The 210,408-nt window shown below is 47.1% G+C and overlaps 3 protein-coding genes across 5 annotated transcripts in view; 1 reads left to right on the top strand and 2 right to left on the bottom strand.

The window, feature by feature from the left end:
- DMRTB1 (DMRT like family B with proline rich C-terminal 1) overlaps positions 1-421 on the top strand; it is a 5,036-nt gene extending 4,615 nt beyond the window's left edge. The window contains exon 4 of the mRNA XM_075616366.1: positions 1-421. This exon is cut by the window's left edge and continues 740 nt beyond it. The gene's annotated coding sequence lies outside the window, so the exon portion shown is untranslated.
- Positions 422-30,545: 30,124 nt separating this feature from the next.
- On the bottom strand, positions 30,546-172,070 carry GLIS1 (GLIS family zinc finger 1). 2 transcript variants are annotated; one of them, XM_075616367.1, is made up of 10 exons: positions 171,399-172,061; positions 95,756-95,933; positions 88,808-89,735; positions 56,098-56,259; positions 53,048-53,158; positions 50,398-50,521; positions 46,922-47,060; positions 39,478-39,653; positions 37,124-37,270; positions 30,546-31,710 (listed from the first exon to the last, which is right to left on the bottom strand). In XM_075616367.1, exons 1-10 carry the CDS (start codon positions 171,403-171,405, stop codon positions 31,574-31,576), a joined length of 2,109 nt encoding a protein of 702 aa, XP_075472482.1. In that variant the 5' UTR covers positions 171,406-172,061; the 3' UTR covers positions 30,546-31,573. The 2 variants fall into 2 exon arrangements, with proteins under 2 accessions (XP_075472482.1, XP_075472483.1); XM_075616368.1 differs by lacking the exons at positions 30,546-31,710; positions 37,124-37,270; positions 39,478-39,653 and adding an exon at positions 43,829-44,215 and having other exon boundaries at positions 171,399-172,070.
- Positions 172,071-178,071: 6,001 nt separating this feature from the next.
- On the bottom strand, positions 178,072-203,854 carry NDC1 (NDC1 transmembrane nucleoporin). Of its 2 annotated transcripts, none has more exons than XM_075616370.1 (18): positions 203,671-203,854; positions 202,515-202,635; positions 200,100-200,201; positions 199,653-199,827; positions 199,157-199,298; positions 198,487-198,595; positions 197,489-197,540; positions 193,120-193,252; positions 192,635-192,724; positions 192,018-192,099; positions 191,756-191,914; positions 191,265-191,507; positions 190,892-191,007; positions 190,360-190,410; positions 189,760-189,823; positions 187,246-187,346; positions 184,012-184,172; positions 178,072-178,726 (listed from the first exon to the last, which is right to left on the bottom strand). In XM_075616370.1, exons 1-18 carry the CDS (start codon positions 203,692-203,694, stop codon positions 178,663-178,665), a joined length of 1,989 nt encoding a protein of 662 aa, XP_075472485.1. In that variant the 5' UTR covers positions 203,695-203,854; the 3' UTR covers positions 178,072-178,662. The 2 variants fall into 2 exon arrangements, with proteins under 2 accessions (XP_075472485.1, XP_075472484.1); XM_075616369.1 differs by having other exon boundaries at positions 178,073-178,726; positions 203,665-203,854.
- Between the last annotated feature and the right edge of the window lie 6,554 nt (positions 203,855-210,408).

Consider the following 210,408-nt stretch of genomic DNA (forward strand, 5'->3'; position numbering starts at 1 on the left):
CACACTGGGTCTGTTTAAGGTTTTCCGTTAAATGGCTGAGTGCTGATCACACTGTGTGTGTTAACGCTAAACTTGACTACATCAGAAAACGCTGTAAATAAAATCACCTGCCCATTGGTAGTGACAAGTTACAAGTAGTGTGCACATCATAAGGTACCAGACTTTGCTGGGCCAGGGTAGCCGGTACAAGTTTAACTAGAGCTGATCAAAATGTAACAGTTGTTCAGTCCACGCGTCAAAGGATTTATAAATGTTTTGTATTAACACCGTTTGATACTTGCTGTTTCACTGGAATCCGTTTTGAGCAGTTATATAACACTGGATGTTTGACAGATTTGCCAGTTTTGGAACAAAGGGCTGTACTGTTTTACACACTGAATTTTATATTTGTTTTGCAACTAATAAAGTTAATATTCTTGTTTGTTATATTGATTTTTTTTTTAACGGAATTTATTTTTAATATATCTTATATTTAAAAATCGTAATAATGAATCATCTGCATTCTCATCTTTCTTTTTTTTATATATAATTCTTGGTTTATCCTCAATAATCATTGCAACATTTGGGTCCCTTTAGCAAGCACATTTCTGTGTTGTATCATCAGAACTAGCTAGAAAAGAACCAGATCCCAGTATAAGATATCATGCCACACATATAATTCATACATTCCCATAAGGGAATATTTTGCATGGAAAGTGGATCTGCCAAACAGATTTCCTACAAAACTCTCATACAGATATAGAGAAAACATTTTATTATATGATCCAGGGTGTAACTGTAACATAGAGAAGAGATTATATACACATTATCCTTCAGGCCTAACCCCCCGGCCTCTCCTACTCACCCCCTGGCCTTTCTTCTCCTTACCCCCAGGCCTTTCTCTGCCTCCTTACCCCCAGGCCTCTCTCTGCCTCCGTACACCCAAGCCTTTATCATCCGCCTTACTCCCGGGCTTCTCTCCTCCTCTTTATCCACAGGCCTCTCCAACTCCTCACCACCAGGCTCCTCAGCCCTATCTTCTCCAACTCCTCACCCCGGGTCTCTCACTGTCTCCTCACTACTAGACCTCTCCTCCTGCTCATCATCCCCGGACCTCCTGCTTCTCACCCCCAAGCCTCTCTTCGTGCTACTCATCCCTGGGCCTCTCCTGCTCTTTACCTCAGGACCTCAGCTCCTGCTCATCACACCCGGGCCTCTTCCTGGCTCCTCCCAGGCCTCTCCTGCTCACCCCTGGGCCTATCCTCTGCCTCCTCATCCCTGGGCCTATCCTTTGGCTCCTCACCCCTGGGCCTTTCCTCTGGCTCCTCACCCTTGGGCCTATCCTCTGGCTCCTCACCCCTGGGCCAGTCCTCTTACTCCTCACCCCTGGGCCTATTCTCCTACTCCGCACCCCTGAGCCTATACTCCTCAACCCCGGGCCTCCTCCGGCGCCTCACCCTCGGGCCTACTCCTCCTTACCCCTGGGCCTCTCCTCCGGCTCCCCACCCCTGGGCCTCTCTCTGGCTCCCCATCCCACGGGCCTCTCTCTGGATCCCGACCCCCCGGGCCTCTCCAGTTCCTCACCCCTGGGGCTCTATTCGTGCTACTAAACCCTGGGCCTCTCCTCCTGCTCTTTACCCCAGGGCCTCTGCTCCTACTCATCACACCCGGGCCTCTCACTGGCTCCTCCTGGGCCTATTTTCCTACTCTGCACACCTGAGCCTATACTCTTACTCCTCAACCCCGGGCCTCCTCTGGCCCCTCACCCCTGGGCCGCCTCCTGCTGCTCCTCCCCCCTGGACCTCCACCTTACCACTGTGCCTCTCCTGCTTCTCACCCCTAGGCCTCTCCGGCTCCTCACCCCTAGGGGTCTATTCGTGCTATTAAACCCTGGACCTCTCCTCCTGCTCTTTACCCCAGGACCTCTGCTTCTGCTCATCACACCTGGGCCTCTCACTGGCTCCTCCCAGGTCTCTCCTGCTCACCCCTGGGCCTATCCTCTGGCTCCTCACCCCTCGGCCTATCCTCTGGCTCCTCACCCCTGGGCCTATCCTCCTATTCGGCACCCCTGAGCCTATACTCTTACTCCTCAACCCTGGGCCTCCTCCGGCGCCTCAACCCCGGGAATCTCTCTGGCCACTCACCCCTGGGCCTACTCCTGCTGCTCCTCCTCCCTGGGCCTCTCCTCCACCTAACCACAGTGCCTCTCCTCCGGCTCCCCACCCCTGGACCTCAATCTGGATCCCCATCCCCCTGGCCTCTTGCTCCCCACCCCCCGGGCCTCTCCTGCTTCTCACCCCTAAGACTCTCTGGCTCCTCACCCCTGGGGCTCTCTCCGTGCTACTAATCCCTGGTGCTACTAATCCTGCTCTTTACCCCAGGACCTCTGCTCCTGCTCATCACTCCCGGACCTCCCACTGGCTCCTCACTCCCAGGCCTTTCCTCTGGCTCCTCACCCCTGGGCCTCTCTCCTCTGGCTCCTCACCCCTGGGCCTATCCTCCTACTCCAACTCCAGGCCTCATCTGGCTCCTCACCCCAGGGTCTGTCCTGCTCCTCACCTCATGGCCTCTCCTCCTGCTCACCCCATGGGCCTTTCCTGCTTCTCACCGCTGTGCCTCTCATTTGGCTCCTCACCTCTGGGCCTCATCGCCCTTGAGCCTATCCTGCTCCTCACCCTATCCTCCTGCCCCACACCCCTTAGCCTCTCCTGCTCCTCAGCCCCTGAGTCTCTCCTGTTCATCACCCTTGGGCCCCTGTCAGGCTCCCCACCCCTGAGACTCTCCTGCTTGCTCCTTACCCCTCTGCCTGTCCTCCTCACCCCTGGGACTCTCCTGCTCCTCACCTCTGGGCCTCTCCTCCGGCTCCTCACCTCTGGGCCTCCTCATCACTCCTGGGCCTATCCTGACCCTCACCTCTTGGCCTCTCGTCCTGCTCCCACCCCTGGGCCTCTCCAGCTGCACAGGCCTCTCTCTGGGTCCCCAACCCTGGGCCTCTCCTGCTCCTCAACCTGCGCCTCCTCCAGCTCCTCACCCCTGGGCCTATTCTCCTGTCTCACCCTCGGGCCTTCTCTGGCTCCTCACTTGTGGGCCTATCTCTGCCTCCTCACCCCCGGGCCTCTCCTCCTGCCCATCACCCCTGGGCCTGTCCTCTGGCTCCTCATCCCTGGACCTCCTCCTTACCCCTGGGCCTCCTGCCCCGCACTTCCAGGCATCCTCCGGCTCCCCACCCCTGGGCCTCCCTGGCTCATCACCCCTGGACCTCTCCTCCTGGTCCTTACCCCCCGGGCCACTCCTGCTCCTCATTCCCTGGCCTTTCTTGTGCCCGGTGGTAGAGACTTGATCTTGTGTATGGGGATGTTATCCCGGTGCTTGTGGATGAGGTTCCATGTTCAGCACAGACACACACTGACAACCTGCTCATCCCCTGCCTAATGGAGCCCAGGCCTCCTCTTCCTGGCCTGGGCCTCCTACACCACCCTTATCTGAACTTCCGCCGCAGGGAGCGACTGGAAAATATCTATCAATACTGCGCAGTGTAATATCCATGGCGGAATTAGGAAGGAATTTATTTTTCCCCTTATGAGACATCACTGGATAATGTGTCACTGGGGTTTTTGGTTTGCCTTCCTCTGGATCAAAATACTGTAAATACTGTAAGGGGAATGAAACAGATAATGAACTAAATAGAATAGATGAGGAATAGATGAGGAAATAAGGGGTTATGGAGGTAGAATGGGGGCAAGTGCGAAGTTGAAAAGCAGCGAGACACCCATAGTAAATACAGATAATACAAAAAACAACTTCTAAAGGCTAAACCAAATTGGCACAGAAAGGAAGGAGCAGATAAGATAATAGTACAGGCTGAAAAAAAACTTAAATGCATGAATGCTAATGAAGCCTGACAGATAAAATGGGGGAGCTTGAATTAATAGCTGCAAGGGATGATATCATAGGCATTACTGAAACATGGTGGGATGAAACTCATGACTGGACAGTTAATTTAGAGGGTTATTCCCTTTTTCGGAAGGATCAAGCAAATAGAAGAGTTGGTGGGGTATGTTTATATGTTAAACCGGCTCTAAAACCTATTATAAGGGAAGATGTTAATGAAGGGTATGATGAAAATGTAGAGACTTTGTGGATAGAAATTAGCAGTGGAGGTAAAAGTATAAAGAAAATGTTTGTGGGAATATGCTATAAACCACCAAATATCTGTGAGATTGAGGAAGCTAAAATACTTTTGCAAATGGAGAAGGCATCAAAACTGGGTCATGCAACAGGTTTTTGGGGGTGCTTAAAGACAATTATATGACCCAAATTGTTGAGGAACCAACCAGGAGAGAGGGGCAATACTGGATTTGGTAATATCAAACAATGTAGAAGTAATAGCAAATATTAAAGTCCTGGAACATTTGGGTAACAGTGATCATAACATGGTCTCATTTGAAATAAATGATCAAAAAACAGATTACTTGGGTTCAAAGACGACCTTAAACTTTAGAAAGGCAGATTTTAATAAACTGAGGTCTAATCTACAAGTAATACACTGGGATGATGGTTTTGCAGGGAAAAATGTAGAAGATAAATGGGCAGTCTTTAAAACTTTGTTAGAAAAGCACACTTATCAGTGTATACCCTTGGGTAATAAGTATAAAATAAATAAGTCAAAACCAATGTGGCTAAATAAACAGGTAGGGGAGGAAATGGAAAAGAAGAGGCAGGCATTTAGATTCCTTAAGTCAGAAGGGACAGAAGCATCATATCACAATTATAAGGAATGTAACAAAAATTGCAAAAGGGCAATCGAATTAGCAAAAATGGATAATGAAAAAAATGATTGAAACAGAAAGTAAGATCAACCCTAAAAAGTTCTTTAACTACCTTAACAAAAAAATGAGAAAATAAAATATAGGACCATTTCAGTGTGAGATGGGCAGGCAGATTATAGGAAATAAGGAAAAAACAAAGGTATTAAACAAATTCTTTGCCTCTGTGTAAGGTGTCTGGTAAGTAGGAATTTAGACCACGGTAATGCAGTTGATGTGGTCTACTTAGATTTTGCATGGGCGTTTGATACGGTTCCACACAAGAGGTTGTTGTACAAAATAAAGCAAATTGGACTCAGTAAAAATATATGCACCTGGATTGAAAACTGGTTGAAGGATAGGCAGAGGGTTGTCATAAATGGAACTTTTTCAGATTAGGCTATGGTCGTGAGTGGAGTACCTCAGGGATCGGATCTGGGATCCCTGCTTTATAACTTGTTCATTAATGAGCTTGAGGTTGGCATCGAGAGCAAAGTCTCCATCTTTGATGATGATACTAAATTGTGTAAGGTATTAGAATCAAAGCATGATGTAATTTCTCTCCAAAAGGACTTGGAGAGACTGGAAACTTGCGCAGGTAAATGGCAGATGAGGTTTAATACAGATAAATGTAAGGTTATGCATTTGGGAAGCAAGAATAAACAGGCGACTTACAAATTAAATGGGGATATATTGGGGGAATCCTTGATGGATAAGGATTTATGAGTGCTTGTAGACAGCAGGCTTAGCAATAGTGCCCAAAGTCATGCAGTAGCTGCAAAGGCAAACAAGATCGTATCTTGCCTTAAACAGTCAATAGATGGAAGTAAACATAATTATGCCCCTTTATAAAGCATTAGTAAGACCACACCTTGAATTTGGAGTACAATTTTGGGCACCACTCTTTAGAAAAGACATTATGGAACTAGAGAGAGTGCAGAGAAGAGCCTCCAAATTAATAAAGGGGGTGGACAATCTAACTTATGAGGAGAGACTAGCTAAATTAGATTTATTTACATTAGAAAAGAGGCGTCTAAGAGGGGATATGATAACTATATACAAATATATTCGGGGACAGTACAAGGAGCTTTCAAAATAACTATTCATCCCAAGGGCAGTACAAAGGACTCGGGCCATCCCTTAAGGTTGGAGGAAAGGAGATGTCACCAGCAACAAAGGAAAGGGTTCTTTACAGTAAGGGCAGTTAAAATGTGGACGTCATTACCCATGGAGACTGTGATGGCAGATACAACAGATTTGTTCAACAAAAGGTTGGACATCTTTTTAGAAAGGAAAGGTATACAGGGATATACCAAATAAGTCAACATGGGAAGGATATTGATCCAGGGATTAATCCGATTGACAATTCTTGGAGTTAGGAAGGAATGTATTTCCCCCTTATGAGATATCATTGGATGATATGTCACTGGGGTTTTTTGTTTGCCTTCCTCTGGATGAATATACTGTAAGTATAGATATAGGATAAAGTATCTGTCGTCTAAATTTAGCATAGGTTGAATTTGATGCACATATGTCTTTTTTCATCCCCATGTATTATGTATTACTGAGCCGTGCAATACTGTCCTGTGTAATACTGTCCGTGTGAAGGACGGTCGTCATGGAAAGGTCTGGTCACTCTGGAATGCCAGACCGCCAGTACCCAAAACAGCGGGTCACTGGTACACTGAGTGCCTCTTTTCCTACAGACCCCAAGGGATTCCTGCTCGGGTTTGGGCAAAAAGGTGCCCAAAAACATTCCTAGCCTTACTTTGCTAGGATGGTAGCGTCACCACCCAGAACCGCTAGGGGGGGATCGTACCCCAAGAGCTAGGCTCTTATACCTGGGGTACCTCCCACCCAATCCCGGTGATTACAGGCTCTCGTGGTCAGCCACAAGTTACACAAACCAGGTATACATACCGCAACGATTCTAGCCTAAACTCTTATACCTTGGTGATCTCTGGGGCAATGGGTTCTCCGCTAACTCAGAGTCGGGATGGTGCATAGCAAGAAACTAGGGCTGAGAAGTAGGGAGGGGCAGAGGAGTGTAGAGCTTTAAAAGTGAGGAGGAGAATTGAGTGTGAGATGCGGGATTTGATAGGAAGCCAGGAGCATGATTTCAGCAGGGGAGACGTTGAGACATATTTAGGAAAGAGTAGAGTGACTCTGGCCGCAGCGTTGAGGATAGATTGTAGGGGAGACAGGTGAGAGGCAGGAAGGCCGGACAGCAGGAGGTTACAGTAATTGAGACGAAAGAGAATGAGGGCCTGAGACAGAGTTTTAGCAGTCGAGTAACAGAGGAAAGGGCGTATCTTTGTAATATTGCGGAGGAAAATGTGACAAGTTTTAGAGACGTTTTGAATGTGAGAGGGATTACTGGGGATAATGGGAACCCAGCCAGATTCTAGGGTCACATCATTCTCAGTAAGCATATAACACAATATACTTATATTTACAAGTTACACAAAATCATGTGGGATAACACTCAGATATGACAATAGGGCTATTCTACAAGGGTTTAATCTACAAGAGTACAATACACAAAATATAACATACAATCAGCAAATAAAAGGGGTGAGTAGTAGGAGAAAAGTTCTTTAAAAAAAACTTACTGAAAGTTCAGTTACAGTCTGTAGGGGGCGGATTAAAGTCTCTCGGGTGGTGCAGGAGAAGAGAGAACAGCAGAGGCCAACATACAGTATTCCAAAGAGTGATCTAAAAGGTAAAATGGCCAGGCATGTTTAAAAAAAAAAAAAAAACAATTCTTGTCCATTATTCCCTATGGGGTTTCCAGACTAATCGGACATTTGGGAAGGCTTTTAATCTTGAGCCAATCACAGAGCTGGCTTGCATCTAACAGATACATGGAAATAGGGGTTAATGATTCATCCAGCAAAGGGTGCTGAAACGTCTGAAATCTGGGACTATCTCTGCAGGGGTCATGCAGCCAATAGTAAAGCTACATGGGACACAGCCCATGCAGAGCCACAATATACCCCTTCTGGGACAGTTTCACATCTAAGCAAGGCTAGTACAGAGGAACCAAAGGGTGGACGTGACTAGGGGGGAAGGGAACACAGTATATCGAAATAGCTGGCCCAACGTGTCAGACTTTTAAGAAGGTGGAAAATAAGCAGTAGGGAGATAGAAATATGTTCTAGGAAACACATTTTTTTTAATGGGAACATTAATGAGAAATGCTTTTTCCCCCGTTAAACTTGAGAGATTGTGCGGGGGATGATTTGAGTAAAGCATTAAAAAAAAAAAAAAATAGCAAGAGAATTTCCGCCAAAATATAAGGATTTGTCCTAGAACTTTATGCAGAAATTAATTAGAATCATTTTATTTCCCTTTAGTAAAGCGATTTGGGAAATATTTTTTTTTAAGATCCCAATTTTGGGGAAACTTACATATTCAGAATGTATCTATGGAATTTTTAAGAATAAACATAAGTACAATAATGGTACAATATTCCTGATTTTAGGAATTGTTAAGTATAATTTGTGGATGGCTAAGTGCCAGGTTTCAATTAAAAATTGGTGTATTTCTGAGGTTTAAGTTTTTCAGGACATTGTGAAAGCTGTTAGAAGAGTTAAGGGAAATGAGAAATTGCTTTTAGAGGAGAAAACTTGTAACAAATGCTGGGCTAATATTGTATAACGTAAGTCCATACATATTGTGCAGTTTTTGTTTGTAAATTGATTGTTCTGTGAAATGTAATGTTGGGAAAAAATTCAATAAAAAAAGGTCCTCCTATTGCCCCATACAACCCCTCCCTATAACTTCTATTACCCTATATAACCCCTCCCTATAACTCCTCATATTGCACAATATAACCACTATCTATAACTCCTCCTATTGCCCTATATACCGTAACCTCTCCCTATAATTCCTATGACCATGTGTAAGAGGCAAGTGCAGACGTACACACAAGGAGACAAATTTGGGGAAATTAAAACATGGCTTTATTCAGCCTGTCCCTTTAACAAGGCAAAACACAAAAAGAAACAAAAGAAACACACAGCCTATCCCTGTGTAAGGGCTAACTCACTTCCCAGCCCTGTTCTACAAGACTGGGAGGAAAAGCCCCTTACCAGCCTATCATTCCAAAGTCTCAAAAAGTACCTAAATGCAGGTGGCCTTTCATGTCAGTCTCCGGGGTCTGGATAGTTGTCTGCTTGAGGGTCTAGCCTCTGGTAGTGTCCTGCATCCTCTGTGTCCAGGCATAGAGGTTTGGTCCCCTCATGTCTTGCTATCAACACACAGTCCTCCTGTGTCCTCAAGACTCCTGGATGCAGTTTCAGCAGGAGTTTTTAAACCTGTCTGATTACCATGGTGGAGACTGGGTAATTGTCTAGCTGCAATTATCCAGCTCCCTGCTGGTTTCTCAGACTACTGAGGCTTTGTATTGCAGCGTCATTGAGACAGGGTTGCTTCCCTGTTACACCATGTAAATAAACTTGCTTTATATAACTAAAAGTTTCTGCCCGGATTGATGGGAAGTTACTGTTATATATGTTTAACCCTCTGGGTGTGTCATGACATAATGGCTCATTTTATAGGGGAGAGCGGGATCTGGTCGGAAAAGGAACAGAAGAGGCGAACTCATCAGTGACGTGTTGATGACGTGATCGCAATGTGACGAAAGGGCCATGGCACTCAAAGGGTTAAACCGCACATTTTGGCAAAGGTTCAATCAACAGAAGTGTAGTGTATTTCACACGGGCATTGCTGGAGTGCAGTGTAACCCGTGTTCTCATTGTATGTAGCAGTGTATTTCACACGGGCACCGCTGGAGTGCAGTGTAACCCGTGTTCTCATTGTATGTAGCAGTGTATTTCACACGGGCACCGCTGGAGTGCAGTGTAACCCGTGTAATGATTGTATTATGACTACACAAGCTTTGCTGGTCACACTCGTTTGAGAATGATTTATTAGTTTCTGCTGTTATGAGATCGTATCACTGGCACTTTCACTGTTCTACATGCAGTATTATATTACAGAATGTGACTGCATGGTTCCTACGTTATGTACATTGACTACTGCACCCCTTCCAGAAACTAAGGACATGTGTTGGGGAGTAGGGCAGGGGGGTGCAGGGCAGAGGGGTGCAGGACACGCTTTGTATAAACATCAGGGAAATTTAGCCCCAAAATATATTAAGCCTTTTTAGAGCATGAGGGACCAGCAATATATTAGGGGTGTCAAGCTAAAGGTAACTGTCTTTGTCTCACGGAGGACAACACTGGGGGTACTTTTATAGATCAAACTCCGCTGTTTGAGATGTCTGAAGGCAGCACTCCAACATCCTAGCACCTCTCCGTTCCTCAGCTATTATTTATTATTGTTTATTGCTGAGCCTAAATAACAATTATATCTGGTTTGGAATATTACGCCTGCGTAAATATATGTCTGTTTTTTTTGTATTCTTAAGGAGATATTATTTTTGTTTATTGATGAAATGCTGATTTTTTTTAAAATTATTTCTAAGCAAAAATGTAACACAGCCACAAAACAGTAAATATTTCTGGTTTTGAGTGTTTTTAATTCCTGTGTTTCTTGACACATATTTCTGGTGGAATTCTGTCTTTTTAAAACAGAGGCTGCAAATGCGATTTTAGAATCTTAGATGTACCCCCCAAAAAAGCCAAATGATTTTTCAGCAGATCATTCTTTGAAGGCTCTGACTATCCCGCATGTTACACAACGCGCCTCATGTGCAAGAAAAGCTTTTCTTAGAATGTTATGTAATAGATTCCATCTGCAAACCCTCCTGCTTTTATTTAATTTACCCGTTACTTTTAATTATTAACTCAATTATTCTTATTTGAATGCTATTACTGCTTTAACAATAAGATTTAGTGTGATGCCCCGAGCAGTTTGGTTTGAAAGAGTTCCACCGTTTTTATAGAATCTGTATAATTAAACGCAGCTTCAGAAAGAACGCGATGTATTGATGCTTTCAGTGTGTTTCAAGATGTTTAAAGGGTGCTACAATGTTTGTGAATGTTAAGGGATTTCAATAACTGGGGATGTGGAAAGGGGCAGTTAGTACATGGCTTTAGTTTGTATTTGTAATCTGCTGAAGACGGCAGTGGGTGGGGAGTCTGTACATACAAAATCAGTAACATACATAAATATATATTTCATGTAAAAATGTATAAACCCAGGGGGGCTGCAGCACCCCCACACTCCTGCTTCCAGCCCCCCTGCATCCCTATTTCCAGCCCCCTGCATCCCTACTTCCAGACCCTCCACACTCCTACTTCAAGCCTATCCCGCACCTCTACTTCCAGCCCCCCTACTTCCAACCCCCCAGCTCCCCTATTTCCAGCCCACTGCACTCCTACTGCCAGCTACTGCACCCCCACTTCCAGCCTCCCCCCACACCCCCACTTCCAGCCTCCCCCCACACCCCATCTTCCAGCCTCCCCCCACACCCCAACTTCCAGCCTCCCCCCACACCCCAACTTCCAGCCTCCCCCCACACCCCAACTTCCAGCCTCCCCCCACACCCCAACTTCCATCCTCCCCCCACACCCCTACTTCCAGCCTCCCCCGCACCCCTACTTCCAGCCTCCCCTGCACCCCTACTTCCTCCCTCCCCGCACCTCTACTTCCATCACCCCGCACCCCTACTTCCAGCCCCTCCAACCCCTACTTCCAGCCTCCCCCGCACCCCTACTTCTAGCCCATTGTCACCCCTGTGTCTGTGTGTATGTAACGAGTGCTCACCACAAACAGGACGGGACAGCGAGGCTGAGGTGGGGATGTTGGAATACACCGACCTCCAACCACGAGACCGTGTCCGGAGTGCAGAGTAAAGGTCATGTAGCTGGGTCAGGATACGAGAGATCAGAATGGTCGTATATACTCGCCGTGGTCAGGGATTGGAGAAGTCGGATAGTCGTTGTGCGGTGCCGGGGTCCAGGAGTAGAGAAGATAGAAGTCCAATAGCAAGCCGAGGTCAAGGGTCAGAGAAGCGGAGGTCCAGATACAAGCCGAGGTCAAAACAGGAACAGGATACGCAAGACAGGGCAGCAACAAGGCAGCAACAAGGCGGCAACAAGGCGGCAACAAGGCGGCAACAAGGCGGCAACAAGGCGGCAACAGGGTGTTTGAGGCAAATACATAAACAGGGTTTGTGCTCAACTAGTTAGTAGGAGGGCTGGCTGAGTATTTACAGGGCAGGCAGCCAATGGAAAGGCAGCACACAGGTGCCAAGTAACGAATGAAACCCGCCCCCTAGACATATGCAGTCCACTGATAGGCGGGGGGGGAGGGGGAGTGCAGGTGAATAGAAATTGGAGATGGAGTTAACCCCTCGCGTGTCTGTGGTACTGCGGTGCCTGCGCGTGGTGCACCTAACTCGGGATGTCACGGGGGCGGAGCCTGAGTGAGATCCGTGCGGTGTCCCCCAGCCTGGCAGAGCAGCGTGCGTCAGCCGCTTTGTCACGGGGGGCGGAGCCAACGGGCAATCCTCACAGTGTAATGGGATTGAGAATGTGAGTGTGGAGGGGGGATTGAGGGTGAGGAGGAGGAGGAGGAGGAGGAGGGAGGGGTTGAGGATGAGGGGATTGAGAGTTGAGGATGAGGGGATTGAGAGTTGAGGAGGAGGGGAAGCTTGAGGAGGAGAGGGATTGAGGGTGAGGAGGAGGGATGGGTTAAGATGCAAAGAGACAAAAAGAAAAGAGGTTGGGGCGCTCCCTATTTGTATAGGCTTGTGATGTTGCCTGTGTGGTAGTGTGTAACCAAAGAAAGGGTAGTGTATACTTGCCCTTGTTGTTTTCTGCAGCTGGACCAGTAGAGAAGATAAAGCCCGGAATCTTCTTGTAGTTGCAGTGGAGGTGGAGGGTTGGTCAGCGCACGGGATTTTGCTCAAACGTAGAGATAAGAGGATAGGAAGATATGGAACACGGTATTAGTGTTTTTGTAATCGAACGGTACAATACAGCCAAAAGAACTTTGGAATTAAAAATGTATGAAAAATATATTTTTAAAATAGCTTAAAACTCTTTGGAATTAAAGAACCTTGGTAATTAAAAGTAAATATATGAAAAAATATATTCTAAAATAGCTTAAAAATCCTTAAATAAAATCCTTAAATAAAATTTAAATGGAATTGTGTGTTTTTTTTGTGAACAGAAGCAGAATACGTGCTATATGTGGATGACTAACAGGGTGTGTTTATATAGCCTGTTGTTGGTCTGAGGTAAAAAGGGGATAATGGGGCTGGTTAGCAGAGTTTAATGCGCAGTCTTTCCTTCACGGAATGCTGCTAAAAACAATAGCTTTCTCACCCTCCTGGTGGGGGCAGTACGTGAGTTGCTTCTCTCCCGGGGGCCAAAATAGGAAGAAAAGGGCCGAACTCGGTGAGTGAGCGAAATAGAATTTATTAGGTACAGAAAACAAAGTCAAAATAACACTCACGGTACAGCTTTAAAACAGCCCAGCATCAGCCTGATCGTCCGGTGATATTCCTCTCACCAGTACAGCTCCCGTGGTCGCGTCCGACGGCGGGACCGGAAGAGGAGGTCTTACCGGATGTCAGCAGGCTGGCTGGGTCCTTCAATCAATGGGCTCCGGCAGGGAACAACTAGTTTCGCAATAATGCTTCGTCAGGAAACTAGTTGTTCCCTGCCGGAGCCCATTGATTGAAGGACCCAGCCAGCCTGCTGACATCCGGTAAGACCTCCTCTTCCGGTCCCGCCGTCGGACGCGACCACGGGAGCTGTACTGGTGAGAGGAATATCACCGGACGATCAGGCTGATGCTGGGCTGTTTTAAAGCTGTACCGTGAGTGTTATTTTGACTTTGTTTTCTGTACCTAATAAATTCTATTTTGCTCACTCACCGAGTTCGGCCCTTTTCTTCCTATTTGGGCCCCCGGGAGAGAAGCAACTCACGTACTGCCCCCACCAGGAGGGTGAGAAAGTTATTGTTTTTAGCAGCATTCCGTGAAGGAAAGACTGCGCATTAAACTCTGCTAACCAGCCCCATTATCCCCTTTTTACCTCAGACCAACAACAGGCTATATAAACACACCCTGTTAGTCATCCACATATAGCACGTATTCTGCTTCTGTTCACAAAAAAAACACACAATTCCATTTAAATTTTATTTAAGGATTTTATTTAAGGATTTTTAAGCTATTTTAGAATATATTTTTTCATATATTTACTTTTAATTACCAAGGTTCTTTAATTCCAAAGAGTTTTAAGCTATTTTAAAAATATATTTTTCATACATTTTTAATTCCAAAGTTCTTTTGGCTGTATTGTACCGTTCGATTACAAAAACACTAATACCGTGTTCCATATCTTCCTATCCTCTTATCTCTACGTTTGAGCAAAATCCCGTGCGCTGACCAACCCTCCACCTCCACTAAGATGCAAAGAGCACTGTTTACACATGGAGTACATGTGATCTAGAGGCAATCATATGTGTCCCCTTGCCAAACTGTGTTGTAGCTGCTTTTTGTAGGCATCTGATTGCATCCCTATGCTTAAGCCACACAGGAGTTACTAATATATGCTATACACTACACCACCATTATCAATCTTACATGTGCAGGCGCGGAGCCTTTGCGATTACTTGCTGAGGATAATAAGGCCTGGGACATAGTGAATTAATCCGGGCGGAGGCGCGCTGAGGCTCAGGGAAAGCACCGCTTTCCCTGGCCTTACACAGCGCGCCGTCCGTGAGCGTGTCGGGGGCGGGTCTGGGGGCGGGCCAGTGACGTCACGGAGCTGGTTCGCCCTCATTGGGCGAACCGCTCACGTGACCGGCCCTGCGCTCCGGCGAGCGCCAAATTTGAAACCTTCATGAGACACATGCTTCCCCAAGCGTGCGGACACGTGCGCGAGCCCCTGCTAAAGCCGCTCTCATTGCGGCTGCAGTGGCTCAGTGCCGAGTGTGAGCGCGGCTCAGCCTTGCTCACACCACTATGTCCCACGCCTAAGAGTGTCAGTACAGCAGCTAAATATTTAGCGACACTCAAGTGTTTACATTTGGATGAAGCTTCGTTCTGTTTACTGTTACACTGTGCAGTATATATCAGTTATTATTCCACATACGTATGTGGTAGTTGAAGAGCATTTTAGTACTAGAGACAATTATTAATAGTGTCTCCATCTCCAATTTATCATATGGGGTTTGCCTATTTGCTGCTATATACATGGAGCACATTAAGAACAGCGCTGCATGCAGCACATTAAGATCAGCGCTGCGTGCAGCACATTAAGAACAGCGCTGCGTGCAGCACATTAAGAACAGCACTGCGTGCAGCACATTAAGAACAGCATTGCGTGCAGCACATTAAGAACAGCACTGCGTGCAGCACATTAAGAACAGCACTACGTGCAGCACATTAAGAACAGCACTGCATGCAGCACATTAAGAACAGCACTGCATGCAGCACATTAAGAACAGCACTGCATGCAGCACATTAAGAACAGCACTGCGTGCAGCACATTAAGAACAGCACTGCATGCAGCACATTAAGAACAGCACTGCATGCAGCACATTAAGAACAGCACTGCATGCAGCACATTAAGAACAGCACTGCGTGCAGCACATTAAGAACAGCACTGCGTGCTGACACAGTATCTTTTGTATCTTGAGCTATCCTATATCTACCATTTTTTGGGGTGACAGGTGTTCTTAAGATCTTTGTTGCTATACGTGTACATATGCTCATTACAATAGACAATATACATTATAATTAACTCGTATTGTACATTATGCATCAGCATAGTAGGACACTACTTACTATTCACCCATATATATTTGGAGCCTCCCTACAATCTCATTCAGTTCACTATATATCCATCAACATGCATAATTAATCATATAGATTACAATTTATTGTTTGGGCAGAGATGATTGAGTGATTACGTCTACATCACCACTACACATAGAGGAATTTTTATACATTTCTTATTGTAAATACTTCATTTGATTGCGTGTATTCTATATTTTGGATGTAATAAAACTTTGTTCTTTTTTGGTTTTACTATATTTGCTGGTCCATTTTTATCAATTATGATTGCCAATCAGATATTATCTGAAGGGCTATTACTGTCCTAAATATCATCATATTATGTATTGAGTGCAGTAACTGGGGTACTTTGTATCAACTCCTTCTGGGTATCAGTGTGAGGTTGGTTGTACCGGCTTTGCAATTTTAAGGCTGGGTAGGTTTCACCACACAATAGATAAGTTACTGTGGATGAAAAAGATATGTGTGTGTGTGTGTGTGTGTGTGTACATATACAGTGTATTTCTCTACTATTCACATATAAAACAGTTGGTTATTTTTTCTTGTATAATACTCAGCGGTTGAGCTATGATGCTACGAGGGGATGTGGGCCACAGTACTTCTATTTTCTAATTTACAGTACAGATAGATTTTAGAAAGCCCCTTTGTGTTTGTGGAGCCAGGACGCAAAACTCCTGTCCTCATCATCCCCCGTCAAGTCAGCTTCAGCAGAGCTGGCTCAATCAGTGGCTCAGTCAAAGACTAAGCCACTGATTGAGCCAGCTGTGCTGAAGCAGGGACTGATTGAGCCAGCTGTGCTGAAGCTGGGTTATCCTGAAAACCTGGTCTGCTAGGGGGGGTTGAGGACTGGCGTTGAGCGCTCCTGTTGTAGAGCATAAATTGTGCATATCCCATTGTAAAGCAAGGTCCAAAGAACTTTGCCCCAAACTTTAGCATGCTCAGAGTTGACTGAAGGCAGTCACAGTACCGCTGATTTTTAGAGCCCGGCATGACTGCTTTCATATAAATACAAACATTGTTTTGTGTCAGTGACTCTGGGATGCTGGTCCGGGTGTCATCCCGCTGTCTCACGCACAATGTAACAGTTTATAATGGATACAATGTGTTTGGCTTTGCTGCGGGTCCCTGCGCTCGGATAACCGCCGCGCCAGGTTTTACGGGCAGCGCAGGGATTGGTTGGGAGAACACCCTGAATTACACTCTGCTTTTTGTATTATTGCCTTAACCCTCTCACTGCCAGAGGAAACCCGATCTGTCGGCAGTATTCTACAACTGGCCTTTTTTGGCGCTGTAGATGTTAATAATACCCAATGATGGACGAGGAATACAGGGAACGCTGGCACCAGTGACGTGTTCATCCAGTGCCTGGGCCAGATCACCTCTGCAGTATAGTGATCTTCTTTGGATTACTGTGTGTGGTTCTGGAACAAAGTGATGTGTTTTGGATTATTGTGTGCGGTTCTGGAGCAAAGTGATTTGTTTTGGATTATTGTTTGCGGTTCTGGAGTATAGTTATTTTGTAATCAGCTCTAGATTATTGTGTGCGGTTTTGGACCCAAGTGAGCAGCTCTGGAGTGCGGTTTTGTGAATCTGGAAGTGAAAAAATAGTAGTGAAAGAGCAGGGCACTGCCAAAAGGAAAAATAAAGAGGGCCTGATGCAAAAAATTAGTTATTTATTAGGCATAATAGCCAAAAAAGGACAGACACACTAAATTTAAAAACTCTGACGCGTTTCCCGCCGTGGAGGCGCTTTATCAAAGAGTACTACTGCTCCATGGGAGTCGGATTATATAATGGTCAGAGGCTGATGCACGCCCACAATAGGGTCAATGTTAAATGGTATAAGCTGAAGGGTATGAGTAATCAATTGAATCCTCAGCCCTGCAAAATCTACACCTAGAAGAGCGTCCAGAGCCTCTGAGCATCACACAAGTCCAATGGAGCTTAACAATGAACAACAATTAACATATTAACCAGTCATCAAAGTGGAAGACTAATATCCCAAAAAAAAACAAAAAAAAACAATACCATATAACATTAAGTCAAAAAAAATAAGTATGTCTAATGACAATGAAAACTATATCTAAGTTTATACTATAGTGTAAAGTATGTATATGTAAAAAATTAATGATTTTATCCCTTAATGTTTAAATGTGGTCTAATGTGAATGTGATTGAAAAACTAAAAATAGTTGAGAATATGTGAATATAAATGTGCAGATAACCAATAAGTATATGATGAAAATAATATTAGTCTTGCCAATAAATGTGTAAAATAAATGCAATAAAAACAAGAAAAAAGTGTAATAAAAAACCCCAATTAAAATATAATATATTATATGATAGTCACCAATGTATATAATGAAATAACAAATTACATATCATAAGTTGATATCAGTGTTAAATATAAGAAAAATAATGTGAAATATAAGTATAATAATAGATATATAATATATGTATATATATTGAATATATGTATAGTTTTAAACAGATGTTAGATCAAAAAATACATAAACATAAATGAAAATCATAATATGGAGACAATTCATAAATGTGATTTGCAAACACAAATAATGGAATAATATGGCTATAATTAGTCATATAAACAGAATATCCAAATATAATAATAAATTAAACATAAACATAATATTAGAAACAAATCTTCAAGGAAGTATATATAATAAAGGATAGTGGTTTTTGCTGTTTTAAATATGCTGACCAGTTTTGTACATATTTATTATTTTGTGTTCTTTTTAACCAGTACAGAACACACGCACACACGCACACACGCACACACGCACACACGCGCACACGCGCACACGCGCACACACACACACACACACACACACACACACACACACACACACACACACACACTTTCATGTTGAGGGAGGAGTTTTTGGCCCTTTCCTGGCTTCTGTGTGGATATTTTGTGCCTTCTACTGCAAAACAGGACATTACTTGAGGATTACTGTAATGGACACACATTGGATACATTATGACAATGCAGGAATTCCGGGATTACCACTACGCATCCTTGATCACCACCATTATTCAGGCTGGTCCTAGCTCAGTCCCCAAGAACGTGGGCGGCACTGACGCGTGTACAGTAACAAAAAACAGCATTTTCTCTGACCCGCAGGGTGATAATTACAAGTATTTCTTCTGCTGTAGAGTTTGCCGCTGGCTGCGCTAGTATTCTGCATTACAACAACTATTTATTCTACCTTTCCCTCAAGAAAAGTAACGCGAGCCGCACATACATAGACCTGCGTCAATATGCAAATTTAACCACACCCCTAACGCCTCCCACTCACTCCATCAATCCCTCGTCTCATCGCAGACATCCCAGAAAATGGCGCAACTAAGAATAGAACAAAGACGCTGCTTGGCGCAGATATATCTCAGCGCGAGTTGTGACAAAAAGCGAGTCTGCGCTTACATTTTGGTGTTGATACATAGAGCCCAGGTTTTTAGTATAATACACGGCAAGTTGCCTTTAGTGCTAATTAGAGCTTTGTTTATTGGTTAATTGTGTGTTGTGTGTTAATTGGATATATCTTTAAACCACCTTGCTTTTTGTGATGGGAAACTGGACACATTACTCCTGGAGGGGTCACTTTATCTGCACCTGTCCCATTTATAACACGCTGCCCTCTGATCTCTCCTTGTTACAGAGAACTGTCCATCACCCTGCATCATGGTTCGGCCACTTCTGGGTCAGTTAAAGGGTCTTTTCGTGTGCGTGACGTCCAAAAAGGACATATTTGTGAATAAAACTGAAAATAAATCCGCGTTAAAAAAAGAGGGGACAGTCTGCAATAGAAATGGTCCCATAAATTAGCGAGGAGACAGACTGTCATATTCTCTAGCCTGCTGTACCCATGCTTGGCCACCAGGACTGCTGCCACTCTCAATGTCTTGTTCTAGCCTGCAGTATCTATACTTGTCCACCGGGTGTGCTGCTGCCTTCTGTTTCCTCTGGGTTCCTCTGTCTGTCTGTCTTCTTGTTGCTCCTCTCTCTGTCTTATAGCTCTGCTTCCTGTTTGTTTCCCTTGCCTTTGTTTTGAGTCAGATTCCTATGCACATGCTTCTGTCTCTGATCCTGATCTGTTCCTGTACCAGTCCTGCATTTGATTCTGTTCATAGTAAAGGCCCTTGCTGGTAATCTGGCTTGTCCCTGTTTGTTCCTTGGTCTCAGTCCCTGCTCCCCGGTCTCAGTCCCTGCTCCCCTTTCTCAGTCCCTGCTCCCAGACCTGTTCCTGCCCCAGTGTCCTGTTCCAGTCTCCTCGTTGCAGACCTCTGCTTGTTACCTGACTGCGCTATCTGCCGCCTGCCTCGGACCTCTGATTGTGACCCCGACTACGCTTCTGCTGTTCCGGCCACCGAGATCCTACCCGCCACAGGAGTCTCCCGTGACAGAAAACAAAGGACACTTCTGGATCTCGCCGGGAACAGATTCTCTGCCTGCCTGCTGCAGCAGACCACATCCGCATGGTTGAAGATAAGTACTTTTGTTTCTTTTTTGGAAATCCCAGTTGGGATCTTGAAGGTTTTTTTTTGTTGCTGCTAAGTGAGCTGCAAGAATTATTGCGTTCATAAAGAAAAACATTTTTGCTGAGACTAGAACTGTTGCTGCAGAGACTAGGGCACCTTTCTTTGAGGTTTTTTCTTTTGTGCAGTGCCTGGGTTAACCCTTGCAGTACCTGTTGCCACCTTTTTAGACTCTGACTTTCATTCCCTGGACAAGTCTTGTCTCTGCATCCCTGGTTGGACCACTGCTGTTCACAGGGTTTCCATTTCAAAAGACAAGAGTGCTTCCATTATTTTGTTACTGCATGCTGTGATTTTTCTATGCAACCTGTGATATCCCTACGCCAGATATAAAAAGTTTCAGATTTAACTGCAGGTTTCTTTGTCTGATATTCCTATGTCTCATGTCAAAAGTTTCGGATCTAACTGCATGTTTTCTCTGTAGTAGTTTCCTGCTGTCTATGATATTTCTATGCCTGATTTCTAAAGATTCAGATTTAACTGCAGGTTTTCTCTGTCTATATGATATCCCTACGCCTGATGTCCAAAGATTCATATTTAACTGCAGGTTTTCTGTCTATATGATATCCCTACGCCTGATGTCTAAAGATTCATATTTAACTGCAGGTTTTCTCTGTCTATATGATATCCCTACGCCTGATGTCTAAAGTTTCAGATTTAACTGCAGGTTTTCTGTTTTATATGATATCCCTATGCCTGATGTCTAAAGATTCAGATATAACTACAGGTTTCTCTGTCTATGTTTTTTCCTTGCATTTATGATATCTCTGTGACTAATGCTAAGGTCTCAAAAGGGTCAGCTCCCCTATTTTGTCTCTCTGTGTCTAATATTTCTGTTGTTCATTCTAATGCTTCTGCTTTAAAGACACATTTCCTCTTTACTGGTTTCTTGGGAAGTGTGGTTTCCCCATGTCTGAAATTATGGCTCCCACTCAAAAAACAGTCTTGAGCAGTAAATGTGAACACAGTACCACTGATTCTTCAGAACTTCTCAAAGCAAGGAAGATGAAGAAAAAGAAAGGAGGGATTACAGTAGAAGTTGCAGAAGGAATTAAGGATGAACCTTTAACCTCAGAGTCTGCATTTGATGAAAGAGATATGCTGCACCTTAAGGCAAGTCACAGACGTATCCCAAGAATAGTGGAAGAAAAGAAAGATGTATTTAATCAAGGAAAAGATGCCCTAACTCAGACACTTCAATCTGCACGGAAAGAGATTGATTGATTGTCTTCATGGACGTTTAGATAAGGAGCAAGAAGCCAAGGCTGCACTACAAAGCTGTCTATCCTCAGCAATTGCTAAGTGTGTTCTCCAGAAGAAAGAAAAAGATCAGTTGGAGAGGGACAGGGTGATCCTGTCAAGTAAGCTGGAGAAGGCCTATGCTGATAATGCCCAATATCAGAGTTTCATGGCTCAAGTTGGCGCAAAACTGGAAGCCTCTGAGGAGAAGAGTTGCCACTTCAACACAGAACTATGTTCATTGAGAGAGATCTTGGAAGGGTTAAATAGTAGTTTTGAAACGGTAACCCAAGAGTGCAAGAATCTCTATGTCCAAGTCAGTGAAGGAGATAACAAACTCCATGAATTAGGAGAGGAGAAGAAACAGTTGGCCCAGGAAAAGTTAGACATGCAGACAGCACTGCAGAATGCAGAGAGAGTGCTGCAAGAAGAACGTGTCTCCCTGGAGCGGCGCACACAAGCAGAAAATATGCTGCAGAGTCAGCTGCAAGAACTGCGTACACATCTGCAGGACACGAAGGAGAAATGGGTGAATGCTGAAAAAAAGCAGCGAGTTCTGCTGGAAGAAAGTTTCCAGACTGCCTACAAGGTAAAGATGCTGCAAGAGTATTTGAGTACCCAGTGTGTTCCCAAAGAACAGCATGAGGAGCTGAAGGCCACACTGAGCATAACCAGAGCCTCGCTGGAGGAGGAGCTTAGAGCCCAGGTAACCCTGTATGAGAGGGAACACAAGGCGGTCCAGAAACTGAAACAAGAGTTAGAGGAGCAGGGACACTGCTCCATCCCTAACAGTCAGTACACCCAGGAGAAAGAGACATGGAAAAGACAAGCTGCTGAGACCTTAGCAAAGGAATTGTCAGAGCTCCAAGAGGTAATGAGGGATGCATGGAAGTAAGCTCAAAGTGATCACAGAGAAGAGATGAAAGCCCTGAGAGGAGAATTGCAAAATGCACTCAACCAGGGGTCTCTCGCTGAGGAGTGGAAATTGCAGCAACGCCTAAAGATGGAAGAGCTAAAGCTAGCAGCTGAACACACATCTCAGCAACTTACAGCGCTGCAGGCACAGATCGCTGAGCTCAAGACACAGCTTGCCAAAAAGGAGGAGAGAGCGAAGGTGTCCGTCTATCAAGTGGCTGGCCTAACACTGCGCTATGAGGTCAAAATGTCCGATGCCTGCAAATTATTGGACCACACAGCCCGTGATAAGGTCCGGCCGCAGCTGGAGCTGGACAAGGCCCGGGAGGAGTACCGGAAGCTGCAGATCAGAAGAGAAGATGAAACATATTTAAGCTTTACTCTGTCAGCTGGGAGATATGGAGTCGTGTCTCAACTCCAAAGAAGCCGAACTGACAACTGCATTGAGTGGGAAAAGAAGTGTAGAAGGACACCTTCAAGAGCTGAAAACTCAAATAGCTGGTCTTAATGAGAAATTAGGTGACACCACGAAATGGCAGTCACAAAAGGAGACCATGGAGTGTGAATTCTATGTTCCCACTTACCCATGTGGAAAGTCTGCACCCGTCCGTGATGCCCACATTCCTGATGTCCATGCCTCTGCAATGGAGTTGAACTTATCCATTGGGAAGTTCCTGATTCCACAACTAAAAGAGATATATTGGTCACAAAAAGAGACCACGGAAAGTGAATATGTCCCCTCTGCCGCATGTGAAGAGCCTGATGTATCTGTTCCCGATGCCCCTGCTATGAAGTTAGATGGATCCCTTGTGAAGTTCCTTGCTATGCCTAATGTACCTGATGCTGATGCCTACGCTCTTGTGATGAGGATAAATGCACCTCTCACAGATTTCCCATCAGCACTTGACGTACACATTAAGTTGGCCTTCCATCAAGGTTTCCCTGAAGAGCCTGGAGGGTTGTCCGGAGTCGTTTCTGATTACTATGTTCCTGTGAAACATGGAGTGTTGTCCGAAGTCCATTGTGAGTCGGCTTTCCATCAGGGACACCCTGCTAAACCTGGAGGGTTGTCAGGAGGATCTACTGGCTCCTCTGCCCCTGCTGTGAAGACAAGCCTAGCAAGGATCATCCGGAGAACGCTCTCGGGAGGGGGGAGTAATGTCATATTCTCTAGCCTGCTGTACCCATGCTTGGCCACCAGGACTGCTGCCACTCTCAATGTCTTGTTCTAGCCTGCAGTATCTATACTTGTCCACCGGGTGTGCTGCTGCCTTCTGTTTCCTCTGGGTTCCTCTGTCTGTCTGTCTTCTTGTTGCTCCTCTCTCTGTCTTATAGCTCTGCTTCCTGTTTGTTTCCCTTGCCTTTGTTTTGAGTCAGATTCCTATGCACATGCTTCTGTCTCTGATCCTGATCTGTTCCTGTACCAGTCCTGTATTTGATTCTGTTCATAGTAAAGGCCCTTGCTGGTAATCTGGCTTGTCCCTGTTTGTTCCCTGGTCTCATCCCCTGCTCCTCGTTCTCAGCCCCTGCTCCCAGACCTGTTCCTGCCCCACTGTCCTGTTCCAGTCTCCTCGTTGCCGACCTCTGCTTGTTACCTGACTGCGCTATCTGCCGCCTGCCTCGGACCTCTGATTGTGACCCCTACTACGCTCCTGCTGTTCCGGCCACCGAGATCCTACCCACCACAGGAGTCTCTCGTGACACAGACTTAACAAACATGGTAAAACCACAGGTTAAAAATACGATCCCCTGTAGGGATAAAATGTGGAAATTTACCGGGGCTGCGTCCTTTCAGGTTTAATTCCATAAAAAATAATCCTTTTGAATGAGAACTGTCCTTTTTGCATATTTTCCATACTCCCGTAGGTCACTGAACGTTGAGCTATTGTAGAGCTGAGAGAGTTAACTATGATGGAGAGCAAGTCATCTGACAAGGGCGGTAATGTTGTCCTGTGACCAAAAGTACTAAATGAAAAAGAAGCTTTTACGTCAATTGAAAGATTCAGGGTGTAACGAAGAACTCGCAGGTGATCCAACATGCTGATAAAAACAGTCACTTGATCGACGGGTGAGTGCGGTGTTAACACAGGGCATCATTACACGCAAAGGCCATGATGATCTCATTTCAGCACACATGAAAGTACCAGCATTTTATATGCCACCGCAGATATATACAAACCTCTCCCATCCCCCAGGTTCACCCAAAGTGACTGGCATAGGAGGGCTCTGTATGCCCATTTGCCATTTTTTAGATTATTTTTTTTTGCCCATTAGTTGAAACACTCCTTTTACATCTAAATGAAAAACAGATGTTTTAAAAGATTAAATCAAATCACACTGGATAAAGGAACCATCTTAGCAACATGTGATGTACAATCCCTCTGTACGAATATCCATCACAAAGATGGCCTGGTCGTTGTACGCTCTTTTTTGCCTATGTGTAATCTCAGTGATGATCTTATTCATTTTCTCATGGTTGTACTTAATTTTGTATTAACACACAATTATTGTGTTTTCAAAAACATGTTTTATTTACAGAAGCAATGAGCGGCTATGGGTGCAACTTGCGTACCCTCGTATGCCAAACTATTCCTGGACTGATGGGAGAGAGCGGTGGTCTTTTCAGATCACGGTATTGGAGGATCATGTCCTCTTGTGGTTGAGGTTCATCGATGACATCCTCATATTGTGTGATGGTGCACAGGATCAATTTCATTTGTTCGTCGATGACCTCAACCACAATAAAAATAATATTAGACTAACTAGTGTGTCCAGTTCCACACATGTGGAAACAGAAACAGATATTCATAGAAATTAAACATCCACAAACACAGTAATACATGCCACCAGTCTTGTCAAATTAAGGGCATCCCTGTAGGATCATTTTTTAGACTCAAAAGAAACTGTTCCTCCCCTTTATGTGTCCAAAAAGAGCTAGAGCAGCGTTTCCCAAACTTTTTTCTGTGACCCTGTTATTTTTGAACTTCTCCTTCGTGACCCACTAAAATTTTTATCACCTATAGGTAAAATAAAACAGTTATGAATGTCCATACAGATTTCATATATTGTCCCAATCCCCTCTATTCTCTCTCCCCCCCCATTCTCTCTCTGACCTGCACAGAAGCACACAGTCACTGACCTACAGACACTCACACAGACAGACCAACACAGACACTGATACACACACTGACACACACACACAGACACTGAAACACATACACAGACACTGATACACACACACAGACACTGATACACACACACAGCCACTGATACACACAGACAGACACTGATACACACACACACAGACAGACACTGATACACACATACACACACACACAGGCACTGATACACACAGACACTGATACACACACACACACACACACACACTGATACTGATACACACACACACACACACACACAGCCACTGATACACACACACACACACACACACTCTCCCCTATACACACACAGACACACACAGTGAATTACAGGCAGCGATGGATGTGAGTGACTGGAGGGGGGGAGGGCGCGGGAGAGAGAGGAAAGGACGGCGATCCAAGCAGGCGGATCCACCGCCTCCCCCAGCCCGTAAGCGACTGTGCAGCCACCATTGCCCGCCCTCATGCCCATCTCCCGCACCAACTGACTTAGACAGTGACTGGGTGGGAGACAGTGGATGGGTGGCTGGGAGACGGTGACTTAGACAGTGACTGGGTGGGTGGTAGACGGTGACAGTGACTGGGTGGGTGGGTGACAGAGACTGGGTGGGTGACAGTGGGTGGAAGAGAGTGACTGGGTGACAGTGACTGGGTGGGTGACAGTGACTGGGTGGGTAGATGGGTGGGTGACAGTGACTGGGTGGGTGACAGTGACTGGGTGGGTGGGAGACAGTGACTGGGTGGGTGGGAGACAATGACTGGGTGGGTGGGAGACAATGACTGGGTGGGTGGGAGACAGTGACTGGGTGGGTGGGAGACAGTGAGTGGGTGGGTGGGAGACAGTGACTGGATGGGTGGGAGACAGTGACTGGGTACGAGAGGGTGACAGTGACTGGGTGACAGTGACTGGGTGGGTAGGTGGGTGGGAGAGCGTGACTGGGTGACAGCGACTGGGTGACAGTGACTGGGTGGGTGGGAGACAGTGACTGGATGGGTGGGAGACAGTGACTGGGTGGGTGGGAGACAGTGACTGGGTGGGAGAGGGTGACAGTGACTGGGTGGGTAGGTGGGTGGGAGAGGGTGACTGGGTGACAGTGACTGGGTGACAGTGACTGGGTGGGTAGATGGGTGGGTGACAGTGACTGGGTGACAGTGACTGGGTGGGTAGGTGGGTGGGAGAGCGTGACTGGGTGACAGCAACTGGGTGACAGTGACTGGGTGGGTGGGTGACAGTGACTGGGTGGGTGGGAGACAGTGACTGGGTGGGTGGGAGACAGTGACTGAATGGGTGGGAGACAGACTGGGTGGGTGGGAGACAGTGACTGGGTGGGAGAGGGTGACTGGGTGACAGTGACTGGGTGACAGTGACTGGGTGGGTAGGTGGGTGGGCTAGGGTGACTGGGTGACAGTGACTGGGTGGGTGACAGTGACTGGGTGGGTAGATGGGTGGGTGACAGTGACTGGGTGGGTGACAGTGACTGGGTGGGTGGGAGACAGTGACTGGGTGGGTGGGAGACAATGACTGGGTGGGTGGGAGACAGTGACTGGGTGGGTGGGAGACAGTGACTGGGTGGGTGACTGACTTTGGGTGGGAGACAGTGACTGGGTACGAGAGGGTGACTGGGTGACAGTGACTGGGTGACAGTGACTGGGTGGGTAGGTGGGTGGGAGAGGGTGACTGGGTGACAGTGACTGGGTGGGTGGGAGACAGTGACTGGGTGGGTGGGAGACAGTGACTGGGTGGGTGGGAGACAGTGACTGGGTTTGGTGGGAGACAGTGACTGGGTGTGTGGGAGACAGTGACTGGGTGGGTGGTAGACAGTGACTGGCTGGGTGGGAGACAGTGACTGGGTGGGTGGGAGACAGTGACTGGGTGGGAGAGGGTGACTGGGTGACAGTGACTGGGTGAGTGACTGGGTGGGTAGGTGGGTGGGAGAGGGTGACTGGGTGACAGTGACTGGGTGACAGTGACTGGGTGGGTGACAGTGACTGGGTGGGTGGGTGAGTGACTGGGTGGGTGGATGACAGTGACTGGGTGGGTGACAGTGACTGGGTGACAGTGACTGGGTGGGTGACAGTGACTGGGTGGGTGACAGTGACTGGGTGGGTGACAGTGACTGGGTGGGTAGGTGGGTGACAGTGACTGGGTGACAGTGACTGGGTGGGTGGGAGACAGTTACTGGGTGGGAGAGAGTGGGTGGGTGACAGTGACTGGGTGACAGTGACTGGGTGGGTGGGAGACAGTTACTGGTGGGAGAGAGTGACTGGGTGACAGTGGGTGGGTGACAGTGACTGGGTGACAGTGACTGGGTAACAGTGACTGGGTGGGTGACAGTGACTGGGTGACAGTGACTGGGTGAGTGACAGTGACTGGGTGGGTGACAGTGACTGGGTGGGTGACAGTGACTGGGTGGGTGAGTGACTGGGTGGGTGACAGTGACTGGGTGGGTGACAGTGACTGGGTGGGTGACAGTGACTGGGTGGGTAGGTGGGTGGGTGACAGTGACCGGGTGGGTGGGAGACAGTTACTGGGTGGGAGAGGGTGACAGTGACTGGGTGGGTGTGGGGTGACTTACCTTGCCGCCGGACGCTTTCCCCTGCTGCCCCCGATATCCCCGCGGCAGCTGCCCGGGACGGGAGGTGGGCTTGGGGGCACGGGAGGTGGGCTCAGGAGGGGGGGGCATGGGAGGTGAGCTCGGGGGGGAACTCGGGAAGCTGGCCGCGGGGGGAAGCGGGCTGCAGTAGGAGCTAGTACTTCCCCCTCCATCCCACGTAACGTGCGGGCCGCAGAGGAGCTGGTACTTCCTCCTCCGTCCCACGTTGGGAGCGGGGGGTGGAGGGGGAGCCGCTGCTTGCCCTGCGCATGCGCGCGGGACCACAGGGGAATCGCGCCAATTTTTTTAACTTGAGCAGGGGGCGGGCGGGGGCACCGCGCGGCCAGACTCGCTGCGACCCGGCAATTTTGGTTTCGTGGCCCGGTGCCGGGTCGCGACCCACCATTTGGGAAACGCTGCGATAGGCTATTTAGTTATTTTATGGTTGGGGTGTTTAGGTGCTTGTGTATTTATTTGATTCTTGTGTATTTTTGGCCTTAATTATTTTTATTAGGCTGACCATTGAATGATATAGTGGCTAATAATGCCCATATTATATGGGTATGATATACCACTGTGCCAATCAATGGGTACATGGTGGGTATAGTGGGTCCGGGGTGGGTGGTTAGGCCTCCCGGGTGGGTAGCGGGGGATGGGTGTTAACCCCTTAATTATTATAGCGGTTATTAAACGCTAAGGTGATTAAGGGGTTAGGGGCCATTAGATTATATATTTTTTTGTATTCTTTCTGGCAACGGAGGACATGGACCTGGAGTATGCTGATGAGGATGCCCTTCATGATGGCAGGGGTAAGTTGAACGTTTTATTTACTTTCTTAATGCTGGCTGGCTAATGTTTGATTTTATAATGGGCAAATGCACTATTATCCGTGCACTATTATCGGTTAGCCGCTAAGGTAATGAAGTTTTTTTTAATATTAATACTAGTGTAGATAAGCAGGGGGTCTCCGGAGCAGAACCGCATTGATTTGTGGTCCGGGGACCCCCTGCTTCCCGTGATACAGGCCCCGTTATGGGGTGCCGGTATCTCCTATGCATTTAAATGTCCCACGTCACGTGATCGTGGGAATAAAATGCATAGGAGATACCGGCACCCCATAACGGGGCCTGTATCACGGGAAGCAGGGGGTCCACGGACCTCAAATCAATGCGGTTCTGCTCCGGAGACCCCCTGCTCATCTACACTAGTATTAAATGTTATAGTAAAAACTTTTGATCGCTGGCGAGATATGCGCAGGGAGAGGCGGCTCTCTCTCTGCAGCTGAAAGAAATCGCCGGGTGAGCCCTCTTCAGAGAGGCGATCTTCACGCCGCCGGCTACTCGCCCGTTTTGGGAATTTTGCTATCACAGGTAATCCAGGCTTTCTGATACCGTGATAGCAACGCTCTAAAAACTGGCGAAGTAAATGGCCTGGCGATTTTTTTTATGAAGGCTTGTAGCATGGTCCCCTAAACGTTTGCACTTTTATCACTTGAGTACTACACTATTATTTCCATCCTTTTTTCCAGATTTTGCCCTCCTTAGGTGAAGAATATACATTTTCAAAAGAGTCAGATGAGGACTTTCTGGGAAGCTGTAATTGAGGAAATAAATAGGGGAACATATATTCAGCTTTATGTTTATGTAGCTTGAGTGCACATATATTTTCTGTTTTGAGGTAGGATTTTGACTACATATATATATTTATATATAAGACTGGTTCTTTTTATATCTATATTAGAGGGGGAAATCATAAGCACCCCTCAAAATCTATTTCCACACAGTCTGTAAGAACCCCAATCTTGCCAAGGTATCCACAGCACCCCTGTGTTTATCGGACTGCTAAGAAAAGTCCTGATTTACTACGCATATGAAAAGGAAGAATGTGAGATCACTTTGTACAAACTACAAGACGGAAGAAACTCCAATCATAATAATTAGCATTTTACAGCTAATTTACACAAAAAGGAGTCTCAGGGCCAGCAACTTGGGATGCCCTTAGCTGGTGGTCTAAAAGGATAATACGTGGTAGACCTGGGTGCTAAGGCAAAAATAATCTGGTCAGGAAACAATTCAACATATGAAGATAGTGGGTGCTCCAACAGTCCTGGAATTATATACTTCTTACTCCTTGATAAAGCACCGTGTTGTGTGAAACGCGTCGGAGGGTTCACACCTCCCTTTTGTAATGTTTTGATAGACAATAAATATTTTTTCCATTTTTACTCACCTGTCTCCCTGGGCAGTGCGCTGCCTTGTGCACTTTTTTGCATACTTTGTTGCTGATTGGTCAGGAAACAAGACTAATAGATAAGACAGTAGCCAAGCAAGGTCATTTAATGACTAAAGAGTCATCCAAGCATCCAACCTTACGGTGCAGAACACCTTCATCAGGGTGATAGGCAGTAGCCAATCTACAGCTAATCTACATCCAGGATAAAAAAAAAAGGGGGACGTAATTGAATGGCATTTACACACAAATAAAAATGTAGGAAATACAAAGCCAGTAAATGATAAGCTCTCCAGTTTTTAATATTTTCTTGTAAAACAGAAAGTATAAAACATAATAAAATTGGTGAATGTAAATCTTCTATACATGAGGTCTGTGATAGAAAACATCAAGTGACTTAGAAATGTGATTTGTAGATAAGAATTTACTTAAGAACATTTTCTCAATCAAAAACAATATTTACATGTTTATAACTTACATTAAAAAGCTATATTTTTTTTTAATATAAAATATCCTCCTCAAAGTGCCTCAGATTCCAACGATACCCCTGCAAATGTACAAAAACAGCAGGTGATGGTGATAAGGTGAGCATGAGAGATTCAAACTAACAAGCGAAGAAGGGTGGGTAGCAGGGTCGGTCCTTTCTTCCATATAGCAACAAAGGAGGGAGAGGGAGTGAACAAGTAGTTGAAATGTTACAAGCTGTCAAACCTCTCAGGGTTCGTCATTGGGATAACCGGTGAAAGTCCCTGAGAGGTTTGCAAGCTTGTAACATTTCAACTACTTGTTGGTTCTATAAAAGGTATGTTACCAGCTTTCGAACCTCTGTCTTTCATCGGTTAACCCAGGGGTACACAAACTTTTGGAGCTGCACCCCCTGCCTGCTTCCTCCAGTGCTCGTGCCCCCTTACCTTTTTTTGGCGGCGTCAAATGACGTCGCGGAGTCATTTGACGCTGCGTTGACATGGCGACATGCCACAAAAAGCCTCTGAATCTCGGTAAGTGGAGTTGCAGAGGTCTCGCGCGGTCCCCAGGCATTTACTTTAAATGCCTTGGGGAAGAGCGCGGGGCCTCTGCAACCGCCGCACCCCCCAACAAAATCTCGCGCACACCTCAGTTAACCCAATGAAGGACCCTGACAGGTTTGAAAGCTTGTAACATACTGTATCAACTACTTGTTGGACCAATAAAAAGTATCATACTCCCTACTCCCTCTCCCTTCTTTGCTACGACACAAATTAAGTGTAACAGAAGCTTCTTTGTTTCTACGCTGTGTACAAACAGAATCGGGATAATAAAGCGTGCATGTCCGGAGCAGGTTCTAGGTGTCGGTATAAATGGATGGTATCTGAGTCAGGCAGTGATCAAAAGCAGCGTTTGGGAAAAATCCACTTTCTTCTGAACCATTTGCTACAACTTCTTCAGATAAACAGTGTGCGTCGGAGACGGACTCGTACCCTGCAGATAGAAATGTACAATGGTGTTACAGAAAGACGCGACAGCGTTCACCAGCATTACAGATACATTAGCAGGGGGTCACACACCCCTTTCTGACTCGTGTTAATAAACAGAGTGGGTTATTTATCACACTTCCAAAAGTATAAATGCGAATTGTCAGGGAACTTGTAACATGACCCCTAATATTCCCAGATTCATGTGAAATTCTATAATGACACTTCCTGTGGGAGATACACATGGTGTTCCTTACCCGTGTACAGAACCTGCACTTGGATCACTATTCCCTGTTATTCAATTATCCCTCCTTTAGCTTGTGCATTGAATTAAATGGTTGTTCTTTTATTTTATTGATTTGACAGCCGGGCATTTGAAATGGGTCTAATAAGGGGAAGCGAGTGATGCCAGCGAATAAACACATATATCCCATTATCACACGTAATGTAAATGGTTTCACTGCCGCGACGTTTACAGTAGCTCGCATGGACGCAGCTTTACACACTGCGGTGTATGTACTAAAGACTGCAGACTGCAAAGCTAGTGCAAAAGAAGAAAACACAGCACCAGCATTATCAAACAAACATCCCAATGGAATTAATTAAAGGTTTTCCTTTGATAACCCTGGTGCTAATTTTTGCCCCCGTTTTGCAGCAGGGAGACTAATCAGTAGCGCAACGGATACCCTGTTATTTTACGTGACGTATTGAAAGGTACCAGCCCGACATGTTCACGTCACGCGACCTCAGAAATAGGGGGGCATGTCGGGGTTCATTGTGAATGTTTCAGGTACAGGACGTCAGTGGAAGAAGTGCATTCTTTTCACTCTTATTTACTCCTGCCGCCTGCTATTTGTAAATGGGACTTACCGTATGATGTATGTGAGCACATCTTTAAGGAACATGCAGTGCTGACAAACATCTCAGTAAATCTATATTCTGAGCCTGTAATGAATTCACCAAACATGCATCTTGTGCTTCGTCTGTTCAAAGACCCAGAAGTAAAAACCTCATTTATTGACTGTTGATGTGATTCATAGAACAGATGTGAGCCAGCAAACATTTCATATTCCTGCTCAATGAGGTCACATTTACTATTAATGGAGCAATAAAACGGAATAAAGACGGAAAGGCACCTTAACAGGATGATATTTCATCATACTCTCACTCTCTAATAAACATAAACTGCTCACTTCACTGCCCCGCATCCGAGGACTTTACTGATTTGTTTTCATTTTGACAGTTTAAAGATTTTGTGCAAATTCTATAATCTGTATCTTATACTATATAATTGAAAGCACTGTATGCCTGCATGCATGCTGGCTGGCTGGCTGTTGCCTGGATGTTCGGTGTCCCTAGGGGAAATCTCATTGGTCCCTTGGGCCGCCCCCGCACACCTCTCATTGGCCTGAGGCGGAGTGACAGCCCAAAGGACACACAGTGTCACACACACACACCTCACCCCCCCCCCAAGCTCATCCCCTCCCCCAAGCTCACCCCCCCCCAAGCTCACACCCCGGCGCCGCGCGTGACAGGCCGCGCGAGATGGGAGGGGGGATGCCCCTCCTGTCCCGGCTCCCCCCTGTCACCGAGTGACAGGCCGCGCGACAGGAGATGGGAGGGGGGATGCCCCTCCGGTCCCGGCTCCCCCCTGTCACCGCGTGACAGGCCGCGGGACAGGAGATTCTAGGGGGGATGCCCCTCCGGTCCCGGCTCCCCCCTGTCACCGTGTGACAGGCCGCGGGACAGGAGATGGGAGGGGGGATGCCCCTCCGGTCCCGGCTCCCCCCTGTCCCAAGATGTCATCTCCCGCTCTCTTCCCCACCGGTGCCGGAGGCTCCGCCTCTCCCTGTTTCCCGCGCATTCACCCCCCCCCCCATCCACGTGCGAGCTGCCGGACGGGTGAGGGAGCTGGCAGACGGGTGAGGGAGCTGTCGGACGGGTGAGTGAGCGGCCTTCACCTCCCCTCACCCCCCTTCACCTCCCCTCACTCACTTCCCCTCAGTGAGTTTACACATGTGCACCCCCTTAACCCCTCTCCCTGCTCACACCAGGGCCCTGTAACCCTTCCACTGCCGGGGAGCTCCGCAGTGCGATCTATATACATCGGCAGGACACATTCTATATATACAGAGCAAATTGCATCTGTATGCAGAGAAATAGATCTGTATATAGAGTATGCCTCTGTGTATACAGTATGATGTGCCTGTATACAAAGTAGCATATTTTATGTGTTATATACAGGACTTTTTATAGTGCAGAGCTCTGTGTATAGTGCATGTGCACAGTGCTGTGTATAGTGCATGTGCAGAGCGCTGTGTATAGTGCATGTGCAGAGCGCTGTGTATAGTGCATGTGCAGAGCGCTGTGTATAGTGCATGTGCAGAGCGCTGTGTATAGTGCATGTGTAGTGCGCTGTGTACATCTAAATGTGTATCTTACACGTAGGCAAACTAAAACATCCCGGGCAACGCCGGGTCTCTCAGCTAGTGTAATATATATAAGAAAAATACAGAGGGCTGCACTGTTCCCATATACCGATACACACCGATATACACACATACAGTTATCCAGAGATACACACATACACACACACACAAATAAATACATACAGATACAGATAAATACATACAGATACACACAGATAAATACATACAGATACACACAGATAAATACATCATGTATACACAGAGATAGAGATACATACACATGACCACTAGGGGGCACACCCAAGAGCTATGCTCCTATATCTGGGGTACCTCTCACTCCCAGTAACCACAGGCTCTCGGAGGGAGTCACAAACCTAATTCTATACCTTGGTGGTTTCTGGGGGCGATGTGACAGTTGATGGGGGGGGGGGGGGGGGGAGGAGAGAGGGGCTCCCAGAACACACATCACAAGACGGCAGTAAATACTGTGTGTATAAAACAACGTCCCAAGCTATACTGTTAATCACTTGGGCACAATGGGACCTCAGCCAATACAGGGGTCGCAGGGTTTCCAGAAAGCACAATAGCAAAACGCCACCACAAATACAGCATACAACAGAGAGAAAAATACTATGAACCACGTGAGCTAGCACTCCGTCACGACAATACAGCTATTAAACAAGTGGGTTTAAGAGGGAAATGTACAGTACACACAAAGGGAGAATAGAGTCAGCAACAGTAACATAAGGAGGAGAGTAACAAAAATCCTATAACTTAAAGAGTGATTATAGTCTGTGAGGGTGGAAGGGATCCGACGGCCAGACGTGGTTGCATGACATGGTTGCTACAGTCCAGGAGCGTCCAAAGAGAGATCGCAGCAGCTCTTTGCCTCCCAGGTGAATCTGAAGGCAAGGTGGCTGGCCTGGTACATTTAAACAATTCTGCCCCATTATAGTTTATGGGATTTTAGCTACTGGCCAATTAGAAGTCCATATTTTGCAATAAAAGGCCAACTCCTATACGTAAGTACAGGCAGTCCTCGGTTATCTGACACAATGCGTTACTCAAAATGGCGTTGGATAGCGAAACGTTGTAAAGCGAAACACGTTTTCCCATAGGAACACTGTTTAAATGAAAGGTTCTGTTCCTGAAGGCAATTTTAATGCTAAAATACACAAAATATTTTACGCAGGCAATAAGATACGCAGCACACACATAAATTATATAGTGTATATACTGTATTATATATATATATGTAATATAACATAATATAAAAATATAATATATTATATAGTATAATATATATATTATATACACATAAACAACTATGCCAAGCGTTGTAAGAGCGTTGGATAAGCCGTTTTGGCGTTGTAAAAATGAACATAGGTATGCATTGCATAGCGTTAGATAAGCCATTCGTTGTAAAGCGAAGCGTTGTAAAACGAGAACTGCCTGTACAGGGGTTTGGGCGCTCCAGTCGGCACTCTGCTCTTATCGGATGACCCCCTGGGGAGACCCCAGACAGAGCAGAGCCTGCCACGTACAAAGAGTCACCACGTGTTTGGCCTCCCACTGGGCTGCCGCCTTGAGCCATCTCCTGCCCCCTGCTCACCACTGCTGGGGTGGAGCAGGAGGGCAGCAGGGCAGTGAGAAGGCCTGGGGTGGCGGGACGGGCCGCAGCAGATGAGAGATAAGAGGCAGGAGCGAGGAAGAGTTGTCCCACCAGCATGAGTGCCCCCTCCCCGCTGGCAGTGGATTCTGGGTAATGACATGCAAATGAGCATTTACAGTGTTTCACTTTTTGTTACTTATCCACGTTTACGTGGATCCCTTTAAGCATATGCTGAAAAAGGTCCTCTGCACAAGCCCAAAATGTTGGGTTTTTACCTGGACTACAAATATATATTTTTTCACTGAAGGCTCCCGTGCTGTATTATCTTTTCTTTAAACCTTGGTTTGGGTAATGTATGTTGTAACATATTGTGATGCCGACACCACATTGCAGTCTCTTTTGTCCCAAATGAGGCAGGAAACGCTGTATTTCTCTATACTTGGGGTTTATTTACAGGGATAAATAATATGAATAGGCCCACCGTCCCTTTAAGAAAAAACAAATAATAAAATCAAATCCTATTTCCATTAGGAAAACTAACTACACATTCAGCTCCAACCCTTACTAACCCGGGTGGATAGCTAAGCTCATTCCACCCCAAACAGATATTATTGCTGAGCATATAAAGTCTGTATACAGCAAATAAGGGTTTGGCTTATCTGTAAGTCCAGCTGGCGATGTCCCTGCTTCAGCACAGTCTATCATCCTTCCTTCTTCTCTTTGGGATTCAACCCCATGGGAGCTCAGGGAAACTCCTGTGTTCCTCTGTAACCAGCCGTCACTGCTTCAGCACAGCTCTCTCAGCAGTGTCTCTCACACTTCTTTAGCCAGCCTCCGTTAGCTGGGGAGCTCCTCTGTCTCCCCCCTTCTCTGGGGAAACCTGTCTCACTGTGCCTTGCTGCTTCCAGCCTTTTAAAGCACTTCCTGACTATTCAGAACAGGTTGATTAGCTTCATTAGTTATCACCTGAATAGCCATTCCAAGGAGGATTAAATTAACTCTCTGTGGTGAAAAAGTCCAATAGCTGCCCCATTCAGCCCCTAGAGGACAGCGATGGCACCACAATATATATATAAATAAATACATCACCCAGGACCATATCAAGGACAAACGCCGCAGGTATGCGCCGGACGAAGGAATACATCACACGCAAGTCAGTAGTATCAAAATGATCATATTAAGAGTCCACGTAATCCAACGTTTCGTTCCCCTGGTGAGATACACATAGCCACTCTCTGGCCCAGCACTAAACGGTGCTAAGTGCAGCTCGCCTCAACCCCCAATGCAAATGAATGGGAGTTAATGCTTGCTACAGCTTAGCACCATTTAGCGAATCTGGGCCTCTGATCTCCCCTTCTCCTGCACTCTGTATACTGTACCTGTGGGCTGGGTGCTCAGTATGTGGTACCCGTTTTGCTGGGCTGGGTGGAGGTTCTGTGGCTCTCTGCTCGCACGCCGCGTCTCTCTATAACAGTCTGTGTAGTGGAAGCTGGGGATGGACTGGAAGCGGCCCTGGAAATCTGCAGCTGGGTAAATGACAAGGTTGGCGGGAGAAGTTACATTTTCTCTAGCTCTGAATAGGCTTTCAGAGTCTGGACGTCGGAGCGTTTCATCATTACCATTGTGAGATGTAACATGCTATACCGGTGCGCGCCCTGATAATCTGACAGAAAAACAGCATTTGTATTAATATCCTTTTTAACAAATATTTTATATTCTTACCTTTGTCTGTATGATAACATTTTGATTTAACATATAATAACATAGGATTTTCTAACTAGATGTTTTTAAAATGGAAGAGTGCTGAATATTTTTTTGCTAAATATTCGTGACTTTCCTTAGTGCCAACACAAGAGACGCCATAAAGCAGCTCACAGAAAAGAATGGCCACTAATACTACTCCCTATAATTCCTCCTATTGCTCCATATACCCGCTCCCTATAACTCCTCCTACTACCCCTGTCATGATAATATCATGAGATATTATGTATTTTAATCAATTGGTGCTTCGGGGGTTAATGGTGCAACAGTTTCAGTTTAAAAATGCAAGACATTGGGTTTATGACTGTGACGGTGGGTTAATTAATAAAGGTAGAGCCTGGCTGGCTGCCCCTGAAATGGTATGGCAAGGGCTGAGAGTGTCAGCTCTTGGGTCTAATATTGTACGTTACCTTGTTGCCCTGCAATTCTGTTCCCCTTATACTGTCCCCCATAGGGTTATAAACTAGGAACCATGTGTGTGTGGTTAACTATGTAAGCCGAGTGGGCCAGTTAATGCATTCTATGCTGTATTCCCTTTGACTCGTGGTACCGTAGCTGCCTGTGTAAGATTATAAATGGGTTACCTTGTATGGGTGGCCCCTTAAGAGAAATAGCAGACTTCTGGAACATGAGGAAAAAGGGTTTTAGAACCCCAGCTCGCAGATCCCAGTTTTAGAGTGTCAGCTCTAGGGATCAAATGTTACTGTTACTGTATTGGGTGTAGGGGCAGGCGTCCTAGAACAGGTTTTCGAGCCCCAGTTCACAGACCCCGCATTTTAGGTCCAAATTGTAGAGTGCAAGCTCTAGGGACCAAATGTTAGTTTTAAAGTGTTTTAAAACTACAATGCATTGTGTGTTTGTGCTGTGAGCTAAACTGTATACTGGACAAAAAGCAGCGCCCGCTTACACTGTGGCCGAGGCCTGAAGGGTTCCCTGCGATTTTTTGGTCATTTAAAAATTGTATCAAATACAGAAGAATTTACAATGCATCTGATTTCCGGCGCGCGGGTTCCTCAGAATTTCACTTAGTGTTCCTTAACCAAAAAAGGTTGGAAACCACTAGTCTAAGTATAAGAGGAGGGAAGTTACGAGTGCGTTTATATACTGAGGCAAAACGTAAACGTTGTTTGGTAAAAGTTTTTTTTCTCTGTCGTAAAACCGCCAATCTCGCAGCTGATTTACGACAGGGCATGTGTTGTTTCAATGGGGGAAAAAAAAGTACATAAGACTTAGCAAGGTATTATGAAAATCAGATTTCCACAGGGGTGTGTTTTGGACCAAACACGTTAAGTCTCATTTCGGAGCCAGTGACCTCTCTGGGAGAAAACAGAACCAACAGATTTTTGTGTGTTAAGTGTATATTTTTTCTATAAGAAACAGGGACCTGAGACTCTGGCAGATACATTAATTACACATTTTTCCATATTTCTTGGGTGGTGGAAGTGGATAGATCTGATTGCAATTGAGTAAGGGGTTAATATGAACTAATTGAAAGTGCAAGAGAAAGGTGAGTTGGCTAGAGTAGCCGTGTGTATTAACCCTGGTTGCATTTCTAAATCACATGCTCACAAGTGTGCTGTACGTGACAGGTGGTATATGGGGACGGATTGAGGGAACATATTGTTAATTTGAAGGACCTTTACATCTGAAAAGTGGGACAGCTTGCGAGCTCACAGGTGTGCCGTACGTGACAACCCAATATAACCACTCCCAATAACTCCTCCTATTGCTCTATATACCTGCTCCCTATAGCTCCTCCTATTACCCCCATATAACCACTCCTATTACCCAATATCACCCCTCCCTATAACGCCTCCTATTGCTCCATATAACCGCTCCCTATAACTCCTATTCCCCATATAACTGCTCCCTATAACACCCATTGCTTCATATAACCCCTCCCTATAACTCCTTATAATCTCTTCAGCTGCCCCCAGGGTGACTGGCTGGACAGAGGCTGGATAGGGGATACCTTGTGAGTAAGGAGCAGTTGGACTCTGGAAGAGAGGGTAATGTTTTCCTCCTAAATACTGCGTCCCCGTGGGAGATTTTTGCTGCGAGCTGGGGGACGTTCCTCTGTGCATCAGCTGCGAGGAGGCGGGTGACTTCATGGGACCGGCGAGATGAGGGAGGACTTGCACGGACATCCTACGATACACAAAAGACACAGCAGATTCCTCAGCATTCACAATGGGGGATACGATTTACAGCCAAACCGCAGAACAGAATCGCTAAACGCTCAGCAATCCCACGCAATTAACAATTTCCTCAAAGAAACATCATCCTTCAAATACGTTCAAACATATCATCCTTATTACCAACAACCTGAAACTAACCTTGAAACACTTAACGGCAAATAACCTACATTTAATAAGCCAAGGCTAATTAGTATCCTGCGGGCTGCAGATGAGACGAATCTCTGCTGGTACACAGATCCCTCTGTGTCGCAAATGGCTAATGTATTGCTAATCTTATTTTCTAACATACTGTCTGTACACCTTAAGCATCAAAAATAATTTTAGTCAATGTTATGGCACACACATTTGCATGTGCAAAAAAAAAACTATCTGTGTGCACCCAAAAATGTAGTTGGATTTGGAATAAACCGCCCAAAATCTGTTTATATGCAGAATTAAGTTGCTCTGTATCAACTACAAATGGATTTTGACGCAGCCCAGATTTTTCATTATATAGTTTACCAAAATGTATTATTTTCATAGTATGGAGATTATAAATAATATGACACTACTAATTTATTTTCACTAACACTAGTTATAAATACAAGATACACATAATTGTGTTTTCATTTAAATTGTATCAACCATGCCTTCAACATGACGCAAGGAACTATGGGTAAGATTCTCAGCGCTCCGTGGTTTTTGCGCTAATAGTGTGATGTCCCTGAAATTGGGAACGGACGTTATTTTTCTTATTAACGGGGATCCTCAACGCCAATGAGATGCAAAAATAATGTCCGTTCATTAAACTAGTGGGGATTTTCATGTCTCTGAGACGCGTTCCCCAATACACCGCACATGCGCACTGGTCAAACTTTAACGCACGTTATTAACAGAAATTTTCATGTGCATACCCCAAAAAATTTATGTACGTTATAATAATCGAGAAATGTACAATTTTGTACACTTATTAACGCGTTCGTTTCATTATAATGGTACATAATGTAATAATAAGTGTATAAAGTATGGGTGTACAATAATGTATATCCCTACATATCTCAACAATATGATTTAATATTTCATTTTTATTAATGTACAATCAAAATAAATGAATGTACAATTTAATTGTACTGTAATGAAAATGAAATATTAAATCATATTGTTGAGGTATGTAGGTATATACATTATTGTACACCCATACTTTATACACTAATTATTACATTATATACCATATCATTTCACACAAACATATCCCTTTGATCACTAAAAACCATACTATAGTTTATGATGTGTTTCATACATTTATATGATCCCTAATATATATCTTTATATGACACATGTAGCTCTCTTTATAATGAAAGAGTTAAGTCCTATGCTTGTTACATCGCTCCTATGCTATTTCCAGGGTCTGGATGTGAGTAACGACAGCTTTTGGAAAGTGCTAAATATCGCAGTGTTATTCCCATGCGCTAATAGTAACGGGGGCCTGAGGACCTGCGTTGTTAGGGAACCTGCTCATTAACATATGATTTGCATATGAGCCATTAAGTGTCCGTTATAATGAAACGATCCGCTATTTTTCTGGTAAATGCGAGTACATCGTAACGTAACTGACCTTTGGGGATACACGTTACGGATATAACGTAACGCCACAAATGTAACGGATCGCTGAGGATCTACCCCTATGTGTCATGCGGATAAGTGACATATCGACCTTTATACCACGCACAGTTGTTTAAGGTTTGTACTACTTTTTAAAACTAAACTTTTGACTCACATAAAAAAGCAAAATCAGTGCAAATAACAGCAACAGATAAATCAAAGAAAAGGTATCACATAGAAAGCGATGTTTTATTTCCCTGGCACACATCCTTTGTGTAAAACTGACACAGAGACAGAGATAGGTAGTGACAGTCTGAGAGGCCATGTGACACTAAGGCCTCGGCCATGCTTACTGCTTGCTGGCGGAAGCGTGCTGACGCGCGCTCCCGCTCAGCACTGAGCCCCTACAGCCGCAATTAGAGCGGCTTTAGTAGGGGCTCGCCTACACTTCCGCAAGCGCGCGAAAGCGTAGGTCTTAGGGAATTTGAAAATTTCTCCGCTTGCCGGCTCGCAGGGCCGGTCACGTGAGCAGTTCGCCCAATGAGGGCGAAGCAGCTCAGTGACGCCACTGGCCCGCCCCCTGACGGCGCGCAGGGAAAGCACCCGCAAGGCCAGGGAAAGCACCCGCTTTCCCTGAGCCTCAGTGCGCCTCAGCGCGCCTCAGCACGCCAGCGGGGAGTTTGGCCGAAGCCTATGACTGAGTCCATGGTCAGCGCTTATCCGCTGACCCGTGCTGAGGCGCGCTGACGCTTGTCAGTGAGCCCTGCAGCCGCATTGAGAGCGGCTTTAGCAGGGGCTCGCGCACGCTTCCGCAGGCGTGCGGAGGCGTAGCTTTAATTTTTTTTTCGTTTAAGCGCTCACGGGAGCGCAGGGTCGGTCACGTGAGCGGTTCTCCCTCATTGGGCGAACCAGCTTCGTGACGTCACTGGCCCGCCCCCGACGGCGCGCGAACTAAGGCCAGGGAAAGCACCCACTTTCCCTCAGCCTGCCTCCGCATGGCTGAAGTCACCATGGACTCAGCCTAAGACAGGCTTAAGAGAGGAAGTCTGACACTCAGAGGTGAAAGGAGGCTTGTAGGTGACTGCTAGACAAGGAGAGAGAAAGTGAGGGACAGCAGCAGAAGCACATCCCCTACACACAGAAAAAGGGAGAGGATAAGAGCCCACAGTAAGAGAGATCCAGATACTTGCTGCGCTGTTTAAGGCGCGACTCTAAAACTGACTGCCGGGAGACTCAGTCAGAACAGTATTTATCAGCACAGGAGGGGAGCGGTAGAACCATATAGCAGGGCGCAAAAGAAGAAAAAACACACTATTAGTATAAACATAAAAATGATTAATATTTATAATAAGCATAAGATAAAAATAATACACTTGCATAATAAAACAGGATCACAATAAATCCAAACACCTGTAGGTAGGCTTGGGGTAGGTGGTGTAATCAGGCATAAACTGACATTGTGGCAAGATGAAAAAAAGCCTCAATGTCCAGTATAATCAGATCTCCCGGCTCAGGAAACAACACTTGCACCCAGCACTTGAAGAAACCCACAAGAAGGAACATCAACAGCTGCCCTGAGAAACGCTGTAACGCTTACTCTCTGCTGCGTGTGACGTCACGTCAACATGTTTCGTGTCATACGACGCTTCGTCAGGAGGTATGATTGACAGTGTAGATGTCCAGTTAAAGTAGAGGAAGTAGAGACAGATCAGCCACCGTATCGTTGCTAGTGAAACGGGGGGTGGGAGGGGGGCCTGGATGCTAGGGGTGGAGCTTCGAGGACCCCCCCCCCCCAAAAAAACCGCAGCGCAAAATGATGTTTATATTTACACATTCATATACACAGACATACAAATACTGGATATAGTAACGTGTGCATGTCCTTCCAAAAGAGCTGGGGTTAATAGAACGTTTGCGCAAGCCTAATAAATGAAAGTGGTTAATAAGCCTGATTTCCATCTCCCTGTGTAATTCTATTCCCAGTGAAGTGTAAAGCTGTGCGGGTCTGCTCCCTGGACACTGGCCAGCTTCTGCCGCACATGTTTCTGCTCATTCCTGCGCCTGTGGGGGGTTTCTGTCAGCACATGCTCAGGAAGCACAGAGGCGGCTTCTCGCATTATTCCTTGCGTTAGTAGCTGCCGGTTATCTGAATGGGACTAATCGCTGCCATGTGTCCCGATTAGAAGGAGCTGGAATGTGCGGAATTCTCTTCACGTTCAGCTCCGAAAAAACCCTGCGCATAGAGTCTCCTCACTGCATGCGGAACGTCATCATTGTGATGCTTCATACACACACAGCTTATAAGCACCTGTTACTCTCTTACTGGTCTTCAAAGTGCTAACAGACACGCAGACATACATATACTGTACACACACACACACACAGACACATACATATATACACACGTACATATACATATATACACACAAACACACACACCCACACACATATATATATATATACCCTAATTTGTACATATTCTATGTATATTTTTAATTGCCCAGATGCTCTCATCACCTGATGAAAGGTCCATATATACCTGAAACGTTGTCTTTCTACTGTTCTTGGCTGTCACATTAAAGGAGAACTTCATTATGAACCTGTGAGTAGAGATGTACTTTGTACCTCTGTCCCAGAGGAGACCTGCACTGTGAAGAAATTGTTTGTCTATGTTGTGTTGGCTGCACAAGCCGGTTTCTCCTCGCTCCTTGATAAAGTACACCATTGTACGAAATTCATAGGAGAGCCGTGTACCTCCTTTTTTAACCACATTTCAATAAATAATTTATTGTTTTGGCCCTGCTCCTTCGGCTGTGCGCTGCTTTTTTCTCTTTTTAATTCTCCTCGCCTGAGGCTGTTTCCCCTGCACTTTTGGAATTTTACTATTCCCATCAATGACACCACAAATTCAAGATGGCCGCCTCCTGAGCACTGAGGAGAAAATAGTGATATCTTGTTCATTTCATTCTGTTGAGCCCCGAAAATACAAATTTCTGATCAAAATGCACAGAATAAACAACATTTAGGAAAGTCAAAGCATTTCATTTTCTGACATAAATTAGCTGCACACATTTAATAGTGAAGAAAACTTTGCTTAGACTGGATTGTATCAACTTTCTGTGGTAAAAGTTCCAGTTAACAGTTGTTAACTGGAGACTTTATTAGTTGTTACAGCAATGAGATGATGATTGAAATGCCAAATTCCTGAACGTATTTGCAGGCCCCTGGTCTTTGGCCAGGGGACAGCTTGTCCGTGCGGATGCTGCCCCTTGGTTAACACAGGGACATTTGTAGGTGGTAACGAGCTGCTGTCAGTTGGTTGCTGGGGGCGCTTTTTTTATTTTGATGTTTGGGCAGTTCGGCAGTTAGGGTGGTTGGTTGTGGAAGCACGGGGTAGGCAGGCGGTTGAGAAGCTTGTGGGTGGCAGTTGGTGGCCTATATAAGGGTTGCAGCGGCTGTTGGCGAGTTCTTATTTAAATGTACCTTCATTAGATTAGCGTCTCTAACTGCCCCTGGTAGAATGTTATAGCCCTCTGTTATTTAAGTCACGGCTTTATAGGATTAAAAACTGCAGGAAGAAGCCTGCTAACGCAGAGGCTGCATCAAAGGAAAAGGCAGAGCTGCCTTCAAAACGTTTCTTTCAATGTGGGAGGCTTGGATGACAGCTGTATCTCCAACAGCTGTATCTCAAGTTCCCCTAGCCCACAGAGAGCAGGAAGGTGTTCCAGGGGCATCTGGTTTGACATCTGCTGGTGATGGATGTTCTGGGGGCTTTACCTCGGGCCTTCAACTCTTCCAGCTAGGGCATTATTAGTCACTAATGCCCTGTTCTTCTGGGATTCTAACTTAATTCTAATGATTTACTGTTAGAGAATATTATCAATGAAAAGCGCTGTAATAATGCTGGGGTTAATTGGTGCTATAAGGATGATATATAGAATGTGAAACGACTGCTTTGGGTATGCACTTATCTTTATAATTAAAAAAAAAAAAAATAGAAGCGTACAGTATATAGATTGATTCTCATTATTACCAGGTATGTTTTTTTTTTTAAATATGGTAATGTTGTAGAACAGAGAAGAAAATATATCCCTAAATCTTTTAATAACTGGCTACAAGCTTTTGTATTTATGTAAATGTGTTAATTGGAGTGTCCTTTTCTATTTGTAGTTCTTTTAAAGCTGCAGACCAAGCAATATCCTACATGTGTTTTCTTTTAATAAATCAGTTCTGTACTATGAGAAAATACGTGTAGCATTTTTTAAAACAACTCTGAATGACATTTTTAATGTATTATAATATAACAAGCATTTTTTGTTTCTATAGCAACCATTTACAAAGTCACATCCCCTTCCTCTTCTTAAACAGGCTCTGGCACACCTCTTTTTGAGCCATCACCTCTCTCTAGCAGTGCGCCAATTGTATCTAATGACTGCTTGGTCACATGATGTTCATCACAGAATGTTGCATCTTTGGCCCTCTTCTGCTGCACTGACAGCCATTTAGTGAACCCCCGAGCCGAATCTTCACCGATCGATCACAGGAGAACGGATCGATCAGCAATTTAGCTAATTACTTATCATTGTGTGGATTTTGTGGATGCATATATTAAAGGGAACAAATAAATAAACAAAAAAACGGCAGCTTGGACTGCTGCTTTACACACATCGATATTATATTTGAAGCATATAAACATTTTAGTGGGACAGGTTATTTTTTTTATACGATGGCCAATTCAGTTCGTCTTGGGTCATGAAGGAAGAAAATACAAATAATTGTGCTGTAGATTTCATTCGGAATATTTATCACTGGGCGCGCGTGATCGGGAAACATGGAAATACCTTTGGAGCCTCTCGCTCTGATATAACTGACTCACTAAATTCAGAGCATATTACATGACGTTACATTAATCAAGTTTATATCGTACTCACAAAACAAATTGTATGCAGAAATACCGGCCGCTCATTAACATAGAGTTAATGTCGTGTTATTTCAGGATAACGGTACATTATCGCCAGTTAATGTGACGTTATTTAAGTCATACATAAACCTGTCCCTCTCACCCAGAAACTGGAATCGGCATTTGCCTAAACTTTTAACTTCAGGTTATCTGTTTGGCGCTAACACTACCGGAGCTTGGGGAGTTGGGTACGCTTATAACAATGGCTCATTTCCATAACATTTGCATCTCATTTTCCCTAAGTCCTTTTAAATGCTAGGCTTTAAACATTAATAACGTTAATAACTTTAATAATAATAATAACTTCATTTCATATAGCGCTTTTCTCCCAATGGGACTCAAAGCGCTTCACAATTACAGTATAGCGCGCGGTACGCAGCACATAGGATGGTTACAGGCACATTCCCAGCCCCGTGGAGCTTACAATCTATGTTTTTGGTGCCTGAGGCACAGGGAGATAAAGTGACTTGCCCAAGGTCACAAGGAGCCGACACCGGGAACTGAAACAGGTTCCCCTGATCCAAACTCAGTGTCATTATTTACAGTCCGTGTCTTCACTCACAGAGCCGATCCTTCCCCATACGTTACTTTCTTTAGCGACTACAAGTTTTACCACCAATGTTACTGTAACTGACGTTAAATGGCCTTGCAGAGTTTAGTAAGTCCCAGATACGTACCCCTCCAGGGAGCTCTCAGTGACAGACAGTGGGCGTGTGTGGGGGGGCTCCAGGGCAGGACATCGGGAAGGGACGGCAGGAGTCTGAGGCATTAACCCTGGGGTTGGTATATTATGGGCATTGGATCCTGTGTAAATGCCTGAGAAAGAGAGAGAAAAAGTATATTAGTGGGGTAAAGGGAGGGGAAAGGGGAGTTGGGAAATGACTCTCGCTTCAGCTTAATTCACAGACACATGGATATAGACAAAGGTGCAAAGGGGGAATGGGGTAATAGTGTAATATGAGAGAAAGGAAACACCCTTTAACATGCACTCATTGTCTCGATTGATATGGTTTTGAAAGTTAATACTTATTACTTTATTATATTAGTTAAAAAGAATTGGTGAAGGACAAATCTTGATAATGTACTGATTGTGAACAGCAGAATATCAACGTATAAAACAAACCAACATATAATAACATAAACCGGAAAACAAGGGGAGGATACAGGACCTGCAGGTAAGTACTTAATAGTTGTGAGAAAAACTCACGCAGTGGGTGGTCACCTTTGAAAAAGCCTCCGCGAAACGTGAGTTAGGTGGGAGGCGGGACTAACGAGGTTGACATCATGACGTCACGACGTAACTCTGACCGGGTGGTGAGTGGTAAGCGCCTCCGAGCGCTGGTCTGAGCCGCAGTGGTATTAGCTTTCTCTGCTTCGTTACAACAGAGTATCACTACCATTAACAGTCTGTAGCTGAGTTGTATTTAGCTATTTGGGCATTGATGTTATTTTGTTGCCCTTATTCCATGACGATGGTTTAGCATGTGTAGCGGCTGACGCTCATGTTACATTATTGCATTAAGAGCAGTGAGTCTCAGCAAGACTGTGATTATAGGCTACGGTCCTTTTATTTCCAAGTAGCAACACTGGCTATATAAAGTCTCTACTTTCTATGCGACTCCCACCCCACCCTGGTTACAATTACTCCCCATGAACAACATTATTAATGCTCACCCTATGCAGTTTCTTTAGTTTAGTGTAGGAGGCTGTAATTTGATACGAACATTGACCCGTGCCTCAGGGCCATACCAATCACATTTTATAGGCCAGTATTTACTGCATTATTGTGTATTATACCTAATTAAGTGAGCACCAAGAATATATGTACTGCTAACAGTTTTTTAATGTTTGATACTATACAACTGATTACCTGAGCAACTATATTCTGTGGTTGACAATAGGTGTGTTCTTCTGTTGAGAAAACCTTTATATAATGTGCAGCGTTACAGTATTGTGACCGTCAACCTTGGGTACCTGTCTGACTGAATACAGGTTTTTTAATTAGTGCTGGACTTGGGGATCTGCTGATTATACCTGCGTGAGTTTTTCTCACAACTATTAAGTATTTACCTGCAGGTCCTGTATCCTCCCCTTGTTTTCCGGTTTATGTTATTATATGTTGGTTTGTTTTATACGTTGATATTCTGCTGTTCACAATCAGTACATTATCAAGATTTGTCCTTCACCAATTCTTTTTAACTAATATAATAAAGTAATAAGTATTAACTTTCAAAACCATATCAATCGAGACAATGAGTGCATGTTAAAGGGTGTTTCCTTTCTCTCATATTACACGAAAGAGAGAGAAAGGAAGAAAGAGGCGTATTAATAGGGCCTCTCTTAATATTTATTTTGATTGAAGGTTATATAATGCGGTCTATATAAATCAAAGCAATTTGGGAGCAAAATATGGGCATTTTGAAACTGCACCTATCAACATATTTTGCACCAATATTGAACTGTCTGCCCCAGTTTGCACCCTGGGGAGTGTCAGTAGTAAGAGTTTGGGGGAGTTACATGGTGCACGGATTATAATGAGATGTATCACAGTCTGAGTTTCTGCCCCAGTTTGCACCTTGGGGGGAGTCAGTAGGAGGAGTTTGGGAGGTTACATGGTCACAGATTATAATGAGATGTATCATATTCTGCGTCCCTGCTCCAGTTTGCACCCTGGAGAGTGTCAGTTGAAGGAGTTGGGGGGATCATTCTTCCTGTAATTATACAGGTAAATAACCATTTTAATCAGTTAGTGTTAGGACCTGCGATATGTGGCCATGCCTTGAAGTGGCTCGCAGGCTTATAATGCTTTGGCCAAAGGGTTAAACTAAATTACCCTTTTTTCAAGAGATATATATATGTATTTCACTGTGTATTTTTGTCATATTGGATATAGCTCTTGGCTCCCTTTTGTGTTTTGTTTTTTGGAGTTACATGGGCACAGATTATAATGAGATGCATCACATTCTGCGTCTCTCTGCTCCAGTTTGCACCCTGGGGAGTGTCAGTTGAAGGAGTTGGGGGGATTTACATGGGCACAGATTATAATGAGATGCATCACATTCTGCACCTCAATTCGCCACTCTTTGCCCCTTCTACTTGTGCCAAAAGTTCGCCAGACCTGAAGTGGCGTAAATCGAACATTCATACATGGCAGAAACGGTTCTCACAACGCAACTGTGTTCCAAAAAACAGAGCCACGCACCAAAACACACTGTTTTCTGTGTAAATCTACACACCATGATTATAATATCACTGAAACATGTCACAATGACATTGCTTCCTTCCCTCACACACACACACTTGTGTGTCACGCGTTGAGGGTATTATTGTACTTTTTTATATTCATATATCAGCGTTTTTCCACAGTCTGACAGTTACAATATTTTGCAACTTTCAGCTGGAAAAAAAAGTTCTAAGAAATAAAATGGGCCCCAGGGGTCGTCTCAGCTCCTTCATATTGTGGCTTTTTTGGGGAAAAACACGACATAAGTGTTTCCAACTAGAATAAAAAGCCCATTATCTTCTCGGTAAAATGTTTTCTGTGACTTCCCGGCCAACTCTCCTGCGGCCATGGAACGCGGGGTTAAAATCTTTGTGATTCTGCACAAACTACCCAAGCATTTTTAATTCCAGTAATTGCTAGGAAACAAATGAATATCTTCCTGTAATTAACTCTTTCTGAGCCAGAGCAAGGCACACAGAGCACTGACAGTATTAATATGACATGTGACATGTATCCTGTTACACTCTTATGTTAGATAACACATTCCCTGAACACGAGCGGCGCCTCCCTGGGGTCGAACCTGCACTCACATGTGTATATCGTAAAAATCAATCAAAAGAATGTCACATGATCTTGTCTGTCAGAATGTCACATGATCTTGTATCTGTCAGAATGTCACATGATCTTGTATCTGTCAGAATGTCACATGATCTTGTATCTGTCAGAATGTCACATGATCTTGTATCTGTCAGAATGTCACATGATCTTGTATCTGTCAGAATGTCACATGATCTTGTCTGTCAGAATGTCACATGATCTTGTATCTGTCAGAATGTCACATGATCTTGTCTGTCAGAATGTCACATGATCTTGTATCTGCCAGAATGTCACATGATCTTGTATCTGGCAGAATGTCCTGTTATCAGTTACCTGTCAGCATGTCATGCGTGACGGCTCTCGCACACTTCCCATGCAGCGCATGTTGCGGATAAATGTGCTGTAGGGACAGACAGTCACTGAGCTCGTCCTGCTCGGGATCAGAGCCAGAGATGGGCTGTGACATAAGGACATAAAAGAATAGCATCATATTGTGACGTGGGACGCGTGAGAAATGTATGATACTCATGCATCATGAAAGACGTACGGCAAACATGATTGGGGTTATTCATTAAACGGCAATAGTTCTGATCAGGGCACTGTCGCTCAGGAACTCCCACTGTATAACTCCTCCTATTACTCCATATAACCCTCCCTATAAATTCTCCTATTACTCCATATAAACCCTCCCTATACATTCTCCTATTACTCCATATAACCCCTCCCTATAACCCCTCCCTATAACTCCTCCTATTACTCCATATAACCCTTCTTATAAATTCTCCTATTACTCCATATAAACCCTCCCTATAAATCATCCTATTACTCCATATAACCCTCCCTATAAATCCTCCTATTATTCCATATAACCCTTTCCTATAAATACTGCAATTGCTCCATACATCCGCTCCCTATAACTCCTCCTGTTGCCCCATAAAACTACTCCCTATAACTCATCCTATTACCCCATATAACCGCTCTCTATAACTCCAGCTATTTCTCTATATAACCGCTCCCTATAACGCCTCCTATTGCCCTATATAACCTCTCCCTATAATGGCTCCTATTACTCCATATAACCTCCCTATAACGCCTCCTATTGTCCCATATAACCTCTCCTTATAACGCATTTTAAGGACATTGAAGAAGACAGGGGTGGCACTGCCTGTCACGCCAGCCCAGTGAGGTCAGGTGACATTAGGCTCTGCTTTTATAAGGGAATCTGTGGGATTGGGGCACAGGGGGAGTAACGTTTTGCTTCACATGCGGAGAAACCTTTGCAGGTCTTGTCACAGAAACCACAATGTTAATTGTATTGAAAACAGCAGGGGAAAGAATTAGTGAAGGAAAGCGTCTATGATCCCCTTTAAACATGAAACAGGTGCCTTGCTGGTCTCATGTAAGTACTAACGCAATGTGCACTGCGTGTGCCGTGTGTGCGCACAGTGTATTCAGTGCGTATGTGAAGTGTGCATGCTGTGTATGCTGTGCGTGCAGTGTGTATGTTGTGTATGTATGTTGTCATGCTGTGTCTACAGTGTGTATGTACAGTGGGTGCGCTGTGTATATGTTGTCATGCTGTGTGTACAGTGTGCATGTTGTGTATGCTGTGCGTGCAGTGTGTATGTTGTCATGCTGTATGTATGTGCAGTATGCCCACTTTATGTGCAGTGAGTGCAAAGTGTGTATAGTGTGTGTGTGTGTGCAGTGTGTATGTGGTGTGTATGTTGTCATACTGTGTGTGCACCGAGTATGTATAGTGTCCGTGCGCACTTCTACTGAAGGCCAACAAGGAGAAAATGTAAAAATAAATAATAATTCCCCGACGTGGTGCGACGTACTGCAGCGGCGTCTCCCGGCATCCTGCTGCAACGCCCCCTCCAACTGCAGTGAACATGTAACGTGACGCCGTGTCGCGCCATGATGTCACGTAGCGTCACATTCTCATGCCAGCATTGTGTCATTTTACGCCGCGCAGCCATGTTCACTGCAGTTGCAGGGGCAATTCCAGGAGAATACCGGAGACGCCGCCGCAGCACGCCACACACCGCCACCCGGAAGACAGACAGGCTAAACCCGTGGCTGGGAGGTATGTGCCCGAAACCCGGAGTCTCCGGGTCAAACCCGGAGAGGTGGCAACCCTGAGTGTGTATCTGTATGTGCAGGAGCGCAGGGGAGAGGGCTGCAGGCAAGAGGGGAGGAGAGAAGGAGGGAAGTGGAGAAGAGGGGAGCAGGGAAGGAGGGAAGTGGAGAAGAGGGGAGCAGGGAAGGAGGGGTGTGGGAAGGAGGGAAGTGGAGAAGAGGGGAGCAGGGGAGAAGGAGGGAAGTGGAGAAGAGGGGAGCAGGGAGGAGAGTAGGGGAGGAGCACGGAGGAGAGTAGGGGAGGAGCACGGAGGAGGGAAGGGGAGGAGCGCGGAGGGAAGGGGAGGAGCGCGGAGGGAAGGGGAGGAGAGAAGGAGGGAAGTGGAGAAGAGCGGAGCAGGGAGGAGAGGAGCGAAGCAGGGAGGAGAGGAGGGGAGCAAGGAGGAGGGGAGCGGGGATAAGAGGAGTGGAGGAGCGGGGATAAGAGGAGTGGAGGAGCAGCGAAGGAGGGGACAGTGGGAAGGTGGGAAGTGGAGAGGATGGGAGCATGGGGGAGGGGAGATGAGAATAAGAGTGAGGAGGGGAGGAGCGGGGAGGGAAGAGGAGAGGAAGAGTGGGGAGGGAGCAGAGGAGAGAAGGGGGGCCGCAGGAATTACTTAACAGGCAAAAGAGAACAAGGAGTCAGAAACATCCAAGTCCCAGATGTTACTGGGCGTATGTGGGATGGGTTACCTGGGAAAGATTAGTGACGGGTTTCTGATACACACGTGGTTAGATTTATACCATTCATCTTCATGCTCAAAACTCCTGCACTCGGTGCATTTCTGCCCTGCAGAGCTTGCGATCTATTACCCAGTGTGCTCAGGGAATGTCAAACTCGGGCTGCGCAGGCTTTTTTTACCTTTGCGCGCACCTGCTGCTCCTTTGCCGTGTGCGCCTTGACGTGTTTCCGCAGGGAGCTGGGATCTGTGTAACGTTTGCAGCATCCGGTGATCTGACAGGCGTAAGGCTTCTGCGCGAGACGGAGAGGAAATGAGAGGCGCCGGTCTCACCAAATACTCCGGGAGATTCCGCGAATAGAACGGCGCCGGATTTATCAAGGAAACGACGCTCTCCGCAGTCAGATATTTCCGCTGATAAATCTGGTGCTATTATTTTTATTTGTTTTTGCACTGAAAGATTTGAATAAACAGAACATCGGGCATTGTGCAGTAACATTAACCCATTCTGCACATGGCATTTATTACGGTACCTGCAAATCTGTCTATTTATGACAGTAGTGGTACTGTGCTCAGAGCAGGGGGCTGAGCTTCCTCTCGGCTTCTGTCACATTAATAGTTACGGAGGATCGATTACACAGAAAATCCCTCATTTGTTTTCTTGAAAAAGTTTGTAAAAATGTCATTCTTCCTCTTCGAAGAATTGAGATTTAAACAAATGTTAATCCTGACACCAGGCTGTGAGACTGTGGGGTGTGGGTGTGTCACAGGATGGCACTAAGCTGTGAGACTGGGGTGTGGGTGTGTCACAGGAGGGCACTAGGCTGTGAGACTGTGGGTGTGTCACAGGATTACACCGGGCTGTGAGACTGGGGTGTGGGTGTGTCACAGGATGGCACTGGGCTGTGAGACTGTGGGTGTGGGTGTGTCACAGATTTACACCGTCCTGTGAGAATGTGGGGCGGGTGTGTCACAGGATGGTACTAGGCTGTGAGACTTTGGGTTGTTGGTGTGTCACAGGGTGGCACTAAGCTGTGAGAATGTGGGGTGTGGTTGTGTCACAAGATGGTGCTAGGCTGTGAGACTTTGGGTTGTTGGTGTGTCACAGGATGGCACTAAGCTGTGAGACTGGGGTGTGGGTGTGTCACAAGATGGCACTAGGCTATGAAACTGTGGGGTGTGGATGTGGCACAGGATGGCACTAGGATGTGAGACTGTGGGGTGTGGGTGTGTCACATGATAACACTAGGCTGTGAGACTGTGGGGTGTGGATGTGTCACTGGCGGGGTGTTCAGTATTGTGATGTCTTGTCCCGCACTTAGGGGCCTATGCAGAGAGCAGCGGTGGAATTAATTGGAGATGTTAATAAATAGTACCTTTTTTGGCGTGATTTTATCTCCATATGCAGAAAGGTCCTAAAACTGCATTTAAAATCATGTCTGCATATGGAGAGTGTCAACCGGCGAGATGCGCGCTGGTGAAACATGTTTTAAAAAAAGCGCGTTTTTTTTTTCTTCTCCCTCTGGCCGCCGAGCTCCAGCTTCCTGCCAACTTTTGTTGGCGGAGCTAATTGTTGAATTTTTCTCCATTTTAATGGCGCGATCAGCCACTAGATGGCGATCGCGCCTTTCTGAATACGGCACTTTTGAAACCTGGCGAGATTTAGGTTCTCGCCACCCGCGCGGCGAGGTTTAAAAAAAAAAAAAAAATTGGGGCTTTTTTTTTAAACTCGCCATTACCTGCCTTTCTAAAGGCAAATTTCGCCAACAAATGCCGCTAATTCAGTTACCGCAGCTCTCTGCATAGGCCCCTTATTAGGGTTAGCATTACACAATGTGCTGAGGGTGTGGTTCCCTCACAGTGAGGAGATGAGACAGGGAAGGTTCAATATATAGCGCCGTCTATTAAACACGTTTACATGGAGCATTTTATTTGGGCTGTCAAGCCTATATATCCCGTGTTATTAAACATATTACACACACACACAAATATACACACACGTAAAAACCGACATTACAGTAACAAGAGAAGAGAGGTGAGAAAACGCTTTACGTTACCTTTCTGCTGCAAATGTATATTTCAGTTTAAAAAGACAGAGGAAGAAAAGAAAGAAGAGACAGTTACAAGATTTGTAAAATAAACAGGATGATCATCGTGATATAAAAACTCCCAGATATTCTGTGTGTAAATGTGACTGTGAAACACCATTCAAATTGTAGGCATGTATATATAAATATATATGAGGCTCTGGTAACCCAGCCCGCACAGGGCTGGTTTAACCCTTAGGCGAACTACACGGCTGCCTAGGGTGGCAGAAACTGGAGGGGCAGCAGCTGCCTAGTTGGCCTAATGCAGTTTCCTAACCCGGACGGGAATTTCCCAGAGCAGGGCTGTTGCTTGGGGGCTGGGCAGTTTCCTCCATCTTGATTGTCTGCAGTAGGGTAATGCAGCCAATCAGGAGGAGGTATCGGGAGCCTGGGGAGCCGGGCCAAACAGAGGAGGCAGCAGCATGGACAGGAAAGGTGTGTGCATACTGTTCCGTTGTTTCTGCATGTCCGTCCCTAGGTTATGTGCCACCCTTAGGCAAGCACTAATACGGATGTCCCCTCCCCAAAAAGTGGCGGCGGGAGGGAGGGGGGGGGGCACAAGGCTGAAGGTTCGCCTAGGGGCGCCGAATACCCTTGCACCGACCCTGAGCCTACGGTTTGGGACATTCTCTTCAGCTCTGGTGAGAAAAGAGAGCTAATATCAAACCATCGCAAAAGCCTCAGCGAGAAGCAAAGTAACCCAATCTCCTGTGAGTATGGACAGCATGCAGCAGGAGTCATTGTTTGGTCTCACATGCAAATCTAACCTGAATGACACATTAATATCAAGCAGAATAAGAAAAGATAAAACAAGGATGGTTATCATTAAGATTTGTTTTCTGATTTCTGCAGTAACTCTGGCATTTTATGTTTTTATTCTGTTGCATTCCAGCGACTTGTACAGTAGGAGCTGTAGGTATATGTATTTGTTTTGTATTAGAACTGGATTTGCAGTGTAATTAAATATTAAATGCTTAAGGATAATTTACAACAATTAGACAGATTAGACGTGACTCTCTCACCCCACCACCTTCTTTCCCTTCTTCTTTTTCCCATTCCCCTCCTCTCTTCCTCTCTACCCCCCCCCCCCCCCTTCACTCTCACATTCTCTCCTCCTCTCTCCTCTCTCTCTCTGTATATCTCACCGTGTCCAGGTGTGTTCTCTGGTGCTTGGCTCTGTCACTTGAGTTGCTGAACGCTTTCTGACAGCCGGGATGCTGGCAGAGATAGGGCTTTTCTCCCGTGTGACTCCGCAGGTGAATCTTCAGGTTTTCAAGTCTAGAAAATGCCTTGTTGCAGCCTTCAAACTGGAACAAAGTCACAAGAGACCCACGTGAAATGTTTATCAAATGGCCGACACAGGCCCATGAGTGTGAGTGAGGAGGGAAATGCAGTGTGAGGACGGAAGGGCAGGCACAGGGCAGAATTGTAGTGTGAGTGAGGACAGAAGTGCAGTGTGAGTACGGACAGGCAGTGTGAGTGAGGACAGAAGTGCAGTGTGAGTGAGTGTGGACATGAAGTGTGAGTGAGGACAGAAGGGCAGTGTGAGTGAGGATGAAATGCAGTGTGAGGACGGAAGGGCAGAGACAGGGCGGAAGTGTAGTGTGAGTGAGGACAGAAATGCAGTGTGAGTGAGGATGGAAGTGCAGTGTGAGTGAGGACAGAAGTGCAGTGTGAGTGAGTAGAGAAGTGCAGTGTGAGGGAGTACGGACGTGCAGTGTGAGTGAGTACGGACGTGCAGTGTGAGTGAGTACGGACGTGCAGTGTGAGTGAGTACAGAACTGCAGTGTGAGTATGGACGTGCAGTGTGAGTGAGTATGGACATGCAGTGTGAGTGAGTACGGACGTGCAGTGTGAGTGAGTACGGACGTGCAGTGTGCGTGAGTACGGATGTGTAGTGTGAGTGAGTACAGACGTGCAGTGTGAGTGAGCCAGACGTGCAGTGTGAGTAAGTACAGATGTGCAGTGTGAGTGAGCTAGAAGTGCAGTGTGAGTGAGTACGGACGTTTAGTGTAAGTGAGGACAGACAGTGTGAGTGAGTGTAGACGTGCAGTGTGATTGTGGACGTGCAGTGTGAGTGAGGACGGAATTGCAGTGCTGCTTCTATCTGCTAAAAAACATATTAATCTGATTTTAAGAGAGATTAAAGAACATCATTGATTATTTTATATACTGTAATTCTTTAGTTCCCGTGTTCTCCTCAGCGAAGTTTTGCGATTAGCAGCTTCACCACGGAGCCCAAACTTTCATTTCAAATTCATAGTTCTAACCAAAAGCAACAATCGTTATTTAATATCATTTTGACTGTTTTTTGTTGTTGGTGGTGTAATTAGAACAGTATATTGCTTTTCATTTTATATAGCCTTACTTTTTATAAACATTTTTTATTCAAATATAATGTTTCTACAATTTTTTATGGAATAGGTAGTTTCATTGATTTGTCAGAAAAGTATTTAAAAAAAACTGCGAAGGCGAAAGATCTTTTTCAAAGTTGAAACGTATTAAGAGCGTATTAAGAGCGAGCCCCGCAGCTGCAGCTTCAGCAGAGACTCAACGCTCTTTCCTTGAAGACGATCGAATCAGATATACGGTACTTCTTCAAATCACATTTGATGATGTTATTTGTGACTTTGTAAATAAAAAAAAAACAGACATGTAAATAAATAAAATGTTTGTTTGTAGAAATATTTGCAGAATTTCAATACAAGTTTTGAATGTTTTTTCAATAAAAACATACTGTATTTAAATGTGACCGTTGTCTGTGGGGTCCCGAATTTACACTAAACCCAGAGCCCCAAAAATTCTTAAGATGGCTCTGCACAGAAACAGGGCTTGTACACAAGGTTTCAGAACCCCTCAGGTAGCTTATTATACAGGAGGACCCCTCAGGCAGTTTATTATACAGGAGGACCCCTCAGGTAGCTTATTATACAGGAGGACCCCTCAGGCAGCTTATCATACAAGAGGACCCCTCAGGCAGTTTATCATGCAGGAGGACCCCTCTTCTCTCTTTCTCCCCCCCCCCCCCCTTACTTTTTTTTCTCACGCTCGCCGCTCAATCCTCACAGCTCCCTCTCATCACTCTTCCTCTTTTCTCTCGCTCTCACTCTCTCCCCTCTTCTCTCAGAATCCCTCCTCTCCTCTCTCTCACCTTCTTTCCCCCTATCTTCTCTCAGAATCCCTCTGTCTATCTCCCCCTCGCCCCTTCCCCTCCTCTCTCCTACCTTCTTCTATCCCCTCCCCTCTCCCCCTCCCTCGCCTCTCCCTTACTCCCCCTCTCCCCTTCATCCCTCTCTCCTCCTACATTACCCTTCCCCCTCTCTCCCTCCCTTCCCCCCCACTCTCCCACGCCCCCCCTCTCCCCCTTCCCTTATCGCCCTCCCTCTCCTCCTTTTGCCTCTTTCCCTCCCCTCTCTCTCCGCTCCCTCGCCTCTTCCCCCTCCCTCACTCCTTCATCCCTCGCTCTCTCCCACGTCCCTCTCTCCTCCTCCATTTCTCTCCCCCATTCCCTTCCCCCCCCCCTCTCTCTCACTCCGCCCCAGCCCCCATGTAAAGGGGTGCATTAAGACTTCCTGGTGCAAGCAGTAGTAACTGTAAATATGTTTTAGAATCTTTTCTTATTTTAAAATAAAAACAGCTTGTACCAGGACAGTTAGGGTCAGTTTAAATAAAAACAGTTAGAACTGGGAGAGAGAGGAGGCAGAGAGAGATATAGATGTCCTGGAACAGGATTCATATTTCTATTACCCCCCCCCCCCCCCTTGCAGCTTCTGCCTGTCAGCTCCTTATTTCAGCTGCATGTATATTTGCTCTGAAAACACACAGTGCCTGTGGAACTGATACATTTGTTGCATTTGAGCTTTCCAGTTAGCTCATAACCAGGTTGTCTTGGCAACCCCCTTAATCCCCCTATTTTAGTGGAGTTTCCCTTACTCCCCTGTCTGTATTCACAGATAGTCTCATCCTCAGACTATTCCTGTTCCCAGAAAGCCATATATTCTTCCTTTACACCCAGGACACTGAGTGAGAACAGTACCTGTCTGCTAACACCCTTGGCAAGGCCTTTCTGTTTTTACCACAGTCTTACCCTGATATTAGCACTTCATGTAGAGAAGCACTCTCTACCCACACTACATCTGCAAGTACCTTTCATCCTATGACTTTCCTTCAATAAAGTTAAGAAAGACAAAAGGACTTGTGCTTTGGAAGAGGGAAGACATGAGTTAAGCTAACTGGAGCCATTCATACACCACACGTGGCCCTGGTTCCAGGATAATAGAGATAGTGTCTTAATGAGAAAAAGTAAATAAAATAGGAATAATAGAAAAGAAAGAGTATAGTGCGGTAAATAGGAAGATGTAGGGCAGAGTAATAAAAACAGAATAAAAGCAGAGATTGCAGGGGTAGATAAGATAAACTACTGCCCCTCCCCCCTCAGACAAGATTTATTTATTATTATTTTTATTTTATTTTTTTCCATTCAATATGTGCATCAATACAATCTACACACTGACAAGTGATTAGCTAAGTTGCAGATCGATCTGTTCTCCTGCGATCGATTGGCGAAGATTCGGCTCGGGTTCACTGAATGGCTGTCCGTGCAGCAGAAGAGGACCCAAGATACAAAGTTCTGTGGGGAAGATCATGTGACCAGGCAGTCATTAGATACAATTGGTGCATTGCTAGAGAGAGGGCAGGGCTCAAAAAGGGGTGTGTCAGCCTGTTACAGAAGAGGAAGGGGATGTGACTTTGTAAATGGTTGCTACGGTTTTTTTTTTAAATGCTACAAGTATTTTTTCATAGTACAGAACTGATTAAAAAAACTTGTATGATATTGCTTAAACTGCAGCTTCAAAGAAGTATTAGATAAAATACATTTAATTAAAGTGACATTTAGCCCTTTTTAAAATTAAAGTTAGTAGATTATTTATTTTAGTGTTGATTTTAATATATATTAGTATTGGTTTTCTTTTATTTAGTATTTAGAGTTGATAGCAATGTAATCTTTACTTACTGTACATGTACCTATTACCTCTTACATTTATTTAAAATATATTTAATTATTTATTAAAGTTATCATATTATATTATTCTGTTTATTGTGTGTAGGGAAGGTGACTGTATTACTGTCAGTATTACCCCTCTTACACCCCTCCCTCTCTCTTTCTCCCCCCTCCTTCCCACTCCCCCTCCCTCTCTCCTCCAACTCCCTCTCTCCCCCCTCCCTCTCCATCTCTGTCTCCTCCACCTCCCTCTCTCTCCCCCCTTTTCCCCCTCTCTCCCTCCTTGTATTATTTTATTGCTTCTCTGTCTCGCTTCTGATTTCACTTTATGCTGCACTAATGATGTTTGATTGACGTTAACTTCATCAAAATCACAAACTGATCTTACGTTCCACTTGCTATTTATATTTCTTTCTGTTCTGTTAACAATGACTTCAGGGAGACATATGGAACAAATAACGGTGAATGTAAAAATCACAAGTGTCATATACATTAGAAACAACCTGATCCCAACCATTGTAATGGGCTTTGTTAGGAAAGCCGACTAACGAGATAAAACATGTTCCGGGACTAATGACTTGATAGGATTTTTTCAACAGTTCGCAGTGTGAGATCAGCCTCTTAAATACATGTATATGGTAGTAATACGAATAATACATTTATTTATATTGCGCTTTTCTCATATATATATATATATATGTGTGTGTGTATATATATATATATATATGTATATATATACACACACACACACACACACACACACACACACACACACACACACACACACATTTATATAAGATCCCAAAAGATCTATAATACCGGCACGACACTCAGATAACGCAAAAAGGTACATTTACTTTTTTGCTTTATCTAAGTGTTGTGCCGGTATTATAGATCTTTCGTGGTCTTATTTGACTATCCCTTAGTGGATGCACGGGAAAACGATGCGTGCTCACAAGTGCCGATGGAGCGGCGGCTGGGGAGATGTGCCCTGCGGCTTGGGAGATGTTCCTTTACGGCTGGGGAGATGTGCCCTGCGGCTTGGGAGATGTTCCCTTACGGCTGGGGAGATGTGCCCTGCGGCTTGGGAGATGTTCCCTTACGGCTGGGGAGATGTGCCCTGCGGCTTGGGAGATGTTCCCTTACGGCTTGGGAGATGTGCCCTGCGGCTGGGGAGATGTTCCCTTACGGCTTGGGAGATGTTCCCTTACGGCTTGGGAGATGTTCCCTTACGGCTTGGGAGATGTTCCCTTACGGCTTGGGAGATGTTCCCTTACGGCTTGGGAGATGTTCCCTTACGGCTTGGGAGATGTTCCCTTACGGCTGGGGAGATGTTCCCTTACGGCTTGGGAGATGTTCCCTTACGGCTTGGGAGATGTTCCCTTACGGCTGGGGAGATGTGCCCTGCGGCTTGGGAGATGTGCCCTGCGGCTTGGGAGATGTTCCCTTACGGCTGGGGAGATGTTCCCTTACGGCTTGGGAGATGTTCCCTTACGGCTTGGGAGATGTTCCCTCACGGCTTGGGAGATGTTCCCTTACGGCTTGGGAGATGTTCCCTTACGGCTTGGGAGATGTTCCCTTACGGCTTGGGAGATGTTCCCTTACGGCTTGGGAGATCCTCTGAGTCGGAGTACATGTAAAAATGGTGGATGGCGGCGAGACGGCTGGGGAGATCCTCCAAGTCCGAGGACATTTAATAATGGCGGAAGGCGGCGAGGTGGCTGGCGCCAAGGGGACCGGAGGCGAGCTGTCCTGGCAGCCAAGCACCGGTGGCGATTTGGTGGCCGTGGCTAAACGTCCCATTCCACAATCAGGACAGTTTTACGTGAGCCAGTGATACACTGGAGGTGGAGTAGAGGGCTACTCTGTAAATTAAATCTGTGATACTTTATTTAAAATTAAATATTGGCAATTTAATACGCCTTTTGTGCTATCCACAATTATTCTTGACTAGCTGATATACCCGGCGTTGCCCGGAGGCAGGGAGGGGATGGGGGCGTGAAAGGCAGGGAGGGGGGCGTGAAAGCCAGGGGGGGGTGGGGGCGTGAAAGGCAGGGGGGGGGGTGTGAAAGGCAGGGGGGGGCGTGAAAGGCAGGGGGGGGCGTCAAAGGCAGGGGGGGGGCGTCAAAGGCAGGGGGGGCGTCAAAGGCAGGGGGGGCGTCAAAGGCAGGGGGGAACGCAGGGGGGGGGCGTCAAAGGCAGGGGAGGGCGTCAAAGGCAGGGGGGGGCGTCAAAGGCAGGGGGGGCGTTAAAGGCAGGGGGGGCGTCAAAGGCAGGGGGGGCGTCAAAGGCAGGCGTCAAAGGCAGGGGGGGCGTCAAAGGCAGGGGGGGCATCAAAGGCAGGGGGGGGGCGTCAAAGGCATGGATTCCTCCCCCTGCATTTCCTCACCTGGCAGCATGCCCCGCTCCTCGGGCTGCCACTGGTTCTCTCCCCCCTCGTGGCCTCCGCCGACTCCCGGTGGCACAAAGGAGCTATTGCGCGGCCGCAACTCCCTGCCGCCCTCCTCCTCGGGGATGTTGAGCCGGGGTAGCGGCGTGTGGGGGTGGGGGGTGAGCCGTAGAGAGCGTGCTCTGGGGGTGGGGGAAGTGGGCGAGCGGGCTTACGCATATCACCCCCCGGCCACGCGTGCGCCGCCATCTTACCCACTCTGGCACCATTTTCGTGATCACCTCAGCACACAAAAAGGCGCCAAAAAAAAAAAACCCATCTCCTAGTGACGCACTTTCAACCGGAGCCGCAGATTCACCAGGGATGGGGATGTGCCGGTGCGAACGTGCAGAACTGGCTTTGGAGTGAGAGGAACAAAGGGAGAGGAAGAGAGAGAGGTGAGCGTATAGGCGAGGGAGACACCGGGGAGCGGTATAGGCGAGGAGACACCGGGGAGCGGTATAGGCGAGGGAGACACCGGGGAGCAGTATAGGAGGGTGCGGGGGGAAGGGGGTCCTTCGGAGGCTGCCTGAGGGAAGTGAGCGCCGGTGGCTGGGGCAGAGGGCCGCGCCGCGCTTCCCCTCCGTCCGGGAGCCGGTGCAGGGCGCCCGTGAGGGTGAGTGTGATGGGGGGGGGGGGAGGAAGTGGACACAGAGAGAGAGAGAGACCGACCGGGAAGAGAGTGGCAGTTGGGTGACGTCAGACCACCAATCTGATTGGCCAGAGGCCGAGGACCAATCACATTCACCGCAGATAGCACTAACCTTTCGATTTTATATATTAAGATTGGGCTTTGTGTGTGTGAGGGGGGAGAGAGAGAGAGAGGTGGGGGCGTGAGAGGAAGGGGAGAGAGGCGAGAGATAGAGAGAGTTGGAGGCATGCGGGAGAGAGAGGTGGGGGTGTAAGGGAGAGAGAGAGTTGGAAGGCATGCGGGAGAGAGAGGTGGGGGTGTAAGGGAGAGAGAGAGTTGGAGGCATGCGGGGAGAGGTGGGGGTGTAAGGGAGAGAGAGAAGTGGGGGGCGGTGAGGGAGAGAGAGGTGGGGGCGTGAGGGAGGGAGAGAGAGGGGGGGAGAGATCGTAGATCCGGGGTTTCCAACACATTAATCGCGAGCTACCGGTAGCTCGCTCGCCGGCTGCCAGTGAGTAGCTCTCCACACTGTGGCCGACAGCTACTGTGTGCCTCTCTCTTGTGCTGGAGGCCTCACCCCAAAGTAAGTGTATTTTGTGTGTGTGTGTGTGTGTGTGTGTGCGTGTGTGTGTGTGTGTTTGTGTGTGTGTGTGTGTTTGTGCATGCGTGAATTGGTTGGTGCCCGTCCCCCTCTCCTGAACTCTCAAGAGTGCCCTTGGGCGCAAAAAGGTTGGGCATCCCTGCTCTAAAACAGCAAAACATATAGGACACCTGCAAGCTCATATTAAACCCCCAAATTAACCACAACATATATATATAAGCATATAAGTGTCACAGAGGAGTGCTACTGAGCATGGGCAATATATATTTAAAACCAGAGACAGAACATAAAACACAGACAGAGCTCAGTGCACATCCAGTGAAACTTATACACGGTACAGTGCCTAAATATATATGTAAAGATATCTATTAAATAAAATTGTCTTTTAGTTTAACATTTGGCCAAAGTGTTGTAAACCCCTGTGCCACTGCATGGCAGACCACATCTCAAAGGTCCCTAACACTAATATAAATTCTTAAATACATTCAATAAACGGTTTCCTTTTTTTCTTTTAAAGGGAAGTGATTTGTAAATCAATAATGTAACATTTCAAACACTGCATACATACAGTCTCCTAAATAACGAAACGATGGCGACATATTCCATAGCTCGGTACAACCTGAGAGGAGAACGCAGTCACAAGTGATGTCAGCTAAGCACAAGTTGTAAGAAGTGTAGCCACGGCTGCCACCGCTCCAGGCGACTACGGGTTTCGGATCTCCGGGCTACGGGTTTAGATTTCAAATCTCGGGGCAAAACAGATTTTGTATATTTTTATATTTCTACGCAAAAATACTTCCAGTATCTACTGTACTCCAAGGAGGCGCAAACTGGGGGGCGGCGGCAGGAGAAGAGGACACGAGGGCCATCAGAGTGACGCAGGGCGGCAGAGGAGATGGACAGCGGGAGCAAAACGGGGCGACTGGGAAGCACGCCCCCACGGGGCACGACCCGGAAGTATTCCCTGACTTCCAGTGTCTGCCGCTGCTACAGTGCGCTCCTCCCCGGCCTTCCTCTGCCGCCCTGCTTCAAGTTCGCTCCCGCCCGTCCAACTCCTCTGCCACCCTGCTCCGCTCTGGCGAGCTGCCACCCTCTCCCATCCCGCGGTCCTCCCCCACCGAAGCCAGGTAGGCATTATTGAGGGGGGGGGGAGGGTGGGACTAGGAGGAGGAGGGGGGTGAGATGATGAGGAGGGTGTTGAGAGGGGGAAATTGAATTGGAAAAAGTCTCCGGGTTAGCATTCAACAGAAGGTGGCAACTCTGAGTGTAGCGCGGGAGTGTCATTAACGCAGAGCAGCTAACGGAAAGAAGTCGATGTCAGTGAGAGCAAAATAAATCACTTTTATTCACTGTCCCTCACAACCCTTTCACTGAACAGTAACTGGAAAGTTTGCATCATTATGGAAGGCTGTGTGCTTTATTAGGAAAGCATCGTTACTGCTAATTGGAGAGTGACTTACGTTGTAAATCAGACCAATATACAACCTCTTAATTACAAACTCGCTTGAAATAAGCACAGTGTTTATGTTACTTTAGGCCACAAATCTTTCCAGGAAATGTTTGTTTTGCAAAGTGAAATGTATGAGAGCTGTCACATTTTTGCCCTGAATATCCTGCAGTCGTATAAATCCAGCAGCCTCCCGACACCACAGAATACTGAGGGTCAGTGACAAAGACAAGGGACAGAGACAGGAGACAGTCATGAGAAGGACGGTAGGACGCATATTGCAGTGCGCCAGCATATATAGAATAAATCCCCTAACCTGACAACATACTGTACAGCTTCCTGGGATAAGGCTCTTATTCTAATCTTTGTAGCCATGTAGGATTCTCTTGTGTCTGTTTATTTACCGTATCTGCCCACATCACCTCTGCTGGGTAGCTGGTCAGTGCATCTAAGACTACTTCAGTATAGACAGAAATGTTAAATATCTCCAGATAGTGAAAGCTTTTCAGTTATTCACCTGAACCCCTTTGGTGTTTAAACTTACAGTATCACAGGAGACAAATGTAATAAGGATTGATTTGTAATGAATGTGTGTGGTTCCCCGAACGGTAACACAATCGGCAGGAACGTTACATCTCCAGGACACAACCGATCCTGACTTGGCCAGGGACTTGAGAAGTGTTTTATCATTTTTTATTTATATGGCGCCAGCATACTCCCCAGCGCTGTACAATGTGGGGTAAGGACTAGAGATGAGCGAATCTGACCAAATCTGTTTCTTGGATCTTCGTGGAATTTCCCCCCCAAAATACATTCCGCGGTATAAAATCCGCAAACGGATTTGGTCGTTATTAATCCACGCCGATTCAGCAAAAACCACGATTGGATACAATCTGTTGACGGATTTGTAGAATCCAGTCGGCGTATTCAGAAATCCGTGGGGTCGGGGTGGCTGAATCCGCGGATTGGACGCTACAAATCCGTCAGCGGGTTGCGGAATCTGTGGATTGTATTGGCAATAATAATAATAATAAAAAAATCCGCGAAACACGAATCGCCCTTTGTTGAGATTGATCAGCGGAAAAACGCCGACCAAAGGAGCTCGTCCGATCCGCAAAAAAATACGCCCGTCTATAGTAAGGACCAGAACAAAACATAAAATACATACAGCTTATAACATAACGAAGCAATAGGTAAGGAGGTTTCTGCTCCCAGAAGCTTGCAATCTAAAAGTGCACTCCGCATTATATAATCACCCTAAGCTTGTCAGGCTGGGTCGGCTTCATTAGAGAGGTGGGTTTTGAGGGAACATTTGAAAGAGTCTGTTGGGGGGACAGTCTGATAGTGAAGGGTAAGGAGTACCACAGTTGGGGTGCCGCCCTGAGAAGCCTTGGGGGCGGCAAGGAGAGGAAGTAATCCCTGAGGAGGAAAGCCCTAAATCACGGAGACTACGTGTGGAAGAGTACTTGGGGGTTAGATTAGAGATGTAGGGAAGGGTCATGGAGAATTAGATTCTGCAGGGAATGGGTAACGAGTCAAGTCTAATAACTAAACACCTGGCTTGTGGTGTTGAGAGGATAGTGGAGTTACCTATGTCTAGGGTTGCCAGGTGTCCGGTATTGAACCGGACTGTCCTGTATTTGGATACTCTGTCCAGTAAAAAATTAGAGGTACTGTAATACTGGACATGTGTGTGTCCAGTATTTTCCTACCTGGACATAGTGACCTGACGCACCTTTCAACATTGAGTCCAGTATTTTTGGAGAAGCCACCTGGCACCCCTACCTATGTCAGCGAGAAGTCGGAAGGAAAATCCCTAGTTCTGTTTTGAACATGTTGAGGTGGGACATCCAGAGAGATAATTACAGTACTGACACAAGTCTGGAGAGAGAGAGTTCAACAAAAAACAGAGAAGCCCAAAGCTACATCCAATATGACAAAAATACACAGTGAAATAACTATATATATATATCTTGAAAAAGGGTCATTTAGTTAGTTGTTTTAATTTTGGAGTTGAAATTGGAGGTGAAGATTGGTGGAAGATCTGGACTCTGCATTACAACTTTGCCTCTGTGAGACATTCTCTTTTAACATCTGTGATTATTTGTTCATTTTTATCCTCCATTACCTGTGAAGTCTCTCCTCCTGCATCTTACTATGCCCTCCCTACTGCTTTTTCTGTTTACTGTTTCCTCACTCCTTTGTGAATGTCTCTGTTCTCTCCAACTTCCCCACTCCCCACTGCACCATTATTTATACACCCCTCTCCCAACAACTTCTATACCCCGCAATAAAAAAACACCCACACAAATCCTCTATTCACACCCTCTATCTACTCCTTCCTGCTGCTGGGGATCTCCCCTAAGCCTGAAGCCAGACATACACACCTGATCTCACTCGTGCCTCCCTGCCACCTCTTCCCCTGTAAATGGTGTTAAACTTTTCATTTAACACTGACCTTCCTTAAATTTTACCCCACAAATCAAGCATCCTAATAGCCTGCCCTCATGGCTAATGTCCCACACTCAGTTACTCCTACCGTTGTGACCAAGCACTGCCATCTACAGCACTTATTCCCTCACCTGCCGTCTCTGTAAGTTTCCCATTAAACCTCTTAGATTGTAAGCTCTTCGGGGCAGGGATTTCCTTTCCTATTGTCTGATTTTGCTGCACTTATTGTATAATTATAATTCCCTGTTCTGTATTCTTTGTGAAGCGCTGAGTACACTTTTGGCGCTATATAAATAAAGACATACAATACAATACAAACCCTTTGTCCAAAGCATTTTAAGCCTGCGAGCCAAATCAAGGCATGACCAAATAGAGAGAGAGTTCATAAGAAGATAGGCGCTTTCACACATTTTGTTTGTACTGCAAGTGCAATAATTAATGTAATGCTCACATTAGTATTAAAATGGAATCACACTATTGGTGCTTCATTATTACAAGCAATACACGTGTAGCCAATAAGAATGCTTCATTCAATATCACAAGCATTGTGCGTGCAGCCAAAAAGAATTCTTCATTATCCCAAGCACTGCACGTGCAGCCAATAAGAATGCTTCACTATCCCAACACTGCACGTGCAGCCAATAAGAATGCTTCACTATCCCAACACTGCACGTGCAGCCAATAAGAATGCTTCATTATCCCAAGCACTGCACGTGCAGCCAACAAGAATGCTTTATTATACCAAGCAGTGAACGTGCAGCCAATAAGAATGCTTCACTATCCCAAGCACTGCATGCGCAGCAAATAAGAATGCTTAACTATCCCAAGTAATGTGCGTGCAGCTAATGAAAATGTTTAATTAATACAAGCACTGCGCGTGCAGCCAACAAGAACCTTTCATTCTGCAGTGCAGACTAAACCAATTGGCAGCCAAATCAACAAAGTGCAAAGTAAATAAATAAAAACCAGAGAGAAAACGGTGCCAAGCAAACCACATGGCATCAAACCAGTGCTTCGATGATTGGCTCAGCAAACAGTGAGTGCTGAATGGAGCAGTGAGTACCACAGAACCTGCAGAAATTCCGGTCTGCTGCAGCCTGTCACACACAAAAATAACAGCACTGCTCAACAAAGACAGACACAGTCACGTGCACTCACAGTTACATACACACACAGATACAGTCACGTGCACTCACAGTTACATACACACACAGATACAGTCACGTGCACAGACACAGTCACGTGCACTCACAGTTACATACACACACAGATACAGTCACGTGCACTCACAGTTCCATACACACACAGACACAGTCACGTGCACTCACAGTTACATACACACACAGATACAGTCACGTGCACTCACAGTTACATACACACACAGACACAGTCACGTGCACTCACAGTTACATACACACACAGATACAGTCACGTGCACAGACACAGTCACGTGCACTCACAGTTACATACACACACAGATACAGTCACGTGCACTCACAGTTACATACAGTCACGTGCACTCACAGTTACATACACACACACAGATACAGTCACGTGCACAGACACAGTCACGTGCACTCACAGTTACATACACACACACACAGATACAGTCACGTGCACAGACACAGTCACGTGCACTCACAGTTACATACACACACACAGATACAGTCACGTGCACAGACACAGTCACGTGCACTCACAGTTACATACACACACAGATACAGTCACGTGCACAGACACAGTCACGTGCACTCACAGTTACATACACACACACAGATACAGTCACGTGCACAGACACAGTCACATGCACTCACAGTTACATACACACACACAGATACAGTCACGTGCACAGACACAGTCACGTGCACTCACAGTTACATACACACACAGATACAGTCACGTGCACAGACACAGTCACGTGCACTCACAGTTACATACACACACAGATACAGTCACGTGCACAGACACAGTCACGTGCACTCACAGTTACATACACACACAGTGTGACAGAGTGAAGTCAACTCCTATCAGTTACGCCTGGGAGACATATGTCTGAGTGCTTCATCCAGCACTCGTAAGGGTTAACTCAGGTGGAGGTTAGGAAATCAGAACTCTTTAGCTGACACCTGAGAGCCAGCAAGGTAGATAAGGATCATGTGACTGGCAGTAGTTGCCAGGGAGAGAGAGAAACACACTTCTGCGTGAGCCCTTAGCCAGAGGGATTTCACCAAAGACTACTTCAACTAAAGTAAGGATTATTCATTTGCTTACTGACTGCTTAAAGTACCCTTATGGTTTGGTTCTGGTTTAGCCAGCCAGCCTGCTAGATAGGTCTGCTGTGTTATTAGTCAGTTTTTCTCCCAAAGTGGAGCAGGATTTATTTTGTTAAAGGGACAGTGTACCCGCATGTTATGTTACTGTGGAGAAATAAAGCCACTGAACGTTTTTATTAATCCTGAAACTATACGTGTGGACTGTTCCCTGACCTCGGCTATAGGCCGTCCTGCCACACACAGATACAGTCACGTGCACAGACACAGTCACGTACACTCACAGTTACATACACACACAGATACAGTCACGTGCACAGACACAGTCACGTGCACTCACAGTTACATACACACACAGATACAGTCACGTGCACAGACAGTCACGTGCACTCACAGTTACATACACACACAGATACAGTCACGTGCACAGACAGTCACGTGCATTCACAGTTACATACACACACAGATACAGTCACGTGCACAGACACAGTCACGTACACTCAGTTACATACACACACAGATACAGTCACGTGCACAGACACAGTCACGTGCACTCACAGTTACATACTGTACACACACAGATACAGTCACGAACACACATCGGGGGACACAGTCACGTGCAAACATACAGACAAACAGTCACACACACAATCACACACAGACAAACAGTCACATACACAAATACATACACACAATTACACACACAGAAAACACACACAGACACATTTGCTTCCTATTTGATGAGATGTTAATTCATACCATGTGTACAGTATATTTTTCTAAATTATGAATTTTATGAAAAGTGGCAATTGAAAAAAAAATGTGAAAAAAAATATATATATATATATTACGTGATATAACATTCTCTTTGTTTTGATAAGTAAAACGCTGAATATTACCATTGTGTGAACACCCCATTATCAGGAAGAGGAGGCTTCCCTGCACAGATAAATATAGAATACAAAGTACTGTACAGCGCTCATAAAGAGAGGAATATTCCGACATTTAGTGGGCAGGGGGAAGTTTGTGTTGTAACCAAACCAAATTTCTCCGCTAATGAAATTATTTTCTGAAGGGAGCGTCTCAGTACAAGAATAGCAAAGAAGCTGGATTTTTAACCCTCTCTCTGCTGGCTGTGCATGTTGTGGTGTATTGCTGTGTAATGTTCTGCAGATTTCCCAGGCAGTGGCAGTGATTGGGTTAATACTTATTCACATTAATTGCAGGTATTATATTGATGTCAGAGCGGCAGAGAAAGTTCCCCTGCCACGGAGGGTGTGGAAGTGCTCATCATTATTGCAAACCTTCTCCAGAATACCATCTAATTAATATAATCACAATATTGAACTAGCAGCGGTAATTCAACCTGGCATCATTTCATGTTTTGATTAAGCGACCCTGTGCTGAGCATTAAAAAACTAATATAAGATATACAATGAGTATATACAGCACATTACATCAGCTTCGCACAAAGGCCTCTATTCAGTGGGAATTCCGCCAGAATCCTATCAAAGTTCTGTGTGGGGGTTTATCCCCCTGTACCCTGAGCACAGCCTATCGCTCACTGCAGTGACACTGCACCCAGCTGGAGGATAATGGCCTGTGTTTGTCATGCAGAGGAGCAGTGACTTCAGATCAATGTTTCCTGTAACCTGTGAGTGTGAGCGCGCAGGAATCTCCTCCCTGTCACACGCACAGCCGTGAGAAAGGCACCGGACAATGCGGCTTTCCCAACCACCGCCAAGTACGTGAGGATCGCGAAAGAGGAGAGAACGCAGGGGGTGGGTGGGTGAGAGAAAGAAGGGTCACGGCAGAGGAGAGAGTACGAGGTGTGGGTGTGCGTGAGAGAGAGAAGGGTCGCGGCAGAGAAGAGAGTGTGGGGTGTGAGGGAGAAAGATTGCGGTAGAGGAGACAGTACGAGGTGTGCGCGCGAGAGAGAGAAGGGTAGCGGTAGAGAAGAGAGTGTGGGGTATGAGAGAGAAGAATCGAGGTAGAGGAGAGAGCGCAATGTGCGTAAGAGAGAAGGGTAGCGGCAGAGGAGAGAGCACGAGGTGTGTGTGAGAGAGAGAAGGATAGCGGCAGAGAAGAGAGTGTGGGGTGTGAGAGTACAAGGTGCGTGAGAGAGCGAGAGAAGGGTCAGCAGAGAAGAGTGTGGGTGTGAGAGAAAGATCACGGTAGAGGAGAGCGCGCAAGGTGTGAGAGAGAGAAGGGTTGTGGTAGAAGAGAGCGTGAGGTGTGTGAGAGAATGGTCGTGGTAGAGTAGAGAACGTGAGATGGGGGTAGTAATAATATTCCAGGTACTAGCGAACAGACTCATAGGGTCAGAATAGGACATTTGGTCACATCTGTTTCTCCGCGACCATGTCAGTGCCAGCGTTTGGCCGCCGTGGGACCCTTCGACGCCCACATAAGACCTATTGACAGAGCTTGAGACAGCACTGAGTAGGTTAAAACCAGAGGGCTGCCTTAATTGCCTGCTCATCTGCTTTATTAAAGGCCTTTAAAAAGCCTGCAGCATTCACTGAAGGAGATCTCTAGTCCAGGGAGACACCCTGGATTGCTGGAGAGATCACATAGGGACTATTTCTCTCTGACCCAGGAAGATACTGGACCACTTTGGAGAGAAGCCTGTACTGGGACTCTTTCCCCCCTCCTAGCCAGACTGGAGGAAGCCGGGGTCCGAAGGTAACTGACCTCCACCTGTGAACTGTTCCTCTAATTGCTGTTGGTAAGGGGCCTAGCCTCCAACCCATAGATAGAGTGTGGTGTCGTCTAGCCGGTCCTCCCCGTGCGAGTTAGCCCTGTTTTGGTTGTTTTCCTTTAACCCTGTTTTTGCTGGACCATACGATGTGTTATTGTTGTTTAAACCCGCCGGCTAATAAAAGCCTATTTTGATTTCCCGGTAAAAAACGTCTCCTCTGCACACATCTCCTACAGTACACATCCCCAAATATTCTCTATAATCTTCATTAATTATAAATGGAAGTTAAGATATGGCCCAGAACCAGAGTCCAGTGTTTTTCTACAGGGGTTCCTAGGAACCCTTGGGTTCCGTGGGCATCCCTAAAGGTTCCCTGCAATTTTCAGATCATTTGAAAATAATCCCAAGTACAGAATAATTTACAATGCATCTAATCTCAGGCGCGCTATTGGAGGGGGTCGGCGTTCCTTACAATGCCTCTGATCTAAATACTTGCGTTACCATCTTCTCTGGAAATAAAGATGTATATGTATTCTATTACATTCAGTAACACAAATATCAACATGGTTAAAAAGTACACTGAAAAATAGGGGGGAGAGTGTAAGGGGGGAAGAGTGAGGGGGGTATAGTGTAAGGGGGGAAATGCAAGGGGAGAGGAAGTGAGGGAGAGAAGAGAATGGAAGAGAGTATGAGGGGGAAGAGGGAGATATGGACGGGAGAGGGTTGGGGTTCCCCAGATTTTCACAAACTAATTCTAGGGTTCTTTAACCAAAAAAAAAGGTTGAAAACCACTGACGTAGAGCCTCATTGTGCAGCTGTGCTCACAGAGCTCTATACAAGTATTACCAGTGGTACATTGTATCCCTTATTACACATTTTTCACATCCTGGCATACAGTACTTGGTGAGCATTTCCTACCTTCCACAGAAGCGCACATGCCTGTGTCAGAAATACAAGTTAAATTAACTGAGGACGAAAGCTGCCAGCCAAGATGTGATGGAAAGCAGTTTATAGTTTTTATAGCTGGTGTTAAAGAAAAGCCTAAATCATAACTTAATAACATAGTCAGTGAATAATTCCCTCTCCTGACACGTTCCAAGGAAAACACAATGCATTGAAACAGAAAATTGAGCCACGGAGCAGTAAGGGGAGGGAATCATGACCTTTGGCCAAGTGGGCCTCTTCCCAGGCTGGTTCGGTAGAGGGAAGAGAAGGTGCATGTAAGGCTAGGTATTACAAGGGATTTTGGGAGGAAGGGGGCTTCGTTGTCTGAAGTGATATGGCTGTAATAGAAGACCAGAAGCACAGAGCACAGTGTCTTAGGGCTAGGGGGAGTCTTCCTGTCAAGCTCAGTGAGGAGAAGCAGCCACTGGTTAAGCTTTGTGAAGAACTACATAATACGAGTCATGCCTGGGTGAAGTAGAAGATTTCTGACCACAATTGCTGCTTGCTGACACCCAGTTGTCTGTTTTCTGGAACTCCCATAAGAAGGGATGTAGGAGAGCGAGGTCAGCACTTTGGGGGAGTGTAGGAGGGTGTGCTTCCTCCTGAGAGGGTAAAGGATGAGCTTGAGCATGGCAGGGTTCCAGGGCAGAGCTTTGTGGGAGCTGGCAGGAGGAAATCTTTGCATGGAAGGAGGGACACATCTGATGGGTTGGAGCTTGTCTGGATTCCAGGTTGGCCTCTCTAGGCAAGGGGAATTGGGGAGATGTTCATTGGAGGGTGTTGGGCACCAAATAAGGAGGGACTTAATGGGTCACAGGCTCAGAGGCGTGGAGGGTGGGAGGGAGGTAAGTGATGGTGGGATTGGAGCTGCTCTGCAGGGCTGCTTGTGTGCAGTTTCCCCGCAGGTTTTGGGGGTGCGAGGAGACATAACTTTAGGATAACTGGAATTATTCTCCTACACGGTGACTCGAGGTGCGGCCTTTGTGACCAAGAGCATCCCAGCAGCAGCCGTGGACTGGAGTGGACAACACTACATGTGAAGTTGCTCCACCATTTGGAGGGTAACTCTACATGTATGGGTGGCCAATGCTTTGGGTAGGGTACAGGGTCATCACCTCATGCTGGGACAGAGTCATATATCTGCATGGCTCCACCTTTAGCAAGGGAAGCTAGGAAGGGTAATCCAGAAGGTGAGAAGAAGCTGTTCATTAAACCGTTCAGGCAACAGGTTGCAGAGGTTGTGTACTGTATATTGGCGAGAGGTATTGGGTATTGCTTGCTGAAAGCATGATGAGGCATTTCACCATAGAAAAAATGGCGGCTTTTTTGTTTGTGAGGTCAGCTACATTGGATGATTGCTGGATGCCTGTGTGGGAATTTCCAGAGATGCATTGGCTTCTTACTAAAAGCTTAAGGAAACCCTGAAAGAGTTGATTACAAGCTTCAAGGAATAAAGGAAAGCAACTTTTAGGCAACTCCAATCTCTACTGGGGCATTTGTTTTTTGTAATTAAGGTCATGCCGAGTTGGGTATTTTGCTGTTGCTTAGCAGGGGAAATTATTGGTGCAAAGAGGCATCAACATATCTGAGTAATGAAGGTTGTTCAGAAGTACCTTAGTATTTGGCGAACCAGTGGTAATGACAATGTGGTGGTAATCGTCCGTTGTCAATAATGAGACTGAGCTGCTCACTGATGCTGCTGGTTTTGCAGGTGTTGGGGGAATACTTTGAGAGTGGTGCGCTAAGCCATGGCCAGACTGTTAGATTGGGAATTTGTTAGTTAGGAACTTGACTTTCCTTGAGTAATGCTGGTGGGCTGTAACAGATTGAGTGTCCAGGGATAAGAGGAAGAACACATTTGTCTAAAAAATCAAGACCAAACTTGCTTCTACACCGCTCAACTCCAAGAAAATACTATAAATAAGGTTTCAACCAAAACACACAGTATTGAAACAGCACACACTAAATAGAAAAAATAAATTAAGGAACTGTCACAAGTATGTACAAAGATCAATATATTTATTTATCCCATGAAGAGCTCTTGAAGAGCTCCGGAAGAAGCCGGTAGTACATCCGGCGAAACGTACGTCGGTCGTGAACGAGGAGCTGTTCTCCTGCAGCTGGATACTGTTAAGAGTGAGGGAAGCACGCATAGCTCATGCTTGAGGAATTCGATTTCCCTTAGGATGCCAAAAGCGCAAACGAGTAGTGGGTATGAACGAAGAGTTGGTATCCTAGTACTGGACACTTCTTGAGAGGGGGAGAAGCTTACACAGAGCGAATATGAGCAGGATTTCTCGCAGAATGCCAAGAATAATGAGAGCACCGCAGTGATATAGTGCTAGAACATTTCAAGCATGGCTCAAATGTGATGCTATGTTTCCAATGAGACGTTGCATCGTAGATAGATGTTAATCAGCAAACGTGCGTTAACACCACTCGATATTTACTGGTGTTTCGCTAAACATGTGTAACCTTTTGGATTAACAAGCCATGGTTGATACTCGGCACGATAACCTAGTGCTGTAAACAACACACTGTATCTATATTTACCACACAGCATCAATATTTATCACACAGCAATCGACTGCAACAGAATACTACACAACAAGAAGAAAGGGCAAGTTGAGCCAATTGAGCCTTTGGCCGGCCCACCTGTCCGGAGTATATTTTTTGCAGTCTGCGAATTTTTTTATGTAATTATCCTGAACTGATTTTCTACAGATGCAGTCTCTGTGACCAATATCTCTCTACTTCAGGGGTGGGCAACTCCAGCCCTCAAGAACTACCAACAGGCCAGGTATTAGGGATGTCCCTGATTCAGCACAGGTGGCTCAATCAGTGGATTAGATTGAACCACCTGTACTGAAGCAGGGATAACCTTCAAACCTGACCTGTTGGTGGCCCTTGAGGACTGGAGTTGCCCAGCCCTGCTCTACTCCCTGCATGGTATACACCTCAGAAGCCTGTGTATATTGATAGCAGGTGAAAGTAAACGATCCACTTCCTGATTGCTCTAAATGAATCCATTCCTCACTAACTTGTTTTTTTATATATCTCTCCAACATGATGCATGGACTTTTTAACCAGGGTTTTTTTGGTATTATAAATATCCCATGGGATAAATACATGTATTGATCTTTGTACATATTTGTGACTGTTCCTTAATCCAATGCTGAGCAGCGCTGACGCTGAGGCTCGCCCGCTCGGTCAGGAGCTATTCCATGGACTGGCAGACGAGCCAGCGTGCGTGATCGGGGGGGGGCGGGGGAGGCGGGGCAGTGACATCGCCGGGCCAATAGCCCGCGAAGCGTCAACGTCACGGTGTCGACGTCATGACGTTGCTTCGTGCTGATTGGGTGTTTTCAGCCGACAGCGCGCTGAGAAACAGGCTCTGCTGTTGGCTGAAAATCCCAGCGCCTCAGCACGCCTGCGGACGCTCACGGGAGCCCCCTCTAAAGACATCCTCATTGAGGATGACGGGGCTCCTCGCGGAGCGTCAGCGCGGCTCCCCCCTCTATGGACGTAGCCTTAGGTTCCCTTTTTCCTGCATACAGGGATAAAAGGAAGCTGACTACGCCTGCCTTAACAAGCTCATTAACGTGTCAAATAAATGAGGTACAGAACTTATTATAAAAGTTATTTTCCCTGAGGTAAGAATATTAACATCTTGAAATGTTGCTCGATTTAGTGTATTCTGTAAAAACGGTGTGTGCATCTTGTGTGTGTCTATACCTGGAGCCTATTATTATACAGTATGCAAATTACCAAATGTTTTCTGTGCGGCATTTAGTAATCAGTAATGCTTCCATTTCTCATTTGTTCAGATGTAGCTTGAACTGTCCAGCAATTAGCTGGTCCTAAATAATTGTGATTAAAACCAGAAAAAGGCCTCTGTAACTCTTGTGTATACAGATAACCCCTCATATCACTGGTTAGAGAGCGAAATATCACTTCTTGTCTTATTAAGCTCCCGCAGGGTTAGGATGATGTCATCGCGTGATGATCTCATAGGGAGGGAAACCTGAAGTGCTCAAGGTCTGAGCCCTGTACTATGAATAAATAATCAGAGCAGTGTGTATCTGTAACACGCAGAGCAGCGTGTATCTGTAACACGGAGAGCAGTGTGTATCTGTAACACGCAGAGCAGTGTGTATCTGTAACACGCAGAGCAGCGTGTATCTGTAACACGGAGAGCAGTGTGTATCTATAACACGCAGAGCAGTGTGTATCTGTAACACGGAGAGCAGTGTGTATCTGTAACACGCAGAGCAGTGTGTATCTGTAACACGCAGAGCAGCGTGTATCTGTAACACGGAGAGCAGTGTGTATCTGTAACACGCAGAGCAGTGTGTATCTGTAACACGCAGAGCAGCGTGTATCTGTAACACGGAGAGCAGTGTGTATCTGTAACACGCAGAGCAGTGTGTATCTGTAACACGGAGAGCAGTGTATATCTGTAACACGCAGAGCAGTGTGTGTAGCTGTAACACGCAGAGCAGTGTGTGTATCTGTAACGCGCAGAGCAGTGTATATCTTCAACCAGGGCCTGGGACTGTCCCAGGCCCAGTGAGTAAAGTGGACTGGCACCCTGCCGGCAAACCGTGCACAAGGGGCCTGCTGGAAGTTGTCTTTGGAGGCGCCTATCTGAGGCAGCATGCTGTAAGCCGGTGGAAAGGAAGCTCCTCGACAGGCACCTCAGTGGGCACCCTACAGCAGGCAGCTCTTCAGGCCCCCTCCACAGGCCTCTAACAGGCCCACTGAATCCTCCAGGGCAGCAAGTAGGAAGTAGATACACTTGGCTCCTCTCTCTTTCCCTCCCGCTGTCCCCGTATCTCTCTCTCTATCCCCCATCTCTCTTCCTCTCTCTCCCTCCCCCCTCTCTCTCTTCCTCTCCCTCCCCCACCCTCCCTCTCCTCCCCCCCCACCCTCCCTCTCCTCCCCCCCACCCTCTCCTCCCCCCCACCCTCCCTCTCCTCCCCCCCACCCTCCCTCTCCTCCCCCCACCCTCCCTCTCCTCAACCCCCACCCTCCCTCTCAATGCTTCCCCCCCACCACCCTCCCTCTCATTGCTTCCCCCCCACCACCCTCCCTCTCATTGCTTCCCCCCCACCCTCCCTCTCCTCCCCCCCACCCTCCCTCTCATTGCTTCCCCCCCACCCTCCCTCTCCTCCCCCCCACCCTCCCTCTCATTGCTTCCCCCCACCCTCCCTCTCCTCCCCCCCACCATCCCTCTCCTCCCCCCCCACCCTCCCTCTCCTCCCCCCCCACCCTCCCTCTCCTCCCCCCCCACCCTCCCTCTCCTCCCCACCCACCCTCCCTCTCCTCCCCCCCCACCTTCCCTCTCCTCCACCACCCTCCCTCTCATTGCTTCCCCCCCACCACCCTCCCTCTCATTGCTTCCCCCCCATCACCCTCCCTCTCATTGCTTCCCTCCCACCCTCCCTCTCCTCCCCCACCCACCCTCCCTCTCCTCCCCCCCCTCCCTCTCCTCCCCCCCCACCCTCCCTCTCCTCCCCCCCCCACCCTCCCTCTCCTCCCCCCCCCACCCTCCCTCTCCTCCCCCCCCCCACCCTCCCTCTCCTCCCCCCCACCCTCCCTCTCCTCCGCCCCCCACCCTCCCTCTCCTCCCCCCCACCCTCCCTCTCCTCCCCCCCACCCTCCCTCTCCTCCCCCCCACCTCCCTCTCCTCCCCCCCCACCCTCCCTCTCCTCCCCCCCCACCCTCACTCTCCTCCCCCCCCACCCTCCCTCTCCTCCCTCCCCCACCCTCTCCTACCCTCTCCTCCCCCCCACACTCCTCTTCTCCCCCCACACTCCCTCTCCCACAGTCCCTCTCCCCCCCACAGTCCCTCTCCCCCCACACTTTCTCCCCCCCACTCCCCCTCCCCCCAGTCCCTCTCCCCCCCACACTTTGTCCCCCTCCCCCCACTCCCTCTCCCCCTCCCCCCCACTCCCTCTCCCCCCACTCCCTCTCCCCCTCCCCCCACTCCCTCTCCCCCCACTCCCTCTCCCCCCACTCCCTCTCCCCCTCCCCCCACTCCCTCTCCCCCCACTCCCCCTCCCCCACTCCCTCTCCCCCCACTCCCTCCCCCCCACTCCGTCTCCTCCCCCCCCACTCCGTCTCCTCCCCCCCCCACTCCGTCTCCTCCCCCCCCCACTCTGTCTCCCCCCCCCTCCGTCTCATCTCCCCCCCTCCGTCTCATCTCCCCCCACTCCCTCTCCTCCCCCCCCACACTCCCTCTCCTCCCCCCCCACACTCCCTCTCCTCCCCCCCCACACTCCCTCTCCTCCCCCCCACACTCCCTCTCCTCCCCCCCCACACTCACTCTCCTCCCCCACACTCCCTCTCCTCCCCCCCACACTCCCTCCTCCCCCCACACACTCCCTCTCCTCCCCACACACTCCCTCTCCTCCCCCCACACACTCCCTCTCCTCCCCCACACTCCCTCTCCTCCCCCACACTCCCTCTCCTCCCCCCCACACTCCCCCCTCCCCCCACACACTCCCCCCTCCCCCCACACACTCCCTCTCCTCCCCCCACACAATCCCTCTCCTCCTCCCCCACACACTACATCTCCCCCCCACACTCCCTCTCCTCCTCCCCCCACACTCCCTCTCTCCCCCCCCACACTCCCTCTCCCCCCCCACACTCCCTCTCCCCCCCCCACACTCCCTCTCCCCCCCACCCACACTCCCTCCCCCCCCCACCCTCCCTCTCCCCCCCCACCCTCCCTCTCCCCCCCCCACCCTCCCTCTCCCCCCCCCACCCTCCCTCTCCCCCCCCACCCTCCCTCTCCCCCCCCCACCCTCCCTCTCCCCCCCACCCTCCCTCTCCCCACATCCTCCCCCTACCCTCTCTCCCCCCCCACCCTCCCTCTCCCCCCACCCCACCCTCCCTCTCCCCCACCCCACCCTCCCTCTCCCCCAAGAGTAAAGCCCCCTTCATGTAATCTCCGCTTGGAGAAGGATTACTGCAGGTAATAGATTTCGGGTGAGAGGCCCCTTGTGGTCACTTCCACAAGAAGAATGCTCTGCAGAATCCCACACTCGGTAATTATTTGCAGGCTGTGCAGAGATTTATTGTCAGGATCCAGAGGAGATGAGCAAACGTTACATACGGATTCTATTCCACAGGGGCCTGAAATGCACAGGGCGTGTAATGTGTGCTCTGAAAAGCACGTGTTTAACATGTGCTCTACAATGCATGAGGTGTGTAACATGTGCTCTGCAATGCATGAGGTGTATAACATGTGATCTACGATGCATGAGGTGTGTAACATGTGATCTACGATGCATGAGGTGTGTAACATGTGCTCTGCGATGCATGAGGTGTGTAACATGTGCTCTGCGATGCATGAGGTGTGTAACATGTGCTCTGCGATGCATGAGGTGTGTAACATGTGCTCTGCGATGCATGAGGTGTGTAACATGTGCTCTGCGATGCATGAGGTGTGTAACATGTGCTCTGCGATGCATGAGGTGTGTAACATGTGCTCTGCGATGCATGAGGTGTGTAACATGTGCTCTGCGATGCATGAGGTGTGTAACATGTGCTCTGCGATGCATGAGGTGTGTAACATGTGCTCTGCGATGCATGAGGTGTGTAACATGTGCTCTGCGATGCATGAGGTGTGTAACATGTGCTCTGCGATGCATGAGGTGTGTAACATGTGCTCTGCGATGCATGAGGTGTGTAACGTGCTCTGCGATGCATGAGGTGTGTAACATGTGCTCTGCGATGCATGAGGTGTGTAACATGTGCTCTGCAATGCACATGTTTAAGGTGTGTGCTGCAATACACTGCATGTTTAGTGTGAGCTCTGCAAAACACCACATGTTTATTCTGTGATCTAGAATGCCCTGCGTGTTTAATCTGTGATCTGCAATGCACTGCGTGTTTAACCTGTGCTCTGCAATGCATGAGGTGTTTAACGTGTGATCTGCAATGCACTGTGTGTTTAACGTGTGATCTGCAATGTACTGTGTGTTTAACGTGTGATCTGCAATGTACTGTGTGTTTAACGTGTGCTCTGCAATGCACTGCGTGTTTAACGTGTGATCTGCAATGCACTGCGTGTTTAACCTGTGCTCTACAATGCACTGCGTGTTTAACCTGTGATCTGCAATGCACTGTGTGATTAACGTGTGCTCTGCAATGCACTGCGTGTTTAACCTGTGATCTGCAATGCACTGTGTGATTAACGTGTGCTCTGCAATGCACTGTGTGTTTAACCTGTGCTCTGCAATGCACTGTGTGTTTAACCTGTGCTCTGCAATGCACTGTGTTTAACCTGTGCTCTGCAATGCACTGCGTGTTTAACCTGTGATCTGCAATGCACTGTGTGATTAACGTGTGCTCTGCAATGCACTGCGTGTTTAACCTGTGATCTGCAATGCACTGTGTGATTAACGTGTGCTCTGCAATGCACTGCGTGTTTAACCTGTGATCTGCAATGCACTGTGTGATTAACGTGTGCTCTGCAATGCACTGCGTGTTTAACCTGTGATCTGCAATGCACTGTGTGTTTAACCTGTGATCTGCAATGCACTGCGTGTTTAACGTGTGATATGCAATTTATCATGTTAGTCTTCTGGTTCCAAATTTCTCAAAATAAAGTTCCCATTGGGGACACAGGATTTATTTATTTGGAAAATCTGGTGCTGTTTCATTAATGACCTTTTGAATCCCAAGGAGAAGAATATATAAATCTGGGTAGAATTTACCAAAGGTTGAACTCGAGGGGCATATGCCTCTTTTCAACCTAATCGACTATGTTACTATCATGGGCAGAGAATACATGTCCAGACCAGGAGTGGCCAACTCCAGTCCTCAGGAGCTATCAACAGAAGATCTCTGCTTCAGCAGAGGTGGTGCAGTCTTCGACTGAACAATTGATTGAGCCACTGGTACTGAAGCACGGATATCCTGAAAACCTGACCCGTTGGGACTGTAGCTCTTGATGACCGGATTCAGCTACCCCTGGTCCAGACTGTTTCTCTGCTTCTCAGAGTAACTTCACTTCACTCTCTCCTGACAAATATGCACCAGAGATTCCCCACTCTTTGCATTGCCAGAGATATTATCGGAATGTTCTAACTGATGTTCTGCACATTCCGTCATTCAGCTTCCGAGGTGCTGATCTCCTTATCCAGCACGCCAACTATTTTAACACTTGCAGTAGGTGCCGCAGTCACTGAGTTTGTGACTCCCCTCAGCATGGAGATCACTATATCCACTCCTGGGCCATACACTAGATGAGTCCTTGTGCACACGGATTGGTTGCGGGCGTTCTGGACATATTAGTGTATATAGTACTCGGCCACATGAACATGTGGAGGTTATTAATCTGAGTCGCTGGCTATAAAACCCTCTCCCTGTGGATCGTCAGCCTTCATCTGAGATAACCAACCAATATTCTGTATGAAGCCTAAGGCTGCGGCCATAATGAAGGCCCGCGCGCGACGGAGCGCAAGGTGGCGAGCGCGCCTGTCGCCTGCACGATCTGTGGACGCAGATCACTTGCGAGACCGGGAGGCGTGGCCGCGATGTCACCAGGCTGGTTCGCCCTGATTGGCTCAAACACGGCCGTCGCACACGAAAAATCTAAATTTTTGGTCTGCTCAAAATCCTGCCGCATGCGTCACATAGCGCGCAGCATGGCCGGACTGGCGCACTTACTTGCATTTGTTCGGGCCGCACGCTCCGTCGCCTGCACTATGTCCAATGCCTCAGTGTGTTCTCAAGGGAGTCCATTCTTTGGTCCTTCCTAAGCTCTGATACGTGTGGGGAGAGGGTTTCAAAGCCTCACAGTAACTCTCGCAGGTGATAATATCATTATTACTATTTTTGTAGGATGGTTTGCAGAGCGTTCAGCGATGGGATAATGTGTCCTTTGCAATATGAACACATCCTTTTCACCTTGACATAACATTCCAGGTAGTTCTTATATCTCTGCATGCCTCCCTACACACCAGTTAGATTGTAAGCTCTTGAGGGCAGGAACTCCTATCCCCCAATTGTGCTTATTTGTACCATTCTTCCCTCTATATTATTTATTTAACGAGCAATATATATAATTGGCGAAATAGAAATAATAATACAATACAGTATACAGCAGGGCCTCTGGTATACGGCGGGTTCCGTTCCAGAGGCCCGCCGTATACTGAAAATCGCCGGAAAGCGGATCCGGCGATTTTCACTTCTGCGCATGCGCAAGCCTTCATTTTTGCCGTTCTGTGCATGTGCAACCTATGGTATGCGCGCGCAACCTGCGGTCTGCACATGCGTGCCGGCGCACTCGCCCGTTCTGCGCATGCGCGAGTTAGAAATCAAGATGGCGGCCCCCTTCTCGGTGCCGCCGTATGAGCGGATCGCCGAGAAGCGGGGCCCTGCTGTTTATCAATACATAGGAATTCTTTCACTGGCAGCGCAGAGCGACACATTTAAGTGAAACCTCAAACAGAAACAGAAAGATTTCACTTGATCACCTCATAGAGCAAATACTGTGTTATTCTGTGATGTCCTACTGTACATCAGTAACAAACAAATTCCTCACAGTGCAGGTCTCCTCTGGGACAGAGGTACAAAGTACATCTCTACTCACACGTTCACAATGCAATTCTCCATTTAATGTGACAACCAAGAACAGAGGAGGCACAATGTTTCAGGTCCCATATGGACATCACCTGATGAAAGGTCCACCATATGGGACTTGAAACAGTGTTCCTCCTCTGTTCTTGGCTGTTACAACACATAAAGAATTACATTGTGAACTTGTGCGTAGAGATGTACTTTGTACCTCCTGTCCCAGAGGAGACCTGCACTTTGAAGAAATAGTTTGTCTATGTTGTGTTGGCTGCACCAGCAGGATTCTCCTCGCCTGAAACCGTTTCCCCGCACGTTCGAACTGCACTCATAACAAACCTCACGCTGCTATCTCCAGCCGATACTTTAGGCTGAACAGATAGTACGGGAGGATAGCTTGGACGCGAGATGTTATTTTGTCTTCATATGAGAACATATTATAAGTTTGCTAATTTCTGCTGTCTCAGACAATCAAAATTCCGATTGTCTGGAACATCAAATCTAAGAAAGCAGGAAAATTAATCTTCAAACGCGAGAGTCTTGCAGGCCATTGCATCATTATTTGGGTTGGATACATTTTTTGATTATAATGCAGATGAATCTAAAATGTAATATAACTAAAATAACACAAGCTAAGTATGAAACATAACAGGATATTGCTGAGAGATTAGGTCGTTTCCTTCTCACTACTGACACAGCCCAAGGAAAAAAAACGAACGCAGAGTGGAGACAGGGCTCTCATGGCAATATTTAGCAGAGCATGAATGGTGGATCCTGGCAGCTCGGGATCTGCTGTAACACACAGGAGGACTTTCTTCTGTGGAATAGGAGGGAGCTAATTGGGAGCAGATGGAGGGATGAGCCTTTATTGCTGGACTGTACCTCATGATCACTTTGTGGAAATATCATAAAAGGATTAACTGGCATTTTAAAGGACTATTTATTTTTCAATCAAAATGTCTCCTCTATTTCCTGTTCTTAAGTAGCCCAAATTCGTAAATTCCTTTGTCTATTACAGCATATGGTAGCAGAGTGTCAGAAGGAATTATTCGTTTTGATGTGTCGGACAGCTTTGGGATAAGGGACCTGCTGTCACTGCCCGTCTTGTTCAAAGTTCTGAGCTGCTACTAATTCCAAAGCAGGGGCATTCCCTTTGCACAAACTGAAGCAGTGTGGGGAGCGCAGGATGCAGTGTTAGCAGAGAGGAAGCTGGGTGCAGGACACAGACAATCCTAATGTAGTGTTTTTATACCATAGAGCGAACTCTCAACCCATAACAAGTCAACCGCATTCAGTGCCATGGTGGACAGTGCCGAAAACAGGGATTGTGGTACTGGAGGGGTCTTCTCACTGTGACTGTCCCTTGTCACTCTCGCTCTGTCACTGTCCCTCTGTCCCGTGACCGACAGCTTCAGATTTATTCCTAGTTTCACCTTATCAAAGAGTCGAAAAAAGAGACTAAGAATGTCGTCTGTTCTGCCACGAGATCGCACAGAGAACATCGGGACAGAGCGCCCACAAGCTCAGCGCCAGAGAATGTGCACCCACGGACCGGGCGGCACAGCTGCCATTTTGAGGGGTTTGCTTCATTTTCAGACTGATATTCTGCACTTTCTCCCTGTAGATACATTTATACTATATATATATATATATATATATATATATATATATATACACATACACGTGTGTATATGTGGAACACACAGAGTATTGTGGTGATTTTGTGTTGGTGCAAGAGCCCCTCACCCACACCATGTAGGAGCCCCTCACTCACATAGGGTTGTCAGGTGGCTTCTCCAAAAATACTGGACACAATGGTGAAAGGTGTGACACACTCGAGAGACACACAAACCTCTCCGCTCCATGCTGTTTCCTCCTCTCGTGGCCCCACCCCCAGGCTCCTGACACATCCTCCTGATTGGCTGCATTACCCGGCAGCAGCCAATCAGGATGAAGGAAGCTGATCAGTTCCCTAGCAGCAGCCCTGCTCTCTCCGTGCTTGGGGAAATCCCACGGCCCCACATGCCGGTGAAGTTACTATGTCCAGAGAGGTCATACAAGGCACATACATGTCCAGTATTACCTCTCATTTTTTACTGGACAGAATGTCCAAATACAGGACAGTCCAGTTCAATACTGGACACCTGGCGACACTACACCCTCATCATGCGGGAGCCCCTCGCCCACCCCATGCAGGAGCCCCTTACCCGGAGCCCCTCACCCACGTCATACAGGAGCCGCTCACCCACGTCATACAGGAGCCGCTCACCCACATGAAGCCCCTCGCCCACATCATGCGGGAGCCCCTCGCCCACCCCATGCAGGAGCCCCTTACCCGGAGCCCCTCACCCACATCATGCAGGAGCACCTCACCCACATCAAGCCCCTCGCCCACATCATGCGGGAGCCCCTCGCCCACCCCATGCAGGAGCCCCTTACCCGGAGCCACTCACCTATGTCATGCAGGAGCCCCTCGCCCACATCATGCAGGAGCCCCTCGCCCACATCATGCAGGAGCCCCTTACCCGGAGCCCCTCACCTATGTCATGCAGGAGCACCTCACCCACATCAAGCCCCTCGCCCACATCATGCAGGAGCCCCTCGCCCACATCATGCCCCTCGCCCACATCATGCAGGAGCACCTCACCCACATCAAGCCCCTTACCCACATCATGCAGGAGCCCCTCACCCACATCATGCAGGAGCCCCCCAACCCTGCCAGGGGGGCCTGTCATGCATTGTTTGCCAGTACTTCCTGGTTACTTAAATCCCTTGTGTGACATGGTTCAATAGGACGCTGCGACGGATGATGCACGCGGCTTCCTATTTGCCCGCATGTTACCAGGCAGGTTTAAGCTGTCACTTTGTTTTCTCAGGAGGGGGCGGTACCTGCGCTACGTTCCACGGTAAGTACAGTATCTGCAGGAGCAGTGCGTCCCCGGGGCAGAAAATAGTGTGTATCATCTCCGGAAACCCCCATGCTTCCCATCGCTGTAAGAAAAGGGGCGAGGGGGCGACACACGAAAAACAAGCAGGGGAAACTGCTACTTTTTAATAAGGGCAATGTGGTCTGGTGGCGTGTGCACGTGGCGCTTGGAACGGGCACTGCCTCTGCTGGAGGTTTGTATGAAATAGAAGTAGGCGTGTTAGTCCGGTCGCGGGGTAAATGAGTACTGCAGTATTAGGCGACACCTTTTTTATTTGGACTAATAATTGATATTGTAGGACAAGCTTTTGAGAGTTCTCTCTCTTCCAATGTGGGGTTCAAATAGATGCAAAAATCAAGATAATAATCTAGGAGAAGAGAAGGTAGAATCAGAGAGAAGGGCAGAGGAACGGTACATAAACAGACAGGGCAATAAATGGATTAAAGGGACAGTGAGCAATATGGCGTACTGCACATAGAAAACCAAGCATCCAGCAGTAGTGGGAGAGGGGAAAGCAGGGGCGGGGAGAGGGGAAATTGTTGAGAGTGACAGAATAATGGCATACTCCACATATCTGTATCCAAGAAACCATCAGATGTAGTTACCTTCACAGCTCCAGCTTTCATTCCGCTCATACAAAGATAAGCAATCATACACAGCCAGGCTATCCGATATCACCGCATATGCTCTGACACTAAAGATCGGAGCAGACACCTCACAACCCTCCCTGACTGAATCATTCGGGCAGAAGGAAAACCAGACAAAGACTGTTACCAAAACTATCACATCTGCACTAAAAGCCCCACGCCAACACCAAAAGAAAGAAAACAACCACGCGCATACCACACGTGGCCACATGCAGCAGTGAGAAATACGAAACATAATCAAAGATCTGCAAAAACCCAAACTGGATGACAAATTGCAATACATTAACCCTCAAATCTCCAAAACGTACATTCTGGGAACCGCCAAACCTCAGATAGAAGCTAGTCAACAGAAAACTTCATAATAAGTTCAAGAACGGTACAATACCATGCCACATCACACGCTGCAAACTTTGCAAACATACATGCGAATATCCCACCGTCGGCTGCAAACATAGAACATATATTCTATATATATATATAGAGAGAGAGAGAAGTATTACATTCACGTTCTGTATCTGTGTAGAATACATTACAAACATGATTAAAGTAATTAAAATCAGACTTGTCTGGTCAGTTTCTCACCTTCCTGATTAAAAGGCAAATAATATGCCCTACAGCTTGTCTCACCCTCTCCCATGCGCCTAATTACAGTACAAGAAACCCTTCTGTCTGCAACAGCAGTTACATTGTATTCTCTATGGTGAAGGATTCCGTGTTTACTTGTGCAGCTTCTGCTTCCATCCTTATATTGTACACGGCTTTACATGGCACAGAACACCTCTCTCTACTGTAACATTAAACACATTGCTCTGTTCCTGACCCCCTATTAAAGTGGCAGTCCTGTGTAAACAAGGTGTCATCAGCTCTCTATAAAGGTCTCCCTAAAAGTGACCGTTTTACTTCTGTTTAATAATGAATGTTTCCTATTTCTCAGGGCCCACTAAATTCAGCATATCAGCTACTCCTTTAATACCGGCTTCATAATGACAAAGCCAAGATAAAACAAGGACAACCAGTCAGTTCTAGTTCTGACAAACAGTCTCATCACCAAAGGACATTGGTTAGAAACCATTTGGGGCTTTGGCTTCCTGTGTATACGTTAAAAATAAACAATAACTGTAATGGTGTATTTATATGTGTCCATTTTTTGTAATCCCCCCCTCGCATATCAGACTCGGCGGTGACACTATATTCATGGGAGTATAGGGGACGCTCACTTACCATGCACTTGTTCGGCTTCTCCCCAGAGTGCACCCTCATGTGGATGAGCAGTTTGTAGCGGGCGTTGAAGGGTTTATAGCGCCGTGCGCATCCGGCCCAAAAGCAGGTGAAGTCCTCTCCTTTGCGTTGGTCGATGTGCGTCTTCTCAATGTGTCTCACCAGCTCCTCCTGCTGCTCGTACGAGGCGGTGCAGTCTATCCAGCGGCACAGCTGCCTCCCCTTTCCAGCCCCAGACTCATCCCCTTCATGGGATGGCAGAGGTTTGGGGGACATGGCGCAGGGCAGATGGAGGGGGTATGGAGGGGGCAGCCCCAGTTGGCAGTTGTCCTGCGGCTCTTGTTTCAGGAAGCCAAGTTTGCCTTGGCCGTTGGAGGCTGCGGTCAGGAGAAGGCCGGAGCCGCCCTCCGAGCACGGCACATTTATTCTCTCCGGGTCTCTGTGCCCGCACTTATTGGAGAGGGGGAGGCACGAGGTGGGAGAGGGAAGGCTGCAGAGACCTTCCAGATGGGATGCTTTCGGGGGGCAGAGGTTAGCACCCCTGCCTGCGATGCTGGGAGGGGGAGCACGCAGTCTGTTCACACAGGGGGGCAGCGATGGGTGAGAGGCGTGGATGATTTCCGCAATATCGACTCCGCCAAAGGAGCATCTCCTCCTGACGCTGCCGGGCTGGAGACGATCGGAGGTGTGAGGGCTGCCGGCTGCCAGTGACCCCTGGGAGGGGCCGTGCGTGGAATCCAACAGGCACGATGACAGACAGTTTGTGAATCCATTGTTAGACGCGGCCGTGCCAGGGAGCAGAGCTACCCTTGTGTCTGTGACGTCTGCGAGGACGGACAGGTGCGAGTAGTTGCAGGGACCCTCCTGTTTGATGTGATCCGGGGGGTGAGCTCCGTTCAGACACGAAGAGAGGGAGGTGGGAAACTCAGGCCTGGAGAGAGCGGGAGACAGAAACAGAGCCAATGAGAGACAGAGAGAGACAGAGCGAGAGAGTGAGACAGAGAGAGAGAGTGAGACAGAGGGAGAGAGTGAGACAGAGGGAGAGAATGAGACAGAGGGAGAGAGTGAGACAGAGGGAGAGAGTGAGACAGAGGGAGAGAGTGAGACAGAGGGAGAGAGTGAGACAGAGGGAGAGAGTGAGACAGAGAGAGCGAGTGAGACAGAGGGAGAGAGTGAGACAGAGGGAGAGAGTGAGACAGAGGGAGAGAGTGAGACAGGGAGAGAGTGAGACAGAGAGAGAGAGTGAGACAGGGAGAGAGTGAGACAGAGGGAGACAGTGAGACAGAGGGAGAGAGTGAGACAGAGGGAGAAAGTGAGACAGAGGGAGAGAGTGAGACAGAGGGAGAGAGTGAGACAGAGGGAGAGAGTGAGACAGAGGGAGAGAGTGAGACAGGGAGAGAGTGAGACAGAGAGAGAGAGAGTGAGACAGAGAGAGAGAGAGAGAGTGAGACAGAGAGAGAGAGTGAGACAGAGAGAGAGAGTGAGACAGAGGGAGAGAGTGAGACAGAGGGAGAGAGTGAGACAGAGGGAGAGAGTGAGACAGAGAGAGTGAGACAGAGGGAGAGAGTGAGACAGAGCGAGAGAGTGAGACAGAGAGAGAGAACACTCAGAGGGACAACTGAGAAACTTAACAAGACTTTACTTGTGTCGTGGGCTGTGACAGTAACAACATATCGCGATATATCATCACATCTCATGATACATTACAATATAATATTACAAAATAATAATTTGTAATAACTGATATATATTGTAATGGACCACAATACATTGTTATATACTGTATCACAAATATATTGCAACAACATAGCATAAGTATCGCCAATGTTCCCAGCTGATAGAAGAAGCGCGTGTTGGATCCCGGCCTGCTTGCGCCTGTGTTACTCATCCACAACTGGGGGATAATGATATAATTGTGACTTACGCCTCTTTGGAGGCTAGAAATGTGCAGTGACGATGTCCCCCCGGGGGTCGGTGCAGAAACACTCCGGGATTACATCTTTACTGGAGTCCTGGATTCTGGTGATTTTATGTAAGTAGAATAACTTTAATGGGGCTTTCTGTGCCCTATCACGAGGTGAGCATTATCACTGCTTACCAACAGGACATGACTCTGTGACCAGACAGGACTATGTGACATGCTTCTATGATGGGACAAGACAGGTCTCTGTGACAGGACAATGTGATATGGTTGAGACTCTTGTGACAGGCCAGACCAAGTGATGTGACAGGATAGGACTCTGTGACGGGACTGGACTCTGTGACGGGACAGGACTCTGTGACGGGACAGGACTCTGTGATGGGACAGGACTCTGTGACGGGACAGGACTCTGTGACGGGACAGGACTCTGTGACGGGACAGGACAGGGCCCTGTGACTTTGTGACGGTTACACTGAACCTTGTGCTGTTTATTTCTGTATATAGTAATATGTGTTCTTGTCCTGGGAATAACGTTGGGCATGAGATGGAGAGAGGTCGGATTTCTGATCCTCTTCTTTTCAGGCATCTTTCATCCCCCTCATTATGGGATTCACAATAAGGTAACGAGTATCCGGCGCGATCGCTGGCCCCTGCTTTGTGCTCAGCCTCCTAATTACCTTTGTTTTATAACTGCTCTTACTGACAGAACACTCATCGCATGTTACATGGGAGGGTCGTGATAACGTGAGATAAACTCTTTCAGTGCTGCAGAGGCCGCTAATATCTGCATGCTTTCCTAACCCCCAAACTCATTTCTCTTGTGTCTCCCCATAACCATTAAGATTGTCAGCTCTGCGGCACAGGAACAGCTCAGATTGTATCTTGTTTGATTAATGACATTGTTATGTGTTAGCTGCTCTCTCGTATATCGCAAGCTGCAATACGCTACATTATGTGTTGGTGCCATATAACATAAGAAAAACAGAGACGACTGTCAGCTGGCCAGCAATGAGGGAGTTAAATGTATGAGAAGAATAAGATAGTATCAGCGGCCTGAGATAAAGGCAGCGTGGCGACTTTGTGTGGCGACTTTGTGCGGCTCTGCCACAGAGAAGGGAATAAGAGCAGATAGAGGACTCAACGCTTTGTAGACTTGTATTCCGAGAGATCGTCTATGTCAGACATTTGTTTTGGATCTGGCAACATTTAGATTAACGAGGAAACAACTAAGAGAATAAAGGCCTGTGTTTTCGTTAAATTAATTTATACCAAATGTTTACACAGAGATTTGTCATGAGCAGAACTGACAATTTATATGAAAACCAGAGACAGGCTTCAACATGACTATGAATTAGGTTGTTTGGTGGATTTTTGTCATGGCTGCTTCACTAACGTGGGGTCCACATTTTGCACAAATTCCCTTATAGCTCAGATAGGTCACACGCACACGCACGCACACGCACGCACACACAAGCACGCACGCACGCACACACACACACACACACACACACACACACACACACACACACCTTCTATATTTCCATGGGATGTAACTCAGAGGGACACGCAATACATGAGCAGAAGATAGAACGATGGGGTAATTTCATCTGTACTTGGTAACACGTGTTCTCCTAAAGTGACAGACTAACAGACAGTCCTCGCCAGTTTTGTACTTCAGTAATATTTGTCATTTACTGGCGTATAATTGTCGGATTTGTAGTTGAACCGCGTGACTCGGAAGCAGATTTATAGACGAGCCGCGTGACTCGGAGGCAGATTTATAGACGAGCCGCGTGACTCGGAGGCAGATTTATAGAGAAGCGCGTGACTCGGAAGCAGATTTATAGACGAGCCGCGTGACTCGGAAGCAGATTTATAGACGAGCCGCGTGACTCGGAAGCAGATTTATAGAGAAGCCGCGTGACTCGGAAGCAGATTTATAGAGAAGCCGCATGACTCGGACGCAGATTTATAGACGAGCCGCGTGACTCGGACGCAGATTTATAGAGAAGCCGCGTGACTCGGACGCAGATTTATAGAGAAGCCGCGTGACTCGGAGGCAGATTTATAGAGAAGCGCGTGACTCGGAAGCAGATTTATAGACGAGCCGCGTGACTCGGAAGCAGATTTATAGACGAGCCGCGTGACTCGGAAGCAGATTTATAGAGAAGCCGCGTGACGCGGAAGCAGATTTATAGAGAAGCCGCGTGACTCGGAAGCAGATTTATAGACGAGCCGCGTGACTCGGAAGCAGATTTATAGACGAGCCGCGTGACTCGGAAGCAGATTTATAGAGAAGCCGCGTGACTCGGAAGCAGATTTATAGAGAAGCCGCGTGACTCGGAAGCAGATTTATAGACGAGCCGCGTGACTCGGAAGCAGATTTATAGACGAGTCGCGTGACTCGGAAGCAGATTTATAGACGAGCCGCGTGACTCGGAAGCAGATTTATAGAGAAGCCGCGTGACTCAGAAGCAGATTTATAGACGAGCCGCGTGACTCGGAGGCAGATTTATAGACGAGCCGCGTGACTCGGAAGCAGATTTATAGACGAGCCGCGTGACGCGGAAGCAGATTTATAGACGAGCCGCGTGACGCGGAAGCAGATTTATAGACGAGCCGCGTGACGCGGAAGCAGATTTATAGAGAAGCGCGTGACTCGGAAGCAGATTTATAGAGAAGCCGCGTGACTCGGAAGTAGATTTATAGAGAAGCCGCGTGACTCGGAAGCAGATTTATAGAGAAGCCGCGTGACTCGGAAGCAGATTTATAGAGAAGCTGCGTGACTCGGAAGCAGATTTATAGACGAGCCGCGTGACTCGGAAGCAGATTTATAGAGAAGCCGCGTGACTCGGAAGCAGATTTATAGACGAGCCGCGTTACTCGGACGCAGATTTATAGAGGAGCCGCGTGACTCGGAGGCAGATTTATAGACGAGCCGCGTGACGCGGAAGCAGATTTATATACGAGCCGCGTGACTCGGAAGCAGATTTATAGACGAGCCGCGTGACTCGGAAGCAGATTTATAGACAAGCCGCGTGACGCGGAAGCAGATTTATAGACGAGCCGCGTGACTCGGAAGCAGATTTATAGACGAGCCGCGTGACTCGGAAGCAGATTTATAGACGAGCCGCGTGACTCGGAAGCAGATTTATAGAGAAGCCGCGTGACGCGGAAGCAGATTTATAGACGAGCCGCGTGACTCGGAAGCAGATTTATAGACGAGCCGCGTGACGCGGAAGCAGATTTATAGACGAGCCGCGTTACTCGGACGCAGATTTATAGACGAGCCGCGTGACTCGGAGGCAGATTTATAGACGAGCCGCGTGACTCGGAGGCAGATTTATAGACGAGCCGCGTGACTCGGAAGCAGATTTATAGACGAGCCGCGTGACGCGGAAGCAGATTTATAGACGAGCCACGTGACGCGGAAGCAGATTTATAGACGAGCCGCGTGACTCGGAAGCAGATTTATAGAGAAGCCGCGTGACTCGGAAGCAGATTTATAGACGAGCCGCGTGACTCGGAAGCAGATTTATAGACGAGCCGCGTGACTCGGAAGCAGATTTATAGAGAAGCCGCGTGACTCGGAAGCAGATTTATAGACGAGCCGCGTGACGCGGAAGCAGATTTATAGAGAAGCCGCGTGACTCGGAAGCAGATTTATAGACGAGCCGCATGACTCGGAAGCAGATTTATAGACGAGCCGCGTGACTCGGAAGCAGATTTATAGACGAGCCGCGTGACTCGCAAGCAGATTTATAGAGAAGCCGCGTGACTCGGAAGCAGATTTATAGACGAGCCGCGTGACTCGGAAGCAGATTTATAGACGAGCCGCGTGACTCGGAAGCAGATTTATAGACGAGCCGCGTGACTCGCAAGCAGATTTATAGACGAGCCGCGTGACTCGGAAGCAGATTTATAGACGAGCCGCGTGACTCGGAAGCAGATTTATAGAGAAGCCGCGTGACTCGGAAGCAGATTTATAGACGAGCCGCGTGACTCGGAAGCAGATTTATAGACGAGCCGCGTGACTCGGAAGCAGATTTATAGAGAAGCCGCATGACTCGGAAGCAGATTTATAGACGAGCCGCGTGACGCGGAAGCAGATTTATAGAGAAGCCGCGTGACTCGGAAGCAGATTTATAGACGAGTCGCGTGACTCGGAAGCAGATTTATAGACGAGCCGCGTGACTCGGAAGCAGATTTATAGACGAGCCGCGTGACGCGGAAGCAGATTTATAGAGAATCCGCGTGACTCGGAAGCAGATTTATAGAGAAGCCGCGTGACTCGGAAGCAGATTTATAGACGAGCCGCGTGACTCGGAAGCAGATTTATAGACGAGCCACGTGACTCGGAAGCAGATTTATAGACGAGCCGCGTGACTAGGAAGCAGATTTATAGACGAGCCGCGTGACTCGGAAGCAGATTTATAGACGAGCCGCGTGACTCGGAAGCAGATTTATAGACGAGCCGCGTGACTCGGAAGCAGATTTATAGAGAAGTCGCGTGACTCGGACGCAGATTTATAGACGAGCCGCGTGACTCGGAAGTAGATTTATAGACGAGCCGCGTGACTCGGAAGCAGATTTATAGAGAAGCTGCGTGACTCGGAAGCAGATTTATAGACGAGCCGCGTGACTCGGAAGCAGATTTATAGACGAGCCGCGTGACGCGGAAGCAGATTTATAGACGAGCCGCGTGACTCGGAAGCAGATTTATAGAGAAGCCGCGTGACGCGGAAGCAGATTTATAGACGAGCCGCGTGACTTGGAAGCAGATTTATAGACGAGCCGCGTGACTCGGAAGCAGATTTATAGACGAGCCGCGTGACTCGGAAGCAGATTTATAGACGAGCCGCGTGACTCGGAAGCAGATTTATAGACGAGCCGCGTGACGCGGAAGCAGATTTATAGACGAGCCGCGTGACGCGGAAGCAGCAGTAGAGGCACTGAGCATTTGCAGCATGTTCAGCCTGATTGTGTCGTTGGGAGATCATCTCTAAATGTCGCCGCGAGTGTCTCGCTACCTGGTATCTGTGTGTGCTGTGTTTAGCAGCGTCCGCTCGTGGGACCTGTCACGCTCTGCAGGACACACTGGATTGCTGCAGTGGACGAGTAGACGTCTGCACGCCGCCGTCTCACGGCTCATCCCCTCAACTCCCATCATGCTCTTCTTCAAGTTCCACTGGATGTATTCTCCTTTCACTGAAAAGAAGGTTAAAAAAAGCAAAAGTAACACATTTGAAACGTGGCTTTGATTGATAACTAATTTATTTCTGTTATTATCTGCTGGGGACATCTGTGTATTAAATCCTTTAGTAAACCAGGTGCATACAGCAGACAGCAAAGCCCTGCACCCATCCTGTTAATCAGAATTTCACCTCCAATGTAAATCTTTATGAGTGTCTGCTTTAAAAAAAAAAAAAAGACCGCTCCCTATAACTCCTCCTATTACCCCTTATAACAGATCCCTGTAACATCTTCTTTTGCTCCAAATAATTCCTCCCTATAACTCCTCCTATTACCCTATATAACCACTCCCTATAACTCCTATTACCCCATATAGCCACCCCATATATGTTCTCCTATTGCCCCATATAACCACTGCCATAAGTCCTATTGCTCCATATAACCTCTCCCTATAATTCCTCCTATTGCTCCGTATAACTTCTCCCTATAACTCCTCCGTTTACCCCATATACCCGCTCCCTATAACTCCTCCTATTAATCACATAACCGCTCCCTATAACTCCTCATATTGATCCATACAACGCCTCCTATTACCCCATATAAACGCACCTTATACCTTCTCCTATTGCTCCATATAACCTCTCCCTATATCTCCTCCCATTACGCCATATAACTCCTCCTGTTACCCCATATACCTGCTCTCTATAACTTCTCCTATTACCCCATATAACCTCTCCCTATAACTCCTCCTATTGCTCCATATAACCGCTCCCTATAACTCCTCCCTAACTAACATTTATTTGTTATAAAAGATTTTACCAGGAATAAATATATTGTTATCTCTCGTTTTCAAGTATGTTCTGGGCACAAAGTAACGTGACAACATTACGGATTTGAAGGACTCGGGTAAATTGTTCCAGAAGTACTCTTTATTGAACATTGGGACTATAAGCAGGAAAGTGTTACGTTGCGTCTGGACTCATGGGATAGCCAACCTCGTCCAATTAACATACTGTATCATAATGTTGGGTATTGAAATTGCATAATAAGACATATCAGCGCAGTCTGCACGGAAAGCACCATTACTTCAATAGGGTTTTACGTGCAGACTGCGTAGATCAGCTCTTTCGGAGCTTGTAGAATAAGCCCCATTGAGTTGTGAAGAATGTCAAGTTTGTTGCGGTGAATTTGGGGTGCTGTAAAAATGTATCCATATTTACTGTCTCCGGTGCCAGTGCTACATACGGTCATGGCACAGATTTAATGCTGCAGGGTGACCCATTCCATGTGTCCTCAGGGAATTTGCTTGTTAATCCGCGTCACCTAGGACAGCGAGTCTTGCTACATCAGTACCATACACTATATCCCCATAGTCAATCATTGGCAATAGTATCTCCCGTGCAATGCGCTTTCTGACCAAGGGGCTTAGGCAGGATTTGTGTCTATAAAGTACACCCAGTTTGGAATAGATTCTGGATATCCGTTTGTTAATATGCAAACCAAATGTTAGAGTCTAGCTTCATTCCCAAGCTAGAAACTGAGACACATGGGGAAACCTGCATTGTCACATCAGGCTGTGCCCTTCCCCTCCGCCCCCCGCCTTCATTTTATGGTTTTGGAGAACTGGTCACGAACTGACACAGCACGTTTGTTAGTCGTGATAATGTCAGTCCCTCTTATTATGAGCGTGAACTAAGGGCAGTGGCATGATTAATATTAAGTGGAGCTGACAGACACCGACAAACACAAGTAAATGTTGACTAAGTGTTTCACAATTTTTGTTTAATAGAAGATGGCACAGTGTCAGCCCATAGGATGGACAAATAAAAGGTAGAAGTGATAGCTTTAATAGCTAACTCATGGATAAAACTAGTGCAAGCTGTCAGGACAACAAACATCCCTTCTTCAGGTGGATTTTGTACCTAAGGGACAGCTGTGGTTCCGACTTTTAGGTTCAAGTCCCACCGGGCCCAACCCAATGGCCTTGACTGCTCAGGGAAGCAAGACAGATCAGCACCTGGATAGTTCCACTGCCTCAGAATGTCTTTGAGCTACTACTGCTACATTGACTCCGCTGATCCACATCAGTCCTCACTGACACCCCCCCCCCCTTGCTTCCTATTTAAGGCTGTTTCCTCCTGTCCTTTGCTGGATCAATTAGTTGGTATGGCTACTGTTACTCGTCGTATCCTGCTACTAGTACAAGCCCACAGTAATTGCAGCACAAAGAAACCTTTACATACACCTTAACACAGAGAAATCTGAGTATACATTTTATTGGGTGAATGAGAATCTCTAGTACACTGGGAAACTTCCGGGAGACGAGAGACGGTAGTGCCCCAGTGTACCGAGTGCACTGGGCAGAGACCACTCTGCAACCCTCCGCTGTAGGCGTTGATCATTTGATCGAACTGCGCATATAATTCAGGCACCATGAGAGTATGATTTTATCTTTTCTACTGCAGATAAAGTGTTTTACAGTCTATACTGTACTATGTCCGTTCTTCCTTACATCTTTTACATGCTTTGAGGATTCTACCATATGCTGTTCCTATACGTGATAACCCCAGAGTAATTGCAGCACAAAGAAACCTTTACATACACCTTAACACACGAGAAATCTGTGAGTATACATTTTATTGGGTGAATGAGAATCTCTCCCAAGATCAAGGTTCAAGACATATTGCACAATTTGTATATGGTTTTTTTATTACATGATTTTTGCGCTCCCTGATCTCTCTGGACATGTAAGAATCCCGTGGATTGAGAAAGAAATCCCCATCAAAGGTTGAGCAGCATCTGATTAAGTTGTTTGTGTCTTAATGTTATTTATATGCACTGAATCACTATTGAGTTGAGGTATTAGGCACTATTAAGCACCTATAAGGCTATTGGGTATAATAATTATTTTATGCCACTTTTATATTAATTAATATTTGCCGTATCCTCACTTATAGGATTATCACTAATTAGATTTAAGCGCTATGTGATAACACTTTTCGTTTCCACCTTTACCCTTTGCAAAGTACTTCAAATGAGTTCATATTTACCCGTACTCCGTTACAATATATATATATATATATATACAGTGGTCGACATCACCAAAAAATCTATTCGCCGAACAAAAAAATCTACTCGTCACATAGTACCACACGTGTGCTGCTTGGGCCAATAGGAGCTCGCCACGATGTTAAATCCACTCGCCCGGGGCGTGCAAATGTATAGGATTGTCGAACACTGTATGTATGTATATATATATATATATATATATATATATTTATCCGCTGCCGCAACCAAAAGTATTATTAAAAGATGTACAGAGCCTCTGGTCTCTGTTTATTAAAGAAAACCTATGCACTTAACACACAAAATCTGTTTGAAAATGTCATTTACTCTCTACAAGGCGTGCAACAGTTAAATCAGAGCTTAAAGTATTACTTATTAAAGTTTGGCTTTAATATACAAAAATACAGTGTTTCGGTTACAGAAAAATATTATTACAAGAACATATAGTTATAATAAATGCAGACCGTTTCTTAAAATAAAAGAATAACTATACGCAGAAATCCCTTTACAGTACGTTACCACATGCCATAGGTTCTTCCCAGAGAGGTCACTAGAGTAGAAAAGATGAGAATTCACGTTTCTGATCCCAAAACACACCTCTGTTGAATTCTAATTTCATAACTCCGGGGCAAGACTTACAGTATAGCAGGGCCCCGCTTCTCGGCGCTCCGCTTTTCGGCGATCCGCCGAAAACGGCGGCACCGAGAAGGGGGCCGCCATGTTGGAGCCTAAGTCGCGCATGAGCAGAACGGGCGGTTGCGCCTGGCGCGCATGCGCAGACCGTAGTTTGCGCGCGCATATCGTAGTTTGCGCGCGCAGACCATAGGTCGCGCATGCGCAGAATGGAAAAAATTGCCGGTTTGCGCATGTACAGAACGGAAAATCTCCGGATCCGCTTTCCGCCGATTTTCACTATACGGCGGGCCCCTGGAACGGAACCCGCAGTATATCCGGGCCCTCCTGCATATACTATTCCTCTCTGATTGAAAACAACATAAGCCCACCCCTATTATCAATCAGCCACTGACATTTGTACAACTTAAAAGAAAATAACCTTCCTTTGGACTCAATATAAAAGACTCATAACTTTGTTTCTATAATACTTAGACACACGCCATCGCCACTGTTGCATCTGTGTACTTAATATACACGCTGGTACATGAAATTTGACGACATAACTACTATTTTTGCAGGAGAAACACCTTCGCACCTCCTAATCATCAAGTGTTTAGCATAATTTGCTTCATGTAATCGCAACAGTTACAAATATCTAGTTGCTAATCTTGCGAATTGCTATTAGGCCCAGAATTCCATATTTAATATCTTTTAAATATAATTATAATTTTGAAAGGTAGGGCTATTGACTATCCCCTTGATACTCTGTAGAACCCTTACAAGAATATCTTTCAATGTATACTGTTTATTCTAGCATCAGGGAAGCCAAATTTCAATCCCATTCTCGCAGAATGGACTGGAAGGGGTATGGTCCTGAGGACCTGCAGAAAATGTCTATGTCCCGTGCCTCATAAGGAATTTCTCAGTACTTATCCTGACAATACCAAGATCTGGGTTGCCTCGTAGTCACCCTGTGAGGAGTGGAGTACCGTTAGGCCTGGCGGGACTTGAACCTGCTTTTCAGGGCAGCAGCTCTGGCTGCAAGCCAGATCAGCACCTGGATAGTTCCACTGCCTCAGAATGCCTTTGAGCTAATGCTGCTCGACTCAGCTGATCCTCATGAACCCTCACTGATACCATCCCCTTGCTTCCAATTTAAGGCCAGCCTTTTCCTCCTGTCCTTTGCTGGATCAACTAATTTGTCTGGCTGCTGTTACTCTTTGTATCCTACCAGTGACCTGCCTGACCACTCTATCTACCTGCTGCCTGTCTTGACAAGTGCCTGTTTGACCAATCTACCTGCCTGCTGCCAGCCCTGTGCCTTCCTGACCCTGCACCTTCTCAATACTCCTGACCGTGTACTGCCAGCTCTGTCTAGCTCCTGCAATCCACCTTGCTACAGAGAGCCCGCAATGACGGGCCTGAGTTTGTTGATCCACAGAACTGCAGGTGCATTGTTCATTGTATAGTAATTATTAACTATTACAGAGATAAATCAAAGTACTCTATCCCAGGCCCACCTGCCGTTGCCTGCCTGAAGTCTTCACTTGAGCTCTGGTCCAAACTGTAATTCTCCTGCGTGAGGGGGAGTGCTGAAGGGTGAGCTCGCCAGAGAAAAGGGCCAAGCCAAACATTAGTCTGCTCTCTAACCTTCCTCTGCATGGCTCCGGGTGTCTCCACTCTTCCCCCTCCTCCGTTGGGCTCCTGTTGCCCTGGCTCTCCCCTCTCCTTTGTCGGGGGTCCGTTGCTTGTTTTCTAGGGGGAGATGGCGTTCACTGCTCAAAATGGACTATCCTGCACTTCCATTCACGTCCTGCGAGCAATCACGTGGTTGAGATCCAAAAGACCGATGTCACTCAGCTGCGGTCGGTCTTCTGACACCCAAAGGGTTAATAGGATGAGAATAAGTTCAACTGTCACTTTAAGGGAGATTTAATCTTTCTAAGGAGCCAATTACACAGGTTTACCAGCTTCGTTGCACTGACCATTTAAGGATCAGCATTATATAGTATGTCAGGGCTAGCCAACGCCAGTCCTCAAGGGCCACCAACAGGTCAGGTTATCAGGATATACCCGCTTCAGCACAGGTGGCTCAATCAGTGGCTGTGTCTTTGACTGAGCCACCTGTGCTGAAGCAGGGGTATCCTTAAAACCTGACCTCGTAGTAGCCCATGAGGACTGGAGTTGGCCACCCCAGTTTACTATATGGTGTTTGGTGCAGGCACGTATGGGATTCCATACAGGCATTTTCCTTATTAATACTACCCATAACATGAGCGGAGTATCCAGGAGTAACACAAGCTTTTATTACCAGCCACAGCTCACCCAATCAAATCGATGCTCCGTTAAATCTGCTGCCGGGAAGTTGCCGTTTGCAGTGATCCGAGCCACAGAATTTGTTTTGTCTTTAAAGAACAAACGTGTCCCGTTACTCAAGCAAATCACGTAAATATGGGCTAACGAGACAGATTAATCCTGAATCATATCGCTGAACACACGTCTGGCCTTATACTCTCACAGGGTCTGATCTCAGCTGAACGCCGGACTTTATCACTTAGCAATGTCTAGCTTCTCCTTAATAACCTTTTTATCTGTGGAGGAGGAAAAATACAAACACTTGAAGTCACAATTTCTGTGCATTTTTATAATATTCATTGTTTAACAGAAGCTCTGTAAGTGTTCGGATTACTAATAATGCATTTCCTGGCGCTGCATCTGCTATACAGGATTCTCATTTGCAGGCAACTCAGTATTCAGACAAATGTGGCAGGCCTTACCGTTTGTCTTGCCAAGGTCGCTTGCGGTCCCGCGACTGTGACGATCGTGGGCAGATTAACGCTGCAGAGATCCAATCCGGAACCATGGACCCCCTGCAACGTGATAGCGGCAGACACTATGTCTAGCGATGCGGCTGTTTGCCTTTTCAACCACGGTGCCGGGGACATTAAAGCTTGCTGCATCTGTACTTTTCCCACTACCCCCCGCCGTGCTACACTTTGCACTGCTACATCCCCCGCCGTGCTACACCTTGCACTACTACACCCCCCGCCGTGCTACACCTTGCACTGCTACACCCCCGCCATGCTACACCTTGCACTGCTACACCCCCCGTGCTACACTTTGCACTACTACACCCCCGCCGTGCTACACTTTGCACTACTACACCCCCCGCCGTGCTACACTTTGCACTACTACAACCCCACCGTGCTACACTTTGCACTGCTACATCCCCCGCCGTGCTACACCTTGCACTACTACACCCCCCGCCGTGCTACACCTTGCACTGCTACACCCCCCGCCATGCTACACCTTGCACTGCTACACCCCCCCGTGCTACACTTTGCACTACTACACCCCCGCCGTGCTACACTTTGCACTGCTACACCCCCTGCCGTGCTACACTTTGCACTACTACACCCCCGCCGTGCTACACTTTGCACTACTACACCCCCCGCCGTGCTACACTTTGCACTACTACACCCCCGCCGTGCTACACTTTGCACTACTACACCCCCGCCGTGCTACACCTTGCACTACTACACCCACGCCGTGCTACACCTTGCACTACTACACCCCGCCGTGCTACACTTTGCACTGCTACACCCCCTGCCATGCTACACTTTGCACTGCTACACCCCCCGCCGTGCTACACTTTGCACTACTACACCCCCTGCCATGCTACACCTTGCACTGCTACACCCCCCGCCGTGCTACACTTTGCACTACTACACCCCCGCCGTGCTACACTTTGCACTACTACACCCCCCGCCGTGCTACACTTTGCACTACTACACCCCCCGCCATGCTACACCTTGCACTGCTACACCCCCCCGTGCTACACTTTGCACTACTACACCCCCGCCGTGCTACACTTTGCACTACTACACCCCCCGCCGTGCTACACTTTGCACTACTACACCCCCGCCGTGCTACACTTTGCACTACTACACCCCCCGCCGTGCTACACTTTGCACTACTACACCCCCGCCGTGCTACACCTTGCACTACTACACCCCCGCCGTGCTACACTTTGCACTACTACACCCCCGCCGTGCTACACTTTGCACTACTACACCCCCCGCCGTGCTACACCTTGCACTACTACACCCACGCCGTGCTACACCTTGCACTACTACACCCCGCCGTGCTACACTTTGCACTACTACACACCCGCCGTGCTACACTTTGCACTGCTACACCCCCTGCCGTGCTACACTTTGCACTACTACAACCCCCCGCCGTGCTACACCTTGCACTACTACACCCCCGCCGTGCTACACCTTGCACTACTACACCCCCCGCCGTGCTACACCTTGCACTACTACACCCCGCCGTGCTACACTTTTCACTACTACACCCCCTGCCGTGCTACACCTTGCACTGCTACACCCCCCCGTGCTACACTTTGCACTACTACACCCCCTGCCGTGCTACACCTTGCACTGCTACACCCCCACCGTGCTACACCTTGCACTACTACACCCCCCGCCGTGCTACACTTTGCACTGCTACACCCCCTGCCGTGCTACACTCTGCACTACTACACCCCCCGCCGTGCTACACTTTGCACTGCTACACCCCCGCCGTGCTACACTTTGCACTACTACACCCCCGCCGTGCTACACTTTGCACTACTACACCCCCCCGCCGTGCTACACCTTGCACTACTACACCCCCGCCGTGCTACACCTTGCACTACTACACCCCCCGCCGTGCTACACCTTGCACTACTACACCCCCGCCGTGCTACACTTTTCACTACTACACCCCCTGCCGTGCTACACCTTGCACTGCTACACACCCCCGTGCTACACTTTGCACTACTACACCCCCTGCCGTGCTACACCTTGCACTGCTACACCCCCACCGTGCTACACCTTGCACTACTACACCCCCCGCCGTGCTACACTTTGCACTGCTACACCCCCTGCCGTGCTACACTCTGCACTACTACACCCCCCGCCGTGCTACACCTTGCACTACTACATCCCCCGCCGTGCTACACCTTGCACTACTACAACCTCCCCCCCCCCCGCCCAGCTACAATCAATCTCCCTCACCCATCTATTTATCTATCTCTGTCTACCTGCCTATCTATATGTCAGTCTGCTTATCATCTATCAGTTTGTCTATGTCTGTCTCGCTCTCTCTGGTACCCAGATCGTGTGAGTGGGAGTCAAAGACTGAGCCTCTGATTGAGCCACCCTGTGCTGAAGCAGGGACTGATTGAGCCGCCCTGTGCTGAAGCAGGGACTGATTGAGCCAACTGTGAAGCTGGGACTGATCGAGCTACCTGAGCTGAAGCTAGGATTGATTGAGCCATCTGTGCTGAAGCAGGCATATCCTGAAAACCTGACCTGTTGCGGGGCTTGCAGACTGGAGTTGAGCACCCCTGTTCCAGAGCCCCACTGGGATAGTGGGTATAATAATGATAAAAGCCGGGCAGCACGACACTTTGGTGTTTCTAGTTTGCAATGTGTGGGTCTGGAAGTGATAAAACACGAGCCTCGGGGAGGAGATTAGGATACGATTATCTCCTTCAACATCAAACACGGGGGATTTACCCATTAGAAGCTGTGCTAGTAAACGGTTCCAATGCAGAGCGTACATTTGCAATGTTTCCTTTAAGAGGTGAACGTCATTTTCAAATATTTTAGGTAATTTCCCCCCCGTTTTATTATAAATGCTTTGTTATAAGCATTGGTCAATTGTATATATTGGTTTGTACTTCCGGTTTGGCATTATAAAAAGGGGTCTGCCTATAAGGACTTTAAGTAACCATCGGCCAGTATTCATTATTGATTGACATATATCTCTATTGTCTGAGTTTATCCCCCAATGATTGTAGACCTGAGCCCCTTTATAGTGGGGTATATAACTGCTTTATAGGGTTGCCAGGTGTCCAGTATTAAACCGGACTGTCCTGTAATGGGACACTCTGTCCAGTAAAAAATGAGAGATAATACTGGACATGTATGTGTATACCGGTATTACCTCTCTGGGTGTGTATGTGTATACCGGTATTACCTCTCTGGGCGTGTGTGTGTATACCGGTATTACCTCTCTGGGCGTGTATGTGTATACCGGTATTACCTCTCTGGACGTGTATGTGTATACCGGTATTACCTCTCTGGACGTGTATGTGTATACCGGTATTACCTCTCTGGACGTATATGTGTATACCGGTATTACCTCTCTGGATGTGTATGTGTATACCGGTATTACCTCTCTGGACGTGTATGTGTATACCGGTATTACCTCTCTGGACGTGTATGTGTATACCGGTATTACCTCTCTGGACGTGTATGTGTATACCGGTATTACCTCTCTGGGTGTGTATGTGTATACCGGTATTACCTCTCTGGGTGTGTATGTGTATACCGGTATTACCTCTCTGGGTGTGTATGTGTATACCGGTATTACCTCTCTGGGTGTGTTTGTGTATACCGGTATTACCTCTCTGGGTGTGTATGTGTATACCGGTATTACCTCTCTGGGTGTGTATGTGTATACCGGTATGACCTCTCTGGGTGTGTATGTGTATACCGGTATTACCTCTCTGGACGTGTATGTGTATACCGGTATTACCTCTCTGGACGTGTATGTGTATACCGGTATTACCTCTCTGGGTGTGTATGTGTATACCGGTATTACCTCTCTGGACATAGTGACCTAACCGGCTTGGGGGGCCCGCAGGATTTCCCTGAGCAGGGAGAGAGAAGGGCTGTTGCTAGGGTGGATGGGCAGCTTCCCCCATCCTAATTAGCTGCATTACCCAGCAGCAGCCAATCAGTTGGAGGTGTCAGAAGCCTGGGGGTGGGGCCAAGGAGAGGAGGAAACAGCGTGAAGCAGAGGTGTGTGTGTCCATTTCTCTCTCCCTCCCTCTCCCCCAGCATAAACACTATCCATAAACCCAGGAAACCTGCACCAACGCTGTGTGTTTATACAGCTATGCAGAAAATGAAATACTAATTGGTTAAAACACAAAATAGAAGCTCAATATGAGGGTAAGTGCTATAGACGTATAAGGAACCATTGCTCCAATAAGCTTACGATCTAAGGGCTGTTCTATAGTGTGTGCGGCCGTGCGCGTGCGCATGCCTGTGTGAAGGCGCGTGCCGCACACGTTTTGTGTATCTACTGTGCGCGACTGTGTGTGTGTGTATGTGTATGCATGTGTATGTATATGTATGTGTATGTATATCTGTGTATGTGTATGCATGTGTATGTATATGTGTGTGTATATGTGTGTATATATGTGTGTGTGTGTGTGTGTGTGTGTGTGTGTGTGTGTATGCATGTGTATGTATATGTGTGTGTATATATGTGTATATGTATGTGTGTTTTAAAATAAATAAATAAAACCTGAAATATTTTTTTTTTAATACGTTGTACATACATACACACTCACACATACATACACACTCACACATACATACACACTCACACATACATACACACTCATATACTTACATTTTCAGTGGCGGTAGCGACGCAATTTCTATCTTTTTTTCTTCTTTCCCTGTCAGCCGGTTCTACTCTCCTTGCCATGCGCGCGCACGGCGCCGTTATAGAAAGGCTGACTAACGTCAGCCAACTAAAACCCCGCGCGCGCGCATGGCGTAGCACGCGCCCGGCACTATAGAACAGGCCTAAGGCCGCATCCATGCTGCCTGCGCACGTGCTGCGCAATCAAACACACTAGGTGAATGAGAGCGTTTATAGTGCACGTGAGCGTCGGCAGTAGCTAAGCTTGGAGAGACACAAAAATTGACTTTGTAGCACGACGGCAGGATTACGTGAACGGTTCGCCCAATGAGGTGCCCCCACGCCACGCCTCCCCCGTCGCGTCTGCCTACAGGACTGAAATCTCTCCTGCTGCAGGTGTGCGTGACGCCACGTGAACGCTCTCGCGCGCACACACTAAGACTCGAGCCATGGTGCTTTCGCCCGCGTGGAGGCGTGCATGGCCGTGACATCACCCGCGTGAAGCGGGTGCGTTTTGTGGCCAGTGGAGACGCGCCATGCCACACCGTGGGGGGCGTGCCTAGGGGCGTAAAGGAGCTGGTTTGCCTTCATTGGGCGAACCGCTCACGTGACCGGCCTGTCGCGCCAAGAAATCAGTTTCAACTGATTTCTTGCGTAACGCGCGCCCCCTACTGCCCGCCGCATGGACGCGACCACTGCCTTAAGGCAATATGAGCGCTCATCGTGCGGACGCCTCCGCGCGGTCTGCGGCACCATGGCCCCAGCCTAACCATGGACTCGGCCTAAGCAGTGCACAGAGAGACATGTAACTGCCTGCAGCCACCATTCCTACAGTGTTTCCCAGAACAATGCACGCCAAGCTGATCCAGCACCCAAGGAGTTAAATATCCAGCATTAATCAGGCAAAGTCCTACATGCCCGATACCCACATATGTCTGTGAGTTATTTAATTGTATTACCTGTATTATTAGTAAGACTGTTTGGCAGCACGCACTTTCCGCTGACATGTTTCAGGTGAATCTGAAAGATAGCGTCATCCGGACAGACCCGCAGAAAAGGATTGTTTCCCAGAGCTGGAAAACCTGCCACGCTTGTATCCAATATTCATCTGTTCTGTTCTGGAAATACTGTTTTTAAACTTCATTGCACTATTTAGTATTTTTCTCTGTGTTTATCTTTACACATAAACCCCAGGAGGATTTGCGCTCCGTTCCACATGTGCAAAGCTTAAGATGCTCTGGAAAGCCACGAAACAGGAGCAGCCTTCCACTGGGGTTGTATACATGTCTTATATTCAGCACTATATATATATATTTGATTTGTGACGCCTCTTGCGCTTGCTTTGTTTGCATTCATTAGGCAAAGTTCTCTTCCCAATTATCACTGGCAAAGTGGCACAATTAGTAATACTGGCTTCTTCCCTGAAACAATCCCTACTCTTTGCTGAATATTGCTGTGGTGGAGCTGAGACTGTGCAGGTACCGGCCGTGACAGCCGGTGCTGGAGATTCTTCTCATATCAGCAGGTTCTGGGTCACGCTGTCAGTGTACTTGAATAAAACAGCACAAAAAGAGCCTGGTTTTACTGGGGCCCACACTGCCACCTGGTGGACAGTTGCAGCAGTTGACAGCACATTAGCTGTATATTAATACTATTCTTACAATAATAATCCTACCTATTACAGGTATTAACAAGTACTGTTATAATGACTCTTATTATTCACATTATTACCCAATAATAATAATAATAATATCAATGGCTTTTAATTGCAAAGTGGTTTGGTGTTATACTTTAGAACAAAGGTGCTAAACTCCAGTTCTCAAGACCCCCTTCAACAGGTCAGGTTTTAAGTTCTGGCCTTAGTTCGCGCGCCATCCGGGGGCGTGTCGGGGGCGGGCCAGTGACGTCACGGAGCTGGTTCGCCCTCAGGGCGAACCAGCTCACGTGACCGGCCCTGCGCTCCCATGAACGCTCAAACTAAAAATTTGATAAGACCTACGCCTCTGCACGCCAGCGCAAGCGTGCGCGAGCCCCTGGTAAAGCCCCCCTCATTGCGACTGCAGGGGCTCACTGACAAGCGTCAGCACGGGTCAGCGCCTAGGCGCTGACCCTGGACTCAGCCTAAGGGCTGTTCTATACAGCGTGCGGTCGCGCGTGCCGCATGCTTTTCGTGAGTATAGTGTGTGTGTGTGTGTGTGTGTGTGTGTGTGTGTGTGTGTGTGTGTGTGTGTGTGTGTGTGTGTGTGTGTAATTTATTATTTATTTAAAAAAAAACATTGTTAAAAATAAAAAAATTATTAGATTAGCGCAGACACACAAATACACACACACACACACACACACATATATATACATACATATATACACACACACACATATATATATACATACATATATACACACACACATATATATACATACATATATACAAACACACACACATATACATACATTTGAGCGCAGGCAGCGACGCGAAAAGATGAATTTCTTCATCTTCCCCGCTGTCTGTCGGCTCCCCTCTCCCTGCCGTGCGCGCGCGCGGCCCTTCTATAGAAACGCTGACTGACGTCAGCCAACTAAAAATCTGCACGCGCGCCCGGCGTAGCACGCGCCCGGCACTATGGCCTCGGACATGGTCAAAAAGACCGTGCTGAGGCGCGCTGAGCCGCGCTGAGGGGAAACATTATCCCTCTCAATGCGGCTTTACACGGCGCTTCCGCAGGCGTGCGGAGGCGTGTGGAAATGCAGGAGACAGGCAAGTTTAAATTTTGCCGCTCATGCAAGCGCAGGGCCGGTCACGTGACAGCCAGAAGCCAATGGCAGTCCGTGACGTCGGCGCCGTAACGTGGCGCCCTAGCCCCGCCTCCATGCCCGCCTCCCGCCCGGCACACAAGCGCGCTCGCTGACGCTCATGCAGGGACAAGAAAAATCTCCTGCTGCTCAGCGCCGCTCCCTGCACCATGTCCCAGGCCATAGAACGTGCCTTAGTAGAAGTCAGGATGAGCAGCATATATTTCAATGCTGCATAAAGCAAAGAAAAGACATGTAATATGTGATATACACGGGGTCTTGCTACTTCTGCTCTGAGCCACAGATGTCCGACCACGTCAGCTGGAACGGGTGAGGATCATTAGATTTTTCAGTGACAATTTATTCTCTGTATTGATTCTCCCAGCTCTTTCGTTACCTAAAGCAGAGCGGAGGCAGCGAGAGGGTTTCACGTTTGTTAAGGCATGAAATGAAAAGCAGATGTGCCAGACTGAACATTCTGCAGGCAAACTGCAAATGTTTTCACAACGTGACTCTGCTACAATACTTGTCAAACAGCTGAATGCAGAAAGCTGCCAGACCGCAGGTTTCTAATCTTTTCTTACATATTAACTGGAGACATTGAGGCTGAAAATCCCACAGCCAGCGTGGAAGCTGTTAATACGGATTTGGGGGGTTGTCCCATTAGCTCTAAAGAGGTAGAAAGAGAAAAATGCAACTCGGACCTTTTCAGAAATTGGCGCTGAAGACCAGTTGCCCAGAGGCACAAAGTGACACAGTGTGCCAGGCACTGTACCCCAGATGTACAAAGTGACAGTGTGTCAGGCACTGTGCCCCAGAGGTACAAAGTGACACAGTGTGTCAGGCACTGTACCCCAGAGGTACAAAGTGACACAGTGTGCCAGGCACTGTACCCCAGAGGTACAAAGTGACACAGTGTGCCAGGCACTGTACCCCACAGGTACAAAGTGACACAGTGCGCCAGGCACTGTACCCCAGAGATACAAAATGACACAGTGCGCCAGGCACCGTACCCCAGAGGTACAAAGTGACACAGTGCGCCAGGCACCGTGCCCCAGAGGTACAAAGTGACACAGTGTGCCAGGCACCGTACCCCAGAGGTACAAAGTGACACAGTGTGCCAGGCACCGTACCCCAGAGGTACAAAGTGACAGTGCGCCAGGCACTGTACCCCATTTATCCCTGAAGAAGTAGCACCCCTTAGCTACGAAACGCGTAGGATTATTCTTTGTTTTAAACTGGTACCTTTTAAACCTCCCTTAACAATCCTGTTAACCATCCTACAAGGTAGTTATCAGGCTATTTTTCTGTGCACCATTCTCAAGTTACACCGCCCGGGTGTATACTGCTGGAGATACGCCTCCCGCGTGACGTCACACGGATGCGCGGACACTGAGGTGAACCGTCACTGCCAGCCGTCGGTCATCTCGACCGGGACGTGAACACCTCCCTGTGTTCCCCTGCTATTGACGCATTGGCAAGCGGTCACAGAGACTTTCCTCAATCACACACATAGTGTGTTTTATCGGACTGAGGACTCTTTCCACCAACGTCACGTGTGTGACCCAGACGACAACGAAGTGCCTGCTATACTCGATCCTCAGACGATCTGGATGCTGGTTACAGGCTGCAGTCACCGTGAGAGACCCAGACGACATCTGGAAACTGCGGGAGACTACGTACCAGAGAGATCTCCTTCCACTACCCACCCTGATGCCAGCTGTGTGGTAAATTTGTGTATTGATACACGTACATGCAAATGTTCTTTTATATTGATGTACGCAGAATACTTACCCCTTTTTTATACTAAACACGTTTTTGATATACTTCACTATTTGCGTTTTGCGCTTTTTTCTTGTCTTTTAACTGTACCCCAGATATGCAAAATGACACAGTGCGTCAGGCACTGTACCCCAGAAGTAAAAAATGACACAGTGCGTCAGGCACTGTACCCCAGAGATACAAAGTGACAGTGCGCCAGGCACTGTACCCCAGAGGTACAAAGTGACACAGTGCGCCAGGCACTGTACCCCAGAGATACAAAGTGACACAGTGCGCCAGGCACTGTACCCCAGAAGTAAAAAATGACACAGTGCGTCAGGCACTGTACCCCAGAGATACAAAGTGACACAGTGCGCCAGGCACTGTACCCCAGTGATGCAAACGGGGAGTGTGATATGCACATGATGCTGTACCTACGTTATACACTTGGGAGTGTGATATACACACGGTACATATAAACTTGAAGATGTGATATACACATACATAGACAGTGATGAGTACGATATACACTTACTGTACATATACACTATTGAGTTTAATATACACACAATACATATACACAAGTGTGTTGATATACACATAAATATACAGTGCTGAGTGCGATATACACTTACTGTACACACACACTTTGAAGTGTGATATACACATACATAAACAGTGCTGAGTGTGATATGTATGTACATATACACACAAACACACTGTACATTTGATATTGCTACCTTGTTATTCAGTAATGATCTCACATTAGTCACATTGACGGTGTGGGACCATCTTCATGTCCCGTCTGACCCCAGGAATAGAACCTGCTACTTGTTCTTTAACAGGTCACGCGCGTTGTCCGTGATTCACATCACTTCTTCCATTAGCCTGATTTGCCACTAATCTTCCCCAGTTTATATTTGGGTGTGTCTAGGTTTCTCTGTCAAACCAAATTTACTTAAAGCGGCTATTTTCTTTCCAGTGGAGAAATGAAAAAGTCCTGAGCAAACTCTCTTAGTTTCTACGCTTCTTTGCACCTCCATATATCTCACCTCTGATCTCTTGTTACACTCCTCTACACCTCCGTATATCTCACCTCTAATCTATCATTACACTCCTCTCACCTCCATATATCTCACCTCTGATCTCTTGTTACACTCCTCTGCACCTCCGTATATCTCACCTCTAATCTATCATTACACTCCTCTCACCTCCATATATCTCACCTCTGATCTCTTGTTACACTCCTCTGAACCTCCGTATATCTCACCTCTGATCTCTTGTTACACTACTCTGAACCTCAGTATATCTCACCTCTGATCTCACCACTACTCACCTCATGCTCAACCCAAGGTTGCCTCATCTTTGCACCTTCAACCTCTACAGCCCTCTCCCGTCTTAAACCTTTTCCCCCTAATCTCTCCCTACCTAAGGAACACTCTTCCCTCCAATATTCATTAAGCACCTTCACTTTCCACATTCAAAACCGAGCTGAAAATCCAACTCTTAAGAGAAGCATCTCATTAAATGTTCTATGCCTACATTATCACTCAAGATACCCTTAACACATGCAACATGGGAAGAACACGCTGAGCATGTAACACATAGAGCTACAGACGCACACAGCATGGGAAGAACACGCAGAGCATAAAATGCAGACACTGGAACACACAGCATGGGAAAAACACGCAGAGCATAACATGCAGAGACATTGGAACACAGCATGGGAAGAAAACGCAGAGTAAAACATGCAGACACGAACACACAGCATGGGAAGAACACGCAGAGCATTACATGCTGAGATACAGGAGCACGCAGCATGGGAAGAACACGCAAAGCATAACATGCAGACACTGGAACACACAGAATGGGAAGAACACGCAGAGCATAACATGCAGAGACACGAACACACAGCATGGGAAGAACACGCAGAGCATTACATGTTGAGATACACGAGCACGCAGCATGGGAAGAACACGCAAAGCATACCATGCAGAGACACTGGAACACAGCATGGGAAGAACACGCAGGGCATAACATGCAGAGACACTGGAACACAGCATGGGAAGAAAACGCAAAGCATAATATGCAGAGACACTGGAACACACAGCATGGGAAGAACACGCAAAGCATAATATGCAGACACTGGAACACACAGCATGGGAAGAACACGCAAAGCATACCATGCAGAGACACTGGAACACACAGCATGGGAAGAACACGCAAAGCATACCATGCAGAGACACTGGAACACAGCATGGGAAGAAAACGCAGAGCATAACATGCAGAGACACTGGAACACACAGCATGGGAAGAACACACAGAGCATTACATGCTGAGATACAGGAGCACACAGCATGGGAAGAACACGCAAAATACAACATGCAGAGGTACAGGAACACTATGAGGGGAACAAACAGTGCATATAATGCAGAGATACAGCATGGGAAGAACACACAGAGCATAACATGCAGTGGTAAAGGAACACGCAGCATGTGAAAAACACTCAGAGCATAACATGCAGAGATACAGTAACATGCAGTATCAGACTGGACACAGGCCAGTCATGGGCCCTACAGAAATATGTAATAGGCTATATGTACCACTCATCTGCCTCTTAACCCTTCCAGTGCTGTGGAGTCAAGTTAATAAATTATCAGGAATCTACATTTCCACTTGCATTTAAGAAGAAATACAGTATATAGTAATCGTACATATTATTAATCAGTGGACTATAAATGGTTATCATTAATTACTGTTGATATACTATGCTTATCATTTATTTAGACACTGCAACTATATCCCACAGTGCAGATAAAGATTATATAAAGCAGGGGTCTCAAACTCAGTCCTCAAGGCCACCAACAGACCAGGTTTTATGAATATCGTAGGCTTCAGCACAGGTGCCTCAATGAGTGGGCCTTCGACTGAGCCACTGATTAAACCACCTGTGCTGAAGCAGGGATATCCATACAAACTGGCCTGTTTGTGGCCCTTGAGGACTGAGTTTGAGACCCCTGATCTAAAGTAACAACAAGTATAATAACAGTTTATCCTGTGCATAGAAAGGGATGTCAGATAATGTCGTGTGACCCCAGCACACAATCAAACTCTACCAGAATCTGGGATCCTTTCCTGAAACTCCCCGCACAGTGAGCTTATTATAAATGATATTTTCTCTAAATAGAAGAAGCTTTGAGACCCTTGAAGAGATAATCAGTATCATTATAACATACAGCATTGTAATTCCTGCAGCGTTTACCCCTCCCAGCCTGTGTCACTGCCCTGCCGGCTTCAGTAGCCCAATGTCTCAACATGAGCCCAGAAGAACCTGGATTCCACCTTTCTGATACAGCAAATATAAATACAGGCATACCCCGCTTTAAGGACACTCACTTTATGTACACTCGCGAGTAAGGACATATTGCCCAATAGGCAAACGGCAGCTCACGCATGCGCCTGGCAGCACGTCCTGAACAGCAATACCAGCTCCCTACCTGTACTGAAGATGTGCGCAAGTGGGGAGACTGTAGAGCCTGTTACAAAAGCGTTATTTACATCAGTTCTGCACGTATATGATGATTGCAGTACAGTACATGCATCAATAAGTGGGAAAAAAGGAAGTGCTTCACTTTAAGTACATTTTGGCTTTACATACATGCTCCGGTCCCATTGCGCACGTTAATGTGGGGTATGCCTGTGTTACATATATGCTCCGGGCCCATTGCTTACGTTAATGCGGGGGATGCCTGTGTTACATATATGCTCCGGTCCCATTGCGTACGTTACTGCGGGGTATGCCTGTGTTACATACATGCTCAGGTCCCATTGCGTACGTTAATGCGGGGTATGCCTGTGTTACATACATGCTCCGGGCCCATTGGTTACGTTAATGCGGGGGATGCCTGTGTTACATACATGCTCCGGTCCCATTGCGTACGTTAATGTGGGGTATGCCTGTGTTACATACATGCTCGTTCCCATTGCGTACGTTACTGCGGGGTATGCCTGTGTTACATACATGCTCCGGTCCCATTGCGTACGTTAATGCGGGGTATGCCTGTGTTACATACATGCTCCGGTCCCATTGCGTACGTTAATGCGGGGTATGCCTGTGTTAAATACATGCTCCGGTCCCATTGCGTACGTTAATGCGGGGTATGCCTGTGTTACATACATGCTCCGGTCCCATTGCGCACGTTAATGCGGGGTATGCCTGTGTTACATACATGCTCCGGTCCCATTGCGCACGTTAATGCGGGGTATGCCTGTGTTACATACATGCTCCGGTCCCATTGCGCACGTTAATGCGGGGTATGCCTGTGTTACATACATGCTCCGGTCCCATTGCGCACGTTAATGCGGGGTATGCCTGTGTTACATACATGCTCCGGTCCCATTGCGCACGTTAATGCGGGGTATGCCTGTGTTACATACATGCTCCGGTCCCATTGCGTACGTTACTGCGGGGTATCCCTGTGTTACATACATGCTCCGGTCCCATTGCGCACGTTAATGCGGGGTATGCCTGTATCACTTGTGAGCACTTTCCCATGACTCAGACAACAGGTCTGCAACCCTGCATTTCACCATTATCTCCTAGCATAACTTCCACTGCAGCCAGGGGATTCTGGGAAATTACATGCAAATGAGCACACCTCACCTTTGCTTCAAATTCATTATAACATGGAACCCTATAACCTTTCTGATACAAAACCTCTGGGTTTGATATTTATTCAAACAAAGAGGGAATCCAGCCCAGCTGTTCCTTTAAAAGTGCACCTCTGGGTTTATTTTTAATAAAACAAAATCGACTTGCGTCCAGCCTCTGACACGTGTAACGGGCCAGCTCTCCGAGTCCCTAAATGCAGCAGCTTAATGCCCTTTACACAAATATAACATATTGCCTCGTAAACCCGTAACACTCCCAGTTATTCTGATTTATTGGCTATCTAGATCCCCAACTGAAACCCATAAATAACGGAGGCTGTTTCTTTTACGTAAACACTGTTGCCAAAGGTGTTTCTGTATTTTAATACTTTTCTGCTTGCGCGCTCCCCGGCATAAACCAAGCGTTTTGTGTTTGCGACTGCAGCCAGAAAACCTGATCTGTATTCAAAATAATGTTGGCAGGGTGGCATGTGACGGTTACCGCGGCGGCTCCTCCGGCGCATGGAAAGATGACGGCGTGCTGCAGGAACGCCGGGATTCTAATAAACCGAGCTGTGTAAAATATCTTCACAGCCAGTGCAGAGCAGCAACCTATACTGTGTGACAGGCCAAAAACAGATACACGCACTGCTCGCAGCTCCCTCCGACCTGGGGCCCGTATCTGGTGAACAGGCGCAGGGGTCTGACTCTTATACCACAGATAAACTGCGGGTGTCAACTCTTTGTGACCCAAACTCTCCCAAGTAGTCAGCTGTGCAGGTCACATGTTCTATGCCAGGAGTGGCCAAGTCCAGTCTTCAAGAGCTACCAACAGGTCAGATTTTCCGGATATCCCTGCTTCAGCACAGGCGGTGCAGTCTTTGACTGAGCCACTGATTGAGTTGGCTACCCCTGTTCTACGCTATCCGGCACCTTTCTTCCCGTTGAAAATGTACAGGACTCGTAAATACCATTACTGTCCGGAAATTCTTTCAACCAACGACCATTGCAGAGCCGGCAAAATACTAAATAAATCTTTGCATTTAAAACAACCTAAAGCTGAAGTCCAAACGCTTCAGCAATAAATGCAGTGAGACCGCTTACTTTTAGCCCCTGATATCAATCCTTTGTAAAATGTTAAAGTATGAAAGCTGTTAGACTTGATCCCCTAGAACTCCTTGAACATTTGGTGCTCCGGGTTAAATTCTCCCGGTGATGTTCCAGCTTACGGTTCCCCGGTAATGCTCTGGGTTACGGTTCCCCAGTGATGCTCTGGGTTACGGTTCCCCGGTGATGCTCTGGGTTATGGTTCCCCTGAGATGCTCTGGGTTACGGTTCCCCGGATATGCCCTGGGTTACGGTTCCCCGATGATGCTCTGGGTTACGGTTCCCCGGAGATGCCCTGGGTTACGGTTCCCCAGACATGCCCTGGGTTACGGTTCCCCAGAGATGCTCTGGGTTACGGTTCTCCGGTGATGCTCTGGATTACGGTTCCCCGGAGATGCTCTGGGTTACGGTTCCCCTGAGATGCTCTGGGTTACGGTTCCCCGGTGATGCTCTGGGTTACGGTTCCCCGGTGATGCTCTGGGTTACGGTTCCCCGGTGATGCTCTGGGTTACGGTTCCCCGGTGATGCTCTGGGTTACGGTTCCCCTGAGATGCTCTGGGTTACGGTTCCCCAGTGATGCTCTGGGTTAAGGTTCCCCGGTGATGCTCCAGGTTACAGTTACCCCGGTGATTCTTCTGGTTATGATTCCCCGGTGATGCTAGAGGTTATGATTTCGCAGTGATGCTCCGGGTTACGGTTCCCAGTTAATGCTCTGGGTTACGGTTCCCCGGTGATGCTCCGGGTTACGGTTCCCAGTTGATGCTCCAGGTTAAGTGCCCCCGGTGATGCTCAAGGTTACAGTTAGCTGGTGGTGCTCTGGATTACGTTTCCCAGGTGATACTCCAGGTTAAGTTCCCCCAGTGATGTTACGGTTCCTCGGTGATGCTGTGGGTTACGGCTCCCCAGTGATGCTGCTCTTTACTGTTCCCCAGTGTTGCTCAGGGTTACGGTTCCCCGGTGATGTTCCGGGTTACAGTTCCCCCAGTGATGTTACGGTTCCTCGGTGATGCTGTGGGTTACGGCTCCCCAGTGATGCTGCTCTTTACTGTTCCCCAGTGTTGCTCAGGGTTACGGTTCCCCGGTGATGTTCCGGGTTACGGTTCCCAGGTGATGCTCCGGGTTGCAATTCCCTGGTGATGCTCCGGGTTGCAATTCCCTGGTGATGCTCCGGGTTGCAATTCCCTGGTGATGCTCCGGGTTGCAATTCCCTGGTGATGCTCCGGATTACGGTTCCCTAGTAATGCCCCGAGTTATGGTTCCCCAGTGATGCTCCGGGTTACGGTTCCCCAGTGATGCTCCGGATTTCGGTTCTCGGTTCGGTTCTCCGGTGATGCTCCGGGGTACGGTTCCCCAGTGATGCTCCGGGGTACGGTTCCCCGGTGATGCTCCGGGGTACGGTTCCCCGGTGATGCTCCGGGGTACGGTTCCCCGGTGATGCTCCGGGGTACGGTTCCCCGGTGATGCTCCGGGGTACGGTTCCCCGGTGATGCTCCGGGGTACGGTTCCCCGGTGATGCTCCGGGGTACGGTTCCCCGGTGATGCTCCGGGGTACGGTTCCCCGGTGATGCTCCGGGGTACGGTTCCCCGGTGATTCTCCGGGGTACGGTTCCCCGGTGATGCTCCGGGGTACGGTTCCCCAGGGATGCTCCGGGGTACGGTTCCCCAGGGATGCTCCGGGGTACGGTTCCCCAGTGATGCTCCGGGGTACGGTTCCCCAGTGATGCTCCGGGGTACGGTTCCCCAGTGATGCTCCGGGGTACGGTTCCCCAGTGATGCTCCGGGGTACGGTTCCCCAGTGATGCTCCGGGGTACGGTTCCCCAGTGATGCTCCGGGGTACGGTTCCCCAGTGATGCTCCGGGGTACGGTTCCCCAGTGATGCTCCGGATTTCGGTTCCCCAGTGATGCTCCGGGGTACGGTTCCCCAGTGATGCTCCGGGGTACGGTTCCCCAGTAATGCTCCGGGGTACGGTTCCCCAGTGATGCTCCGGATTTCGGTTCCCCAGTGATGCTCCAGGGTACGGTTCCACAGTGATGCTTCGGGGTACGGTTCCCCAGTGATGCTCCGGGGTACGGTTCCCCAGTGATGTTCCGGATTTCGGTTCTCGGTTCTCCGGTGATGCTCCGGGGTACGGTTCCCCAGTGATGCTCCGGGGTACGGTTCCCCGGTGATGCTCCGGGGTACGGTTCCCCAGTGATGCTCCGGGGTACTGTTCCCCAGTGATGCTCCGGGGTACGGTTCCCCAGTGATGCTCCAGGGTACGGTTCCCCAGTGATGCTCCGGGGTACGGTTCCCCAGTGATGCTCCGGGGTACGGTTCCCCAGTGATGCTCCGGGGTACGGTTCCCCAGTGATGCTCCGGGGTACGGTTCCCCAGTGATGCTCCGGGGTATGGTTCCCCAGTGATGCTCCGGGGTACGGTTCCCCATTGATGCTCCGGGGTACGGATACCCAGTGATGCTCCGGGGTACGGTTCCCCAGTGATGCTCCGGGGTACGGTTCCCCAGTGATGCTCCGGGTTATGATACCCAGGTGAACAAGACTAAACAGGACTACCCTTCCCCTAAAACCAAGAGGGGCATAAGGTTACCTTTTACCATAGCTAAAATCTAAAATCTGGAGGAAACCAGCATAAAGTGGTCTCAAGTCCATGCTCCCTCCCACACCCCTCCCCCCAAACTGGGGACTGACCCAAACTCTGGCAAGGTTACCACGGCAGCTGTGACAAATGTAATTTTTTAATATATACACAAAAAAAATGTTTTTAGATAAAACCAGCAGTTTGAATAAAACAATTTTAGATAAACAGTTGAATATAATACTTGCACATACTTAGATTGTAAGCTCTTCGGGACAGGGAGTCCTTTTCCTAATGTTACTTTTATGTCTGAAGCGCTTATTCCCGTTATGTTTTATATTATTATGTCCCGTGTATTACTGCTGTAAAGCGCTATGTACATGGATGGCGTTATATAAATGAAGATATACATACATCTCAAACTCTATTGACCTAACCGTACTTAGCAGACACTATTTTCCCATTCCTCCTATTAAAATATTGGGGCGGGCATGCGGTCTGCTATCCCTGCAAAGGTAAGCGGTCCCTTAGACTGAGGCACCCTTATTTATACTTCCCACAATCTAGATTCCCGCTCAAAAGCAGCCAATCAGCTGCTGCTGCTAAAGGTGCTCTGCCCAGCTACAGCATTCAGCCAATCAGGCTGTCACTGCGGAATTCAGCATGAGGAGGGGGAAAAACCCATAGGATAGCCTGTCACGGTCTACATCTTATTAGAACTTACATGACAGGGGAAGGTAGAGAGTTAGCTGGACCAGCCACCGCTATACTCTCCCCTAGGTGAAACATCAAACGTCCTCACTTGGATCCAAATATGGGTACCATCCATCCACCTGGTCTCTGCAAACAAATACAGGTTATAGCAGATGTACAAATAACCTCATACTGTACACAGATTACCAACCCGTATAATCCACTGATGACAGCGATGATAACTAGATAACTTATTCTCCCAACAGGAAGATATAAGAAAAACCCTCACTTATAATGTTTTGGGTCCGGCTTCTTGACCACCCTCCCATAGAATAACTTGGTCCAGATATAATATACCTTAGGAGGACCACGGCACTCTCTAACCTCTGCTCTATCTCTGAAAATACATGTGCCCACAAGCCATTCTTCCATTAGTGAGCGAATCTTGTCATCTTTAATAAACCTGTCATCACTCGTTTTGGCTTTAATTTTCTAAATTACTGCTAACCTCAACCACTCATGTCGGTGTTGATCTATTTCATCCATTATGGGCTCAGGTACATACGGGAAGGTATACCCGTGGGATTGGCGGTACCTATTACAGATAGCTCGATTAGTTCTACTTAATCATTGTATTTTATGGCCATGTCTCTGCCCAGCTAATACCCAGAACGGAGGCTCACTTAACTCAACCTCCTGTTAAAATATAGAGGGTTCCTTGGGGGTTCTAACTCCCAAATGTATTTCACCCATCCTCTTACGGAGGGCTTCTGCTATCTCTTCCTGGGATAGTTGACCTTCCTCCCGCCAGTGATCCACAATAGCACCATTTACCAATAGCAGTCTCATTCTATTTAGACTAGGGGCATAACCTTCATACATGGTGTCCCACCACTTAAGGGGTTCCCTGGACTCATGTGGACTACTGGACCTGGTGTCCATCTGGGAGGACACACCAGAAGTAGCAGATTTCTGGGATAGGGATGAGTCCCTAAATAACAAAACGACCTGGGAGACCTTTTCACAAGAATGTGGCTGGCATAAGGTATTTCACCTTCCGACCCAGATGACCACCCATCCTTCCCCGCAAAGTCCCAGTCTCTCAAGTTCATAGACATACCCGGAAATAACTTCTCACAAGGGAACTTGGTTAGTTCAAAAGTAGCAGCATCAGGGGCAGAGATACTGGGGTTAGGGATCAAGGGTATGGGCCCAGGAAGATCCCGTTTGTGTCATTCAGGATTGGCCTTCCCTTTACCTCTACCGGATGGTGTTGGGCTAGGGACAGGGGCTGGTGATGAGGCAGGGACAACTGGGGCCGGTGAGTTGGGAATGTCCATGACCTGTCCAAGATTTGTACCGGTAGGTTGGCCACGAGCTCTAGGGGACGGTACGGGGATCTTCTGAAATGATCCATGCTGGCTTCTTCTCCGGGTTGGGGTCTGTAGTGGAGCAGGTGTTGACGAGCACCGTCCGGTACGCTCTCCGGTAGGCAACAAAGGTGGTTCCGCATTCGACACGGCTGCCATCTTCTTTACGACATCATCGGAAATAACCAAGCTCGCGAGACTTCGAGGCAAGCCCTTGCTCTGCACAGGCAGTGACGTCGCTCCTGGTTGCACTTGAAGTGCCTCACCCCACGGCACCGAAAACAAGGCCCCGCCGAGTTCCTCCTCCAGCAAGGCCGCAGCAGACTACTGTTGAGTAGAAAGTGATGTCGTCTCACTCAAGTGCAGGTAGGAGATGTCATCGGGAGGAGTCTTTTCCTCAGTGGTGGTGTCTTGGCCAGCTCTGACGTCCTCCTCTGGCGCGGGGCTCTTCTGGACCTCCGGCAGATGTCACGACCTCATGACTCCACCGCTTCTCGGGACTAGCGTCTCCATCGGACGAAGACGTCGATAAGGACACATCCTATGGGCTGTGATGTCGGGACGTCCGACACCCCTTGGCGGTAATCGGCACGAAGCAGGCCTCCTCCGGCACCACCAAAGGAGATGCACCCAACACCCCCGGGGCAGTCGACTCACCCGCCAGCCAAGCTGACTCTGGTTCCAGTTCTGGAACCGTTGGCATCGGTACCGCTGGGGTCATCTGTGGATTGTGGTAGCAGGGGTCATCTGTGGTCCATGAGTGGATTGTGGTAGCAGGGGCCATACCAGCTGGTGTAACAGTTTGGTCACTTGGCAGTATTACCTCTGCATGGGATGGGCAGGCCACAGGTATTGTGTTCCACAATTTTGGCATCATGCCGTCGTACTGACCTCTCCCCCATGTATTCAGCAGTGAGGACATACACATCGGAGGAGCTGTCTCCCGTAGAATGTAGCCACCAGAAAGCCTCCTGTTGGGAATAGTTTGTGAGATCCAACTCTGACATGATGAGGTAGATAGAATAGGCACGGTGGAAAAGCAGAGGACTAGCAGGCTGCTCTTCACTTGTCCACAGCTCCGCAGAAGTGAAGCTACACAGGGTGTGGCAAACTCCTCCCATGTTTTGGAAACAAAGTCCTGATGTCCTGATTGGTACAAGGCATTGCTCCTCCCCTAGGTGGAACACAATGTTGGAGTGGGATGGACCAAGTAGTGACAGGCTCCGGATGAGCCAGTCGCGATGAGGGGTGTGGCTACACTTTGCTGCTGAATACGTTGCAACTTTTCAGAACTTTTGCAAAAAGGGGTGGTTTTGCAGACTGGGATATTGCAGAAAGGGCGTTGGCCTCCTTCAACCCACGCGATATCACTGGTTTGGCGGGAGCGCCATCTTGGCTTCACTACGCACTCCATTTTGGGAGCACTGCAATAGAGCTAGAATACAAGTGCACGGGGTCCCCGGAGATGCATTAGGGGTCCGCCTTTAAGGTGTACAATGTCTCCCACGGTACACTGTGAGAGGCCTCTCCCTTACAGAACAGAGATGTGGGGTACACGCGCCCGCGATAATTTTCACACCGGGTACGCCCCCAGAAGCACAGAACATCGTGCTTGGTGCACAGGTTGCCCCAGAGCTTGCATGGTCCCGTCCCATAAACACAGTCTATGTGTATTGGTACCCAAGGGTCCTCACGGCCCACTGTGAAGGCCCTGGCACATTTTCCAGTAGTTGGTGAAGGGTAGCACGCTCCCCGGTGACGCCTCGGCATGCGCCCCAACTCGCACACTTCATGGTGCACAGGTGCATAGGGCTCCTCACGGTGCGTGGTGAGGTTTATCCTCTCCCTGTCTTGGACTACAATGCAGGGTACCCACACTCCTCGGCGTTGCCTCGGGGTGCGCCCCAACAAAGTCTATGGCAAGGGCTTAGGCAGTCCCCTCCCCGGTGTCGCCTCGGGGAGAGACATCCCCCCTTCCTTGTCATGAAATGGGTACCCAGGGTCCCTGGTACATACCATCAGGGGCCCGGCCCCAGCCTCTTTAATTACCGCCGCTGCCAGTGCAAAGTCTTAAAGACTGTCCTGCCACTGCTCATTTCAGCAGCGCCTCCATTTGTAGCACATGTTCACCCCCATCTGGGACATTATAGCTATGCAACTGCTTGGTGTAGTGCTGGTTACCCGGAAGGTAAAGGAGAGAGGAGTTTCCCACGAGGGTGTGGGGGTACAGGGCAGACTTTTAGGGATCCTTCTGGTTCTTTTCATTCTTGGTGTCAGCGCATCCAGATATAGGGGGCTTCAGCAAGGCTGAAGGCGGTCCCAGCTATGACAGTCCTTAATATCACTACCTCTCTCCACACAGACTGCAGCAGAGCCAGGAGTACAAATGAGGATATTCTTTATTACAGCAGCCACTGCTGGTGTTGTTGCAGTCTATGCTCAAATTGATAGGGTAGATCCCTGGCTTCTGGATGGTACTGGCCTGCGGGTAATGGTGAGGCCTAGCTGGATTAGGTTATGTGTTCAGCCCATGAGGGGCTGAGCATGTCTCACTCCCGGCCAGGAGGAGACGTTTCCAACACATCCTACCCCCTGCAGGGGCAGGCTGGAACCAACTGAAGGTCTCACCCCTAAGGGGCTGAACTTCAATCTCTAATTTAGGCACTTCCTTCCTGCAGATCAAAGAGGGAGGGCCCAGTATCTGTACCACCATTGGCTATCACAGATCCCTGTGTCAACTCCACTCCTGTCACTGCGGAATTCAGCATGAGGAGGGGGAAACCCCCATAGGATAGCCTGTCACTATCTACATCTTATTAGAACTTACATGACAGGGGAAGGTAGGGAGCTAGCTGGACCAGCCACCACTATATATAGATGTAACCAGACTACCTTTTCTTTGAGGTATGCCCGGGTATTCTGCTGAAACAATGCCATTGAATCCTATGGAAACTGTTGGAGCACGCCACGCTGTTTTTTTAGGTATCTGTAGAAACAATAATGTACTGTATATACAGTATGGTGATGTATATATCTGTGTACGTCCCTGAAACCTCTACAGCTCCTCCATGAGTGGGTGAGTAGTTGGCACTGCATTAACCACAGACACAACATCTTAATTAAAGTGCAGGTAAATTGATATGTCCTATTCGGAGAAGTGTAATTAGGTTTGGGGATCTGAATTAATCCCAAACACAGCGGCTCCGCACGGAGCATCAGGAGGGACCCCGCTGTTTGAAGAGTGCTGGGAAATATCTTGATTGGAATAACTTTAACTAACTTTAACTAACAAAGCTTTGATCCCGAGTCTGCATCCCAAACTCGTTACCCGGCAATATCTTTAATCATCAAGTTCAGAGGGCAGGAGACGTCAGGAAATCTGGATCCATGGAAATCTGGGACGCGTTACCCCCTCATACGGCACATTACGGACTGCAGGGGGACACCGAGGCGCTTAACCCATTCATGCCATAAACGCATTTGTAACAAATGATTGATCTGCTCTTACTTCATAACAAGGGAGACATGGCTCTAATGAGCATCTAATGTATAGGATCCAAAGAAGCCTGTACACACACAATATGTATATATGTATATTACCAGATTGCAGTGCCCTGTGATTGAATACAATTTTTGTCTGAAGACTACATGCAGTGTGCTGTCTCTTTTTGCTGGACTCCAATCTGGTAATATACTTTTTGTTCTATTCATATGGGATAAGCATCCGTTTTTGCCTGGTTAGTAGTGTACCAACTGCCTTCTCATATATATATATATATATATATATATATATATATATATATATATTAGTCTGTACACACTATATATATATATTAGTCTGTACACACTATATATATATATATTAGTCTGTACACACTATATATACATATTAGTCTGTACACACTATATATATATATATATATATATATATATATATATATATATATATATGTATGTATATATTTATTTTTATTAAGCTCTCAAAAGCAGGGCCCTCATTACCTCCATTACCTCTCTGTATCTGTTTGTGCATGTTTATCATCACCTGTATGTAACTGTCTATGTAATATACACAGCTCTGTACCCCCATTGTACTGCGCTGCGGAATATGTTGGCGCTTCACAAATAAATGATGATAGTAATAATAATAATATATCATTGCAGGTAAGCACTGGTGCTACAAGAATGCACGCTAAGGGCACTAACACTCAGTATACACCAGCGTTAAATAATATCTAGAGAGTGGAGCACACAGTAAAAAGAAAAAAGCAGTTGCCGATTACATGACCATTTAATTAAACACTTATTTGAACAGAGCAACCCTGCCTTTCACCGTTATGCCCAGCATACAGTGCTTCCACTGCAGCAAGGGATTCTGGGAAATGACCACACCGTGTCACCCTTATAAGCTAATGCTAACTGTTAACACAGCTTTTAAGCACAGCATAGGAAGCAGATGCAAAGCCAGAGAAACCATTCACAGACATGTTTCAACCTTAATGTGTATCATTAGTGTGAGGTTGGTAATACTGGCTTTGCAATTTTCAAGGCTGTAGGATTTACCATACACATTTTAAGTTATGGTGGATAAAAAGGGCAACAAGAAACCTCCACTGTATAGCATATAGCAAATAAAAAGATCACGTGTGAGCACATTCACTTTTTCACCGGCCATAACTTAAAATGTGTATGGTAAATCCTACAGCCTTGAAAATTGCAAAGCCAGTACAACCAACCTCACACTGATGAGACCCATTAAGGTTGAAACATGTCTGTGAATGGTTTCTCTGGCTTTGCAGCTGATTCCCATGCTGTGCTTTAAAGCTGTGTTAACAATGAACAGTAGTTTATAAGGGTTCCATGTAAAAATGGATTTCAGGCAAAAGGTGACACGGTGTGCTCATTTGCATGTCATTTCCCAGAATCCCTTGCTGCAGTGGAAGCACTGTATGCTAGGTGATAACGGTGAAAGGCAGGGTTGCAGACCTGTCTAAGACATGTGAATGTACTCACAAGTGATCTTTTTATTTGCTATATGCAAACGGTGGAGGATTCTTGTCGCTTTTTTCACCCACCATAATTTAAAATGTGTAACACACACACACACATTACTAAACTAGATGGGATTAATAAATCCTAGGTGATTTCTCTGCATTCTGACCAGATCTTAATACGATGATTCAGACGTTAACAGAACGAACATGAGCAGAACTAAATGCACAGACAGATCACCTATTTACAGGTTACATTTCCTGAGTAAATCCTGCTCACTTCAGGAAGCAGCGCAGCGAGCTTCGTTTGCAGAGCTCTAATTAACTCCGGCTTTTCTCACTTTAACACACTGAGAATCTGCCAGATGAGCTCAGATTTTCCTTGCAGAATTCAGCCTCTCATACTCAGTAGCATTTTGTATGTGCACTAAATGAATGACGTGTCTTCTGTGACTACTTCAGCCCTGTTCTCTATCTGTCAGCACTGCAGTCAAAAAATAAATAAAATGCATAATGCTCTCTTAATAAATGTACAATATTATACATCCATTCATCTCACGCAGTGCAGTTTCATGCAGACTCGGGATCATTCTCATCTGCTTCGTTTACAGCAGCAACATGGAAGAGGTTTTGTTATGTGAAGGAAACAAGATTCTCAGTTGCATTTAATGAAAACTATTAACAGCAGCTAATTACAAGAACGTATTTTTCCAAAGCCAGGATAATGTTCCATTCTGAATGTCCCTCACTTTTTTACCCACCATAACTTGTGTTATGCGTGCTTGAAACCTATCCCAGCGTCATATTGCAAAGCTAGTATACACTGATGAGACTCAAAAGCTCGAAACAGCTGTCTGTGTGGAGGTTTACTGGCTATGCACTTCTTTAACCCAAGCTGTGCAGAACAGCTGTGTAATGCGTCAGGTATCAACTTACAGGGGTCCATGTTAAAATGGATTTGAAGCAAAAGGTGACACATGGTGTGCTCATTGGCATGTCATTTCCCAGAATCCCTGGCTGCAGTGGAAGCGCTGTATACTAGGAGATAATGGGGAAAGCCAGGGCTGCAGACCTGTCTGAGACATGTGAATGTGCTCACACGTGGTATTTTATTTCCTGATCTGACGAAAGGGCCGCGGCCCTGAAATGTGATCAGTTCTGTTTTTGTTCTGCTCTAAGCTTAGTAAGTAAATGCTTTTTGTATCATAGCTTCATTCTTTCAGTGTGCTGCATACATCCTTCCTTGCCTACATATATCTATCTATGGGTAGCGTGGACAGGACTACCCTGTATGTTCCAGCACCTTCTGAAGATGTATCTATCTTTTTATAAACATTGAGTGCAGCCTATACACATTTTTTCGGCAATGTTTTACATTGTGATAAATTTAGAAGTTCTGCTAATTCCATTTTATTTTATGACACCATCACCTGAAAGTTACAAATGGAGCTTATAACCGTAATATTTCCTGTTCTGACAGAATCTATTTATCCCCATTATTATGCTCACCTGTTACTATCTGATTTATTAGTATGTTCACACATTTTTGGGTTATAAAGTCTAAATACACATTCAAATATAAAATTGTCCCCGTTAGTCTCCTTTATCCTACCCTAATATCTGCATGAAAATGCACAGCACCTGAATGTATATAGTATTGTTTGTATATGTCCCCCACCCTCTCTTTTCGGTAGCGCATAAAACATTGTGAAAATAAACAGTTAAAAAAACAAATCTTTGATAGATTTCAAATGTGTGTCTGTGAGTCTCATTACGCGCGCCCAAACTATGAGACCTGTAACAACCACACTTGGAAGGATTACTTCATGTATCAAATTAAGGCGACCTGCCATGGTTTGGATCCTCTCGAACATGCCATAGGGGGAAGCGGGTGCTGCTGGGAACGCAAGGTTCCATGTGGGACCACATCACATATTTTGGAAAGCGGTTTGCCTGTTCGCTATGCATTGGGACACCTCTTAAGATATCGTAAGCACATTTTGCATGACGGTTCCTGAGATCACCAATTAGATTGTAAGCTCCTCGCAGCAGGGACCCCTCTTCCTTAATGTTACTTTTATGTCTGAAGCACTTATTCCCATGACCTGTTATTTATATTATTTGTTATTTATATGATTACAACGTGTATTACTACTGTGAAGCGCTATGTACATTTATGGCGCTATATAAATAAAGACATACAATACAATCAAGGAGCACGTTTTTATCTACGTTTAGATACAATTGGCTACATTGTATCTTTAATTCTATGAGTTATTACAATTTCTCTAAGCAAGTCAACTACTGGGTGTTGTACCTGGTAAGCTATATATCTAGCATGTGACATCATACTGGTGACATCATAATGAATCAGATAGCTACAGTATAAAAGTTTACATAGAAAGCAGACGAATAAAGAAAGTACAGTTGGCACGTGAGGAGAACGGAAGAATGATGGAGAAGGAGAGGTGGAAAAAATTGGCGACATCATAAGGTATTAAAGGATAGTGATGGGGGAGAGATGAAGGGGGTAGGGAGTGAGAGGGGGAGGGATGATGATGTTTTTTTTAAATTCCCAAGCAACGCTTGGTACTTTCAGCTAATATATATGTTGAAGCACGGCTATGTGCGAAACGCGTAGAGGCTAATGTTATATTGACTTTGGAGTTTACATCTGGATGGCCGAGAGCTGTATCCTGCCGGTTAATCCGGGAACTTAGTTCGACGCCGCACGCCTGAAAAACAACATTAAAAAAAACAATAGACGCGCTCATACCTGTTGCGGCATGCGCGCCGCGTGGAACTGCAGGGCGGATGTCTCCTGGCACGATCCTCAGATTAGTTCTTGGCTGGCGACGGCCGTGTCACGTGAGCGGTTCCAGCCAATGAGGGCGAACCGCTCACAGCCACGCCTCCGCCACACCTCCTTGCCTCATCTCCTGTCTTCTCCACCGGCTCCCTGGTATAATCACGATACCGCTGGGCGACAGCGTAAGGGTGACGTCACCGGATCGTGCTGCCGCTCAGCCGCATCTGGTATAATTGAGGCCTAAGTTTTCAGTTACTATTTATTCTTAAAGTTTCCAATTGAATCACTTACCCTGGGCGCATTGTGTCTTCCTTAGTGTGTGTGTGTGTGTGTGTGTGTGTGTGTGTGTGTGTGTGTGTGTGTATATATATATATCTTTGTTTAAGAAGTACTTCAAATACCTCCAAGTAAAGTTTCTATGTTAGGGAATGTGGGTAATAAGATAACTGCTGAGAACGTGTGCGTTCCTCTCCTGTTACAGGGAGCGTCTGCACGTGGGGGCAGAATTTCAAACTTCCATATAAAGCTGCTCCTTGTTTGGTAAATAAGCAAATTAAACTCCTAATCCAAACCTGTGAACATCTCTCCTGTAATAGTCACATTTTACACTGTGCTTTTCAAGAGGATTTATATTTTATTAAAGTAGCAATTTCCCCCCCCCCCCCCCCAAAAGGTTGATTTTACTTTAGTTTTTAAGCTGACCTGAGGTCGGGGTCCATCCGAGAAGATACTTGTAGTTTTTTTGGGGACAGTTTTGACACAAAAAACAAAATTATTAGTAATAGTCAGCATGGATTTATGAAGGCTAGATCATGCCAAACTAACCTTATTTGTTTCTTTGAGGAGGTAAGTAGGAATTTAGACCAGGGTAATGCAGTAGATTTTGCAAAGGCTTTTGATACAGTTCCACACATGAGGTTAGTGTACAAAATAAAGAAAATTGGACTCATCTTATACTATATTAGTGAAAGCACTGTATGTTTGTTTGCCTGCCTGCCTGCATGCATGCCTGCCTGCTGGATGTCCGGTGTCCCTAGCGGCAATCTCATTGGTCCCTTGGCCCGCCCGCCCCCGCACACCTCTCATTGGCCTCACACACTCACACCACCCCCTTGGCCCGCCCCCACACCTCTCATTGGCCTGAGGCGGAGTGACGGGCCAAAGGTCCAAAAAAATAAAACACACACACACACACACACACACACACACACACACACACACACACACACACACACACACACACACACACACACACACACACACACACACACACACACCTCTCCCCTCTCCAAATCACCTTTTCCCCCTCCCCAGCGGCATCACCTCTTCCCCCTCCCCAGCGGCATCACCTCTTCCCCCTCCCCAGCGGCATCACCTCTTCCCCCTCCCCAGCGGCATCACCTCTTCCCCCTCCCCAGCGGCATCACCTCTCCCCCCTCCCCAGCGGCATCACCTCTTCCCCCCTCCCCAGCGGCATCAACCTCTTCCCCCTCCCAGCGGCATCACCTCTTCCCCCTCCCCAGCGGCATCACCTCTTCCCCCTCCCCAGCGGCATCACCTCTTCCCCCTCCCCAGCGGCATCACCTCTTCCCCCTCCCAGCGGCATCAACCTCTTCCCCCTCCCCAGCGGCAATCACCTCTCCCCGCTCCAAATCACCTCTCCTCCCCGCTCCAATCACCCCTCCCAGCTCCCGCTCAAATCACCCCTCCCCCGCTCCAAATCACCCCTCCCCGCTCCAATCACCCCTCCCCGCTCCAATCACCCCTCCCCGCTCCAAATCACCTCGCTTCCCGCCTCCCGCTCCAAATCACCTCGCTTCCCGCAGCTGCCACGCGGCGCGTAAGATGGCGACCCCCTTCCTCCCTCGCGGCGCCGAGTCAGACGGTGGCGGCGGCCGGAAGTACAGGTAGGTGTCGCCTCCCCCACCTCCGGCGCCAAACGGAACTGAGAAAGGCGCATCAACTGAGGTGTGTGTGTGTGTGTTGTGTGTTGTGTGTGTGTGTGTGTGTGTGTGTGTGTGTGTGTGTGTGTGTCACTGTCCACTGCCCCCCCCTCCTATCCACTGCCCCCCCCTCCTGTCCACTGCCCCCCCCTCCTGTCCACTGCCCCCCCCCCTCCTGTCCACTGCGTCCCCCCCTCCTGTCCACTGCGTCCCCCCTCCTGTCCCCCCTCCTGTCTCACTGCCCCACTCCCCCCCCCTCCTGTCCACTGCCCCCCCCTCCTGTCCACTGCCCCCCCCTCCTGTCCACTGCCCCCCCCTCTGTCCACTGCCCCCCCCTCCTGTCCACTGCCCCCCCCTCCTGTCCACTGCCCCCCCTCCTGTCCCACTGCCCCCCCCTCCTGTCCACTGCCCCCCCCCCTCCTGTCCACTGCCCCCCCCTCCTGTCCACTGCCCCCCCTCCTGTCCACTGCCCCCCCTCCTGTCCACTGCCCCCCCCCTCCTGTCCACTGCCCCCCCCTCCTGTCCACTGCCCCCCCCTCCTGTCCACTGCCCCCCCCCTCCTGTCACTGCCCCCCCCCCTCCTGTCCACTTGCCCCCCCCCTCCTGTCCACTGCCCCCCCCCTCCTGTCCACTGCCCCCCCCCCTCCTGTCCACTGCCCCCCCCCTCCTGTCCACTGGCCCCCCCCCTCCTGTCCACTGCCCCCCCCTCCTGTCCACTGCCCCCCCTCCTGTCCACTGCCCCCCCCTCCTGTCCACCTGCCCCCCCCTCCTGTCCACTGCCCCCCCCCCCTCCTGTCCACTGCCCCCCCCCTCCTGTCCACTGCCCCCCCTCCTGTCCACTGCCCCCTCCCCTCCTGTCCACTGCCCCCCCCTCCTGTCCACTGCCCCCCCCCCTCCAGTCCACTGCAGGAAATGCAGGGGAGGAATCCATGCCTTTGAGTTGCCCCCCCTCCCTTTGACGCCCCCCCCTCCCTTTGACGCACGCACGCACACACTGACTGACGCGCACACAAAGCCTGACTGACGCACGCACACACTGACTGAGGCACACACTGACTGTGTGTGCGTCAGTCAGTCTGTGTGTGTTTGTGTTTCTGCCTCAGACTCACTGACGCGCGAGCAAACACACAGTGACTGACGCACACACGCTACATGAAGCTGTAAAGGAGGGAGGGAGGGGGGGGACTGGATTGATGTGAATGGGGGACAAACAGAGAGAGGGGGGAGGAGAGAGAGGAACGGGAACATTACATCCCGGGCAACGCCGGGTCTCTCAGCTAGTTAAAAATATTTGCACCTGGATTGAAAACTGGATGAAGGACAGACAGCAGAGGGTTGTCATAAATGGAACCTTTTCTGGTTGAACTAAAAGTTGTAAGTGGAGTATCTCAGGGATCGGTACTGGGACCCTTGCTTTTTAACTTGTTTATGCCAACCTCAAGGTCATTAATAGAGAGCAAAGTCTCCATCTTTGCTGATGACACTAAATTGTGTAAGGTAGTAGAATCAGAGCAGGATGTAATTTCTCTCCAGAATGACTTGGAGACTGGAAACTTGGGCAGGTAAATGGCAGATGAGGTTTAATACAGATAAATGTAAGGTTATGCATTTGGGAAGCAAGAATAAACACGGGACATGCAAATTCAATGTGGATACATTGGGGGAATCCTTGATGGAGAAGGATTTATAAGTGCTTGTAGACAGCAGGCTTAGCAATAGTGCCCAAAGTCATGCAGTAGCTGCAAAGGCAAACAAGATCTTATCTTGCATTAAACGGGCAATGGATGGAAGGGAAGTAAACATAATTATGCCCCTTTATAAAGCATTAGTAAGACCACACCTTGAATATCGAGTACAATTTGGGCACCACTCCTTAGAAAAGACATTATGGAACTAGAGAGAGTGCAGAGAAGATCCCCCAAATTAATAAAGGGGATGGACAATCTAACTTATGAGGAGAGGCTAGCTAAATTAGATTTATTCACATTAGAAAAAAGGCGTCTAAGAGGGGATATGATAACTGTATACAAATATATTCGGGGACAATACAAGGAGCTTTCAAAAGAACTATTCACCCCAAGGGTAGTACAAAGGACTCTGGGCCATCCCTTAAGGTTGGAGGAAAGGAGATTTCACCAGCAACAAAGGAAAAGGTTCTTTACAGTAAGGGCAGTTAAAATTTGGAATTCATTACCCATGGAGAATGTGATGGCAGATACAATAGATTTGTTCAAACAAAGGTTGGACATCTTTTTAGAAAGGAAAGGTATACAGGGATATACCAAATAAATATACATCGGAAGGATGTTGATCCAGGGATTAATCCGATTGCCAATTCTTGGAGTCAGGAGGAAATTTATTTTTCCCCTTATGAGATATCATTGGATGATATGACACTGGGGTTTTTTGTTTGCCTTCCTCTGGATCAATATACTGTAAGTACGGATATAGGATAAAGATGGACGTACGTCTTTTTTCAACCTCATCTACTATGTAACTATGTAACAGAGTGACAGGGCCTCAGGTCACTGAGTGAACCACTTAACAGTCACAGTCACCCCAGGGATTTACTCCTTCCGCACCTCGCGTGCCGTCTCCGCGCCTCTGAGATTAACGCTTCCATGAAATGTCCGGAACAAAGATCCCTTTTCTTTGCAGATATTTCACTGTCAGAAATCCCAGTGCAGATGGCAGGAAATTCCTTCAAAATTACACCGTCAAATTCAAACCACAAAACATGAAAATAACCAAAGTGTAACAGGCCGAGCTGATCAGGATCTGGCGCCTGCGCCTGATTATCAGCGCCGGCCGCGGGATTCCCTCCATGCAGGGCTGGGATGGCTGCCGTCCCATGTACACACAAATCCCGAGCGATGCACGTGTATATGTATATATACACACACATACAGTATGTGCAGAGCAATGAGTATACCTACATGCGCAGAATAATATATACTTAGTAAGTTAATTATACTTTAGAACAGCGGTGCGCAAAGTGGGGGGCGCAGGATTTTTTTTGGGGGGGCGTGGGCGGTTGCAGAGGCCCCACGCTCTTCCCCATGGCATTTAAATTAAATGCCGGGGGTGCGCGTGAGGCCTCTGCAACCTGAACTTATCGTGATTCTGAAGGCTGCTGTGACGCTTCGCCATGCAACGCAGTGTCATGCGGTGTGACGTCACACGTACAACTCTGCGACAGCAGGGTCACGTGACATCACGCCACCCCGCTGTGTCATATGACGCCGCCGAGTAAGGTAAGGGGGGCGCGAGAGCAAGTGGGAACTGGCAGGGGGCGCAGCGCCAAAAGTTTGTGCTCCCCTGCTTTAGAAAATATGCAGAGCCATATGCACCTGTGTGTGCAGAGCAGTGTGCACCTGTGTGTGCAGAGCAGTGTGCACCTGTGTGTGCAGAGCAGTGTGCACCTGTGTGTGCAGAGCAGTGTGCACCTGTGTGTGCAGAGCAGTGTGCACCTGTGGGTGCAGAGCAATGCGCACCTATATGTATTGCCCCAATGTATGACACGCTCTTTAAGGGAAAAAAATAAATGAAATATCTGACTGTTCAAAAAAAAAAAAAGATGATTTTATTAATCTCTAGCTTTTGCGGTTGCCATGGTAACTTTAGATTGGGCTCTGGGAAGAATTATGGACACTTGGACTGTTTCATCTCTATTAACCTCAATAGGGAATTTTGGCCAAAAACCGCCTAACCGGTGGATATAGCCCGGGCCCTTAATGTAACATTTGTATCTCCTGAGTAAGCGTCAGATTTAAAAAATAAAGACGGCGTTGGAAAGGGCAGCATGAGATCTGCTGCTCTGGCCGGTACTAGTAAAAAAAAAAAAAAAACTTAATTCAAAGAGAATGATTTACCGTAAACCAAAGAATATCCGACGAGAATATCCGATGTTCCAGCAGCACAGCGTTCTATAGTCAGCTAGCGGCCTACATCTGTCTGGTTAAAAACCCCTTTACATGCTGGAAATAAAGCGTCACAGACTTCCTCATACTCTCATTTAGTGATGAAATGTCGCTCTCCCATTTCAGTGTCTGAAAGGCGCCCATTCTTTTGAGAGACCTGTAAGACGTCTCTCTGCCCCTCTCTGTGACCAATGCAACCGGTTTAGTCACTTGCTAGGAATACATTTTCTGCCTCCCAGACTGATGACATATATTTTAAGTGTGCGATGTTGTTCGTCTCGAAATGCCCAGACACCCGCTATCAGGAAAAAGGAGCGTTTCGTAATCCCAATTAGGTTTCAAATTAACAAAGATGGACAGATATTTGAGAACCTTGTACCAAAAACTCTTAATTTTACCACAGGGCCAGAACATATGTTTGAAGTTAAAGCGCCTTCCACAGCACGTAGGACTTTAACGCCTCAGAGGAGGGTTTACTTCTCGCATACAGAGCTGGAGAAATAGAAGCCTTTATGCCTTTTATACTAAATTGTAATTCTCCTAAATGTGCAGTCGGCTTCAGGACCTGCAGATCAAAGCTTTATAACAGGGGTGACCAACTCCAGTCCTCAATGGCCACCAACAGGCCAGGTATTAAGGCTCCCCCTACTTCAGCACAGGTGGCTCAATCAGTGGCTCAGTGAGAATTACTGAGCCACTTGTGCTGAAGCAGGGATATCCTTAATACCAGTTTGGTTGGCGGTCCTTGAGGACTGGAGTTGGCCAGCACTGCTTTATAATATCACGTTAGTATCTTCCTCTGACGTCTCCCTTACAGACTGAGTGTCTCTCACGTTTTTCAACGTTTTAGATATTTCCATATTAGTTTGTAAACTACATCTTGACCAAAAATGTGGATTTCCTCAAGGAATAGAGTTGAAAATAACATGTTGGAAGATGATGGGGAGGAAGAAAGTTCCTTTTATTTGTATATAGATCCGTGTGTATCCTTTCAGTATAATAAACAAATGAACTTCAGATATACTGTTTACAGGCAAGAATAGGTATACAGGTGTAACCCCCCTAGTGGGATTAGAATGCCCTCTCGTATGGTGGTGGAGGGGCGCTATTCCTTCCGTTTCGGGCCTCCACGCTTATACCAATATGTACGTGCGGATTGTTATTTTATTGTTTTATACATAAATATACTTTTACACATACTCTCTCTGTGTACCATCCTATTTGTGAGAGGAATATACATACAAGAAGGGAACAGTGATACCTTTAGTACCTGCGTCCTAACTGGGCCATGTGAGTAGTGGAATTGTCCTCTAAATTAGATATTTATCTACACATCATATCGGAATATATGCAGTATTGCACATATGCATTTTTTTCTTTATTCCACGATTCTGCGCTCCCAAAATACATCTTCCATTCCCTGAAACTGTCACAACTAAGGCTGCTCTAACGCCAACTGTTAAGTATATGCCCACCAGGTGGCTAAGAGAAGACTGCTAGGACACTGTAAGAATGATAGGTAGAAGGGAACCTGGATTGAAATACATCCTCATGCCGAGTCTAGGAAAGTACCTGGGAGTGACTCCAGATCACTGAAGTGATAGGAATGCCGTTCCTCTTAACCGTCGGCAAGGGAAGGTGATTACAAGCCGTGTGTACCTCCCTGGGAAGGTATCTGGAACCCAGGGAAGACGTGTGTATGTCTTGTCACAATAAAATAAATCTGTATTGTCATATAGTCCCTGGTGCCTTTCTTACCAGCTTGCAGAACCAGCCAGCCCGAAACACCAGCACCCTGTGGAAAAGGTATGAGAGTCGACACTAATTTACATCACTATCTCACACACTTGTGACCCTCCGTTAAGTAAGAGCCAGGCAAGGAGGGGTTACACAAGCTATGAGAACGTGTGGCATGTGTGGCCTCTGATGGCATCATTCGTTCATACATTCTGAGGCATTTACTCTAAAAACAGATTCATATAGTCATTTCTTCATCTACAGGTTAACCTATGCATGGCTTTGTTAGTATGAAGCAATAATACAACTAAACAATAACATATGGAAGAATGGAAGGGAAGTAAACATAATTATCCCCTTTAGTAAGGCCACACCTTGAATATGGAGTACAGTTTTGGGCACAACTCTTTTTTTTATAGACATTATGGAACTAGAAAGTGCAGAGAAGAGCCACCAAATTAATAAAGGGGATGAATAATCTGACTTATGAAAGGAGGCTAGCTAAATTAGATTTGTTTACATTAGAAAAGAGGAGTCTGAGAGGGGATATAACTATATACAAATATATTCAGGGACAATAAAAGAAGCTTTCAAAAGAACTATTCATCCCAAGGTCAGTACAAACGTCACAGTTTCATCCCTTAAGGTTGGAGGAAAGGAGATTTCACCAGCAACAAAGGAAAGGGTTCTTTACAGTAAGGGCAGTTACAATGTAGAATTCATTACCCATTGGATGATGTTTCACTGGGTTTTTTTTGTTTGCCTTTGGGTTGGGTTGAGTTGTTGAGTTCTTTGGGTTATAAAAAGACATATGTCCATCGAGTTCAACCTATGTTAAATATAGTCGACAGATACTTTATCTTATATTTGTACTAACAGTATATTGATCCAGAGGAAGGCAAACAAAAAAAACCCCTGTGCATCATTCAATGATGTCTCATAAGGAGGAAAATAAATTCCTTCCTGACTCCAAATATTGGCAATCGGATTATTCCCTGGATGAACATCCTTCTCATGTTTCCTATTTTGGTATATCCCTGTATACCTTTCCTTTCTAGAAAGTTGTCCAAGCCTTTAAAAAATAATAATAATAATAATAATAATAATTTTTTATATATAATAATATATAACTCTAGTTCCATAATGTATTTTCTATGGAGTGGTGCCTAAAACTGTACACCATATTCAAGGTGTGGCCTTACTAGTGCTTTACAGAGGAGCATGATTATTCTTACTTCCCCTCCAGCCATACCCCGTTTGCCGCAAGATAAGATCTAATTTGCCTTTGCAGCTACTGCATGACATTGGGCACTATTGCTAAACCTGCTGTCTGCAAGCACTCCTAAATCCTTCTCCATCAAGGATTAACCTCATTTCTTCCCCATTTAATTTGTAAATCGCCTGTTTATTCTTGCTCCCCAAATACATAATCTTACATTTATCTGTATTAAACCTCATCTGCCCTTTATCTGACCAAGTTTCAGTCTCTCCAAGTCCTTCTGGAGAGAAATTACATTTTGCTCTGATTCTACTACTGTACCTTACACAATTTAGTGTCATCAGCAAAGATGGAGACCTTGCTCTCTATGCCACCTCACGGTCATTAACAAACAAGTTAAAAAGCAGGGGTCCCAGTACCGATCCTTGAGGTACTCCACTTACAACTTTAGCTCAACCTGAAAAGGTTCTATTCCAATCCAGGTGCAAATATTTTTACTGAGTCCAATTTGCTTTATTTTGTACAGTAACCTCGTGTGGAACCGTATCAAAAGTGTTTGCAAAATCTAAGTAGACCACATCAACTGCATTACCCTGGTCTAAATTCCTAGTTACAGCCTCAAAGAAACTAATAAAGTTAGTTTGGCACGACCTATCCTTCATAAAACCATGCTAACTATTACTAAAAATGTTATCCATTAGGTATTCCTGAATATTATCTCGTATTAAACCTTCAAGTAGCTTCCCCACTATTGAAGTCAGGCTTACAGTTCTGTAATTTCCCGGTTGTGATCTAGGTCCCTTTTTTAAATATATGCACCACATCTGTTTTACGCCAATCTTGTAGTACTGAGTCTATGGAAATGGAGTCCTTGAATATTAAATGTAATGGTTTTGCTATTACTGAACTTAGCTCCTTAAGAACTCATGGGTGCATACCATCGGGGCTAGGTGCCTTATTTACTTTCATTTAACCAAGGCACCTATGCACTTCTTCCTCAGGTTAACCAATTGTTCGTTAATATAGAGGTTGTGCCTTCATCCTGTGACACTATTTTTGCAATTGATTCTCCCCTGGTAAATACAGAGGCAAAGAATGTGTTTAATACCTCTGCTTTTTCATTACCTCCACTAATTTGCACGCCTCTCTCACACTGAAAGGGTCCTATAGTTTATTTTCTAATCTTTTTGTTATTACGGTGCTTAAAGAACTTTTTAGGGTTGATCTTACTTTCTATTGCAATCCTTTTTTCATTTTCAATGTTTGCCCTTTTGCAACATCTTCTACTATATATTTTATAAAGTTTATTTGTCTGTCTGTTTGCTATGCATTGGGACACCTCTTAAGATATCGTAACCAAATTTTGCATGATGGTTCCTGAGATCAAGGAGCAGGTTTTTGTCTATGTTTGGATACAATTTGCGAATGACATGATCCCATCACACAACCCTCAAGCTGCCACTTAATCATGGTCACTCTGAAAATCCAATTTGGATTTTTGCATTAGCAAAAATACAGGAGCAGCCGAAGTTCTTCAAGACTGCTTAGCATGAAGGCCGTGCCTCTATGAGGACAGCCATAGAGCGTGCGACCATGCGCGCAATTGCCGAGCAGACCAAATCTTTTGATTTTGCCGTGCGACGGCCGGGTCACATGCGTGGTTCAGCCAATGAGGGTGAACCGCTCACGTGATGTCACGGACATGTCTAGATCGCGTCTCCTCCTCCAGATCCCCAGGCCACGGATCGCCTCTGCAGTGGCGTGCGCGACGTGCATGGCTTCGGCCTAAGACGGTGAGATCATTGTTTGGGACCAGAGTACAATGTCCCATAAACACGCATTAGAGCCTCTCGATCGAACATTTCAGGTCCTCAGAGGCAATGAAACTGTTATGGGTGGAGTTGTTTCAGCTGGGGATTTCGCATTAAGAAACTAAAAATGTAATTATCCATTTATAAATCTCAGTATTTTTTGGTTTCTTAGAATTCCTGAGCAATGCAGGGTACTTTCAGCTAGTCATCAGTGATGCATTTGTGACGTCATCAGTGATGTCTTTGTGATGTCATTTGTGATGTCATCAGTGATGTCATTTGTGAATTGTATCCAGACAAAAACCTGCTCCTTGATCTCAGGGACCATCATGCAAAATTTGACATAAGTGATGACATCACAAATGACATGATCCCATCACACAACCCTCAAGCTGCCACTTAATCTTGGTCACTCTGAAAATCCAATTTGCAACATTAGCAAAACTACAGGAGCAGCCGAAATTCTTCAAGAGAGCGCGAGATCAAGGTTTGGGACGAGAATACAATGTCTCACACATGCATTAGAAGCTCTTGGCAATGAAACCATTATGGGTGGAGTTACTATTATAGCAGGGGATTTTCACCGAACATTTCCTATTGTACCAAAGGGAACTATGGCTGATGAGCTAAAAGTATGTTTAAAAAAAATTAATATGTTTGCAACATTGTAGATGAGATAGATTTATTAAATGACAAAGTCCAAACATACAAATGAATTTCAAAAAATACAAATGGCTTAGCGAACGTGGAATTCTTGCTCCAAAAAACAAGTGTGTCAATGAAATCAACATACAAATAACAAAAATTGCCTGGAGAAGCTAAAACATACAAGTCAATTGACACAGTGATACATATAAACGAAGAAGTTCAATATAACACAGAGTTTCTTAACTCAATCGAACCATCTCGGATGCTGTCACATAACTTGATGCTTAAAATTGGCTCACCTATCATTCTTCTGCGAAATGTAGATGTTCCAAGACTATGTAATGGAACTCGACTAATAGTTAAAAATCTTTTGCCTAATGTCATCAAAGCCACTATTTTAACAGGCTGTGCTAAGGGAGAAGACAGATTCATACCAAGAATCGCACTCATCCCCACCGACATTCCTTTCCAATTCAAACGACTTCACTTTCCAGTAAAGCTTGCCTTGGCAATGCCAATTAATAAATCTCAAGGGCAGTCACATGAAGTAGCTGGACTGGATTTAGAAAATCCATGTTTTGCACATTGTCAACTGTGCGTTGGATGCTCCAGTGTGGGAACTAGAAAAAATTATATGTTTTTGCCCCTGATAAAAAATCCAAAAATATAGGTTTACCCCACAGCATTAGAATATAAATACATACTTTTTTTCCTTAAAAAACTAAAAATGTGAATTATCCATTTATAAATCTCAGTATTTTTTTGGTTTCTTAGAATCGCTGAGCAGCGCAGGGTTCTTTCAGCTAGTTCCTTATCATTCTGATACGATGCCTCCGTTCCTTCTGACTTTAAGAATCTAAACATCCGCCTCTTCTTTTCCATTTCCTCCCCTATACCTGTCTATGTAGCCACATTGGTTTAGACTTGTTTCTTACCCAAGAGAATACACTGACAAGTGTGCTTTTGTAACAATGTTTCAAAGATGGTCCATTTATCTTCCACATTTTCTCCTGCAAACATTTCATCCCAATTTATTCCTTGTAGATTATTCCGCAGTTTATTAATATCTGCCTTCTTCAAATTTAAAGTCTTTGTGGAATTCATATAATATGGTTTTTGATCATTTATTTCAAAATGAGTCCATGTTATGATCACTGTTTCACAAATGTTCCCGGACTTCAATATTTGATATTACTTCTCCTGGTTGGTTCCTCAATAATTTGGGTCTTGTATCACACCCAAAAACCTGTTTCCTTTTGTTGTAACGCTAATCTCATTACCCCAGTCTATGTCTGGATAATTAAAATCATCCATTATGCAAACATGACCCAGTTTTGATGCCTTCTCCATTTGCAAAAGTATTTTAGCTTCCTCAATCTCACAGATATTTGGTGGTTTATAGCATATCCCTACAAACATTTTCTTTATACTTTTACCTCCACTGCTAATTTCTATCCACAAGGTCTGTACATTTTCATCATTCCCTTCATAAACATCATCCCTTATAATAGGCTTTAAATTCAGTTTATATATAACATAACATATAAACAGTCCACCATCTCTTCTATTTGATTGACCCCTCCAAAAAAGAGAATAACCCTCTAAATTAACTGTCCAGTCATGAATTTCATCCCACCATGTTTCAGTAATGCCTATGATATCATACTGCTCCCTTGCAGCTGTTAATTCAAGTTCCCCCATTGTATCTGTCAGGCTTCTTGCATTAGCAAGCACGCATTTAAAGTATTTTCCAGTCTGTGCTATTGTTATCTTCTGTGCTCCTGCCTTTCTACTCCATTTGGATTTAGTCTTTGAATTTTACTAGTATTATCTATATTTAATATGGGTGCCTCCCTGCCTACCAAACTCCCACTTTCACCCATTCTACCTCCATGACCCCTAGCTATGTCCCACTTCCTATCTATTCTGTCTAGTTGTTTTGTCTGGGAGATTATGGGGGTAGGTGCCCTGGAGGCTAAAGGGGGGTCGGGGGAGATTACCTTTTGTATGCCATAGCGGTTGCACTGCTATGGCATACAATGGGTAGTTAAGGTGTTTGTATTACCCCCTTAGTGGCCATGAAGGCATATATAAGGCCGCGCTAATAGTCCTGGCTATGGTGACGGAGCATCAAAACAAGTTTATTTAATCTGTTGCGTGCGCCAATAGTAGGCGCGACGTCGCGACCAAAATCCCTGAAGTCAATGAAAATTTATTTTTCCGGCAACCGCCGCGTGACGTCAGTTGGCACGTGAGCGGTTCAGCCAATGAGGGCGAACCGCTCACGGTCATGCCCCCACCACATCCCCCGGTCGCCGTCTCTTGTCTCCACACTACAGGCAAAAAACGCTGCTACAACGGCAACGGCAGAGGTTGCATCGCTGCCGCCAGGACTATAAGCGCAGACTAATGCATGCCATCATGGCCACTATGGCTTCCAAAGGGTTAATACACAGATCATGGATTAATTATTTGGCCTAGTCCCAGGTATTCACGTTGGCTGGCTATATTGTTGTAACGAGTGCTCGCCACAAACAAGACGGGACCGCGAGGCCGAGGTGGGGACTGGTAAACACCGACCCGGAGCCGAGCAGCCACGTCCAGTGTGCAGGTTCGTAGTCATGTAGCCAGGTCAGGGTAGGAGATTGGAGGATAGTAGGTGTCACGTAGCCGAAGTCGAGGATAGGAGATTGTAGAATAGTAGATGAATATCCGTGGCCAAGGTTCAGGTGAGACTGCAAGGCAAAACAAGCAGGGAAAAGCAAGGACAAGAAACGACAGAGTGCTTGCGACCAGCACAACGTCACAAGAAACAAACTGTTATGCTCAGCCAATTTGCAAAGGCTGAGCTTATAAAGGATGAACAGCCAATAGGAAAACGGCTGCAAGACAGAAGCATAAAGTGAAACCAGAGCCCTGATTCGTTGCTGTGCAATGTGCACACAGCAGGTGCTGATGAGGTATAGTTGCAGCAAGACTGAATCAAACTCTGCAGCGTAGCCTGCGCCCAATCCTCACAAAGGCAATATACTGTAGGAAGCCAAAGTTGGCCACTTCAGAACCCTGGACAAGGCCAAATAATTTTCTGCTACCTGGCGTTAGGTGCTACCAGCTTCTAGCACCTGTCAGGTATATCAACAACCTAAAAAATGCATTAACAACAGATCTCTTTCCCACCTTAATTTGAACAGACTGTTGAGGGTATGCGTTGAGGTGGTCCCCACCACTTTTGCTTATCATTAGCACAAACGTGTGTAAAAGTTAACGGCAGCCCATCGTTACTTTATGGAGCTTTGATTATCCCCGTTAGCACTTAATACGTTAACTGATGTCAACGTATTGTTAAGTATTTAATGCGTTCTGAGTGTCTACCCCTTGATTGATTTGTTCTGGATTGGCCAAAATCTTGTCTGCCTTATTCCCAAATGTAAAGAACTTGGATCTATTATAGGTGGCTTTGGTACTCTCTGAAGTTTAACAATATCTCAAAATGTGTGAGCTTGGGAACTCACCATTAAGTAATACAAAATGTCATTTATTTCTCTCTTCCTTTTACTTAAAGCAGCAAAACGTGAAATTATATTTTTTTTTATATAATAAATCAGTTCTGTAGTATTAGATAATAGTTAGTTATTTTTATTTATTTTTATTCAACTCTTAATGCCATTTTTAATGCATTTTAAAGCATCCTCTGATTTCTATAGCAGGCGTTAGTTAGCACACTTCCCCAGCAGTGCAAGATCTTTGCAACACATTTCTGATTGGGATACTTTGTTGCCAAATTTCCCAGCAGTTTGAGCCGTAAAGTGTATCATAGATAAGGACACTGTACAATGTAGCTGCCGAGTTGCACTGACTAAGGCCTCGGTCCCGCTGCGCTCGTTGGCGCGGGCGGCAATGTATCGAGTTCCCCACCAGCAGGGGAATCCTCGCGAGCCGGTCCCCACTGGCGGCACAGCTGACTACACGCTGTCGCGCGTCAGCCGCTGGAGACACCAGAGAATGGTGTTTCCTAGCGTTGACGCGTGACATGTGTGGCTGTGAGCCAATGGGGAGGGGAGGCTTCGGGAGGAGGAGAGGCTTTGGGGAGCGGGGAGGAGTGTGGAGTGAAAGCAGGTGAGTGCCTGTCTGTGTGTGTGTCTGAGTGCGTGCGTGCGTGCCTGTCTGTGTGTGTATGTGTGTGCCCGAGTGCGTGAGTGCCTGCCTCTGTCTGTGTGTGTGTGTGTGTGTGTGTGTGTGTGTGTGTGTGTGAGTGCCTGCCTGTGTGTGCGCGCGTGTGTGTGTATGAGTGCGTGAGTGCCTGCCTGTGTGTGTGTGTGCGCGTGTGTGTGTGTGTGTGTATGAATGAGTGCCTGCGTGTGTGTGTTTAAACTTACTTTCCAGCTCCAGCCCGAGTCCGTGGAGGGAGGGGGGGGGAGAGTAGCGGGTCCCTCCGCTCAAGCCACGCCCCCCCTCCCTGTCAAACCTCCCACCACCCGCCCACCTCCCGCTCCGGCTCCCGCTCCCTACAGACCGCATATCGCGGTCTGTGTATCTCAGCGCACCGCCTGTCAGCAGTGCGGGTGCGCTGACTCTGGGAGCGGGGCCTTAGCCTAAGGCCTGGGACATAGTGGGATGAGCATTGCTGAGCTGTGCTGAGCCGCGCTGAGCAGATGCACTTACCCCCTGCATCTGTCATCAGCGCGGCTTTAGCAGCCGCTTCAGCATGCGTGTGGAGGCTCAGAAAATTTGCCGAGACAGGTAAGTTTAAAATTTGCCGCTCGAGGAAGCGGAGGAGCGGTCACGTGACCAATCACAAACAACGGGAGCGAGGGACTAGCCCCGCCTCCCACTCCGCCTCCTGACACGCCCCCGCTTCGCCTCTGCTCCGCCTCTGCCCCGCCCCCAGAGCGCGCTCACTGCCTCGCCTGCCAGGACAGAAAAAAGCACCATTTTGAGCAGGCGAGGCACAGCAGGAGCGCTGATCAGCGCAGCCCGAGGCACCATGCCCAAGGCCTAAAGGATTCATTGAAACTGAAAGGCCGCCATTATGTTAGTCACACAATCAATATTTTGACAGATTTATAACAGGAGCACCAAACGATTGCCAACTTAGGTAAGAATGCACAATTATACATTGTCACACGCTTTACATACACAAATAAGAAAAAAAGGGGAGGAAATATAGTATTGCTACTTTCAATCCTAAATAAAAAAAGAAAACAAATCGCGCTGTCCTGCGTTTTGCTGCGTTAACTCTTCTAAAAATCATAGAAAGAAACCCATCACACACATTTGGGAGGTATATACAGTACACCAGAACAGATTTCTTAAGCTGCCAAATGACTTTGCGTCTCTTTGAGGGGTCATTACATCCACGCACATTCCAGGAGGTAACTTTACGCACGGCTCAAATGAACCATAGTAAGAGACGCGGTTCTGAAAATAACGACTGCAAGCATGAAGAGAGCCGGGAAAGGAGGAGAATAACGCCCCACAGCCGCTGTAAAATTGTTGTAGCGTTAGAATATTAAGGCAATCTCATTCCCACAGATTCCTTCAGCTGGACACAGCAGAGTTAGGTGACCGCTCGGTATGGGGTTCTTTTTTTTGAGGTAGGAAAATGCAGATTTTCGTAGCCTGGGGATGACTTTAGGAGGTGAAGGCGACAGCCCCATGGGGTGCTCAAGCCCTCCCCCGCAGGTCAGGTTTACAGGATATCCCAGCTTCAGCACAGGTGGCTCAATCAGAGCTGATTGAGCCATCTGTGCTGAAGCAGGGACTGACTGAGTCACCTGTGCTGAAACTGGGATATCCTGAAAACCTGACCTGTTGGAGAAGCTTGAGGACTGGAGCTGAGCACCCTCTGCTCCAGACCGATGTCTCCAAAATATAACATTTAATACATTTTCTTTTTTCCTAGTTGATGTTTTACATGAAAAAGAAAGTGTGGCGGTTCCCAAACCAGCCTTAGACAGATTTTGTCGCACCCCCATTTTCTCGTGTAATTAGAGTAACGATACAGTAATACACCCAGGCACGACGTCTACTGTATTTTGTGGGGAAAAAAAGAGAGAAATTATGGGACGGGTCCAGGGGCGTAGCGAGAGCCCGGGCTCTTGGGAGCCCGCTCTGCAAACACAGATCACGCATGCGCACTAGCAGCAGGTAAGTGCCAATGCACACATGCAGCCAGCATGCCGATTGCGCATGCGCAAAATTTTGCCCGGGGACCCGCATGTTTAGCTACGCCGCTGGATGGGGCACTTTAAACTGTCCTATAAAACAGATCAAATGAACATAGTGTGAGATGCTTCCACGTCAGGGCGGGGGGACATAGTGTGAGATGCTTCCACGTCAGGGCGCGGGACATAGTGTGAGATGCTTCCACGTCAGGGCGGGGGACATAGTGTGAGATGCTTCCACGTCAGGGCGGGGGGACATAGTGTGAGATGCTACCACGTCAGGGCGGGGGGACATAGTGTGAGATGCTTCCACGTCAGGGCGGGGGGACATAGTGTGAGATGCTTCCACGTCAGGGCGGGGGGACATAGTGTGAGATGCTTCCACGTCAGGGCGGGGGGACATAGTGTGAGATGCTTCCACGTCAGGGCGGGGGACATAGTGTGAGATGCTTCCACGTCAGGGCGGGGGGACATAGTGTGAGATGCTTCCACGTTAGGGCGGGGGGACATAGTGTGAGATGCTTCCACGTCAGGGCGGGGGGACATAGTGTGAGATGTTTCCACGTCAGGGCGGGGGGACATAGTGTGAGATGCTTCCACGTCAGGGCGGGGGGGACATAGTGTGAGATGCTTCCACGTCAGGGCGGGGGGGACATAGTGTGAGATGCTTCCACGTCGGGGCGGGGGGACATAGTGTGAGATGCTTCCACGTCAGGGCGGGGGACATAGTGTGAGATGCTTCCACGTCAGGGCGCGGGACATAGTGTGAGATGCTTCCACGTTAGGGCGGGGGGACATAGTGTGAGATGCTTCCACGTCAGGGCGGGGGGACATAGTGTGAGATGCTTCCACGTCAGGGCGGGGGGACATAGTGTGAGATGCTTCCACGTCAGGCGGGGGGACATAGTGTGAGATGCTTCCACGTCAGGGCGGGGGGACATAGTGTGAGATGCTTCCACGTCAGGGCGGGGGACATAGTGTGAGATGCTTCCACGTCAGGGCGGGGGGACATAGTGTGAGATGTTTCCACGTCAGGGCGGGGGGACATAGTGTGAGATGCTTCCACGTTAGGGCGGGGGGACATAGTGTGAGATGCTTCCACGTCAGGGCGGGGGGACATAGTGTGAGATGTTTCCACGTCAGGGCGGGGGGACATAGTGTGAGATGCTTCCACGTCAGGGCGGGGGGGACATAGTGTGAGATGCTTCCACGTCAGGGCGGGGGGGACATAGTGTGAGATGCTTCCACGTCAGGGCGGGGGGACATAGTGTGAGATGCTTCCACGTCAGGGCGGGGGGACATAGTGTGAGATGTTTCCACGTCAGGGCGGGGGACATAGTGTGAGATGCTTCCACGTCAGGGCGGGGGGACATAGTGTGAGATGCTTCCACGTCAGGCGGGGGGACATAGTGTGAGATGCTTCCACGTCAGGGCGGGGGACATAGTGTGAGATGCTTCCACGTCAGGCGGGGGGACATAGTGTGAGATGCTTCCACGTCAGGGCGGGGGACATAGTGTGAGATGCTTCCACGTCGGGGCAGGGGGACATAGTGTGAGATGCTTCCACGTCAGGGCGGGGGGACATAGTGTGAGATGCTTCCACGTCAGGGCGGGGGGACATAGTGTGAGATGCTTCCACGTCAGGGCGGGGGACATAGCGTGAGATGCTTCCACGTCAGGGCGGGGGGACATAGTGTGAGATGCTTCCACGTCAGGGCGGGGGGACATAGTGTGAGATGCTTCCACGTCAGGGCGGGGGGACATAGTGTGAGATGCTTCCACGTCAGGGCGGGGGGACATAGTGTGAGATGCTTCCACGTCAGGGCGGGGGGACATAGTGTGAGATGCTTCCACGTCAGGGCGGGGGACATAGTGTGAGATGCTTCCACGTCAGGGTGGGGGGACATTTTGATGCCGCCGGTAAAAGCACAGTTTTATTTTTACAAATATGGAGGTAACATTAATTGACACTGGATACTATCACAGGTTATGGCCGACTCCATATTTGTGGGAGTAAAAATGTGCTTATGAGGTCCCATAAAATGGAAGTGTTTTTAGTACACACTGCTCTGCGTGTTACAGATACACACACTGCTCTGCATGTTATAGATACACACTGCTCTGCATGTTACAGATACACACACTGCTCTGCGTGTTACAGCTACACACACACTGCGTGTTACTGCTACACACTGCTCTGCATGTTACAGATACACACACTGCTCTGCGTGTTACAGATACACACTGCTCTGCGTGTTACAGATACACACTGCTCTGCGTGTTACAGATACACACAGATCTGCGTGTTACAGATACACACACTGCTCTGCGTGTTACAGATACACACACTGCTCTGCGTGTTACAGATACACACTGCTCTGCGTGTTACAGATACACACACTATTGTGCGTGTTAAAGATACCCTGCTCTGCGTGTTACAGATACACACAATGCTCTGCATGTTACAGATACACTGCTCTTCGTGTGACAGATACACACACTGCTCTGCGTGTTACAAATACACACTGCTCTGCGTGTTACAAATACACACTGCTGTGCGTGTTACAGATACACACTGCTCTGCGTGTGGCAGATACACACACTGCTCTGCGTGTTACAAATACACACTGCTCCATGTTACAGATACACACAATGCTATGCGCGTTACAGATACACACTGCCCTGCGTGTTAGATACACACTGCTCCGCGGGTTACAAATACACACACTGCTCTGTGTGTTGCAGATTCACACACTATTGTGCGTGTTACAGATACACACTGCTTTGTGAGTTACAGATACACACACTGCTCTGCGTGTTACAGATACACACTGCTCTGCGTGTTACAGATACACACAATGCTCTGCGTGTTACAGATACAAACACTGCTCTGCGTGTTACAGATACACACTGCTCTGCGTGTTACAGATACATACAATGCTCTGCGTGTTACAGATACACACTGCTCTGCGTGTTACAGATACACACACTGCTCTGCGTGTTACAGATACACACACTGCTCTGCGTTACAGATACACACAATGGTCTGCGTGTTACAGATACACTGCTCTGCGAGTTACAGATACACACAATGCTCTGCGTGCTACAGATACACACTGCTCTGCGTGTTACAGATACACACAATGCTCTGCGTGTTACACACAATGCTCTGCGTATTACAGATACACACACTGCTCTCCGTGTTACAGATATACACATTGCTCTGCGTGTTATAGATACAATGCTCTGCGTGTTACAGATACACACAATGCTCTGCGTGTTACAGATACACACTGCTCTGCGTGTTACAGATACACACAATGCTCTGTGTGTTACACACAATGCTCTGCGCATTACAGATACACACACTGCTCTCCGTGTTACAGATATACACATTGCTCTGCGTGTTATAGATACACTGCTCTGCGTGTTACAGATACACACAATGCTCTGCGTGTTACAGATACACACAATGCTCTGCGCATTATAGCTACACACACTGCTCTGTGCGTTACAGATACACACTGCTCTGCGTGTTACAGACACACACACTGCTCTGCGTGTTACAGATACACACTGCTCTGCGTCTTTTTCTGTGTGATTTTGGACACAGTTTCCCTCAATTTTTCCCAATCTCTGCTCTGGAGAAGAACACGCTCGTGGACTTTAATGTTTCAAGTTAAATCAAACCCGATTAAAACAATATGTTTTTAATGGAGTAAAACTGGCTGAAGCCACACAGCATCAAACAGAGGAATCCGTGCCCAGGGAAGCTGGTTCTGCTTCATTCAAACAATCAATGCATTAATAAGAAACAGTGCTACAGTCTCACATTATGAAGTAACGTACAACAGAGACGGACACACTGCTTGTAACGGATCAGAATGAAGCCAGCAGATATTACAACAGTTAGGCTAAGGCCCCGCTCCCAGAGTCAGCGCACCCGCACTGCTGACAGGCGGTGCGCTGAGATACACAGACCGCGATATGCGGTCTGTAGGGAGTGGGAGCCGGAGCGGGAGGTGGGCGGGTGGTGGGCGGTTTGACAGGGAGGGGGGGCGTGGCTTGAGCGGAGGGACCCGCTACTCTCCCCCCCCTCCCTCCACGGGCTCGGGCTGGAGCTGGAGCTTCGGTAAGTATTAAACACACACACACGCGGGCACTCATACATACATACACACACACACACACACACAGGCAGGCACTCACGCACTCATACACACACACGCGCGCACACGCAGGCAGGCACTCACGCACTCATACACACACACACACACACACACACACACACACAGACAGAGGCAGGCACTCACGCACTCGGGCACACACATACACACACAGACAGGCACGCACACACACAGACACACACACAGAGAAAGGCACTCACCTGCTTTCACTCCACACTCCTCCCCGCTCCCCGAAGCCTCTCCTCCTCCCGAAGCCTCCCCTCCCCATTGGCTCACAGCCACACACGTCACGCGTCAAAGCTAGAAAACACCATTCTCTGGTGTCTCCAGCGGCTGACGCGCGACAGCGTGTAGTCAGCTGTGCCGCCAGGGGGGACCGGGACCAGCTCGCGAGGATTCCCCTGCTGGTGGGGAACTCGCTACATTGCCGCCCGCGCCAACGAGCGCAGCGGGACCGAGGCCTTACGCAGCCCTCGTCAGGATCCAGGCTGATACTCAGAGTGGACTGAATGTTATTTCCCCATAGAATGAATCAGTAACGTGCCTCGTGTGACATCAGGCCTCGAACTGTCCCGAGTAAACAAACCTCAGACATGTCGGTAAAACCTGGAAATGTGCATGTCACGGACACACACGCATGACCTTCAGCTGCGTGTTCTCCAGATTGGTTCTGCTCAGCATGATGCAGGGTCACTACTGTCTGATATGGGGGTCTCCATGATGCAGGATCACTACTGTCTGATATGGGGGTCTCCATGATGCAGGATCACTACTGTCTGATATGGGGGTCTCCATGATGCGGGATCACTACTGTCTGATATGGGGGTCTCCATGATGCGGGATCACTACTGTCTGATATGGGGGTCTCCATGATGCAGGATCACTACTGTCTGATATGGGGGTCTCCATGATGCAGGATCACTACTGTCTGATATGGGGGTCTCCATGATGCAGGATCACTACTGTCTGATATGGGGGTCTCCATGATGCAGGATCACTACTGTCTGATATGGGTGTCTCCATGATGCGGGATCACTACTGTCTGATATGGGGGTCTCCATGATGCAGGATCACTACTGTCTGATATGGGGGTCTCCATGATGCAGGATCACTACTGTCTGATATGGGGGTCTCCATGATGCAGGATCACTACTGTCTGATATGGGGGTCTCCATGATGCGGGATCACTACTGTCTGATATGGGGGTCTCCATGATGCAGGATCACTACTGTCTGATATGGGGGTCTCCATGATGCAGGATCACTACTGTCTGATATGGGGGTCTCCATGATGCGGGATCACTACTGTCTGATATGGGGGTCTCACTGTAAGGCCGCTTTGGTCCAACATCCCTGACCCGCCACCAAATGCCCCTTAAAAGCCAGGGCACTTTTCAGGGACAGCTGCTTTAAATGGGCCCCAGGAACAAGAGACCTTTAAATTAAAATGTCCTCCAAGTTGAAGCTACAGGAGGATCCCTGTGTGAGGTGTGTGTCACTGTGAGGTGTGTGTCACTGTGAAGTTTGTGTGTCACTCGGGTGTGTGTCACTGTGAGGTGTGTGTGTGACACTGAGATGTGTGACACTGTGAGCTGTGTGTCACTGTGAAGTTTGTGTGTCACTCGGATGTGTGTCACTGTGAGGTGTGTGTCACTGTGAGGTGTGTGTGACACGGTGAGATGTATGACACTGTGAGGTGTGTGTCACTGTGAGATGTGTGTCACTATGAAGTTTGTGTGTGTCACTGTGAGGTGTGTGTGTGACACTGAGATGTGTGACACTGTGAGGTGTGTGTCACTGTGAAGTTTGTGTGTCACTCGGGTGTGTGTCACTGGGAGGTGTGTGTCACTGTGAGGTGTGTGTGTGACACGGTGAGATGTATGACACTGTGAGGTGTGTGTCACTGTGAGATGTGTGTCACTATGAAGTTTGTGTGTGTCACTGTGAGGTGTGTGTGTGACACTAAGATGTGTGACACTGTGAGGTGTGTGTCACTGTGAAGTTTGTGTGTCACTCGGGTGTGTGTCACTGGGAGGTGTGTGTCACTGTGAGGTGTGTGTGTGACACGGTGAGATGTATGACACTGTGAGGTGTGTGTCACTGTGAGATGTGTGTCACTATGAAGTTTGTGTGTGTCACTGTGAGGTGTGTGTGTGACACTGAGATGTGTGATACTGAGAGGTGTGTGTCACTGTGAAGTTTGTGTGTCACTCGAGTGTGTGTCACTGGGAGGTGTGTGTCACTGCGAGGTGTGTGTCACTGTGTGCAAGGAATTCTTCTGGACCAGGCAGTGGGAGTTCCCCTTGAAGTGATCACTGTGATTCTCTCAGTGGCGGTTAATGGTGTATATTCCGAGGCATTGTTATCTGGCAGTAATTATATAGATCAGAGTCCACTGCCTATGAATAGAGAGTCAGTGATGAGAGAGAGAAGGAGAGGGACACATGTATATCATACATATACACACAGCATAGATGAGAAAGAGGAGGAGAGAGAGAGAGGATATTAAAAGAGGGGACAGACAGCTGCTTTCTTTTTGCACAGTTTGTCCCTGATCATTACGTAGCCTTCACTAATCTTACATCCAACCTCCCATCACGCAGTGCCAGCGACGAGGAACAATACTGCGCTTACACAAATGTTTTGTCTTGGGAAAACCATGTAGATCATTTTGGATACAATTTCTCAGCTGGCTTTAAAACTCCCAAACTGTCCAAGACTCTCACCAGCTCGCTGAAAGAACTTGGACTGTGTCCTTGTTTGATTCATGAAACAGGATTCCGTCGTAGCCTGAGCATATTGCTTTGAGTCCTGGCCACTGGCATATGGATATCATTTCTCTCTACTAGCCAACGTGAGTTTGTCTTTTCTGTTTGGGTTGGATTAAGGAGAATTCCAATACGTTTGGGCTTGTATAAATTCCATTAATAAATAAAATAATAAAATAGCCCTCTATTCTCTGCGGCATGTAAACTGTAATTTAAAGGGTGATACAGGGTAACGCTCATATTTCCCTAAGGGGCGCATTAAATATTAAATGAACACTGTCTAATAAACGTTATTGTATTATATGGTTGGTAATTAACCCTGCGTACATAGAATCTTAAAGGTACAGTGAGACCCTGCCCCCAAGATCTTACAAACAGGGGGCTCTCTATGAACCAAGAGGAGCGGGTGTGCCTATACTGTTGTGTAATAGAACAAATTCTGTCTTTTTTCTGTCAACATATTTATGACGTGTATTTCTACTGTGTTAGAATTTGCAGCATGCTGTGTTAGTATTCTGTGTTACAAAAATAGACTTATCCCCCCTTTAAGGTGATGGAGAAAACCGTCGACAAAGTAACGCAAGCCACACATTCCTTTACCCAGTGGTTCTCAAGACACCCCCCCCCCCACAACAGGTCAGGTTTTCAGGATATCCCTGCTTCAGCACAGGTGGCTCAATCAAAGAATAGGCCACTGGATTGATCCACCTGTGCTGAAGCAGGGACTGATTGAGCCAGCTGTGCTGAAGCAGGGACTGATTGAGCCACCTGTGCTGAAGCTGGGATATCATGAAAACCTGACCTGTTGGGTGGGTCTTGAGGACTGGAGTTGAGAAACCCTGCCTTAATACATGGACCTGCACCAACATGCAAGTATAACTCCTCCCTCTTGCTCCATCAATCCCTCATCTCGTCGTAGACAGGCGCAAGACATACCCAAAAATGGCGCAATCAAGATTAATATATAGCCTCTGCCGGGCACAGGTATATTTTAGCAAAGGCTGGGAAAAACAACTTTGCGCCTGAATGTATTTGATGCATAGAGCCCAGAGGTTTCCCACTTCACAGGCTACCCTGTTGCTGTCATTGCATTCATATGTCGTCACATAGTTACATAGTTACATAGTTACATAGTAGATGAGGATGAAAAAAGACGTACGTCCATCAAGTTCAACCTATGCTAAATTTAGACAACAGATACTTTATCCTATATTGGTACTTACTTATTGATGCAGAGGAAAGCAAACAAAACCCCCCAGAGTCATATAATCCAATAATATCTCATAAGGGGAAAAATAAATTCCTTCCTGACTCCAAATATTGGCAATCGGATTAATCCCTGGATCAACATCCTTCCCATTTATACTTCTTTGGTATATCCCTGTAGACATTTCCTTTCTAAAAAAACCTTTCCTTTCTAAAAAGATTTTTTTTGACGATATCTATTGTATCTGCCATCACAGTCTCCATGGGTAATGAATTCCACATTGTAACTGCCCTTACTGTAAAGAACCCTTTCCTTTGTTGCTGGTGAAATCTCTTTTCCTCCAACCTTAAGGGATGGCCCCCGAGTCCTTTGTAATGCCTGTGGGATGAATATTTCTTTTGAAAGCTCCTTGTATTGTCCTGAATATATTTGGATATAGTAATCATATCCCCTCTTAGACGCCTCTTTTCTAATGTAAATAAATCTAATTTGGCTAGTCTCTCCTCATAAATTAGATTGTCCATCTTCTTTGTTAATTTGGTGGCTCTTCTCTGCACTTTCTCTAGTTCCATAATGTCTTTTCTAAAGAGTGGTGCCCAAAATTGTACTCCATATTCAAGGTGTGGATTTACTAATGCTTTGTAAAGGGGCATAATTATGTTTACTTCCCTTCCATCCATTGCCCGTTTAATGCAAGATAAGATCTTGTTTGCCTTTGCAGCTACTGCATGACTTTGGACACTATTGCTAAGCCTGCTGTCTACAAGCACTCCTAAATCCTTCTCCATCAAGGATTCCCTTAATTTATCCCCATTTAATTAGTAAATTGCCTGTTTATTCTGGCTGCCCAAATGCATAACCTTTTCGTTTATCTGTATTAAACCACACCTGCCATTTACCTGCCCAAGTTTCCAGTCTCTCCAAGTCCTTTTGGAGAGAAATGACATCCTGCTCTGATTCTATTACCTTACACAATTTAGTGTCATCGGTAAAGATGGAGACTTTGCCCTCCATGCCAACCTCTATGTCCTTGTATCCTGGACCGCCGTATGTCAATCTCAGTCTAAAATGTTACTGATCATACTGTATGTTCTGGGGGATACTGTCACAGCGCTCTGGGCTCTCGCACTAATCATGTTACATAAATGCAGCTTAAATTATATTTTGATCAAAAGATGCAACCAAATGACTCCTTTGTCACACAGACAGGTTCTAAATGTAAACATGTCACTAGTATATTTTAGCCCTAATTGATAGCAGCGCAGGAATTGTTCTTTATGTTTTCCATATATTTACCCAAGTCTTCCAATAGAACACTGCTAACCCCCGGAACCTCTGCTCTGCAGTCTGTCTCTCACTGCATTGCTCAGGGGTCTAGAACACCAGGACGACATCAGGTACTGATACTGCACATATGATACTGAGAATATCACTAACATCTTCCCAACTTCTCTCAGCTGCCTCTTCCGGAGGGTAATACAGTAGATCTAAAATGCAACAGGGGCATCACATTGCTCTCTTACAGGGGATCATGCTGCTCTCTAACAGGGAATCACGCTGCTCTTTCCTAAAGGGGGGTACTGCTGCTATCTTTTATGGGGGTTCACGCTGCTCTCTCCTACAGAGGCTCACTGCTCTCTCTTACAGGAGATCCTGCTGCTTTCTTTTACAGGGGATCCCGCTACTCTCTCTTAGGTTGCGTCCATAGAACGTGGAGCAGCGCTGAGCCGCGCGGACGCTGATGCTCACCTGATCAAGCATGAGCGATTTCAGGCACATGCAGGCGAGCCAGCGTCCACGATCGGGAGGCAGGGGGAGGCAGGGCATTGACGTCGCTAGGCCAATCGCCCATAACACACCGACATCGACGTCACGTCGCCATGACATTGATGCTGCTTCGCGCTGATTGGATATTTTCAGCAGAAAGCGCGCCGAAAAACAGCTTTGGCTGCGTCCATAGAAGGACAGGCAGCGCTGAGCCGTACGGACGCTCCGCGCTGAGCCCCGGCATCCTCAATGAGGATGTCTTTAGAGAGGGTGCTCATGCGAGCGTCCGCAGGCGTGCTGAGGCGCTGGATTTTTTCAGCCGACAGCCAAAGCTGTTTTTCAGCGCGCTGTCGGCTGAAAACATCCAATCAGCGTGAAGCAGCGTCAACGTCACGGCGCCGTGATGTCGCCACTGTGACGTTGACGTCGGTGCGTCGCGGGCGATTGGCCCAGCGATGTCACTGCCACGCTTCCCGATCACGGACGCTGGCTCGCCTGCATGTGCATGAAATCGCTCATGCTTGATCAGGTGAGCATCAGCGTCCGCGCGGCTCAGCGCTGCTCCACGTTCTATGGGCGCAGCCTTTGGCTGTCGGCTGAAAAATCCAACTCCTGAGCACGCCTGCGGACGCTCGCGTGAGTCCCCTCTAAAGACATCCTCATTGAGGATGCCGGGGCTCAGCGCGGAGCGTCTGCGCGGCTCAGCGCTGCTTGTCCTTCTATGGACGCAGCCTTACGGGGGCTCACGCTGCTCTCTCTCTCTTACAGGGGATCCAGCTGCTCTCTCTTACAGGGGCCCCCACTACTCTCTTATGCTGACCCCCGCTACTCTTTCTTACAGGGGCCCCCCGCTACTCTTTCTTACAGGGGCCCCTGCTACTCTCTCTTACAGGGGCCCCTCGCTACTCTTTCTTACAGGGGCCCCTGCTACTCTCTTACAGGGGCCCCTCGCTACTCTTTCTTACAGGGGCCCCTGCTACTCTCTTACAGGGGCCCCTGCTACTCTTTCTTACAGGGGCCCCTGCTACTCTCTCTTACAGGGGCCCCTCGCTACTCTTTCTTACAGGGGCCCCTGCTACTCTCTTACAGGGGCCCCCCACTACTCTTTCTTACAGGGGCCCCTGCTACTCTCTCTTACAGGGCCCCCCCGGTACTCTCTCATGCTGGTCCCGCTACTCTCTCTTACATGGGCCCCCCGGTACTCTCTCATGCTGGTCCCGCTACTCTCTCTTACATGGGCCCCCCGGTACTCTCTCATGCTGGTCCCGCTACTCTCTCTTACGGGGACTCCCGCTGTTCTCTAACTCCGCAATTCATCTAGATTTTCAGCCAGTGTCTTTAATGCCAACTAAGAGTTTTTTCTTTTAATAGGCACAAACAGTAAAGAAACTGAAGGACTGTCAGATAATGTGATACATCAAGTAACTCCTCCCCCAGCGCCTCCCATATGCACTTCCCAATTCCCTCACAGAAGCATAAGACACTAATAGATTCAGCATTGTTTCTAGGTATCAAAGTAAATAAACCGCACATACACCGACTCGCATATAAATAAATACCTTTGTTACCATCAATTTATTGTAAAAAAAACGAATTTTTTGAACCTGATACACGCAGTCTATTATTTTACTTACTTTAAAAGATCTATTCTTGCTTTTTACAAAGCGGGTTTTATTTTTGAAATCTGATGCTCCATTTAGGTGATATAAGCATTTGAAATATGAAGTGTCTGAGAGGTTAAAATGAAGCTCTCCCCAGAGCCCAGTGCAATCTAAATGTTACCACAGCAACCCGAGCAGGGAGAGAGCTCGAGATCAGGAACATTTAAAAAAAAAAAAAAAAAAAAAAAGATACTAGCCTGGTTTGAGTTAAACTCACCTAGACTTCTGGGGGAGATTGCTTCTTTAATAACCCCCACAGAGGGAAACAAAGGGTTAACTCAAACACTCTGTTCCGCCGTGGAATGCACACAGCCACGGTAATGGGGGCAGCGATTCAGGATCACAAGCAAACGTCAATATCATAAGAAAATCCCATCTGCGAATGTTATATCAGCACGCGGACTATCCGCAGAATCCCGCGTGTTTCACATTCTCGCTACAAATTGCTTGGCCGTTTCTCCGAAGCGCTGCATCTTATTCTGTTCAATCTCCCTTTGTAAAAAAAAAAAAAAAATGCCCCTTTTTATCCGATTTTAATGTCCCAAATGATTTAATCAGCACCACATGGCTCATGAATATCGTCTGTCACGTTGCATTAACTTCAGCCGCAAAAGTACAAGTCCATAAGCAGACACTGTGTCATGAATCCGCCTTGAACATATTACATCTTCCACGGGAAAGTCAAACCACGTGTGGCCTCTGACCGGGGGACAGCCTCAGAAAGGGAACTTCAGGTATTATCTTCTGCATTCCCCAATCCTTCAAATGCTCACAATTAATTGCACGCATAAGCAATTTTACTGTACAGAATGCTGATTCGTACACTGTGATCAAACGCTGGGCCTGGAAGGCACCTGCTAAAGCTTCGCTGCTCCTGGGCTGAAACTGATATCAGAGACCTAACAATGAATAACAGTCCTGCAGTCAAACGGCCCTATAAAAATGCTTGTAGGTTTAGGTGCTGTTATTAAGACGTGTATGTGATACACAGAAACACTGCTACTGCCAGCACCATTGCCATATACACTGGCCAAGACAGAATGGACAGTATATGATCCAATCCTGGGCAGAAGGATGTAAGGGACACAGGTCCCCCTGTGACGTTACTGGTACTCCTGTCCTATAATGAGCAGCTACCAGTACACATTACTACAAGGGCTGATTTAGGGGGCGATTCACTGACCTCCAATACAGGGAACGCACTGGGAACCAAAGCGTTAACTGACATGCAATGTAATGTGGGATCCCAGTGTGCACCCCGTAATGGAGGTAGGCCAGAGGGTTTAGGGAGAGGGAGGGATGAGGGAATGAGTGAGAGAGAGGGATGAGAGAATGAGTGAGAGAGAGGGAATGAGTGAGAGAGAGGGATGAGGGAATGAGTGAGAGAGAGGGATGAGGGAATGAGAGAGAGGGATGAGGGAATGAGAGAGAGAGAGGGATGAGGGAATGAGTGAGAGAGAGGGATGAGAGAATGAGTGAGAGAGAGGGAATGAGTGAGAGAGAGGGATGAGGGAATGAGTGGGAGAGAGGGATGAGGGAATGAGAGAGAGAGGGATGAGAGAGAGAGAGGGATGAGAGAGAGAGGGATGAGAGAGAGAGAGAGGGATGAGAGAGAGATGAGAGAGAGAGAGAGAGAGAGAGAGAGAGAGAGAGAGAGAGAGAGAGAGAGAGAGAGAGAGAGAGAGAGAGAGAGAGATGAGGGAGAGAGAGGAGAGATGAGAGAGAGAGAGAGATGAGGGGAGAGAGTGAGAGAACATAGACAGTGTGGGAGAAGGCGAAGAGAGAGTAAGGGATAGGGCACAAAGCAGAGAGAGAGCAAGAGTGAGGAAAAGAGAGGGGAGGGATAGAAGGAGATGGGGAGGGAAAACAAGAGGGAGAGAAGAAGAGAGTAGATAGGGATAGGGAAGGCAATGGGGAGAGCGAAGGGGAGAGGGAAAAAAGAGAGAGAAGGGGATGTGGGGGGAGAGATGGAGAGAGAAGGGGGAGGGAAGGATTACGGGGGAGAGAGCGCAGAGCAGAGAGAGCGAGAGAGGAAAGGAGAGAGGGAAGGAAGAGAGACGGAGAGGGAAAAGAGAGAGGGGAGATAGAAAGGGGGAGAGAGAATGGAAGGAGAGAGAGAGAGAGGAGAGAGGGAGAGAAGAGTGGGGGGATATGGGGAGGGAGAGAGGGAGAGGGATAGAGAGAGAAAGAGGGGGGGTGCGGTAGGGAGAATGGAAGAGAGGGTGAGAGGGAGAAGGCCTGTGCTGTACAAAGACAAAACATTTTACTTCCCAAAAAATATCTCCAGATTTAAAATAAAAATAATTCTCTGGTCAGAAATAGCAGTAATAGGTTTGCAACGAGAGACATTTGCGAGGGGAAAGATAGGAGATTGTGCAGCAGTCAGCATATTCCCAGTGACGGGCGCAGATGTGGAAAGCAAGATTTGATTCCACTTATAGAACTAATTCTCTTATTGAACAAATTACTGCAGCACAATGGAGCTTTGTTCTTGCATTTCAAAATGTGTATTTTCTTGGTAATAAAAAATACAGTTCCCTCCGAAGCCTGCCGTCCCTACCAGGCGTGTCCCCGAGAAATGCGTCCCCAATTCCCCCAGGATCCAAGGCCAGGACTCTATCATTTAAAAAGGGGAACGAGCAAGCGGTCTGCAATGATCAGGGGGTCAGCCTCAGTCTCTGTAGGCGCTAATTTTAATCCACGTTCTGTACTGTCATGTTTTATTTTGCTCCTGGATATATCGGGAGTCACGCAGGGGTCACATGGGGGTCATGCAGGGGTCACACGGAGGCAAAGTTAATTCTCCCAGCTCTAGGAACCCAACGCTCAGCGTCAAAAAAGTATCGAAATCTCCTAAACCAGTTTTTTCAAGCAGGGTTCCCCGGGCATTCCTAAATGGTTCCCTGAAATTATCTGGTCATTTAAAATTGTACGTACCAAATACAGAAGAGTTTACAATGCATCTTATCTCAGACGCGCTATTAGAGAGGGTTGGGGATCCTTACAATGCATCTTATCTCAGACGCGCTATTAGAGAGGGTCGGGGATCCTTACAATGCATCTGATCTCAGACGCACTATTAGAGAGGGTTGGGGTTCCTTACAATGTATCTTATCTCAGATGCTATTAGAGAGGGTCGGGGTTCCTTACAATGCATCTGATCTCAGACATGCTATTAGAGAGGGTTGGGGTTCCTTACAATGTATCTTATCTCAGATGCTATTAGAGAGGGTTGGGGTTCCTTACAATGCATCTGATCTCAGACGCGCTATTAGAGAGGGTTGGGGTTCCTTACAATGCATCTGATCTCAGACGCGCTATTAGAGAGGGTTGGGGTTCCTTACAATGCATCTGATCTCAGACGCGCTATTAGAGAAGGTTGGGGTTCCTAACAATGTATCTGATCTCAGACGCGCTATTAGAGAGGGTTGGTGTTCCATAGGATTTCACAATATAATGAATGGGTTCCTTAATCAAAAAAAGGTTGGAAACCACTGTCCTAGACAATAACACTTTTTCAGGGGGATAATATGGCTGGTGGGGTCCGCCCTGTCTGGCGGCCAATAGGTAGCTGCAGTGTTATCAGATACAGGCAGGACTGGGAGAATGTGACAAGCTTTGTGGTGTTTGCTCTGAACGAGGTGCTGCTCTACCCCTCCCCGTTTATCTCTGGGTCTGTTCTGCCATTTCACCTTAAAAATAATGTCAATCGGCAAAACTCCCTGCGAACCATTACCCGAAAACGAAAGGTTATTCCAGGAAATGACACGTGCTTAGAATCGGCAAAAAACTAACCACCATGGACAAAGTATTAAAACCATATACATTCTTTCTTCCTGACCCCACAGTGGGAATCATCGAGGTAACCCTGCTCTCCAGCTCAAGGTGCCGGAGAGAGGGCCTGGAGAGACTTTATAGACCGCTGAGGTGTCTCCGTTTCTAGCGCTGGACAATGTTCCTCGTCTCATGTTTACGTCGCACGGAGAACAAGCGACAGACAGAAAAGAAAGTCAAACCGTCCGGACCAGTGGCTTCCAACTTTTTTTGGTCAAGGAACCCTATGAAATTCTGAGGAACCCCCAACCCTCTCTAATAGCACGTTTGAGATCAGATGCATTGTAAGGAACCCCAACCCTCTCTACTAGCGTGTCTGAGATCAGATGCATTGTTAGGAACCCCAACCCTCTCTAATAGCGCGTCTGAGATCAGATGCATTGTAAGGAACCCCAACCCTTTTTAATAGCGCGTCTGAGAACAGATGCATTGTAAGGAACCCCAACCCTCTCTAATAGCGTGTTTAAGATCAGACGCATTGTAAATTCTTCTGTATTTGGTGCCATTTTACAGGGAACCCTTTAGGGATGCCTGGGGAACCCTGGTTGAAAAAAACACTTGTCCATAGTCACGATTTGGATTTCTTGTCTACTCTTCTAGTGTTTGGGGACACGCTGCAGGGATCAAACACCAATCATACGGCTGCATCAAAATGACAACGCCGTGATACTTTGCAGGAGAGAAAAAAGAGAAAGCGCCGTGATGCTACGATGTAATTGCAACGCCCCTCTATACTACAAACGGGACAAGGATCCTACAAACCACCTACAGATGCAGCCACCAGTATTAGAACACTTACCTGGGAGATTCTGGGAGATTCTGGGGCAGTCTCACAGTAAATGCCTCAACATTTCTGTGAGATTCCTAATGGCCCATCGGAATAACACAGCGGCGGGGGGAGGGGGGCACACTTTGGGGGGCGACGGCAGCAGAGGAGCAGGACAGTGAGCGGCAGCGGGAGAAGAGGCTGGAGGACGGGGGCAGGAGTGGAGCAGGGAAGTGAGCGGCAGCGGGAGAAGATGATGGAGGCAGGAGTGGAGCAGGGCAGCAGAGGAAGATGGCGGGAGGCGCGCGACAAGAGAGAGGACCATGTGAGCAGAGCAGGGCAGCACAGGAGGACGGCTGGGGAGGAGCGCGCCACAGCGGTCCGATCCGGAAGTCTTTACTGACTTCCAGTGTCAGCCGCCGCTACCGAGCTCTCCTCCCTGGCCATCCTCCTGTGTCGCCCTGCTCCTCTCACATGGTCCTCAGTCTGCCGTCTTCCTCCTCTGCTGCCCTGATCATGCCGTTCTCCATCCTCTTCCACCGTCGCCTGGCATTCTCCTCCTCTGTCCTCTTCTCCCGCTTACGCCCGCTGTCCTCCTCCTCTGCTGCCCTGATCCACCGAAGCCAGGTAGGTGAGAGGAGGGGGAGTGAGAGAGGAACAGGAGAAGGGGGGTGAGAAGAGGAGAAGGAGGGTGAGAAGATAAGGAAGGGGGTGAGAGAGGAAGAGGATATGGAGGGTGAGAAGAGAAGGAAGGGTGAGATAGGAAGAGGAGAAGGAGAAGAGGAGAAGGAGGGTGAGAAGATAAGGAAGGGGGTGAGAGAGGAAGAGGATACGGAGGGTGAGAAGAGAAGGAAGGGTGAGATAGGAAGAGGAGAAGGAGAAGAGGAGAAGGTGGGTGAGAAGAGAAGGATGGGGTGAGAGAGGAAGAGGAGAAGGATGGGGGTGAGAGAGGAAGAGGAGAAGGATGGGGGCGAGAGAGGAAGAGGAGAAGAATGGGAGTGAAAGAGGAAGAGGAGAAGGAGGGTGAGAAGAGGAGAAGGAGGGTGAGAAGATAAGGAAGGGGATGAGAGAGGAAGAGGATACAGAGGGCGAGAAGAGAAGGAAGGGTGAGATAGGAAGAGGAGAAGGAGAAGAGGAGAAGGTGGGTGAGAAGAGAAGGATGGGGGTGAGAGAGGAAGAGGAGAAGGATGGGGGTGAGAAGAGAAGGAAGGGTGAGATAGGAAGAGGAGAAGGAGAAGAGGAGAAGGTGGGTGAGAAGAGAAGGATGGGGGTGAGAGAGGAAGAGGAGAAGGATGGGGGTGAGAGAGGAAGAGGAGAAGGATGGGGGTGAGAGAGGAAGAGGAGAAGGATGGGAGTGAAAGAGGAAGAGGAGAAGGAGGGTGAGAAGAGCAGGGAGAGAGGAAGAGGATAAGGGGGTGAAAAGAGGAGAAGGAGGATGAGGAGTAATACAGGAATATTTCTTGAGCTTATCTTTATAAAACAACAAACTGTCAGATTACCTGGAGGGTTTGTTACATCTCTCCAGGTTTGCAAAGATTTATAACCAAATACAATGACATTTGTTCACAATGGAATCTGGAGGATTGACAGCGGCTGGTAACTCCTCACTCACTGCTCACACTCCTCACTCAGTCACTCTCACTCCTCACCACACTCACTCACTCGCCCTCATCTCCTCACTCACCTCACCCACTCGCACTCCTCTCCTCACTAACTCGTCCATCTCTCCTCACTTGCTTGCACTCCTCTCACTCACTCGCTCGCTCTCCTCACTCATTTGTTCGCACTCCTCACTCTCGCTCACACTCACTCACCTCACTTATTCGCACTCCTCTCTCACTTGCACTCCGCTCCTCACTTGCTCGTTCGCATTCCTCTCCTCACTCACTCTCCTCCCTCATTCCCCTCCTCTCCTCACTCACTTGCTCTCACTCCTCACCACACTCACTCGCTCACACTCCTCTCCTCACTCACTCGGCCTCCTCTCCTCACTCACTCGCACTCCTCTCCTCACTCGCTCTCCTCCCTCATTCCCCTCCTCTCCTCACTCACACTCCTCTCCTCGCTCACATTCCTCTCCTTTCTCACTCACACTCTTCTCCTCACTAACTTCTCCTCCTCCTCTCTCTCTCTCTCATACTCCTCTCCTTACTGATACTCCTATCCTCACACCTTGCTCCCTCGCTCACTTCTCCTCCTCTCATTCTCCTTTCCTTGCTGATACTTCTCTCTTCACTCACTCGCTGACACACCTCTCCTCGCTCACTTGCTGATACTCCTCTCCTCACACACTCGCTCACACTCCTGTCCCCGCTCACACACCTCTCCTTGCCCACTCGCTCACACTCCTTTCCTCGCTCACTCGTTCTGTATCATTTATTTACAGTACTGGGCAGCAGCAAAATACCTCCCCTACAAGCCTCAGCGATATTACAGGAGAGGCGTCTCCGGAGACACTTTTCATTAAGTGCTACAACGTTGCAAAGCAAACGAAAACCCCAGACCTGGTCAGAGCTTAAGGCAACAAACGAGACTCCAAAGTGTGATAGATTCACAGCGTCTGATACACAGCAAACACATTGTAACTAAAATAGCACCCGAGGGTCAAACTAATCACGAGACCCTGAAACCCCGCAGGACAAAAACAGTATTTATACCAGGGGTGGGCAACACCAGTCCTCAAGGGCCCCCAACAGGTCAGGTTTTCAGGATATCCCTGCTTCAGCACAGGTGGCTCAATCAATGACTTTAGTGAGCAGAGGAACGTAATTGTCAAATCAGGATCATGCAGAGATTCCTTCTCTCCAGCTAATGATTGGGGTTAATCAGCTAAAACTGCTGCGGTTTGTGAGAATCTGCCGGTTGTCACAATCTTTGGGGGCATTTTACAAAGTGACACAGAAGTCACAGGATATGTGAGACATATGATGATTGTTTCCGGATATTACTGCCCGAAATGCTGCACTTTGGGGTCATTTATCAAAGTCTCCTGGCTGAAAATCGGGGGGAAAAAATGATGATAAAAAAAGAAACTGCACCAGATTTGAAAGAGGAAAATCTTTTCCGTGTGCACAGAATTCTTCTCTGTGACAGATCTGACGGGTATATTGTGTAGACGGGAAACCTTGATTTCAAATACTTGAATGACTTGCAATGCACTGAAAATCGTTTAAACCAAGAGTGGCCAACTCCAGCCCTCAAGGGCCACCAACAGGTCAGGTTTTCATGATATCCCTGCTTCAGCACAGGTGGCTCAATCAGTGCCTTAGTCAGAATGACTGAGCCACCTGTGCTGAAGCAGAGATATCCCGAAAACCTGACCTGTTGGGTGCACTCGAGGACTGGTAGTGGCCACCTCTGATATATACCAGTTACAGTAATAAACCTTCCCCCATTTTACATGCAGTAAAGCAATTAGCACGAATAATGCTTAGAAGTACACCTCAAAAGTTTCAAGCAGGGGAAATCTTCTATAATAATATATCTCAAGTTTCACAGACAAAAAAAACTTTCAGGTTTATAAAAAAAAACAAAAAAACAATGAATTTCCAAAAGACCAAAAAAAAATAACTACAAAAATACATATTAAATACAACATAGTGACACCTCAAATTGTCATTGAGAATGTGTTAATTCTGCATCTGAAAATGAACACAGTCCCAGCAAGCTCACCTGCAATTGACTTGTGAATGGGAGAAGGACCGGCTCAGTGAGCACATACACTCCCTCTGTAAACAATGACATTGAGATTGAATAAAGGGACCCCGGTGTCGGCTCCTTGTGACCTTGGGCAAGTCACTTTATCTCCCTGTGCCTTAGGCACCAAAAACATAGATTGTAAGCTCCACGGGGCAGGGACTGTGTCTGTAACCATGCTTTGTGCTGCGTACCGCGCGCTATACTGTAATTGTGAAGCGCTTTGAGTCCCATTGGGAGAAAAGAGCTGTATGGAATAAAGTTATATGAATGACCAGTCTACTGAGACATCTCTTCCTCTTGGAGACAGGTGGAGACAGGGAATGGTTACAGGTAGTACAGTACAGGGCACATCCTCCTAAAACAAGAAGGGACCAGCACTCCAGAGGTCTTCATACAAATAAAAAAGACATTCTTTTTTTTTTTTGTACGAGAACCTCTGGAGCGTCGGTCCCTTCTTGTTTTAGGAGGATGTGCCGGTGCTATAGGTCTCCCCAGCGTGGGACAGTCGCTATGCACCTGAGGCAGTTACATCAATCCAGTTACTTTCTTCTACAGGTAGTATAGGACGGGCAGAAAAGGGTTTCCCGTGACAGGGCTGCAGGCTTATAACCCTTTGGCCAAAGAATTGAACTAAATGACCCTTACGTACGAGAAGAAAAACAGTTATTATTTAACTACATAATTTGCCATATTGGATGTTGTGTTCATCTGAAAATGCCATGAAAATCAGTTGATTCTGCAGCCTCTGCTGTTAATCTCCGCCAGCAAGGACAGCAAAAAAAAATTCTGGCAAAATCTTTGGGGGTTTAATTCATAACCTGATCAGTCAAAAACACACAACACCACAATATACTGAGCAGTTATTTATCTACATTTTGACTGATCATAATATTGAGCTGTCGGAGTGGATTTAAACATACAGACACACATTAATGCGTATTTATAGTCTGAAATACAATATAGAGTCTCCCACTGCCAACCCCCCTCGTGAACAGGATTTTTAAACCTATTATTTGTTTCACAGAGTCACTTTAGTAATATTTTTTTGATGTAATAAAATTTTATTATTTTTTGGTTTTAACAGTCCTCGCCGATCCAAAACCTATTATAAACAAATATATGTATTTTACACAGAAATGATAGCGAGTGCAAATAGAGGAATTCTTTCTATCCTTCTTGGACAAACTGACCAAAACGTCTGTGGTGTACAATTAATTAATTAAAACAAACAGTTGTATGGAGGTAGGTGACACCTCCCCCCAGAGCTCACTCCTCTTCATCTTTTTAACTTGGGAGGTCTTTTCACTTTGCTGCAAAGAACAGGACCTACTATGGTTCTTTCCCCTCATACAGAGGTAAAGTGAAGGGTTCACATTGTAGTGTAGGACCTGCATTAATTTTGGTTATACCTTGACGTTTGGTATGTCGACTTATGACGCTTTGGCCAAAGGGTTTAACTAAATAACCAAATAAATATTATTATTGAAGTATATAAACGTTATACTTATTACTTTATAGGTTTTGTCAATTGGATATAGCATTGGGCACCCCTGTCTTTTTTTGTATACATTTGCCAAGCCCAGTAGCACTCTTTTTGACATAAATATATTCATGATGTGGTGGGTGTAGGAGTCTGAGCGAGCTGGGAATGTGTGTAAAATTAATTCCCTGTTTTCTTAGAATTTTCTGCGAAATGTCATTTTATTATTTTTAACAAAAAAAGAAGGAAACCTCGCTCTCCTAGTAGTATTCTATACGGTTAGTATCAAAAGTAGAAAAAGGTGCTCCCTGGGATTGAGGGTACATAGGAAATAGAAGGCGTCCCAAGCATGAAGGGGCAACGAAACCGATCTATACAGGTACACGCTAAATCATTATAGTACAAAGTACCGTTTCTTTCAATCATTTCCCCCTGAATTTCGGCCAGGAGACTTTAATAAATGAGCAGCATTTTCGGGCAGTAATATCAGGAAACAATCGTCAAATGTCCCACATATCAGGCAGATTCTCACAAACCGCTGACGTTTTAGCTAATTAACCCAATCATTATCTGGAGAGAAAGAATCTCTGCGTGATCTTGATGTTACTATTCCGTTCCTCTGCTCCCAAAATCTGCTATTTCTTCTCTGTTTATTGAATTAGAATTGTAAACTGATCTAAACTTTGAAGTGGGAAACTGACGTATAATGTCTGTCATACTGTAACACTGTCACACACACTGTAATACTGTCACACAAACACTGTCATACTGTAACACTGTCACACACACTGTCATACTGTAACACTGTCACACACACTGTCCTACTGTTACACACACTGTCATACTGTAACACTGTCACTCACTGTCATACACACTGTCCTACTATCCACACACTAATACTGTCACACTCACTGTCATACTGTAACACTGTCACTCACTGTCCTACTGTCACACACACTGTCATACTGTAACACTGTCACTCACTGTCCTACTGTTACACACACTGTCATACTGATATGATAGGGATAACAAGTTGTTATATTGTGTAGTTTGCAAAACATTTGATTAAGTGTAAATGACATTCAGATCATTGGAACTCAAGTCTAAAAAAAACTCTGTAAGGCTTTAAATCAAAACTGCAACAATGAACAAAGAGAAAAAGCACTGCAGGTTTTAATGGGTTTTATTCACTGAAAATTGATGGAGACGCCATCTGAACGACGCAGTCACAAGCAAGAGCCCCACATTCTGACCACTTGTGTTTAGTAAAAGACAGAGCGGTAAGTGATCTGATAACGGCCTTCCCTAACGCTCAGATAATTACACCAATGCCCCCCCTGTGCCAGCCCCAGTGGCACTAAATGATAACATAACCAATATACAGACCTAGGCAGGATACTGTCTGCATTGTGTAGGTCTCACAGCCACTCATGTATTCAGCCTATTACCTCATACTGTAAATAAACTCTCACTGTGATTTACACTCAAATAAACTCACTCAGCACAATTCTGAATCCAGAAAGCTTGGGAAGAAAGGAGGGTGTCAGCCCCAAGGAAGGGCTATCCAGAAACCCTAAATACAGCACAAGGAGTCCCATGTGTTATCGCACAGCCCCATATCCCTGTGACAGATCCAGCTGAATGTTTATTAATACATTTAAAGTTAATTTCATTACGAACATGAATGATGTAAAAATAAAGTCCTGAAACAATGAGAGCTCTAAAAGTTTGTTTTATTTAACACAGCTCTGTCCAGACCGTGGGGACAGGGTGACATTCAGCGCTGTCACACTGTCACGTCTGTAGAAGGGGCTCAAAGAGGAAAGACACTGACTGGCACCAAGTTTGAAGCCGGGGAACCTGGTTCAATTCCTGGTGTCGGCTCCTTGTGACTTTGGGCAAGTCACTTTATCCTCCTGTGCCTCAGGCACCAAAACATAGATTGTAAGCTCCACGGTGCAGCGACCTGTGCCTGCAAAATGTCTCTGTTAAGCGCTACGCAAAACTAGCAGCGCTATACAAGAACATGCTATTATTATTATGTCACATACAGCCATGGGTCACCTCTGGAAACTGACACAAAATGAGTCTGGTTTCCTCCTGTAGTTAGAATCACATACATTAAGCTGACAACATTTACTTTACTACGGATTAAGATGAAATAGTTTTGTCCAAAAACATCGAACTATTTTCAGAACTGAGATCTTACAATTATCTGCAAGTGACCCGTCTGCGACTCCCATGATAAAGGCAACTGATGCTGGGACAGGGACAGAGATCTCATTAATGCCAAATTCAGCATCTTTTCCCAAAACTGATACTTCTTCCAAAAAGAGACACCGGAAAGTGAAAAGCATGTTACTTGTTAGGTGTCATTTCTTCTTGAAATCATATTACATGCATCATCTGGCAGTAAAAGAGTATTTTCTAGATAGAAAAACACCTAATTTTATCAACTCCAAAAACAATATTTTTTTAAAAACCAAGCAGATATATCAAAAGTGCTAAAAAAAATAAAAAATAATAGAATCCCAGCAGATAATATAAAATGTGCATTAAAACAGGACTTTAGGAAACCTTACACATTACATGAACAGAAAACGAGTGCAAAACAGTGTGTGTGTGTGTGTGTGTGTGATATATATATATATATATATTATATATATATACATACATATACACATATACACACACACATACATACATACGCCCAGAATATGAAGCTGAGAAGAACGTCCCATCAGTCCGACTCACCCTTCATGCTGCTCTGGTAATACTCTGGATCACTTTACCCCAGCTGTCCTCCTATGTCCTGGGGATGAATCTTGTCTCAGGAGCTGACACTCCACATGGCCCCCGGGGATGCTAGTGCCAGGTGTGGGGAGCAGTGAGTGAGGATGGAGGGAGCACACAGGAGGTGACTCCTCCTCAGCGTGATGTACACACCCCCAGCAGTGACAGGGTATACACGGCGTGTGTCCCTGCACCGCACCCACTGCACATTGTAAGGGGCACCCACTCCGGGTGTCACTGCATGTCCTACAGTCCGACCAGGAGGCGACACAAGTGACACACTGAATCCTATGTGATGTGCCTGCTGCCCAAGGGACAGTGCTCTCTCTGCAACCCTCTGTTGTCTCATGTCACCCCGGGCTCTCTTGTGTGTCGCACTTGTGTCCCTGATCGGGACCTCCCGGATCCTCCCGAGTCAGGGTCTCAACTAAAAGGACGAGGCTCCATCTGTGACACACGTGTCTAGAGAGGGGAGCAGCGACACCTGGCGGCCGTAAAGCAGTCTGCAGCCTGGACCAGTCAATGCTGATCTCGTCCCGTGTCACATCACAATGTCCCCTGTCCTGGTGTCACATCTCAATATCCCCTGTCGTTTTACATCACAATGTTCCGGATGTCAGATCACAATGTCCCCTGTCGTGTCACATTACAATGTCCTGGGTGTCACAATGTGGCTCCCCTTCTGCGCTGATCAATACTGTACTTACTGCTTGCTCCTCTTCTGTGCTGATATATACAGTACTGCCCGCTCCTCTCTTGCACTGATATATACGGTACTGCCCGCTCCTCTCCTCCTGCACTGATATATACAGTACTGCCCGCTCCTCTCCTGTGCTGATATATACTGTACTGTTCCTCTCCTCTCCTGTGCTGTTATAATACTGCCTGCTCCTCTCCCGAGCTGATATATACAGTACTACCCGCTCCTCTCCTGAGCTGATATATACGGTACTGCCCGCCCCTCTCCTGCCTGCGCTGATAAATACAGTATTGCCCGCTCCTCTCCTGTGCTGATATATACAGTACTGCCCGCTCATCTCCTGTGCTGATATATGCGGTACTGCATGCTCCTCTCCTGTGCTGATAAATACAGTACTGCCCGCTCCTCACCTGTGCTGATACAGTACTGCCCGCCCCTCTCCTGTGCTGATATATACACTACTGCCCGCCCCTCTCCTGTGCTGATAAATACAGTACTGCCCACTCTCCTGTGCTGATAAATACAGTACTGCCCGCTCCTCTCCTGCGCTGATATATACACTACTGCCCGCCCCTCTCCTGTGCTGATAAATACAGTACTGCCCACTCTCCTGTGCTGATAAATACTGTACTGCCCGCTCCTCTCCTGCGCTGATAAATACTGTACTGCCCGCTCCTGCGCTGATAAATACTGTACTGCCCGCTCCTCTCCTGCGCCGATATATGCAGTACTGCCCACTCCTCTCCTGCGCTGATAAATACAGTTCTGCCCGCTCCTCTCCTGTGCTGATATATACAGTACTGCCCGCTCCTCTCCTGTGCTGATATATACAGTACTGTCCCACTCACACCGCCTCCTTCTGAAACGCAGCGGACGTTGCCATGGTAATGCCACATCATAACATCACGTTGCCATGGCAATGAGACGCCACGAGATGTCACGTTGGAGACGTCGAATGACGCCGCGGTTCAGAAGGAGGGGGGCGCCAGGTAAGGAGGCGGCCACAACAAAAGCGACTTCCAATCAGACCCGAGAGCGCGGCAAGAGTATATGGGGTGGAAATTTTTGTCGCCCTAGGCACGGCCTAACGGAAAATCTGGCACTGGTCACAAGTTAATGTTTATGTGAAGCCTGCTCTTGTACGTGGAGCATTATTAACGGATGTGGATAAAGCTCGTTTGTACTATAAAAGTCCCTGGCAACCATCCTTATTCTATCTGCATATCCACCCCCAGCCTGCACCAACCCAGCAACCTGAACAGGTATGAGAGACTGAACAATGCAATGTATATAGTTCAACTCAATGCAAATTCTTTTAGTGCCAGGCAAGAAGGGTTACACATATATACATTGCTCTGCAAGTGTACACTACTGCACAGATACACATATATACACAGCTCTACAATTGTACCCCACTGTACAAATATGCACTGATCTGTACATCCCGAGAAGCCAGATGGCTTCTCAAAATACAGACACCTCTCCATGCTGTTTCCTCCTCTCCTTGTCCCCCTCAGGCTCCTGCTACCTCCTCCTGATTGGCTGCACTACCCAGCAGCAGCCAATCAGAATAGAGGAAGCTGCACAGCCCCCTAGCAACAGCCCGTTTATCCCTGTTCGGGAACATCCCGCGGCTTCGAGGGCTGATCAGGTCACTACATCCAGAGAGTTATTACCTGACACATACTTGTCCAGTATTACCTCTAATTTTTATCTGGACAGTGTCCAAATACAGGACAGTCCAGTTCAATACTGGACACATGGCAACCCTATTACATATACACTACGATACACATTACTCTGCAAGTATACACAACTATGTACATATACAGTTAGGTCCGGAAATAATTGGACACTGATACAAGTTTTGTTATTTCGGCTGTGTACCAAAATAAATTCAAGTTACAGTTAAATAATGAATATGGGCTTAAAGTGCAGTCTATCAGCTTTAATTTGAGGGTATTCACATCCAAATTGGAGGAAGGGTTTAGGAATTACATCTCTTTAATATGTTCCCCCCTCTTTTTCAAGGGACAAAAACTAATTGGACAATTGACTCAAAAGCTGTTTCATGGACAGATGTGGGCTTTTCCTTCGTTATTTCATCATCAATTAAGCAGGTAAAAGGTCTGGAGTTGATTCCAGGTGTGGCATTTGCATTTGGAAGCTGTTGCTGTGCATCCACAACATGCGGTGAAAGGAGCTCTCAATGCAAGTGAAACAGGGCATCCTTAGGCTGCAAAAAAAAAAAGAAAAAAAAATCCATCAGAGATAGCAGGAACATTAGGAGTGGCCAAATCAACAGTTTGGTACATTCTGAGAAAAAAAGAACGCACTGGTGAGCTCTGCAACACAAAAAGTCCTGGAGGTCCACAGAAGACAACAGTGATGGATGATCGTAGGATCCTTTCCATGGTAAAGAAAAACCCCTTCACAACATCCAGCCAAGTGAAGAACACTCTCCAGGAGGTAGGCATATCATTATCCAAGTCTACCATAAAGAGAAGACTTCACGAGAGCAAATACAGAGGGTTCACCACAAGGTGCAAACGATTCATAAGCCTCGAGAATAGAAAGGCCAGATTAGACTTTGCCAAACAATATCTAAAAAAGCCAGCCCAGTTCTGGAACAGCATCCTTTGGACAGATGAAACCAAGATCAACCTGTACCAGAATGATGGGAAGAAAAAAGTATGGAGAAGTCTTGGAACGGCTCATGATCCGAAGCATACCACATCTGTAAAAAACGGTGGAGGCAGTGTGATGGCATGGGCATGCATGGCTTACAATGGCACTGGGTCACTAGTGTTTATTGATGATGTGACAGAAGACAGAAGCAGTCGGATGAATTGTGAAGTGTATAGGGATATATAGTCTGCTCAGATTCAGCGAAGGACGGCGCTTCACTTTACAGATGGACAATGACCCAAAACATACTGAGAAAGCAACCCAGGAGTTTTTTAAGGCAAAGAAGTGGAATATTCTGCAATGGCCGAGTCAATCACCTGATCTCAACCCGATCGAGCATGCATTTCACTTGCTGAAGACAAAACGTAAGGCAGAAAGAGCCACAAACAAACAACAACTGAAGACAGCTGCAGTAAAGGCCTGGCAAAGCATCACAAAGGAGGAAACCCAGCGTTTGGTGATGTCCATGCGTTCCAGACTTCAAGCAGTCATTGCCTGCAAAGGATTCTCGACAAAGTATTAAAAATGAACATTTTATTTATGATTGTGTTCATTTGACCAATTACATTAGAGCCCCTGAAATAAGGGGACTGTGTATGAAAATGGTTGCAATTCCTAAACGTTTCATACGATATTTTTGTTCAACCCCTTGAATTAAAGCTGAAAGTCTGCACTTCTATTGCATTTCGGTTGTTTCATTTCAAATCCATTGTGGTGGCGTACAGGGCCAAAATTATGAAAATTGTGTCAGTGCCCAATTATTTCCGGACCCAACTGTACACACCAACATACATTGCTCTGTAAATATACACCACTCACACATATACATTGCTCTGCACAAATATACACCTCTCTGCATACAGATACACAGCTATGAACACAGAAAGGGAAAATTATGCTACAGGGCACTGGTTTTACTGTCACTTTGCTGGCTCTTACTCCATCTGGTTTCTGATGAGCAAGGGGCCAAACCCCACAGCAATGCCACTGGAGTCCCACGCACATCTTGTTCTGACTCATCTCTCCTGCCAGCTGTGAGTTTCAGGAAGTTATAGGGCCGGAAGAAGTCCCCTCAGATGAAGGCAGCTGGATATCCCTGAATGAAAGCATCAAATTCATATGAACAGAACTCCCCAGCCCAAAATACCTAGAGCCACACTACTGGGTCAAGTGAGATCACTCTGCACAGGCTAAATGCAGACTCCACTTCACCAGGGTCATTCCCACATCACTCTACACGCTCTCCAATCTTCCATATTGTTACACAAACTCTTCTCATTCATACAGCACACTCTGTGAAATCTATTTTGTACATTTATGTTCGTATATCACTATTCTCGTCTTCTGTAAACCAGATGTACACAAGTAATGAAATAATCCAATCCACATGCATTGAGCATGAGGAGAATTTCGCATACGGCGCCGTGCAGCTCATGCAGATTCCACACCCCATGAACTTTAAAGGGCCAACGTCAAAATGTATTCTTTCATTCAACATGATTGATGAATACAGTATGCAAAAAGGCAAAGTCTGTATGCACAAGGAGCACGCTGCGTCTGCTGTGAAGTGAGAGCGAGTTCTAATGCAGAGCACGCCATGGCCTTCCTAGGGTGTGCTCTCATCAGGACTCCAATCAGATTCTCATTGTCACCAATTTTACAGCTTGGATGTCATTTGTCACCACACCAAGAAGCAGAGAATGTTATCAGTTTGCTCTGGTACAACCAGCATGTGTTTGAAGATCTTCTGTAAACCATGGATGGTGCTCCGACCTTCAACATACATTGGGGGTCATCTCTAGATCACTGCAGATACACGTGTAATCTTCTTTACCTGGCTCTACAGGAGGTCACCTCAGATTAAGTATGTACAATGGCAGTGCTCAGTCCTTTGCAGGGTGCTCTGTAGGCGCAAGCTGGGCGTAAATAAAAGGATAGGAAAAAGTTGTGCGCCAGGAATTTTTATAAAACAATGAAGGTGCTTTCTTGACAGCCGTCTAAAACACTGTACAGGTATTGAGATACATGGTACTTGACAAACAATACTGTCAAGACTACATCCCTTGGTAGTTCCCCTTCAATGGGGAGACACATAGCTTAGTGGTCCACGGCAAAAGAGGGATGAGATGCCACTTGCGAGGGAACTAGAATGTCAGTGAGAACCCGCTAGATGGGCAGGTTCAGAGTGCGCGAGGGATGCACTGTAGGCAACCCTATGAGAACAGCGGCAGTCAGGTTGCTGTGGGGACAACCCTATAAATCCAGGACGTTTGGCTTCTTTTGACTGCAAACTGAGGCTTCCCTTTCCTTTAATAGGCACTAACTTAAAAAAGGGGCACGTTACAAACTGGAAAACAATAAAAGGATGACAGGGCACATCTTAATACATAGGACTATACACGAAGAAGCCTATTTACAGGACTTACAGTGAGGACCCTAAATCAGAACCTGCATCTCGAACATAAAAAGGGTGGCTATATATACACCCCTATATCTACATCACATGGATAGGGGAGTAACCAGAGTGCGCCCACACAGCTAACTCCTTAAGGCAATCAACCCTTGACAGAAACTAGTTGTCCCTAAGAGGGGCCCACACCACATCACTGGGCAAAAATGAGGCAGAAGACTGTCTCTATGCCCTCTCTCGCACTCTGGAGCACTTGTGTACAGAGATCTTTGCTCAAAACAAGCATGATCTTTAAATCTCAAAGCATCATAAAAGAAACATTTAAAAAAAAAAAAAATTCTTAAGCATGGCAGTCTTTTGGTTGCCGTTTTTCACAATCCCCTTCATTGAATTCTCGAGGAAGGTGAAGTGGTGGTTGCCATGAATAAGAAAACACAGGTCGTCACAGCTAGTGCCAGTGATATAATAAACCGGTGGGGGGAAAAAAAAAAAAAATTATATTAATATATATATATTTTAGAAAGTGACATTAATAACAGATCAGCACAACAAACTCAAATTATATTATGGCCATTTTTGTTTTTCTGGAAGGGACTGCGGCTTTTACTGCTGCCCATCATGACGTTTTCAACCAAGACTCAACAGATGGACTTGCGAGGCATATGCACTATATCTCAGCTCAGACCATCTTCCAGTCGGTCTGAACTGAGCTATAGTGCACATGCCTCACAAGTCCATCTGGTTTCAGCCTCCCCCCCAGCTCCCCCTCCCCCAGCCCCCACACGTGACTCAGTCTTTACCAGTACCACGCGTGTGATCTTCTAGAAAACTTCCACAGTAATGCTACTTAACACTTTGTGCAGGTTACGGGTTTATTTGAGAGCAAGGTTTTATAACCACTCAAGTCCTTGCATGCACCTCAAGTTTGTGTGGGGGTTATCACTACAACCCTACAAAGTTTTGCTGCTCTTAGGACACAGCTGAGATATTGTGTTTCAGTACAGACTAACTTTAATATTGCATATAAACTGGCAGGTGATTGCACTTTTATAAAACAGATACATGTACAAAAGACTAAAACAAAAAAAAAAGGATAAATTAACCATTATTCAAAGGTGAAAAAGAAATGAACCCGGTGAAAGCTTAAAATAGCAAAGAAACAAAAACAAGATCGTGATTTATTACAAGAGAACAAATAAACGTCCTATAAAAAAAAAATTAAAAAAAAAAAAAGGGTGTACAGGGTTTATTTGCAGTAATCCGTAGGACTGTGCTGATTTACCCAGAAGTAAAACCTTCCTTTAGATGCAGCACTGTGATAAGACGTGAGAGACGGCAGGAAGAGCGTCGGAGAGCAGATATAGATTTATACCGTATTACCGCCACCCAAGCACTAAAAGTATCACGGCGATAATCTGCTTGCTACTTTATTCTTTGAAGTCGAGGAATTGCTGAAGTTTTTTCTGGTGCTCTGCAGATATCTGGACGGCACTGAAATAAAAAGGAAAATCAGTAAAAACACGTGTAACGCAGATTATTGCAACTACAAATTCAACGCTCCTCACGTCATGCGAGCCCTGATGGTTCTCCCACAGACCAGGCTTTGGAAAGTCTGCCACCAATTTAAAAGCTACAACTGCACAGCAAGGTGGTGATTGCTTTTCTTGGCAGTGTTTTTCTGTGCGTGTGCAGAGGACATGTTACAAGAGAGACAAATCTGAAGGGAAACTCGGGAACATTTGTCCAGAGAAGGGGAACTCGGGAACATTTGTCCAGAGAAGGGGCTTTTGTTTGTCGTGCCGATTTTCAAGATTACCACTTTTTCAGGGAACCTTGTGCGGTTGACAAAACAGCTGGAATATGTTTAATCCCTTCACTGCCAGATGGTTAAATTGCAAAGCATACGTTTCCAGGCAATATGTGGCTGCAGAGAGGTTTACTCACCAGCTCCCCCAAACGCTTCACATATCCGTAAAGAGAGTTTCAGAGGTCTGATAAACAGCAGATAAATCAATGGCAGTTAATGCAGCTCGAGCTCCGATGCTCCTTATCGGAACTTTGTGAATCTGCACAGAGCTTATTCCTATAGCCCATGTCTTGTTATTGTAACAGGTTATTGATTCCCTCTAAGGTACAGATGTAGCACTGAATATTGTTAGTTGTGCAGTAACTCATTTATGGCAAGGCCGGCACATTAAAGGAGAACATGTATTCAGCTTACTGTAATTTTATTTCCCTGTACTACACCTATGGCAGTGTGTACTAAATGTGATAACTCCTTCCTCAGCGCAGTAGGTCAGGAAACTCTTCTGCATGTACCTGTCATATATATAAGGCCCTCCCTCTACCTGCAAAACAGTTTTTGGTTTCTCCCATAGCTATACAATCTAACGGAGACACGTTTATTACAGGGAGGGTTTAAAGAAACAGTTCGGATTAATAATTTATTAAATCTATAATAGCTTGCAGAATTTTTTTGCCAAAGCTTGCTTCGGAAGAGTCTTGAATGTCCAATTTATAGTATGTCACAAAAGGTGTGAATCGAGGCTGCTGCTTTACAAATCTGCATCGGAGACACTTGTACTTTGAAGGCCCATGAAGTGGAGGCTGCTCTGGTTGAATGTGCCTTCATTCCCTGCGGAATTGTTTGTAAGGTTGTAGGCTATTGTGATCCATGAAGTAATCCATCATGATATGGTTGCCCTTGAGGCTTGCTGCTCCCTTGTAGGACCTTCTGGGAGTATAAACAGCCTACGCGACTTTCTAAACTGTTGAACTCTAAGTATGCCCTCAGACATTTTACTACATCCATGTTATGTCGTTTCTCCTCTATAGAATTAGCAGGATGCAGGCAGAACAACAAAATAATCTATTGCTTGAGATGAAAAGAAGAGATGACCCTTGGAAGGAATCAGGACAAAGGTCTTAGGACTGCTTTTGGTGGAATACGAGGAATTCGACGCTCCCTGCAATGGTCCCACTTCTTGCAGACATGATTGCCACTAAAAAAAAATTAACCTTCATGGAATTTGCTGTAAATGTTTGAACGTGTGGTCCATCAGAGCCTTGAAGACTAGAGAAAGATCCCACGTTGATACTGTACTCTTATTTGGTCTCTGTTCGCCTGTAGAAATCTCCCCACTAGCTTATCCGATGCTATATCCTTTTTGAGCAACATGGGCAAGGCTGAAACCTTGCCCTTTAATGAATTTAAGATAAGGTCCTTGTCAAACCCAGCCAGTAAGAATTCAAGCAGGTCAATGGAAAAGTGATTGAAGCAGTGCTGTGAAAAAGTACGCTAGTTCGAAGTTCCAAGGTAAACTTAAGAGCATCTACTTGACTGGTGAAAGGGTGGAAGAACCTTGAGCAGAAGTTGTCCACCTTTTGGTTCCGATGTCTTACCATCAGATCTATTTGGGGTTACCCCACCGAAGTGTCAGCTGATGGAATATTTGAGTCCAGTTCCCACTCCTGGATGGATGATGGTTCGCCATAGGAAATGGGCCGTCATATTCTGATGCCCGGGTATATGAACCGTCGTAATATTGTTGAGATGGCGTTTGTCCCAAAGCAGGATTGATGTTGCGAGAGTCAGAAATCTTCCATTCCTGGTCCCTCCTTGCTTCACTGATGTGCGGTTGTCAATTTATATCCTTATATTGGTGCCCTGAATATGGTCATGAATAACAGATCTCTTGACCACTATTGTCTCTAGCATATTTTCTCGAAGGTTGCTGTAGGACCATGGCCAGGTTCCTTGTGCCAACGAAGCTTCCATCATCTGTGCTTCCCATCCGGTCATGCTGGCATCAGCAGTAATAGTTATCCAGGACTCTTCCCGGAGAGAAAATGTGCTTTCTAGGTTGTCGATTTTCCTACCATCTTAGATGCCACTTTGTGAAGGGAGAGAGACATAACCTTTGCCATAAGGATCTTAGTCCCACTGATCCAGAAAATTACATTGAAGTGGCCTCGTGTGAAGTCTTGCCCATTTCACAACGCTTAACAGACTAAGCGAATCTCCCAAACAAGGTCATGCCATCTCTTGCAGAGACCCGATCTGACCATTTTATCTTTGCGGCTTGTATTGCCCATTGCATTCTGCTGTGGGATAAATTGACCCTTTCTTGTTTAGTTTGGAACAAGACTCCCAAGAAAACTAGAAACTGGGATGGGATTAAATGACACTTGTGGGTGTTTATTATCCACTGCATCATTCCAGAAACACAATCACTGTGTGTGTGCTCCATCAGCAGGTCTTTGAGATTTTCTTAGCAGAGTACAGGGTACATTGCCATAAATCTCCCAGGGGTTATCAATTTTTCACAGGCTGATTCCACTCGGCCTCCATCATTTCCTTTATTATGAAATGTAGAGGAAAGCTTCTTAATTTCTTCTGAGCGCTCCAGAAAAGCTTAACCCTTACCAGGTGCTTGTCCTCCGAGTCTTCCAGCTCCAGCAAGTTGCTTTAAAGGATCAACTAGATCCAAATTAAACTCAAAAACTTCATTTAATACCTCATGTTCTGACGAATCCCAGTATTCCCCTTCTGAGTACTGTGGTAATACATCAGACTCCTCAGAAGATGCTGCTCTCCTAGCCGGGCTTGTTGGGACTTGATCTATTCAGGGTTTGTTTAGTTGCCTGAAGAGCCGCCGAGTTGACGCTGTGAGAGATGATCTTTCACCCAAGATAGGAAAGTGGACATCTTCCCATTGGACTTTGATCGCTGACGTCAAACGATCCTCGAATAGCTTCTTTGCTTTGAGAGCTAGTTTATTACGAGCTGCACAAATTGTGACTCTCCTTGCCACTTTCTTCCCAAGAGGTAACGCAGCCTCAGCTGCTTTCAATGTTCCTTCCTCCAGCTGACTCACAGAGGTACTGTAGGTAGCAAAAAGAACATATAAAACCTCTTCACTACTAGGCATTCTTTGCATTTTAATAATATCTAGGGACTCGCATAGAAGTTTTGGGCAGCGACCCCTTACCTAATCCAGATTCTAAACTGTGTCCAACATCAGTCTCCGGAGTCTCGAAACGCTGCAGGAATGTCAGGCACCATTGACTGGTATTGCCCCTTTAAATATAGTGGCCGGTCCGCACGTCATTGCGTCATGCCACTTTAAAGGGAGGATGTGTGAGCTCAAAGACTTCCCGCACCTTTAGCGGCACAGAGGGACCCGCGTGGCGTACCTCGGCCATGTGTTTAACTGCACACGTTCCAGGAAGCTTCTGCAGCCATTTGCCTGATTGCAGGCTGCCCGCTCAGGACGGCGCTTCTGCAGGAGCTTCGAAGGGAGAGAGGCGGACGACTCCCCCCGATTGAACTGCACTAACTGCAGTCCTGGTGAGTCCCAATAAGGAAAATAACGTACACCCAACTGCTACACTGTAGGACTGTTCTGCAGGCACAGGGAAGGCCTTATATACCAGGCACCTGCAGAAGAGCTTCCTGTCCTACTGTGCGAGGCAGGAGTTATCCCAATTAGTAGCCACTGCCTTGTGGGAAACAGGAAAAAGCATGTCCCCCCCCGCAAAAATAAATACATTTTAATTACATTTTTGTTTTTTTAAGTAAAGCAATAAGTTGTTGTGTAACGCCCGTTCAGGAATAGGCACTCCATACGCAATTTGGGTTAGCCGTGAATGTTTACATAGCCTCTAACCTAACCCGAGTGCTACGCCTGCTTTACAACTGGCCCATGTATTTGGGCTCGGGCCCCACGGCGAGCAGACATGCCACGCCCCCACTTCCCCCCCCTTATAATAAGTGGATGTTCCTCTCCTACCTTTTCCCACACAGGTTAGATGGGACAGGTAGATGGGGTTAAACTAGGTGGGATGAAGCTGGTGCGGAACGGGAGGGGCCTCTTACCATACAGCACCACCATAGAGCGACATTCCCTCCCTCCCTATTATTGGGTTATGTTGATTTCTCCAATGTCATGTTTATAAAAAATAAAGAGCGGAGCCGTTGCATTTTTAATGATGTCATCAAGGTAATAGTGCTTTGTTTCTGTGTCACAGCTGGTGTTTTGGAGGTGTTTGGTAAGATGTTGCGCCCTCGGTCAAGGCTGGTGGAGTATTTCTGCTAACCGGTTAGGGTAGCAGCGAGAGCCACAAGCCATGCCTGGGACAGGCAGGGGGTATATATAATTTGGAGAATGTAATGTTACAATAATAAAGCTGTGGCCTTGTTCCTCCAATGTTAAGTGTCCGGTGTCTTATTTGAGTGCAGGACAGGGGGTGGTTGTGCGCCATGTAACACTATGTTAATACCATATACTGTAACTCTTTATGGTTACGCAAATTGCGTACAGCGTACCTATTCCCGAACGGGTTACACAAGAATGTACGTAAAACTGCATAAAAAACTTCTGTAGCAAGTTTAAAAAAAAAAAAGAAAAACAAGGTTTGAGTACAGTTGGACAAAAGGTGTAACAAATTGATCAGAACTGCAGCATAGTGGGAACAATAAGCGGTTATATCTGAAACCGCCTCCAAGACCAGGAAGCACACAGGGTGCTGGGGACGTGGTAACAGAATATTTTCATACATGTGCTTTAAATTTTAAATGTGATCAAATAAAATAAGTTCCAAAGCTTCCCTGGGGCAGGACACAAGAGAATAGTGTTGTTCAAAAGTTTTCATTACAAGACACTGATGTTTCCAATAAGTTTGTTTTAGAAACCATGTGGATGTTGTTGCTAATTAAGATTCAGTGGTGTTTCACCAATGAGCTGTGTAGACGCAGCCTGCAGGCGTACACTCACTGTAAGTGTTCCCCGAATGTTGTGGTTATTCTGTATATCGCTGTTTTCAGAGCAGCTCGGAGAGCAAATCTCAGTGTTTTGAAGGACGCGTCCACCAGGCATCCCGAAGTTCTTGCAGGTTTGCTGGATGCATGCGGGAGCTTAAAATGCTTCTCTACAGCCTGGAAACATAAAACACGGTCACCCCCTGCACAGCAATGTGTATACAGAACAGTAATAACGGATCTAGTTTGAGCAAAAAGCTAATGTTGTGAGATGAGCTTGTCAGGCCTAAGTAGGTATGATCTGTATGCGCTTGCCCCACACAGGCACCAACAGAGAGGCCTAGAGACCTCCCCGGAGGAGGGCGGTCTGGATTACTGTGGACTCTGGGAGGGTGAAGGATGTAGATTGCAGACACATCCGGGAATCTGTGCCACTGCCACAACTCCAATGCTGAACTAGAAGGACAGAGGCACCTACTGCAGTGGGGGGGGGGGGGGGGGGAAGGTCTGGGAATTAATAGTAAGGAAACAGGAAAATGGGACCCCAGGAAAGGAGTCACCTCCTCTTGGGGAATTCCATTATATGAGAGTTATAGGTTTGGGAGCAGGTAGTGAGGGAAAGAAGAAAGTGCCTACTCGCAGCTACAGCTCAGAGGGATAGGAGGCACATTCTGGGAATTGCTAAGGCAGCAAGACAGGAGGGAGAGGTGTGTGTCATTGTCCACCTAGGGACTAATGACGTGGCTGGGAATGAGGTTAGGTAGTTAGGGATAGCACTTGGACAGGTAGCATCCCGAGTGGCATTTTCAGAGGTAATACCAGTATATAGGGGTGGGGAAGGCTGGACTCCTTGCACCAGAGAATGGAATGTGGGATTGAGGAAGTGGTGTGAAGAGGAGGCATTTTAATTTATTGGTCATAGCTGTTCTACCTGGAGAGATAGGAGTCTATATAAGAGATTGCCGCATGCTTCTTGGAAGGGAACCAGGATACTCTGTGAGCAATTGAGACGCTTCATTACCGAGTGTTTAAAACTGAAGGGGACAGTGAAGGGAGTCTGGACATATTCTACTGCCCAGGCAACATATCCAGGGGAACAGAAGACAGCTTAAATGGGAAACAGACAAACAACAGATAGAAAGGAGGTGTATGGAAGAAACACAAGGGATTAAGAAAATCAGAATGCAAAGTCTTCGGGCTATGTGCACTAATGCTCAGAGTTTGGGAAACAACAACATATTAGAACTTATTGCAGTAATAACAAAGGCTAATTTGGATATTGGGGCTTTTACCGACACATGGTACAATGAATTTCAGGACTGAAACGTGGCTATACCAGGTTACACTATATTTAGAAGGGATAGGGTACGAAGGAAGGGAGGAGTTACCCTTTACGTGAAGAACATTATAAAAAGCTACTTTACAACAAGGTATCTGAAAAAAGGAGGATGTCTACAACAATGCCCCAGTACTTATGACCACACTTACACACTGAGGTATATACCTCTTTTCACCCCTATCCCTTATCCAGTAGCACTCCACATCGTCATCTCCACTCCCCTTCAGAGCAGTGTGTTGTACAGGGACATGATGTTTATTCTGCTGATTATCCTTACTAGTGCAGTGTCCTTTCATCACTATTGTTGCCAACACTTGAGGCAACTACTAGTACAGTGACTGTACAGGCAATGCTGTCTGGAATTAACCTCCTTTAATCCACCGCTCAGCAGGTCCGTTTTCACTGAGGGGATTTTATTTACATTGCATTTTAATCATCATTGTGTCTGTTACTATTTAAGCATATGTGTTAACAAAATGTTATTATTTTCGTTATATTAGTGGGGTCTCTTGGGACCACTATGGTCCTTTAGTTGCTTTTGATGTTCTGAGTATTATACTCTGCAGTCCAACACTGCTAATATTATTATATAATACAGGTTGAGTGCATCGTGAAAAGGGACCTAGGACTCATTATTTCAGCCGACTTGAAAGCAAGTGAGCAATGTAAAGAAGCAATGCGGAAAGCCAGCAGGGTGTTGGGGTGTATAGCGAGAGGTATTAGCAGCAGAGAGGGGGCTTATAGATCATTGGTGAGATCTCACCTAGAGTTGTGTGTTCAGTCCTGAACACCATATCTAATGAAGGACATACTTTAGAGATGGTGCATGATCTACAGTATAAGACTCAGGAAAGACCTTAATATGTACAGACAGAGAACGACCAGGGGGATATGATAAAAACACGTGTATATCATGTGTACAGCTGTACATTTTGTTTCCCCCCCCCAAAAAAAAAACAATGAGGGAAGCATATTCCATAGAACGAAGTCCTAGTACAGGAGTCCATGCTCAGATACTGTAGGGGGAAAGTGAGGAAGTACTTCTCAATGGAAAGGTTGGTGGATTCCTCAATAAGATATTTCCCATTTTTATTAAATAAGTTTGTATATAAAAGCCTTATTCGCTCTTTTTAACGATCCGAGCTAAAGATCGAAATACATATACAGTACTATAATTATAGTATGACTGTTTAAATAATCATGATTGGACTCCATGTGCTTAATTATGTAGGACCATGTTTTTAATTGTGGTCTCTCTTAAAGGGTTAGCGTATCTATACGTCCGGTATAGAGGCGCCGTGTGTAGCGTGAAACGCGTTAAGTGAATAAATCTGCCTCTCAACCTATTTGCCAATAATTATGTTTGGGAGCAAAGCTTGAAGATTTGTAATAAAGTGCTGTGCTAACTATCTCATTAATGTAACTCTATATAGCAAGCCACGCTAACATTATCTATTGTCCTTGGAATATACTGTGAGGGACCCAAGGCGCCAGTACCAGGAACCATGCGGTCAAGCGGATCAGTGTTCATGAAGTACTTAAAAGTTGCAAACGTAAATAGGGAACAGGCCTAGAGCCCAGAGGATTCAGACTTTGTGGATTCATGGAATAACCTCCCCAGGGACCAATACAGTAACTGAATTCAACATTTCTTGGGATAGAGCTCAAGCTATCCTTAATATAAAAGCCAAGGATCAAATGGGGTCTGAGGTTTTACAGATGGGAAAATGGACAGACTAGTTGGGATACGTGGTTTTTATGTGGCATCTAATTCTGTGTGTTTGTCTATACAGAGCAATATTCTCAGTGAGTCAATGAGAAAAAGTGTGTGTAATAAACAAGCATGTATGGCTCTGCACAAACGTACACTGTAAACGGACCATTAACATAAAACTCCTCCCGGTGTCTCACCTCCTGCAGGGTGAGGAAAGTGCAGATTATGCCAGACAGGGACGTCTGCACCACCCCAAATCGGTCTTCTGAAAATGAGGCAGCGACCAGGTAAGACAGCGCTGTAGGCGAGAAGAGGAACACGCGGCTCACACAGTGACCAGCACATGAGACACGGACTAGGACATCATACACACAAAGGACTGAGAAACGGCTCAGCCAGGTTCTTCCTAAAACATGGGATGGTACCGACTGTAGAGAGCACATTACCGCTTCAAAGACAGGCTGCAACATTTTTATAATATACTAGCTGAGAGACCCGGCGTTGCCCGGGATATAAATGCGTAATAGGTAGTATTATTTATAACTCGTGGAACAATAGGTGAGTATTTGTTGTAAAGGTTTCGGGGGGGGGGGGGGAGAAAGGGGAGCGGGGGGGGGGGAGAAAGGGGAGCGGGGGAGGGAGAGAAAGGGGAGCGGGGGAGGGGGAGAAAGGGGAGCGGGGGAGGGGGAGAAAGGGGAGCGGGGGAGGGGGAGAAAGGGGAGCGGGGGGGGGAGAAAGGGGAGCGGGGGGGGAGAAAGGGGAGCGGGGGGGAGAAAGGGGAGCAGCGGGGGGGGGAGAAAGGGGAGCAGCGGGGGGGGAGAAAGGGGAGCAGCGGGGGGGGAGAAAGGGGAGCAGCGGGGGGGAGAAAGGGGAGCGGGGGGGGGGAGAAAGGGGAGCAGGGGGGGGAGAAAGGGGAGCGGGGGGGGAGGAGAAAGGGGAGCGGGGGGGGGAGAAAGGGGAGCGGGGGGGAGAAAGGGGAGCGGGGGGGGGGAGAAAGGGGAGCGGGGGTGAGAAAGGGGAGCGGGGGGGGGTGAGAAAGGGGAGCGGGGGGGGGAGAAAGGGGAGCGGGGGGGGAGAAAGGGGAGCGGGGGGGGGAGAGAAAGGGGAGCGGGGGGGGGGGAGAAAGGGGAGCGGGGGGGGGGAGAAAGGGGAGCGGGGGGGGGGAGAAATGGGAGCGGGGGGGGGAGAAAGGGGAGCGGGGGGGGGAGAAAGGGGAGCGGGGGGGGGGGGAGAAAGGGGAGCGGGGGGGGGGGAGAAAGGGGAGCGGGGGGGGAGAAAGGGGAGCGGGGGGGGGGAGAAAGGGGAGCGGGGGGGGGGAGAAAGGGGAGCGGGGGGGAGAAAGGGGAGCGGGGGGGGAGAAAGGGGAGGTGTGTGTGTGTGTATAGAGCTGCTGTGTTGTGTGTGTGTGTGTGTATAGAGACACACACACACACAACACAGCTACTCTATACACACACACAAACACACAACACAGCAGCTCTACACACACACACAACACAGCAGCTCTATACACACACACACACACACACACAACACAGCAGCTCTATACACACACACACACAACACAGCAGCTCTATACACACACACACACACAACACAGCAGCTCTATACACACACACACCCGCCCCCCGCCCCCCTCCTCCCCCCCTCACACAACACAGCAGCTCTATACACACACACACACACACACACACACACACACACACTACTTTTATGATAATGATCTCAAACCAGACACAAAGTCAGAATCTCACTATTTTATTTAGATTTTTGTTTACCGTCCTTTTCGTCCATAATTACCAAGTATTGCTATATCATAGGACACTTTACATTGACTGATTAGGCTGAAAATTGTTTTTTCCAGCGCCAAGAATGTGTTTTATAACATTCCAACAGTATGGCGTTACAGACAGCACTCCAAATATAAAAAGAGAATAAAGTCTGTAAGGTGCAAGGGAACTAAAAGTGAGGGACCCTGGACTTCCCGATACTAATACAGGAAAAATGGTGGGTGTTCCCAGCACACAAAGCAGAAGTAACCGTAGAAAATAATATTTCAACACTGTTATAATCAAAAATTGAAAATCGAAACAATTGAAGGATATATTTACAGTGACAGATACTGCATGAATACACATATCTAGGCGCAGCAAAGCAGCTTCCACTACTCCAACTACCCGGCTCTTCCGGGTGACATGATCACACGTTCAGTCACGCACTCCTCTCAAGGGTGTCCATTACCAATACCTGTGTTTGGGAGTTTTCTATACCCCACTTTATTTTAACATTAAGTTCATTAAAGACTTATATTTTTAACTAAGTCCATTCATCTGTCTACATAAGGGGTCATTTTGTACAACAGTACTTGTCACCACTCATTATCTCACCGTAAGACCAGTCCTGTCACAGTATATATTGACAATATTATTTAGCAGAGTGCACTATATCAGGGGTTCTTTTGTGGAGAATAACCGTAGTTCTATTGGATAATTCTCCACACCTTTCGTTGTTTCTGTTGATATTAAGCCCAGTGCACCCCTAGTAATGGGAAGAGCGGGTGTATACCTTATTTTGCTAGAAGGGTTATGACCAGCCTTTAAGCTGCAGGACAGTCATTAGTATAAGTAACATAACTGGATCAGCGTCAGCCTAGGGATTTCTCCCCAATATTCTGTCACTATTCAAGATGGTAAATGCCACAACAGACGCACCTTCCAGGGCCCAGATGTGAGTCTGTGCGTCAGCGAACACATCCTGACTAGAAGCCTCGGGATGCTGAGGGACAAAAGTAGAGACGTGTTACACTGATGGGTGGTTATTAATACTGCTCTACCCCATCCACCCAGAGCCAGTCTCCTTTACAAACACCCCCCACCTCCCCTCAGGATGCAGACAGCCTCCACCACCCTCCAAGCCGAGCTTCTTATTCCCCAACCCCCCCCACCACTCTCACCCCTGCAGCAGCAGTTGCCTTCCTCCTCCCAAACCTCCCCTCACCCCTGCAGCATAACACAGCCGCCCTCCTCCTCCCCCATCCCATTCCCCCCCCCCCCCCCCCCAACTGCCTCTGCAGACAGCCGTTCTCCTCCCTCAACTCCCCTACCCAGCACCCACCCGGCCTCCTCCCCCCATTACCTGCAGCAGCACACAGCCGACCTCCTACGCAACAAACTCCATCCCTCCCTCAGCAGCACACAGCCAGCCTCAACCCAGCCTCCCACAGCCGGCCTCCACCCCCCTCCCTCCCACAGCAGGACTCCCTCTCCCCGTGCATTGGTTCATAGAGCGGACAATCCCTTTGCAGTTCTCACCTTGCTAAAAAGATACATGATCAGAACACGCTTTGCCAAGAAGTTTTTAATCTAGAAAATACAAAGAAATACACATCCTACATTAAATGAGAATTTATAAGGAAAGTATCCTGAGCAATATAGTTATGTATAGGTTTTACACTAATTACAGGACAATGGTTCGGAATGGGGGACATCTCTCCTGCTGCCCCCCATTCCTGTCAGTGGAAAGCCGCTTCTGTGGCTGCATCGCTGGTTCAGGAGCCTGACATTTAAAGTAGAACGAGACTATCTGGGCAGACCAAGCAAATCTTTGAGAAAACTTCAGCGGCAGAGGAAATAGTCCCAGAATGTCCCACGATAAACTGCAGGGTCCTAAAGCAGGGGAGAGCACCGGAGCGGCAGTCTGCCTCTTCATTATGAAGAGAAGTGGGGAAACGGGTAACACTGTATTCACATGGAAGTTACCGCATCATTACTGTGCTGTAGTAAGATCTGTGTAACTTCCCTGACACCGCGCACACAATGCTCTCCCTCACAGAGCAGCATTTACCTGTTCCTGCTTGTGCCAGCACCACGCGTACACAAAGTTCTGGTGCTTCGGGTTACTCACAGTGACAGGGGGTACCAGGGAGAAAGAAGACCCCTCAGAGCCATTTCTCTGACCATCTAGAACAAAAACATAAGAAAAACCCTTAAATCCGACTAACACCTAAAAGCAGCAGGAGAGGAAGAATAAAAATGGCGGAACTGCTCTGCATGATGCATTTAAGTTTCTTCAGGTACTCACAACTCTGTTATAAAAGTAGTTTTAAATTCCCTCAGCACATTTGTCACAAGGAATCAAGACTGTTCGGTTTGATTTTTTTTAAAAAGTAAACATGCGGAGAAAGACAGTTCTGCTATATACAGCCCGGATCTCTCACCAGTGCCGGGTGTCCACAGCTTCGGGCCTCTCCTAATGAGGTGGGGGCTCTGGACTGTCCCGTGCCACGGGGAGTTGGGGTCCAGGAGCTCAGCCACCCGACTAACTGCAAGGGATGCGTAGGGGCTTAATGGATCCCGCGAGGCTTTCAGAGAGGAGAGCTTCAGTAAGGAAGGAACGGGTGTACGGGGAACCTGACCCAGGCTCTGTGTCTGGTAGATAGGGTCCTCAGTGAGGGACGTGCCTAAAAAACACCACATCAAATACACAATCAGATGACGTATGAGATTCTTTGCTGTTTTTTTTAACAAAATTTGATGGCGGTTTGGACAGTTACAAATTTGGGCGAATGCTCCTAAAACCGCTATCATTTCCCTCCGCTCGAATGTCATAACATCCACCAATGCAAATGTTGTGACATTCGAGTCGCCCAGAAGAGCGTGGGAGGGATGTTGGTACCGGAGATACAATGGGATGGGGGCTGTTGGGTACCTGTGTAGCTAGATGATTTCATGGATTCCGCAGAGGACGGGAGTCTCACACGCCCGTTACTTGCAGCAGCTTCCTGATGAGTGACCAGCCTGGTGGTCAAATTGTTCAATAGGCTCAGGCATTCCCTGGAGATAGCAGTCCAGTTGTGAGGATGACCCCCTGTCATACAAAAGAGAATGACCACCACAGGTCTCCACGCCGCTCTTACACCTCACCCCTACCTTTCACTCCCCCCCAGAGTTATAATTCACATGCAGCATACCTGGCTGGCTGAGGCTGAAGACTTCCTGTCTTCGAGAAGGCGAGTACTGAGAGAGAAGCGTGAGGTCCTGCAAGGCCAGATACTGCATAAGACAGAGGGAAGACATTAGGATGTAGCAAGGGAACTTGCAATCTAAGGGAGAGGAAAATGTGACAGCAGTAACCATTATGAAATAAAATAATAATAATATATTTGTATGCCAAGGGACTGGTCTTCAAACCTGATAAGTTTGGAAATGTAAAGTCACAAATCTCTGACAAGTTCATCAATAAATACCAAATCACTTCCAGGAATTCTCAGATCATATATTTCAATATTTCAAGTCTAAGAATTTAAAGAAAGAGTAGGTAATGCCAAATACAGCGCTTGTGTTAAGGTTTGTATGAATGATGATCAAGAGGTTGCAAGTTTGAGAGTTATTTATGAAACCATCATGCAATAGAGCCCAGATAAGCACTATAGCAGTTTAATGAATAACCCCTTGTGTCAGGGAGCCCTTATTTACAAACATTAGCCACCTTAGAGGCTGACCTATAATATTACGGTTATGTACTTTACAGTATTTCTCTGCATAAGAACAGACCATTCTACAGAGAGGATCAGAGCGCTGCACGTACCTTCACAAGAGGGGTATGGCAGCTTAACACATAGGGGAGGCACTGGTCTGCTTCCTCGGCAAAGGAGGACTGCACAGGGAACACACGGGCCTGTGACAGCAAAGGAACCGACATCAGAATGGAGTTACAGGACCGCCACCTGCGTCCTTATAATGCAACGTTCATTACATATGCACCTCTTTATAATGCAGAATTCCTTACACCTGCCTCCCCTCCATAAGACTACCTCCCTTACAGCTTCATCCTTGAAGCCCTAAAGAGGATCCAAGACACCGCCATCTATTCTACAGATGTAGCAGGCTTTCTTGTTCCTTCTTGGTGGGATACGGTGTGAATGATCACTGGCATTGAATCCTATGGAGGATATTCTGAGTTATAACTGGAGTTATATATTGGGTTGTCAGTGGGAACAATGAGGCTGCTACACCGCTATATACACAGCTCAACTTATTGCAAGTAATGGACACCAGGCTGCCACTACTGACCTCAGTTGCATAGATCCTGAAGAGTACCCACACCATGTACCACGTGGTAAGGCAAAACGTGCCACACAACCAGATGTGGTAAAATAATGACAGATTCAGGAGCCCCCTCAGAGTGTCCAGTGGCTGGCGCTGCCTGCACAGGAGGGAAGCACATATCACTGTTCGGCTCTGATGATTGCAGCTCAGAATGTGGTGATTGTTGGAGGTTTTGGTTGCACGGTAAAGATCTTTCCCATACCTCTTCATGGCAGTAATGAACACACAAGTAAGCTCCTCCCCTTTAGCCGAGTGGACAGGAAAAACACGTCCATGGTGCATACAAATGTGTTGTCCCTCCTTAGAGCATCTTGTGTGTGAGTGCAAGTGTGTGCTTAGCTGTGCAGCTTTACTGCCGGCCGGAAGTACAGCATTCCTCTCCTGAAAGGTTCCGTGCCCTGCAGGAGGCACAATCCGTGGAACCCCCTTTGTGCAGCCTTGGTATGTACGGATGTGCTGTTCTTCCCCATGAGTGCATCCCTTTGTGCCTGAAGATGTGAGGTTGCTGGACGTTGCACTAAAGACAGACTCTTTGATTGCTAGGCTCATCTGAGACACTACGAAAACAATGGATCTAAGGATGAAGTGTACTTTAGACAATATACACTTCAGGTGCAACTAATAAACCAACAGCAGGCATCAGTAGCATGAGCCTTACAGGTGTGGGCTTCAAATTTCGAAAATGAAATCCAGGAAGGAGTTCAGAGGTCATCTCTCAAAGTCGCAGAATAAATAAGAGCGATAGACGTGTGAAGCCTCTTGCAATACAGTAAAGTTTTCTTCCAGACCCACGGATTCAGCAATGGTAACAAGAAAACCAATTTAAAGCAAAAGTAATAACACACTACTATTGTCTCAAGTCACAACCTTGTAGTATAAATGAGCATAGAATCAGATGTACAAGTACTGGATTATACAAAGATCAGTATGTACTGTAGTAAAGTGTGTGTATGTGAAAAACAATTCCCGATGAGTTTTTTTTAATCCAATTTCGTTAGGGCTCTCAGGTTTGGAAACTGAACACTAAAAAATTGCTGTATTTAGTTTTTGCAACAAATAAAAACTGAAAAAAGGTGGAACACTAAGTGTTCAGTACCTTCGGTAGCATTTATCAGGGTTGCTACAAAGCAAGAAGAGAGGAAGCTATTCTCATTTGTAACTCGTGAATGCGTCAGGAGGGTTCAGGCCAGCCCTGGATCTCAGAAGGGTGAGTAGTTCTCTCGGGTAAAGACCATTCAAGATGGAGACGCTAAGATCTGTCATCAATGCCACAGAACCAGGGGACTTCACGTCCTCCCATCGACCTGAAAGATACCCATCTTCTTATTAAGTATCCTTATCAAATGTTATTAATGTCTTTTGCATTAGGCAACCACCTCCAATTTACTTCAGGTTATCAACAGCGCCCACAACACTTACGAAGGTTTGATGGTCATTATATTGGCTTCAAGGAGGCAGGGAGTGGAAGGCCGTCCCGCTGCTGAATCACGATGGACCAATAGCGTTATGGCGTCACACACCAACGCACGTTTCACATCCAATGACTCTTCAAGGCGGCCACCTTGAAGCGTTATTGGACGTGAAACGTGCGTTGGTGTGACGCCATAATGCCAACGTCCCCACGTGATTCAGCAGCGGGACGGCCGAGCATACTTACAGAGTATTGCAGAGGAGTTAGATATTAACTTGTTCTAATAGGGGACACAGAGCTGCCAGTATCTTTGTTGATAAATACCCTACCTTGAATTAAGTTCAATGATAGCTGTAGGCTATCTGACCCAGCGGAATCTTGCTAGTCAGCCTACTTTGTGTTTACATACATTTCCACTGCTTTTTATAGTGTGGTGAAGTCTGTGTGAAATATTTGTGTCTGCAATAGTTGACAGCAAAGAACATCAGTCCGTCTGTGGTATCCCACAAGAAAAAGGTACTACTTTAATAATTATACGCTGTCATCAAAGCAGACATTTTGAAACGAATTGTATCACTCCACTATAGTAACATACTTACACAGCACAGAATGTGTGCTTGTCTATACTGTATATACACACAGTGGTGGATCTGGAGCATTGATCCTAACATTTTTTGAAGTTAGGCAAAGCTACAAATATATGCTTTTACTTCTGCTTTAATACAAGTAACCGTTTTTATATACTTATCTGATACCAAGTAAAGAGTTAATACAGACTGTGATGTGCAGCTACTGTTGTCTCTTAACCGTTTTAAGAATAGTCAAAGACTCTACGAGATAATACTACTGTGGCATAGGATATAGGCTACACCAGTACATGTGTTCAACATACATTGCACAGACCTCTACACAAAGATGGGACTGTGTTGACAGAACGAACAATAGTGGGTTAGCATTTTTTATCCAGCCAACATCCAACTCAGATATATGGGATATTCTAATTTAGATAGATTCTGGTACACCAGAATTTGTATCTGTAGACTTACCCACCTTGGGTACAGAGCATCAGTTTTTGTGCGTCCGTTTGTGTGTATTTTATGTTATTGTATGTTTAAGTCTGTCCAACACTATTTTATTGATATTCCTTTTAAAAAAGGTTACATTTTAGTTTATTCACCATTACTTTGGATTTAGAGTGCTGTGCCAGGGGTTTCTTTTTCCTTGCCTCGGCAAGGTTTCATATATAGAGAGCTAAAAAGATACCCTCACCAGATGGATAAGAGCATATATAGAGAGCTAAAGATACCCCGGTCAGATGGATAAGAGCATATATAGAGAACTAAAGATACCCCGGTCAGATGGATAAGAGATATAGATCTATATATAGAGAAAAATACCCTGGCCAGGTGGATAAGAACATGTACGGTGAGCTAAAGATACCCTGGCCAGGTGGATGAGAGCTAGATTGATAGAGTGAGAAAGATACAGATACCCTCGACAGTTGGATAAGAAAATAGAGAGAGAGATAACGCTACCCTGGCAAGATGGATAAGAGCATGTACAGAGAAAGCTAAAGATACTCTGACCAGATGGATAAGATGTACAGATAGGGCCTACAGTATGATAAGAAAAGCATTCAGATTCTTCCGATAATCAAAGCCCATTATCGTTTATTAATAAAGCATCAACATTCTGCAGCGTGGTACAATGGGGGAAGAGAATTATATAAATGACAAACAGAATGACCTATCCAATAAGGACAAACAAGTGCGAACAGATACAACAGGTAATGAGTGTCTTGCTCGTAAGAGCTCACAAATGAGTCAGATCAACATGATGGGCAAAAAAGGCGCAGAACAGCTGTGTAAGGCAGCAGGATGGTCTTCCCGACATACCTTCCCAAGATACCTGTTCCTTGGCACAAGCAAGATTTGGACGCAAGATCCTTCAAGCTGTCATGCAGTTTAAAAACAACTTTTTTTTAAATTATATAATGGTTTCCTTTTTTGTTACCCCTGCTAACATTGCTCTGTTAATTCCTGTGGGTTCACTACTGCCAGGAAGGGGAAAGGAAAGCAGAAGTATTCTTACGAACACATTTCTTTCCTTGAACCATCCATGGCAGTATGGCTTCCCACATCAATGTTGTTGTTGCTGTGTGTCCTGTTCTGTGTAGTGTCAGTTTGTGGATTATACTAAAAGGCGCTCTCAGAAGGACAGCACATCCTTATACACCTTGGGCGTGTTTTTTTTCCTGTGCACTCGGCTAAAGAAAAGGAGCTTACATGTGGGTTTACGACTGCCATGCAGGGTTAAGGAAAGCAAATTAAGCGGTAAGAATAATCCATGTCCATATTTTGTTGTCGGGTCACTTACACGGTGTGCAGAAAGTATTGTGTCGTTGAATCACTTCCCTGCCCACTACACAGGATTGTCCTGAGAATTTTCTTTATACGCACTCTATCCTGCTTCTTTCTGACCATACAAAAGGTAACCCAATGAAGGACCCCCGAAAGGTTTGAAAGCTTGCAACATAACTACTTGTTGGTCCAATAAAAAGGTATCATACCCTCCTTTGTTACTACATTCAAAAGACAGGCACAGAAACACACTGGCTCATACAGCAGTTCGTGACCCAGCTGCTGCACACCGCTTCCTAAGGCAGGGGTGCTCAACGCAAGTCCTCAAGCTCCCTCCCCCCACCAACAGGTCAGGTTTTCTGTATATCCCATCTTCAGCACAGGTGGCTCAATAAGGATCAGGCAAGGATCTTAAAACAATATTTTGGGGACTTCATCTTTCTATAAAGTAATTTCAGTGTCTAAAATCAGAGTAGAAAAATATGGTTTAATAGGAATTTCATGAGCTTTCAGTTTTATCGGTTTAGTATTTGTCTGAATAAAGACATGTAGCAATATTTACCCATCTATCTGGAGGTTCATCATGGTTTGGATCCATGTCCGGGGGATGTATCCTAAAATAAAAACACCATCACAATCCTTATACACAGAACCAGTCTGTACAGCCAACACACAACTCGGAGAGAATAACTTCACCTATCTGATGCTGGATAAAATTAAGCAAACTTGTTTTTAACAATAAAAAGAAAATAGATTGATTGTAATGAGTGGACATGTACCTCATCGTTGCCATTAAGGATTTCATTCTACGTAGCCATGCTTATTTACGTGACAGTACATGGCTACACAAATATCTTAGTTCCATGCAGTGCTCGCCCTATGAATGGGATTATTTGAGCAACTGTTTCACGGCTCCTGTCCATCCTAAATTGTGTTTGTGCGTAACATGTTCGGCTTGTTTATAAGCACCCAATCATAAGCAGCAATACATGAAATGTGTGTCTTTAGGAGCAATATTGTGCAGTGTATGGTGTTGTAAGCACCCTATGAGCAGTCACTAGGTTACTTAAACTCAAACCCAGACCATTTGGTTTTGAAGAGCCCAGATTTCTATACTAGTACTCTCCTGGTCATACAGTTGCAATAAAAAAAGTGGTCAGCCTGTCCCTTTTTAGATTCTCTTCTCATTTATCAGTATATGTGCACAAGTTACTCTTAATACAAAGAGTACATAAAATCTGTGTTTACACAGCGCTGCCGAGCTTCGTCACATATTCCTCTGGGTCACAGCCTGGACATGTGCAAGTGACCCAAACCGCTTGTTGCCCAGAAGCTCACATTGGGCTGTAAAGCAGAGTGCTGCAAAGCAATAACAGGAAGGCTGCTCATTGTACCAAGATTCAGTGTGTGCAGGACGGCAGCCCTTTAATCAAATGCAAGGGACGCAAAGCTTGGAGGTTTGTGGGAAGAGTTTATATTTTAGTGACCTGGTGAGCGCAATCTTGCAAGGTTTGTCACACAACTGCTTTTACAGAACAACCACACAAGGAGACAACATACCCAGGAAATAGTAGACAATGCTGTAGTTCCGAACCAGATATAGAGACTGTACACAGCTGTGTTTAATAAGAAGGGGCAGACATCTTCGAAACTGCAGGTATTTGAATTGCTTAAAAACAAGAAGAGATTCATTACAAATATAAAACACAAAATGACAGAGTGCAGCACATAGACCATTAAACAGTCACGTCTTTACGGAGTCTGTTTTCTACTCTACAGAGGGCACAGAATCTAAACCGAAGAACCTCATGATGGTAACACTGGCAGAGAGATGGGGGGTGGGGGGAAGACTGAGCTTTAATCAGTAAAAGTGACGCACAAAGCTAGGACTCTATGTGCCAATATCACCATTGCTCTGCATTATACATAATACATATTAACGGTCCCAGTAAACTCCCAGTTATAATCTTACTCTTTTAAAAACCTCAAACAAGACTGGTAAATAAAATCTCGTTTACGTTCATATTTATTTTGTTTGAAGTATTACAACCTTCTCAAAATCCCCAGAGTCTGAAGCCAGGACTGGAACACTCAGCTTCCGACACGTTACTTCCATATTAATGTTAAGCCCACAGGATTGGCTTCTCTCTCCGGGTAGTACAGAGTCTTACTATGTTACTGTAGTAGGACAGAATGCCTCCTTTAGCCCGTTTTGCTTTTTTTTTTTTACCTGTATAGAGGGGAATGGCAGGTAGTTCATGTTGTGCACAAAATACAGCAGGCTGTAGCTGTAACCAAGGAAGGCTCCGGCCAGCAGCAGGAAGAGGTGATGCTCATTCAGACACCGTGGTGGGAGGCTGTCTTCATCCTGACTAAAGAGCAATGCTTTCTTTAGAACGAGTTACTGAGACACAGACTACAGGACCCATTCTATAAAGTCTGAAGCAAACACGCCCATCCAAGTCAATGTGAGGTTTCAGCGTCACAGAATCAGCACAGATTGTAGATATTACAGCATATAGCACCCAATGCAGATCAGGGAATGTTAGAATATAACTCCTCTTACTTTTTTTGTTTCGACATAAAATATAGTCGTTAAAACTTGAGCACTGTCTCAGTCCTTTTGGTGAGATTTACACACCCAGCTTGACACTAAGCAGGTTTGTGAGGCGACGTTATCTTTACGATCCTGATCCCACATGTGCAGGTAAATATGAAGCACTCACCTTGGTGCCGCGGTGCAGGGGACAACAAGGAACTGGTAGGATCCCCTACTGAGCACAGTGCAGCACCAGGACACCAGCATCCCCATGACTGTGTGAGCCAGGAAGTGAAGGACGCGCTGTGGGAGAAGCACTTGCCCAATGAGGGACAGTCGAGAGCCGGGGATGGAAGGCACAACTGGGGACAATAATACGGGAGTCATATTGTGTAACATGACCCTGCACAGATGTATACAAAAGGGAGCCCATCCACCATCTGAAGATTTGTTCAGCCCAAATAATCAATGAATACACTTTAAAGATTACTGTATGGCAGGAATAGAAAAATCGGTGCATGTTTTTTGTATATTTTAATCATTTTAAAGTATCCTCATTAACATTATTCCTATATCCCTATGGGTGGAGTTAAAGATACAAGTAGTTACAACACAATGGCACATCACAACCCACCTGTGTAGAACTCCACATGGAAGGCACAGAGAATCCCCAGCAGCACAGACATGAGCAGCAAGCAGAAGAAGGTGTAACTGCTGCTCAGATCGCTGAAAGAGTCTGAGAGAGAGAACCAGGTGGTGATGAAACAGGACCAAGTGAAAAGAACTGGGCCGGTCCTGACAGAGGCAAGTAACAAAATGACAACTACTAACCAACTTCAGGAAGAGAATACTTAGAATGTGATATGCTTATTGATTGTTGTGACTAAGGGGTCCAGAGCTGATGCCCCAGCAGTCATCCAGCCCCAATGCCCTCATCTGACGCCTCATCTATTGCTGCCGCTGGTCTCTCTGAACCTCTACCCCCCTTCTGCCTTGCCAGGGGAGAGGGGGCGTGCTCGTGCCAGCGCCCAAGCAGCACAATCCCCCACGCGGTCCTTCCTGTCTCTCCCTACCGCAGCCTACCCACCAATGGCTCCACTCCTCTGCTCGGCGGGGAGGAGGAGGCAGTAGATGGCTCAGCACGGGCAGAGGAATACAGACCATGCGGAGGCCTTTTGTTCAGGGCTGATGTTGCTCTGTCTGCAGCCACCCCGAGGGTTATCCTGCCACCCATGCTCCGCGGGTCACTGTCTCTGACCAAACTTTGGCGGTCCAGCGCAGTCGGGCATTGGAGCATATCTCCCACATTCTCCTCTCCCTCACACAGATGCATGTTCTCCGGCGTAAGGATAGGGTTCTTTGTTTTAAAATATGTCCATGAAATTGGCAGATTGCCAAGTAACACTCAACTTCACTAATTGACCCAGAAGGCTATTGGGGTGGGCCTATGACAGGCCCCCTTTCTATTGGCCCAAATCCCTTGTCCACTTCTCCAAAAGCTGTAGCTTCAACCCCACAGGAGATAATGGGGAGGAAATAGTTTAAATGGCCAGACCTGGCAGTTGGGAATAGTTTAAATGGCCAACCAGACTTACATGGGTACACCTTCCAATCATTGGTAAGCCTCTCCCTGGGATTACCTGGACCCTGCAACTATACCTGGATTTAAGGACCTTTTCTGAACCCAGCGGGCATATAACCCCTGCCCAGAAACCACTTCTGTGCTGCTGTTAAATTGGATGTTTCCCCTTATTGTGAAATGTACATTTCTAGATTATACCCTTTAGTTTAATAGCTCTATTGTTATGAATAGATGGATCTTTACATTTTTATTATTTCGTGTGCAGTAACGTTTGGTGGGGTATTTTGCTAGTGTGCTTTCTGTGACCCCTGCATTGGCCGAGGTCTCATTGTCCCCAGAAAACACAGGGTGAGAGCGTAGACAGGGACTCCCGTGTGCACAATATTCTTGACAGGTTTCTTTCTGGGAGCCCTGTGACACCCCTGAGGTAGCAGAGGTTCCATTGCCCCCAGAACCCAGTACCAGGGCTGTGGCTCCCCTTGAGAGCCTGTGGTTACCAGGAGTAGGTGGGTGGTATCCCAGGTATAGGAGCGCAGTTCTTGGGTGCTCCCCCTAATGGCCCTGGTTGGTGGTACTACCGTCCTAGTAGGCCTACTATGCTATGACTACTAGGACCTTGCGGTTTGAGGAGACTCTGCGTACCGGTGACCTATTGTTTGTTGGGTGCTGACAATCTAACGTCACAATATATATGCTGAAAAAAGTACTCATGAAACATTTTAGTTGAATATCCATAGCTGCAGTAAAAATATGTAGCAAGGACTATCCTGGGTGTGTAACATGACATACACACAGTTTTACCTGCACACGTGCTTCGTTATGGGGCATAGCAAAGAATGGGATGACTGCCATTAACAGACCTGCAACAAACTGCCCTGTTTGAAGGAACTCATACACACTGCCCTGTATAAAATAAAAAAAACACACGCCCTGCCACACACACACACACACACGCACACGCACACTACATTGCCCTGCATGCAGGAAAGCACACACACGCTCTGCACAAACATCTCAGCTCAGAGTTCCACTGAACTTCTCTCTGATCAACGGAGAGATGTGAACCGATACCTTCAGGCTCAACTGATTCACATTAAACACCTGATAACCTTTTGGACCGTGTGTTGATAAAACTGTTGTATTCCCTGAAAATAATGCCTTTCCCTAATTATTTTAATACCAGTGTGGGCAAGTGAAGCCATGTGAAACCTGCACTGTTTGCAACACATACCCTCACTGACCAGAAATTGTAATAAAATTCCTTCAGGGAGTTGAGAAGATTTAACCCATTCCAGGCCACAGTATTTCAACTCTGACTTTAAATGTAACCACTGTCAGATCACACCCACCCCCCTCTCCTGGAAGTCGCTCACCCAACACCATCCATGTCCTTCTCCCCATCAGACCCCCACTTAAGCCCCTTTATGACCACCCCCTTAACAGACACCTTCAATGCCAGCCACTTACCTGTGAGACATTGAATGGGATGCAAGATGTGGATCTTGCTTAGGATGATGAAGGCTGCACAGCTCACAGGCAGCAGGATCACTGACCAGGCAAAGCTCGCAGCGATCCTCCATCCCAGCACCTGAAGGACAATGCGAGTACAGCACAATATGAGCACACCAATGAGACGAAGGGCAGGGTATGCATCACAGCTGAGTACCATGCTGAGCCTACTCTGACAAACAGCAATACTCCGTATTAACACACACACACACACACACACACACACACACACCTTCCCTGGATGAGGAAATAGAAAACTCATAAAAAGATACCTGTGAGAAAAAAAAAAACATTTTCTAATTGCACAGCTCTGACTGCCCAGTTCTTTAATAATTTACACCAGGGGTGCGCCAAACTGAGCCCCGCGCTCTTTCCCAAAACATTTAAATTGATTGCCGGGGGAGAGCGTGGGGCCTCTGTAACTACGCCTTGACTTCTATCCGACCTCCTCCTACATCTTCTGATAGCGATGACGCGTCTGCCGCGATGTCAACTAGTGATGCATTGCCATGCCAACGCTCCTCAGTATAATACACACACAGATACCTGTCTCTCTCCTGTCAGTATAATATACACACACACACACACACACACACACACACACAGTTACCGGTGTCTCGGTATAATACATATCCCCCCTGTCTCTCTTCTCAGTATAACACACACAGTTAACGGTGTCTCAGTATAACCCACACACAGTTACCAACTGTATAATATACACACAGTTACCTGTCTCTCTCCTGTCAGTATAATACACACAGTTACCGGTGTCTCGGTATAATACATACCCCCACCTGTCTCTCTTCTCAGTATAACACACACAGTTAACGGTGTCTCAGTATAACCCACACACAGTTACCAACTGTATAATATACACACAGTTACCTGTCTCTCTCCTGTCAGTATAATACACACACAGTTACCGGTGTCTCGGTATAATACATAACCCCACCTGTCTCGCTTCTCAGTATAACACACACATTTAACGGTGTCTCAGTATAACCCACACACAGTTACCAACTGTATAATATACACACAGTTAGTTACCTGTCTCTCTCCTGTCAGTATAATACACACACAGCTACCGGTGTCTCGGTATAATACATACCCCCACCTGTCTCTCTTCTCTCGGGTTCATGTCGCTGCCGCTTCTTCTATTCAAACACTCAACGCGACCGGAGAAAGGAGGACCCCTCCAGTGGCTGCCCTCATACTGCCTGACAAGGGAAATCACAGGACCCCTCCCAGAGCGGCCCGAACACTGCCTGAAAGCCACACACAGGACCCTTCAGGGGCTATTCTCACTCTGCCTGACAGGGGAAATCGCAGGACCCCTCCAGGGGCTGTCCACACACTGCCTGACAAGACATTTCATAAGCAGGACTGCAATAGCTGTAGTGTCTCACTCCTTGATCAATTGACGTCACATAACATAAGACTCCAGAAACGTAAGAACCACACCAAAATCCCAATACCTGCCGCTTGACACCTAAATGACAGCCATATTTGATTTGGGCAAAGAAGCTCGACGCCATGTGAGAGAGACGCGGGGAATGAGACATCAGGATAAACACCGTATGGATAGGCAGCGAGGGGCACAGAACTGACACCAAAGATTGATGGTGTTATAAAATGTATATTATATATACATCATTATTAAAGCTGCAGTTAAAGCAATATCTTACGTGTGTTTAAAAAAAATCAGTTCTGTACTATGAGAAAATACTTATAGCATTTAAAAAAAAATTGTAGACATTTGTAATGTATTCTAATGTAACAAGCATTTTTGTTTCTATAGCAACAATTTACAGTGTCACATCCCCTTCCTCTTCTGAGACAGGCTCTGGCAAACCCCTTTTGCCCTCTCTAGCAGTGCACCAATTGTATCTAGTGGCTGCCGGGTCACATGATCTTCCACACAGAACTTTGCATTTGGGTAATCTTCTGCAGCCTTAACAGTGATATAAAGAACCCTCGAGCTGAATCTTCAGCAAGGATCGATCGCCAACTTAGCTAATCACTTGACAGTGTGCAGTGTGTATTGATGCACATATTGAATAGGGGAAAAAACATTTTTAAACGGCAGCTTGAACTGCAGCTTTAATTGCTATACAGTACATCAGGGGTGAGCAAACTTTTTATGCCAAGCCCCCCTTTTTATCCATGAAATGTCTCAGGCCCCCCCCTGCCTGATGTAATCAAAATCACACGGAAAAAAAAAACCTTTATTAAAACGGTATACAAATATGTCTAAATATTTACATATTTCAACAGCTCGCGCTTGCAAAATTAGGCTGCGTTCGCAAAAATAGGCTGGGTCCACGCACACAGACACACACAACGGCAGTGGATATTCAGAGTTGAGTGCAAATAGCCGCACGGCTATTCGCACTCTGTAGAAAATAAAATGGAAAAAAATAAACACCCCAGCCAGGAATCGAACCTTGGTCCACTCTGCTAATGAACTAGTATTGTGGAGAGAATAGAACCCCAATGGAGAGCACTCAGCAGATGCACAATATACAGGGGACAGGAATAGGAGTGTATGCAGTGATGTGTGAAATGTGCACATTAAAAACCTTTTATTAGAGTCATAACTCAAAATTAAAATAAGGACGCTAAGTACCAAGGTGATTGAGACTCATATGAGCCAAAAAAGCGCAGCGAAAGTAAAAAATACCAGGTCTCACGTGTATAGTGTGGGCTAATACCCCTGATGATATGTGCAGGGTAAAGCTAGATGGTGTCAAAAACCCACTGGAGTCTATGGCAGTTATTGTCTGTCACAGACACAGCCACAGGTGGCTATCAGTATTAAAGCTCTAGGTAGGGGTGAGTGTTGTTATATATACCGGTCGCACGGTATACACAGGTAGGTATACCAGGTAGGTATTCATACGGTATACACAGGTGAGCATATCAGGTAAGTATTCATCCTTATGTGCTCACACAGGGACAGACCGTGATCACCAGTAATAAGGATAGACCAGGTCAGCAGATCGCTGCTGTATTCCCTGGGTGGTGCTGCTGAATCAGAGTACCACAGCAGTGTTTAAAGCATTCATACGCACTCACTAACTACTACCTTGTCGCAGATGTCATGGAGAGTACATCTGCTATAGATAAGTAACCGTGGATCCACTGGGTACAAAAAACAAAAATTGTAGTACACAAGTAGTGTCTACATACACTCGAGACAATAAAAACGTGAGAGGCTGGTAGCATAAAAAGGCAGAGATCGTGGTAATGCTGAATAGCTATGCACACATAGACTAATGCTTCTTGGCTCAATAGACACACGATATCTGCTCATGTAGACTAGTTACAAGCTCAATGCTAATGGCCTGGAGTATAACCATTGAGCTATAAGACTTTCTGATGTTTTTCTAGTGAATAAAGGCATAGAAACCTACTGACATTACAGTGTTCATAGCACCTCGGCTATTCGCACTCAGTTAAGTTGAGTGCAAATAGCCACACGGCTATTCGCACTCAGTAGGAAATAAAATGGAAAAAAATAAACACCCCAGCCAGGAATCGAACCCTGGTCCACTATGCTAATGGCCTGGAGCATAAGCACTGAGCTATAAGACTTTATGATGCTTTTCTAGTGAATAAAGGCATAGAAACCTACTGACATTACAGTGTTCATAGCCGCACGGCTATTCGCACTCAGTAGGAAATAAAATGGAAAAAAAAAAGACAGAACACTCCCCTATTGACATTCTATACCCCCTGCATCTGTAATCAGCGCGGCTTTAGGCTGAGTCCCCAGTCAGCACTGTGACACACGCCAGGCAGAGGGCGGCGCATGCACAGCGCTAGTCCACGATCTGCGGTCTGAGGGGAGAGAGAAAGTTTGTGACGGGAGGGGGTGTGGCGGTAGGTTTGCGGGGCCGTGGCCATGACGTCCCGCGGCTGGTTCGCCCTTATTGGCTGAACCGCCGGCGGGGGCGTGGCCACGCCTCCGTCACAAATGCCAATCTCAAACTCAAAGCCTGAGAGGGAGCGTGGCGTGCTGGCACACGAGCGCTGCGCCCTGCTCGGCCGTGCAATTTGTGGCTAGGTGCACGCTCATCTGGGGGAGCGGCCACAACGGCACTGAGCTGGTTCGCCCTCATTAGGTGAACCGCTTACGTGACGCGCTTGGAGGCAGCAAATTCAATTTTGCTTGCTCTGCAAGCGTCTCAAGCCCCGATGCCCACCCTGGCCAGACACATAAGGCCTCGGCCAGGGTTCCTGCTAGCGTGCGGAGGCGCGCTGAGGCTCAGGGAAAGCCGGTGCTTTCCCTGGCCTTAGACAGCACGCCGTCCGGGGGTGCGTCGGGGGCGTGTCGGCGGGCGGGCCAGTGACGTCACGGAGCTGGTTCGCCCTCATTCGGCGAACCGCTCACGTGACCGGCCCTGCGCGCCACCAAGCGGGGAAATGTAAAATTTCCCTAAAACCTACGCTTACGCAAGCGCGCAGAAGCGTAGGCGAGCACCTACTAAAGCCGCTCTCATTGCGGCTGTAGGGGCTCAGTGCCGAGCGGAAGCGCGCCTCCGCCCTCAAGCACTAAACATGTTGTTTCACGTGGGACCTGCATCGCGAGACAGGTGCTTCATGGCCGGTGTCAACTGCTCTGACCCCCCCCATCGGGCCAGCATCAGCCCCACCCCCGCAGCACACTGGTGCGCGCGTGAGCAGTGGCGTGATGCCTGCAGTGGGTCTGGCGGCAACTGCTGTGACCAGCCGCCGGGCCCCCGCTGCACCACCACACACACGCCTCTGCACCGCCACCCCTCCCCCCGCATAACAGGGCTGTCCCGCCATCCACCGCAGCCGCTAGACAACCCACGCAGCCGCGGGAAACCCCCGTACTGCCGCCCCCCCCCCCACCCGCAGCATTGTTCCCCCACCCCCAGTACCGCCGCCGCCACCCACAAGCACCCTCACGCCACACCACCCACCCCCCCCCTGCTGGTAAGTGTGATTTTTGGGGGTGTTTAAAATAAATATAAAAAAAATAACCCACGGGGATTTCCCGCGGCTGCGTGGGTTGTCTACCGGCTGCGGGGGGTGACGGGACAGCCCTGTCATGCGGGGGGAGGGGTGGCGGTGCAGAGGGGGGGGGGGTGGCGGTGCAGCAGGGGGCCCGGTGGCTGGTCAGAGCAGTTGCCGCCAGCCTCGCTGCAGGCATCACGCCACTGCTCACGCGCGCACCAGTGTGCTGCGGGGGTGGGGCTGATGCTGGCCCGATGGGGGGGGTCAGAGCAGTTGACACCGGCCATGAAGCACCTGTCTCGCGATGCAGGTCCCACGTGAAACAACATGTTTAGTGCTTGAGGGCGGAGGCGCGCTTCCGCTCGGCACTGAGCCCCTACAGCCGCAATGAGAGCGGCTTTAGTAGGGGCTCGCCTACGCTTCTGCGCGCTTGCGGAAGCGTAGGTTTTAGGGAAATTTTACATTTCCCCGCTTGCCGGCGCGCAGGTCCGGTCACGTGAGCGGTTCGCCGAATGAGGGCGAACCAGCTCGGTGATGTCACTGGCCCGCCCGCCGACGCCCCCGACGCACCCCCGGACGGCGCGCTGTCTAAGGCCGCACGCTAGCAGGAACCCTGGCCGAGGCCTTATGTGTCTGGCCAGGGTGAGCATTGGGGCTTGAGACGCTTGCAGAGCAAGCAAAATTGAATTTGCCGCCTCCAAGCGCGTCACGTAAGCGGTTCACCTAATGAGGGCGAACCAGCTCAGTGCCGTTGTGGCCCCAGATGAGCGTGCACCTAGCCACAAATTGCATGGCCGAGCAGGGCGCAGCGCTCGTGTGCCAGCACGCCACGCTCCCTCTCAGGCTTTGAGAGTTTGAGATTGGCATTTGTGACGGAGGCGTGGCCACGCCCCCGCCGGCGGTTCAGCCAATGAGGGCGAACCAGTCGCGGGACGTCATGGCCACGCCCCCACAAACCTACCGCCACACCCCCTCCCGTCACAAACTTTCTCTCTCCCCTCAGACCGCAGATCGCGGACTAGCGCTGTGCATTCGCCGCCCCCCCGCCGGGCGCGTGTCACAGTGCTGACTGGGGACTCAGCCTAAAGCCGCGCTGATTACAGATGCAGGGGGTATAGAATGTCAATAGGGGAGTGTTCTGTCTTTTTTTTTTTTCATTTTATTTCCTACTGAGTGCGAATAGCCGTGCGGCTATGAACACTGTAATGTCAGTAGGTTTCTATGCCTTTATTCACTAGAAAAGCATCAGAAAGTCTTATAGCTCAGTGGTTATGCTCCAGCCCAGCGTTTCCCAAATGGTGGGTCGCGACCCGGCACCGGGCCACGGAACCAAAATTGCCGGGTCGCAGCGAGGCTGGCCGGCGGTGTGTCCCGTCCCCCCCACTCAAGTTGAAAAAAATGGCGGCGATTCCCCCCGCGGTCCCGCGCGCTTGCGCAGGGCAAGCAGGACTCGCTCCCTTCCTCCCCCCCGCTCCCAACGTGGGACGGAGGAGGAAGTACCAGCTCCTCTGCGGCCCGCACGTTATGTGGGACGGAGGGGGAAGTACAAGCTCCTACTGCAGCCCGCTTCCCCCCTGCGGCCAGCTTCCCGAGCTCACCTCCCGTGGCACCCCCTCCCGAGCCCACCTCCCATCCCGGGCAGCAGGGGATATCGGGGACAGCAGGGGAAAGCGTCCTGCGGCAAGGTAAGTCACCCCACCCAGTCACTGTCACCCCCCCAGTCACTGTCTCCCACCCACTCAGTCACTGTCACTGTCACCCACCCAGTAACTCACCCACTGTCTCCCACACCCACCCAAGTGTCCCTGTCCCCCCCTCCCACCCAAGTGTCCCTGTCCCCCCCTCCCACCCAAGTGTCCCTGTCCCTGTGTGTGTATCAGTGTATGTATGTGTGTATGTGTCTGTGTGTGTATCAGTGTTTGTGTGTGTGTAGCAGTGTCTCTGTGTGTGTAGCAGTGTCTCTCTGTGTGTAGCAGTGTCTCTCTGTGTGTAGCAGTGTCTCTCTGTGTGTAGCATATGTTACATCAATGGAGGATGAATTGGTTTTGCAATATGTAGATTACACTACAGCTTACAACAGAACTAATTCTATTATTGTCAGGATAATGTAGGTATGAAATGTCATTGTTGTGTGTATTTTGTATTATATGTTGTACTGTGTGTAAGTTAGGCTGCCCCTTTTGGCACAGGACATGACTGACAGGAGTATTAACCAACCACGATCGCCATAATGTTTGAATTGATAGACATTTATTCCAACCAATGGTGTATCCCCTGCCAGTATATAAAGTCTATTAGAAAGGGTGAATAAACCGCTCGTCCGTGTATGATATTTGGTGCTTAAATGCGATATATAACAGGTGCTTTGAGGGAAAAATTGAATATATTACAGTGTAGATCCCAAAAGGATCAGAAAAGGCTCCCTCATATGATAAGCACTCAATGTTAGTACACTGTGGTGAGACTTACAATAGTCTATCGGTATCAATACCTTTAGATAGAACAAAAAGGTGTGGCCCTTCTCGACCGGGTAAGTTCAGGAAAAATAATAAAATTTTATTAGTTCATTGTAGTTGATCAAGATTAAAAACACATATAAAACATTCAAACATTAAAAAACCCCGTATTGAAGTGGTTAGGTGAATTGGCAGTAAATTGCTATATTATGTTTCACCATGGGCATCTAAATAGCGATTATCACTGTTAGTGGACAAGCAGGTAAGTATGCTCCTTCAAACCTCAATGGCGGAAGGAGTATTTATCAGAGATGTAGTGTCTATATATGTGCTGGTAAGTTGGCAAAAATACAGGTAACCTCTATCCAAGGGTGCAATGATATCTGTTCAAAAGTGTGTCTAGGGGCACTGTA

Source organism: Ascaphus truei, chromosome 10 (assembly GCF_040206685.1).
Source record: "Ascaphus truei isolate aAscTru1 chromosome 10, aAscTru1.hap1, whole genome shotgun sequence".
Lineage (NCBI taxonomy): Eukaryota > Metazoa > Chordata > Amphibia > Anura > Ascaphidae > Ascaphus > Ascaphus truei.

What these genes read in the sequence shown, in the direction of transcription:
- GLIS1 (XM_075616367.1), bottom strand. An exon ending in AGAGAACACACCTGGACACG is followed by an intron (nt 53,159 to 56,097) that starts GTGAGATATACA and finishes CGTCTCGCGCAG; the next exon opens with AAGCCTTACGCCTGTCAGAT. An exon ending in ACTGAGCACCCAGCCCACAG is followed by an intron (nt 31,711 to 37,123) that starts GTACAGTATACA and finishes TTCTATCTGCAG; the next exon opens with GGTACGAGTCCGTCTCCGAC.
- NDC1 (XM_075616369.1), bottom strand. Translation starts at nt 203,694, where the DNA reads ATGAACCCGAGAGAAGAGAGACAGGTGGGG. An exon ending in CCCTGCACCGCGGCACCAAG is followed by an intron (nt 199,299 to 199,652) that starts GTGAGTGCTTCA and finishes ATTGCTCTTTAG; the next exon opens with TCAGGATGAAGACAGCCTCC. An exon ending in GCTGTGGACACCCGGCACTG is followed by an intron (nt 191,008 to 191,264) that starts GTGAGAGATCCG and finishes TTTTTGTTCTAG; the next exon opens with ATGGTCAGAGAAATGGCTCT.